This window comes from Diabrotica virgifera, chromosome 7, assembly GCF_917563875.1.
Source record: "Diabrotica virgifera virgifera chromosome 7, PGI_DIABVI_V3a".
NCBI classification, from domain to species: domain Eukaryota; kingdom Metazoa; phylum Arthropoda; class Insecta; order Coleoptera; family Chrysomelidae; genus Diabrotica; species Diabrotica virgifera.
Window position 1 is genome coordinate 77,932,185 of NC_065449.1, and position 277,088 is coordinate 78,209,272.

Consider the following 277,088-nt stretch of genomic DNA (forward strand, 5'->3'; position numbering starts at 1 on the left):
ATAGATTTGCTTGAAAATTTGACAACAAGTAGTGGATAGTCCAAGGATCAAAATCTATATGATGCCGAAAGACGCTTTTACCATGGGGTGGTTGCCACCTCATCTCGAGGGTGGAAATTTTTTATTATATTTTGACCGCAAATGCTGGTAAAAATATTAATTATAAGCAAAAAATGTTCATTATACACTTTTTTGATAAAATTAATAGTTTTCGATTTATTGGTTATCGAAGCTGTTAGTTTTATATCGAAAAAATTACCAGAGAACGGCAGTTCTCGCCAGTGGCGCAGAAATACACCCCCCTACACGCGACACTATTATATACACGAAATTTTCAATTTTCTAAATCTGACTGAATTGAAAATTGTGCCAACTCCCATCTTCAAGTTCAGAAAAAGACTCACCTATTCATATGTCAACCATCCATTTTGGTCCAAGGGTGCCGATTTTACGGCTCTTCCTATTTAGGGTCTGTTTTTCGTTCTGGTCCCCAAAACTCCCAAAAACTTTGAAAATTTAAGTCCGACCTTTGCGGCTTCTAACAGTACTGATCATTACCTTTCCAACGCATGTCTAATTTTGAACATTACCAGAGAACGGCAGTTCTCGCCAGTAGCGCACACCCACACCCCCTACACGTAACACTATATATACACGAAATGTTCGATTTTCTAAATCTGACTGAATTGAAAATTGGGCCAACTCCCATCTTAAAGTTCAGAAAAAAAAGTCACCCATTTATATGTCAACCATCGATTTTGGTCAAAGAGTGTAGATTTTACGGCCCTTCCTCTTTAGGGTCTGTTTTTCGTTCTCGTCCCCACAACTCCCAAAAACTTTAAAAATTTAAATCCAACCTTTGCGGCTTCTAATAAAACTGATCATTACCTTTCCAACGCATGTCTAATTTTGAAAATCGGTTATACCATTCAAAAGTTATAGAGCTTAGAAATGTGACTTAATTTTTATTTAAAAAAGGGAAAATGTTTGTGGATATATATTATGTATGTGTGTTTGAAAGTTAAACCGATTTGATATTTTTCCTCTGTGTTTGAAGAGGGGGTCAGGGCCGATTTAGAACCGGTGTAGTTTGTGACTTTTGACCACCCATAAGCCAGCTATAGGACTTAGTAGGTACAAAACGGCATATGTTTTGGGGGTATATATATTCGGATCAAGAAGAGCCAGGAGAACCGCAAATACATCAAATTAATAGTGTTGACTTAAGCTTTCAAATGGTGTTTAAGCCGTCAGGATCAGACATACACACGGCTCAGTATAGCTGAAAAACTGAAAAACTAAACTTTGAAAATTTTGGTTTTTCGACAATTACTCAACATTTCAACCTACGAATTGCGCCAATAACTTAGCGTTTGTAGAAGGACTCAAGACGAATTTAACGGTGTATACCTCATATCCCGGAAAATTTGAAATTTTTAGGTTATAGGCTTCATAAGTATGATAAAATCTATTTCCTGTGGGAAAAACGGTTTCTCAAGCTCAATAATTCCTCTAATAGCTTCAGTTATCATACTTGACCTTAGATCCATCAGATATTACTGGTCAATACGTTTCAAACTCATGTTTACTAATCAAAATCGGTTAAGCCGTTTAGAAGTTATTAAGCTACAAAAGTATAATCCAATTAACGATTATTCCCGAAATGGTTTATGTAGTTGTAGTGGTTACGACGCTAAATTTGATCTGGCAACGGGCAGTCCGACTTCATTTACCGGCCATCTCAATATTTTTTTTTTCAATCTATTTCGAATAAAAAAAATCTAGTGTACATTCGATGGACACTAGATCATTTGGGAGATAATGCAACAAAGGTGACCATTTATAAAGCTTGACGTGTAATAGAGGAACATTGTATTCAACTTCATACATTTAATTTATAAATAACTTTGAAAAACTCCTGATACAAGAATAAAAAACCGCTAAACGCCGTAAAAATGAGTGGCGCATAAAATATTCCAGCTACAAAAGATCTGATATGAATATTACGTGGCGCGAAAATGGATTTTCATTTGATGCAAAACAAAATTCTAGTTTTATTTTAAAAGATTTTTCCATAATATTTGCTAAATTTGAAGTAAACGCGCCACAAAAGAGTTTCAAAATTCAAACTGTATCAAAGTTACTCTTTTGTGGCGCGTTTACTTCAAATTTAGCAAATATTATGGAAAAATATTTTAAAATAAAACTAGAATTTTGTTTTGCATCAAATGAAAATCCATTTTCGCGCCACGTAATATTCATATCAGATCTTTTGTAGCTGGAATATTTTATGCGCCACTCATTTTTACGGCATTTAGCGGTTTTTTATTCTTGTATTTGATTTACAATGAGGTCAAGAATTTTTTGTAATTGGGCAACAATATCAACTTAGATCTCTGATGCAAATAATGACGTACAATGGTATTTATAATTTACGTACCATATATTGTAGTGTATGTATACTGTGTATCCTTATATGATTACATGTAGTAATAACAAGTATTCACTTAAAAAAACAAATTTTGATTATAAAACCATTAGTACCTATATCGAGAATTTCTGTTTGGTAGATTTTATAAATTCAGATTAATATTTTTTTAAGTCTAATTTACCTTAATTATTTTATAGTTACTTAAAAACACTTTATAGCTCATTAAAATTCTATTTGTTTATTTGCTCTATATTTGCATAAATTAATTACGATGGTCAAAAAGTCATTTATTTTTTATTGTACGCTTTGGAATACCTGCGCCCATATTAATTTTTATTGTTTCTTAATATAGCAGTTTCGAGGTTAATATGAGGTTTTTGGAGCTTAATTATATTTATTTAGGAAAAAATATTTATTGTAGAATAAAGAAGAATAACATTAAGAATCGTGATAATGTTTAACTGATATTCGATCTGAGAATTTAAGTTTTAACGGAGAATTTACACCTTAATTTTTATCCTTCCGATAGGCTTGCGCACCTATACATAACCTTCATACGGGCACTTTACATTCCTACCCTGGTATATGTAAATTTGAGTGGGTGTAGCTCATGCTTTTCTATTTATCTATTTTATTAATGCTAATCCGTTGTCAAATTTTGTCGCTTGAGGTCAGTATATTCAAGTAGTTAAACCCCTATCATATTTTTTATTCTTATTCAAAAGTTCTTATTCCTTCATTGTTTCAAACCAGATTTACATACTTTATTAGGTACATACGTAAGAAGGTACGAGTATATTGTAAATATAACTTGTTTTCCCACGTTTAATGTATTTAATTAAAAAATAAATTTTAAAAATAATAAACGTCTTGCATGTAAACCAAATAAATATAAAGTAACATAAAGTTTTAATTTATTTTTCTTAATAAAGTAACCAATATTTTTGTCAATTTTGCGATATTTGCGAGTCTGTTATAGAAATGTAAACATTTCATTTGTAATTATAAAAGCAATATATTTCTACTAACTTTTTATGAATTTCGTTGTTAATAAATTCCTTTCAAACTATACTCAAATTTTATTTTTAAATCTTATTTATTTTATATAATACTTTTACTACCAAATAATATTTATATTTTAATTCAATTAATTATCATGTTTGTTCCTATAGTCCTGTCGCCAGGGGGGGTACAACGGCCTCCTTAATTCAGATGGACTTACCCAAGTTTTTTTTATATATTTTGACCCGTAGAATACGAATTTTTTGGGTAACAGTTGATCAGGATGTCGATAAGATTGTTATAGACAAAGAACTTGAGGAATTACATAACAGCGATTTCTCGCAAAACAAAACATCTTTTTGTATTTTTTGGGTCATTTTAAGCAAAAAATATTTCTACAAGTTTTTTCGTAGAATGCATAGTTTTCGAGATAACCGCGGTTGAACTTTCAAAAAATCGAAAAATTGCAATTTTTGAACCCAAATAACTTTTGATTAAAAAATAAAGTAGCAATTCTGCTTACCGCATTTGAAAGTTTAAGTCAAATTATATCGGTTTTGATTATTTTCATTGCTAAAAATTAATTTTTTTATTGTTAAAATAATCTATAAACACCTAGTGTTTCCCGTGCCTAATACATGCGTTTTAACGTATGCTACGTAGAAATTGCCTCGCTTGCACTCGTAGCTACTCTACCTACTCGTTCGATTTTAAATGAGAAATCATTGAAAACATCACTCACATACTAGGTGTTTGTAGCTTTGTTTAACAATAAAATAATAAATTTCTAGCAATGAAAATAATCAAAACCGATATAATTTGACTTAAACTTTCAAATGCGGTAAGCAGAATTGCTACTTTATTTTTTAATCAAAAGTTATTCGGGTTCAAAAATTACAATTTTTCGATTTTTTGAAAGTTCAACCGCGGTTATCTCGTAAACTATGCATTCTACGAAAAAACTTGTAGGAATATTTTTTGCTTAAAATGACCCAAAAAATACAAAAAGATGTTTTGTTTTGCGAGAAATCGCTGTTATGTAATTCCTCAAGTTCTTTGTCTATAACAATCTTATCGACATCCGGATCAACTGTTACCCAAAAAATTCGTATTCTGCGGGTCAAAATATATAAAAAAAACTTGGGTAAGTCCATCTGAATTAAGGAGGCCGTTGTACCCCCCCTGGCGACAGGACTACTAACGACACAGAACCATAAGAGTCAAACTAATTATATTTTAATATAACATAATTTTGTTTACAATCTAAATAATAAATGAATAAATCAATTCCTTTATTCAAAATTAAAGGTACATATTATTATAATATAACGTACCTACCTATATAATCTGTTTAAAATATAAATAAAAAATAAATAATAAAATTATCCGGGAGTCCCAGGCTTTTATAAGATTAAATAAAAGCCTGACCGTTTATAGATTATTATTTTTCAGGAAATAGGACAATAGGGATTTTCATTCACATTCATTTGTTTCGAGCTTCTGTCATATGTAGTATAATCCGTGTATGCTAATATTATACACAGATTATACAACATATATGACAGAAGTTCGAAACAAATGACAATCGATGAAAATCCCTATAGAGCGAGAGCTTTACACAACAGCTTAAAGAACACTATCCGTAAGTGAAATACTATTTGAAATCACCTTTTCAGGCGAAAATAGTACTAATATTATGTATTAATTATGTAATAATATTAATGATGTACGTCATATTTTCTAATCAAAATCAGAATGGACAAAGACGAGGAGGAACACGGTTTGTCAAAAAATATGAATGCTGTTCTGAAGCTATTTCCTTGTGGCATTTTTATAATCAACTATTTTCAATGGGAAATAAGCCACAATTTTACCAAAAAATGATTTTATTAACGTTTCTAAGCCCAAATCGGGTTTCGTTGTCAAAATATAAAATACTACTAAAATAAACAAAAATGTTGTTGCTAAGTAAAAAAATTCTTCTAATAATTTATTTAATCTGACTCATTTATATTGGCAATTTAGACGTATACATTTTAACGTGGAAGACTTTAAAATGATATCGTCAATATTTATGAGTTGCGTTCCTGGGACGACTTTACTAAAAGATAGTTCATTCGATTACATGAAATCAATCCCAACTCAAGAATATCCGTCACAAAAAAAATCATAGCATGTGACCTGTCTTTAAACAGACAACCAAATGCAACGATGACAGTAAAATTCTCGAGTTAGAGATTCCATAGTAAATCACGAGGGAAAACCAGGAAAAAAACCTCGTGACACTATTCCGACATCGTAAGTATTTGGTCTTACATTTAATTTACTTTCAAAAAACTAATACCAAATTCTGACTTTATTATGTTTAAATTATAAATAATATTAATAATACATAGATATACAATAAGTAATACTAAAATATAAAATTTGTACTAACTCGATATGTTATTGACTTACTAATCGTGGTATTTTCTTTCTATTGACTTCCTCTTTCAGTGTGGGTAACCACATCCTACTGCATTCTACCGAGGAATTTGCGACACAATAATTGGTTTCATTCAGCATAATTAGAGCCGCTTCTTTGATTTTTCTCTTTTTGCTATCTGATTCTTTCAGGACTATACTTGAATCTCTCCATTGAACTCTAATGTTCAAATTCATATAAAGTATGAATTTTGTGTAAAAGTTAACAGTATCCACAATTCATTGATTTTGACAAACCGCGTATATGACTTAAAAATTTTAACATCTGATGATGGTATTTTAGGTTTTAGAACATAAATAAATAAAATAAAAATTGTTTCCATATGGTACCGACGTATCGGACACCCTGTATGTTTATTTATATATTTATACACGTTTATTAATTTCAGATCTAGTAAATTTAATTAACAAAAATAAAACCGTGTTAAAATATGTTAATTATCAATTATAAAACATTTCGTCGTAAAATTTTAATCTCCAAAGATTTTGTCTGTCTTGAAAACGAAATTCACAAAACAATAACATGAACATAGAAAGTTGTTTAAAAATCTGTATGACCCTCAAATTGTTACACATATACACATGAATCTGAGTTCTGGGTTTCAGTCAATGGTAGTCGTGTTGGAGGGGTTGAATCTTTCTTTGCGAAAACCAAAGAAAGTGACAGTTCTTCAGTAAGGCAGTCTATGAGCTTAATCCTTAATCACTTCTTAACGGTGTTGCATTGGTGCGCGTTACCGTTGTTTTTTGTGGTACTCATTGGTACTCTCGATTGGTACTGATTACCGTTCGTACATCTGCGGCGCGATTTTAACAGGACTAATTAACGCTTATAAAAGAAATTTAACACAGGCATGGAGATGACGAGGTTTGTTCTATTTATTATTTGTTTTTACTTTTCCTTTTATGAGGTCGGCTTTATACAAATACATTTATATTTATTTAAATTTCGAAATATTTAAATTGACAAAAATGTTAATAGGTTGCCGTTTACAATTTCAGTAATGCCCTAGTTATTTATATAGGTCTGGATCCCGCGTATGAAAAAAAAGTTGATTAATAGCAAGCTGAAAATTTGTTAATATCTTAAGGGTATCTAGTCGGATAAACTTTTAGGTCTGGATCCCGCGTATGAAAAAAAAGTTGATAAATAGCAAGCTGAAAATGTGTTAATAGCTTAAGGGTGTTTAGTGGGATAAACTTTGATACATGGGAACACTGGGACAGGGGCAGTTTTAATTGTGGAACAGGTTACAAATTTGGAACGGTGACACCACGAAAACGGCACATTTATTTTGTCCGACAGAACGGACTTAAACTCTCCGAACAGAGATTAAACTCTCATGCAAAAATCAGACTGCTATTTATCACCAAATGGGCGTTTTAATGAGTAGAATATGTAGAATAAGTCAAATGACAGGAATTATGACAGGTGATAAATAGCAGTCTGATTTTTGCATGAGAGTTTAATATCTGTTCGGAGAGTTCAAGTCTGTTCTGTCGGACAAAATAAATGTGCCGTTTTCGTGGTGTGACCGTTCCAAATGTTTAACCTGTTCCACAATTAAAACTGCACCTGTTCCAGTGTTCCCATATATCAAAGTTTATCCGACTAGACACCCTTAAGCTATTAACAAATTTTCAGCTTGCTATTAATCAACTTTTTTTTCATACGCAGGATCCAGACCTATTTGATGTATGGGAAAACTGGAACAGGGGCAGTTTTAATTGTGAAACAGCTTAAAAATTTGGAACGGTCAGACCACGAAAACGGCACATTTATTTTGTACGACAGAACAGACTTAAACTCTCTGATCAGAGATTAAACGGTCATGCAAAAATCAGACTGATATTTTTCACCTGTCATAATTCCTGTCATTTGACATATTCTACATGTTCCACTTATTAAAACGCCCATTTGGTGATAAATAGCAGTCTGATTTTTGCATGAGAGTTTAATCTCTGTTCGGAGAGTTAAGTCTGTTCTGTCGGACAAAATACATGTGCCGTTTTCGTGGTCTGACCGTTTCAAACTTTTAACCTATTCCACAATTAAAATTTCCCCTGTTCCACTGTTCCCATATATCAAAGTTTGTCCGATTAGACACCCTTAAACTATTAATAAATTGTTCAGCTTGCTATTAATCACCTTTTTTTTCATACGCGGGATCTAGACCTAATAGGTAAATCTACAAATTTTAAATATAACGTACAGTTATTTTTTCTGTTCCTATTGCTCTTTTTATTAGGTGTTTGTCTGTTATTTTTATTAATATAATAATGCAATATATAATTCGTATATCAATTACTACGTGTAGATCTAAGATCTGGTTGAGATTCGTTCATTCCTTCGTATCTTTTAGTTTTATTGTTTAATTTGTATTACTCAAAATCTTCTTCTACAGCAGATTACCATTGGTTTCTAGATATATTTTGTCCTTTTTTTTCGCCGTTTTTCGTATCCAAGCTTCCAACGATGCAACGACGTTCATCATTCCAGTCATATGCTAGACCCCTATCTTCCATTCCACCATTTAATTCTTGTTCCCACGATTATCTTGATCTTTCCTTTTTCCTGCGGTTGGTGGGGATCCACTGTAACATTCTCTTTGGCCATCTTTGATCATTCATCCTTTCGCCATGGCCATACTATTTCAGCCTTTTGCATTCTAGTTTCCAGGAAGTCAATGTATATGCCCATACATTCTATGATTTGATTTCAGTATTCTTTACTCTATCTCTTCTAGTGATTTGGCAACATCTACGTCAATAATTTGTTTCCGTTGCATCTACTTTGAATCCGTCTTTTTATTTATTACCCAAATCTCTGAACCATATTATATAGCAATACTTTCTGTGACACTTTTCTATAACCTAATTTTTGTCTTTCGAGTAAAAGTGAGAGGTTATTCCAGACTATACTATTCAGTTAACGTATTGCTGAATTAACTTTAAAAATTTTAGTGGTTATTTCTTTTGTATTTCGGTCATCGTTTTTAATACTTACATCGAAATATCTATAGCTGTAAGTATTTTGGATTTGTGCCTCTTAGTCCTAAGTGCCTTCCTTCACCTCCCACTACTTTACACTCTGTTTTTGATAAATTGATTGATAAACTCCACTTGTTATGTACACTTTATCTATTTTTCGCAACATGTAGTGGATATCATCTTGATCTTCTGCAAGTGTTACTTGGTTATCCGCTACTCTTTCTAGTTCTCTTGATTTTATTAGGAGATCTTCGTATAGTGTTTTTTATTTGGTTGTTCGATCTGTGTATTGTAGTATCTATTACGCTTTTCTCCAGCATTTTCTAGTCTTCTAGTCTAGTCTTCTAGATTTTTCTCTACCTTGTTCTTTGATTTTTTCTTTCTCTTCTAGTTCTTTCTGCTGCTCTTCTCCAAAAATTCATTTTCATTGCTCTCAGCGTTGCCAGTGTTCTTTGTTTCTTTCCACAGCAATATAGAATAATACTTTTCATTATGGTCTCATATATTCTCTTTTTATTATTTTCTTTTCTTTGCTGATAGAACGTCCCCATAAAATAATGTTGAACATTGTGATGCCTTCTCAACCTGTCGTATTTCTTCGTCTTACAGCTTTTTCTAATTTTCCATCGTGCGAAATATTGATACCTAGATATTTGTGGTCATAGCAGTGCTCTGTCGTGGTTATGTCGAATATTATATCTTTTGGTTGCGCTCCAATGCAAAAGTATTCGGTTTTCTGTTTATTGATTTCTAGACGCTATATGTCATACTCTTCAATTAATTTTCGGGCCATATAGTTAAAATCGTCAAAATCTTGAGCCGTTATTACTTGATTGTATGCAAAGTTGAGCGTGTTTTCTGTATACCATAGTGTTGGTGAGTAGTATCCCCACTGTTCTACCTTTTTGTTTCAATCTTTCTAAAGCACTTTCGAGGTATATTTTAAATAAAGAGGAGGGCAGACAACATCATTACTTGAATCGCTTTGATGTTACAAATCCTATTGTTGTTTGTGCCTACATATATGAATTTTTTGACTCCTTGTCTTTTTTTTTCTTTTATCTAGATTAAGAAGAAAATGTGGTTAGTAGTGGACCGACCCGCACGAAATCCTGTTTGTTCTGCTTCAGAATTTAAATATTCTTTTTCGATTCGATTCTTCAAGATCTTCCCATATTATTCTACTCATAGATCCGGTTACAGTTTTTCATCGGTAATTTTCACAATTATTGTTTTTATCTCCCTTTTTAATGTATAGTTCAGATGAATTATTCCATATGGATTGCGCTTTTGTTCATGGATTCTTGAAATAGTTGCTGAAGATTGTTGTTTCTATTAATTTTTTTAAAATAATGATATTTTCTTCTCCTTAATAATGCACAAAATAGATAATTATTTTTTTATGTCGGTTATTACGTGTAGATCTAAGATCTGGCTAGAGTTATTCTTTTATTTCTTCGTATTTTTTAGCTTTATTGTTTAATTTGTAATACTCAATATCTTCTTCTACAGCAGACCAATAGGGAACTTGCACATTTTTTTTATTACTTAATGTCCGACTCGTCTATTATTTGACAAATAATGACATTATTTCGAAGTCTATTAAGAGGAAACAGTAGCGATCAACAGGTAGCGAAAACGCGTTCCAAGATTGCGGCTGTAATTTTGAACATTTTTTCGAGATATTTGGCACACGTATTCATAATATAATAAAGAATGGCGGTACAGAGCCCAATTTGAAAAATATATTAATATGTGGAAATTACTCTGTAATTAAATAAAATATTAAAAAAACGAGCCTGTACCGCCATTAAGAAGAAGAAAAAAATACACTTTCTTCAAATAAACTTTTTTATCCGATGCCTAGATTTTGTGTCATTTTGGAACTACTAAAATTTTTTTATTTCATTAGTAGTTCCAAAATGACACAAAATCTAGGCATTGGATAAAAAAGTTTATTTGAAGAAAGTGTATTTTTTTGTTCTTCTTAATGGCGGTACAGGCTCGTTTTTTTTATATTTTATTTTACAGAGTAATTTCCACATATTAACATATTTTTCAAATTGGGCTCTGTACCGCCATTCCTTATTGTATTACGAATACGTGTGCCAAATATCTCGAAAAAATATTCAAAATTACAGCCGCAATCTTAAAACGCGTTTTGGCTACCTGTTGATCGCTACTGTATCACCTTAAGTACGATATAACGCCCAAGGGCATGTTATTGAAAAATAATGCCCTAGGGCCTACTAAATTTAAATAACGAGTTAAATACTGTCAAGTTGACAAATAAAACTCTAAGTAAAAACTATGGTTACCACAAATACGTTACGACTATTTCTGGTAAATGTAGTTATTTGAAAACTAATTAATTCAAAATTCATTCAAATTTTTTGCATATAAAGAATAATTTAGTCGGACATTAAACGTTGAAGGCACCACGGGTATTATAATAATAACGCTTTCGGTCAACGTATATACTTCGAGCCGAAGGCCCTCGGTCTATACAGTATTGACCTCAAGCGTTATTATCTTTATAATACCCTTGGTACCTTAATAACTATAATAATGTTCAGTTTTGTATAAAAATGAGATTTCCAAAATTTCACGCTTTAAAAATTCATAATAACTTAGAAGTACAAATTTAAAGACGTCTGTATTTTAAAATAGTTCAAACGGCCCGTGACGTCACATAGTTTAACTATATGGTTCCGTTTATGGTTATATTTAGGTATATTCTTCTTCTACTTCTTTACTTTATTGGCCTCCACCTACTTGGATATTTGGCCAGCTCGTCGTCGCGGAATAAATGAAAAATATTTTTATTCTAATGACATTTGTCGTATGTCATTGTAATAATATATACCAGTTTGTTGAGATTGGAGTTTGATATAGTTATTGAAGGAAAGAAAAGAAGGTTTACTATGGAAAATAAAACCATTTTGTAAAAGTACAAATTTTCTATGAATAGTTCAAACGATCAAAAACACTTGTAACGTCACATAACTGATTTTCTACTGACGTTTATAATGTCTAATTTAAAATTATATACAATTTTATTTACTTTGTTGGTGGAGAATGGAAACATATAACCCGATGACGTTACGGTGCGTTTTTGGCTGGCTGGTATAATTTGAATGTTTAATCGTTTAGGGGCCAAACGAAAGACAAACAAAACTTTTTTACCTTTGATACATGTTTTAAATTATGTTCTGTTGTGATTTATAACATTTTTTCGAATTTAAAATTTTTTGTAAGTTCCCTATTACTTCATTTGATTGAATTAAATTGATCGGTTAATTTAATTTTAATAAATGGATGTCAACAAGAAAGGAGGAAGATAACAAGAGATATGCAGCATTAAATCGAGATGTAAAAAGAGAAATAGTGAAAAGTAAACATGAGATGTGGGACCGAAAATGCGCAGAAGTGGATAGGTATATGGGTGGAACAAGAGTTGGGCAAGCGTGGAAGGTAATAAAGTCTCTCCAGAGGGAAGGAAAGGAAAAATCTAACATAAAGTTAATAGATCTTAAAGAGTGGAAACACCATTATGAGATTTTACTGACAGAAGATAGATGTAAATTCCAAGAGATCGAAATGGCAGAATTAGCCGAACATACACAAATAGTTGAGATAACAACTCGAGAGTTAAGAGAAGCCCTCAAACGATCTAAAAACGGTAAAGCAGCAGGACCTGGAGACATCCCAATTGAGTTGGTAAAGTACGGACCAAACATATTACATGAGATGTTGGTTCAACTATTTAATAAATGCTTAAAAGGACAAAATATCCCTGATGATTGGAATGTTGGATACATCAGCTCAGTATTCAAGAAAGGGGATAAACGCATATGCTCTAATTATAGAGGAATAACTGTTACCAGCTCAGTAGGGAGGTTGTACGGTCGAATAATAAAGAAAAGAATAGAATCAGAATACGAAGACATGGAAGAACAAAGTGGATTTCGTGCAGGAAGATCGTGCACTGATAATATATTCGTTCTGCAGCAGGTAATAGAAAAACGGAAGGCAAGGAATCTATCTACCCACCTATTGTTTGTAGATTTGGAGAAGACATACGATACGGTACCTTTGAAAAAACTGTTTCAAACATTGACGAAGGTAGGTCTTAGTAGAAAGTATGTGGATGCTATCGCAAATATATACAAAAATGCAAGAAGTGTCGTTAAAGAAGGAAACTTTATATCTGAATCATTCCCTATATCAAAGGGGCTTAAACAAGGGTGTTGTCTGTCTCCGACTTTATTTAAAATATATATTCAATCATCGCTAGAGCAGTGGAGGAAACAAGTATCCGGAATGGGAATAGACATAGGTAGTAGTAAATGTCTAACAACTTTGTTTTTTGCAGATGATCAGGTAGTCGTAGCGAATGATGAGGAAGACATGGACTACATGTTTAGAAAACTAAAGAAAGAATATGAAAAATGGGGCCTCAATATGAATATGTCAAAGACAGAGTATCTTAAAATAGGGGATGATGAAGAAGATCCAGAGTTAGAAATTAGAACCACGAAAAGATGTAATGAATATAAATATTTCGGATCTATAATATCTAAAGAAGGCACTACCAAAAGAAACATCGAAAAGAGAACGCAGCGGGGCAAAAAAGCGGTAAACATTCTAAGCTCTCTACTGTGGTCTAAAGATATAAGGCAAGAAACGAAATTGACAATCTATCGTACCTTGGTAGAGCCTATTATGACTTATGGGACAGAAGTTTGGCAGATGACAAAAAAAGATAGGAAAAGAATAGAAGTAGTAGAAATGGATTATCTAAGGAGAGCGTATGGTATATCTAAAAAAGATCACATCAGGAATGAAGATATTAGAAGGAGGACACATACTGTATATTCCAGTGTAGATAAAATTGAAACTAGACAACTAGTGTGGTATGGTCACGTGAAACGAATGAATGAAGATAGATGGCCAAAGAAAGCTTTAAATTACATACCACACCAAAGAAGAAGAAGGGGAAGACCTTCAGTTGCCTGGGAAGAAAATGTACGGCACATCATGAAAGATAGAGCCATCAAAGAAGACGAATGGATGGACAGAAAACGATGGCGGTCGAAATGCGAGAAGCGGCAGAGGCTGTAGAAACCTCGCTGATAGATAGATAGATAATTTAATTTTCTAATTTACGTCATTATTTTACACACTTTTAAGTTTTGCAAATATATTATGTTGATCATCTAATTTTGGTGCGCATACTTTCTTCGTTTGTTGCTACTCTAACCAGATATTCATATTATTTAATATGATTAAGGGCAGTTCTTCACATTTGATCTGTTATCTATTACATTGATCTACCTTGTTCTGAGTTTCAATTTAACACTACATAATCTGTATGAAGGAAGACATTCCATGTTAACATTTATTTAAAAATGTAATTAAAACTTTTCATTGAATATTTAACACTATTAAAACGTTAATTCTCTCAATTTAATGAGATCATTCAATAATATAATTAGAGTTAATTGTTTCTGATTATAATTCATAATGTCGTGGTAAATCTATTATTCACTATGAATACTATTGAATTCAACCTGAATTGCATCACTGATATGATTTACCATTCACACTTTTGACTTAATGAAACAACTAAGAGATACATTGATTACAAATTATAAACTAGACACCATATTTAAAAACAAATACAAGTAACACTTGCGAACTCAAGAAAAACTAAAAATGTTTTTCCATTTTTCCTTTCCTTTGTCCGAATTCTCTTTCGCTGGTAAACATATGCTAGTTATTCTTAACCCATTTTCACTACTGAAATATATCAACATCTGGTCGATAACACAGGTTTACAAAAAAAAAAAATTTGACTATTTGACGAAACCATATGACTAAGGAGTTTTTGGGGTCACTGATCACGAATCCGGGGCCACTGACCTCTATATTGTCAGGTAAAGGTTATTTTAAGGTCAAATCAAGAAAAATCGACAATTGCTCTAAAAAAGTATGTTAGGGGATTTTTGGGATCGCTGATCACGAATCCGGGGTCCGATGACCTCTCTCACTCAAGATCATTTCAAGGTCAAATCAAGATAAATCGACACAATCACTCTGAAAAACTAAATTAGGGGGTTTTGGGGTTGCTGATCACAAAACTGGGGTCCACAAAACGTCAGGTAAAGGTCATTTCAAGGTCAAATCAGTTTTGTAGACTTGTCCTGATTTGACCTTGAAATGACCTTTATAATATGATGTGGTAGTGCTCAACAGACCCCAGTTTTCTTTTTCAGAGCGATTGTGTCAATTTATCTTGATTTGATCTTGAAATTACCTTAAGCTAGACGTGAGAGAGGTCAGCGGACCCCGGATTCGTGATCAGCGACCAAAAACCCCCTAATATACTTTTTCACAGCGATTGTCGATTTATCTTGATTCGATCTTGAAATGACCTTTACCTGACGTGATAGAAGTCAGCGGGCCACAGATTCGTGACCAGCGACCCCAAAAACCCCTAGTCATATGGTTTCGTCAAATAGTCAAATTTTTTTGTAAACATGTGTAATTGTTCTTTCCTCATGTTTATTGCATATCCCTATCACTGTCTTGTACATATCTTTCTTCCTCCTACACTCTAGGGTTGTCTTTGCGTCCCATATTACTAATTTTATATCGTCTAGGGATATTTTCATATTCTCTATTTAATACAGTGTAATATTCTTCCCCTTTTAACAAATTTGCATGTTGCCAGGACCAAAGGTGGGTCAAAAAATTTTTAAACGTTTGTTTTTGTTTTTTTCCTAAAATTATTTTTTTTGCATGGAACAAAGTTTTTTTAGGTTTTTTGGATCATTCCAAACAGAAAAGGTCTTTAGTGACTTTTTTAGTGTCGCATACGCTTGATTAGCAATTAAAAAACCAAGGAGTTTTGAATATTGTATTGCAAAAAACTCTTCGGAATTTTTGCTCATTCAAATTTTCAGTTCTTCACATAGTTTTTGAGGGTTAAATGGCCGATTTCGCAATTTTTCAATTTTTAATCGCTTATATGTCAAAACTATCAATTTTAGAGAAATGTCACTAAAGACCTTCACACTACATTCTGTTTGGAATGATCCAGAAACCCTAAAAAAACTTTGTTCAATGCAAAAAAAATAATTTTACGAAAAAAACAAAAAAAAAACGTTTAAAAAATTTTTGACCCATTTTTGGTCCTGGCAACATGCAAATTTGTTAAAAGGGGTCTAGTTATATAGTCCTTTTTGAGTAAGATTGTGTAAAAAATCCGAATCGGAATATTTTTCCTAGTGGATGCGCAGTGGCTTTCTGGACTAATAAGTTTGAAACAAATTGTTAATAATAGTAATAACATATATGTCTAATGAGCATAAATTATATAATAATTCTTAAGATATTTCGTGTATTCAAAATTTTATAATATACAGTTTAATATATACATCTCAGTATATTCTTAATTGTATTTATTTTATAATTAATAGAGACATAATACATATGTCATATGTCACAAAAATTAATCTAGAAAAAACACGTTTTAGTTTTAGCATTATGCAATCTGCCGGTTTTAAAGTAGTATTGTGTGTACATTTTTATAACAGCAATCTTAAAAGGCTCGAGTCATTCGTGAGGAGAAATTATCAAAATTATATCATCTTAAGAAATCGTCTTTCTCTTATGTATCCGAGCATATCTTTACTAAATCCAGTTTCGGATATTGCATATTACAGTTAGTCCATTCTTTCACGGTTTTTGCTCTAAATTTTAAAGAACCGCTTGGATTGACATGAAATTTGGCACACGTATAGCTTACATGTCAAAGAAAAAAAGTGATATTGTGCCGATGTGTGCTTTTGCCCTGGGGGTGACTTTCACCCCCTCTTGGGGGGTGAAAAATTATATGTCCAAAATAAGTCAGGAAATGGGTAAACTGACTAATTTTAAATAACTTTTGTTCTATAGAGCTTTTTCGCCAAGTCAACACTTTTCGAGTTATTTGCGAGTGAATATGTTCATTTTTCAACAAAATAACCACATTTTTAGACGCTTTTTCGCAAATAACTCAAAAAGTAAGTATTTTGTCGAAAAAAACGTTCTTAGCAAAAATATAGCTTATAAAAAAGTAAAAAAAAATGGTGTACGCGTTAGGTCTCTGGATCTCGTAGAACCGGAGTTATAGCCAATGAAAAATAGATTCATATTCACCAAATTTCAAATAGAATAATTCGACGTGAAATATCCGAAAAAGTAAGCACTTTTTGGGGAAAACCCATTAAAACTTTTTTATAGTGTTTAAAAAGAGCTTTATTTTTGTTTTTACAAAAAGTTTCTAGCATTAAAGTTAAGCAAGTTACGCTCAAAATAAAGTTGGTCCCTTTTGTTTTTTCAAAAAAAAATCGGGAAGACCACCCTCTAATTAGCAACTTAAATGAAATTAATCGTTACCGCTCCACAAATTATTTTACTTATGTTGTGTTTATAATCATCTGTAAGTTTCTTCGATCCAAAGTGCTTATTTTTGAAAAAATTTGGTTTCAAAGTAAAATTTTTAAAAATTTAAGTTTTGAAAAATATGCTTTTTTCAAAATAACTTAAAAATTGTTAGAGATACCAAAAATCTCGACAAACAAAAAAAAGTCAGATTTACTTTTCTGAATATCATGTATTTTTTTGTTTTTCTGTTAGACAAAAATTGATTAAGATTTGGTGTTTCTAAATTTGCATACATTCGTGATCAGTGACTCGTTCAACCCCTTTTAACTACAGCCCTTTCAATAATAAGGACTTCGAACCAATGACACTTACAGATCATATAAACAATATATACACGAGTCAAGAAACTTGTGAAGTCGTAACGATTAAGTTCATTTAAGATACTAATTAGAGGGTGATTTTCTCGATTTTTTACCAAAACCAAAAGGGACTAACTTTATTTTGAGCGTAACTTGTTTAATTTTGATGATAGAAATTTTTTTTATAAAACAAAAATAAAGCTTCTTTTAAACACTTTAAATAAGTTGTAATGAGTTTTCTCCGAAATGTGCTTCATTTTTGGTTATTTCACGTTAAAGTATTCCATTTGGAATTTGACGAATATGAACCTATTTTTTATTAGCTATAACTCTGCCTCTACTAGGTGTAAAGACGTGGTATATACACCATTTTTTAAAAAATTATACAGGCTATATTTTTGCTAAGAATGTTTTTTCGACAAAATACTTACTATTTGAGTTATTTGCGAAAAACCGTCTAAAAGCGTGGTTATTTTGTTGAAAAAATGAACATGTTCACTGCCAAATAACTCGAAAAGTATTGACTTAGTGAAAAAAACTCTATAGAACAAAAGTTACTTAAAATTGGGTCTAGGACGTTTCATCGCCGCCAGTTCATCGCCGCCGTTTCGATGCCGCCAGTTCATCGCCGGCCGATTCATCGCCGGCCGTTTCGATGCCGCCGGTTCATCGCCAGTCAGTTAATAGCTAACTGATATATTTCCTAATTTTCGACCAATTTTCGACAGTTACATTTATTATTTATTTTTAGTATTAATTAGGAATTCTAGGAAATGCGAGATATGACCATTCTCGTTCCCATACTTAATCTTTTAATAGACTTTTAAACTTTTATAATATAAAATATAATTTAACACTACAAATTTAATACTGTTTAGTATCAAATTTAGGGAAAGTAGAAATAGAACAGTAAATGAATATAATAATATTTTTTATCTATTTATTTGTCATAAGTTTTGAACTGAATTTAACGTCGTGTCGTGTCATCTCCCATAATACAAGATCAACTGACTAACTGGCGATGAAACGGCCGGCGATGAAACGGCCGGCGATGAAATGGACTGGCGATGAACCGGCGGTATCGAAACGGCGGCGATGAACCGGCGGCGATGAAACGTCCCATTCCGCTTAAAATTAGCCAGTTTATCCATTTCCTGACTTTCTTTGGACGAATATTTTTTCACCACCAAGAGAGGGGTAAAAACCACCCCCAGGACAAAAGCACATATCGGCACAATATCACTTTTTTTCTTTGACTTGTTAGCTATGTGTATGCCAAATTTCAAGTCAATACAAGCGGTTCTTTAAAATTTAGAGATTTTGCAATATTTTACCGTTAAAGAACGGACTAAGTATTCTTCGGACTGAATATTATATTTCGTGATTTAAAAGCTAATAAAACCTAATATTATATTGGTACGAAATTACAGCGAAGCATTTATTGCCGAATTATTAAGGAAAGAAGAAATTTTTTAAGATGGCTAGACATAAAAGTTATATTTAGTAGCAGTGGTCGTAATAGTAAATACAGTGAGCACGTAAAAGTTGGAATAAATTCATTTTTTCGTAAATGGGGGATTTTGGAAAGGCATGGAAAAGCATTTTTAACTAATAAATGTACCACTGATGCCATGTTTTCTGTGCTTCATGAGGTTTACCAAGCACTAAACAATAATCTTTATACTGCCACTATTTTCTGTGACTATGCCAAAGCTTTTGATTGTGTAAATCGCGACATTTTGATTAAAAAACTAAATTTCTACGGAATTCGAGGTATTTCTTTGAATTGGTTCCAATCTTACTTGAATAATATTAAACAACTAGTTAGAGCAAATGATACTGACTCTAGTCTCAAAAACATTGTATGTGGAGTACCACAAGGTTCAGTATTGGATCCTCTACTGTTCCTTATCTTTATAAATGACATCACTAACTTAAAAATCGATAGAAAATTTTTCTTTTTGCTGATGATACCAGTATCACTTGGAGCAAATCAACTATTGCATCTCTTCATGCAACTATAACTTCTGATTTGCTTACGATAAAAACCTGGTCTGACTCTAATTTACTCTCTTTTAACGTGGATAAGACATTATCCTATAAAAGTGCTCTTCAACCCCTGCTTGTTAATAACAGCCAAATCTCTACCGTTGATTCTGTAAAATTTCTTGGTATTTTTTTAGACAGCAACCTCAAATGGTCCCTTAATATCGATTTGTTAAGTAAGAAACTCGCCTCAGCCTGCTATGCTATAAGATCTCTTTCAAAAGAACTCAATTTAGCATCTTCTAAACTAACATATTTTTCCTTGTTCGAGTCTCATCTTCGATATGGTCTTCTTTTTGGGGTTCTAGTACAGCTGCCCAATTTGATGTTATTTTTAAATTACAACAAAGAGCAATAAGGTATCTGTTTGGCCTCAGAAGAACAACACATTGCAGAAGTTACTTCAAAGATCACGGAATTTTAGCTCTTACATCTTTATATATTTTATAAACTGATTGCTTAATTCGTAAACACATGCATGTCTTTCCAGCAAAGCCTCATCATGACTACTCCACCAGAAATTCAAATTTTGATGTATATTTACCGATCCCGTCCTCTGAGTTAGTAAAGAAAACTATATTATATTCCGCAAAAAAACTATACAACCATCTTCCTTTGCAACTCAAATCTGCAACATCTTTCCCCAAGTTCCGTAAAATGACAAAAGCTCATCTATCTAAAAGACCATATTATTCAGTAGAAGAGTTTCTTAATGACTAACTAAGAAATTACAGTAATGTACAAGTACCCAAACTTATCTGTATTTGGGTGTCACATGTAGCAGATTAAACTTATTAGTTCCTATGTCTATAGTTCCCATCTATTGTCTCCGAATAGCAACAATATATATGATTGTTTAATGAAATTTATCTATGAAACTAAAATTAACCTCTAAACTTTTAATCCTGATATTTTGATATATTATGTTCATATGAAAAAAGAAGAAGATGTATAATGGAAAAATGTGGTGAGCAACTTGGACAGTCCATAGCGGCCAGCTGCGGCTTTTGAACTGAGTAGAAAGCTGTGGAAGAGTTTGCCATGGAACTCTAAGGACCTCATTGCCTTCTTTATGTATGAATAGAAAACAAAAAGTTGTGACTGGCTAATTGACACCCAAGTCTATGCCATAAAAGAAAAAAAAATGTCTATAGTTTACTTTGTTGTATGTTCACTTTTCAATTTCTATAAATTGTTGCAATATATCGATTTTGTTTTTTTTCTTTACTTTATTAACTTATATTTTGTATTTTTGTATTTTTATTTATATTGACGATTTATCAAATTTCAGAAAATTGTATTTTGTTATTGTTATTGTTAGATATTATTTATTTATTTTTTCTGACTTTATATTAAGCTTTGTCCATAAAATTTGTATAATTTTCAGTGACAATAAAGCATATTACTATTCTATTCTATTCTATTCTATCCCAAAACAGGTCGATTTTTATTTTTAAATTATGACTTTTGGCACATTTTTCATACTAGTGACGTCATCCATCTGAGCGTAATGTAATGACCTAATTGATGATTTTTTTAATTAGAATAGGGTCATGTGACAGCTCATTTGAAAGGTTATGCAATTCTCTATTCAGTAATATATACATTAACATAATTATTTATACAGGATATCCAAAAAATATTTTTTTAATTAAATTAATTTACACAAAAAGAAGAATGTATGTAATTTATTTAATTCAAAATACATTTTACTGCTATCAGAACATAGAAAAAAAATGTTTATTTAAACGAAAAATTGCTTTTCGCTTAAATTAAATGTTCAAACTACCAAGAGGCAAGTGGGTGGCAGCATTAATATTGAATTTAAGCGAAAAATAAGATTTATTTGTCAAATAAGCATTTCTTCCTGTTTTCTCACAGCAGGAAAATGCATTTTGAATTAAATAAATTACATGCATTCTTGTTTTGTCTTAATTATACAGCGTGTCTACTTGAGTTGGAAACATATGGGAAACTTTTTTATTATTAATTTTACGAAAAAAAGTTATTCTTTATAAAAAGTTCTGCATGCCGCAAAACCTAAGATTCAATCATCAGATATCAAATTTTCTGAATATTATACGAGTTATGTCAAAAAATATGAACTTCGTTCAAGAGTAAAGTACCTTTATTTCTCTCAATATCGAAAATGCTTATTCTGAAAAGTTGTTTGGAAATAAAAACTAAGCTCAATTATGCAATTACATGCTTCTAATTGGAAAAAAATATTTTCCAAATTTTTCTCAAATTTATTGATACTAACTTCGTTTTGATTCATTACACATACGATAACTCTTTTATTATTACTTTTACGAAAAAAAGGTATTCTTTATAAAAAGCTCTGTAGGTCATAAGGCCGAAGATGCAACCAACAGGTATCACATTTTATTAATTTTATACGAGTTATGTCAAAAAATATGAATTTCACTCAAGAGTAATGTACCTTTATTTTTCACAATATTGAAAACAGTTATTAAAAAAGTTGTTTAGAACTAAAAACTATGTGTCAATATGCAATTACATCCTTCTAATTGAAATACTGTGAAATATAAAGGTGCTATAATATTGAGAGAATTTCATATTTTTTGACACACCTCGTATAAAATTAATAAAAGTTGATATGTCATGGTTGTGTCTTAGATTTTAGACCATGCAAAGCTTTTTACGAAGAATAACTTTTTTTCGTAAAATGAATAATAAACGAGTTATCATATTTGTAATAATTAAAAACAATGTTGGGTATCCTTAAATTTGAGAAAAATTTTTTTTTTCAATAAGAAGCATGTAATTGCATATTTGATCTTAGTTTTTAATTCCAAACAACTTTTTATCATAAGAATTTTCGATATTGAGAGAAATAAAGGTACTTTACCCTTGACCGAAATTCATATTTTTTGACATACCTCGTATAATATTCAGAAAATTTGATATCTGATTGAATCTTAGGTTTTGGGGCATGCAGAACTTTTTATAAAGAATAACTTTTTTTCGTAAAATTAATAATAAAAAAGTTTCCCATATGTTTCCAACTCAAGTAGACACGCTGTATATATATACATTAGCACTTCGAACCAAGCAGGCTCATGGTTTGGTTTACAATCTTCCTCCATTCTTGCTTATTCTTCGCTTATTCTTCGCTTTTTCTTTCCAATTGGTTGCATTGAGATACCTCAGGTCATCATTAACTTCATGGCTCCATCTCGTCCTAGGTCTTCCTTTTCTCTTTTTACCACCTATTGTAGCGCTTAACATGATTTTAGGCATTCTAACTTGGGCCATTTTTTGGACATGTCCTAACCATCTAAGTCTTTGTGATTTTGTCTCAATTAATTTAATTAAAAAAAAATATGGACACCCTGTATAAATAAATATGTTAATGTTTATATTACTGAATAGAAAATTAAATAACCTTCCAAATGAGCTATCACACGACCCCTATTCTCATTTAAAATAATCACTAGTACACTAGTATAGTCACTAGTATAATATATTATATGCCAAAATGTCATAATTTAAAAATAAAAATCGACCTGTTTCGAGATTTCTTTCCAAAAACGTCCATTCACGAGAAACTGAATTTATTCCAACCTTTACGTGCTGACTGTATAGTAGTAGTAGTAGAGTAGCAGTAATGTTTTAATATACTAGGTTGGGATAAAGTATGAAAACTGCTAAATATCTTTGAAACAAAAATGTACAATCAGTGCCGCGCCAGCAGGTGGTAGCGCCTATGTGCAAAACATTTACTGGCGCCTAAAATACGCATTTTTTTTAAATCGTCCCGTTAAATAAAATAATGTGAATAAAAATGAACCATTATGTATTTTAACCAAACAAAAATAACTAAAAATAAATATTTGGCGTAAAAGCATAAAAATCCAAAGATACAGGTAAGCATGAAAATAAATGTCTTTTCAGAAAAATTCGCTTTTCGCGCCTTCAATTCGGAAAATCTTTTTATAACATGGTGAATATCAGCTAGTACTAACGACTCTATAGAGATGATAGATAAATTTGTCAACCGCTCTTGACTGATGGTGAAAATATATGCAGAAAATTGGAAGATTTGAGATGTGGCTATACCGTGGAATTCGTGGAAAATTCTGTGGACTGACCGGATCACAAATGAGGAGGTCCTCAGAAAAATGAAGAAGAACCGAGAGGTACTGACCAATATCAAATTTTGAAGTTAGAATACTTTGTACACATTATGCGAAATGAATCCAGATATGCTCTCCTATAAGCCATCGTACAAGGAAAGATATTTGAAAAGCGAGGTCCAGGAAGAAGAAAAATATCCTGGTTAAATAACCTCAGAACCTGGTTCAACACAACATCGGTGCGGCTTTTCCGCACTGCTGCATATAAGATAAAGATTGTCATGATGATCTCCAACATTCGTCACGGATAGGCACATCAAGAAGAAGAAAAAGTTAATTTCTTTGCAAACATCATTATTTACGTAATTCCGTTTAACAAAGGTACTGTGAGACCAAAGAAAATGAGAAAAACCATCATCCCAACGTTAGACTTAAGTCAGCTTAAAAGTGAACACCGACGACAAACAGTGCGCGAAGAAATCAACACCGACCTCAGTGTAGCAGAAAACCAAATCCGCAGAACAGACAACATAGATGAAAAACTGAAGTATATAAACACTATAATAAGAACTACGGGAAAGAAACACCTAACCAAATCTCCAAAGAAACATAAGGTGTGGATGACACCAGACATACTAGAACTAATGGATGAAAGACGAAAATTGAAGAATAATTCAAAAAAATACAGAGAGGTTGATAAGAACATAAAGCAAATAATAAAGAAGGCCAAAGAATCATGGATTAAAGAACAATGTGTAGAAATGGAAGACCATGAAAGAAAGTATGACACATTCAATATACATAAAAAAGTAAAAGAACTTACAGGAACCCAAAGAAGACATCAAATAAGTTTGGTTAAGGACAAAGACGGAAATATTATTGTAGACTTAACAGAAAAAATTAATAGATGGAGTGAATACATAAGAGAATTGTTTGAGGACAACAGAAATAACATTGACAAGGTAAATGGTGAAACGGGACCTGAAATCCTAAAATGTGAAGTAGAAATGGCACTTATAAATTCCAAAACTGGAAAGGCAAATGGACCCGATGAGGTTCCTACTGAATTACTAAAGCTCTTGAATGATGAATCAATAGGTATAATATTGCACTTATTTAACACAGTATACAATACTGGTATTATACCTCAAGAGTGGCTGCTGTCTACATTCGTTACACTGCCAAAGAAATCCAATGCAAAAGAATGTTCAGAACATCGAACAATATCTTTAATGAGTTTATATATCCACAACCGAGTTTATCAAAAGTTGGAGTCAGATATTAGTAATACACAGATGGGGTTCAGAAAAGGACTAGGTACTCGAGAAGCTCTCTTCGGTTTGAATGTTCTTACACAAAGATACCTAGACGTTAATCAAGAAGTACATGCATGTTTTATCGATTTTGAAAAAGCGTTTGACAGAGTACGCCATAGGCTAAAAGACATTCTTGAAAGAAAAGACATAGATAATAAAGATCTGCGAACAATTCTCAACTTATATTGGAATCAGAAAGCTAACATCAAAATAGAAAACGAGATATCAAAAGCAATAGAAATACGTAGAGGAGTAAGACAGGGATGCATTTTGTCACCACTGCTATTTAATGTATATAGTGAAAGCATCTGTCAGGAAGCCCTTTTGCAAGCAAATGAAGGAATCGTAATCAATGGAGAGGTTGTAAATAATATTCGATACGCAGACGACACTGTACTAGTTGCAAGAACAGTAGAAGAATTACAACGATTACTTACAAACATAAATATTGCTTGCAACAATTATGCCATAAACATTAATATCAAAAAAACCAAGTATATGGTCTTCAGTAAAATCATGACACAACCAGCACATATTAGTATAAACGGCATTCAAATTGAAAAAGTATCAAGTTATAAATACTTGGGAACTTTAATAAACGAAACTGGAGGACGAAAACAATGAAATAAAAAGACGTATCGAAATTGCCAGGGCCACCTTCATAAAGATGAGAAAATTCTTCTGCAACAGAGATATAAGCATCCCTCTACGATTAAGAATGCTAAGTGGCTACGTATTTAACACGCTATTATACGGTGTAGAGGTCTGGACTCTCAAACAGAACAACATAAAGAATATTGAAAGTTTCGAGATGTGATGCTACCGTCGAATGCTGAAGATAAGTTGGGTTGAAAGAATCACAAATCTTGAAGTAATACGAAGGATAGGAAGAGACCCAGAAATTTTATTAACGATAAAACGAAGAAAACTCGAGTATTTGGGTCACCTGATGAGAGGTCATAAATACGCATTACTTCAAAATATAATGCAAGGAAAAATAGAAGGAAAACGGAATCCAGGCCGTAGAAGAATGTCGTGGATGCGGAATTTGAGAGAGTGGTTTGGCTGCACCACTAATGAACTTTTTAGGTCAGCTGTAAACAAAGTCAGGGTTGCCTTGATGATTTCCAATCTCCGATAGGAGTGGCACAAGAAGAAGAAGAAGAAGTTTAACAAAGGCTGAAGCTGTTTAATTCATATAATTCTTCAAATAAATCGTCTCCCTCTATGTATATCTAGACTAGATGATCATTAAATCTCAATCAATCAAAATCGGTATACGTCTTTATTTTCATAATCGAACTGTCTGCTATTATTCCGACGCCTTAACTGTGTGTCTGGTTGAAAACTGGACTCCACATCCATTTTCTCAGCAGTGTCATTTGCTGCAGTAATAACATCATTAAATTTGCTATCTCTCCAAAACTTGAGCAACAATTGTTTTAACTCTTGTAAAGCATTTAAGACCAGCTGCATATTCATTGTTTTGATTGAAAAATTTTGCTAACGAAGTTAACTTTCATCAAAACTAGACTGAGCAACTTAACATATGAACGTAAATGCTGATATTTTATCTCCTACGCTTCTAGCTTGATATTTTGAATCCCGATCTTTATTCGAATATGTTTTATAGTCGATTCGCTAAACTCAGATACAACTGGCTAGTGATTTTATTAAGTAATTTTGCAAATTTGGTAAAATTGGCAAAAAATAATTACTAAATAGTTAGTAATTTAGCTAATTTTGGCAAAATTGGCTAAAAACAAAAAAAAAATACCTACTAAAATCACTAGCCAGTTGTGTCTGAGTTTAGCGAACCGACTATATATCACATAAAGCATAATACATTTCTAACAAATTTTGTAATATGGCTTTAAAGCATAAATTCTGCTGGACCAGCGTGTATTAGATAAATGGTTTAAAGCCAGACTTGCGAAATGTTGTTTTATGATGTCCTAACGTTTGGTAGAAGCTGAAAAAAAATAAGTAAGTGTTATTTTGACCCGCCTAAAATTTTTGTGAAAAATCTAGTCGCGCCCCTAAATTGCTGGCACCTGTGTGCGCCGCACACATTGCACACGTGGACCTGCCCTGTGTACAGTGGTACATAACGCATCTGACGCCATATTTTTTGTAACTACACTACACCGGAAATACTCTCTACTTATTTAATTTAAATTGAATTTGTAAAAATATAAATCGCTTTCATTGTACATTTTTGCAGGTTATAAAATGATTTCTTATTCTTCTTCCATTTCCTCTTTTTGCATAGACATGACTATGTCTGTCTTTGCAATGCGCCTCTAGTAAGTTCGTTCCATCGGATGGTCGTTCCATCGTTTTCGTTGTTATTCTGTCTATTTGTTGTCATTCAGCTTATGTGGTCATTCCATTCTACTCTTCTGTTTCTTACCCAGTTATTAATGTTCTCGACCTTGCATCTCCGTCGTATATCTGTACTTATATCTCTGTCTCATAGTGTCTTACCATCGATTTTTCGAAGGGTTTTCATCTTGATGTTTCGAGCAGTCTTTTGTCCTCACTGTATCAGGTCGTGTTTCTGCCGCGTCTGTCATTATTGATCTAATGACTGGTTTGTAAATTCTGCCTTTCATTTCTTTTCCGATATTTTTATTTCTCCATATTGTGTCATTCAGACAACTTGCAGCTCTGTTTGCTCTATTCACTTGATCTTCCACTTCTGTTTCGAGACTTCCGTAGCTAGATAGTGTGATGCCTAGATATTTAAACTTCATTATTTGTTCTATTATCTGATCGTCTAGCTCTAATTTATAAATTCTTGGATTAGCTGTTATAACCAAGTATTTTGTCTTTTTTGGGGAAATTAACATGTTCAATTTTCTGGAGATTACATTAAATTGGTGCAGCATATATTGTAAATCATCTTCACTTTGAGAGATTAGTATTGCATCGTCTGCACAGCAGATTATTTTAAGTGGTTTTTCTCCAATTTAGTATCCTTTTTTAGTTCTTATGTTTTTATTATTTCGTCCATGATAAGGTTGAACAATAAAGGACTCAGGGAATCCTCCTGTCTTAGTTCATTGCCAACTTCAATTGGGTCAGTTAATTCATCTTCTACTTTTATTGTGTTGTTCTGGTAGATGTTTTCATAAGGTCCAAAAAACATAAATATGCTGGTTTGTTATATTCTAATGATGACTTCTCTTAAACTTGCCTCATCATAAATATAGGGTCAGTGCAAGATCTTCCCGACCTAAAACTTTGTTGTTCTTCTGCTAGTGTTATAATTTCATTCAGTTTGTTTGTTATCATGCACTTTGGTTGTTAATTTTAATGTTGTGTTTAATAAGTTAATTCCTCTGTGTTTCTCCTGGTCCGATTTGTCTCCTTTTTTGAAGAGAGATATTAGGATGATTGATTTCCATTCTTCTGGTATTCTGTTTTGTTCTATTATTTTTTGTAATAGTTTTAATAGTTTTTTAGTCAGATTTTGTCGATATTCTGACCCATCCTGGTGAATTTACTTTTTTTTATTATTTTCTTCCTTTACATTTCAACGTTGATATCCCCGTTGGTCAACCAGAGATGTTGACGAGCATTAACATGCATACGATGAAAGTTTTCACCAATAGTACCTGGAAATAGACGAATAGTAGAGAGAATAATTCAATTTTAATGTTACAAATTGTACCGTTACGAATATGTATAGTTACGAACTGTCGACGTTACGAATTTTCCGTTACCATTTGTGGGGATACGAACTGCCGCGTTACGAGATGTCTTGTCACGAATTATTCCACCCCATACCATTATTGTATCCTGTGTATGTTGATTTCCCATGCATGCCCCAAATAACGTAAATTTCCCAATCGTCTACATATTCTTATTCAACTGGATAAAATACAGATCTGTATCATCTATAAATAAAACTATAGTACTGTGATATTTATCCATCTTGATATTTTCGACATCCCTCTAAACTTGTAGCATGATTAACTTTGGAGCTTGATGAGTCTTCTTAGTGGTCTTCAACTGTAAAGATTCCCTTCAGACTCGTGGAGAGTATTTCTGACAGTATCTCGATCTATAATCTACTTATTGTGCCCGCTTTAAGTCAATAACTGAATTACATGATGTAATTGTAGGTTGTCTTCTAGCGGTTTTAAGGTAAAAAGAATAGATCTTAAGCTGCAGTAACCCTTGTGACAATAGAAATTTTAATATGACTCCCCTGTATGCTGGAAAACTGGACTCCCAGTATCTCCTATGGACAATAGAAATTTTAATATGTCTCCCCCCTTATGTTGGTAAACTGGACTCCCAGTGTCTCCTATTTTGGGAGGCATAAGTGCGTAGCTAGGTTAGTTTGCCTCATATCAGCTTGAAAAAGGCGTGAAAGCCTATTCATTTCGACCACCAAAGTTAAATTAAGTGGTTCCATCGTAAAATACAGTATTTTATGTATTTTTTACTTTTAAACAAGAACTCTATAATATGAACGAAAATATAACCACCAATATGTATTAATGTATAAAAATTGTGTTTCTTCAATCTCTTATAAATAAATTTATCAAACTTTTGTTAAGAGTGCATCATTTTTTGTTAACTTATACAAAAATGTATCATATAAATCTGTTAACATTATTTATTATCTTATAGTGAAGGTTAAGAACTGTTTTTAGAGCAGAACTAAAACTATCCGGAGAACTTAAAAGTACCTACCTACTTTACGAAACAATGTTAATAACAGTCTTTGGATAAGAAGAAAAATCTACAAGAAATCTGAAGGAAACTTGCATCAACATTAAGAAACATAAAAATTATCTACTTACGCATTTTTGTTGCAAGTATGAGAAATTAATAAAAATCTGTTTATAATAGATAATACTTTTACATAATAGAATAGTAAAGGCATTAAATAATTTAGACTAGGATCTAAGTTAAAGTTTTTCACTGGATTAATATTATACAGGGTGTAACGAAAATGCAGGTCATAAATCTAATCACATATTCTGGGACTAAAAATAGTTTGATTGAACCTAACTTACCTTAGTACAAATGTGTATACAAAAAAAGTTACAACCCTTTGAAGTTACAAAATGAAAATCGTTTTTTTTTCCAATATATCGAAAACTATTGAAGATTTTTTATTGAAAATGGACATATAGCATTCTTATGATAGTAGCATCTTAAGAAAAAATTGGAGTGAAATTTGGACACCCTATAAAAATTTTATGGGGGTTTAGTTCCTTTAAACCCCCCCAAACTTTTGTGTACGTTCCAATTAAATTATTATTGTAGTACTATTACTTACACACATTATTTTTAAAACTTTTTTGGCTCTTAGTACTTTTTCGAAAAGTCACTTTTTTCAAGATATTTTGAATATTTTTCAAATCCACCACATATTTGTATATGGTTAAGTACGATTATGGAGACTTGGTAATAATATGAAAATTTATATATGATTTGCATTTTTAGGTATATGTTGAACCGTATTAAAAAAGAAGCCATATCTCGATCAAAGGTGCCTTCTCGAAAAAATATAAAGAGGCAAAAAAGTTTTAAAAACACTGTGTTTAACTAATGGTACAGCAGCAAAATCCCCATAAAAACTTTATGTAAACATATTAAAAAATAAGCCTCAACTCGATAAAAACTGTCTTATCGAAAAAATATTAAGAGGCAAAAAAGTTTTAAGAACATTAAATTTAACTAATGGTACCACAATAATAATTTAATTGAGACTTACACAAAGTTTGGGGGGGTTTAAGGGAACAAACCCCCATAAAAATTTTATGGGGTTCAAAAATTTCACTATAATTTTTCTTTAAGATACTCCTGCCATAAGAATGCCACATATACATTTTCAATAAAAGATCTCAAATAGTTTTCGATATATTCGAAAAAATCGATTTTCATTTTGTAACTTCAAAGGGCTATAACTTTTTTTATGTGCATATTTGTACTAAGGTAAGTCAGGTTAATTCGAACTATTTTTGGTCCCAAAATATGTGATTTAATTTATGACCTGTATTTTTGTTACACCCTGTATATTCTAATAATGTTACACAGTTTAGTTTATTTTACTATACTCATTTGCGCCTTATAGCATAACAAGTTTCCAAATTTTAGTTTCGGCCAGTCACTGAAGGAGTAAAAAACTAAAAACCTACCAATTTTTTGCAGTTAAAGGATCTTAATGAAACTCTTTGCATGCCATTCGTAATGGCGGTAGCAAATTTTCTGAATAAAAGTGATGATGTTTAAATGAAGATTACATTATTGAAAAATAAGGAAAATACATTTTTCGGCACTTTCCTTTTCTAGGTGTCTAGTAGCCTCCTACGAGCGAACGTGGAAAACGAATACTGCTATAATAATATTGGGACCGTGCAAGTTCGGTAAAGCGACCCCTATTTCTACGCTCTGTACTATTATTCGCACTTTTAATTATATTGGCCAATTATATTAGTGCTGGTTACTGGATAATTGTCAAGGCCATAGCCCAAAAAATAATAAGAAGAAAAAATAAGATTCAGGTTATGCTATCAAAACGTAAACAATTGTATGTAGTAAATAAAATTAGTTATTAAAATGCAGTACTGCAAGCAAAATACAATTAATTAAATTAACCTTTATATAATAATTACATATCATAATCGATATTGTAAAGCATTATATAATTTTTCTGCTACAATGACAGAAGGTATGAAATATACGTCAATTTGACAATTTCAATTGACAATATGAATTATTTAAGATAGTTGCAATATTTCTCCGCGACTCGCGCACGGTCGTTTCTCGTTTCCCTTCCAAGTACTTGCACACCGCGAATAGGGCGCTGTTGCCTGCCTGGCGTACGACATGACAGGACAGAACGCAGGACGCGATCTGTCTTACTAGACGAGGCAACGAAGCATTAAACCTAGGAATTTTGTGCAGTAAGATGAATCGTCATGCAACTTTTTGCATTCGATTCGAGAGAGTGTCAGGCAATTTTGTGAACTAAATTGGTCTCCGGCAAAAATGTTTGTGTATGATAAAAAGCATCTTTAAAGTGCATCTCAAAGAGATGGAAAATAAAAAATTTAGGACTCAGGAAATATTGACGGAAATGAGTTCAATTTTTATACTTGGGGGTTTTGGAGGTCACTGAACACGAATTTCATGACGGCGATGGTCTCCGAGGTACCTAGTGCCCAGATGGAACTCGTCGCATGGGACGACCGAATAATTCGCGGGACCATCGGATAATTCGCGAAATGAAGATTGGATCGAAAAATTGAAAAATACGTGTTCAATATTTTTTAAAAATCTATCGAATGACACTAAACACGACCACCCCACTCCATCCCTGGAGGTGGGGTGGGAGTAACTTTAAAATCTTATAGAAATCCCATTTTTTATTGCAGATTTGGATTGCTTACGTAAAAGTAAGCAACTCTTATTCGAGACATTTTTTAGAATTGTGGATAGATGGCGCTATAATCGGAAAAAACGAATTTTTCGTGATAACATAGGTAAATTATAGAAACGGTCTAATATCTCGAGAAATACACTTCCAAATAAAAAACCAAAAAATACGTCTTTTATATTTTTTAAGAACCTATCAAATAACATAAAACACGATCCAGCACTCCACCCTTGGAGGTGGGGTGGGGTGTAACTTTAAAATCTTAAATAGAGCACACATTTTTTATTACAGATTTGGATTCCTTACGTAAAAATAAGTAACTTTTATTCGAGACATTTTTTCGAATTATGGATAGATGGCGCAATAATTTGAAAAAAACTATTTATTAGCGCCATCTATTAAAAATTCTAAAAAATGTTTCGAAATAATATTACTTATTTTTTCATGAAAAATCCAAATCTGCAATAAAACATGGGGATTCCCACTTAAGATTTTAAAGTTAACCCCCACCCCACCTGCAGGGGTGGAGTGGAGAGTCGTGTTTGATGTTATTCGATAGTTTCTTGAAAAATATTAAATACGTATTTTTGATCTTTTATTTAAAAGTGTATGTCTAGAGATATTAGAACGATTCTATAATTTACCTATGGTATCACGATAAATGGTTTTTTCCGATTATAGCGCCATCTATCCACAATTCGAAAAAAATTCTCGAATAATAGTTGCTTATTTTTACGTAAGCAATCCAAATCTGTAATAAAAAATGGGCCTTTCCGTTTAAGATTTTAAAGTTGCCCTCTACCCCACCTCCAGGGAATGGAGTGGGGGTCGTCTTTAGTGTCATTCGAAAGATTTTTGAAAAATATTAAACACCAGGTACCTCGGAGACCATCGCCGTCATGAAATTTGTGTTCACTGACCTCCAAAACCCCCAAATATAAAAATTGAACTCATTTCTGTCAATATTTCCTGAGTTCTAAATTTTTCATTTTCCATCTCTTCGAGATGCACTTTGAAAATGCATTTTCTCATGCACACAATTTTTTGCCGGAGATAAATTTAGTTCCAAGTCTAGAGACGTTACAATAGTAATGGGAGATCTAAATGCAAAAATCGGTAGAGGAAGTCAAGGTGATTTTATTGGAAACTTTGGACTGGGCACCCGTAACGAGAGAGGAGAAAGATTGGCTCAATTCTGCCAAGAGACCGATTTTATTTTCACGAATACTTATTCTGATCTGCCGACCAGGAGACTCTATACATGGAAATCACCAGCAGACAACCAACATAACGTTATCAGAAACCAAATTGACTACCTTCTCATCTGCAAACGATACCAAAATTCCATAAAAATCAGTAAAATCATACCCTGGAGCTGATGTGAGATCAGATCGCAACCCAGTTGTAGGACGGTTTAGAATTAATCTAAAGAAGCCTGTGGTTAAAACTAAAGTAGAGACGATACAAGTATTTCGTTTGAGAGATCCATCAACAGAAGAGCAAGTCACACTAAAAATTAAAGAAGAGCTCACCAAAATAGAAATTATTCCTACTGAAGATGCGAACAGGGAATGGCACATGTTAAAAGATGCTCTTATCCGAAAATGTGAGACAACACTAACATCTAAACTAATTAAGAATAAGAATGAAAGGATGACCGAGGAGATTCTAGATCTCATGGAAGCAACGCGATCTTATAAAATCAAGGACAAAAACATGTATAATATTATATACACAGAAATAAGGAGAAAGATCAGAGAGGCAAAGGAAAGATGGTATAGTGAGAGATGCGCAGAGATTGAACAGTTGGTAGAGAAACATGATAACTTAAACCTTCATAAGAAAATTAGAGAAATGACAGGCACTAATATTAAGAAAAAATCAAACACACTGCTGGATAAAAACGGCAAAATAATTATAGACGTCGGTGAGAGGCTTAAAAGATGGCAGGAATATATTCAAGAGATATTAAAAGACGAACGCACTGAGATAGTACTAGAGCAGGAAAAGTTCGACAACGGCCCAGACATAACAAAAGATGAGGTATTAGAGGCGATAAAGCGAACAAAGAACAACAAGGCAACAGGTCCTGACCAAATAGCTGTAGAAATAATACGGTTAATAGAAGAACAGCAAATTGGAATGTTGGTCGACTTATTTAATACAATATACAGTACAGGAATCATTTCCAGAGATTGGCTGCTGTCAACGTTCATAACACTGCCAAAAAAACCAAATGCAAAAGAATGCCAAGACCACCGGATAATAAGTTTAATGAGTCATACACTCAAAATATTTTTAAAAATAATACACCGGAGAATATATAACAAACAGCAGGACATAAGCGACACGCAATTTGGATTTAGAAATGCAATGGGAACGAGGGAAGCCCTGTTCGCTGTAAATGTACTTGTGCAAAGGTGGCACGTGATATGTGGTATGTGATATGTGGTAAAATGTGAATTACTTGAAAAGAAAAACTTAGATATAAGGGACATCAAGATCATTAGTGCTATCTATTAAAATCAGATCGCTGTGGTAAAAGAGAACAACGCCTTTTCAAATGAAATACAGATTGAGAGGGGCGTCAGACAGGGCTGTGCCCTGTCTCCTACTTTATTCAATTTGTATTCAGATGAAATAATCCAGGAAGCACCTAACCACGGGAATAAAAGTAAATGGCCGGCCAATCAATATTATACGGTTTGCCGACGACACTATTTTATTAGCCGAATGTCTTGAGGATTTACAACAAATGGTTGACAGAGTGGTAGAAGTCAGCCAAGAAAACGGACTGTCCCTAAACACAAAAAAGACACAATTTATGGTAATCACAAAAGCTCAACAGCGCCAAGAAAGCATAACAATACATGGAGAACAAATTAAAAAGGTTGAAAAATACAAATATTTGGGTACAATAATTAATGAAACTAATGAGTACACAGAAGAGATTAAAGCAAGAATAGGACAGGCAAGAAATGCTTTCAACAAACTGAAAAAAGTACTCTGTAGCAGGGACATTACAATTTCTTTAAAGATAAGACTTCTGAGATGCTACGTGTTCTCCGTATTATTCTATGGGTTGGAGGCTTGGGCATTAAAGAAGGATGTTTCGAACATATTAGAAGCCTTCGAGTTATGGGCCTACGGAAGAATATTAAGAATACGTTGGATGAATAGAGTCACGAATATCGAGGTGTTGAGAAGAATGGGAAAAGATAAAGAGGTTTTAAATATAATTAAAGTCAGAAAACTGCAATATATGGGACATGTTATGAGGGGCGAGCGTTATAACTTGTTACAGTTAATAATACAAGGAAGAATACAGGGTAGAAGGAGTCACAGAAGAAGACGCATCTCCTGGTTAAACAATTTGAGAGCTTGGTTTAATTGCACTTCTGCTGATCTCTTTAGAGCAGCGGTATCGAAAGTGCGAATTGCCGTGATGGTTGCCAACCTTCTTAGAGGAGATGGCACATGAAGAAGAAGAAGAAATTTAGTTCACAAAATTTCCTGACACTCTCTCGAATTGAATGCAAAAAGTTGCATGACGATTCATCTTACTGCACAAAATTCCTAGGTTTTGTGCTTTTTAGTGCTTCGTTGCTTCGTTTATACGTTTAGTATGAAAGCACAGTAACGTGGCCGTCATTTAAGATGCCGGCAGTCGGTATGGGGGATACTAGAACCAAAATTACGAATCATTAGACGCAGTAGTTAAAGGGCTGCATTATTAGTATTCGAAACGAGCTCACGTGGGACCACTCTACTCTCATTCCACATTACCTTTGTAGGAGGTTCTACAAGTTCATATACGTTTAGCCCCAAGCTAGAGCTGAGCTGAGCTGCAGGAACGTGCCCTATTTGGAAACAAGCTGCAGAGAAGTAGGCTCCTCAGCGGTCACTTGTCAAACCTGCGCGGACGGCTGTTATACCTGTCTGCGTTGACTTGGTCGCACTCTCAGTTCAGGGGTCGCCGGTCGTTACTCCAGGGGGAAGGGGCAACTTCATTAAAATTCACCCATGTTGAAATGGATTTCTTGATGGGTGTGAAGTCTGAGTTTTCTTGGGTTTCCCAGGCTGCAAATGTCGCCTGCTGAGCATATATGTCTCATCAACACAGGATGTGTAAAGTCTCGTAGTGTTTAAAAGTCTGAGTTGCTCCGGGAAATGTAATCCAAGTAGAAATACTGCCTTCCTTACGGCCGTGTAAATCAACCCTGGGCACCAGGTATCACAGAGACCATCACCATTATGATATTCGTGTTCAGCGATCCCAAAAACCCCCAAGTAACGAGTTTTAAACTGATTTTATATCGAATGTCCATAAAATGCCAGGAACAAGTCCCGTTTTGGGCACTAGGTGTCTCGGATATCATCGCTGACATTAAATTCGTTTTCAGTGATCCCAAAAACCCCTGTGTAGTAATAGTGAACTAATTTCCGTTTGATATTTTCTAATTACAAATTGTTTTTATTATTTTTCATCATTTCGAAACGCATTTTGGAATAAGCATTTTTCTTGTTCAATAATGCAATTTCCATGTCGACATCTTCACTTTAGTTTACAAAATTTCCTAACGCTCTTATGTATCGAATGCATCAAGTTTCATTACCTGGCCTTGTTGTAACTATCCAGCTATTTAAGAATATTACAAATCCAGTGGCAATTTTTTTTAAACTCTAATAAATGTATAAACCAAGTGTTGACTACCAAAAAGTATTACAATATCTTCAGTAAAACTTTTACAATTTTGGGAGAAATATACTTATTAGTCCTGTCGCCAGGGGGTACAACGGGCTCCTTTATTCAGATGGAATTACCCAAGATTTTTTATGTATTTTGACCCGTTGAACACGAATTTTTTGGGTAACAGTTGATCCGGATGTCGATAAGATTGTTATAAGCAAAGAACTTGAGGAATTACATAACAGCGATTTTTCGCAAAACAAAACATTTTTTGTATTTTTTGGGTCATTCTAAGCAAAAAATGTTCCAACAAGATTTTTCGTAGGATGCATAGTTTTCGATAAAAATGTGGTTAAACTTTCAAAAAATTGAAAAATTGCAATTTTTGAACCCGAATAACTTTTGATTAAAAAAATAAAATAGCAATTACGCTTACCGCATTTGAAAGTTCTAGTCAAATTATACCGGTTTTGATTATTTGCATTGCCAAAAATTAATTTTTTTATTGTCAAACAAGGCTGTAAACAAATAGTGTTTCCCGTGCCCAATGCATGCGTTTTAATGCATGCTATTGTCCTTTTCATGAGCATTTTTCAGTGCGTAACAAATGATAGGAAAAAGGGTAAGTCCGTGATAATACACATTTATGACATTTATTCTAACATGACATTTTAGTTAAATCTGACAGTTGTCACATTTTATTTTCAATTTGGAATAAAAACAAATCAAAGGTGTTTCGTGCATTTATAAAATGGTATTTTCTTTGATTTTTATAGTCTTATAAATTATACAGATTATATTTGTAATATTATTATCTAATTAAAAAAAATTATTTTTTTATTATGACGCCATCTATCGACAACTAGAATAACTAGAATAAATGTTGTAAATGTCTGTAATCACGGACGTGCCTTTTTTCTGTCACATACAATTTAATGCGTTAGAAAGAAATCGAAAAACTGTGACGCACTGAAAAATGATCATGAAAAAAAGAATACACATCATACGTATATTTGCCTGTTTGTAGACGCGCCTACTCGTTCAATTTTAAATGAGAGATGTACTGAAAACATCACTCAAGCACTATGTGTTTATAGCTTTGTTTAACAATAAAAAAATAAATTTATAGCAATGCAAATAATCAAAACCGATAGAATTTGACTTGAACTTTCAAATACGGTAAGCAGAATTGCTATTTTATTTTTTAATCAAAAGTTATTCAGGTTTATTAAGTTCAACCGCGTTTATCTCGAAAACTATGCATCCTACGAAAAAACTTGTAGGAATATTTTTGTTTAGAATGACCCAGTAAATACAAAAAAATGTTTTGTTTTGCGAAAAATCGCTGTTATGTAATTCCTTAAGTTCTTTGATTATAACAATCCTATCGACATTCGGATCAACTCTTACCCAAAAAATTCGTCTTCTACGGGTCAAAATACATAAAAAAACTTGGGTAAGTCCATCTGAATAAAGAAGGCCGTTGTACCCCCCTGGAGACAGGACTATATGTCTAATAATGTCAGTACACACACACACACACACACACACACACACACACACACACACACACACACACACACACACACACACACACACACACACACACACACACACACACACACACACACACACACACACACACACACACACACACACACACACACACACACACACACACACACACACACACACACACACACACACACACACACACACACACACACACACACACACACACACACACACACACACACACACACACACACACACACACACACACACACACACACACACACACACACACACACACACACACACACACACACACACACACACACACACACACACACACACACACACACACACACACACACACACACACACACACACACACACACACACACACACACACACACACACACACACACACACACACACACACACACACACACACACACACACACACACACACACACACACACACACACACACACACACACACACACACACACACACACACACACACACACACACACACACACACACACACACACACACACACACACACACACACACACACACACACACACACACACACACACACACACACACACACACACACACACACACACACACACACACACACACACACACACACACACACACACACACACACACACACACACACACACACACACACACACACACACACACACACACACACACACACACACACACACACACACACACACACACACACACACACACACACACACACACACACACACACACACACACACACACACACACACACACACACACACACACACACACACACACACACACACACACACACACACACACACACACACACACACACACACACACACACACACACACACACACACACACACACACACACACACACACACACACACACACACACACACACACACACACACACACACACACACACACACACACACACACACACACACACACACACACACACACACACACACACACACACACACACACACACACACACACACACACACACGCACACTCGCACACGATTGCGAGTGTATATTTCCCCGATTGTCTCCATATTCTTATCTGATGTATATATGGATTCAAATATCGAAAACAAAATTGTATTACATGATATTTTTTGACTATTATTTAGCTTAATGCCTTGACAACTAATGGTCATTGGCATGGTACAGTTGATTTTGCAATTAGATACCTACTGTAGTGTGTGTTGAGTAAATGTCTTGTTACTTTTAAAAGTCGACTTTATTGTCTTTACAAAGAGACGTTGATTGTATCCGAACGTCTGCGGTCTCTCCGGTTGCTATCGATGGCACAAGGATATAAACTATATTTTCATTTATTAATTTTTAATAAATCAAAAATTTCCTACCCAGCTCAGATTCAAACTCACGACCCCTGAATCGAGAAAGGACTGGATATTTAAAACAAAGAAAATTAATATCAAGTGGATAGGATAAATGTTAAAGCGATATTAAGACCCATGAGAAAAAGAGCAAGGCTAAGAGCCATACCACATAATTCTTAGAAGTATAGTAGGAACGAATAAATCTGAAATATTTGCGTAGATAACATAGTAGCATGCGAAGAAGAACACTTCATTTGTAATATTATAGTGATATAAAAAGAATTTAATAGGTAAATTGGTACAATGACTATACTAAATTTACAATCAAGATGCAGCAAAAATGAACAAACCAAAACACGTCAAATGCTACTAGGAGCACTCCCGAATCATAATTTACAATGTATATACATTTTAAATCCCAAATCATGATTTCCAAAGTTTATACATTGTAAATTATGACTCGGGAGTGCTCCTAGTAGCATTTAACGTGTCATGGTTTGTTTGTTTCTACTGCATCTTGATTGTAAATTTAGTGTAGACCCAATAGTCGACGACCACTAGGAAGATTCGTAAAAAGAGTCTACATAGTTGTCATTGCAAATGCCATGTTCCCAAAAATAAACCAGCAATGGACCTAATTAATCAAAAAGAAGATCAAAAGTAATTTTTCTCAGTACGGAGAGTTTCTGGACACTCTGTTGGGACATAATTATAAAAACAAAAGAATTTGTTTTGCAATACAATATAATAAGATTTAATATTACCATTGTATCCTTCCTTAGAAGGTGATATATTTTCTTCGTGATATAGTTAAAATCATTGCCACATTATTAAATATATTAATCATTGCTAATTATTACCGCATATGCAATGTTTTCTATATTAACATCAGACATGCTAAGCTAATTTTAATACAAATATGAGATACAGCAATTATTTGGACATAAAAATTTCATCAGATTCTTAAACAAAGAGCAAATATTTCGCACTTTCATTTGCCGGTTCCCTTAAACAAAGAGCAAATATTTCGCACTTTCATTTGCCGGTTCCTAATTTTCAGTTTGTTTTCGCACAATTATTTGTAATTAAATAAATTAATATGAATGAGTTGAAAAAATTCGTACTCAATTATAAAGACTACATAAATTAACTAGCCATATTAGAATAGTATCTATATATTTTGAAAGTAAACAAGGAACCGAGTGCATATACAAATATACATATATAATATAGAGAGAATATGGAAACAATATTTTTTACAGAAAGATTATTTTTTTATTAATCAATAAAATATGCTACTTTTATTTATACATTTAAAACTATCATACCATAAACATAATCAAAGAACTCAATAGATCCAACAAAACAAGAATAAGAACCACACACGGGCTCACGGAAGAAATCAAAATCAATGTCGGCATTAGACAAGGGGACAGGTTCAGTCCATGCCTATTTAATTTAATAATGGATGAAGTTATAGCTAGTGTTAACAAAATTAATCTGAGATACAAAATGGGTAATCGAACTATGAGAATACTTTGCTACGCAGATGATGCAATCTTAATAGCCGAAAACGAAGATGACTTACAACGCCTACTACAAAAATTTAAAATAACCACCGAAAAGTATAACATGTCACTATCAACAAAGAAAACCAATCGATGGTAATATCCAAGAACCCAATTAGATGTAAATTAGTAGTGGACGACCATATAATCGAACAGGTAATGGATTGTAGATACTTGGGTCTGGAAATATCTAGCGACAGGCATCTGTCGCAGCAAAACAGCAGGCAACGAAAGCAGCGAGAATAGTTAGTTTCCTGAGGGATATAATCTGGAGGAATAAATATATGAGCACCGAAAGCAAAGTCCGCATTTATAAGACATGTGTTAGACCCGTATTGACATACGCAGCTGAGACAAGGGCCGAGAAAACAAAGACCAAACAAATAATGAGAATAACAGAGATGAAAACCCTAAGATCTATAAGAGGTATCACACTCAGAGATAGAATACGAAACGAAGATACATTGAGAGAGCTATGCATTCAAGACGTAGTGAGATAGACAAGAGCACGACGACACATGTGGAGCGACCACATAGATCGGATGGACTCTGAACGTATGGCGAAATGGGCGAAGACACAGAAGCCCAACACCAAGCGACCCATAGGAAGACCCAAAAAATAGTAGGATAGCTGGAGCTCCGGATCACAGCAGAGACTTTAACAGAAGAAACAGGACATAATCCTATTAAAAGAAGAAGAAGAAGAAGAAGAAGAAGAAGAAGAAGAAGAAGAAGAAGAAGAAGAAGAAGAAGAAGAAGAAGAAGAAGAAGAAGAAGAAGAAGAAAACTATCGTACAAGCATGCAAACTAGGCCTTAATTATCTAGCAGTTGTAACACTTTCCTGTTTGTATGATTATGGAGTTTCTTTTCGTAGCCCTTAGAAATTTTCTTCATTTCTTCTTTATATGTTACGATACGGAGTACCTGATGTAGGTCTTTGTTGTGGATATACCATGGAGCGTTGATAATGTTCCCCAATATTCGGTTTTGGACATTTTAAGGCAAGCATAGTTACTCTCACTAGTACAGATTGATTGCGTTGATTTGTTTTTTTTTTGGAAATTTCCACCACGTGTTGCCAGTGGTTTGTTCATCTGTCAAATCGTTTAGGTAGTGGTATATATTGATTACTTTTAACTGTTGGGTGAGGTTGTTTTTATACATTTTTAGCTTCCGCGTTTCTGTGTTTTTGCACTTTTCCCGGCTTTTCTTTTTCTTTGAACCAGTTTTAGAATTTCCTTAGGATAATTTTGATCCTTCCTGCACAAGAAGTTCCAGCATTTCGCGTAATAAGAAGGTTCTAACTTCGAACGCCATATTGAAGTTTTATATATGATTTATGAGTTTATTATTCTCAAATTTGTTTGCAATGCTTCACTTTTTAGTAATAGACGAAAAAACCGAAAATTTACCGTTTTTTTATCTTCATTTATTTATAACTATGTATATCATCAAAATCGGCTGCAGGAAACATATTAGTCTAGTAAAATAAAATTACACTACATGTAAATCAAAATGTAAATTCGTACAGGTTGAAACAAATTTTATATCAAAGTTTAGGCGGGTACAAAAGATATTTTCAAGAAAGTATCCAAATCATACAAGGGGATCATTTTTTAAATAATTAAAAAGGGGTCATTTTTGCAAAAAAATTACTTTTTTAACTGCTGAGGTAATTCACTTAATTAATGAAGGTCTATAGGATTACTTTCTGCAAAGCTGAAGGGTAGATCTTTCACATAAGACTTACTAAATTAAATTTGACCCCCTATTTATTTAACTAATTATACATAAAACTTTAAAAGCAAATTTGCAAAAAATTATTTTTAGCGTTTTAAATAAGCACTATAAAATATATTATTTTACAGGAGAAGTTGGGCTATATTATCAGTATTAATCAAAAAAAAATTGGTCCAAAAATATTTAATATTTTTTGAGATATTGAATTTGTTTATTAAATGTTACTCTATTTTCAATTGCAAAAACGCGGTTGTTGCCAAAGAAATATTCACCTGTGTTAAATCTTATTATTTTTATTTTTATGTACGTTTTCGATAAATGTATTGATATATTTCAAATTTCAATTAAACTTCCCCCTAAAATGGCATTTGAAAATTATTCAAATTTGTTTATATTTTGTTTTTTTAATAACGTCGCGGGGAATAAATGTTTGAAATGCCGTTTCGATAATTGGGTTCCTGGGAATTTTTCACTAATTAACAAATTTTTTTGTCTTTTTTTCCTCTTCTCTTTTTTTTCTTGGAGTTATATTACTACGGGCCTTTTTAGGGTTAAGTTTCATTAAGAATGTCGAATCTCTAAGCTGTAGATTCTAGACCTAAAAATATTAAGATTGGTCTAAAATCACTTAAATAAAATGTGGCTACTTACTGAGTTACAGGGTGTTTTAATTAAAAATTTAAAAACTATTTTTACCAAGTACTTTCAAACTATTTGACGTATCCTTATCATACTTGGCAGAAAGTGTGGGTACTATACAGTCTACTAAATTGTGATAAACAAAAGTTTCTAGCTACTACCAGAGGCGTACGACAGGGGATAGTTAATGGATGACCCTTCCCGAATTCTACGCCACTGAGGAAATTACTATTTTAGCGAAATTTTTCGATTCTCCAATACTTTCTATGTAAATAATATACTCTTTACTGGTAACGATTAAGTCATTAGTTTTCGAGAAATTGGACGTTAAAAATGGAACAGCATAGTTATTTTGATTCATTCATTCATTCATATTAAACTTCCAATATCTCTCAAACTGATGACTTTATCGAAACCAATAAAGTTATTTACATACAAAGTATTGTAGAATCGAAAAATTTCGCTAAAATAGTAATTCACTCAGTGGTGTAGAATTTGGGAAGGGTCAACCATTCACTATCCCCTGTCGTACGCCTCTGGCACTAGCTAGAAACGTTTATTAATCACAATTTAGTAGGGTGTATAATAGCCACACTTTCTGTCAAGTATGATAAGGATACGTCAAATAGTTTTAAAGTACTTGGTAACAATAATTCCTAAATTTTTAAATAAAACACCCTGTAACTTAGTAAGTAGCCACATTTTATTTAAGAGATTTTAGTTAAATCTTAATATTTTTAGGTCTAGAATCTACAACTCAGAGATTCAACATTCTTAATAAAATTTAACTCTAAAAGGGCCCGTAGTAATATAACTCCAAGAAAAAAAAAGAAGAAGAAAAAACGACAAAAAATTTTGTTAATTAGTAAAAAATTTCCAGGAACCCAATTATCAAAACGGCGTTTCAAAATACTTAATCCCTGCGACGTTATTAAAAAAAAATTATAAACAAATTTGAATAATTTTCAAATGCCATTTTAGGGGGGAGTTTAATTGAAATTTGAATTTATCAATACATTTATCGAAAATATACATAAAAATAAAAATAATGAGATTTTAAGCAGGTGAATATTTCTTTGGCAACAACCGCGTTCTTGCAATTGAAAATATAGTAACATTTAATAAACAAATTAAATATCTGAAAAAATATTAAATATTTTTCAACCAATTTTTTTTACTTAATACTGGTAGCATAGCGCAACTTAGTCTGTAAAATAAGATATTTTATAGTGCTTATTTAAAACGCTAAAAATAATTTTTTACAAATTTGTCTTTAAAGTTTTATATACAATTATTTAAATCAATAGGGGGTCAAATTTAATTTAGTAAGTCTTATGTGAAAGATTTACCCTTCAACTTTGCAGAAAAAATTCCATAGACCTTCATTAATTAAGTGAATTACCTCAGCAGTTAAAAAAGTATTTTTTTTTGCAAAAATGACCCCTTTTTAATTATTTAAACAATGATCCCCTTGTATGATTTGGATACTTTCTTGAAAATATCTTTTGTACCCACCTAAACTTTGATATAAAATTTGTTTTAACCTGTACGAATTTACATTTTGACTTTTTTTTATTTTATTAGGCTATATAGGTTATTATTATAGATGTCCATACTACTCAAAAAATTTGGTTTCGGCCTGAAGGGGGATGTGTCACGAGAAAAATCTTATTTCTCTGGACTAACGGTGGTATGGGGTTTTACAGAGAGATTTTACACGACAATTATTCTATTCTGGCAAAATCAATGCCGCTACAAGTACGTCTGTAGGTGAAGGTAGCACATAAATCATCACACTTGGCACCTTTGATAAGTCAACGGCCTGGTGAGTACAGTCCTTTACAACTCGTCTTCCTAACTTGTTGACCAACTTGACGTCCAGCTTATGTCTCCGGCATTTTCTTTCAGAAGTTGTGTAGACTGAGAGTAGAGCGGTTGTGAGGGACTTATCTCAGATATTAGAAACGTCGACCTACCTCTGACCAATCTCTCAGCCGGTTTCATTAATCAGCTTTTGTAGTTGTTCTGCCATGAGACTTGTCCTCGAGGATAACCTTATACCTACTGTTCATATAACAGTCTATTGATCTCTGACTCTCTGATGTGGGTACTTATAGTCCTACTAGTTATAATTCAAACTACATGTGTTATGAAATCGATGTATTAGAGGACCGTATTCGTGCAATAATCACCTCCAATTATTGATGAGAAGTAAATAATCTCAAATAGGTAACTCATAAAGATCTCAATAAAGCAGGGCAAGTCAACACTTTTTAAATAACCGACTTAATCCACTAAGTGTCTATAATACCAGTGTTCGTTACTTGGCACTGTTCTCTTCTAGTCCAGAAAGCCACTGCGCATCCGCTAGGAAAAATATTCTAATTCGGATTTCTTGCACAATCTTACTCAAAAAGGACCCCTTTTAACAAATTTGCATGTTGCCAGGACCAAAAGTTGGTCAAAAATTTTTTAAACGTTTTTTTTTTGTTTTTTTCCTAAAATTATTTTTTTTGCATGGATCAAATTTTTTTTAAGTTTTTTGGATCATTCTAAACAGGAAAGGTATTTAGTGACTTTTCTCTAAAGTTGATAGTTTTTGACATGCAAGCGATTAAAAATTGAAAAATTGCGAAATCGGCCATTTTTAACCCTCAAAAACAATGTGAAAAACTGAAAATTTGAATGTTTCCAAGGTAGGTAGATATTATTTAAACATCGATTGATGAAATCCCGAACAGTTTTTTGCAATAAAATATCAAAAACCCCTTTGTTTTTTAATTGCCAATCAAGCGTGCGCGACACTATTTTCCGTATTAAATTTAAATGAATAACTTCGTTATTTCGTGAACCGGTGACTTTAAGGAAAAATCCCAAAACAGGTCGGTTTTTATTTTTAAGTTATGATATTGTGGCATATATAATATACTAGTGACGTCATCCATCTCGGCGTGATGACGTAATCGATGATTTTTTTAAATGAGAATATGGGTCGTATGCTGGCTCATTTGAAAGGTTCTTCAATTCTCTATTCAGTAATAGAAACATGTATATAATTATTTATACAGGGTGTCCAAAAATGTTTTATTAAATTAAATCATTTGGCAAATTGACAAAAAAATTAATTAAGTTTACATTACTGAATAGAGAATTGAAGAACCTTTCAAATGAGGTAGCACACGACCCCTGTTCTCATTTTAAAAAATCATCGATTACGCCATCACGCCCAGATGGATGACGTCACTAGTATACCATATATGTCACAATATCATAACTTAAAAATAAAAATCGACCTGTTTCGGGATTTTCCCTTAAAGTCGCCGGTTTACGAAATAACGAATTTATTCCTTTCATTTGCACCATACTGCGTACACAATAATACACATGCAACGGTGAAAATAGTGTCGCGCACGCTTGATTAACAATTAAGAAACAAAGGAGTTTTGAATATTGTATTGCAAAAAACTCTTCGGGATTTCATCAATCGATGTTTAAAGAATATCTACCTACCTTGGTAACATTAAAATTTTCAGTTTTTCACATAGTTTTGGAGGGTTAAAAATGGCCGATTTCGCAATTTTTCAATTTTTAGTCGCTTATACGTCAAAAACTATCAACTTTAGCGAAAAGTCACTGAAGACCTTTTCTGTTTGGAATGATCCAGAAAACCTAAAAAAAAATTTATTCCATGCAAAAAAAAATAATTTTAGGAAAAAAACAAAAAAAAAACTTTTAAAAAATGTTTGACCAACTTTTGGTCCTGGCAACATGCAAATTTGTTAAAAGAGGTCCTTTTTGAGTAAGATTGTGCAAACAATCCGAATTAGAATATTTTTCCTAGCGGATGCGCAGTGGCTTTCTGGACTATTCCCACTTTTAATAAACATAGAATAAAAATAGGATCCAAACATCCATCTCACTATACATTAAATTGGCGTTTATTTAAATCAAACTAAACTGTATCGTTTAATTACTGGCACTGCAGGGTGCGTTGATGGACTTATATGGTGTTGCTGAATAAATCTTATTCATTTGGCGTAAATTAGCTGTTAAGATTAATATACTTTTACAATCGATATATTATGGTAATATAAGGTTTCATTTATCAGTAGGTGGTCTTCTATTTCATAAGCCAGAATTAAAACATGTTAGACACTAAGAAAATACGTAACGTTTATACGTATTTAAGTATATTATAATAGATTTTAGTTAAAGTAGACCATAGGCCTATTCTTGTCCGATCTTAATGCCTGGTTCACTTTATTCCAGTCCAGTAATAAACCGAGTTATCCGGTACAGCGATGGACTGAATCAAGCCGCCCCATTATTTTGCAGTCATTCAAAAGCTATAAGATCGGTAACAATGCGAATCGACCATAGTAACAATGCTTTAGTGAAATAATCAAGCACTGGATTAGCGTTCACACCATTCGTGTGGCGCTGGAATGTGTGAGCTGGAATGAAAACTAGACCATCATTCCAGTCAACTGGACTGGACTAGAATTGTATATTCCATTATTCTAGTGGCATTCCAGCGCTCGACTGAACATGAGGCTGTAGTCGTATTTATATCGTTGAGTGCTAGAGATTTCTTCATCTTTTAAAGGGTCTTCCTTGTGATCTGGTGCCTGTTAGTCTGGAAACTCTTGCTATTCGCCCTAGTCTCTCGATATCTATTCGTATTAAGTTCCGGTTTCACTCCGGTCTTCTTTGTCTTCCCAGCAGCGTTTAATATGTTGTGTTTAGATAGATCTCTCATTTGGTCTGTTTTTATTTTTTTATACATCTTTAATGAATCATGTTTTCTATGTAACTCTTCAATTCTTTAACATTTGTTTTCGAAATATGTTTCTCTTTGTAACTTTTCGACGTTTTAGTTCTTAAATTGTGCCTTTTTTTCCATTAAATTCAAAATCTCATCGTTCATCTACTGTTGCTTTTTTATCGTTCTCTTGTAACTAGCAGACTGAATAAACTAAGTAATTATTGCAATTAGAAAATGGAAAGTATATTAAATTTATGCATACATCGTGCCTTGCTGATATCATCTTAACTATTAAATAATTCTTCAATTTACATAAGAAATTTAAATTCCTCTACTTGATTTGGCAAGTGCTTTGATCGAAACCGTAAATCAAAAGGTCTATTATGTTATTTCCTAAACGAAATTATTCCTCCAGTGTTCAACGACTTACATAAACCTGTTATGTCATTAGGTCAAGCGAAAAAGTATCTTCTGCAGATACTGTTAAAAAAATGCGTGGTCATCAAATGTGAAAGTATTTCGAAATCATACGCGCTTCCGCCAATGAAGTACTATCTATGGTACTATAATATTCGATATTTATATTCACCACAAGGCACAGATGGTCAGAGAATAACAGGAAGGGAATTGTAATGAATTAAAGGTGAATCATGTGAATGTGGCTGTACACTTTAAATTTCAGTTGATTCAATAAGTATAAAAACTGTAAAATCGCAGAATTAAACGAAGATAAATATAGTTATTTTCCTAACTCGTGCGGGAAGTGATACTTTCCCGCACGCGACTACAGTTGCCCCGAACGACGCGATAGCGGAGTTCGGGCAAGCAGTCGAGGGCGGGAAAGACACTTTCCGCATGAATTAGGAACAATATTTTTTCTACGGCCGTACGTTTGGAAAAAAGCCACACAAAAATAGAATTATATGAATCTTTATTTACGAGTAAATACAACATACAACAATACGTAATACAAAAATGTATGAAAATTTAATCATTTGGAAAAACAAGAAATGTTTTTACTTATTGCTTGGTAATATTAAATGTAAACGAGCAATTCGTGGCATTTTACAAATGTATCACTGATGCAAGCTGATCATTGAATTGTTCAATACGTTTTCTGACAAGGTTGTCAAAACCAAATGTTCAATCAAATACAATTGGTTTCCATAACGACGATTCAAAACCATTTTTATTGTCTACTTATTTGACTTTTGAATATTATGTCAAAATAATTCTATTTCAACGAATTATCAGTAGTACCTAATTGCACAAGAGCTCTAAAATTATTGAAGTTTTCCCCGAATGACACTTTGACAGTTTTAATTTCACGAGCCGAAGACGAGTGAAATTATGTCAAAGTGTCACGAGGGCAAAAATTAAATATTAATTTTAGAGATTGAGTGCAATTTGTTGCGATTATTTCATGAATAAAACTGTGCAAAACCAAAATTTTATTGTAATTTATTTATGTACGTACACGTACAAATTAGTACAATTAAACACACAGTTGTTATATATATTTGACGGTTGAAAGTCATCACTTTCATAATTTTTAAAACATTAATTGTCATTAATGTCACTGAATGTATTTTTTCATAGCAACGAAGGGCATCTGACGTAATATACTTGACGACGGGAAATTATCAAAAATTATCAGTTTAATTTTTATTTCTGTACCTTTCTATTGGTCAGAATCTCCTATGAATGAAATAATCAGTAATAATTGCACAAGAGCTCTAAAATTATCGAATTTTTCAAATAATTTTCCCAATAAAACTGTTCAGAACCAAAATTTTATTGTAATTTATTTATGTAAGTACAAATTGAGGCGTTCTTTGCAAAAACCTAATTTGTCATTATTTACAACATTGAAGATATTTAAAAAAAAAGTTATTTAATTGAACCGTATTAAGTTTACAGAAATTCTCAAATTAGTGATTTATTATTTTGATGATTACACAGAGTTGACAATATAAATAACATTATTTTTTCCTTTGTTTTTTATGAATGACATTTATTCATTTGACATATGGGGTTTTTGCATGATATTTTCATTAATTTATAGGAAAAACGATATTTATAGTAATAAACCAAAATAAGAAATGGACGAAAAATGGTGTTTACTTATAAAATCACACAACACAACTATTCGAGGGAACATTAACCTGTAAAAACCTGCCAAGCGATAAAGTTTCCCGCAAAAACACCAATAGTCATTAACAACTTCGGTGGTTTTGAAGGAAATTGCGCTTGACATATGGGGTTTATGCGGAATCGCCTATATTTTTGTCGCTTATATCTTGGACTACTGTGGTTTTAATGGAATTTTCTTACGCAAGGAACGTAGGTAATTAGCCCTTCAATCCATAGATGGCGCAAGTCCATTTCCGAAAAAAACTGACATATGGGGTTTTTGCAAAGAACGCCTCAATTAATAGTACAATTAAACACACAGTTGTTATAAATATTTGACGGTTGAAAGTCATCACTTTTATAATTTTTAAAACATTAATTGTCATTAATGTCACTGAATGTATTTTTTCGTAGCAACGAAGGGCATCTGACGTAATATACTTGACGACGGGATATTATCAAAAATTATCGGGTATAATATCACAAGAGAGTGAGAATAAATTGAAAATAATGCGACAGTTTTTCGAAAATTTGTTGTCTGGCAATAGACACGAGAGCCCGCATGACTCGAGTGGCTATTGCCCAATGACAACAAATTTGAGTAAACATGAAGCATTATTTTCTTATTTATTCTTACTGTCGTGTGATATTCGTAAGATTATTTTTTAATACGTATATTATGGATATTTTCACTTCCTGAGGTTGCACTTCCTAAAGTGCAACTTTAGGAAAGGAAATGCGTGCGGGAAAGTGGCTGTTTTAGCACAGCCCTATACAAAAAAAACTTTAATGAAATATCTAATAATAAAACACTGAAGAATGTTGTTTGCAATATTTTCACAAAATTTATTATAAATTAATGTCACTACAGCTATTTCGGCAGAGTACCTTTCTCAAATGATGTGTTTGTGGTTTTACTATGCGTCTACACTTTAAAGCCTCTAACTGAATAGGTTGAAGAGTGGGGAGCTGTTTGCCTCAATTTGGTCATTCAGAATGATATCTGTATTTTTTAATTTATTAATTTCCATAGATTCTAATAAAGATAGCTTAAAGCCTTTATTCTGAATATGAAGAATTTAGTGTTGTTCGTTAAAAGAGTGATTATGATCTAGAAAGTGAAGCGCTTACGTAGAATCTGTATTTTTATTATTGAAAGCCATTTTGTGTTCTGCTATGCGTTTGTCAAAGGTTCTGCCAGTTTAAACGATGTAAGATTTTGGGCATCGTTTCGTCTCTTATCACTACTTTCTTTCATCGATCCACTGTTTGATTTTGTTTTTAAACAAATGCTTTATTTACTGATTTTAGGTTTTTCTGTTGTTTTCTAACGCGACCCGTCAAAATGGCCCAGTCAAAAGAGCCCCGTCAAAAAAGCCACGTCAAAATAGCCCGGATACAAAATAGCCTTGACAACATATCCCGTAAACAAAATAGCCCCGACAAAATAGATCGCACACAAAATAGCCCCGGCCAAGACAACCTAGGCTAAAACAGCCCCGGCGAAACCACCCCTAATAAAAAGTTTTACCTTTTAACGGAGTACCATTTATTTTATCACAACATCAAGAATTCAATATTGAATTCTTGTCCAAAACATTATTATAACAAATCCAAAAAAATAGTAAAACAAATTAGTAATAAACCTAAATAATAATTAGATAATGTTTCAATATAAAAATTAAAAGGTTCCGTTTATTAATTCGAATATGATAAAAATAGTTATAAAACAAAATAATAAAGAATTGACGTTCACATTTCCAGATTGCATGAAATCTTTCTAAGATAATCCAGAACTGCGGAATCATCGTAAGGGATTATTTCATGATGATTTCTGAAGGAAGCTTTTTTGTCTGCAGGCTATTTTGTCGGAGGTGTTTTGACGGGGCTATTTTGACGGGATACCGTTTTATAATATTGTTGTTACATTGTTTTTACCATATCTGTGCAGTTTTGTTGCCAATTTTACTTATTTTCTTCTATTGCTTTTATTTACTCTTTAATTCATTCTGATTGTTTCTTTCTATATAATTTTTCCCACTTCCTGTTTTTTCTTTTGTATTCATTTAGTTTTTCATATGTTCCGATTTGTATCTCTGTCATCCACTTTTGCCTTTGTCGTATTGTTTCCTCTGGTTCCCCACTTTGTCTTCATATTGTAAGTAAGTTTCTATATCTTCAATTTCGACAGTTTGTTTTTTTTTGCTATGTGTTTTGCGTATTTATTTTTACTTCTTCTGTTTTTAGCTTGTCAAAAATCCAGATTTTTTCCTATTTGGTTGAACTTGCGTTCTTATTATTTTTATTTTTAATATTGCTATTACTATTACTGGAGAAATTGGACAGTCTTGAAGAAACCTATGAAAAGGAAGGTGTTAGAGTCTGTGATGGATTGTCCTGGGGAGCTTATGCAGAATTAAAAAATTCTGGAAATGGAACAATTAATAAAATATACATTTGAGACACACAAAATGCTATTCTACTAGTAGAGCATGTTGTCATGCTTTGATCAAAAAGTTGTGTTTACAAATATTTAGATTTACTAAACGTGATTAAAGGATTATTAACAACTTTAAGCTGTTTTCAGTTTTAAGCTTTAAGATATTAATACTAAAACCAAAAAACATAATTTTTCGATGGAGATAACAAATCTGAAAATGTCTATCAATACTATCTAATTTAAAAGATTTACATTTTTGATTTGATCTAGATATTGGTACATTGGCATACTTTTTATAATTATTCAAGAGCATGACGACTAATATAGTCGTTGGATAACCATATATGTATTAAGAAATTTATTTTAAAATTTAATCTAGATTTTCGGGTTATTGCGCTCTACAAATTATAAGTTACCTAAATGCGCAATGAATAATATTAACTATGGATATGTACATAGTTTAAAAAAATTTAAAGCGTATTTCTATAAGAAAAATTATGTTAAGCGTGACAAAAACCACATGCTATTAAAACTGATCTTTGCTTGTGGCTGAAAGGTTGTATTCGCAATGCAGTAGACTGCAGTATTATATATTATGTATTATACATGCATATATTTATTTCTATCGAACTAATTTTAACATGATGCAGTAGTAACACTTCAACAACTTGCTACAGCTCAGGACTATATACTTTTCACATTATTTTTCTTCCTGAAAGTCCTTTGTAATATTAAATCTTTTATTCAGTACATATAGGCCCAAATTACCCACTATTGAATCGACCTGCGTTATTTCGAGGGGCTCATGAAGCTTTTTTATTAAATTTTATTAGGACATTTTTTATTATTTTTCGAGATAACATGAGGTTGTGAATATAATCATACATTCCCATTAACCTGGCTCATAGAGCACAGAATTACCTTCTATGTTGCTTCTTCTTCTTTTTGTATAGACATGACTCTGTCTGTTTTTCAATGTGCCTCAAGTAAGTTGACGTTCCATCGTTTGCGTGGTGGTATTCCCACTGATCGTCTTCCTATTGGGGAACCGTCTCTCGCCGTCTCTTTTGCTATATTTATTGCCATTCGACTTATGTGATCATTCCGTTATACTCTTCTGTTTCTTATCCAATTATTAATGTTCGCCACCTTGCATCTCCGTCGTATATCGGCACTTCTAGCTCTAGCCCTCATAGCCACTTACAGTGTTTAGAGCAATCTTTTTGTCCCCTCTGTGTCAGGTCGTGTGTGTGACGCGTATGTCATTATTCGTCTAATAGACTGTTTTGTAAATTCTGACTATCATTTCTTTTTCGATATTTCTCTTTCTCCATATTGTGTCATTCAGGCAACCTACGGCTCTGTTTGCTCTATTCACTTGATATTTCACTTCTGTTTTGATCTTTCCGTAGCTAGATAGTATGATGCCTAAATATTTTAACTCCATCACTTTTTCTATTATCTGACCCTCCAGCTGTAATTTGCGTCTTATTGGATTTGCTGTTATAACCATGCATTTTATCTTCTTTGGGGAAATTAACATGTTCAATTGCAGCAGTTATATTAAATATGTGCAGCATACGTTGTAAATCATCTTTAATTTGATTAGTATTACATACGCTGTGTGACAGATTATTTTAAATTGTTTTCCTCCCATTTGGTATCCTATTTTAGTTCTTACTTTTTGATTATTTCAATCATGATGAGGTTGAACAATAAAGGACTCAGGACTCTGTTGCTCATATGAGTAATTATTGTCTGGCTGTCCACGTCATGTTCTTCAGAAAGCCGATGCTAGTAGATCGCTAAGTTTACATATGGACGCGAACGAACAATTTTATTTGTTTATATTTTTTGACATTGTGTTTCTTAAATTTTTTACCGCTTTAATAGTTTTTAGTTATATTTTGCGAACATTTTGTTGTTGATTTTGTGTATAGGTCTGGATCCCGCGTATGAAAAAAAAGTTGATTAATAGCAAGCTGAAAATTTGTTAATAGCTTAAGGGTGTCTAGTCGGATAACCTTTGATATATGGGAACACTGTAACAGGGGCAGTTTTAATTGTGGAACAGGTTAAAAATTTGGAACGGTCAGAACACGAAAATGGCACATTTATTTTGTCCGACAGAACAGACATAAACTCTCCGAACAGAGATTAAACTCTCATGCAAAAATCAGACTGCTATTTATCACCTGTCATAATTCCTGCCATTTGACATATTCTACATGTTCCACTCATTAAAACGCCAATTTGGTGATAAATAGCAGTCTGATTTTTGCATGAGAGTTTAATCTCTGTTCGGAGAGTTTAAGTCTGTTCTGTCGGACAAAATACATGTGCCGTTTTCGTGGTCTGACCGTTCCAAATTTTTAACCTGTTCCACAGTTAAAACTTCCCCTGTTCCAGTGTTCCCATATATTAATGTTTGTCCGAATAGACACCCTTAAGCTAATAACAAATTTTCAGCTTGCTATTAATCAACTTTTTTTTCATACGCGGGATCCAGACCTAGTAGTTTTTAGTTGTAGAAGTACTTGAACGACTTTATTAGTTTTAAGCAGTGAATAAATAAAGATGAGTGAATATTTTCGAAAGTTGTTGACAGACAATACAGATGTTGCTTGTAAGTAAAGTAGTTAGTTATTTAGCATTTTTGTAGTACATTTTATAGCTTTATTATTATATTTAACCATTGTTTATGTCTCTCAGATCATAACTTATTTAGTTCAGTTGGTTTTATGATTAAAATGTAGCACTGATAGTAACCAATAAAACTGAACTTTATCAAGATTACTTCGCATTCCAAATTTCAAAACACAACAAAAATGAAGCAGATTATCGATTATTCCAGTAAAAATGTTAAAATAAATCGTTGTGCAAAACATTAGAAATAAATGCAACTAAAATGATCTAAAACAGGCAAAGTAACTTTTCAACCTAATAGAAACATTAATAATATTGAAAAATATTAAAAATATTACTAAAAAATTTTTAATTGAAAACTTATTGGTCCATTTCCCTGGTAACACCTCCATGCCTAGTAAAAAATTGCAAGCCAGATGGATGCTGAAGCGAAGAAGATAAGATAGTCCATGTGGTGAGACCGCTTCCGTCTGAAAAACATTTCTAATTCGGTTTCTCTGCGGATTCATATTCAAAAATGTCCCCTTTAAACAAATCTGAGTGGTGCCGGCCGGAATATTTGGGCAGAAATTGTTTAAACAATTTTTTTAAACAAATACATAAGATCACCTTTTATTGCTCCAAAAAATATATTTTTAGGTTTTTTGGGTCATTCTAAACAAGAAAGGTATCTTGTGATTTTTCTCAAAAATTGACAGTTTTCGAGTAATAGGTGATTTAAAATCTAAAAAAATGCGAAAATACGCATTTTCGAGGCTTAAAAACTCATATTTAAATTAGTATTCTTAAGGGTGCCAATAACTTGGATTAAAGTTTAAACATTCGTTTTCAAGATTCCGAAGAGTGATCGGGTCTAACTTCAATTTAGACCGTAGTTTTTTAATTGTTAATTATGCGTGTCCATCCGGTATTTTTGCCGGTGCGCCGCACACTATTTTCAAAAATCTCCTATTTTCCTCCGAAAAATATTTTTTCTACATTCTTTGGGACGTTCTTAATAAAATAAGTTTCTGGACATTTTTCTCAAAAGTTAATAGTTTTAAAGTTATAAGCTATTCAAAATCCGAAAAATGACAAAAAACACATTTTCGCAAAACTATAATCAACTTAGTAACTTTTGAAACAAAGAATCTAGAAAAAATATTTCTCGGAGGAAAATAGGAGATTTTTGAAAATAGTGCGCGCCGGCAAAAATACCGGATGGACACGCATAACTAACAAATAAAAAACTACGGTCTAAATTGACGTTAGACCCGATCACTCTTCGGAATCTTGAAAAGGAATGTTTAAACTTTAATCCAAGTTATTGGCACCCTTAAAAATACTAACTTAAATATGAGTTTTCAAGCCTCAAAAATGCGTATTTTCGCATTTTTTTAGATTTTAAATCGCCTATAACTCGAAAACTGTCAATTTTGAGAAAAATCACAAGATACCTTTCTTGTTTAGAATGACCCAAAAAACCTAAAAATATATTTTTTGGAGCAATAAAAGGTGATCTTATGTATTTGTTTAAAAAAATTGTTTAAACAATTTCTGCCCAAAAATTCCGTCCGGCACCCTTCAGATTTGTTTAAAGGGGACATTTTTGAATATGAATTCGCAGAGAAACCGAATTAGAAATGTTTTTCAGACGGGAGCGGTCCACCACATGGACTAAGAGCGAATTCAAAAACTTACAATTCACGACCCCGTCTGTTCAGCTGGTAAATTCCAACGGAAAATGGACCTAGTTACTCAAAGGAGTAAAGACTAATATAAAAATAAAATAAAAATTCCATTTTTATTCAGTTGCAATGCGAAGGCAAGAATAAAAATGGAATTTTTATTTTATTTTTATATTGGTCTTTACTGCTTTGAGTAACTAGGTCGATTTTCCGTTGGAATTTACCAGCTGAACAGACGGAGTCGTGAATTTTAATTTTTTGAATTCCCTCTTGTCTTCTTCGCTTCAGCATCCATCTGGCTTGCAATTTTTTAGAAGCCATTTAGGTGTTACCAGGGAAATGGACCAATAAATTTTCAATTAAAAATCTTTTAGTAATATTTTTAATATTTTTTAATATTATTAATGTTTCTATTAGGTTGAAAACTTACTTTGCCTTTCAGTTTCCAGATGACGCTAGTCACCTACTCCATACACGTCAGTTGCAATGCGGGGATAAGCTTTCGAAATTTTGTCACTTCGGGTAGAGAGCAGCAGACCTACGCCTCTCTGATGATGACTCCAAATAGAGTCGAAAATCGTCGGTTAAGAGTGCTGGTCTGCGCTCCCTGATCTAAGTGAAAAATAAGACGGGTTTGCCTTCGTATTGCAACTGAATAAAAATGGAATTTTTATTTTATTTTTGATCTAAAACACATTAAGGAGTTTGCCTCGCGCTGTGAGATTGATTTTAAAATTGACAGCATGTTGGAATGGCCTATTCATTTGATCTTGTACCGTTGATTTGTACTATGTCAGTGACTATGTCATAAGTGCTTTTGAATACGTTTATTATTTTCCTAGTGACGTCTCGTTTTTCTAGGATTTTCCATGCTCTCCTCATTGTATCAAATGCTTCTTTTAAATCTATATATGTGATGTATAGGTCTTCTTCTTTTTCGTTCAGTTTGCCTGTTAAGTTTCTAAAGAATGAATATATTATCTGTTGTCGCCCTTCCCTGTCTGAATTCAGTTTGTTCCTTGTCCAATTTTTCCGCTATTGCTGCGCGTAGTATTTTGCGATTATTCTTGTAGAGTTTAAAAGTTATAGATACAAACATAATTAAAGTTCATCTGTTTAAAATGTTATACAATTTTAAGACGAATCACCTTAATCAAATAACATCTAAACATATTCTTCAATTACGTAAGTTAGTCAACAATAACTCAAAGCATGATATTGGTTCTACCTTCTACACTAATATCAATGAGAGAAATTAATATTACCGTAGTTTATGAGGTCAAATAATGCGTTTTATATTTCACAGGAACACCTACAACCACATGTATGTTCATTACAACCACATACTATGTAAACATTTTTATGTAGACTAAACGAAGCAGTTGGACTCCTTGTTGCAACATTTATTCCATACTTGGCTACACAAAGAGTATTTACCTATTTACATGCTTGAGTAAGATCAGCGTGATTATTTTCTACCTCCTACGAGTCTCTTGAAAAAGGAGCTTTTATTTAAGTGTATGAAATATGGCAACAAATACTCATTAATATTGGTAACCAAATATGATCTGTGGGAACTTATTGTTAGAGTTTTCTATCTATTATTTAATTAGTAGTATTTATCATATACACTCACCGACACGAACAACGGGCACACCAAAAAATGGGTCATTTTTGATGTCAATTATCTCCTAAACCTGTATGATTTAAGTAATTTTTTTTATATGTTATAGCCTTATTCTTTCTCAATATCGCTGTAATAATATTATTGCTGGATAGATAAATTTTCATTGTATACCAGGTGTACCAATCAAACTGGGTTTTTCTCAATTTTCACAACACGCTGTGCAATATTTTAACCTTTATAAAATATTGAAATTAAAACCCAACTATAGCTCCAGGTTTTTTTAACATTATGTTTTTTATTTATTCGCTTATGTTGGATAATAATAAAGTTAGGGACTTTAACAACTAGCCATGTTGTTTATCAATACAGGGTGTTTCTAAATAAGTGCGACAAACTTTAAGGAGTAATTCTGCATGAAAAAATAATGACCGTTTGCTTGATAAACCTATGTCCTCAAATTCTTCGTTTGTTGATTGTTTTCTTAAAAACTAACGATTTACTTATTGCTCTAAAACCAGATGAGACATTCAAATGAAATTTGGTAGGTTTTAAGAGGTACTTATTGCGCATTTTTTGACTTACAATTGAAAACTTTATATTCAACATTGGCGTGCATGCGGGTAATATGACCGGGTAATATGACTCGTATGCACGCCAATGGTGAATATAAATTCTTAATTGTATGTCAAAAAATGCGGAATATCTACCTCTTAAAACCTACCAAATTTTATTTGCATAGCTCAACCGGTTTTATAGCAATAAGTAAATAGTCAGTTTGTAAGACAAAATTCAACATCCCGTATCTCGGAAACGAAGCATTTGCGGACATAGGTTTAACAAGCAAACGGTCAATATTTTTTATGCAGAATTACCCCTTAAAGTTTGTCGCACTTATTTAGAAACACCCTGTATTGATAAAGAACATGGCTAGTTGTTAAAGTCCCTACCTTTTTTATTATCCAACTTAAGCGAATTAATCAAAAAAACAGAATGTTAGGAAAACCTGGGGCTGTAGTTTGGGTTTAATTTCAATATTATATAAAGGCCAGAATATTCCACAGGGTGTTGTGAAAATTGAGAAAAAAGTCCAGTTCGATTGGTACACCCAGTATACAATGAAAATTTAACTCTCTAGCAACAATATTCTTACAGCGATATTTTTACAGAATAAGGCTATAACATATTAAAACAATTACTTAAATCGGACAACAGGTTTAGGAGATACGAGACATCAAAAATTACCCACTTTTTTGGTGCCCGGTTTTCGTACCGGTGAGTGTATTTAACACATTCTATCACTTCTTTTTCCAAGCTAGTTTCAATTCTTAACGTTACTGTAATGTCTAGCTCTAGAACATGAAGTGTATGTGTTTTAGGTTTTCTGCTAGATTTTTTCCTGGTAATTTAATCCTTCTTACATCACTTATATCACTTACGTTAACTACACTTTTTTTTAAATTCATTATTTGTACAATCAACACAAAACTAAAAGAATCACTACCAAGTCTAAAGTGATGAAACAAATATACTATTATTTTATCAGTTAATGAACTGTTTCTATTAGTGTAGGATCAACAAGGATGCTTTTATATGTTTCATCGATTATGAGAAAGCATTCGATAATGTAAAATACGAACTGATGAAAAATGCCAACAAGAGTTGGGATTGGGTACCAAGGACATAAGAATTTTCGAAATTATTATTTATTATTGGAATCTGACACTCCAGACAGCAACAGTACGTCTTCAAGATTTCAACGACACAGAAGATTTCTGAATTAAAAAAGGAGGAAGGTAGGGTTGTATACAGTACCGGCGCTAGGGTATAAGGCGCCCGCCTGCAAAAGAAGCATAGGCGCCCTTCGGTGTCTTTTAAATTAGTATTTTGTATAGCACAGACAGAAAAAAGGTCATTTTGGCGCCCCCCAACAAGGGGCGCCCGCCTGCAGTGCATCCCTTGCAGGCCCGTTATCGCCGGCCCTGGTTGTATACTGTCTCTATTGAACAACATTGGAGATAAGACATAATTATCAAGAAGACAAAAACACTGATTATAAGTAGAAATAATTACCCCAACGCAAAGATATATCTCTCTGGAGAGAAGAAGTCGAACAAGTCAGGAATTTAAATACTTGGGTTGTCTACTACTGAACGAGCGTTGAGACCCTGAGAATTAAATAAAGAGTAGAAGCAATAGAATAGAAATAGAGTAGAACAAGCCATAAATGCTTTTTTAAATCTTCGTAAATTTCTGACTGACCGCCAGTTGGATTTCAACCTGACGTATAAGATGCTAAAGTGTTACATTTGCCTGTGGTCTTGTACAGAATAGAACTATGGACGTTAAAGGCCAGTTTCATTAACAAACTTGAAGTGTTTGAAATGTGGTGCCTGCGTCGAATGCTTAGAATATCATGGACGGACAGAGTCAGAAATGAGGTAGTACTAAGAAGGCGGGCTTACAGGATAGAAAACTTTTTAATTATGTTTAAAGTAAGAATACTGCATACTTGGGGTACATAACGAGGAGAATGATATACTTTTCAGCAACTGATACTCAAAGGAGTATTACACCTAGATACAATCTAGGAGAAGGATACATCTCACCTGACAAAACAATGTGCCGTGGACGCCTACGCAGAAATACACGGCAGCTTAAGAAGAGGAAGGATCAACAACTCAAAAACTGATCAATAAATAAAAGATGTTTAACATTATTCACTAAAGATTTCTCTACTTTACAGTGACATTATCGTCACGTACATAGGGTGAGGCAGATAAACGGCCTATTAGAAATATCTCGAGAACTAAAGATAACAGAATCATAAACATTGAAATAAAGGGTTTTGAAGAGTGATCTATTTAATGAAAATATTTTCATCTATTTCCTACTTCCTGGTCCCGGTTATACCGGAAGTTGCTCATAACGTAATTATCTTTTAAAATACCCTATATAACATTACAAAACCTCATATTTTAAGAAAGAAGGCATCGAGGAAAATATAAAAATATTCAGGATGTCCTATTTAAAAAAAAATGAAGTTATAAGCAACTTCCTATATAACCGGAAGTAGGAAATAGATGAAAATATTTTCATTAAATAGATCACTCTTCAAAACCGCTTCATTCCAATTTTAATGATTCTGTTGCCTTTAGTTCTCGAGATATTTCTAATATAGTTTAGTTTTCTCTGTATAGTAAAATCAACAATAAGTGTAGTTTGGCAAATGGGTTCAGTTCCCGCGGTCATCACAAAGGAAGGAAAAAAAATATTATTGAATAAGTAATAATTCGCTTAATCTCGGACTACACAGTAAACTTTAACACGGAGTAAGCTATGGAAAAAGATTACGAACTGTGGAACATGCAATATACAGGGTCTCTGAAAGAAAATAAATGGAGTGGTAAGTGAAGTAGATATTTTAATTACTGATATTGCAGTTTCTTAATTCTCTAGTTGTTTTTACGTCAACGTCAACTTTTTGGCAAGTAACCATAAGCAGACGTTTGATTTTTTGGATATCTTGGATATTAAAGCACCCTGTGTAACGCACAGCCGGCACAGCTGAATGTGGCTGAATTTTTATGTGCAGTGTTGCCATGCTGTTTTCTATATATTTCTTTCATAATTTCAATCAATGTTAAATGTACCTACAAGAATAATAGAATAATAACATTTACTTCTCCGTCATTATACTAGGTATAATGACAAATGAGGTGTCAAATTAAAGCTTATAATCCAAGGATAGTACTAAAGGTGGGAAATTAAATCTAGGTTGTCTGTCCATCTGTCTGTCTGACCGCGAATATAATTCCTCCGTCACTATAACAGGTAGAATGACAAATGAGGTGTCAAATGAAAGCTTATAATACAAGGATCGTACTAAAGGTGAGAAATTTCTCACCTTTAGTACCATCTTTGGATTTTAAGCTTTCATTTGACACCTCATTTGTCATTCTACCTGTTATAGTGACGGAGGAGTTATATTCGCGGTCGGACGGACAGCAGGACAGACGGCCTATGTCAAACTTCTCACCTTTAGTACCATCCTTGGATTATAAGCTTTCATTTGACACCTCATTTGCTGTTCTACCTGGTATAGTGACGAAGGAATCATATACGCAGTCGAAAAGACAGACGAACAGACAGCCTAGCTTAAATTTCCCACCTTTAGTACCATCCTTGGATAAGCTTTCATTTGACACCTCATTTGTCATTCTACCTGGTATAATTACGGAGGAGTTGAGTTTGCAAACAGACAGACAAGACGGACGGACGGACACAAGGACGTGGACAATTCAATGTTTTCACATTTTTTCAAAATTGGTGAAAACAACAACATAATAAATTTTACTTAATTGGTGTTTCAAAACTATTTACTTTTAACGCATTACACAATATTACAAGGTTTCTAGCAAGTGAAACGTCACAATGATTTAAAATAATCAAATAAAAACTTATATATACATAACATATTAGAACATACCTAAAATACACAAAAATGATACATTTCACACACAAATATATTATCACAAAAAATTGTAACGTGATAGTATGAAAAAATAGAGGATACGGCAACGGTGTTACATGTGACGGTCGGACCGAGTCGGATCCAATGCCAATATCTACACAGACATATTAGGGTGCTTTAATAACCAAGATGTCCGATTTTTTAATAATTAAGTATATTATTCCAAAGTACCTACAATATTATATTTATTTAATTTATTCATCAAAATCAACTTAACACAAACAAAATTAGTATGATTGAATGCCTTTCAAACGAGATATCACTTGCTATAATATCCCATTTAAAATTATCGGTCAAACTCAAGATCCATAGATTAATCAAACTCCAAATCCTTTATCTATGAACTTTTGGTCAAACATAGACCTATATATTACCATAGACAGAGTATCAATCAGAGCGAAGTGACGACACCATCTTTTTTATTTGGATTAGAGCTGTTTCACTCTTACGCATAGTAAAGCTGCGACTGTTGTCCTTCACACTTAATGTCATCTTAGTTTCTCGATACAATGTGCTAGAAAGAGATACCTCAAACCAGTCCATTAGTGATGTTGAATGTTGATTATAGTTACTTTGGAGTATTCGTTACAAATCGTTACTTTTGTATAAAGTAATCATTTACAGTATTCGTTAGTTTGATTACTATGATTACTTTTGTATTTGAGTACCGGTAATCATATGGAGAAACGTATTTCTCAATAAGTAGGTATTTTGTATAGGTATTCCGATATAATAACGACCTTCACCGATCAGTTTAAGGGATAAAAATGATTTGATTACTATGATTACTTTTGTTACTTTTGTATTTGAGTACCGCTAATCATATCGAGAATCGTATTTCTCAGTAGGTAGGTATTTTGTAATCACACCTTTAAAATGCTTCATACCGATAACGATATTCGATAACACTCATGAAATGCCGGTCCCGTCCGTTACTCGCTGGGATACGATTGGTAGAAAGTAATCAAAGTTACTGGTTGTAGATACAATAGTCGTTACTCGCTGTGATACGATTGGTATGTACGAAGTAACGAAGTAATCAGAGTAATCAAGGTAGATACAAGAGTCGTTACTAGCTCTGATACGATTGGTACGAAGTAACGAAGTAATCAGAGTAATCAAAATCATCAAAGTGTCAAATATCAAACATTCATTATTCATATCCGATATTTAACAGTATAATTTTGTCACCCCGTATATGACATGAACCAATTTGTTATTGTATATTTACATGTGCGGGTCTCTAGTTTAGTTCACGAATTGTAAATTGTAAACAATAATTCGGGCAATTGCATATTTAATTTGATGATCGAATATATTTCTTTGTTCTCAATATTTTGTAAACATACTCAGCGCGTGACCTGACACCAATATTGGTGCCACCGCTGAGAAAGAATATACATTTTAGAATCATTCTCAAGAATCACTTCAATCAGGCCAGAGGTGCCTTTAACTTCACTCACTAGAATCAATATGTAGTATCAAATAGTCTTCAACTAAATCGCGTACAAGCCATACAGTACATAACGTTCTGCCGGGGTAACTACCCTAGTGTCGGTGTTATAAATAAATTCTCTAATTGCTATTGGTGTTTCCATTATCTGAAGAGCCTACTCCACTGAGCCTCGAATATTTGACACAAAGTAACGATTTGCCTCTCTGTATAGTAATCGTTACTTTCGGTATTCGTAAGTAACGAGTACTTTGTAACGAATAGATACTTTTTCAACATCACTACAGTCCATGAGATCTTGTCGTCAGGAAGCGCGGAGGGTAGGCTCACTCTATGTTAATATATACCTATATGGGGTCAAAGTGGCTCTATAACGTCATCTGTCACCATTACGTCACCTGTTATGACTGTTTGAGAAACTTACGTCCGTTTTTTTCCTCCCCCCAAATTAAACTATTATAAAAGTATAACCGTTCAAATCGTACGAGGGGGAGGAATTTTGACTAGTACTGTGTATATCTCCAGCACTATATAAAAATTTTCTGCTTATTAATCACATAATCGTCATCCATTCAATCACTTTATGCAATATATCGATTATAATCAGTAAGGTGAAGTTGTTTCTGGTAGCTTGCTAGGGTATTATTTGTAATGATAAAATTCAACGATAACTTAGCGGTCGTGACTTACGGAAATTACAAGCTATTATAATAGCTGTTTTTAAACTATTGATACTACAAATCAAACAATAATTCAATGTTTTTGATAAATACTACCACGACTGTGTAGCTTGAAGACACAATATTAGAATAAATAATAAATAACTTTATTCTGAAACTGTTTTCTTGAGGCATGTCTAATTTAAGAATTATATAATACATGGGATTAGACGGCAATAAATATTGGTGTAATGAAAATTACATTTTTAATTACTTAACTAACTGTTTGACGTTTAGATTTCCACTCCGGAAACGTTCTCAAAAAGATTTTTTTCTAAATGTGCAATAAATAAATAAACCTCAGGAAATAAAAATGATTTGGTGCCAACTTGCAATTTTACCCTGGGGGTAGATACCACCCCTTCTCGGGGGTGAAAACAGTTTTATTAAAAATAACCCCACAAATTGATAGAGGGACAAATTATAAGTAAAATTTGTTATATCAGGTTATTAAAATAAATCAATACTTTTTGAGTTATTAAAGATCAAAGATTTGCCTGTTTAAGAGCACATGCGTGAAGTTACGGATGATAAAAAGAACATATTAATTAATTGTATGTTACTAAAATAATATTTTTATATTATTTCGATATTATAAATTTAGCAAAAGTGTATTCGAATATGTCAAATGTACCCATTATTGGACACCCCCAGTTTCTGGACATATTCAGTTTATAATGAAAAAAAAATCAATTAAATATCGAAATAATAAAAAATAATATTTTACTAACATACAATTAATTAACATTTTCTTTTTATCATCAGTAACTTCATGCATATGCTCTTAAATAGACAAATCTTTGATCTTTAATAACTCAAAAAGTATTGATTTATTTTAATAACATGATATAACAAATATTACTTAAAATTTTTACTTAAAATTTAATAAAATAGTTTTCACCCGCGGGAAGGGGTGGTATTCACCACCAGGGTAAAAGTGCAAGTGGCACCAAATCAGTTTTGTTTATTGAGGTATGCTCTAACTAGTCACCAATTTTCATGCAAATCGATGAAGGTTTAACAAAATAGGAGGTGAAAACCTTTAATGACTACACTAACTTTCCCCTTTCATCCCTTATTGCTACTTCCTGTATCCACTGAGGTGTCAGCCTGAAAGGGGTCGTAATTGTCAATGTACAATGGACACATTTCACAGGAAAAACTCCATATTACTTATGACGATGATTTTTCGGCTCTAGCTCTCCGTCTATTAGAAAGGGTTAGTCAGAAATATATTAATGTTTAATTTTTTATAGCATTGTCGACTATTTCACAAATATATTTATTTTTTATTTTCAGTCTTAAGCATAAACTATATTATTAAATACGTTAAAGGCAATGTGGGCGATTGTTTATTGATGACTAATTCATTTTGTATGCAATCGGAGTGTCACTTTCTTATTCAATTTTCTTTGTTCATGTTGGGTAGTATGTTATCTATCAGGTTGTAACTGCAACTGTAGAAAAATGAAAGTAGGTTAAATATTAGTACATATTATTTACATTAATGCCATTGTTACTACAAGTCAAAAACCAGTTTTATTTAAATGTTATATGTATACATGGGTAGTAGTCTAGAAGCCAGGAGGGGGTTGAGAATGCACTTTTGTCCCCTCGGAATCTTGGCATTTTTTATGTTTTTTGGTGCCTAGATTTGATTTTTCGAGGGTACCAGGCTAAAAACCCGTCAGATAATTTGTTATTTACTATTCTAATTGGGAAATAAGCCACAATTTAACTTGAAAAATGATTTTGTTGAGTATTCGACTTCCACTTCGGAGGTCGTTATTTAAATACAGAATATTAATAAATTAAACAAATTTTATTGCTTAGTAAAATTATTAAATTAAATTATATAATTAAAAATAATTAAAAATTAAATAGCTTCAGAACAATATTAATATAATTTGTTATTAACAATTTAATTGTTTATTGTTAAAAAGTATACGAGAAATAAGTAAATACCATTGTAAAAAATGTCAAAACGAAAGTGTAATTCTCTAACATCCTCCGATAAATTAGTTATTCTTGGAATATGAAATATGATAGTGAAAATGTCGCGTGACAAACTGTGCACCGATTTTAACTTACCAAAGTTAACTCTTTATAGGCTTTGATCCCGCGTACCAAAAAAAGTTTATTAATAGCAAGCTGAAAATTTGTTAATAGCTTAACGGTGTCTATTCGGACAAACTTTGATGTACGGGAACACTGGAACAGGGGAAGTTTTAATTGTGGAACGTGATTTTAACTGTGGCACGTGTCATCCTGACAAGCTTATGATTGTGAAAACCAGCAGGTTGTTTTTAAGTTTATTCAATAGCAAACTTTATATAATATGTGAAACAGTATATTGTACAACAAGTGAGAAAAAAGACATATTTCTCGCGAGCGCAGAAGTTTGTTGCGCAAATCAAGCGAGGTAGAAATATGTCATTTTCTCATGTGTTGTACACTGTACTTTTTCTATGGATGCGGTTTTGTCAAGAGTTCAAATTTCAAAATTAAATAATTTATCTATAATAAATATACCTGTAGGTATTTAATATTCTTAAAATTTATATACGTTATTTATTTAAAATTCTAATTAACAGTTATTTTTGAACAGTTTTGAAAGGTTATTCCTGGCAAGTTTTGTTTCAACACATTATATTTGACAACATTAATTGTGTCTGTATTGTGTATGTTACCATGGAAACGACGATCATATGTATTAAAACCGGCGGAGAACCCGTGAGAAAAAATATTTCTCACTGCAATGGCCGACCTTTCTCACCGCCTAGTGAGAGAACTTGCACATTGTATAGCATCCATAGAAAAAAATGTTTGTTCGATAAATATGTTGAGCATTTTAATAAGTCCAACACATATAACATGTCAAATGACAGGAATTATGTTGGTGGTAAATAACAGTCTGATTTTTTCATGAGAGGGTAATGAAAATATAACAAATCAATTGGAAGTTCTGTCCGACAAAATACATGTTACGTTTTCGTATTCTGAAGCTCGAAACCTGTTACCTGTTCCACAATTAAAACTTCCCCTGTTCCAGGGTTCACGTACATCAAAATTTGTCCGACTAGACACCGTTAAGCTACACTGACCGGCACAAAAAACGGCCACACCACAAAATGAATAATTTTTGATGTCTCGAATTTCCTAAAACTGTTGTCCGATCTAGGTGATTTTTTAATATGTTATAGCCTTATTCTTTAACAATATAGCTGTAATAATATTGTTGCCACACAGGTAAATTATCATTGTATACCAGGTGTACCAATAAAACTGTGTTTTTTTCTCAAAGTTCGCATCACCTTGAGGAATATTCTAGCATTTATAAAATACTGAAATAAAAACCCAACTATAGCCTCAGGTTTTCTTAACATTCTGTTTTTTTATTCAGTCGCTTATGTCGGAAAATAAAAACGTTAGGTATTTTAACAACTTGCCATGTTCTTCATCAATACAGGTTGTTTTTAAATAAATGCGACAAACTGTAAGGGGCAATTCTGCATAAAAAAATATTGACCGTTTGCTTTATAAACATATGTCCGCAAATGCTTCGTTTCCGAGATACGGAATGTTGAATTTTTTCTTACAAACTGATGATTTATTTATTGTTCTAAAAGCCGGTTGAGTACTGCAAATGAAATTTGGTAGGTTTTAAGAGGTTGTTATTGCGCATTTTTTGACATACAATTAAGAATTTTGCATTCACCATTGGCGTGCATGCGGGTAATATTATCCGTCATATTACCCGTATGCGCGCCAATGGAGAATATAAAATTCTTAATTGCATGTCAAAAAATGTGCAATAACTGTCTTTTAAAACCTACCAAATTTCATTTGCGTATCTCAACCGGTTTTAGAGCAATAAATAAAACATCAGTTTGTAAGAAAAAATTCAACATCCCGTATCTCGGAAACGAAGCATTTGCGGACATATGTTTATAGAGCAGTCGGTCATTATTTTGTCATGCACAATTACCCCTTAAAATTAGTCGCACTTATTTAGAAACAACCTGTACTGATGAAGAACATGGCTAGTTATTAAAGTACCTAACATTTTTATTATCCAACATAAGCGAATAAATTAAAAAACAGAATGTTAATAAAATCTGAGGCTACAGTTGGATTTTAATTTCAGTATTTTATAAATGCTAGAATATTCCACTAGTCCTGTCGCCAGGGGGGTACAACGGCATCCTTAATTCAGATGGACTTACACAAGTTTTTTTTTATGTATTTTGACCCGTAGAACACGAATTTTTTGGGTAACAGTTGATCCGGATGTCGATAAGATTGTTATAAACAAAGAACTTGAGGAATTACATAACAGCAATTTCTCACAAAATAAAACATTTTTTTTTTGTATTTTTTAGGTGAATCTAAGTAAAAAATATTCTGACAAGTTTTTTCGTAGGATGCATAGTTTTCGAGATAAACGCGGTTGAACTTTCAAAAAATCCAAAAATTGCAATTTTTGAACCCGAATAACTTTTGATTAAAAAAGAAAATAGCAATTCTGCTTACTGCATTTGAAAGTTCAAGTCAAATTCTATCGGTTTTGGTTATTTGCATTGCTAAAAATTAAGTTTTTATTTGTTAAACAAAGCCATAAACACATAGTATTTCCCGTGCGCAATGCATGCGTTTTAATGTACGTAATCTACGTAGAAATTGTCTGTATGCGCGCCTACTCGTTCGATTTCAAATGAGAAAAGCATTAAAAACATCATTTAATCACTATGTGTTTATAGATTTGTTTAACAATAAAAAAATTAATTTTTAGCAATAAAAGTAATCAAAACCGATAGAACTTGACTTGAACTTTCAAATGCGGTAAGCAGAATTGCTATTTTATTTTTCATTCAAAAGTTATTCGGGTTCAAAAATTGCAATTTTTCGATTTTTTGAAAGTTCAACCGCGTTTATGTCGAAAACTATGCATCCTACGAAAAAGCTTGAAAATACATTTTTTTCTTAGAATGACCCAAAAAATACAAAAAATGTTTTGTTTTGCGAAAAATCGCTGTTATGTGATTCCTCGAGTTCTTCGTTTATAACAATCTTATCGACATCCGGTTCGACTGTTACCCAAAAAATTCGTGTTCTACGGGTCAAAATACATAAAAAAAACTTGGGTAAGTCCATCTGAATTAAGGAGGCCGTTGTACCCCCACTGGCGACAGGACTACACAGGGTGTGGTGAACTTTGAGAAAAAACCACAGTTTGATTAGTTCACCCGGTATACAATGATGTTATCCCTGTCTAGTAACAATATTATTACAGCGATATTGCTAAAGAATAAGGCTGTAAAATATTTAAAAAAATCACTTAAATCGGACAAGAGGTTTAGGAAATTCGAGACATCATAAATGACCCATTTTGTGGGTTGGCCGCTTTTTGTGCTGGTTAGTGTCTTAGTGTATTAACAAATTTGCAGCTTTCCTATTTATTAAACTTTTTTTTGGGTGCGGGATCTAGGCCTATTATAGAATTATTCAAAATAAGGAGAAAATACTTTCTCGGTATATTGATGGAGAAAAAAAAAACTAAAACAACTACAATCAGGAGGGTATTCTGAACTTAAAAAATATCTTTCGGCACGGATGAAACAGCCACTGAATAAAAGCATTCAATATGCAGCCCATTGATTAAGGAGAAAGCTCGAGAATTTACGAGTAAGCCGCGTATTGATAATTTTTCTGCTCAGTAATAGATAGTAGCTTGGATAGACTGGTTAACGTCTATGTACGTTTGTGCCTATAGCTAAATCAAACTACGCAAAAAAAATGTAACGACTTTAGAATAATAAGTCTCATGCCCCATATTCAGAAGCTATTTCTAAAAATTTATCCATCTAACAGAATTTACAAGAAATGCGCAGAAGATATGGGTCCGGAACAATAATTTGGCTTTCGAAACGGTATGGGAACTCGAGAAGCTTGGTTCAGTTTCATTGTTCTCATGCAAAAGTGTCGGGATCAACAAAAAGATGTCTACTTGTGCTTTATAGATTATGAAAAATCTTTTGACAAAGTCAAACACGATCAGCTAATAGAATGCTTGCAAAGAAGGAACCTGGATCCAAATGACATTAATACAATACGTGAACTCTACTGGAACCAAAACGCATGTGTCGGAACCGAAATGGGTGATACTGGAACCATAAACATCCAAAGAGGAGTTAGACAAGGTATCTAGAAGACTATCACCATTATTATTCAACTTGTACATCAAGCTTAATATTTCTACTTTCTTTAAATTGGGGACCAAAACATATTTTTCTAATAAGCATCAAAATAGGGAATTTGGAAGGAAGTAATGAAGCGAGTAATTGACTTTTTCCGGGTTCAATTTAGCATTTCGTGGACATGTTGGTAGTTTAGTAGATGAAAGTGAATCCCAAAAAGGCAATTTTTGTAGGTGGTTCGTTTACTAGCTAATATGATCATGTTTTAGCTAAATTAATCGATAAGAACAATAATTTAAAAACAAATTACTTCAGCCCCCAAATACAAAATGAAGTTATAAATTTGCTAGCTCAAGGAACTGAAAAGAGATTGATTACTTAATTAAAGTTGTTAGGAGTTAAAAAAGTTGTTTTTATTCAATAATTCTTGATAGTACTCAAGATATTTGAAAACACGATCAGCTTAGTTTTATTTTCCAGTGTGTAAAAATAACTTGCGATAACAGCGATGAAAATAATTTACCTTCCAAAGCAGAAGTTGTTGAAAGTTTTTGAGATTTATTCGCATATTAGACCAAAGTGCAGAATGAAATTCTAAAATTTATACAATCAAAGCACCTTTCCGTACACAACTGCAGAGGAAAGGGGTATGATGGGGATGGGGTAAGCTTTTGACATTGAAAAACAGCTTTCAATATGATCATTGTGCATCCCATAATCTGAACCTAGTGTTGAATGATGCCGTTGCTGGTGTATAGGAGTTGTTTTTTAGGATATAATTAAAAGATTATATATTTTAGTGCAAGTATTAAAAGATGGGACGTACTATGTACTACAGTCGAACCCGCTTATTGGAATAGCTTTCTTGCCAAGCAAAAGTATTCTTATAAAAGGGATATTCTAATAACCGATCATTGGTGGCTAGTAGAAACGTACCGGGACCGCAAATTTTTATTCCTTAAAGCGGGATATTCCTTTAACAGGTATTCTAATAAGCGGGTTCGACTGTATTATGACTTTGGATTCATCGCGTTTGCCAACACTTAAAAGGTTATGTGAAACCCTGTGCTCATCCGGACATGATGCTGTTATGGCTTTGCGTCGAGCTTTCCGACAAGTAATAAATTTTTAACGAAAATATCATTGCTATCTAAAAAACGATGAAAAATTAGAAGCTAATGCATTATTAGAGCATATGAATAATTTTGAATATTACTATTCAATCTAAGATACCTAACTTTATTAATCTAACATCAAAACTTGTACAATCTGTATTGGCAGAGTTAAACGCCCTTCAACTTTTTGGAAAAACTAGTGATAATCTTCGAGAAGTGAGAAATTCGTTTTCCGAAACTTTAGCAAAGACAGCAGGAATAGCAGAATAGTGGGGTATTATATGGAATTTAAAAATAAACGGATAAAACCAGTGGTGTCATGGCAAAATTAGCAGTGCCGGAACGCACTTTTACTAACTTTTTGATAAGTAAAATATTACTTGATGTTTTTTTTAATTCAAGTTACGTCTGCATATTTTAAAATGTATAATATGCATTTGCTTAATTCAAAAATATTTAAATTCTGGAAATGTTGCTTTTTATTTTATTGTAATTGTTGCTTTCTTCTTAACCAGTGCCGGAACGGCGTTCCGGCGCGTTCCGGCACCATGACACCACTGGATAAAACGTATAAAAAATGTTACGATGAGCTTAGCTGCGACGAAAAAATAACAAAAAAGTTTTGAAGTTAATAGGGAGATTTTGCACCTCTTATTTTGCAATTCCGTTATGGTTATCGTTATACTACGTCTGCGCAGTAGCGAATATATGATCCGTTATCGTTATTAAACATAAGGGATTCCGTAATTTACGGAGGTTTAAAGTAGTGTTTATCGTTATCGTTATAAAAATGGTTAAATTGCTTTGTTGCCAGAATGTAAAAAAATCAGTAAAATTACATTTACATAGACTCTAATTTTGATTACCTATAAATTAAAATATCAAAAACTGTTCAAGTATATGCTTAAAATTACAATAACGTTGTGAAGTGAGGTTATGTTTAAATAACGATAACGATGACACGAAAAACCTACTTGACAGGCTGCAAAAACTCTGCTTTTTAACGTTGCCGTAATCGTTATGCTTAATAAAGTTAACCATAGCGGAGCCAAAATCAGCGGTTATTTTAAGAGATGCAAAATCTCTCTATTGTTTTCAATGTAAATTTAGATATAATATTGCAACAACTTACTAATAATAGGTTTGTCGGATTAAAATACATATGTATAATAGGGTTTTATCTCTATTCCCAAAAAATCTATGAACACTAACTGATGAAGACTTATTAAAGAAATGCCAAATATTTTCATTTTTACATATTTTAGTCATTATACTGTTATTAGTTGTCGTTATGTTTATAATACGGGGCCTACAAAAATTGCTCCCCTATCTTCAGCTACGCCACTGGTACTCAGAGGAAATCTTTGCACAAGCCCTAGATGAAGCACAAGAAGAAATAAAAGTCAACGGAAAAATCGTAAACAACATAAGGTAAGCCGATGATACAGTACTGATTGCTGACAGTGAAGAAGAACTACAAATTCTGTTAACCAAAGTAGTGCGAAAAGGCGAACTATATGGTCTTAAGGTGAATGTAAAAAAAAACTAAAACAATGGTAATTTCAAAAAAGCACACACCAGTTATAAACATACTAGTCAACAACAATCCCTTTGAACAAGTGAAAAAGTTTAAGTACCTAGGATGTTGGATACATGAAACCTTAGACCAAGAACAAGAGGTTAAATGTAGAATAGAACAGGCAAGAAACACCTTAAAGATGCGACAGTTACTCAGTATCCATAATCTTGATCTGTCCCTACGATACCGCATGATAAAGTGTTATGTAAACATAGTGTACTATTCTACTATTCCATGACATGGAAGCTTGGACGTTAACAGTAAGCTCGTTACGACGTTTAGAGAGCTTTAAGATGTGCGTATTTCGTCGTATGCTGAAAATTCCATGGACCGACCGCGTTAAAAATGAAGAAGTTTTAAGACGTATGCATAAAGTTAAGAGAGCTAAGTTTAAATCTTAAAATTCGCCTGATGAGATGTTACGTGCTGTCAGTTATTTTCTATGGAATGGAAGCTTGGACACTGAAAAAGATCGATACAAGGAAAATAGAAGCATTCGAGATGTGGATGTACCGCAGGATACTGAGAATATCGTGGACAGAGAGAATGACAAACATGGAAGTGTTGCGAAGGATGCAGAAAGAAAAAGAACTTGCGCTTACTATTAAAAAGCGAAAACTGCAATACTTGGGACATATAATGAGGGGACAAAAGTACCAGCTACTACAATTAATTATTCAGGGAAAAATAATAGGTAAAAGATCCATTGGCAGAAGAAAACATTCATGGTTGAAGAATTTAAGAGATTGGTACAAGTGCAGCAGCTGCCAATTATTTAGATCTACGGTATCAAAAATACGCATAGCCTTGATGATAGCCAAACTTCGGAACGAGGACGGCACCTGAAGAAGAAGATAAAGAACGTGAACTCACAAAAATTGTCAATAAACGTAAAACATCGTATCTTGGACACATATTTAGACACGACAGGTATAACTTCCTTTAGCTTATTATAGAAGGAAAAATAGGAGGCAGACGCCGCAGTGGGGCCCCCTTTAAAAAATTACTAAATGCAACATGTGTAACAAATACCTATTATATGTGTTACAGTCCAGTAAATGAACGTAAAATATGGCGATACCGTGTAATTCTCAGTGTCACCACCGAAGTAGTCAACTCAAGAATTTTCGAGTTATTTATGAGTAAAAATGTTTATTGTTCAACAAAAAACCACGTTGTTGGGCGATTTTTCGCAAATAGTTCAAAGAGTAAGTATTTGATCGAACACAATATTGTTAGCAAAAATGTATCTAGCTTATACAAAAATGAAACAAAAATGAAGTCTATCGACCCAGTAAAAGAAAAGTTGTAGCTCATGAAAAGTTTTTCTTGTTCGTCAAATTTCAAATCGAATATTTCAACGTGAAATAACCAAAAAATGAAATACTTTTCGGGGAAACTCATTAGAACTTTTTTAAAGTGTTTAAAAGAAGCTTTATTTTTTACAAAAGTTTCTAGCATCAAAACTAAGCCAGCTACGCTTAAAATACAGTTAGTCCCATTTTTTGGTAAAAAATTGTGAAAATCTCCCCCTATTTAGCACCCCAAACCAAACTAATCATGATCGCCTTACAAATTACTTAACTTTTTTATATGACCTGTAAGTTTAACCTGTTCAAAGTGCTTATTTTTAAAGGGGTTCTAGTTGAAAGGACTTGAACGAGTCACTAATCACGAGTATATGCAAATTTTAAACAGAAATACCTTAACCAATTTTTGTCTTACAGAAAAACAAAATAAAGCCAAAATATTAATAAAAGCAAGACCTACATTTCTTTACTCTTTGAGATTTTTCGTGTCACTAATACTTACTCTTTTTAAGTTATTTTAAAAAAAAAGGCATTTTTCCAAAATAAAAAAACTTTTTTTACTATGAAACCTTTTTCAAAAATAAGAACTTCGAACTGGTCAACTTACAGATCATATAAACAATAAATAATTTAAAGTATTAAAGCAGCAAAAGTGCTTCATTGTTTGGTTATTCCAGGTTGAAATATTCGATGTGGAATTGTACGAATAATAGACTAAGAGCCGCTATAGGTGAAAATTCTTAGTCATTTTAGGCACGACGGGACCCTATAACTTAAATAGTAGAACCTAAAAGAAAACGTTTGAACACTGTGCCGTCACTTTTCAGTGGCACATGCGTCTACAGTGGCGCATCAAACTTTCCACTTATGGACGGGATACATAAATTAAAAAATACCCTCCCTAATAAACAGAATTTAATTTTTTTCATTTTTTTAAGTTTTATGTGATTAAGACATAAGATTCATCGTAATTTTAATCCACCACCCACTTCTCCCTGCCCCCACCATCAAAAACTTTATTTTTCGATTTTATTTTTTTTGGTGGGATGCAATCAATTTTAAAATTTCAAAAAATTTACACGCATAGTTAAGGGTTTTATAAAACAAGTCTATTTTTTATAGACCTGTAAGTTGAGTGTACATAACCTCAAAAAAATTTAATTTTTTTTTGAAAAAAAGTATATAACTTTTTTTTGGGGATAGCTGCAAATCTAATTTTTTCTTAGTCTTGTGTATTTTATCAAACACTATATTTCTAATGTTTTTCAGATTTTTCTGTAACGTTGGTCACCTTAAAAAATCCAAAAAACTGTTTTTTAAGGGGGTTTTGGGGGGTTTGAACGTGTTTTTCTGATTTTTAAATATTCTAAAGAACTCAGTTACTTCAAGTTACATATAACCTATAAAAACAAAATTGATTTTATATACTATGAAGTCTATAAAATAGGGAAAATCCCCCAAAACCCCCAAAAAACAGTTTTTCGGATTTTTGAAGGTGGGGAGACTTACGGAAAAATCTGAAAAAAATTTAAAATATAGTGTTTGATAAAACACACAAGATTAGGAAAAAATTAGACCGGCAGCTATTCCTCAAAAAAAGTTATACGCTTTTTTGAAAAAAAAAATTCCTTTTAATTTTTTGAGGTTATGTACACTCTACCTATGGGTCTATAAAAAATAGGCATGTTTTATAAAAGCCTCAACTATGCGTGTGAATTTTTTGAAATTTTAAAATTGATTGCATCCCACAAAAAAAAATAAGAACGAAAAATGAAGTTTTTGATGGTGGAGGCAGGCGGAAGGGCGTGGTGGGTTAAAATCACGATGAATCTTATGTGTTAATCACATAGAACTTAAAAAAAATAAAAAAAAATTAATTCTGTTAGTAAGTTCTGTTAACTTTTAATTTATTTATCCCGTCCATAAGTGGAAAGTTTGATGCGCCACTGTCGACGCATGTGCCACTGAAAAGTGACGGCACAGTGTTCAAACGTTTTCTTTTAGGTTCTACTATTTAAGTTATAGGGTCCCATCGTGCCTAAAATGATTAAGAAATTTCACCTATAGCGGCTCTTAGTCTATAAGAATAATTTTTCATGAACTTCAACTGTGCTTTTACTGTGTCGACAGTCTTCATGAATACGTACACCATTTTTTTTTTTGTATATTAACTACATTTTTGCTACAAATAGTTTTTCGATATCTAATATTTAATTCGGTAAATATTTATTTTTGAGTTATTTGCGAAAAACCCGTTTGAAAACGTTGTTTTTTTGTAAAAAAAATAAATATTTTCAATGTTTTCAAGTCAATAAACAAATGACTTGAAAACTATTAACATAGATAAAGAATCTCTACAGAACAAAAATTGCTTTACTAGTCAATTTATGCATTTCCGGACTAAACGTACCTATGTTTTTCACCCCAAGGAGGGGTGTCACCCCTACTGGGGTCCAACTTTGAAGTGGAGTGTACTAGAAGCTAAATCCAAATTGTCAAGCAAATACGTCCGTTGTGACGTGATAATTTCACTCCAAAACTGTCATTTATTGAAACTTCTTTTTCAATACGGCACTGCTTAAAAATCGTATGTATGCACATAATATAACAACACAGTTTTACATAAATTAGACGGCAAGATGGGACCCTTGACATATTGGGGCCCCCATAAGCTTAACAACCTTAGGGCGTGGGGGCCTCTGTTACGCCTCTGGATAATTGTATCGAAATACTAAACGTAGGTAAAGATTACAGAGAAAACCGATTTCTAGATTTAGAAATATTGTTCTAAAATTCGGCAAATTGCAATTCTCAAAACTTTCAATAGTCACGTACAAAACATAGTTTATTGTCGTCACCATAAAAGTTCGTGAGACCGGAAAGGAGTAAGTCTCTAGATATGCGATGATTCACTTGCCGAATACGCCTATTTAGAAATTTACGTCTTTAAATTCAAACACACAAAGTAAAATCATATACCTATAACAGATTTTTACATAATATCAGACGACAAGATGGAGCCCCTTATCGATTGGGGCCCCCCGCAAGCTTCACGCTGCGGGGGGCTCTGTTATGCCCTTGCAGACGCGGCCCAGGTAGACGACAAAAGACCTGGCTGCGCAACATCAAAAAATGGACAAGATTAGACTTTCATAGTTTAATAAGAAATGTCCGAAATAGAGAAGACTTTGCAGAAGTCATCGCCAACCATCGCTAAGAAGACGGTACCTAAAGAAGAAGAATAGATAGTTATAGAATAGATTAATTATTCATATTATTAATTAATTTATAGATAGTTAATAGATGGTTGTTAAGAGAAGGAGCGATATCGTTTTTAAACATTTTTGTGGCAATAGCAGTGCGTGGACAGCAATGAATGTAATCAGTGGACTAAAAACAGTGGCGGATCCAGAAATTTTGTTTGGGGGTCATGGGTCTTGAGGGTGATTTAATTACCTATCTCTGATGCAAGGTCACTTAGTCTTACCAACCCTTGGATACGTGGGTTTACAATTATGGGGGGTCATGACCCCCGTGACACCTCCCTGGATCCGCCAGTGACTAAAAATCTGCTAGTTTTATCAGATTATTTTTCACCTTATTTCATAATCGATACTGATAAACTGACCTATTCAAGAATGTATCAAATCAGATAAAGAAGCGTACCATTAAAATCGTCTGTGAGACTCTAAAAGTGTTTCATAATAAACGATCTTCGAAATAAAACTCACGCAGCTGAAATATTTTCCCTTCCAAACATGGAAAATCTAAATGAATACTTCGTTAATGTGAATAAAAATATAACATCAACTATTTTGCTACAACAAGATCCCATTTTCTGTCTCCCTAATTCAAGAAAGTTCTCGAATTCATTCTTTATAAAAACAGTTGATAAATCTGAACTAATCCAAACAATCAGTAGTCTCAAAATCAAATCTTCCTGTAGTACTGATGGACTATCCATAAAAATTTTCTCAAATCTCCCAGAAACTATGTTTTAAGTCCTCCTCTGTTTAATGAATGATTCCTTAGAGAAAAGTACATTCCCAGAGTGCCTAAAGACACCCATTATTATTCCTCTTCATAAGAGTGGTGAAGGTCGGTGCCGACCTTAAACCTTGTTGTTACTCTGCTAATGTTATACTTTCATTAAGTTTGTTTGTTATCACTTTGGTTGTTAATTTTAATGTTGTGTTTAATGAGTTAGTTCCTCTGTAATTCTCTGGATCCGATTTGTCTCCTTTTAAATATTAACATTTATAAAGTCTTTTTTTTTTCAAACAAACTAGAGGACCCAATTTAAAAATTTAAAGGCATAGGGAATAAGGCTTTCCCTTATACCCTATGCCTACCCCTATTCGAGTTTTCCGGCATAGGATTATCGCAGTCACATGCCACTCCCGTGAAAACTTAGACCTCTCAATACCATCTGAGAGATAGGACAATTTCCAACCATTAGTCACTTGGGAGAACAAGCAAGCTGGAGCGTTTCAGCTCCATTTTCTGTCGACTTTACACCTGCACCTACGGATAGGTCAGGTTAGCACTCTCCGTGTGCTCATTTTATGGATTGCAGCATCGAACTTTTTCTTGGAGTCTTTCGATGAAGGGATTCTTTTGGGAACATTTAAGTTTGGTGAGTTAAAAACTTTCTGTATATGGTGTTCCATATCACAGACAGTTGGTTGTATTCACTATGTTTAGTAATTATTATTTTTCAGATTTAGCTTTTATTTATCGGTTTTTAATATACATATAAGTTTAGTAAGTTCCCAACTTACATATAATCCTGCGGTATTGTACGTTGAGCTCGGCCCATCTGCCAAAAAGGTATTATTTATTGTATTATGTTGTTATTTTGGTCGATTGCATTTCATTATGTAAATTTAGGTTGTAAAATTAATTGCTTGTTTCCCAGATATTTTATTGTTCATTTGCTTATCTTAATTTATTTGGTCAATTCAAGTCGTTTGTATATTATATTTCTTCTCTTCAATTTCATTTATTAACTTTGCTTAATTCATTGTATTGTATTTTACTTATAGTCTAAGAGCTAGTGAACCCTCTGACTAACGGTCGTCCTGTAAGGCTAGAAATTTTTCTAGTGATAATTCATAGCACACCAAGGCTAAAAACATGACCTGGCAGGCCTCAGTGGTGCACGTGTATCTACCAGGTGAATCGAAAAGTGCAAATTTAGGGGGTAAAATAAACTTTCTCCTGTAAGGTTTAAATTTAAGTATGTGTTTGAGTAAGTCATTCAGAAGAAATGTGTACAATGACAGGCGATTCTGAAGAGCATAAGACCTTGCCAGGCGAGGGGAAAGATTAGGGGTTTTTCCTAAAATTACTCTTTTTGCATCGAATAAATTTTTTTTAGGTTTTCTGAATCATTCCAAACAGAAAACGTATTTAGTGATTTTTCTCTTAAGTTAATAGTTTTTGTTATATAAGCGATTGAAAATTTTGAAAATTGCGAAATCGGCCATTTTTAACCCTAAATCGGACATTTATTTAAAAATTTCAATGTTGCCAAGATACGTAGATATTCTTTAAACATTGATTGATGAAATCCCGAAGAGTTTTTTGCAATAAAATATCGGAAACCCCTTTGTTTTTTTAATTGATAACCAAGCAAGTGCGACACTGTAGTATAAGTGAGGACGTTTGAGTTTGCATAAATTCATTATCTCGAGAATGGGTAAATTTCAAGAGAAATCCTCAGACATGTCGATTTTTATTTTTAAATTAGGACTTTTTGGCTTATATATAATACTAGTGACGTCATCCATCTGAGCGTGATGACGTAATCGATGATTTTTTTAAATGAGAGTAGGGATTGTGTGATAGCTCATTTGAAATGTTATTGAATTTTCTATTCACTAATATAAACATTAACATAATTATTTATACAGGGTGTACAAAATTTTTTTTATTAAATTAACTTTGATTAAATTTGACAAATAGAAGAAAAAAATTTTTTTGTACACCCTGTATAAATCATTATGTTAATGTTTATATTACTGAATAGAGAATTAAATAACCTTTCAAATGAGCTATCATACAACCCCTACTCTTATTTAAAAAAATCATCGATTACGTCATCACGCCCAGACGGATGACGTCACTATTATTATATATATGCCAAAAAGTCCTAATTCAAAAATAAAAATCGACCTGTCTGAGGATTTCTCTTGAAATTGGCCATTCTCGAGATAATGAATTTATGCAAACTCAAACGTCCTCCCTTATACTACAGTGTCGCACACGCTTGATTAGCAATTAAAAAAACAAAGAGGTTTTCGATATTTTATTGCAAAAAACTCTTCGGGATTTCATCAATCAATGTTTAAAGAATATTTACGTACATTAGCAACATTGAAATTTTTAGATAAATGTCCGATTTAGGGTTAAAAATGGCCGATTTCTCAATTTTCAAAATTTTCAATCGCTCATATAACAAAAACTATTAACTTAAGAGAAAAATTACTAAAGACGTTTTCTGTTTGAAATGATTCAAAAAACCGAAAAAAAAATTGTTCGATGCAAAAAGAATAATTTTAGGAAAAACCCCTAATCTTTCCCCTCGCCTGGCAAGGTCTTAGGCTCTTCAGAATCGCCTGTCATTGTACACATTTCTTCTAAATGACTTACTCAAACACATACTTCAATTTAAACCTTACAGGAGAAAGTTTATTTTACCCCCTAAATTTGCACTTTTTGATTCACTTGTTAGATACACGTGCACCACTGAGGCCTGCCAGGTCATGGTTTTTAGCCTTGGTGTGCTATGAATTATTACTAGAAAAATTTTTAGCCTTACAGGACGACCGTTAGTCGGAGGGTTCACTAGCTCTTAGACTATTAGTCAGGCTTGTGCCTGCTGTTTTTTATTATTAGTCATATTTGTCGGTATTTAATTTAGTTGTACGTAGCAAGCGTACTATAACCATTTGGTACAAGTAGTCTCATGTGAGTTGTACCCTATGTGTAAGAGGTATATAGTTTTGTAATATATAACAGGACTGTTGTTATATTGTATATCCTGTTAAAGCGTTAACTTTTGTCATGTTAGAGTCACATACATTCTATTCAATTTGGTTTAACTCAGAGTTTGTCAAACATCTAGTAGTTATATCTAATAAATATTTGTTTATTTTGTATATCATTTATTCTTATTATTCCTTTATGTTCACATTTACTGATTTAATATATTTATATTTGACAGCAGCGTAAGATACCTGGGAGAGTGATCGAAGATCATTTCCTGACGTCCATGATTTGTTAGTTTTATTTAATTTTGTTCTTCTTTAGCAATTATTCTCCATTATTCATTTTCAGAACATTATTCTTATCTTATTATTTCCCTTCTCAGTTATCACTACTATCTACTTTGGGCTACCGTCTTCGACATGCATGCAAACTGGCCGTATCCATCCTTGAGTGTCAAGTTGTCGTTCACTTGCATTTCTTGCTAGCCAACTTTATTCAGTTTGCCTCTGTCTATTTATACTTCTATTATCAGTCCATCTATTTCTGTACCTTATCATTTTCCCCTCTACTAGTACTACTGCAAAAGTAGTATTTTATTACTTCGGCTTCTCAACGTAGAAGCCACCTTTATTTTTTGTTACATTAGTACAATATATTTTCTACTTCTGTTGGAGTATATCTTTCTCTTTACTTTCACTCCAACAGAAGTTTTTCTTTTTTGTTACATTGGCGAATAGGGGTATAAGGGGAAATGTATAGGGAATAAGGCTTTCAAACGATATCTCAATGGCCCCACCCCCTGCCATTAAAAAATATTGGAGTGGTTCCTCTCCTGGCTTAGGGATAGGAATAATCGAATATACCGGAAAATGTCTCCTCATTTAATTGTAGGATTATTTTAAATTGTTTTTCTTATAAATATTTTCGATCTTTTCAATTATTCCTAGAGGTTTCTCTCTTGCGTACAAGAAGTTGATAATGTCCTTTAATTGACCTTGTAAAATGTTAATGTTCATTTATATTTCTAGAACAAAAAATTAAATCTTATATGTACATTAAAAATACTATTTATGACAAAATAAAGCAAATAAAATATAAAATTATTATGAAATAATATGAATACATTAATGACTTGTAATTTTTATTGACCCTTGTGAGCTCTAGTAAATGAAGGAACATAACTACTTATTGCATAACAGCATTTTGCATTTTAATTAAGGTATTCTATCATAATAAATAATAGCAGTTATTATGTTCTCACCCATTGTAAAATTATATTGTTATGGCATATAAAACCACAGCTGGTAACTTCGTAGTGAGAAGATATTAGTCTTCCATAAGCAAGAATGAAATAAGTTATTTTTACATTTACTAACCGTCAACCTATATTTAAGAAAACATAAATATTTAATTATATATTTCATTTATAAATGTATAATTAAAATAAAAAATATTTGCTTCCATTAAGAGAAGTTTTGATATTTCAATAGCAATAAAACTAAATGAAAAATCACTAAAATTCCCTATAAATAATAGTAACTTTTGCTAACTGTGACTATTGCTAAATTCGAATTCAAAACGCACTAACAGATACAATCCATGTTAGAACGGGCCTACGACAGGGAGATGCCCTATCCTGTATTCTATTCAATATCACATTAGAGAAAATAATTAGAGAGTCAAAAGTCAACACCAGAGGAACAATAATAACAAAAAGTGTACAAATATTGGCATTTGCAGATGATGTTGATATCATAGCTAGAAGCAAAAGAGAAATGATAGAAGCATTTATTGCGATAAAAAGAGCGGCACAAAACAGTGGCCTAAATATTAATGAAATAAAACCAAATACATGAAGGTCAGCAAATCGACAAATCGACAGGCCAAAGAAACCTACAGAATCTGACAATAGGAGACTATAACATCGAAAGCGTAAAAAATTTTACATATGGATCTAGGTTCACTAGTTACCGCAGATAACAATGTCAGCGAAGAAGTTAAGAGAAGAATACATATTGATAATAAAACATTTAATGGACTAATTAAACATCTAAGGTCTAACATCACGAGAAAAACCAAATGCAAAATATACAAAACCCTGATAAAACCGGTCCTCATATATGGATCAGAGACATGGACACTGTCGAAAAGCGATGAGAACTTATTAGGTACGTTTGAACGAAAAATCCTTAGACGCATATATAGGGGGGTGAAATAAAATTACGTATGGCGCAGAAGATATAATTTTGAACTATACTCAGCATACAGCGAACCCGACGTCATAACATCCATAAAGATCTGACGTCTGCGCTGGATGGGTCATGTTGAACGGATGTTGAAGACCGAAACACCAAAACATAATATAATGAGGCAAACACCAGTAGGGAAAAGGTCAAAGGGAAAACCCAAACGTAGATACATGGAACAAGTAGAACAAGATATGAAAACACTTGAGATTACCCACTGGAAGAACAAAGCAAGGAACAGAACAGAATGGCGGAAAATCCTAGAACAAGCCAGGACCCAAAAAGGGTTGTCGAATTACTGATGATGATGAACTATTGCTGTCTGTTACTCCCGTCAGCTATATTGGCTTACTATACATATTCCATTTATTCATCATACCTATTCCAAAATTCTGGAAACCTATAACTCCTTGTACTACAAGTGTAGTGGATGGGTGTAATATATTTGTGGTCACTTGGTAGCGTCCATAAAGTAATTTCCGCCTGAAATCTAGTGCGTTGAATCAAGCAAAATATGGTTCACTCTTTCAGGTTCTCCGCCATTGAATCTGCAGCTTAAGTCTTCATGAAATATGAAACAGACTTTTTGTATGCAGGTGTCCCTTGACCAGCGCATGTCCAGTAAGAAAGCCTGTTATGATTCCCAGCTGATCTCTGCTTCCTTTCCGCAGTACTTTAGTCCTATTGGTAAATGTCCGTCAAATGCACATTTTGCTATGTGATTTGCAATTGGAAGTTGTGTGGTGCTCGGATCTATGGTTTTTTCAGTCGGGGTTTTTTGGTGCCCCGAAGGTCTTCATATATGGCATCCATACCAATGTGACACTGCTATGTTTCTATTATAGTCTATCGAGTTCTCAGCATTCTCACACAAGTCTAAAGATCTTTAGAAGGCTCCTAACTAGGTGCATAATTCTCTGCCTGGAACACTTCTGGCAGAAGAATAGAAATATTTATATTTTTTGCCACTAATGTATATTCCTACATCCGACCCTTCTGCAGTTAGATCCATTTATATACCAGGTATAATTCTGCGGCCTAAGTTGTGTGTTCTCATGCTTATGTTACGTCGTACATTTGAAGTATGTTTTTTGGTTACACTCAAATCCTGTTTCCTTCTATCTCGGGCTATACAATTAAAATTTCCCGGTATCTAAAATGGGCAGGTCAGTAGCGATATACATCCTGTTCTGGGCTATCATCCTGTCCATCATCCATACCTGACCATATTCCACAAATGAGGAGATAAGACTTCTCCCGAAAACTGACACTGTCAATTTGTCTATTTCACTTTGTCCAATGTTCTGGTACTTCTTTTGCGTCAGGAAAGTGTATTCTATAAAGTTTTTCACTCCTAGTGGAATAGAAGAGCTTCTTCATCATTCCGAATATCTTCACCTGACTCTTTTTGGAGTAAAAGTATAATCACCTAGGGTTAATTTTACAGAAATTTATAGAGCATTGACATTTCTGCAACCGCTTCTATCTCCTCTCTATGCCTTCTCCACAACTAGCAAAGCTCTTCAGTCAGAATTTCGCGATAATCGCCCCCACTCACCTGATCTTTGGGCAAAACTAAATTTTCGTCTGACCACAGTCAGCTTATATACATTAAGGGCCGGTTGTTCGGACGCTAATCAAAAATGGAATCAACTGATTATTATCAAATATTTAATTACTATCATCTTTGATTGGGTTGCTGAATTGTCAGTAATTGATTAGTTATTATTTGATTATATTATATATGATTAGTGTTTCACACATGATTAGTGATAGGCTGTCACGAATTTAGGGAGCGGAGTGTTCACAAGGCGAAACAACTGTTACCGCTCCATCGTTTCCGGAATGTTTCCAGTTTTTTTTTTATTTTGAAGTTATACTTCTTTATAAAAGCTACAGTATGAAGTACGCGTATACCGACAGTATGAAGTTAGTGGCTAAATATTTCAAGTTAGGTATGTATCAATGCAAATAAAGTGTGAAAAAATTATATTAGTGTTTTTTAGTAAATATATTTATTATCAATTTTGTGTCTTTTGATTAGTCTTCGTTGGGAATAGGATAATTAGTATTAAAATATGATCAAAAGAAAATTAAAAATTGGTGTAAAAAATCTGACGTTTTTTAGATTTTCTACGATTCGTCAAGGGAAAAGTAATATTCCGGGGAGGCTACAGCTCACAAAAAATGAGGTACTAACGTTATTTTTTTTTATTATTTTAAGTATTAAAATTAGTTTAATATTTAAATAAAATTAAAGTCCACACGTGTTGTCCTCCCTATTCGGTGTCTCAAACTTAACATCAGAAAAACATTTCTTTTCCTCCACCCGGTATTAGCAAAAATAGAAGTTTGAGTATATACCTTTGCCCAACTGTGTAAATACCAAAGAAAAATCTAAAATATTAAAAAAAATAGCGCAATCCGTTAATTTGTTCATGAAAAAATCAACTATGAAAATGAGCCTAATTATATTGTTGGTGATGCATACTTTTTGAAACTATGTATATTTATAATTTACGCTAAAAAGCTTCTACCAGGTCCTTCTCTGTAATATTCTCTCTCTTATTGCTTGCTTCGTGATCAAAATTTATTCGAGCAAATACAGACTTTCTATCTATGGTTATATGCCGGTCGACTACACCAAAGTGGTTGTAATGCCCGAGTTACATTTTACGTTAAACGCGACCTTGAGTAAATGACATTGTCGTTAGCTGTTTCGTGATCGTGTTATAAGGATATTTGCATCTTGCGACACAGTTGCACTATACGACTGTATGTACGTGTAGCAAGTTTTATTACAAGTAAAGTGGTACACTTTTTTTCCGAATATTTATAATTTTGTTTGGTAATTGCATACAGGGTCGCCGAGATGGACAAAAAATAAAGAGCAAAAAAAAGTTAGGTAAATATTTTTACTATTTATAATAGTAAAAATATTTACAATAGAGGTGTTTATCCAGCACTCACAGGCGTAACCAGGGGGTGGTGGGTTTGGAAGTTATAACCCCCCCCCCCCCATTAGGATGTACTTTGAGCTCTATGCGCTTAACACCATACCCATCGGAGACCTTCTAGTAGTTGTAACCCCCTTTAGGATTATCCTGGTTACGCCTATGTCGAGCACAAAAAAATAGTTTGTGTACTTTGTACGCACGTACAGTCCGTATAATATAGATACCGTTGCACGTCATCCGCGTCATAGCATGTGACCTCACAAGATACCAACACGAAATATTTAAGTGGTAGGTCTGTTCCTTTTTACAATCGTTTAGCCGAGTACACTGGAATTACAGCCACTAGACATGTTTTATTATATACGCGTAGAAATAATATTGGAAGATTTGTATTAACGTAAATTTAAAGAAATATACCTACCCTAAGGACACTTGTTCGGAGTACACTGCGAACTGAATTCGAACAAAGGAGACATTTTGACATAAATTGGTAACATTTATTTAACAGTTGCTAACAGTTGCGAACTGAATTCGAACAAAGGAGACATTTTGACATAAATTGGTAACATTTCAGATTTGTTTTTATTCTTTATAGACCTGGATCCCGCGTAAGAAAGAAAAGTTGATTAATAGCAAGCTGAAAATTTGTTAATAGCTTAACGGTGTCTAGTCGGACAAACTTTGATGCACGGGAACACTGGAACAGGGGAAGTTTTAACTGTGGAGCATGATAAACGTGTCGTCCTGACAAGTTTATCATTGTGAAAAATAGCAAGTTGTTTTTAAGTTTATTCGATAGCCAACGTTATTTAATATATGGGAAAATGTTTGTCCGACAAAAATGTTGGGCATTTTAACGAGTCCGACACGTAGAACATGTCACATCACAGGAATTATGTTGGTGATGAATAGCAGTCTGATTTTTGCATGAGAGTTTAATGAAAGGTTAAAAAAGCAATTGGAAGTTCTGTCCGACAAAATTAATGGGAAGTTTTCGTAGTCGGACATTCTAAACAGGTAAGATATAGACAAAAATGCTGGTGATAAATAGCTTTCCGACAAAGACGAAATTTAATTAAGTAAATTATTCCTTACCAAGAATGACTGTTGTCGGAAAAAAATAAGGGGTAGATTTTGTAGTCGGACAATTTAAAAAAATAATTTTTGAAATTTCAATAAAGGGTGATTATTCTATGTCAAAAGTACCTGCAATCAATTACAATCGATATCTTTCGATTTATGTCAACATCATTTAGATACCTCACTGTAATACATTTATAGTAGATCAGGCAAATTATATTATGGATTGAGTGGTCTAGCTGTCTTTGTCTGCCACATGCGCGGGACCGCTTGGTTAAAAGAGATAGATAGACCACCTATCGACTTTTTGCACTGTATTCCCTGTCTACCCTTATGTCTACGAATACATTTCCATTTAAGAAAAACTGTCACTTTTGACAATAATTCATAATAAATTACAATCGTAACTTCAAATTTAAACTAATCGATTTATTTTGGCAGAAAATTATTTCTTGCCATGTGACATATTAATTACATTATTATTTCATTTGTAGAAAGTTGAGAAAAATTACGTTATACAATTTTAGTAATAATTTATTTAGGTACCCTTTTTCAATCAAGCAAAGCCTTATAGCACGAAGATATAGCACGAAGAGACTTATATTCAATAGAACTTTCACAATTATCTGGCAATTGAACCTCATTGAATTGATGACCAAGTATTTTACTAACTTTGTAAAATGTTCGAAAATTACTCAAAAATGTTCCGTTGAATGGTTTCACTTTTGATTTGGCGACTTAAAATTTAAACTGTTGACACTCAAAAATAGACACAAAAACACTCCGTTTGCGTTCCAATGTAAAATTTACATTGGAACGCAAACGGCCTCTTGCAACATCAGCAGGAGATGCTGTTTACCTTAAATAACCAAAAAATCGATATATGTTTAATATCAGAGACACACTTCACTAAACAAACATATATTAAACTGAGAGGATATCAAATATATCAAGCTCTTCACCCTAGAAACACAGCTAGTGGAGGAGCAGCAATAATCGTTAAGAGTAATCTAATTCACCTCGAAAGAGAAAATATAGAGACTGAAGCCATCCAGGCAGCTAGTATAAGTGTCAAAACAAAAAAATATGAAGTAACAATAGCAGCTGCATATTTTCCACCCAAACACAATCTAAAAAAAGAAAATTATGTCCATTTGCTTAACACGCTTGGAGAAAAATTTATTATTGGTGCAGACTTTAATGCTAAAAACACTGTATGGGGTTCAAGGTTAACCAATACAAAGGGTAGAGAACTACATGCAGCAATAGAAAAGATAAACGGTAAATGGCACTCAACTGGAAAACCAACATATTGGCCCACTGATCAAAATAAAATGCCAGACTTAATTGACTTTTTCATTTCAAGAAAAGTTGCAACAAATTTTATGAAAATAGAAGAAGTTGATGGTCCCAGTTCTGATCACTCTCTAATACTACTCACAATCAGTGAGCATATAATACTAAGAGAAAATAATCCAACATTAACCAATAAGAGAACGGACTGGTCTAGCTTTAGACAGGAGTTAAGTGACAGAATTGAGCTTAATGTACCAATCAAAACTAATGAACAACTTGATGAAGAAACAGAGACACTAACCATAAATATACAACAAGCAGCTTGGAATAATACCAAACAAATTATAAGAAAAACCAAAGGACAAAATTATCCCAAAGAAATTCGAGAACTGGTGCAAAGAAAAAGAAAAGCCAGGAAGACATGGCAAAAAAGCAGAACTGCAGAAAATAAAAATATATTAAACAACCTCACCCAACAGTTAAGAAGGGAAATAGATTTAATTAAAAATGAATCAGTAAACCAATACCTAAATGATCTGACAGATGACCAAACCACTGACTACTCGTTGTGGAAATGTACAAAAAGAATAAATAGACCAACGCAACAGATTCCGCCGATTAGAAAAGAAAATGGAACATGGGCAAGAGATGGAAAACAAAAAGCAAATCTTTTCGCTTTATACTTGGAAAATGTATTCCAAAATAACGAAATGGGAAATAATCATCAAGCCGAAAACGAAGATGATCAAAGCACTGAAATTGATTTGAACAATACTGATCAAGACATAATAAAGCCTACTACTCCTAAAGAGGTTACCAACGTAATCAAAAACAATATCAATCCCAAAAAGGCTCCAGGATTTGACTTAATAACAGGAGAAATACTACAACAATTACCTAGAAAGGCCATCGTAAAAGTCACAAACCTTATAAATGCAGTATTCAGGTTGCAATATGTACCAATAACGTGGAAAACATCTGAATTAATCATGATTCCCAAACCAGGGAAACCAACCAACAAGGTAGAATCATACAGACCAATATCTCTGCTACCAATTTTATCCAAACTATTTGAGAGGATATTGCTAGCACGAATGCAACCTATACTCGACCACAGGGAAATTGTTCCTTCCCACCAATTTGGATTTCGCAATAAACATTCAACAATAGACCAAATTCATCGAATAACAGATATTATAGAGAGATCTCTGGAGGAGAATAAAATATGCTCAGCTATTTTTCTAGACATAGCAAAAGCATCTGACAAAGTGTGGCACAAAGGCTTGTTACTAAAATTAAAAAGATATCTTCCCATCCAATTTGTACATCTAATACAATCATATTTGGAAGATAGAACTTTTAGAGTTAAACAGGAAGGCGAATATTCAGAATTACGGCCAATTAAAGCAGGAATCCCACAGGGCAGTGTTCTGGGACCCATACTATATTTATTATATACTTGTGGCATACCTGTTACAGAAAATATTAAACTGGCAACATTTGCAGACGACACTGCAATACTAGCAGTCGGTGAAACATTCGAAGAAACAACTAGACACCTGCAAAATGCAGTAAACAAAATAAACACCTGGAATAATAAATGGCGCATAAAAATCAATGAAGGGAAATCTGCCCATATCGATTTCACCTACAAAAGAATAAATAGTCACCCAGTTAGAATAAACAATAAAATCGTTCCGTACAAGAAAACAGTTAAATATCTAGGGCTACATTTGGATAGCAAATTAAAGTGGCAGGAACATATCAGAAAGAAAACCGAAGAACTAAAACTGAAGTACAAGAAGTTATATTGGTTATTAGGTAGAAGCTCACAACTTACAATCAAAAACAAAGTATTAGTTTACAAACAAATGCTCCAACCAGTATGGTCCTATGGTCTACAGTTATGGGGCTGTACTAGTGAGAGTAACTATGCTTGCCTTCAAAGAGTCCAAAACCGAATACTAAGAAACATAGTCAACGCTCCATGGTATATCCGCAACAAAGACCTACATCGGGAACTTCGTATAGCAACAATCAAAGAAGAAATAAAGAAGATTGCCAAGGGTCACGAAAAACGACTCCACAACCATACAAACAGGGAAGTGTTAGAACTTTTAGATAATCAAAACCTAGTCCGCAGGCTCAAACGCACCAAACCTTTTGAACTTGTGTGATAGTGATAAATCTATAAAAATGTCAGTGTCAGTTTAAATTCGGACAGTGAACCTAGCCACAACAGTGATGTGTGCAACAATAATTATTAATTTCTAAGGTGAACCGTTGGGAATACCTAGGACAGTACAGTAGTAGATTAAGTTAAATGTAAAATGCTGGTTAGTCTTAAGATTAGGTGCATTGTTAATTTAATAAATAATAAAAAAAGAACACTCCATAGTTAATATAAATTTAAACTTCCAACACATGTGGCAAACAGAAACTCAGAGACCATGTACTTTCAAATACTACTTTGTATAGCACAAAGTGTGACACTGACAAATGCAGTCTTCTAATACATACTTCTAAGCATAATGTGTCATATTTACGTCTATTCTTATAAGCACCGATTAGACTCTTCACATTTTTCAATGTCGTTTACAGGGTTAAGATTTGAGTATGGAAATAAATGTATACAACGTTTTTTGTAGGAAATTTTCCGTACTTTCTGATGCGCCTAATTAGAAAACCCTAAGAGATTGCTTTCACATGTTCTTTGATATTTTTTATTGTCATTTTGAGAATATCTAGAACAAACTCCACCCAAAAAAATAATTGTTTTGCAATATATACATGCATTGATACTTACCTCACTGTTTTTGGAGTGTGCATGTATATATATGCACATGCAAATATGTAAATATAAATAATAATATACAACTAAAATAGCTTTATCAATATGTGACTAAGTCATTCTGAAAAAATGTTTTTTATTCATTTCCTTCGATTTGCCCAAACTTTTTGTCCGACATATAACTTTTTGCGTTACAAAATATAATTTGTACATAAACAAATCAAAATTAGCTTGCTATTTATCACCAACATTTTTGTCTATATCTTACATGTTTAGAATGTCCGACTAGGAAAATTTCCCATTCATTTTGTCCGACAGAACTTCCAATTGCTTTTTTAACCTTTCATTAAACTCTCATGCAAAAATCAGACTGCTATTCATCACCAACATAGTTCCTGTGATGTGACATGTTCTACGTGTCGGACTCGTTAAAATGCCCAACCTTTTTGTCGGACAAACATTTTTTCGTATATTATATAACGTTGGCTATTGAATAAACTTAAAAACAACTTGCTATTTTTCACCATCATAAACTTGTCAGGACGACACGTTTATCATGCTCCACCGTTAAAACTTCCCCTGTTTCAGTGTTCCCGTGCATCAATGTTTGTCCGACTAGACACCGTTAAGCTATTAACAAATTTTCAGCTTGCTATTAATCAACTTTTTTTTCTTACGCGGGATCCAGGTCTATTACTATAAGTATTTGTTTTATTATATCTATTGTTTTCATTATTTACTTTAACGTAAGATTAAACTTAATTCTTGATTTCTATTTCTACTTAATGTTTTTATTTATTTACATTGAATATTAATTTGTTTTGTTGTTTAAGTATAATCCACTTCAGCAATAATTATGTGATATATTTGATTTAAAATGAATTTAACAATTTTTTTGTAATTTGGCAACAGTGTCAACTTATATTTCTGACGTAAATTATGACTTGCAACGTTATCTATATTGTACTGACTGTAAGAAGTTATACTTCTACATATTATTATAATTTCAACGAAATAAATATATTTTAAACAGTTTAATTGTATTTTTATTTAAATATTAAACTAATTTTATTACTTAAAATAATACCAAAAATAACGTTAGTACCTTATTTTTATAAACTGTAGCCACCCCGGAATTACTTTTCCCTTGATGAATCGTAGAAAATCTAAAAATCGTCAGATTTTTTACACAAATTTTTAATTTTCTTTTCGTCATATTTGAATACTAATTATCCTATTCCCAACAAAGACTAATCAAAAGACGCAAAATTGATAATAAATATTATTAATAAAAACACTAATATATTTTTTTCACACTTTATTTGCATTGATACATCATCATCATCAACCCGTACTCGTCCACTGCTGGACATAGGTCTCCCTCTACCTACTCTTTCCATATGTCTCTGTTTTGTACGGCTTGCATACAGTTGCCGACAATACGCTTCAGATCGTCAGCCCATCTGATTGGTGGTCGTCCTCTGCTCCTTAGTGCTTCTTCTCGTGGCCTCCACTCGACAATACGTTTTGTCCATCGGTTGTCTGACAATTTGGCGACGTGTCCTACCCAATTCCACTTGAGCGACGCGATTCTTTCGACGGCGTCCGTTGTTTTTGTTCTACGACGTATTTCTTCGTTTGGTATTCGGTCTCTCAGGGAGACACCCAACATCTGGCGTTCCATGGCCCTCTGAGTTATGCGAATCTTGTCCACTACCTTTTTTGTGAGTGTTAATGTTTCCGCTCCATAAGTGAGTACAGGCAATACACACTGGTCAAAAATTTCCCTTTTCAGGCATATGGGTAAGCCCGATTTAAATACATAGCTCACTTTACCAAACGCTGCCCAGGCTAATCCTATGCGACGTGGGAGCTCGCACTTCTGGTTATCTCTTCCCAACCGAATTTCATGTCCCAAGTACTTATAAGATGCAGTCTGCTCAATATCCATTCCATCAACAACAATATTACGATTTGGCACCAGATTAGTCAGTATTTGCGTCTTGTTAATGTTAATCTTTAGTCCGACCTCTAAGGAAGCGTGATATAACTTGTTCAACATTATTATTGCATCATGCATACGATCGGTTATAAGGACGATGCCATCTGCGAATCTCAAATGACTGAGCTTCTCTCCATTTATATTGATACATTGATACATACGTAACTTGAAATATTTAGCAACTAACTTCATACTGTCGATATACGCGTACTTAATACTGTCGCTTTTATAAAAATTCACTCTCAACATTTTTCCCAATCGCGCCTAAAGAAGTATAACTTCAAAAGAATAAACTGGAAACATCGGTCGCATTCAGGAGACGAAAAATTGACGGAGCAGTTCCCGATGGAGCGGTAACAGTTCTGTTTCGTCTTGTGAACGCTCCGCTCCCTAAATTCGTGAAAGCCTATCACTTTCTGTTATATGTGAGGTTATATAATTACCTGTACACAATAAATTGTTTCTTACTTCATAATCATAGTCAAACACCATGGATTGTTTACCACAACGGCGGATCCAGCAACCTTGCAAAGTGGGGGCAATGAAATAGAAATTTTTTCGTGACTGACGTAGGCAGTTATTTTCTTATTCTCCATGTACCATGCTCTTTCAGAACTTTTCAGACTGCGTTTGCCTGCTACTTTCACTTGAATAATATTTTGTAGCAACCTATATTTGGGACCTCGCATTAAATGTTAGAAATAATCCAGCTATCTCTTCTTGATGCTTTTTATAATCGCAGTAGTCTTGCTGAGACATTCTAGTATTGTGTAGTTTCGAAACTTCTCCATCCAATAAACTCTTAAAATTCTTCTCTGGTACCACATTTCATTTCGTGAGCCTCAAGGCGATTTAGTTCGATTTTATTCACAGTCCAAGACTCGACACCATACAGTAAGACCGATAATACGTAGCAGCGAAGTAGTCGGATCCTTAATGCCAATTTTAGGTCTCTGTTACGTAATACTTTGGACATCCTTCTAAAAGCGGCTCTTATTCGGGGGGTTTTATTAAATGATCAAATTACCATAACATAGCACCAGCAATTACTATTTTGTCTGGTCTCTGGCGTTAAATTGAATAGATGGCAATTGAATAGATTTATTGTGGAACTTTTTCATTTATTATGTTCCAAAGACTTTTAATAATTTTCGATTCCAAGGAATTCTGCCATATTTATGTTTCAGTTATTCAGTTAACAGGACACAAAATTCACTATTTATGTTCAATCAGTGTCAGTAGACACTAGGCGAGGTCTCAAGGAGGGGGCAATTGACTCCATTGATCCCCCTTGGATCCGCGCCTGGTTTACCGTGTAAATAATTTAAAATTAATGAAAATCCAACAGATATGTCTTTAAAAACACAACCACATGCAATGATAATTTTATATTTAAATTTACACGTATTTATAAAACGCAACCGTCTATGTTTATTTTGTTTCACCTTATACTCGACGCCAGAGTACAAAATGACAGCGGTTTAGATGTGTAAACTGTTGGTGCAGTAGTGGAATAGGTTCATATTTTCTTCACGTGCCATCTCCGCGACGGAGGTTGGCAATCATCATGGCTATTCTGATCTTAGGTGCTGCTGCTTTGGATAGTTCGGTTGATGTGCATCCGTACTATTCCCTCAAGTTACGCAACCATGAGATTCTCCTCCTTCCTACACTTCTCTTGCCCTGGATTTTCTCCTGTATAATCAATTGAAGTATGTTGTATCTCTCATTACGCATAACATGCCCCAGGTACTGCAGCTTTCGTGTCTTGATGGTTTCCAATATTTCCAGTCTTTTGTTGACTCTTCTCATCACTTCGTTGTTTGTTATATGCTCGGTCCATGATATCTTCAGGATTCTTCTATACACCCACAGTTCAAATGCTTCCAACTTTTTAGTAGTCGACGCGTTAAGTGTCCATGCTTCTATCCCGTAAAGCAGACTTGAGAAAATATAACACCTTGCCAGCCTAACGCTCGAGTCTAATTTCAGTTCTCTTGCACAAAGTACCTTTCTCATTTTATTGAAGTTTGTTCTTGTTTTCTTTATTCGAACTTTGATTTCGTTGAAGTAATCGTTAGTGTGATTAATTATTGTGCCAAGATAGTTGTAGTTTTCAAATTGTTCTAAAGTTTTACCTTTAATTGTCAGGCTTTCATCATTATTTTGGGTTTTTGATATCCTCATAAATTTAGTTTTCTTGATGTTTATTGATAATCCATATTCTTCTCCATACTCAACTATCTTGTTCATTAGCTTTTGGAGGTCTTTAAGGTTGTCTGCTACTATAATAGTATCGTCCGCATATCTAATGTTGTTAATTGGCGTTCCATTTACCTTTATTCCTGCTGTTTCTCCCTCAAGAGCCATTTTCATAATTTCTTCAGAGTATGCATTGGATAGTAGTGGTGACAATACACACCCCTGTCGCACTCCTCTTTTAATTTCGAATTCTCCTGATGTGTGTTCATTAATGCGTATGTGTGCTTGCTGTTTATAATATAGATTTGTTATAATTCGAAGGTCATTGTATTGTAATTGTTTTTCTTTGAGGACGTCCATTAGCTGTTTGTGGCGGATTTTATCGAAAGCCTTGTTGTAATCTATGAAACAGACGTACATGACCTGGTTCACATCCAAACATCTCTGGATTAGTACGTTGAATGCAAAGAGAGCTTCACGGGTACCTACGCCTCTACGGAATCCAAATTGGGTTTCTTCAATATCCATATCAAGTGTTTGGTAAATGCGTTTATGAATGATCTTTAAAAACATTTTAAGTGTGTGAGACATCAGGCTTATGGTGCGGTGGTCGGTGCATTCTCTAGCATTTTTCTTTTTTGGAAGACAAATAAATGTTGAGGTCAACCATTCATTGGGTATGTCACCCGACTGATAAATTTCAATAAAGAGCTTTAAAAGGACATCTATGTACTCATTTTATATTATTTTAAGGATATTAATAGGCAGTTGATCTGGCCCCGGGCTTTTTCCGTTACTGGTGTTCTTTAGTGCATACAATATTTCTTCCTTTGTAATTTCTACACTTGTTTCTCTGTTTTCTAAAGATATGTCTTATAGGTTTCCTCTTTCGTCGTCGAAAAGCTCTTCCATATATTTTTTCCATCGTTTTAGCTTTTCGTCAGTCGTCCATTTATTTCGTCCATTTATAAACAGTATTTCCATTTTTGTCTAAAAGAGTTGTGTTGTGGTTTCTTTTTTGCAGCCCTGTCATTTCTTCAACCTTTTTATGCAGGTTGAATAGATCGTATTTGTTCTGAAGATCTTCTATCTCTTTACATTTTTCCTCATAGTAAGTTTGTTTTGTCTCTCTTATTTTTTTTCTCTGATTTCATTGTTAATTATTTTGTAATTGTAACTGCCTTTGTTCCTGGCTTGTCTTCGTTGGACCATCATGTTGAGTATCTCGTCGGTCATCCAGTTGTCTCTCTTTCTTATCGGTATGTTATAGCAGGTAGGTTCATATAGCATTGCTCAATGCCTTGACCAAGTCTGGGTTTAACAGTTTGCTTTAATCGTTATCGACACTCATTTCATCTTTCCCCGTTAGAGGTCGCTAAAGGCATGCGTTGGTATAATATTTCAATATATTTAGCAACCAGTCGGTGTGTTTTGATTCAATTACATCTTCTTGCGAGCCTCTTTGATAACGCTTAGACCCAAAAACACGTGTCAGATAGGGCTTCCAATCCCGCAGCCTGAGTTCAATCCGAGTATTTGCGGGACTACGAATTTTCAATCCCTCGGGATCTCGGTATTTGCGAGATCCCGCATATTGAAAATACTTCTTCAAAAAATACACAAAACAAAATTTTAAAAATCAACCAAAAAACACATTTTCCACTGAAAATTGATATAGTTTACTTATTTAGTTGCTATATTACTTAGCTATAGGGTGCTATTATTATTATTTAGCTAGAGCTTTCAAGTGAAAATGTTTGAGAAGGAAACACAACATATCCAAACTTTCGTCTGCCAAACTACTACGTATTTTGGAGGTAATATAGCCAGCTGCAGAAAATGCCCTTTCGGCTTCCACATTTGTCGGCGGTATTTCTTTTAAGGCTTTATATGTAAATGTAAGATATTTTCTCGTTGACCCCCCGGATTCATAGTCATTTATTTTTTTATAATGGGTGTATTAGCTCGAGATGGCGATTGGCAAAGTACATTAAATGCTGACGATATGGTCAACTAACTCCTGTTGCAATGTAAGATCAAGATAGGAATCCTGAAGGAACCCCTACATTGACGTTTCTTATACGTTCTCATTACGTCAGCATCTTCGTGATCATATTGGTCAGATGAATTTAAAAAGCTGAAGTTCATTCTCGTTACGAAACCGTTAATTTCTTTTCGAAGTTAACTTTTCGGTGGAAGATGAAAAGTTTCATCGATACACGATGCGTGGTAACTACGAGGATTTTGGAGATAAATCAGTAGTGCAGTCACATTTCTACGTCGCGTCGTTGTAAAATATGTCTGCGCAAAGACAAAACTAATTCTGAAGCTAACATTGAATGATTATCTTCCATTTTCTTGATCATAAATTTGTGCGGCAGCGATCGCGCTGGCGAGGGGTAGAATTTATCCTTTTTTTCAGTCCCGCAAATCCCGCGGATCCCGCGCCTATAATCCCGCATCACGCAGGATTGTAAAATGGTGCGGGATCCCGCAATACCGAGATCTCGGTATTCCGGGATTGGAAGCCCTAGTGTCAGAGGATAATAAGAGACTCAAATTGAATCCGAACGCAACCGTATATGTTTATTTTAAAAATAATAATTCCTTCATTTTTTTTTAAATAGATTTAATAGGTTCGTGTTCGTGAAGAGTTTCATAATAAACATAAAAAATTAAGAAGCAATAATTTAGGATTGAATGTGACTCATCGTAACAACTAAAAAGAATATGAAATATATTTTACAATCTTTTAGTTAAATATTTTATGGTTACAACCAATTAGCTCTTATATCTTAAGTAGCACTTAAAGTTCGTACATTCTCCATTATAATACAGTAAAAGGTAAAAATGTATAAAAATGTAATTTTATGCCTCTTCTGGGAGCCATAAAATCAAAATTGGTATGTGATATTCAACATATATGTGCAAATATCTTAACTGACCTATAAGTTAATTTCGCTAATAGTTCTACTTCTTGTTTCAGTAATGCCATACGTCTTTATGTTACCATAGAATGAATTTTCGTTTCAACATTTTTTTTTTTTTTTGTACAAAAAGCTATAAGCTTAATTCTATTTTCAGCTTAATTGTTTACTAAAACGTAACGATTATAATGTTATACTTGAGCAGAGAATAATAGTTATTTTGTATCAATGTTAAATGGAGGTTTCCCATTTTCCAATTCCTCTTAACAACAATACAAAAATCAATCATTAAAAACAAAAAAAAGAATGAAAAAAAATTTTAAAAATCCCAATATTAGTTAATAATAATATACAGGGTGTAAAAAAAATGCAGGTCATAAATTAAAACACATATTCTGGGACCAAAAATAATTCGATTAAACCTAACTTACCTTAGTCCAAATTTGCACCTAAGAAGAGTTACAGACCTTTGAATTTACAAAATGAAAATCGATTTTTTTCAATACATATATCGAAAACTATTAGAGATTTTTTATTGAAACTGGACATGTATCATTCTTATGGCAGGAGTATCTTAAAAAAAAATACAAGTGAAATTTGTACACCCCATAAAAATTTTATGGAGTTTTGTTCCCTTAAACCCCCCAAACTCTTGTGTATGTTCCAATTAAATTATTATTGTGATAAAATTAGTTAAACACAATATTTTAAAAATTTTTCCTCTTAGTATTTTTTCGATAAGTTAGTTTTTATCGAGATGCGGCTTCTTTTTTAATATGTTTACATATAAATTTTATGGGGGTTATGTTCCTTTAAACCCCCCAAATGTTTGTGTACGTTCCCATTAAACTATTATTGTGGTACCATTAGTTAAACACAGTATTTTTAAAACTTTTTTGCTTCTTAGTATTTTTTAGATAAGCGACCTTCCATCGAAATGTGGCTTCTTTTTTAAAATGTTTCAAAATATACCTATAAAAAATGTAAATTATAAAATAAACTTTCAGGTCTCCCTATAGCCCAATAAATGACCGTTTTGGAGCGTAATTTCCAGGGACAAATCCGAATTTCATGAAAATTTGGATTTAGGTTCTACTTACCCTCCACTTTAAAGTTGAATTTGTGCCGTTTGTTGCTTTTACTTGGGGGGTGACATTTACCCATTCTCGGGGGGTGAAAAACGCGTGTTTAAAATAAGGCCGGAAATGGATAAATTTACTTATTTAAAGCATCATTTGTTCTATAAAGTTTTTTACGTAAGTCAATACTTTTCGAGTTATTCGCGATTTATAATGTTGATTTTTCGACAAAAAAAAACTACGTTTTCAGACCGTTTTTCCCAAATAACTCAAAAAGTAAAAATTTAATCGAAAAACTATTTTTAGCAAAAGTGTAGCCTATAAAAAAGCGAAAAAAAAATTATACCAGTAAAGTCTACAAATTAAGTAGAAGCAAAGTTGTGGCTCATGAAAAATACGTTCTTATTCGTCTAATTCCAAATCGAATAATTCAACGCGAAATCACCGAAGAAAGAAGCGTTTTTCGCGAAAACCTTAAGAACATTTTTAAAGTATCGAAAAAAGCTTATTATTTGTTTTTTACAAAAGTTTACAGCATCAAAAATAAACGAGTTACACTGAAAAAAAAAGTTGGGCCCTTTTTTGGTAAAAAAAATCGTGAAAACCTCCCTCTATTTAGCAACCTAAATGAAATTAATCGTTTGGATTTACCATCTATTCTAACTGTATGTGTATTGTTTATATTTTATATGATCTGTAAGTTTGATTGGTTTGAAGTGCTTATTTTTGAAAACATTTGGTTTTATAGTAAAAAAAAAATTAAATTGTTGAAAAATTTTATTTTTTCAATATAAGAAAAATTTTAAGGAGTAAAAAATGTAGGTTTTGCTATTATAAATATGCTAGTTTTATTTTTTTTTTCTCCGTAAGACAAAAATTGGTTAAGATATGGCTGTTCAAAATTTGCATACACTCGTGATTAGTGACCCATTCAAGCTTTCTCAATTATAACCCTTTCAGAAATAAACACTTTAAACCGGTGAGACTGACAGATCATATAAAAAATAGATAGGTAAGTAAATTGTTTGTAAAGTGTTAGCGATTAATTTCATTTGGGGAGCTAAACACGGAGAGATTTTCATGATTTTTTACAAAAAACAAGAGGGCAACTTTATTTTGAGCGTAACTCGCTTATTTCTAATGCTAAAACTTTTGTTAACAATGAAAACAAAGCTTTTTATAAACACTTTAAAAAAGTTTAAATTGGTTTTTCCCGAAAAGTGCTTAATTTTTCGGTGATTACACCCTGAAATATTCGATTTGGAATTAGACGAATAAGAACGTATTTTTTATGAGCTACAACTTTGTTTTTATTTGACAGATAGACTTTACTGATACATCATGTTTTTGGGTTTTTTATAAGCTACACTCTTGCTAAGGATATTTTTTTGATAAAATATTTACTTTTTAAGTTATTTGCGAAAAACCGTCTGAAAACGTAGTTTTTTTGTCGAAAAATCAACATTTTCAATGGAAAATAACTCAAAAAGTATTGACTTAAGTAAAAAACTCTATGGAACAAAAGTTGCTTAAAATCAGTCAATTTATCCATTTCCGGTCTTATCTTGAACGTATGTTTTTTCACCCCCGAGAAGGGGTGACTGTCACCCCCAAATAAAAGCAACAACGGCACAATTTCAACCTTGAAGTGGAGGGTAAGTAGAACCTAAATCCAAATTTTCATGCAATTCGGAGTTGCCCCTGAAAATTACACGGTATCGCCGAATTTCCCGTTCATTTACTGGGCTAAATACTAATCGTGCTTAACCATATAAAAATATGTGGTAGATTCGACAAATATTTAGACTATATCGATAAACACTGGCTTATCGAAAAAGTACTAAGAGGCAAAATATTTTTAAAAATATTGTGTTTAACTAAATATTGTGTGTACCACAATAATAATTTAATTGGAACGTACACAAACGTTTGGGGGGTTTAGGGGAACAAAACCCCCATAAAATTTTTATGGGGTGCACAAATTTCACTATAATTCTTTTTAAACGCTTTTCTTCACGCTTTTTTAAACGCTTCAATAGTTTGCATGAAATCTTTAGACGTTAATTTGACTGACTTTTCTTCAATGCAAATGAATGAAAATTTGCAGACATATGCGTTCGCGGGAACAATACAAGAATAATAGTCAATAAATTTTTTTTTATGTTTATTAATTGTTTAAATAAAAAAACGATTTTAATGGAAAATGCTTAAATTCTGTTGTTTTTTACAATATAGAAACTTTAAACTTTTACGGATTTTAGCTAATGATATGAACTATACATAATTTCACTTTTTACGTTAATTGTTTACGTTATGCTTCATAAGTAAACAATAAAGTTTTAAATTTTGAACGCTCATATATTTGTTTATATATAAATCGGCGTTTATTCGTTTCAAATTTCAATACGATACGAAACAAAACTTCAATCAAAACTCGAAATCAAAAAATTCGTGTTTTTATCGTAGTCTTAGAAAAACCACCGGTAGAGACGTTTTGTGCTACAATTAACATTAGCATTCGTTTTGTCGCATTAATTAATTAAACGCTTTTCTTTAGTTCAATTGTTTGAGTCAAATCTTTGGACGTTACTTTGACTGCCTTTTCTTCAATGCAAATGAATAAAAATTTGCAGACATATGCATTCGCGGGAAAAATACACGAATAGTCAATAAATTTTTTTTTGTTTATTAATTGTATAAATAAAAAAACGATTTTAACGGAAAATGCTTAAATTCTCTTGTTTTTTACAATGAAGAAACTTGAAACTTTTACAGATGGTAGCTAATTATATGAACTATACATAATTTCACTTTTTACGGTAATTGTTTACGTTATGCTTCATAAATAAACAATAAAGTTTCAAATTTTTTGCCGATCCCGATTACTTTTCATGCTTGCACGTCATATTATGTCTTATACATATTTTAATAAACATGACAATATATTTTAATGTTTGAAAGGTGTAAGACTAAAAGGTAAAAAATAAAAAAAATATGAAAAAAATATTTTTAAGAAACGCTTTTCTTTAGCTACGAGTGACTAAAATTAAACATATTATAAAAAAATCAACCAAAAAGCAAAAAATTAAATGAAAAAATCTAACACATTCGTTAGAGAAAAGCGTGGTGCAAAAAACCGTTTATCCGATTGAATAAGCGCCACGCTTTTCTTTGACGAATGTGTTAGATTTTTAATTTTTTTTATTTTTTGCTTTGTGGTTGATTTTTTTATGTTTAATTTTAGTCACTCGTAACTAAAGAAAAGCGTTTCTTAAAAATATTTTTTGTTTAATTAATATGTTCCTGCCATAAGAATGCCACATGTCCATTTTCGATAAAAAATCTCTCATAGTTTTAGATATATTGAAAAAATCGATTTTTATTTTATAACTTCAAAGGGCTGTAACTTTTTTTATTTGCACATTTGTACTAAGGTAAGTTAGGTTCAATAGAACTATTTTTGGTCCTAAAATATGTGATTTAATTTATGACCTGCATTTTTGTTACACCCTGTATATTTCTAATATATTATTAATATACGTCAAACCCGCTAATTGGAATAATAGCCTTCGTATCAAGCAAATTGTGGCGCTTCATAGAGTTATTGCGCGCCACTTTTTACAGTTGCCCAGATCTGTCTTTTTTGGTATTTTTGTTATCAGTCCCTCTTTCCATTCTTTTGGCAGTTCTTCGTTGGTCCATATTTTCGCCTACAGCCAGACAAGCGTCAATTACAGCGCTGTTACAGCAGTAAAATGAAGCTCTAAAAATGGGTCCTACAGTGAGTATAGAGTATGGCCAGACAGCGCTGTAAATATCGCGGCAGCGATCCAGTAGTTTTCGCAGTTTTTCCCCTAAAATGTTCCGGGTATGCCCCTAGCGGTGGGGCAAAACCGGAATATTGAGAGTATAATTGGAACTCTTTTTTTCGGTACCATTATGTCTTATGATCTGCTTTTAGTTGTTTGAACAAATACTTTAGTTTCTATGCAATCTTTGACTTAAGTATCCGGTTTTGCCTCCCCCTCTCCCCTTCCCTAACAAATTTTTAAAATTTAAAAAAGAACGTATGGAGTAATTTTATAGTAATAAAAATACAGGTAGTTATAAGTAATCCATCAAAGAATTTATATCCGCAATGTAAACACTGTGTCATTAAAATTGTAGGCTGAACATTAACACAGTTATGGAAATCAGTAAATAATACAAAGCAGTAAATAATAGGTACAATATACAATCAGTATAATGCGTTATGCAATATTTATTTATTTTTATATAAAAAACCGTTAAGGCTATCAACTTCTTTTTTAATTAATTCTATTTTGTGATATAAATATTGCTCGTATTACGTTATCCAAGTTTAACATATCAACAATACCTGTATTAAGGGGATTGGTACATACTTTCGGCTTCAATGCTATTTAAATGGGATTCATTTTTTTCGAATCCTGAGAAAACTAATAATTGTTTTTGAAAAATTTAAACGCGGAATGAAAGATTACGTTATTACCGAGGGTTGAGGGAAGTTACAGGGGTAAAAATCTAAGAAAAAATTTAGTTTGATCTTTAATTTCTACTATCTCATTCAAAAGAAACTTTTTATTCACTCATAGGGACTTTCGGCCCTCGGTAATAATGTAGTATTTCATTCTGGTTATACATTTTTCAAAAATACTTATTAGTTTTCCCAGGATTCGAAAAAAATGATTACATTTAAAATACATTGAAAATTTTGACAGGCGTCAAAATTTCGCATTTGGCGCCTTTCCCCTTAAAATGAAAAACATCTTATGTTTTATTTCGGCTCAGAGATGATCAATAATCCCCTTACGTACGTTTCATTCTCTTCAGAGATCTTCAGAGATCTTCAGAGAGGCTATATGATCTGATATGAGCAGATCTATTAGAATATCTTTATTCATATACAAATCGATAGATCTGCTTTAGCTTTTTCTGTTGAAAAATTGCCAACATTCAAAATCAGTTATCGTGTTTCAGTTCTCGAATTCCTAAATTTTTATTTTTTAATAGTTTGTTAATATCTACAATGTTACTGTAAAAATAATATTGTATTTTAGATCCTATTTTGAATATTATTTATTTTATATGTTTATCAACGTGGAATGAAGTAAACATTTCTCTTTTATTTGATGTTGAAACTAATGAATTTATTAAAAATCTTAAAATTTATCCACATGGAGGTGGAAAATGTACAAAACTTTTTCGGTCAAACTTACCATCATCAGTGTAAACGTCCAGTGTACCAGTAGTTGAAACTAGCCACTTCACTAGGTGTAAAAACCTCTAAATTGCATTATTGTTACATTAGATATTAAAGAGCAGTCGACATTAAGTCGATGTCGTTAAGATTTTTAAGTTAGCATGTGGATGTACTTCATCCTTGCTCGAAAATTGCACAAGACAATGCTCAGGTGAGAGGTCAAGTCAAGTCAAGTCAAGTCAAATTTATTCATCACAAGCGACATTATACAAAGTTGTACATGTATGAGACAAGTCAAAGTTAGACATATAATGTACATCGTAAAAGTATATAAATTAATAAATACGACAAAGCATACTTATAAGTTATTTTTAGAATATGGCTCTAGCTCACAAATATATTGATGTACACACCTCCGAAAGTTTGGCTGATGTAAATTCATTCGTATATCTATTTTTTTTTTAAACTAAAATTTTTTAATTTTTTAATGTGTACTTAATAACTGTAAAATTATATTAAGTAGTATAACTCACGCCATTTACTTGGTGTCTGTTTCTGTTTTTGTTTTGTTTGTAGTTTTTTACTATTTTTTGTTTTTTATTGTATTTTTTATTTTGTATAAGCTTTGTCCACAAATTGTTAAAATTTTTTGACAATAAAGCATACCTTACTTACTTACTTACTTACTTACTATTGACAATTTGTTAAAGAAACTTATGGCTGCATAATGTGTGCTACCTTCCAACAAAACAGAACGATGTTGTGGAAGCGTAAAGTGATTGTCTCTGAATCTTGTTGAATAAACATGGTTAAATTGAAATTGATTGAATTCATAAATTTTGCAATGTAAATACATTATACACGAAAATATATACAGACCAGGAATTGTAAGAATATTATTTTGTCTAAAGATGCCTCTACAAGAATCTCTAAATTTCATTTTATATATTATCCTAATAGCTCTTTTCTGAAGTACGAATATCTGCTTTAATTCAGAGGTACAACCCCAGACTTCAATGCCATATTTGGCTATTGAGTAAAAATGGGCAAAGTATACTGTTTTTAATATTGATGTATTAAAGAGACGTGACAGAATTCTCAATGCATAACATACGCTACTTAATCTGGATTTCGACCCCCAGCAACTTCGTGCAGTCTGTTTTATCTATTGCTGCTTGTATAGTGGCTTGATGGTTTAATAAATTATTTGACGTGAAAATCATATACTTTGATTTCTCTTCATTCAAAACTAGTTTTTTGGATAAGAAATAACTGTTGATGGTGGATAGTATCTGTGTAGATTTATTTTGCAAATTTTAATCGGATGTTGCTGTGACTAGAATGTTGGTATCATCCGCATAACTGATGATGTTAACTCCACTCAGTGAATTAGTTATCAAAGCTACATCATTAATATATACTATAAAAAGTAGAGGACCCAATACACTACCCTGAGGGACACCATAATGGATATCCAATGTGTTTGATTCGTTTACAAGTCCATTAGATGTTATCTTTACTTTTTGTCTTCTATTTTCTAGGTAGGAAGTAAACCATTTTAGAACTACACCATGAATACCAATCCCCTCAAGTTTGATTAGCAACAAATTATGATCCAAAGTATCAAAAGCCTTGGACAAATCAAGAAATAAACCACATGCCTTCTGTCGTCTGTCCAAAGCATCCAACACTAAGCTGACGAAATTTGCAAGAGCTGTAATTGTAGACTTAGAAGATGTAAAACCATGTTGAAAATTATGCAAGACACTATGCTTTTTTAGGAATGCGTTTATTCTAGTATAAACCAGAGTTTCAATTATCTTTGAAAACACAGATAAGAGACTTATGGGATGGTAGTTGTTAAGGTCATCTTTATCACCACTTTTGAATAAAGGGATTACAATAGATAGTTTAAACATACTAGGAAATATTCCTTGTTGAAAAGAGGCATTACAAATATCCGTCAGTGGATCTGCGAAAGCGTGAATGCATTGTAGGGGAACTTAGGGGAAATCTGATCAAAACCACAACTGTGTTTGGATTTAAAACTCCCGACTACACTAGTTATTTCCTGTGGGTTAGTTGGATATAAAAACATAGAACAACTATTACGGTTTTTAGATGCTGATGTAAACCCACCTATTTTAGTAGGATCCAAAGCGGCAAGTAACTTTGGAGCCATTTCAACAAAATGGTGGTTAAATTTGTCTGCTAAATTATTATTATTATCACTAGGTACTTTTGAGTTGTTTTGTTTCCCGACTGTTAAGTTTACTAAATGCCCAATACATTTTATTTTATTTGATGATTCGTTTAACTGTCTCATGAAGTGACTACTTTTAGCTGCTTTTAATTTAATTGAATATTCTGTCTTTGCCAAATGAAGGACTGGCCTAAGATTACTATTTTGCTGACAGATCGTTTCTAAAAGTTTTAGCTGATCCTATAAATTGTACAGTTCCTGCGTAAACCAATTCGAACGTGTACATTTTTTAGGTTTACATTTAAGTAGTGGAAAATGGGACCGAAAGTAATTTTGGATAGTATTTAAAAAAGCTAATGATTTATCCTCAGCAGAAATTGTATTAAATACCTCTGACCAATTTGTTGACTCAAGGGTTTGAACAAAACGATTTATGTTCTTTTCACTATATGAACGGATGAATATATAGGCATCATTGTCTGTGTTAATGCTACATTGGAACAATTGCGCACGATGATCAGAGATAAAACCTTCCACAACCATTGTTTTTTGTTGGTGATTTATGTTTGTAGCAATATAATCAATTTAAGTTTTACTAGTTGCAGTTACTCTTGTATAATCATTCACAGTTACGGTTAAGCCATAAGAATCTAAAACATTTACCAAGTTCTGCTTACTTAGTGAATTTGATTTGAAATCTATATTAAAATCACCTGTTAATATTATAGCCTTACCTTCGGAGACTAGAGATTAACGACCTACTAATCGTTAACAACAAGTTGGTCGTTAACCTCTCACCTGAACATTCTTCTTCTTCTTTAAGTACCGTGCCCAAATTTTTAGGCGTGGGTAGCTTCCATAACAATTTGCCGATATCGTTCTCGATCTTGTGCGGCATGTAACAATTGATCTGCTGATAAGCCAGTCCATTGACGAAGGTTTCGGAGCCATGAATATTTCTTTCGACCAATTCCTCTTTTTCCGTCGATCTTTCCATTGAGTATTAACTGCAGCATCCTGTATCTGCTACCTCTCATTATATGCCCCAGATATTCAAGTTTTCTCTTTTTTATCATCTTCATTAAGTCACCTCCCACATAACAATTTCATGTTCTTAGTAGATTCATAGAACATACTTTTCAGAAAAAGTATATACTTAGAATATGCGTAATTACCATTGCGAATGTGCAGAGCATATACTGAGTATATACTACATTACAGTACTTAAACGTTCTATGTATATACTTAGAATGTACTACCGCACTTCTTTTCAGTATATACCAAGAACATACTTTTTAGAAGATTCTAAGGAGGTGCTATAAACCTTCTATTTATATACTTAGAATGTACTATCGCACATATTTTAGTATATGGGAAGAATATTCCAAGGAAGTGCTATATACCTTCTAGTTATATACTTAGAATGTACTATCGCACATATTTTTAGTATATGGGAAGAATATTCCAAGGAAGTGCTATATACCTTCTATGTATATACTTAGAATGTACTATCGCACATATTTTTAGTATATGGGAAGAATATTCCAAGGATGTGCTGTATTTCTCAGAAGTATATTTTCAACATCACCCAATCTCATCCTATAGGTTCTACCAAAGAATACTAACACACCCACAGGGTGTGTTAGTATTCTTTGGTTCTACTAATATATTATATTTACATATTCTAATTGCATATGAGAATGTAGTTATTACATTCTACAATATTACGTAAAAAGTAAGTATAAAATATATAAACTTTAGTTAGTTATATAGGTACCTATGTATAATAAATATTATATGGGTAAGTAGCCTATATATAAAATATAAGTAATATATTTAGTTATTATGTGCACATCAAAATAAAAATGCTGCTTATATAATTATATAATAGCCAAATATATTATAATATGTATGTAAATTACTAAAATTTATAGGTATCTATATACATTATACATACTTTTACTTACTAGGTATTTAGGAAATATTGAAGTACCAATATGAATTTATTATTTTCAAACTGCTTTTATGTTCTTAAAAATGTTTTAGTCCTTGTAGCTAGAAATACTTGGTCCTACCTAACAGCGTAGACATAAATGCATAACTGTACTGGAAACTATTTTCATATTTTTCTCTTTTGTTACCTACCCCCTTCCCTTGTGCAGGTATAAAATGCAATGCAAGGGTCAGAATGACAATGAATGGCCGTTTCCGGATTCCCGAAAATTATTTTACTTATGGTATAAACTCAAATCAAAATGGTATATTCATTTCAACTGAAAACGAAACGAGAATTTCTCATTTTTCTTCACAATAGAATTAAGTTTTAAACTTTTTACCATACAATTAAAACGGTTTAAAAAAAATGAATTAGATAGTTCAGTAGTACCTACTAAAATACATAAATTTTATTAATTATTCTTAACGCGAAGTTGATAATCTATAGGCTCACATTATTCTTCTTCCTATAGGTACGTACGTACATACAGTATATTATTTTTTAGATATTTTAAAAGTATATACAAGTAGGTATGTGTTAAGTATATACTTTTGCATATACTTACGCATATACTAAGAATATTCGATTAAGGTATATTCTAAGAATAAACTTTTACGAACATTCCGAGATGCTACGTACCCGAATGTGCTCAGTATATTCGGTGCAAGAATATTCTTTGAGGCACATGCAAAGAACATGAAATTTAGAATGTTTTTTATGGTACATGCTATGCTTGTACTACGCATATACTAAAAAGGATATACTTCGACGAATGTTGGTAGGATATGCTTAGAACATGATGCGAACATCATTGTTATGTGGGCTTCGCCTTGACCTACTCTGTTTAAGACTTCTCTGTTAGAAATGCGTTGAACCCAAGATATTCTGAGCATTCTACGATATGACCACATCCCAAAGGCTTGTAATTTGTTCATCATATTAACCTTCATGATCCAGGTTTCACATCCATATAGTAATACAGGATACACATAACATTTTAGGAACTTGATTCTTAGTTGTAAGTTCAGCTGAGAGTTGCTCAGAATAGATCTAAGTTTCATAAATGCTCCTATTGCAATTTCTATACGAGCTTTAATTTCTTCATCCGGATTTAGTGTCTCGTTTATCCAACATCCTAGGTATTTAAAATGGTTAACTTTTGTTATTGATTCATCACTGACAATTAGTTGCATAGGGCCGACGTCTTGTTTACTAACCACAAGTAACTTTGTCTTTGTTGCATTTATGTTAAGTCCGTTATTGGAGCATTCTCTAGTTCACCTGAACATTGCCTTGTGCAATTTTCGAGCAAGGATGAATTACATCCAGATGTTAACTTAAAAATCTTAAGACATCGACTTAATGTCGACTGCTCTTTAATATCTAATGTAACAATAATGTAATTTAAAAGTTTTTACACCTATTGAAGTGGCTAGTTTCAACTACTTGTACACTGGACATTTACACTGATGATGGTCAATTTGACCCAAAACGTTTTGTACATTTTCCACTTCCATGTGGATATATTTTAAGAATTTTAATAAAATCATATACCTATATAAAACAGAAGTGTTTATATTCATTCCATGTTGTTTTATCGAAGGTATACAGCCAACTACAGGGTTTACCCTTTTTAAAGTTTTATATGTTTATGTTTAACAGATTTATATTTATTACACCGCAAAAATTATAACACTAGGAATAACGATATCTTTAACTTACAGTAACTAATATTCCAGCTGCGTCATGAGACTTGTCTGAGCTCGAATTGAAATGAAATGAACGCTACTAACGTATACAGGCATGTTATGTTTCTTTCTATAAAGTCATATACAAAAACAGAATTTTATTTCAGTTCAAGCTACCAGAAGTCTCCCTGACGAGACGTGAAACCTCGAAACACGTGTAGGATAATGGTAAAGCTTGAATTGAATGTCTTTGTCTTTGGACCACTCTGAGTTTGGTTGCTGTAGCTTGAAGTGCTTCTTTTTTGCAATTCAACGCTTTGGTTGCGACTGGCAATTTAGATCTCATAGCTTAAGTATTTATATTACACTGATTATTTAATTCATTGAAATTCTGACCAATAGAAAGCTACAAGAATAAAAATTACAGCAAGAATTTTTTTCGATAATTGTCCTTCGTCAAGCTTACGTCAGATGCCCTTCATTGCTACGCAAAAATTAACATTCAGTAACATTAATGGCAATTAATGGTTTACAACTTGTCAAAGGGAACACCATGAACAGGTTTAGCAAATATTGAGGCGAATATATCAATAAAATATTAAATAAACAAAACGGGATAGTTCCCGAAAGTTGGCTGTATACCATCTTGTTAAGAAACTTTTAACGTAAAATAAAAACTCCCTAGTGTAGTTGGTACATATAAAATTTAATTAAGAATTGAAATTTTAAAAATCCAAAAGGATTACATTGATTGTTCAGAACGAAGGTTTTCGGACTTATCAGTCCATCATCAGTGAATCTAAACGCAAGTAATCCCACTTAATAAAATTGAAAAAAGGGTGAATAGAAAAAATAGAACGTCATGAACACGTTTAGCAAATATGTAACGGGTAGTTCTTTCAAGACGACAGACTCAGTAAAACACAAGTTAAAAATAAAGTAAATATATTAAAGATAATTATATACAGTTTAAAACAAATAAAATAAAATATAATTCCGTCTTCTGCAAAGGAAAAACAATATTAAACTTTATTACAGTTATCCGATCATAATAGCAACATTAAAATAATACGATAATCAGTATACAGGGTGTTTCATTAATAATTGTCCATATAGTAACTGGAGAAACCTTAGCACAAAATACGAAGATTTAACCAAAAACACTTAAATAAAATGTGGTTCCTTACTGAGTTACAGGGTGATTTATCTTAAAATTTAAGAAATATTTGTGCTCAGCATTTTAAAACTATTCGACGTATCCTTTTCATACTTGGCACAAAGTGCCACTACTAGACACCCTACTAAATTATAGTAAGCAAAAGCTTCTAGCTACTACCAGAGGCGTACGACAGGGGATGGTGAATGGTTGACCCATCTTAAATTCTACGCCACTGGAGGAATTGCTATTTTAGTGCAATTTTTAGATTCTCCAGTACTTTCTACGTAAATAATATACTCTTCATTGGTAACGATAAAGTCATTAGTTTTCGAGATATTTGAAGTTAAATATGAAACGGCACAGTTATTTTGATTGATTTGTGATTTGATTTATATGATTAAAATTTAAAAAATTATTTGTACCCAGTACTTTAAAACTATTTCGCGTATCCTTATCATACTTGGCACAAAGTCTAGGTACTGTATACCCTACTAAATTAAGATAAATACACGTTTCTAGCCACTACCAGAGGCGTACGACAGGGGAGAGTGACTGTTTGACCTTTCCCAAATTCTACGCCACTAACGAAATTGCTATTTTAGTGTAATTTTTTGATTTTGCAATACTTTTTATGTAAATAATATACTCTTCATTCGTAACGATAAAATGATTAGTTTTCGAGATATTTGAAATTAAAAATGAAGCGACACAATACATCAATCAAAATAACCGTGTCGTTTCATTTTTAACTTCAAAGATCTCGAAAACTAATGACTTTATCGTTACGAACGAAGAGTATATTATATTCATAGAAAATATTGGAGAATCCAAAGATTGAAGTAAAATAGCAATTTCGCCAGTGGCGTAGAATTTGGAAAGGGTCAACCATTCACTTTCCCCTGTCGTACGCCTCTGGTAATAGCCAGAAACCTTTGTTTAACATAATTTAGTAGTTTGTACAGTATCTATACTTCCTGCCAAGTATGAACGGGATACGTCGAATGGTTTTGAAATGCTGAGCAAAAATAATTTTTAAATTTTTAGATAAAACGCCCTGTAACTTAGTAAGGAAGTCAAATCTTCGTATTTTGTGCTAAGGTTTCTCCAGTTACTATATGGACAATTATTGATGAAACACCCTGTAGACAGGGTGTCCAGAAACCCCACCGACAAACGAAGACAGGAGATTCCTCAGATAATTTTAGGACAATTTAACCCAATTCACCTAGTCCGAAAATGCTTCCTAAGGAAGCTACAGCTCTTTGAAGATGGCGTCATGTAATTAGTTTTTCTTAAATACCTCCAGAACACTTCTATTTAGAAAAACGAAAATTGGTGTACACATTTACTTTCCAGAAATAAATCGATTCCATCCATTACGAATTTCAAGTACCGGTCATAGGCGTCCTTTTTGGGTAGGGCAACGGTTATTTTATCGCCTAACTTTTTTGTCTTTAATTTTTAAGCATTTTTGACATTCACAAAAAATTATTTAGAAAGATGAAAACTGGTACATTTATTTATATTCCAGAGATTAATCCATTTCATTAATGGCGAATTTCTAGTTCCGGTCATAGGCGTCCGTTTTGGGTGGGTCAACAGTCATTTTATAGCATAACTTTATTATCTTTAATTTTTAAGTATTTTTGACACTACATTATTCAATTATGAGATATTCGAGTACTAAAAGTTACTCTTGCTTTAAGTTGGTAAAAGACATCGTTTTTTTTTTAATTTTTTTCAACTTTTTTTTTCATATTCCCAAAACCAAAAACTTTCAAATCGATTTTTCTAGAAAACGGTATGTCCTACCGACTTAAAGTGAGAGTACCTTTTAGTACTAGAATACCTCACAATTTAATAATCCAGTATCAAAAATGCTTAAAAGTTAAAGACAAAAAAGTTATGCGATAAAATAACCGTTACCCCACCCAAACGGACGCCTATGACCGGTACTAGAAATTCGCAATGGATGGAATCGACTCATTTCTGGAAAGTAAATATGTATACAAATTTTCGTTTTTCTAAATAGAAGCGTTCTGGAGGTATTTAAGAAAAACTAATTACATGGCGCCATCTTCAAAGAGCTCTAGCTCCCTTAGGAAGCATTGGACTAGGTGAATTGGGTTAAATTGTCTTAAAATTATCTGAGGAATCTCCTGTCTTCGTTTGTCGGTAGAGTTTCTGGACACCCTGTATATATACAATAACAATCTTGCTACGTTAAATCAACATAGCCCTATATTGCGATCCAAAGATCATTCCTCGCTACTACCGCCTACTGCGATAACGATCATGGTAAGACCCACGTCACTACTGTGGCGTCCGTTTAGGCATAGTCCCACCTCACATACGGTGCATCTTTTGCCAAGCCAGCTAATGCTAGTTCAATACGCTAGCAGCAGCTGTTGAGCCATGGTTAGTTCAATACGCTAGCCACGACTGATTTTATCATTCTCCTGGCTCGCCTTAAATATGCTCTTGCTGCCACTACTCCTTCGATTTCCCCCAGCGGCGCTATGCGCCAACACGGATGCTCCTCCGGTCGTCTCTGGTAAAACATCTCATCGCTTGTCGTGACATCACATCGTTACAAAGATATGAGTAAAATATTAGTTAAAATGATTTTAAAAACAGTTTTATTAATGAAATTATCTTACCGAATCACACTCGAGCTCTTAATTACGGATTTGTTTTGCCCTCGTGACACTTTGACATCAATTCATTTATTTAATAGATATACTTGTACACCTTAGGGTAAACCAAGTAACTGATTATATAAATTAAAACTGTCAAAGGATAACTCGAGGTACAAATCGATAATTTTAGGGATCTCGTGTAATTACTATTGATAATTTCATTCATAGGAGATTATGATCAATAGAAAGCTACAGAAATAAAAATTAAAGTGATAATTTTTATAATATCCCGTCGTCAAGTATATTATGTCAGATGCCCTTTGTTGCTACGAAAAAATACATTCAGTGACATTAATGATAATTAATGTTTTAAAAGTTATAAAAGTGATGACTTTCAACCGTCAAATATTTATATCAACTGTGTGTTTAATTGTACTAATTTGTACTTACATAAATAAATTACAATAAAATTTTGGTTTTGAACAGTTTTATTCATGAAGTAATCGCAGCAAATTGCACTCGATCTCTAAAATTATTATCGAATTATTGCCCTCGTGCCACTTTGACATAGCTGTCAAGAGTGTCACTCGGGAAAAATTCGATAATTTTAGAGCTCTTGTGCAATTACTACTGATTATTTCATTTATAGAAGATTCTGACCAATAGAAAGCTACAGAAATAAAAATTAAACTGATTATTTTTTGAAGATTTTAACTTCCAATCATATAGTAAGATATTTGATCACGTGTTTAATTCTGTCCAGTCAGATTAAAATTATACTGAGAATTATCTACTGTAGAAAATTACCGATAGAATTTTTTTAAGTAGATTGTTTCTGTTTAATGGCAACCAGTCCTAGTTTTGACAACTGTCACATTTAAGAAAATATCCATAATATACGTATTAAAAAATAATCTTACGAATATCACACGACAGTAAGAATAAATAAGAAAATAATGCTTCATTTTTACTCAAATTTGTTGTCATTGGGCAATAGCCACTCGAGCCCTGCGGGCTCTCGTGTCTATTGCCAGACAACAAATTTTCGAAAAACTGTCGCATTATTTTCAATTTATTCTCACTCTCTTGTGTTATTATACCCGATAATTTTTGATAATTTTCCGTCGTCAAGTATATTACGTCAGATGCCCTTCGTTGCTATGAAAGAATACATTCAGTGACATTAATGTTATAAAAGTGATGACTTTCAACCGTCAAATATTTATAACAACTGTATGTTTAATTGTACTAATTTGTACTTAAATAAATAAATTACAATAAAATTTTGGTTTTGAACAGTTTTATTCATGAAATAATCGCAACAAATTGCACTCGATCTCTAAAATTAATATAGAATTTTAGAGCTCTTGTGCAATTACTACTGATAATTATCATTAAAATGAAACTGTTCAATTGTTCGTTTGAGGCTTTATACCAACTCAACACTACTATATTAGACAAAAATCTACTTAATATCATATAACACTCAAAATGACAAATAATAATAAATGTATTGCCAATAATGATATTTAGAGACTGTCAAAAAAAATGAAAAAGTAGGTACTGCTATAATTTATTGTAACCAGAGATTTATTGCATTTCATAAACTGGTAATAAAATATTGACAAATCAATACCTAAGCAATAAGAGTACTGTAGCAATCATAATATGCTAAAAAACAACCATATAAATCATTAAACAAGATCAATAAATATGTTGCTTAATTTGTTAAGTATTTGTTCAACGAGTATAATTATCGATAATTTTAAAACACCCAAATTAGCAGTTTAAAATATTTAGCATAAATTAGTCGTTAAATATTACCTAACCCAACTAACTCTAATTTGTCACAGCTTCTTAATGAGCAGCTATACAACTGGTGCAATTTTCCACAACTTCCAAGTATCCCAGATCACAATCTTTCTTAATCGTGTCAATAAAATTTCATAACCGTGTGACAAAACGCCTGACAGTTTTTACGAGAATACATTACTTGGAACACGAAATAAAATAAATGTACCAAAGGCACCCGATACATTAATCAATTCGATTCGAAGTTTTTTACAAAAAAATTAGATCGGTTATCGCTTTGAAAGCAGGACTGGTTTTAAAACGTGAACAGACATAAGTAGTTCAATTTTTTATTTGTTGTGATAGAATAGTTGTGAACTTGAACAGAAATAAGTAGTTGTGAGGCGAAGAAAAAGTCTACAATAGAGAAAAGGGTGCAAATGGATAATTGCATTTACAGTGCATAAAATTCATCCCAAAGTGCATAAATATATCAAAATCAGTATATTAAGGGCCATATTTTGTTACTCTGGATTTTTGAGGTCGCTAAACTCACCATCAGAACAGGCCTCCGAAGCACCTGGCGCCCAGTTCAGTGTCCAGAGTTTTCGGCACTAAATTGATGCAAACAGACTACTCGGGAGTTTCTGGGATTGCTGAACACGAATATATTATCAGAACGGACCCAAGGAGTACCTGATGTCCAGACTCACTGCTAAGTCACGTCATCTTATGGAATTTATGATGCAGAGTACTCGGGCATAGTAGTCACGCTCGGCACATTACGAGAATCAGTTCTGATGTCATATTAGATGTCGAATAGACACTATCCATAAGTTAACTATTCAGTTAACTAAAGAAGAAGAAGAAGAAGAAGAAGAAGAAGAAGCAAATTGTACAATGTACTAACTCCAAATTGTAAGTGAATAAGGAATTTTTCCCTTATTCCGCGACGATGAGCTGTCCAAATACCCAAGTAGGTGGAGGCCAATAAACTAAAGAAGAAAAAGAAGAAGACACTATCCCTACGTTTTCTTTCTTTACGCGGCAAATTACGTGTAGTAAAATTTTTACTGGTCTAGAAGCTACAGGAGATGTAAACATTAATTAACAATGACATTGTCATTAGCAAATATTTCGTTCAGTTTTTTGAATGTTCTTTGATAACCGTTACTTGTATAATCGCTTAAATTATTAATTAATTTAATTAATAGGATTATTGTTTCACTAACTATGTATTCAGTGATTAAAATAATAATTTATATTATACAATAAAAACCAATAATCGAGAAAAATGTTAATAATATACTGTTACTATCGGAACAAGTAGATACATTTTTATTATCTTTAACAAACTAAAATACAATTATAGTATACAGGAATCCTGCCGTTTTTTAATGACTTGAATAGTGCGGCCGATATGTGAAACAATTGCACATTTGATACAAGCATATAATTAGCACCACATATACTACACATATAAAGGTTCAAATTTAGATATGAGGCCATCTCAGATTTTGCCTTTTACAACAATGGCGGGCATTCAAAATGGCGACTATACATATGTGTTTAATATTACCATAACTCTTGAACGAAAAGTCTGATTTCAACCAAATTTGGTGTATAGATTATTTTTTTGATTTACAAGATGGATGTGGTGAACCAGAAGAATCGGTTTACCAAAAGTTGTGTTTTTACTGGTTGTTTATGTAAAAATATGTTTTTTTCTTTAATTTTTTCCCTCTGTATATATTAATTTTTCAAAAAGGTAACACCGCAATTGAAAAGAGCGTAAAAATATTTTGTAGAAAATATTTTGAACTTTTTAGTTATATTAATTACCATTTAATAAATGCATAACGTATCTTCACATGTACCTACGTGTCGCAGATTCGTGCAAATATTATAAGAATTATTGTGAATTTAATGGTAGAATCGTATAATTTGGACCACATATACTACACACATCAAGGTTCAAATTTAGATATAAGGCTATCTCAGATTTTACCTTTTACAAAAATGACGGGCATTCAAAATGGCGACTATACATATGTGACTAATAGCACGATAACTTTTGAACTAAAAGTCTGATTTCAATCAAATTTGGTATATAGGTTCTTCTTTTGATGTGTAAGACTGTTGTGTCTTGAACAGAAAGAATTGATTGACCAGAAGTTGTGTTTTTCCTAATTTTTATGTAAAAACATGTTGTTTTTTACCAATTATTTCCCCCTGTATATATTAATTTTTCAAAAAGGTAATACCGGCGTTGAGAAGAGCGTAAAAATATTTTTTAGCAAATATTTTGGACTCTTTAGTTATGTTAATTAACAATTAATAAATGCATAACATATCTTCACATGTACCTATGAACCTATGTGCGGCAGATTCGTGCAAATAATATAAGAATTATTGTGCAATTAATGCTAAAAGCATATAATTTGGACATACACTACACATACAAAGATTCAAATTTAGATATGAGGCCATCTCAGATTTTGTTTTTTACAAAAATGGCGGGCATTCAAAATGAATCTGCCGCATATAGATAGCTACATGTGAAGATACGTTATGCATTTATTAGAAGGTAATTAACATAACTAAAAAGTTCAAAATCTTTCCTAAAAAATATTTTTACACTCTTTTCAATGGCGGTATTACCTTTTTAAAAAATTTATATATACAGGGTGGAAGAATTGAAAAAAAAAACAACATATTTTTATATAAAAAACAGTAAAAACACAACTTCTGGTAAACCGATTATTCCAGTTCAAAACCTAGATCTTACTCATCAAAAAAAGAACCTAGGTGCCAAATTTGGCTGAAATCGGACTTTTCGTTCAAAAGTTATCGTGCTATTAGTCACATATCTACAGCCGCCAATTTGAATGCTCCTCATTTTTGTAAAAGGCAAAATCTGATATGACCTCATATCTAAATTTGAACTTTTATATGTGTAGTATATGTGGTCCAAATTATACGCTTCTACCATTAAATTCACAATAATTCTTATAATATTTGCACGAATCTACCACACGTAGGTACATGTGAAGATACGTTATGCATTTATTAAATGGTAATTAACATAACTAAAAAGTTAAAAATATTTCCTAAAACATATTCTTACGCTCTTTTCAATGGTGGTATTACCATTTTGAAAAATTAATATATACAGGGTGAAAAAATTGAAAATAAATTATTTACATAATATAAAATAGTTTTACATAAGAAACCAGATAAAACATAACTACTGGTAAACCGATTCTTCCAGTTCACGATATCGATATTGTAAATCACAAAAGGAACCTATGTAGCAAATTTGGTTGAGATAGGACTTTTCTTTCAAAAGATATCGTGCTGTTAGTCACATATGTATAGTCGCCTATTTTGAATTACCACCATTTTTGTAAAAAGCAAAATCTGAGATAGATTCATATCTAAATTTGTACCTTTATATGTGCAGTATATGTGGACCAAATTATATGCTTATATCATTAAATGTGCAATTCTTATAATATTTGCACGAATCTGCCGCACATACTTGGATCTTCCATAAATAATAAACAATAAATAGATTTTTATTAATTTTACGTCTTAAATCAATTACAGTCGGAAAAATGAAAGAATACCCACAAACGATCACATAAATCACTTATTTTGTCTTTGTTGTCATTTTCTATAACAAACGTTTGTTATTTATAGAAAAAGACAGCAAATACAAAATAAGTGATTTATGTGATCGTTCATGGGTATTCTTTCATTTTTCCGACTGTATTGATCAAATACACTATACATATTATTCAATAAACAACTCCAAATATTTCTTAAGCCGTGTTTAATATTTAGTATCATTGTTTATCATTACCTTGTCAACACATTCTGTTCGACAGAGCGTGTTGTACGACAAAGATAGCGAATGTTCGATTTGGAAAATATAACCACGGACATGGTGTTCATTTTTTTCGAATCCTGAAAAAACTGATAAATATTTTTGAAAAATTTAAACGCAGAATGAAAGATTACGTCATTACCGAGGACCGAAAGTCCCTTAGAATAAACAAGAGCTTTTGTTTGAATGAGATATATAAAATTAAAAATCACACTCAATGTTCTCTTCTTTTTTACCCCTCTTACTTATTATAATAAACAATGAAGTGATGTAGTAAACAACTTTTCAGGGATTTTCGGTCCCCAGTGATAATGTAGTCTTTAATTTTGCGTTTAAATTTTTCAAAAATACGTAATAGTTTCCTCAGAATATCGATCAAAATTGGGTAGTTCCAACTTCCAGTTCCCTCTTCCCCATCCCACTACAATCGGCGTCGACGCCGTTTATATATCGATTTATTGTCTTGGGATCGATAATATTAATATCAATTCGAATGGAGCAACGAAAACTAAAATGCAATGTAAATGTAATATTGTAACCTATTGGGTATTGGCAATTGATTAAAAAACCAAACACCGATTTTTGGAATAACCAGTTTTTTGACCGGTTATAACCGCCAGATCAAACCGCAAGTAAAAACCGGTAAGTATAACCGAAAACCGGATTATGTGTGTGAACAACTGTCATCCCAATTTTGATCTCGTATCCCAGATATTTGCAAGTTGTCAATATTAGCTGTTGTCTTATTATTGTCAATAGTTACATTTCCACTCATTGCGAGATTTGTTATAAAATTAATTTTCTCAAAGTTTATCTTCAGTCCTCTTTGTCATTGGTAAACCGCATAATATGATTTAGTCGTTCTCTATCTATACTGATTATACCTTACGTATGCCTATATCTCAGTGCTTCCAGTACTATTTTAAACTCTACCGAATCAAAAACTTTCTCGTAATCGATAAATTTAAGGGCAAGTGATATGCTGTCATGTATGCATTTTTCAATTAATATATTTATTGTTAGCAAATGTTCATTTGTGCCCTATCCTGTTCTGAATTTGGGCTGATATAAATAAAGTTTAGGTGTTAGTCTCTTCGTAAAGATTTTCATACTGAATTTGGTACCTTAGTGTTATGGTCACTTATTTATTTAGTAATGTCACCTTTTTATGTAATAGGACTATCATTGCATTGTTCCAGACTTGAGGCATTTAGTACAGTTGACTTGATTTGATTGATTTTAGTAGGATTCTTCTTCCTGCTTATATTGTCTCAATAACAAATCCGTTATTACGAGATGACCGATGGTTCTTCATTTTCATTAAAGCTGCTCTTACTTATGGCACTGTCGTGGGTAAAAGTACTTTAGATCTCTGCTTTATGAAAGTGCTTACTTCTGTCGGTAAATTCCCTTGGGGTCTGTAGGTCTTTATAAAACCTGGCAACCAAGTCTTTATAAAACTATCTAGTTGTGTAGAATGTTCTGTTTATCTGTTTTTTTTTCTTGTTGTTTTTATTTTCTTTCTTTGTTGACTTTCCGTCTTATTCTCTCAGTTGTTCTCGTCTACTGCTTGAGTAATTAATTACATTCGTGTTGTATATTCTTAGATCTTGTCTAATTTGTGCTGCCATTTTTTTTAGTTTTCTATGTTCTTCTTTAGTTCTCTTTTCTTTTGCTTTTGTATCTTTGTCAACATTTTTGGATTTTTAGCTATATTTTTTATGTACGTTTCTGGTTAGTTTGCCGGATTCCAAACTATGCGTTTGCAAGGGCGGATCCAGGACCGATTTTCGGGAGAAACTTTTTTTGGGGAGGAGTACCAGAAGTACGGGGGTAATTTTTAAAAATTATTGTTACAATGGTGAGTTTTAAGTCACTTTTCACACACTTTGAGAAGTGCCTTAAAACTCACCATTCCTGCCATAGTACCGATTCCTACACATTTCTTCGGATCCAAGTGCAGTTCTTTCAACAAGTTTAATCTATTTTTTCCAATGCTTCTCCTACCAGGCCTTGTTCTTTCCCTCTTTCTTAATGTTCACTAATTATTTTTAGGTTCTCATAAGCGTCAATGAATTTGACAAAGTCTTCACGAATCTTGTTATTGTGTATGTATCCCAAATTTAGAGAAAGCCGTTTCACGTGGGATACGTCAGTCGTTTCGTCAAATATTATTTGTTCAATTATTTCTTCACCACAACATGTTATTAATTGATTTTGACTGCTGCTACTAATGCATGTTTCTCAGGAAGATGCTGTGGATAGGTGTTATTTAAGAGTCTTAGCCCCATGGCCCCTTTCCTGGATCCGCCCTTGTGCGTTTGCAATTGTTTACCATATTTGCTCTTTCTTTTTGTAGGTTTATCGTTACTATAGCACTGGTCTGTGATCGCTTCCTACCGATAGTTTATTGAGAACAGGTATATCTTGAACTATTGTTTTGTGTCTGTTTTAATATATTGATATTTACTTTTAGTTCTTCCGTGTACTAACGTTGACTAACTCACGTCCATTTTCAAATGTCTTCAAAAAACCTCAACTACAGGGTGTAACGAAAATACAGGTCATAAATTTAATCACATATTCTGGGACCAAAAATAGTTTGATTGAACCTAACTTACCTTAGTAGAAATGTGCATATAAAAAAAGTTACAACCCTTTGAAGTTACAAAATGGAAATCGATTTTTTCCAATATATCGAAAACTATTAAAGATTTTTTATTGAAAATGGACATATGGCATTCTTATGACAGTAGCATCTTAAGAAAAAATTATAGTGAAATTTGGACACCCTATAAAAATTTTATGGGGGTTTAGTTCTTTTAAACCCCCCCAAGCTTTTGTGTACGTTCCAATTAAATCATTATTGTAGTACCATTACTTAAACACAATAATTTTAAAACTTTTTTGGCTCTTAGTACTTTTTCGAAAAGTCAGTTTTTATCGAGATATTTTGAATATTTGTCAAATCCATCACATGTTTGTATATGGTTAAGTACGATTATGGAGACTTGGTAATAATATGAAAATTTATGTATGATTTACATTTTTAGGTATATTTTGAACCGTATTAAAAAAGAAGCCATATCTCGATAAAAGTTCCCTTCTCGAAAAAATACAGAGGCAAAAAAGTTTTAAAAACATTTTGTTTAATTAATAGTATCGCAGTAATAGTTTAATTGGAACGTACACAAACATTTGGGGGGTTTAAAGGAACAAAACCCCCATAAAATTTTTATGTAAACATATTAAAAAAGAAGCCGCAACTCGATAAAAACTGCTTTATCGAAAAAATACTAAGAGCCAAAAAAGTTTTAAAAATATTAAATGTAACTAATGGTACCACAATAATAATTTAATTGGAACGTACAGCAAAGTTTGGGGGGTTTAAGGGAACAAAACCCCCATAAAATTTTTATGGGAGCACAAATTTCACTATAATTTTTCTTTAAGATGCTCCTGCCATAAGAATACCACATATCCATTTTCAATGAAAAATCTCTAACAGTTTTCGATATATTCGAAAAAATCGATTTTCATTTTGTAACTTTAAAGGGCTATAACTTTTTTTATGTGCATATTTGTACTAAGGTAAGTTAGGTTCATTCGAACTATTTTTGGTCCCAGAATATGTGATTTAATTTATGACCTGTATTTTTGTTACACCCTGTATAAGACGGTAACGCTCAAAATTATCTCGTCTACGAGTCTACGTCATAATCCGTTTTCCTACACGCCTTTATAAATATGTCTGAGAATTTTCACCCTGAGAAGAATATCAACCCTATGAATCCGAAGAACAGTGTGGTTTCAGGGCCGGCCGATCTACGATTGATAATATATTCTGTCTAACACAGGTTATGGAAAAAAGACTAGAACGTGGACAAGACACACATATACTTTTTGTCGACCTAACGAAAGCATATGACACAGTGCCCGTGAAAATTGTGGGAGGTTTTGGACAATACACACATACCTGCAACTGTCATCAAAGCCATACAATGCCTCTATAAAGATTCTATGTCAAGGGTAAAGAGAGGTAACCATCTGTCATCTAGCTTCCAAGTAACAAAAGGCCTTAAACAAGGGTGCTGATTATCTCCCATTCTTTTCAATATATATGCCGACGGTGCTCTCAGACTTTGGAAGCAGAAATGCAGTGGTATGTGTATACCAATCGGAGACATAACATTATACACTTTGAATTACGCAGACGACCAGGTGGTAGTTGCCCAAGATAAGGAAGACTTAGAATATATGACCAGAAAATTGATGGAAGAATACAGGAAATGGGGTTTAGAGGTAAACATAAGGAAAACACAATATCTACACATCGGTAACCAAATACAACAGGAGGACCTAGATCTTGACGGAAGTGACTACATCAGGGGTTGTACAGAGTATATATATCTAGGGATTAAATTAACAAATAGTGGAAGAACGGAACCCAGTAAAGATGATAGAGTGACGAAGGCTAGAAAGGTTACTAGAGCCCGAAACCCTGTCTTATGGCAACATAACATAAATTTAAATACAAAAATGAGGATGTACGACGCTATTCTGAAACCAATTTTAACGTATGGCTCCGAAGTGTGGCAAATGACAAAAAAATCCGAAACTAAGCTGCTTACTACTGAAATGGATTTTTTTAGAAGATCTGCCAGAATATCGAGATGGGACCATGTTCGAAATGAACAGATCAGAGAAAAAGTAGGTAAGCAAAAAACAATAGTGGACGAGGTACAACGAAACCAACTTACTTGGTATGGACACGTCCAACGAATGGGAGATGAAAGATTACCAAAAATTACAATGAGATGGATACCGCCAGAAAAACGGAAAAGAGGAAGGCCACCGACCTCCTGGAAACAAGGAATTACAAAAGCCATGTCAGAAAGAAATCTTCAAGAAAAGGACTGGCTAGATCGACAGGCTTGGCGATTGGGTACCGGAAGGCGTAGAACGCTATAGAACCGGTTATATATATATATATATATATATATATATATATATATATATATATATATATATATATATATATATATATGAAAAATAGATAATTGCATTTCAGTTAGATTCGAACCCCACCGGTGCCCCGACTAGTTTCGACTCATGTCAAGTCGTCATCAGGAGACACTAGGTAGGTGTTCGAAGCTAACTGATTTGCGGCTATTACTTCGTGAATTTATAAACTAAATCCACCAGAGTATACTTAGTACGACTTCTATATGTGAACCAATTCGTCTCTTACTGGAGAATACAGTAAACTAGCGAAGTAATAGCCGCAAATCAGTTAGCTTCGAACACCTACCTAGTGTCTCCTGATGACGACTTGACATGAGTCGAAACTAGTCGGGGCACCGGTGGGGTTCGAATCTAACTGAAATGCAATTATCTATTTTTCATTTTACTGTATTCTCCAGTAAGAGACGAATTGGTTAGCCCAAACGGTGTTTGCATGATGTATTGTCGGAAAAAGGATTCCGTTACATCGCCTTTCATAGCTTTATTGTTATAAAGCTTGATTTTGCTATTCGCCGGGCTACCAAGAGAATAATTATTTTCTCTTTTCACATATATATATATATATATATATATATATATATATATATATATATATATATATATATATTGTTGTGATCTTGATTATTGATATGAGATAATATTCTTATATGTTACTTAATTTAATCAATGTATTAATACTAATCTAATTAATTTACCAGATCACATATCAATATGTTTTCAATCTCAGGGCTTTTTGTAAAATTAATTACTTACATACGTGGCTTCTAAGTATTTCTTAATGGTTCCTAATCGGGATAGGAAAGAAAAGAGTAAAATAATAACACATATGGGTTACAATTGTAATCAAAATATTGTTTATTTTATTTAAATGGCAATCACTGCTTAATATTTGCTATATCTTATTATTCTTAAACATAACATTTACACATGGGAATCTTATTTTCTTTTGATTTCCAATTGAAAGTTTTTATTAACATTTAACTATTATGATTTATTAGCAACAATTCTATTTAAGTTTGATGAAGCTTTTCTGATATTATTGATTATGTTTCTTCAATTTTAAATGTGGTATTTACTACGAAAAACCCATACATTCATGTCCAAACAAATGAGACTGACCTTTTTCTGGTGCACTGAGAATGTCTTCACACAAGACCCGTTTCCTACTATCCTTGGCTGCAATCAAAACCTCGTCCTGGCTTCCAGTAATGTTCTCCTCTGAAACTAGCTCGTATAGCTCTCGTTTCCTGCTTCTGTCGTGATGCTGTGTTCTACCTTTTTCGAAACTGCAATCAGCTACCGGGAACTCTTGGCTCAAGGAGGTTCTTTTACTCTCAACCTGGCCTACCTCTCGTTCTACAATAGATACTCCACACTCACGGAACTACACCGGCTTTCTCACTCTCCGTACACTACCGTCTACCACTGGACTTCACTTCTCGACAGCTCAAAACATTCTGCTCTCTATTTGTCATTCATTCCCCTACTTTCTAAATATCCCTTCCAGATTCACAAATCAAAATTCCACCACCAACTCTCATTCGCAGTATTCCTCAAAACCCATTTTAAACTTTCTAAATATGCTTAATGGATTTCAAAGAAAATAGTTAATTCCCATTCTAAAATTACTTTCTACTATATACAAATTTTAATGACCTATTCTCTATTTCCACTTAGTCGTATTTAGCATCGGCTAATGACCGATCCTTCCGCGAACAAACGATAATGACCTATTAACGATTTCACTTGAGTCTTATTTAATCACTTCTTAAAATTAAATATAACAATTTGTTGTATACAGGTTGTTCTAAATTTATATGCCCGTGGTTGAGAAAATTGAAAATATTTTATATTAAATTGAATTCTGTTTATAATTATCAAATTTTAATTTTCATATCAAATAGAAATATAACAAATCCCTGCCTTGTATTCGATAAAATTTATCTGCATTTTTAAATAAATTTTCTCGAGGCAAAACCAACTCCCTGTATATTTCCTTACTTTAATCTACGTCTTATACCCCTTCTTCTTGTCTTACTCTAATTAGTCCCACCTGTAGAGTAATTGTTTCCTTATTTTCAGTGTCCTCATCCTGTGTTAGAGTGTCGGCTATTTTGTTGTCTTTCCCTTTTTCCCATATCAATCTTCTGTCTTTTTCCTCAGATTTTTCACATACTTTTACCGTGTATTCTGCATCCTCATTTTCATATGCCTCCTCTTCAAATGCCACTGTTTCGATCATATCTTTTTCGCTTTCATTTGTTAGCTTTATTTCTTCTTCTCCTGGGCTCATCTCTTCTTTTGAGGAATCCCAGTTTTCTTTTGCTTTTGATACTCTCAATTTTTCTTCTTCTGGGCTCAACTCTTCTTTTGAGGAGCCACAGGTTTCATTTTCTTTTGTCTTTTTCTGACGTTTTCTCCCTTTTCTTCTTTGTCCTTGCTTCGTTGCCAAATTCATTTCCACTGTTTGTTCTTTACCTGATTCGTCCGTATTTTGTTTCTCCTGTTCCTTGTTCTGTTCTTCTTCTTTTTCTTCTGTTAGATTCATCGTATTATTTTTAAAATCTATCACTACATGTTTTTCTGCCAATTCGTCAACTCCTACTATCATGTCATGTGACATGTTTGGCATTATTACACATTGTAGTGCATACATCTTCTTACCCAGTCGTACCATTACTCTTATGCCTTCATTTATAGTTGCCAATGTCCGTTTGTTTGCGCCCACTAAATTTACCCTAGGTATTTTGTAAATTAAATTTGTTAAGTTAACTTCTTCTATTAGTTTTCTGTTGACCAATGTTATTTCAGATCCAGTGTCTATCATAATTTTAATTGGTTTCTCGTTGATAAATCCATTCACAAATTTTAAATTAACTCCATTTTTCTTCTCGTTGTTTCTTGCCAATTTAATAAACTCCTTGGGGTTACAAAAGATTCCTGTTTGATTTTTGGTTTTTAGTGAGCGCCGTCGTGAAAAAACGCCGGTTGCTCATCGTAGTTTATATTTTCGTCATACTGTCTCTCTCCGTCATATTCATCTGTCTGGGTATTATTTACTTCTCTTCTATTTTCTCTTGGTCTGTCGGATCTGTTTCGGTTTTCTCGATATCCCTGTTCATTTTGTCTACCATTATTTCTGTTTTCTTGATTTGCGAGTGTGGTGTTTCTATTCTGGTATTCTCGATTTCTGTCCTCATTCCATTGCCTATTTCTTTGTTCATAATTTCCTCTTCCGTTGTCTCTATTTTCGTTTTCCCTTCTGGGATTAAAATCTCGTCTTGTATAGTCCCTCCTATTTTGATTTCTATCTCTGTAATCTTGTGTTTCTCGGGGCCTGTAATCTTCTCGCGACCTTCTTGATTTTCTTTCTCTTAAACGTGATTCTCTTATTTGTAGGAATTGGCATAAACTATCTATGTCTTTGTAGTTTTGCAATGTGATATGGTCTTCCAGCGTTTCTTCGAAATGTCTTGCAATCAGTTCGACTAATTGTTCCGATGAGTAATTATATTGTAGATGTTTTGCGTTATAGTAAATTTGTAATGCATATGTCCTTTCTGATATACCCATCCTATCATTGTATTTCCCATTTTGCAATTCCTTGTTAATTTCCAATTGTTGGACTTTTCCCCAGAAATAATTCAAAAATTTTTGTTCAAATTGTTGCCAACTGTCAAATTCTTCTTCTTTGCAATCGAACCATAGGCTTGCTTCATATTTTAGATGGTTTCTGATAGTTTCTTTTGCTGTTTCGAAATTTCCGATGTGCTGTATTTTCTTTTTCAGGCTATTTATGAACGGCACTGGGTGTAATCTTCTTACATCCCCGCCAAACCTTATCTTCACGTCATCTGTGCTATGTATAACCATTTCTCTTCTTTCTCCGACATTCTGTTGCGTCCTGTTTTCGGTGACTTGTTTTTCTATTTCTGTGATTCTTTTTTCCACTTCTTCTCTGTCTACTTGAATAGCATTTTCCAACTTGTTTTCCAAACTTTCCATTTCTTTTTTCTGGCAATTCGTTAACTCCTTCATTTTTATTTCTTGTTCTTGCATGTGATCTTTAATTTTCATTTCATACTTTTCTATGCGTTCCTCCATTTTCTTGTTGTTCTCTTCTATTGCTTGTTTCATTTTTTGTTGTGTTTCATCCATTTTTTGATCCAATTTTTGTTGTGTTTCATCCATTTTTTGTTCCACTTTATCCATTTTCTTTGATGTTTCATCCATTTTTTTATCCAATTTTTGTTGTGTTTCATCCATTTTTTGATCCACTTTATCCATTTTCTTTGATGTTTCTTCCTGATTTTTATCCATTGTCCTTTTTGCTTCATCCATTTTTTGTGACTGGAGTTGCATCAGTTGTAATAGTTTATCTATTCCTGATAATTCTTGCTGTTCTGATGCCATGATTGTCGTGTCTAAAATATCTTCTTGGTCTGAATGTTCTTTTTGTTTTTTGTTCTTTGCTTTGGCTTCTTGTCACAGACATTTGTTTTCAAGAAGTACTGTCCCCGCCAAATATGAAATTTTACTGGTATGTTACCAAGACGACTTTTTCTCACCCAAATATTATAAATTGTCAATAAATATATCAAATGTAAATATCGTAAAAATAAAATATTAAATCAGTCATGTAAAATTTGTACCTAAAGAGATCTAAAATTTTATGTTATCAAATGTAAGTATCTCACTTTTTACCACAGGCATATAAATTTTCAAATACCGGCTTTACTCTTTCTATCCTTCAAATTTGCCACTAGAAATACTTTCAAAATGCTTTCCACGTTGGACGACAGTTGTTGTGATCTTGATTATTGATATGAGATAATATTCTTATATGTTACTTAATTTAATCAATGTATTAATACTAATCTAATTAATTTACCAGATCACATATCAATATGTTTTCAATCTCAGGGCTTTTTGTAAAATTAATTACTTACATACGTGGCTTCTAAGTATTTCTTAATGGTTCCTAATCGGGATAGGAAAGAAAAGAGTAAAATAATAACACATATGGGTTACAATTGTAATCAAAATATTGTTTATTTTATTTAAATGGCAATCACTGCTTAATATTTGCTATATCTTATTATTCTTAAACATAACATTTACACATGGGAATCTTATTTTCTTTTGATTTCCAATTGAAAGTTTTTATTAACATTTAACTATTATGATTTATTAGCAACAATTCTATTTAAGTTTGATGAAGCTTTTCTGATATTATTGATTATGTTTCTTCAATTTTAAATGTGGTATTTACTACGAAAAACCCATACATTCATGTCCAAACAAATGAGACTGACCTTTTTCTGGTGCACTGAGAATGTCTTCACACAAGACCCGTTTCCTACTATCCTTGGCTGCAATCAAAACCTCGTCCTGGCTTCCAGTAATGTTCTCCTCTGAAACTAGCTCGTATAGCTCTCGTTTCCTGCTTCTGTCGTGATGCTGTGTTCTACCTTTTTCGAAACTGCAATCAGCTACCGGGAACTCTTGGCTCAAGGAGGTTCTTTTACTCTCAACCTGGCCTACCTCTCGTTCTACAATAGATACTCCACACTCACGGAACTACACCGGCTTTCTCACTCTCCGTACACTACCGTCTACCACTGGACTTCACTTCTCGACAGCTCAAAACATTCTGCTCTCTATTTGTCATTCATTCCCCTACTTTCTAAATATCCTTTCCAGATTCACAAATCAAAATTCCACCACCAACTCTCATTCGCAGTATTCCTCAAAACCCATTTTTAAACTTTCTAAATATGCTTAATGGATTTCAAAGAAAATAGTTAATTCCCATTCTAAAATTACTTTCTACTATATACAAATTTTAATGACCTATTCTCTATTTCCACTTAGTCGTATTTAGCATCGGCTAATGACCGATCCTTCCGCGAACAAACGATAATGACCTATTAACGATTTCACTTGAGTCTTATTTAATCACTTCTTAAAATTAAATATAACAATTTGTTGTATACAGGTTGTTCTAAATTTATATGCCCGTGGTTGAGAAAATTGAAAATATTTTATATTAAATTGAATTCTGTTTATAATTATCAAATTTTAATTTTCATATCAAATAGAAATATAACAATATATATATATATATATATATATATATATATATATATATATATATATATATATATATATATATGACGCGTAAGTGAGGACGGGCTTGGTAAGATTGATTTTACCTATAGGAAGAATCAGTTCAATTTTTTGTTGTTAGTTTCGTAAGTTGAAAACAGACATGCTGCAAAAAACAATTCGTTAATAATGTTTTACATGTGCAAAGAAGCGGGCAAACTATAGCAACTTTATTTCGTTAATAATTATAAGTTCTTTTTTGTACAAAGTTTACTACTTTTTAAACAATTAGAATAATTGAAATTAAAAATATAATAAACAATATTTTAAATCTAAGACTTTTCGCTAATAAACTGCTTTCTGGCTGCATCCTGTATCTCAGGTTTTTACAATATATAAACACAGAGACGACGAAAATAGGAGAAAGCAAATAGAGGACACTTTGGCAACGCATTTACCTTCCCTTCGTCAAGTCCAACTCTGAATCAAATTAAAACAAAACTGCCGTTATCTCTTTTTAATCTTTACTCAGAATTGAGTATTATAAACTGTCTTTCGATCCTTTTCCTTGACGAAGGGAAGGTAAATGCGTGGCCAAAGTGTCCTCTATTTGCTTTCTCCTATTTTCGTCGTCTCTGTGTTTATATATTGTAAAAACCTGAGATACAGGATGCAGCCAGAAAGCAGTTTATTAGCTAAAAGTCTTAGATTTAAAATATTGTTGATTATATTTTTGATTTCAATTATTCTAATTGTTTAAAAAGTAGTAAACTTTGTATCTGGGGCTTTTCGTTGTTTTCCTCGTATTGCGAGAGATGTCGCTAGATTGCGTCTCAAAAGGTGGAATCATCGCATCGCGATGGTTCGCCTTAAATAGGCAGGGTTGTTAATGTTTGTTTCAGAGTTGTGACTGCATAGCTCCACCGAGGACGCATGGGATGCAGAAATAGCTATCTGGAGATGGTGGTCCAACTCTGAATTAAATTAAAACAAAACTGCCATTATCTCTTCTTTTTTTGTATTTTTGTTTCAACTGTAAGCCAAGGTTGTAGAAATAATGTTTATTATAAAAAACTGAGAACTGGATATTACGAATTTAGTCGTGATGATTTTAATCTAAGATTACGGTCTTACAAATTAGATGATAACATCCCGGATAGACTTCACAAATCCGGTACTGTACTGAAATTCCAGATCGATTCAATGATAATAATTCAATACCAATTCTACAAAAGTCATGTCGAAAAGCGTTCGAGCTCACGGACTGTAATTGTTGCTAACATAAATACCAGCAGTTCCTTCCAAGGTGAGAGAAAAGCCGTGTCTAGACTATAAAAATGATTTTAGTGATAAAGTTGAATGTAACTCACTTATAATACTATTCACTCAATGAACATGAGTTATTCTCCATAATTTAGTGAAATCTATTAAACTAACTATACCGGGTGGTGAATCGTCAAACGGCTAAATTGTTGAATACCTACTTCGCTAATTATTTTACATCAAAAGTCATGAGAAACTATATGTAGAGAACTGAAATCTCTATTAAAAACAAATGTTAGATTTGTTCTACGAATTAACAACATTCCAAAATTTTTCAAAAATATAGTATATATGTTACCGGCCAAACCCGATTTCAGGTTAAACTAGTTTTGCCTAGGCCAAACTAGTTTGTCCTAAGCGCCTTAGGATAAACTAGTATGGCCTAGGCCAAACTAGTTTATCCTGATATAATTACTCACACTTCAGGCCAAACTAGTTTGGCCTAGGCCAGACTGGTTTATCCTGATATAATAAATACACACACTTCAGGATAGACTAATATGGCCTAGAGTAAACTAATTTAGCCTAGTCGAAAGTAATTTAGCGAACATGTAAGGACTTTTACATGCAGGGAATTCCCAAATCACGTCCCAACAGGAATGGCAAAAAAATTATATATCGATATATTGTATCATAACATGATACCTTAAAGATGGTTATCATAACATGATAACCATGAAAATATTGATACATGCTATAAATCAATATATTCTTGTATAATTAAATAATATAAAAAATAATAAATAAGAGGATGACGTTTCCTCCAAAAATTAAAAGAAAAGATACACTTACGAATAAAATCGAGTACGAATTAATAATGTTTTCACAAAAAATGTAAAAACGTTGAATCATCAACTTCCGTCTGTCCGTCCGTCCGTCTGTCTGTCCGTGAACTTAACTCCTCCGTCATTATACCGGGTAGAATGACAAATGAGGTGTCAAATGAAAGCTTATAATCCGAGGATGGTACTAAAGGTGAGAAATTTGATCTAGGACTTCCGGTTTTAGAAATGCGACCAGAACTACTGTTTTAAAGTCACCGGAATAGTACAAGTGATATATTATTCGACGCGACTTCGCAAGACTAGGACAAATATACACTTCCGGTTTCATGACTGTCAATTTATTTTTCCTGTTTCATTATTTTTCCAAGAACAAGGTATTTTATTCAATTTATTATTTATATTAAGCCGTTCGCTGAATTACTTTCTGCTTCTTGGCTTTTTCCCATTATGAGTTTGCTCTTTTCGTCTTCCATAGCACTCTATTCTCTTAGTCGCCATCTCTGAGGTCTCTATCTATCATAGCATTTCCTATGTAAGTTTTCTATTTCACAGCAAGTCTTCCTCTCCGTCTTCCTCCCCGCGGGTCCCTGAACAGTAATCTTTGTGGTCACCTGTGCTCCGGCATTCTTTGTACATTCCCGTACCATTTCAGGGCTCTACTTTTACTACCACAACTTTTTTGTAATTGAGAATTCTACTTCTATTCTTTTTCATATTTCCTCTGTTCTAATTCTATACTATCTTATGATTTGTAGACACCTTCTCATAAACTCCAATTCAACTGATCGTATTTTATTTCGTATTATTGCTGTCACTGGCCATTCTTCCGCTCTTGTAGGGTAATACTCAGCACTATGCCCTGAAAAATCCTTTTTTGTTTTCTTTAGTTAGAGTGTTCTTCCATATCACTCCATGGAGTGCTTTCGTGGCTTGTTTTCCCCGTACTATTTTCATTTCTATATCTTTCATACAAGTGCCATCTCGGTTTATCATTTACCCTAAATACTTAAAAGTCTTACAACTCTTAATAGTGTCTTCGAAACACGTTTAAATCAGCAACCAATTTGTAATCAATTATTTTCGACTAGATTAAATTGGTTTAGACTAGACTAAACTAATTTATCCTGATATAAAAACATACACTTCAGAATAAACAAGTTTGGCCTGAAGTGTGCGTCTTTATATTAGGATAAACTAGTTTGGCCTAGCCCAAACTAATTTGGCTTAAAGTGTATGTATTTACATTACAATAAACTAGTCTGGCCTACGCGCGATAGGATAAACTAGTTTGGCCTAGGCCATACTAGTTTATCGTAACGCGGTTAGGACAAACTAGTTTGGCCTAAGCCAAACTAGTTTGTTCTGAAATCGGGTTTGGCCGGTAACATATACATTTGCCAGAGTATTATTAGTCCAATCGTGAGAAATTTGACTTCTAAAAATCATGCTGAGTCAACAAGCTGAGTTCTACTGAGAATATCAATTTTAAGACCCCAAAAAGATACAAAAAAAGTTTGTCACTCCTACCCGTGGGCTTCCCCCTAAAACTCCCCATTATAGTCGTAAAAAAATCGCAAAAATCGCGCAATTTTCATTTATTTAACAGCTGTAAACAATCTGACCTTATTTGCGACAAAATGCAAAAATTGGATACGAAAGCTGTCCTTTTTACCTTTAAGGGAAATGTTTACATTAGTAAGGATCACTAAAAATGCGTAAATTTTTTGGACTTAGCCTAAAAAATGGAACAAAGGCTAAATTTTCATGTTTTTGAATTGCAATTGAAAAAAAAAATTATAAAATATGGAAAATTGAAAACTAGCCAGACTAAAATGCTATCAAAGTACAAAATACCTTTAGTTATTATAACATATATAAACAAATTATAAATACCATTCATTATTTTCGCATTAAATTATACAAAAATAATATAAATAATATAAATAATATAAATAATATAAATAATATAAATAATATAAATAATATTGTAAAATGGCCAAAAATTCATTGTTTGGAAAAATAAGTCCAGCGCGTTTGCGCACAATATACGATATTCTGATCATGTTCAATGTTGCCAAATGTACATTTGTGTTTTTCGGAGTAACTATTGAACTTAATTTTAATAAAAGTTATGTATTATTATGAGTTTTTTTTTTGGGATTACATAATTATTCGATAAAACTTTCATCATTAAATTGTATGTTCTGTTTTATTTATTAAAAAGAACTCATAAATAAAAAAAGTTTCTTCTCAGAATTAGATTATTAATGTTTCGGCCAATATCAGCCGCAAAACTGAACATGCTGATATTATTCTTTGAACAAAAGGTAACTAGCATCTCATTCCACATGTTAAAATAAGAAATCTCTTCAAAATACCAAATATTCTTTCAAACACAATTCTTATTCTTGAAGCAATTTGTATGTACCAATGCCCTTAAACAGTTGAGGACTGTATATCCATTATTCCCCAATAATACATTCTCCAGAAATTCCCCATTTTATATACCCATAATATGCAAAATATTTAACAATTCCTAAAATAGTACATATTTCTAATTGCACTTCCATATTTTAGGATAAGTTTTATGAGTATTCTTTAAATGCCAAAATAAAAACTTAATGTTTTACTTTTTTCAATGATCTTGTTTTCACTTTTTCTTGTATCTTATTACAAGTATCCTTTATTTTACGCTTGCAAAAAGTCTAGTACATACTGGAATTGGGAATTTCGCAATAAACAATAATTTCGAAAGATGTGGCAACATTGCTTCAAAAAAGTATGTAATACGCATACGCACGTCCTTGACAGCAATTAAAATGGACGATGCGGTTTGAAATTGATGTCAAAATATCAGTTTTTTGAATGAGAAATACAGAAAAACTATAGCTCAGCGCGAAAAAATGTATAGAATGAAAAGTGAATAAACAGTCTTTAAAAATATACTGTGCAAATTTCAGACCAATCCGAGTAGCCTTACTAATGTAGCAATTTACCACAAAATGCATTTTGATTTTTGTCGATAGGACACTTTAATCAAAAGACATTGAATTTTTACTGCCGAGTTTTACACATTTTATTTAAAAAATTGATATCGAGTGCGTAAATGACGTTCCAAATCGCCAGTACCTTCCAGCGTTGTTTCACAGAGAACCGTACTTTGTATACAAAAAGTGCTAATAATTGTTTCTGATCAAAATTATCTCAACTACATTTCTTGTTTGGAACATTTTTACGGTATGCGTATTATTGCTAAATCAATGTTTTTCGCCCCACCCCCTCCTTCGAAGGTGGTTTTAGGGGAAAGAAGCTGTGGGTAGAAGGGGCAAATTTTTTTGCATCTTTTTGGGGTCCCAAAATTAACATTCTCAGCAAAATTCAGCTTGTTCTTACAATTTTTGGAGGTCAAATATCTATCGATCGGACTAATAATACTCTGGCAAATGTATTGTATTTTTGCAAAATTCCACAATTTAGAATTGCCCATTGAGTTTCCTATTAGTCTGGGCAGATTATCGGAGAATAGGCCATTTTTGGGAAAAGTTGTTTACCAGCAATTTTATTGCTGGAATCGAATCTTATGATTGTATGTGTTACCGGCCAAACCCGATTTCAGGATAACCTAGTTTGGCCTAGGCCAAACTAGTTTGTCCTAAGCGCATTAGGATAAACTAGTATCGCCTAGGCCAAACTAGTTTGTCCTATCGCGCGTAGGCCAATCTAATTTGTCCCAGGCCAAACTAGTTTATCCTGATATAAATACACACACTTCAGGCCAAACTAGTTTATCCTGATATAAAGACGCATACCTCAGGCCAAACTAGTTTATCCTGATATAATAAAAACTCACACTTCAGGATAAACTAGTACGGTCTACTCTAAACCAACTTAGTCCAGTCGAAAGTAATTTAGCGGACATGTAAGGACTTTTACATACGGGGAATTCCCAAATCACGTCCCAATATTGATGACAAAAAAAATTATATATCAATATATTGTAACATATGATACATCGAATGAAGGTATTGATACATGGTATAAATCAATATATTTTTGTATAATTAAATAATATAAAAAATAATAAACAAAAGGATGAGGTCCTCTCCAAAAATTAAAAGAAAATATAAACTAACGAATAAAATCAAGTACGAATTAATATTGTTTTCACTAATTTTGAAAAAATATGAAAACGTTAAATTATCCACGTCCGTCTGTCTGTCCGTGAACTCTACTCCTCCGTCATTTTACCAGGTAGAATGACAAATGAGGTGTCAAATGAAAGCTTCAAATCCAAGGATGGTACTAAATGTGAGAAATTTGACCTAGGCGGTCTGTCCGTCTGTATGTCCGACCGCGAATATAACTCCTCCGTTACTATACCAGGTAGAATGACAAATGAGGGGTCAAATGAAAGCTTATAATCCAAGGATGGTACTAAAGGTGAGAGATTTGACCTAGGCTGGCTGTCCGTCCGACCGCGAATATAATTCCTCCGTCTGTATACCCGATAGAATGACAAATGAGGTGTCAAATGAAAACTTATATTCCAAGGATGATACTAAAAGTGAGAAATTTGATCTAGGACTTCCGGTTTTAGAAATGCGACCGGAAGTATTGTTTTAAAGTCACCGGAATAGTGCAAGTGATATATTATTCGACGCGACAGCGCAAGACGAGAACAAATATATACTTCCGGTTTCATGTTTGTCAAATTATTTTTCATTTTTTATTATTTTTCCAAGAACTAAGTATTTTATTCAATTTAATATTTATACTAAGTCGTACTAGTTCGCTGAATTACATTCTTCTTCTTGGCATTTTCCCATGATGAGTTTGCCGTTTTCGTCTTTCATAGCACTCTATTCTCCCAGTCGCTATCTCTGAGGTCTCGTTCTATCATAGCATTTCCTATGTAAGTTTTCCATCTCACAGCAGGTCTTCCTCTCTGTCTTCCTCCCCGCGGGTCCCATACAAGTAATCTTTTCGGCCACCTGTGCTCCGGCATTTTTGTACATGCCCGTACCATTTCAGGGCTCTACTTTTACCACCACAACTTGTTTGTAATTGTGCATTCTATTTCTATTCTGTTTCATATTTCCTCTGTTCTTATCCTATCCTACCTGGTGACTTGTAGACACCTTCTCATAAACTTCAATTCAACTGTTCGTATTTTATTTCGTATTATTGTTGTCACTGGCCATTCTTTCGCTTTTGTAGGGTAATATTCAGCACTATGCCCTGAAAAATCCTTTTTTGTTTTCTTTAGTTAAAGTGTTCTTCCCTATCACTCCATGGAGTGCTTTCGTGGCTTGTTTTCCCCGTACTATTTTCTTTTCTATATCTTTCATACAAGTGCCATCTCGGTTTATCATTTACCCTAAATAGTTAAAAGTCTTACAACTCTTAATAATGTCTTCTAAACTTACGTCATTGATTATAAATATTCCTCCTGTAGTTATTAATCAATGCTTACGTTTAAATCAACAACCAATATTTAATCAATTACTTTGGACTAGATTAAATTGGTTTAGACTAGGATAAATTAGTTTATCCTGATATAAAAACATACACTTCAGGATAAACTAGTTTGGCCTAGGCCATTGATTAATACCTACAATTACTTCACTTCACTTACTTAATCGTTACGACTTCACGTATCTTGACTTGTGTATATATTGTTTATATGATCTGTAAGTTTCATCGGTTGAAAGTCCTTATTATTGAAAGGGCTGTAGTTAAAAGGGGTTGAACGAGTCACTGATCACGAATGTATGCAAATTTAGAAACACCAAATCTTAATCAATTTTTGTCTAACAGAAAAACAAAAAAATACATGATATTCAGGAAAGCAAATCTGACTATTTTTGTTTTTCGAGATTTTTGGTATCTCTAACAATTTTTAAGTTATTTTGAAAAAAAAAGCATATTTTTCAAAATTTAAATTTTTAAAAATTTTACTTTACAGATCATATATAAACACAACATAAGTAAAATAATTTTTGGAGCGGTGACGATTAATTTCATTTAAGTTGCTAATTAGGGGGTTGTCCTCCCGATTTTTTTTTGCAAAAACACAAGGGACCAACTTTATTTTGAGCGTAACTTGCTTAAATTTAATGTTAGAAACTTTTTGTAAAAACAAAAATAAAGCTTTTTTTAAACACTTTAAAAAAGTTATAATGGGTTTTTCCCAAAAAGTGCTTAATTTTTTGGATATTTCTCATCGAAATATTCTATTTGAAATTTGGTGAATATGAATCTATTTTTCATTGGCTATAACTCTGGTTCTACGAGATCCAGAGACCTAACGCGTACAACATTTTTTTTTACTTTTTTATAGGCTATATTTTTGCTAAGAACGTTTTTTTCGACAAAATACTTATCGGTCTGGATCCCGCGTATGAAAAAAAAGTTGATTAATAGCAAGCTGAAAATTTGTTAATAGCTTAAGGGTGTCTAGTCGGACAAACTTTGATATATGGGAACACTTGAACAGGGGCAGATTTAATTGTGGAACAGCTTAAAAATTTGGAACGGTCAGACCACGAAAACGGCATATTTATTTTGTCCGACAGAACAGACTTAAACTCTCCGAACAGAGATTAAACTCTTATGCAAAAATCAGACTGCTATTTATCACCTGTCATAATTCTCTAATAGAACTAATAGAATAATAAAGCTCTATAAAACAAAAGTTACTTAAAATTAGTCAGTTTACCCATTTCCGGACTTATTTTGGACATATATTTTTTCACCCAAAAGAGGGGGTGAAAGTCACCCCCAGGGAAAAAGCACACATCGGCACAATATCACTTTTTCTCTTTGACATGTAAGCTATACGTATGCCAAATTTCATGTCAATCCAAGCGGTTCTTTAAAATTTAGACCAAAAACTGTGAAAGAATGGACTATACGTCTTTCAGGGGAAATTTAAAGAAAGATATATTATTATTTGTTCCATCGTTTCTTTCGAAACATCCCGCGTAAACACACTTACGCGTTATAGAGGCCATTTTATCTAAAATGTGAGTCCTTTTTTTTTAATTTTGCTATAACTTGTCACAACACTAGTCACAGATAATACACCTATAGGGTAAGTTCGGCCCTGACACTACTCCTACCTCCTCGTCAGAGAGGGAATGAGAAATCTCGATACGGTTTTCGAGTAGCGCCATCTAGTTGTTGATACGTCTTTCGGTTACCAAGAGGTGAGCTATCTAGAGGAATATTTATAATCAATGCCTAGGCCAAACTAGTTGGGCCTGAAGTGTGCATCTTTATATCAGGATAAACTAGTTTGGCCTAGGACAAACTAGTTTGGGCTACGCGCGATAGGACAAACTAGTTTGGCCTAAGCCAAACTAGTTTGTCCTGAAATCGGGTTTGGCCGGTAACATATGTCCGTCCGCTATAACTTTTCCCATGCGGTACGATTAATTTTCAATCAAATTAAGTCAAAACAGAAAGTGAAACGTACGCCGATGTGTGTAGTATATAGTATACAGTACAGTATACAAAATGTATATACACATCGACGTTCGTTTTAATTTATGTTTTGACTTAATTCGATTGAAAATGAATCGTACCGCATGGGAAAAGTTAAAGCAGACGGATTATATATATTAATAATATAGGTATGCAAAGTCCGCAGATTGTGTGCTACTTTTTTATAAACAAAATGGCGCCTGAAAATCGTGTTTTTTTCAATTTTTGCTCTATAACTCCAAAGATTTTAACTGTACACCAAAAACACCTAAATAAAAATTCACCGTAATTAAATTCTGCATAGAGATGTGTTTTTCCCAATTTACTTCGACGAAAATTTTCCCCGGAAAATGTGGGGTTTTCCAACAAAATCTTTAATTTTCAACTAAAATTTTCGATAAGTAATTATTTAGTAATAATTAAATAACTTGGTAATATAAAAGCTCTTTTTGTGTAGATTATAATTCCAGAAGCCGATTGAAATTGAATGAACAGTTTAGCAACAATTGAATTGTTAATTAGAAATTTACGGTCGCTATAATATCCACAATAACTATGATACATAATAATAGCTATAAATTTTGTATAAAAAGACACTGTACCTCTCTAATGTACTTCACAGAATTGAAATTGAACTATTGTTTGGCTTATAAACAAATAGGATATCTCGGGAAATATTAAACTATTGCTTTTGTTTTGTTATAATAAATTAGAGTATTTATTATAACAGCACTTTTTCATTTGTTTAAATAAAGATTGTTTAAATTATTATACAGCTTTCAAATGAGAATATTTGTGCTTTTAACGTTAAAAGGTACACTTGTAGTAAGTTTATCTAAAAAAAGTCTACAACTGGAAAAATATGTAGTTTTCTTATCTTATAAATAAATTAATCTATTATAACAAAACCAAAGCAAGTTTGACATTTAATAATGCATTAGTTAAATGGCTCTAATCGAGTTACTTGGGAACAAAAAAAGAATGAAGAAAATTGTTCTATGGGAAGCCGAGAGAATGCATTTTTTTAGCGTATACCGATTTTGAACTTTGAGATTACATTTTCTCCAACCTAATTTTTGATTGAAATTTTGCTATTTTTGGCAATTTTCACTCGTAATATCGATAGTTTTTATTATAATAATATATGTTGTATTTTAAAGATATGAAAATTGGTGTGGTGAAAGAGGATAAAAATAAAAAGGTGATGGTTCGAAAATTATGATCCTATTTGCCTACCTAATACTAATTACCATAAATGGTTTTCTTAAAAAAACAAAAACAATGATAAGAAGGTACCTACCTACTACATTGAAATTGTCAACATTGTTTTTTTTTCTAGATAAATATTATGTTGTTACGTATGTATTGTTTATATACCTATGGTAGATCTATTTATATTAAGTTTGGGTGTCAATGTCGAACAATCTAAAACGTATTGGATATCTGTCGATTAAAAACCTAACTAATAGAGATCAATTAATGAGAAATTAAATAGATCAACCATTAAAACCGGACAAATAATTGCATTTACCTTGACCTACTGAAATTTAAAAACAATTCTCAATTCATCTTAAGCAGCAACCAGCCGCTGTTACACTGGAATTGCATCAGTTTCAAGAAGGTATAACGTATGGTGCAACTTGTAACGCGCCAATACTTCTTAACTCGTTCCCATCAAATTAAAATGCTTTACTTTCTATAGGAGTAACATGTGGAACGTATTACCTACCGCATGTTCTTCATAATTACTATTATAACCTGTATGTTTTAGATATTTTTACGTTCCTGCCAATTCCGTTCCATGAATAACATAACCGTGATTTCATAGACCTTCCAATTGACTGCTATCGATAAAAGAAAATAATACAAATTCCAGATGCAGATTCACGAACGCTAATATGCGTAAAGATGTTAAGAAATGAATAATGTGAATGTAATTTTATGTATACAAGGTCACTCTAAAGAGTTCATCCTGATATGTTGCAATAGTCATTGGATTTTGTGAAAATTCTAAAACAGGTCAACCCCTCCCTTCCAGTATCGCAAATCCTTAATTGTAAACCTATACTGCAGATTTGCAGTACAGCTGTGTACAGCAGATTTGCTACAACACAGCTTTCAGCTACGTATATTAAATGTAACTACAACAATTCCATCATTTCGGTGTGTAGCATTTCTTCTTCAATAGACGAGACAACGAAGCATTAAACCTAGGAATTTTGTGCAGTAAGATTCAACCTTCATGCAACTTTTTGCATTCGATTTGTAAGAGTGTCGGGCAATTTTGTGAAATAAATTGATCTCCGGTAAAAATTTTTGTGCACGAGAAAAAGCATCTTTAAAGTGCATCTCAAAGAGATGGAAAATAAAAAATTTAGGACTCAGGAAATATTGACGGAAATGAGTTCAATTTGTGTACTTGGAGGTCTTGGAGGTCACTGAACACGAATTTGATGACGGCGATGGTCTCCGAGGTACCTGGTGTCCAGGATGGAACTCGTCGCCTGCTCCTGGGACGACCGAATAATTCGGGAGACGATCGAATAATTCGCAAAATGAAGAATGGATCGAAAAATTGAAAAATACGTTTTCAATATTTTTCAAAAATCTATCGAATGACACTAAACACGACCACCCCACTCCACCCCCTGGAGGTGGGGTGGGGGTAACTTTAAAATCTTAAATGGAAACCCCATTTGTTATTGCAGATTTGGATTGCTTATGTAAAAGTAAGTAAATCTTATTCAAGACATTTTTTAGAATCGTCGATAGATGGCGCTATAATCGGAAAAAACAATTTTTTCGTTATACCATAGGTAAATTATAGAAATGGTCTAATATCTCGAGAAATACACTTCCAAATAAAAAACCAAAAAATACGTCTTTTATATTTTTTAAGAACCTATCGAATAACATAAAACACGACCCTCCACTCTACTCCCTGGAGGTGGGGTGGGGTGTAACTTTAAAATCTTAAATAGGAGCCCCCATATTTTTTATTGCAGATTTGGATTCGTTACGTAAAAATAAGTAACCTTTATTCGAGACATTTTTTCGAATTATGGATAGATGGCGCTATAATCGGAAAAACACCATTTATTAGCGCCATCTATTAACAATTCTAAAAAATGTTTCGAATAAATATTACTTATTTTTTCATGAGGAATCCAAATCAGTAATAAAACATGGGGATTCCCATTTAAGATTTTAAATTTAACCCCCACCCCACCTCCAGGGGGTGGAGTGGAGAGTCGTGTTTGATGTTATTCGATACGTTCTTGAAAAATATTAAATATGTATTTTTTGGTCTTTTATTTGGAAGTGTATTTTTCGAGATATTAGACTGTTTCTATAATTTACCTATGGTATCACGATAAATTGTTTTTTCCGATTACAGCGCCATCTATCCACAATTCGAAAAAATTTCTCGAATAAAAGTTGCTTATTTTTACGTAAGCAATTAAATCTGTAATAACAAATGGGCGTTTCCGTTTAAGATTTTAAAGTTACCCCCACCCCACCTCCAGGGAATGGAGTGAGGGGTCGTCTTTGGTGTCATTCTATAGATTTTTGAAAAATATTAAACGCGTGTTTTTCAGTTTTTCGATCAAATCTTCATTTCGCGAATTATTCGATCGTCCCGTGGATTATTCGATCGTCCCATGCGATGAGCTCCACCCTGGGCACCAGGTACCTCGGAGACCATCGCCGTCATGAAATTTGTGTTCACTGACCTCCAAAACCACCAAATATAAAAATTGAACTCATTTCCGTCAAAATTTCCTGAGTTCTAAATCTTTCATGTTCCATCTCTTCGAGATGCACTTTGCAAATGCATTTTCTCATGCACAAAATTTTTTGCCGGAGATCAATTTAGTTCACAAAATTGCCTGACACTCTCTCGAATTGAATGCAAAAAGTTGCATGACAATGCATCTAACTGCACAAAATTCCTAGGTTTTGGGCTTTTTAGTGCTTCGTTGCTTCGTCTACAAGTGCCATCTCCGCGACGGAGTCGGCAATCATCATAGCTATCCGGACTTTTGAGACGGCTGCTCTGAAAAGTTCATTTGTTGTACATCCGTACCATTCTCTCAGGTTGCGCAGCCACGATATTCTATGTCTCCCAATGCTTATTTTTCTTTGTAACGCGCCAATACTTCTTAACTCGTTCCCATCAAATTAAAATGCTTTACTTTCTATAGGAGTATAGGAGTAACATGTGGAACGTAGGTATTAACCTACCGCATGCTGTTGATAATTACCATTATAATGTGTATGTTTTAGTTAGTTTAACGTTCCTTCCAATTTCTGTCTATGAATATCGTAACCGTGATTTCATAGACCTTCCAATTGACTATGCTATTGATAAAAGAAAATAATACAAATTCGAGATGCAGATTCTTGAACGCTAATCTACGTAAAGACGTAATATGCTAATAAATGAATAATGTAAATGTAATTTTATGTATACAAGGTCACTCTAAAGAGTCCATCCTGATATTTTGCAATAGTCATTGGATTTTGTGAAAATTCTAAACACAGGTCGATTTGTATTCCAAATGGATCATCTTTTAGCAATATGGACATCTGAAATTTGTCAACTCCTCCCTTCCGGTATCGTAAATCCTTAATTGTAACCCTATGCTGCGCAATGTAGCAGATTTGCTACAACACAGCTTTCAGCTACGTATATTAAATGTAACAACAACAATTCCATCATTTCGAGGTTTAAATGCAGTTCTATAGAATTTTTCACCACAAATCTTTCGTTTTCACGACCTGCCGTTATGCCTTTTTGCAGGTTCCTTATCGTGAAAACTAACAAACTTTTAAGTGGAAAGGAGGAAGAAATCACGATGACTGGCCTATTAACATTTCATGTTTAGGTCCCAATTATAACCCTTACGCCACCAGTAGCCCTTATGCCAAATTTTTTTAAATGGAATCAATACTGCTCTGTCATCTCGTAAAATGGCACAAGGGAGAAAATCGTAGCCGCACATGAGATTTCCTTTACAAAAGAAAATTCAATTTTCCTTGGAAACCCAACAGTTTCCCATATTTACTCTCCTTCTTTTCATCTTTCAGTACTCTTAAGGTCATCTCCGCGACGGAGGTCGGCAATCATCATAGCTATTCGAATTTTAGAGACGGCTGCTCTGAAAAGTTCATTTGATGTACATCCGTACCATTCTCTCAGGTTGCACAGCCACGATATTCTGCGTCTCCCTATGCTACTTTTTCCTTGAATCTTTCCTTGAATAATGAATTGGAGCAAGTTATATTACTCTCCATGTGTAATATCTCTGAGATATTCCAATTTTCTTGTTTTGATTGTATTCAAAATTTCCATTTCTTTATTCATCTTTCTCAGACCTCTTTGTTTGTGACGTGTTCTGTCCACGATATTTTCAGAATTCTTCTGTATACGCACAGTTCGAATGATTCTAGTTTTTTCATTTATGCAGCCTTTAAGGTCCAAGCATCCATTCCATAAAACAAAGTCGAGAAAACGTAGCACCTAGCCAACCTAACTTTTAGCTCAAACTTCAAATCTCTTGAGCAGAACGCGTTTCTCATTTTGTTAAAATTTGCTCTAGTCCTAGCCTTATTTATTCTGATTTTGATTTCCTGCAAGTAATCTCCCGTGGAGTTGATCATTGTTCCAAAGTATGCATATTGGTTAGATCGTTCGATATTGGGTCCGTTTATGAAGAGATTTTCGTTATTTCTTTGAGTTTTCGATATTCTCATAAACTTTGTCTTCTTGACGTTCATTGTTAGCCCGTATTCTTGTCCAAACTCCGGTATTCTGGTCACCGGCCTCTGAAGATCCCCAATATTTTCAGCTAACATGACAGTTTCATCTGCATATCTAATGTTGTTAATGGAAACTCCATTTACCTTTATTCTAGCTGTTTCACCCTCAAAAGCTTTCTGCAAGATCTCTTTCGAGTAGGTATTAAAAAGAATTGGCGGCAACACGCATCCCTGTCTTACTCCACGTCTGATTTCAATTTCCTCTGACAATTGATCGTTAACACGTACTTTTGCTCGTTGCTTATAGTATAAATTCGATATATTCCTGAGGTTATTGTGGTCTATCTTCTTTGATTCCAGGACATGCATTAATTGTTTATGTCGTATTTTGTCGAAGGCTTTTTTATAGTCAATAAAACAGGCATATTGATTGACGTCCAGGCACCTTTATATAAGTATGTTAAGTGAAAAAAGAGCTTCACGAGTTCCCAGGCCTTTGCGAAACCTAAATTGTGTATCATTAATGTCTATTCTACTCTTAATAAGGGAATAGGTGTAAAATGTTGCATGTCAAAATGTTCAATGTGTTTTAAATGTACCTATTCATTTTTTTTCGAATCCTGAGAAAACTAATAAATATTTTTGAAAAATTTAAACGCAGAATGAAAGATTTTGAGGGCCTAAAGTCCCTGAAAACTTCTATGTTTATTTTAATAAGTTACAGGGGTGAAAATAATAGATAAAATTTGGTGTTATTTTTAGTTGCAAATATTTCATTTAATAGAAACTTTTTATTTATTCTAAGGGACTTTTGGCCCTCGTTAATAACGTTATCTTTCATTCTGTGTTTAAATTTTTCAAAAATACTTATTAGTTTTCTCAGGATTCGAAAAAAATTAATATATTTAAAACACATTGAAAATTTTCACAGGCGACATTTTGCGCCTTTCACCTTGTAGTCCAGGAACCAAAGCTTTTCACTTCGCAATTTTTACAGAATGGATTAATTTGCTTGAAAATTTGAGAATAAGTAGTGGATAGTCCATGGATCTAAATCTATATAATGCCGACAGGCACTTTTACCATGGGGGTGGTTGCCATCCCATCTCAGGGGTGGAAATTTTTAATTAAATTTTGACGGCAAAAGTTAATAAAAACGTTCATTCTAAGCAAAAAATGTGCAATACATTTTTTTGGTAAAATTAATAGTTTTTGATTTATTGGCTATCGAAAGTGTTAGTTTTATATCTAAAAAATCAATGTTTTTCGATGGTATACTCATTTACGATTCACTCAATTTTTGCCGTAGAAGAAATTTTTCAGACCAAGTTCTTGGGAATTAAATTACCTACAATTTTATATTTAAACATTTTTTTCGTATCTCTGATGTTAATCTTTCTATTCTGAAGAAAATATCATTTTTTACCAAATTGCAAACATTCGTTATTCGACTTAAACTTCAGTTTTTTTAAAACTAATCATTCTAAGCCAGTCAAACTTCTAGAATCTATTAATAATACATAAATAAGGAATAATAGATCAGGCCAATGATTAAAAACACCGCTAACCTACATTATTATGCTTCCAATTGGATTTCTCCTTTTTTTTTCAAAAAAATATATTGATTTTTTAATCGTAACATTTTTATTTTTTATCTTAGACGTTCGTTAAAAATAATTTTGTAGGTTTTTACAAGATCTACAAGGTTATTAATACTAAATCCTTTTAAAATTCTCAGTCAAAAAAAGGGGTGGCATTGAAAGGGTTGGTAAAGTTGGTTTTTGCATGATATTACAAACTTTAATTGTCAATAGCTCACTCAATTTCTGACGTAAAAAAATTTTTGGCAAACCAAGTTCTTGGGAATTAAATAAGCTACAATTTCATATTAAAATATTTTTTCGTATCTCTGATGCTTATCTTTCTATTCTGAAGAAAATGGCATTTTTTACTAAACTACAAAAACTTGATATTCGCTTTTAACTCCATTTTTTTTAACTAATCATTCTAGGCCGATCAAACTTCTAGAACCTATTAACAATACATAAATCAAGAAAACCAACTCAGGTCAATGAAAAATTTTAATTAGGGTGGTGATTAGGGGGTTGTTTACGATCACCTTTTTGCTGAAAAAAATAGGGACTGACATTCTTTTCATTATAAGTCACTTAATTTTTTTAGCTAGAGCTTTTTTTTATTTCTGGAGATACATATTTTTAAGTACTTTAAATACTATTTAAATATTTAGCTTTTGACGAAGAAGAGCAAACATATAATAAAGTATAGCTCGATTACTATTGGTCTTAAAGAAAATAAAGAAAAACAGTTTTGTTTATTTTTTCAAAAGGTACATTTTTGTTAAGAGGAAACAGTAGCGATCAACAGGTAGCGAAAACGCGTTCCAAGATTGCGGCTGTAATTTTGAATATTTTTTCGAGATATTCGGCACACGTATCCGTAATATAATAAAGAATGGCGGTACAGAGCCCAATTTGAAAAATATATTAATATGTGGAAATTACTCTGTAATTAAATACAATATTAAAAAAACGAGCCTGTACCGCCATTAAGAAGAACAAAAAAATACACTTTCTTCAAATAAACTTTTTTATCCGATGCCTAGATTTTGTGTCATTTTGGAACTACTAAAATTTTTTATTTCATTAGTAGTTCCAAAATGACACAAAATCTAGGCATCGGATAAAAAAGTTTATTTGAAGAAAGTGTATTTTTTTGTTCTTCTTAATGGCGGTACAGACTCGTTTTTTTAAAATTGTATTTAATTACAGAGTAATTTCCACATGTTAATATATTTTTCAAATTGGGCTCTGTACCGCCATTCTTTATTATATTACGAATACGTGTGCCAAATATCTCGAAAAAATATTCAAAATTACAGCCGCAATCTTGGAACGCGTTTTGGCTACCTGTTGATCGCTACTGTATCACCTTAAGTAAAGTTGTTTTGATAAAACGAAAACTTTTTGAGTTATTGACAGAAAACTGATTAAAAACATTGATTTTTTCGAAATAAAACTAACACTTTCTAAACGTTCTAAACTAAAACGTTTTTTGCTTATAATGAATGTTTTTACTAACTCTTGCGGTCAAAATATAATAAAAATTTCCACCCATGGGATGGGGTGCCAACCACCCCCATGCTAAAAGTGCCTTTTGGCATGATATAGATTTTGATCCTTGGACTATTCACTACTTATTCTCAAATTTTCAAGCAAATCGATCCATTCTGTAAAAATTGCGAGATTTTGTCGTATTTTAAGCTTCATTACTTGGACCATTAAAGGCATAAAGGATAAAATCGTGTTTCAACTTCGTCAGAAATCCGACGGTCTAATATCTCACATGGCACACGAGTTCACATTTTGAGTTAGAATAGCGGTCACAATCAATTTAACCCATTCGCAGACATGACTGCATATGCAGACAGTAATTTCCCTTTGTAAGTGTCTGCATATACAGTCGTGTCCGTGAATGAGTTTAGGTCCTAAATCCCCCTAGAAACTTTGACCAGCTACGCTTATGTATATTTTAACGTGGTATTTATGTATTAACATTTTTTCTTTAGTTCTAAGTATTTGTATAATGCTTCACCCATAGAAATTATTAAACAATTTTTCTTATAGTTGTATATTTTTTACAGGGTGATGATGCCCTGTGTTCGGTGGCTCACGTTACTAGGTTTAATATCGTCCAATGTAGTGTTTGGAATTCAACTACAATCACTTGACGTCCCTTTCAATGGAGAAGGGGAATGTGCATTAATTTTGGATGGACCCGGAAAGAGCAGCAACTTTGATTATTCATTAAACCTGTTAAGAGGAAGTTCACTGTAAGTATAAACTACCACTGTCAGTATAAACTATTTTTAATAAATTTCACAAATTTTGAATAATTTTTGCCAAACTTCCGGTCATAACTTTAAAACCGCAAATGACATTAAAACCAAAACTAAGTATTCGAACTCTACTTTTTAATAAACGTCGATTTTTATGTATATCACATTTACTAAATTGCAACATTTTCCGTCTTTCCGTCAGAGTCTTTCCGTCTCCATTTTCCATAATTTTCTACCATAGGTTGCTGCCTCTTCTAAATTCCTTACTATCATTGCTTCATCTATATTGTGTGAGCGGCCGTGGAGTAACGGCATATTCGCTGGCCTCATACGCCAGTGCACGTGGGTTCGAACCCTGCCAAAGACAAACAATTTTCATTTCCAATAATGACACGAGCCGTCTCACCGTGCCTCGGGGAGCACGTAAAGCCGTCGGTCCTCCTGGGCTAGTGTACATCGGCACTAGTTACTTGAAACAGATGTACTTGGTTAAAGATGTAAATGGCGCCGGAACTGTCCAAAAGGATATCTCCCTGGCAAAAATGCCATACGATATTATTACCCAGATTTAGCCATACGGCTCACACTCCCTCTAAGGGGAAAATTGACTCATCCCAGATACCTACGGCATCTAAAGGATTGAGCTCTGGTGGGACTCTTTCCGTGTTATCGAGCCCTAGGTGACTTGGTGTGCAGGTGTATCTCCCAAAAATTTTCGTACACATCTGGCCGTTGCGAGTAGTACAGCTTTCTGCATGGTCTTGTAAAGATGTTCATTTAGACCCAGCCTTTTTATGCTTTCGAGGAGGTTCTTCGGAATGACTCCAGTAGTAGACATAACAATAGGTATCGTCTGGGTACTTTGCATTCTCCATTGCCTTCGTATTTGAATTTCTAGATCTCTGTACTTGGCGATCTTTTCAGTGAATTTACTACGTAGATTATTGTTGTTAGGTATCGCCACATCAATTAGTGTTGTTTGTCTTGTTAATTTATTAACTAGTACGAGATCTGGTCTGTTATGTGCCACTGTTTGGTCTGTGAGCACAGTGCGGTCCCAGTATAGCTTGTAGTTGCCATCCTCAAGAATACTCTCAGGGACGTATTGATAATACGGGAGATGGTCCGTTTGGAGAAGTCCCAGCTTGATAGCTATCTCTTGATGAAGGATTTTTCCCACTGCGTCATGTCGTTCCTTGTATTCAGTTGCAGCAAATGCCTGGCAGCCCCCTGTAAGATGTTGGATGGTTTCTTGGGCTTGACATCCATATCGGCATCTGTCGTTTTGAACCTGAGGGTCTTTGATGATATATTTCAGGTAGTTTCTGGTTGGTATAACCTGATCCTGAATGGCCAGTAATGAACCCTCCGTTTCAGGGAACATCTTTCCTGATGTCAACCAGTAGTTCGACGCTATATTGTCAACATAATCTTGGCTGACCTCATTGGGATGTCGCCCGTGCAAAGGTTTACCCATCCAGGCGCGCACTTTTTCGTCCTTAGTAAGGTGGTTTATGCGCAGTTCTGCTTCCCTCAGTTTGATCGGTGTTGTGTCATCTACTGCGCAGATAGCGCGATGTAGAGTAGATGTCTCAGCCTGCATCTGAAAATAAGTTCTTAAATTAGCAATTTGTTTATCTAATTGCTCACCTATATCCATAAGTCCTCTTCCTCCTAAATACCGGGGTAATGTCGTTCGTTCTACTGCACTTTTAGGGTGGTGTTTTTGTGCCTTTGTGAGGTGTGTTCGTACTTTTCGCTGAAGATTTTCTATATCCGTTTTTGTCCACTTAACAATACCAAATGAATAGCTAAGCGCGGAACAAGCGTAGGTGTTTAGTGCCTTAAACAAATTTTTACTGTTAAGCTGTGAACGAAGCAGCTGTTTTACCCTTCTTATAAACTCAGTAGTTATCTCAGTTTTCATTTGCTTATGGTCAATTTTCCGCGCCTGCTTTACTCCAAGATATTTGTACATATCGTTGTCGCCCATGGCCTCGATGTTCTGGCCATTTTGCATATCGAATCCACCGGGCTGTACCTTTCCTCTGACTATATTCAAAACACGGCACTTGTCTAGACCGAACTGCATACTAATATCATTAGAAAATGTTTCTACAGTTTTTAGCATCTCTTCTAGGTGTTCTCGAGTGGAAGCCATTAATTTCAAATCATCCATATACAACAGATGATTGAGATTCGCTACCACAGTATTATTGCTTTTAATGCTAAAACCTGAGTCAGTGGAGTTTAATAGCTGGGAAAGGGGATTCAAAGCTAAACAGAACCACAATGGACTCAACGAGTCTCCTTAAAATAGGCCCCGGTTGATTGCGATATTTTCGGTTTCGATATTGTTTTCACCAGGTATTTGGAGGTGAATTTTAGTCTTCCAATCTCTCATTATATGCCTTAAAAAGGTCACTATGTTATCATCTACTTTGTATATTTTCAATATATCTATTAGCCATTCATGCGGTATTGAATCAAAGGCCTTTTTATAGTCAATAAAAGCAGTAAAAAGGTTCCTTTTTTTAGTGAATGCCTGGTTAGAAATGACTGAGTCGATGATAAGCTGTTCCTTGCAACCCATGGAACCCTTAGCGCATCCTTTCTGTTGAGGCTCTATGATATTGTTTAGAGCACAGTGTTGGTAGATACGCCGGGTTACACAGGATGTGACCAATTTATACAAAGTTGGAAGACAAGTAATTGGGCGGTACTTGGATGGATCTTGGGTGTTATTTTGATCCTTGGGTATTAAATAAGTAGTTCCCTGAGTTAGAAATGATGGTAATTCCTGCGGATTAGAAATAACATGATTGATTAATGTTGATAAGCACTCATGAATACTCCAAAACTTTTTAAGCCAGAAGTTCTGAACTCCGTCTGGTCCAGGAAATTTCCAGTTATGAAGCTCTTTAATGACATTTGAGACTTCTTCAGTCGTGAATGGTTCGTAGTTAGCAGTGACATAGTGGTGACAGTTGTGCGTCGTATCTTCTATCCAGCCAGCATTGTTGTTAAAAGCAGCTGGTGTGGAAAGTTGATTTCCCCAAAACTCATGAATTTCTTCTTGGCTTGGGTAAGACTTGTCGACACTTTCTACGGTGGAATTGAGTTTTCGGTAGAACGCCTTCTCAGAGTTCTCAAAAAGTGCATTGTCACATTTTCGGTTGTTACTAACTTTATACCTTCTTAATCGTCCTGAATAGACGGAGAGTTTTTGTTTTAATGTATCCAGACACTGTTGGGCTGTGTTATTTTCTGGATCGTATCTCGAGTGTCTTGCAGTGCTCCGCATTATTTCTTCAGCTCTTTTAATGACTTTTCTACTTGTTACACCTCTTATATATTCTGTGACTTGACCAATATCCCTACGCAGTAATTCAATTTTTCCGAGAAGTCTTTTTTCCCAGGGTGCAATTCTGTTACCAGTCCTTCCGTTATTAGTACCCCGTCGTGTTCTGATCTTAACGCCCATTACATTGGCAATTGCTGTAGCTGCACAGTAGATTAGCATATGTAGATACTCCAATGTGTGGGCTTCTACGACATAGTTGGGTAGGACTTCAGTATTCACAATTTGTAACAGGGCACCTAGTTTCTTACAAGAGTTTATTCGTGGTAGCGGTGGTCTGCTAAGTGGATTTGTTCCATTAAACTCTTGTACGGCACCAGCCATTTCGTTTTCTAGACTATCGCGCAACTCGTTGTTTTCCTGCTGTGTATTGTCAGGTTGAGTTTCTGGTATGGGAATCTCAGGAATCTGCTCATCAAGGATTTCATTAGGGACTTGATCTAAAACTAGCTCTTGGTTATTAATCTCCCGTTCGACTTCGCATTTGATCGTATTGCGTCTAGTCTCTGGGATAAGGTTGTTTCTTATGATTACCCGGTATTGATCTGATACTCTTTGCTCCGATACTTGAATATCTGGGTACTCCCTGCAAAATTCGGCATACAGCTGTTGTCTGTAGCCGATCGTTTCTTGACCGAGGTTTGTCACCTTATAATAGAAGCGCAAAATGCTTTCGTTAATAGACACAGTCCATTTCATGCGCTGCCTCGGTCGTCCCGCTTGAGTGAGCGCCGGCTGATGTTCCGGCGCAGCACCTTATTATTATTATTATATTATTATTATATTATAATATATATTATATTATATTATTATATCCAGATTTAGCCATACGTCTCACACTCCCTCTAAGGGGAAAATTGACTCATCCCAGATACCTACGGTATCAAAAGGATTGAGCTCTGGTGGGACTCTTTCCGTGTTATCGAGCCCTAGGTGACTTGGTATGCAGGTGTATCTCCCAAAAATTTTCGTACACATCTGGCCGTTGCGAGTAGTACTGCTTTCTGCATGGTCTTATAAAGATGTTCATTAAGACCCAGCTTTTTTATGCTTTCGAGGAGGGTCTTCGGAATGACTCCAGTAGTAGACATAATAATCGGTATCGTCTGGGTACTTTGCATTCTCCATTGTCTCCGTATTTGAATTTCCAGATCTCTGTACTTGGCGATCTTTTCAGTAAATTTAGTACGTAGATTATTGTTGTTAGGAATCGCCACATCAATGAGGGTTGTTTGTCTCGTTAATTTCTTGACTAATACGAGATCTGGTCTATTATGCGCCACTGTTTGGTCTGTGAGCACAGTGCGGTCCCAGTATAGCTTGTGGTTGCCATCCTCAAGCATACTCTCAGGGACGTATTGATAATATGGGAGATGGTCGGTTTGGAGAAGTCCCAGCTTGATAGCTATCTCCTGATGAAGGATTTTTCCCACTGCGTCATGCCGTTCCTTGTACTCAGTTGCAGCAAATGCCTGGCAACCCCCTGTAAGATGTTGGATGGTTTCTTGGGCTTGACATCCATATCGGCATCTGTCGTTTTGAACATGAGGGTCTTTGATGATATATTTCAGGTAATTTCTGGTTGGTATAACCTGATCCTGAATGGCCAGTAATGAACCCTCCGTTTCAGGGAACATCTTTCCTGATGTCAACCAGTAGTTCGACGCTATATTGTCGACATAATCTTGGCTGACCTCATTGGGATGTCGCCCGTGCAGAGGTTTACCCATCCAGGCGCGCACTTTTTCGTCCTTAGTAAGGTGGTTTATGCGAAGTTCTGCTTCCCTCAGTTTTATCGGTGTTGTGTCATCTACTGCGCAGATAGCGCGATGTAGAGTAGATGTTTCAGCCTGCATCTGAAAATAAGATCTTAAATTAGCAATTTGTTTGTCTAATTGCTCACCTATATCCATAAGTCCTCTTCCTCCTAAATTCCGTGGTAATGTCGTTCTTTCTACTGCACTTTTTGGATGGTGTTTTTGTGCCTTTGTGAGGTGCGTTCTTACTTTTCGCTGAAGATTTTCTATGTCCGTTTTTGTCCACTTAACAATGCCAAATGAATAGCTAAGCGCGGAACATGCGTAGGTGTTTAGTGCCTTAAACAAATTTCTACTATTAAGGTGTGAGCGAAGCAGCTATTTTACCCTTCGTATAAACTCAGTAGTTATCTCTGTTTTCATTTGTTTATGGTCAATTCTCCGCGCTTGCTTTACTCCGAGATATTTATACATATCGTTTTCACCCATGGCCTCGATGTTCTGGCCATTTTGCATATCGAATCCTCCGGGCTGTACTTTTCCTCTGACTATATTTAAAATACGGCACTTGTCTAGTCCGAAATGCATGCTAATATCATTAGAAAAAGTTTCTACAGTTTTTAGCATCTCATCGAGTTGGTTTCGAGTGGAAGCCATTAATTTCAAATCATCCATATACAATAAATGATTAAGCTTCGCCACCACATTGTTGTTATTTTTGATGCTAAAACCTGCGTCTGTGGAGTTCAATAGCTGAGATAATGGGTTCATAGCTAGACAGAACCACAGTGGACTCAACGAATCTCCTTGAAACAGGCCCCGGCTGATTGCGATATTTTCAGTTTCGATGTTATTTTCACCAGGTATTTGAAGGTGAATTCTAGTCTTCCACTCCGTAATTATATGCTCTAAGAAGGTCACTATATTATCATCGACTTTATATATTCTCAATATATCTATAAGCCATTCATGCGGCACTGAATCAAAGGCCTTCTTGTAATCAATGAAGGCAGTAAAAAGATTCCTCTTTTTGGAATATGCCTGGTTAGAAATGACTGAGTCGATGATGAGTTGTTCTTTGCAACCCATGGAACCCTTAGCGCATCCTTTCTGTTGAGGCTCTATGATATTGTTCAGAGCACAGTGTTGGTAGATACGCCGGGCTACACAGGATGTGACCAATTTGTACAAAGTTGGAAGACAAGTAATTGGGCGGTATTTGGCTGGATCTTGGGTGTTATTTTGATCCTTCGGAATTAAATAAGTGGTTCCCTGAGTTAGGAATGATGGTATATCCTGCGGATTAGAAATAACATGATTAATTAGTGTTGATAAGCATTCATGAACACTCCAAAACTTCTTGAGCCAAAAGTTTTGAACTCCGTCTGGTCCAGGAGATTTCCAGTTATGAAGCTCTTTGATGGTATTTGAGAGTTCTTCAGTAGTGAAGGGTTCGTAAAGGGTGGTAATGTAGTGTTGGCAGTTTTGTGTCGTTTCTTCTATCCATCCAGCATTGTTGTTAAGAGCAGCTGGCGTGGAAAGTTGATTTCCCCAAAACTCATGAATTTCTTCTTGGCTTGGGTAAGTCTTATCGACACGTTCTACAGTGGAATTGAGTTTTCGATAGAACGCCTTTTCAGAACTTTCAAAAAGAGCATTGTCGCTTTTGCGGTTGTTACTAACTTTGTACCTCCTTAGTCGTCCTGAATAAACGGAGAGCTTTTGTTTTAATGTGTCCAGACACTGATGGGCTGTGTTGTTTTCTGGATCATATCTTGAGTGTCTTGCCGTAGTCAGCATTATATCTTCAGCTCTTATGATGACTTTTCTACTTGTTACACCTCGTATGTATTCTGTGACTATACCAATATCCTTACGTAATAATTCGATCTTTCCGAGCAGTCTTTTTTCCCAGGGTGCAATTCTGTTACCAGTTCTTTCGTTATTAGTAACCCGTCGTGTTCTGATCTTAACGCCCATTACATTAGCAATTGCTGTTGCTGCACAGTAGATTAGCATATGCAAATATTCCAACGTGTGAGCTTCTACGACATAGTTGGGTAGGACTTCAGTGTTCACAATTTGTAACAGCGCACCTAGTTTCTTACAAGAGTTTATTCGTGGTAGCGGTGGTCTGCTAAGTGGGTTTGTTCCATTAAACTCTTGTACGGCACGAGCCATTTCGTTTGCTAGACTATCGCGCAACTCGTTGTTTTCCTGCTGTGTATTATCAGGTTGAGTTTCTGGCATGGGAATCTCAGGATTCTGCTCATCGAGGATTTCATTAGGGACTTGATCTAAAACTTGTTCTTGGTTATTAATCTCCCGTTCGACTTCGCTTTTGATCGAATTGCGTCTAGTCTCTGGGATAAGGTTGTTCCTTATGATTACCCGGTATTGATCTGATACTCTTTGCTCCGATACTTGAATATCTGGGTACGTCCTGCAAAATTCGGCATACAGCTGTTGTCGGTAGCCGATTGTTTCTTGACCGAGGTTTGTCACCTTGTAATAGAAGCGCAAAATGTTTTCATTAATGGACACAGTCCATTTCATGCGCTGCCTCGGTCGTCCCGCTTGAGTGAGCGCCGGCTGATGATCCAGCGCAGCACCTTCGGCGGGTGGAGCTCTTGTTGTTGTTTGGCTCGCTTGTGGTTGTGGTTGTGGTTGGGCTGTAGCTGATTGTATGACAGGGGCCCGCCTCCTCAACACCCTGCCACCGACGTCCCGCATGCTGTCACGTCCAGCGCCGGCTCCAGACGTGCCCTGGCGATCCCCAGGCAGCGATCCTAAACATAAATTATTTATCTCCATTCTCATGGGTGTGCATTTTATACCTACTGCCAGGTGTCAGTTTTTGTTCCACGGCAAGTATCCCTGCTACTCTCTGGGTATTGGCGCTACGAATACCCAGAAAGCATCCCCCATTCGCAGGGGGCCGCGCCTGATAGAAGAACTGACAAAAAACTCCCACAGGTTATTATATTATTATTTATTATTATTATTATCGATATTGTCTAATACAGTCGAACCCACTTATTGGAATAGCCCTCGTGTCAAGCAAAATTATTCCTATAAAAGGGATATTCTAATAACCGATCATTGGTGACTGGTAGAAACGTTTCTGGACCTCAAATTTCTATTCCTTAAAACGGGATATTCCTATAACCGGTATTCTAATAAGCGGGTTCGACTGTATATTATATATATTATTATTATAGATAATCTATTTTATTATTCTTCGGAAACAACGGTTCTTTCGCATCCTCTTTACGTGTCCGAACCATGACAACTGTCTTTTCTCAATCTTCTCGCGTATATTACGATCTAGCTTCATTTAATCTCTTATCTGCTCGTTTCTGACCCTTTATAGTTTTGATTTACCACAACTTCGTCTTAAATGGTCCTTCTCTGTCGACATAAGTTTGTTTTTATTAACTTTGGTAACATCCCAATAGCCATATAGTGATACGCTTTTATAACAATACTTGTATAGATATGTTTTTTGTATCTTTTTTTTTGTGACTTTCGCCAGAGAAAAGAGATTAACACTCGTATCGTTGCTCGACTCTTTATTTATTCGCGCTCTTATTTCATATCCACCATTTCCTTTTCTATTAAAAATTATCCCCAAATAATTTCAGGTTTTTTTCTTGATTTTTTTTATTTTCTACATCTAAATCATCCTTAAGAAGATGGTTTTATACAGAATATAATAGACATTTTATAAAGACCATTAATATGCTGAGAGCAAATCATGCTCTTACTCCATCTTACATGCATAGAATCGGCTTCGCAGATACTCCCAATTGTACTTGTGGCAAAATCGGAGATCTAACACATATCATATTAAAATGTCATTTACAGATAAATAACATAAACGACTTTTATAAGGAATTAAAAAATTTAAAATGCTGTTTCCCAATAAACCTTAATACTTTAATATTTACAAATGATATGGAAATTTTTCATGGCATTTATAAACATGTTAAATTATGTAAATACAAGTTGTAAACTAGGAATAATTTGTTAATTTGGTTTGAAAAAATTAAAAAGGAAAAAAATAAGATATAAAAAAAGAATAAAATAATTATAACAAAAAAAAAATAAAAAAAAATAGAAACAAAAAAAGAAAAGAAAATAAAAAAACAAGCAAAAAAATACCAAAAAAAAAATAGAAGTAAAAAAAATGATTACCACAAATTAAAATATATACAGTATGTCCCTGTAAGTTGTATCCATATGGAAAACTTTTTTATTATTAATTTTACGATAAAAAGTTATTCTTCATAAAAAGCTCTGCATTGTCCAAAACCTAAGATTTAACCATCAAATATCAAATTTTTTGAATATTATACGAGGTATGTCAAAAAGTTTGAATTTCACTCAAGAGCAAAGTAGTTTTATTTTTAACAATATTAAAAATTGCTATTATGAAAAGTTGTTTGGAATTAAAAACTATATTCTAATATGCAATTACATCCTTCTAAGTGTAAATTTTTTTTTTTTGAAAAATTATGGATAACTTACATTATTTTCAGTTATTTCAATTCTGATAACTCTTTTATTATTAATTTTACGAAAAAAAGTGATTCTTAATAAAAAGTTCTGGATGGTCTAAAACCTAAAATACAACCATCTTATATCAAATATTATCAATTTTATACGAGGTATGTCAAAAAAGATAAATTTAGATCAAAAGTAAAGTACCTTTATAGTTCAGAATATTTCAATTAGAAGGATGTAATTACGTACTGAAACATAGTTTTTAATTCTAAATAACTTTTCATAATAGGAATTTTCGATATTGTGAAAAATAACGTATGTTACTATTGGGCGAAATTCATATTTTTTGACATACCTCGTATAAAATTGATAAAATTTGATATAAGATGGTTGTATTTTAGGTTTTAGACCATGCAAAACTTTTTATTAAGAATCACGTTTGTTTCCTAAAATTAATAATAAAAGAGTTATCTAAATTGAAATAACTGAAAATAGTGTTAGTTATCCATAATTTATCAAAATCTTTTTTTTTTCAATTAGAAGGATGTAATTGCGTATTAGAATATAGGTTTTAATTCCAAACAACTTTTCATAATAGAAATTTTTAATATTGTTAAAAATAAAGCTACTTTACTCTTGAGTGAAATTCAAACTTTTTGACACACCTCGTATAAAATTCAAAAAATTTGATATTTGATGGTTAAATCTTAGGTTTTGGACCATGCAGAGCTTTTTATGAAGAATATCTTTTTTTCGAAAAATTAGTAATAAAAAAGTTTTCCATATGGATACAACTTACAGGGACATACTGTATATATAGTTTAGCTCTCCAGGCCTAGAAGGCCCATGGCTTGGTTTACTATTCCTTTCCAATCTCTCCTATTTGCTGCTCTATTTTTCCAATTTGTGATTTTCAGTTCTTCTATTTCTTTTTCAACATTTTTCTTCCATCTGGTTTTCGGTCTACCTTTCTTCTTCTTTCCTCCTATTCCTTCCGTTAGTATTTTTTTGGGAAGTCTCGTGTTTGGCATCCTTTGGATATGTCCCAACCATCTCAGTCTTTGTGATTTTATGATCCCTACTATGTTTGGTTCACCATACATCATCTCCAATTCTACATTTGGTCTTCTTATCCACATTCCATTCCATATCTTTCCGCCAAATATTTTTCTTAGGACTTTTCTTTCCCACACTTTAAGCATGACTTGCTCGGATTTATTCATCGTCCATGTTTCACTGGCATACAAGACTATAGGTCTTATCACTGTCTTGTATATTCTTATCTTAGCCCCTCTAGATATGTTCTTATTTCTTAATAAGTTGTTTAGAGCAAAGATACAACGATTACCAGCCATAATTCTCGCTTGGATTTCTTCTTTTATATTTGGTCCCCTAGTGAATGTCGCTCCTAGATATTGGAATCTCTCTACTTCTTCGAATTTATATATTTTTGCCTCTGTATTTATTGTCATATATTGTTCTTGTGTGTATTCTCGTTCTGTCCATTCCATATATTTAGTCTTTTCTTCGTTTATGTATATCCCTTGCTTTCTTCCTATTGCCTCTGGTCTTTTTAGTATTTCTTTTAATTCTTGTTTACTTCTGGCTATCATTACTATGTCATCAGGAATGCCAAGCATTGGTGTTTTCGTTGGTATACAAGTCCTGTCCAGTTAATTTCGGCTTCTCTGATGACCATTTCAAGAAGGATACTGAACAACAGTGATGACAGTGGGTCTCCTTGTCGTACTCCTTCACCGACCCTAAACTTATCTGTTTCCTTTCCATTTATTTTGACCCTGTTCTCTGTTTCTCTGAGTGTAACTTTTACCATCTTTATTAATTTTTTACTAATTCCAATGTCACATAGTGCTTTGTATATTTCTTTCCGTTTAACTCTGTCAAAAGCTTGTTTAAAGTCAATGAATAGGGCCATTGTAGATTTCCCGTATTCGTAGCTTTCCGCTTGTATTTCACGCAGCAAGAAAATTTGATCCACCGTGCTGCGTCCTCTTCTGAATCCACATTGTTATTCTCCTATGTCATTATCTATCTTTTGTGTTATCTTGTCTTTTATATATACTGCAAGTATTTTATATGCAACGTTTAGTAGGGCTATTCCCCTGTAATTATGGCATAAACTTTTGTCGCCTTTTTTGTGAATTGGACACAGTGTGGCTTCAGTCCATTCTTTTGGTATGTGTTCTTGTTCCCAAATTTCTTTTATCAGCTTTTCCAAATGCTTAATTAGTACTGGTGCTCCATATTTAAACATTTCAGCTGTTACGTCATCCTTACCTGGGCTCTTGTTTTTCTTTAGTTTCTCTATTATTTCTTTTATTTCTTTTTCATTGGGCGGTCTTTTCTGTATTTATTCTTGATCAATATTTTCATTCGGTTCTTCTTCTTCTTCTGCATATTCTGTTGTGGGAATTTCATTTAGAAGCTCTTCGAAGTATTCTCTCCAACCTTCCAGTATTTCTTCGTCGCTTACTAAATTCCTTCCATTTTTGCTTTTACAGGTTTTCTTTGGAACCCCTTTTTCTCATTTTTTACTCTTTGATATAAGTTTCTGACTTCTCCATTTTTATAGTTTTCTTCTATGCATTTCAATTTATCTTCGCTGTACTTTCTTTTCTTTGCTCTTATGATTCTTTTAGTTCGTTTTCTTTGTTCGTTGTATTTTATCTCCATCTCTGGTGTTTTCACTTGCATAATTTGGAGCCTTAACTTATTTCTTTCATCCAGTTCTATTTTACATTCTTCATCAAACCATTCTTTGAATCCATCTTTTATATTTCTATTACTGTCTTGCGCTGCTTTGGTAAATTAGAATATATATATAATAAAAAAAAATATAATATAATAATATTTTGTATCAAAAAATTATATTGTAGTACTTACGTTATGAAATAAAAATTTATGACTATGAATCTGCAGTCAATCACAAACAAGTCTGGCTAATTGGCTCTGCCAAAGCCATTTTTCAAGCAAAAAAAAATATATCTAAATCGGGTGTTTCGTCATTGCCCACTATTAGATATTCCCATTTTGCCACATTCATTTTTGAGCCGCCCGCCTCATATTCTTCTTTTAATTTCCTTCTCTTCTCGGCATATTTCTCTATCAACGGTCTCAAAGCAAATACGATATCCGTTATCCTCCTTCCTGGTAGAGACCCAAACTTTTCTCCTGTCGATATCTCTCTCAGAAATTTTCATTGTGTGCATTATTAAATTTATCCCTCTGTAGTTCTTACAGGGATAAATTTAATGTTGCACTGAAAGAAGAAAGATAGACACCACTGAAATGTACTGTTGGAGACGAATGTTACGAATTCCCTGGATCGACCATAGGACAAATAATTCAATTTTAATAAGAGAGCTAAAAGTTAGCCAACGACTCTCCAGTAAAGTCTATTTCCAACAATTAAAATACTTTGGACATGTTATGAGAGCAAACACAGAAAACATGGAAGGAAAGACTCATAATACAAGGAAAGGTAGAAAGCCGTAGATCACGAGAAAGATCCCAAACAAGATGGATAGCTCCAGTTACAGGAATATGCAAAAGACCTATGCATGAGTTAAAAGAAGTGACCAGAGACAGAGATCTTTGGAGACGGACAATACACGACATCACGTCGACCACTCGGGGGGGTCGCTATTAAGAAGAGAGAGTTGTTACAATTCTCAATTATATATTCTAAAGATATAAAAAGCGTAAAAAGATTAAATCCAATCTTTATTTTACATAATTTCCTTGGTTTAGTAAATAATATTGGTTTATGATAACTCTTTCTCTTTCAGAAACTACGATGGACCTAATACGTGTATAACATTTGATGCGATTAACGCAGCCTATTTAGATGCACGAAAACGGATACGTAAGTATTTCAGTGATTTTTAAAAATTAAGCTTTGTACAAAAATTTTTCAAGCACTTCTTCATGCCATTTTTTATTCTTCTTATGGTACCTATTCGTTATAGGACGGGATTCGAATATAGGTCGACCTGTACCCATCTGATTTCCCTATAAACCATTTTTTTTATTAAATACATAGACAAATACGACTTGCATGGGTTGCCTATCTAAATCGTGTCATAGTTATCCTTAAGGGGAGCGTAGGGGTTGAAATCAACATTTCAAGCACATTTTTGTAAATTTTTTTTTGAAAGTATGATAGAATTATTTTATTTTTAAATTAAATAAGTATATTCAGTATAATTCAAAGAACTATGTGAAACAAAAAAAAAATCAAGAAGATTTTATTAGCTTATGAGTTTTTCGAGGTAACGCTATCAAGTTTTTTTAGTTTTAGCGATATTTGACATTTTTGCTATCACTCAGAAGTCAACACAACGAAATTTTTTTGAACAAAAAAGGTGAAAATCAACATATTTATTATTGTTAAACAAAATATAAGCATAGAACAAAAAATATCTCAACAGCGTTACCTCATGAAATATCTAAAGAAAAATGCAAAATTTCAGGTAGATCGGTGAGGTAGTATTTGAGTTACAATGTCCACTTCCTTTGAAAAAAGCAGTTTTGAGAAAAACGCGTTTAAAGTTTTGTCAATTGTTATTTTCAATTTCTTTTTTTGTCTGTCAAATCGTAAAGTGATGCACACCGGAATGTATTTTTGAATCGTGGAGTTATTTACAAAAATTGATTGGAACAGCTGTTAAACGTTTCTCACTACGCTTTCTCACTACGAAATTCTAACTCAAAAACTACTAGACCGATCCGCCTAGAATTTTGCATATATATTCATTAGACATTCGTGAGGTAACATTGTCGAGGCATTTTTGTTTTATGCTTATTTTTTATTTAACAATAACAAATATGTTGATTTTCACCCTTTTTTCAAAAAATGTCGTTGTTTCTTCTGAGTGATACCAAAAAGTCAAAAATGGTTATAACTAAAAAAATCGACAGAGTTACCTCGATAAACTCATAAGCTAATAAAATCTTTTTGATCTCTTTGTTTCAGATGATCCACTGATGAGTTCTGATGTTCACCGCAAAATCCATTTTTAGGTGTCTTTAAAAATTTGTCACCGTTGGCTTATTCGTCAATATTTTTCCTTTAATTTTTTTGAATATTCTTTGAATTATACTAAATATACTTATATAATTTAAAAATAAAATAATTCTATCATATCATACTTTCAAAAAAAAATTCACAAACATGTGCTTGAAATGTTGATTTCAACCACTACGGCCCCCCTTGAGGATAGCTATGGCACGATTTTGATAGGCAACCCATGCAAGTCGTATTTGTCTATGTATGAAATTTAATAAAAAAAATATTTCATCCGGAAAGCAGATGATTGCAGGTCGACGTACATTCGGATCTTAGACTATTAGGGATGGTTGACACTAACATGGTAATTTGACTTTGATTACTGCAACCTTAAAAAGTCAGGTAGTAGTTAAGTTATACCAACTAGGGGGCTAGAACCTTTATATGGACTGTGATAGTCGTGACGTCAAATCAATGTTGGCTACTCTGAAAAGGCTTTCAAACAAAGAAAAAATTCACACGTAGTGTTTGTTTCGTTTTAATAATTGGAATATATTGCTTGTAGGATGTTTAACCCTTAACTACAGAGATCCGGTATTTTTTACCGGTGGGTATTTCCAAAATGTTAATTTGGTAACCTCACCACTTACAAGTTCATGTGTCTCTTTAAAAACCTTGTATAATATTATTACAATCACTTTACCATTTTTCCCATATCTAGAGACTCCAGAAAAACACATAACGCATATTTTTTTTTGTTTTTTATTATTAACTTTAGATTTTGACTCAAGATTTTGATAAAAGTAGACAGGTTAAGATATAAGTGCACTAAGAAATCCAGAAATCAGAGAAAATATCAAAGAAAGAATTAACGAACGTCTAAACACCGTACAGATTGAAGGGGAATGCAATGAAGAAAATATCAACAAAAATTGGGAAAAAATAAAGGTTGACTTAATAGAACCTTCAAAAAAGTATCTACGCAAACCCAAAGAAAAGAAAAAAGATTGGATGACAGACGAAATACTAAACTTAATGAACAAAAGAAGAGTATACAGTGCTAGTCAAAAGTCCGTACCCCACTCGATATTTACCTATAATAGTGAAATTTGGAGGGAGTAAATAAACGGACGTGAGCTTCTTACCTTCTGAGCCCGCTAGACAGGCTATTTCTACCATTTCAGGCGTCATCAGTAGCTTTTGTAAGCGTGCACACCTCTGAATCGAAAAATAGCTCCACCATCATTTTAAAGGGAATCTGAAAAATAATTCAAATTTCCCATTAGACGCGATACAGCGACATCTCATAACAAATTGAAGAGTCTCAGATGCAGAATCCACCAATTTAATAAAATTAAAATGGTAAATTGTCATTTAAACCTGAGACTTTTCGCGTTGAAAGTTCTTACTGGTACATCCTTTTTCTGCGACTTTTTCAATTAATAAGACAGCAATTAATTTATTATAGAATTATATCCTTAAAATTGGAATATTCTGAAATATAAAAGTATGAAACAACTCTTGAGCGAAATTCATTGGCAAAATTGGCAAAAAAAGGAAAATCACTGGCAAAAGCTCGCAATATATGTAGGTACTTATACAGTGCTAGTCAAAAGTCCGTACCCCCCTTCGTATCTTTTGAACGATTATACCTATAATAGTGAAATTTGGAGGAAGGAAATAAACGGACGTGAGCTTCTTAACTAGTCATGACAGGTGACGTAATAATGACAGATGACGTTACAGAGCTACTGTGACCGATAATTTTAAATGGGACCCTATAGCAAGTGATACCTCGTTTGAAAGGTACCTAAACGTACCTAGAAAATACCTATTCAGTCATACAAATTTTTTTGGGTTTTAGTTGATTTTGATTTTGTTGAATAAATTAAATGAATATAATATTTTAGTTTCGCATTTAATTAATAAAAATTCAAATGTCCGTCTATGGTTTTTTTTTTTGTCAAAAAGGTTGACGTTTTTCAATTCTCTAGTAGTTTTTACGTCAACGTCAACCTTTTTGACACAAGTAATTATATGCGGAATTTTGAATTTTTATTAATTAAATGTGAAACTACAATTTTATATTTATTTCATTTATTCATCAAAATTAGCCTAAACTCAAACAAAACTAGTACGACTTAATAGGTATTTTAAATACCTTTCAAACGAGGTATCACTTGCCATAAGGTCCCATTTAAAATTATCGGTCACAGTGGCTCTGTAACGTCATCTGTCACTATTACGTCACTTGTCATGACTAGTTAAGAAGCTTACGTCCGTTTATTTCCTCCCTCCAAATTTCATTATTATAGGTATAACCGTTCAAAAGATATGAGGGACGTACGGACTTTTGGCTAGCACTGTATAAGGACAAAAATAAATCGTTATACCAGCAAACACAAAACGAAATACGGCGACAAATTCGCATAGGTAGCTAAAGAAAATTGGTTAAAAGAAAAAATGTGATGAAATAGAAACGCTACAACATAAACATGACAACTTTAATGTACATAGGAAAATAACTGAATTAACTAGAAAACCAGAATACAAACAAAATATACTAGTTGATGAAAAGGGAGATAGTAATGGATACAGAAACAAATTGATGGTATGGTCAAACTATACAGAACAGCTGTTTAACGACAACCGAGACACAATAGATAACGAATATTTCGTTAAAGAGACTGGACCAGAAATAACAGAAAGTGAAGTAAAACACACCATTAAAGAAATGAAAACTGGGAAAGCTGTAGGACCGGACGAAATACCGACAGAAATATTGCAACTGCAATATACATGTAATTGTCGAATAAGTTAATATCATATACAGAACAGGTATATTATCTAAAGAATGGCTTCTATCAACATTCGTGACTATACCGAAAAAGAGAAACGCCGGACAATGTTGCGAACACCGTACCATCAGTCTAATATGCCACATACTCAAAGTATTTTTAAAGATTATTCATCGTAGAATATACAAAAAGTTACAACAAAACATTGGACAAACTCAGTTCGGATTTAGAAATGCTCAAGGAACCAGAGAAGCATTATTTTTAGCAAATGTGCTAATACAGAGATGTTTAGATGTTAACCAGGACATCTATGTCTGCTTCCTAGATTATAACAAGGCATTCGATACGGTGAAACATAATCCGTTAATAAAACTACTGAGAACAAAGAACATCGACACACGGGATATAAGAATAATAAATAATATGTATTATGAACAAGAAGCTGTCATAAGAATAAATAATTTAAACACAAATAAAATAAAAATCAAAAGAGGCGTTAGACAGGGCTGTGTCTAGTCTCCATCACTGTTTAATGCATACTCAGAAGAAATATTCAAAAAAGTATTAGAATATGAAGTAGCAGGCATAAAAATAAATGGCCTACCCATATGTGAAATTAGATATCCGATGATACAATACTAATAGCAGAAACTATTACAGATCTACAAAGAATTTTAGAAGGTTGTTGCAACGAGTGAAGAATTTGGTCTGTCCCTAAACATAAAGAAAACAAAATTCATGGTTATATCAAAGAAAAATATTAGAAACATCAATCTACACGTAAATAATAAGACGATAGAACGAGTTCAGAATTATAATTATTTAGGGACAAACATTAGTGAAACAAACGATTATACCAAAGAAATATGAATTAGAATAGAAAAGGCTAGAAGTGCATTCACTAATATGAAACAAATATTAAGTATGTAGTAGAGACCTCAGCCTAAATCTTAGAAAGCGAGTACTAAAGTGTTATGTATTTTCTGTTCTTTTGTATGGCGTGGAGACATGGACTCTTAATAATCAATGCCTCAATAGATTGAAAGCATTTGAGATGTGGACGTATCGAAGAATGCTGATAATCTCCTGGACAGACAGAATAGCCAATGAGGAATTACTAAGCAGAATACAGAACAGCAAGGAGATACTGGATTCCATCAAAATAAGAGAACTTCAATAGTTGGGTCATATAACACGTGGTGACAGGATATGAACTCCTAAAATTAATTATGCAGGGAAAGATTGAAGGAAGGCGCAGCATAGGTAGGAGAAAAATGTCCTGGCTGAGGAATCTCAGAGAATGGTTTAGATGCAGTTCAACTGAACTCTTTCGGGCTGTAGTGTCAAAAGTGAGAATAGCAATGATGATTGTCAACCTTCGTCGCGCAGATGGCACTTAAAGAAGAAGAAGAAGAAGAAGAAATGAACCATCTTAACAGCAGTCACGGTCGACATTTGAAAGAAATTATCTTTAAGAAGTACTTAATTGTAAAGAATGGTTCTTTTGTATGATAATAAATATTTTCAAATAAAATTTATTTTGTTCATTGTTTCTTCCTTTTGAAAAAAGTACCTCTAAATGAATCACCCTATACAACAGTCAGATAATTTAAAGACTGTCTCATGGTTGTTCATTAGTGTAACAACATAACATGGAAGGTATAATGGAATAATAATCTTTATTAGAGTTACAACTAATTGAGAAATTTATGACATTATATTAATTCACAGATTAAGCAATAACCTGTACCTACGTACTGCACTGTGTATAGTTTTTCAACAACAAATTAAATCATTATAATGTTACTTCTAATCATTAAACTAATTTTTAAAAAGATCTCATTTAAAAAGAACTCATTTTAAATTTATATGATTTAATTTTGCAAGATATCCGTCAAACAACAGTTAAAGCAATTAAAAAACATTGTCATTCATTAGCTAATTGGATTTTATTCGCGTTGCGTAAGAACTGGCAGCATTCGATTAACGATGCAATAAAGATCCTCGCCGCTGTTGATGCAGTACCGCTCTAATTATCCTTTTTGATTGTAGATGTTGCTTCACCTGATGACGCTCACTTTAAGAATGAATACGTTGCTTCGGTGGGTGAACTGGTTTTTGATATATCTTTGAACTTGGCAAAGACGTAAGTAACTGATTTTTTATATCGATTTTGATTGGAATTTTAATATTGAATAATATTATTGATGAATGCAATTTGGTATTAGAAGTTACAAAACTGAATGATAGAAGTATTGCAGAATGAGAATGATAATGTCAATAAATTACAACAATAAATCATATTAATTATACAGGGTGTCCCGAAAAGATTGGTAATAAATTATACCATACATTTTGGGGACAAAAATAGTTCGATTGAACCTAACTTAGTACAAATGTGCTCATAAAAAAAGTTACAGCCCTTTGAAGTTACAAAATGAAAATCGATTTTTTTCAATATATCGAAAACTATTAGAGATTTTTTATTGAAAATGGACATGGGGCATTCTTATGGCAGGAACATCTTAAAACAAAATTATAGTGAAATTTTTCAATCCCATAAAAATTTTATGGGATGTTTAAGGGACCAAAACCCCCTCCCCCCCCCCCAAACTTTTGTGTGCATTCCAATTAATTCATTATTGTGGTACCATTAGTTAAACACAACGTTTTTAAAACTATTTTACGTCTTAGTATTTTTTAGATAAGCCAGTTTTTATCGGGATGCGGCTTCTTTTTTAATATGCTTACATAAAAATTTTATGGGGGTTTTGTTCCATTTAACCCCCCAAATGTTTGTGTACGTTCCAATTAAACTATTATTGTGGTACCATTAGGTAAACACAGTGTTTTTAAAACTTTTTGTCTCTTAGTCTTTTTTTGATAAGTCACCTTTCATCCAGATGTGGCTTCTTTCTCAAAATATACCTAATAATGTAAATTATAAATAAATTTTCAGATTATTAACAGCTCTCTATAGTCGTACTTAACCATATACAAATATATGGTGGATTCGACAAATATTCAAAATATCTCGATTAACACTGGCTTATCAAAAAAGTACTAAGAGGCAAAAAAGTTTAAAAATATTGTATTTACCTAATAGTGCAACAATAATAATTTAATTGAAATGTACACAAAAGTTTGGGGGGTTAAAGGGAACAAAACCCCCATAAAATTTTTATGGAGTGCACAAATTTCACTTTAATTCTTTTTTTAATATGTTGCTACTATATAAATGCCACATGTCCATTTTCAATAAAAAATCTGTAAGAGTTTTCGATATATGAAAAAAAAATCGATTTTCAGTTTGTAACTTCAAAGAGCTGTAACTTTTTTTGTGTGCACTATTGTATATAGGTAAGTAAGGTTCAATCAACCTATTTTTGCCCCCAGAATCTGTTATATCATTTATGACCAATCTTTTCGGGACACCCTGTATATTATAGCAACAAAATTTATAGTCCGTTGAAATGTTACATATTTTAGGGCTTAACGTGCATTTTTGAGAAGACGCGATTTTATTTTTTTTTTTTTTTTTTGATGTGTTGGGTGCGTAAGTAAAAGCTTAAGTTCAAGTTTGTGGGGTCGCCACCCTTGTCCCGCGGCCGCCATTTTGGAAAAAGGGGTGCAAGAGCTTTTCGCGCTCTATCTCATAAACTAGCAACCGTACAAATAGCTTTATCAGACATTATTTGTAGCAAATTAAATTGTCGACAAATTTATCTCAATCACTTTTTATCGTAAAATGGAAAATAAAGAAGTAATAAACAAAAATATCTAAAAATCTTAGATATTTATGCCTGGTTGCACCAACAGATCTTAAGCTCCAAGTTAGTCCAGCTCAGCTTACAGATAGGGCCGCTTTAAGACTCACTTATGTTTCACCATAATTTTTGATTCTCATCTATGCAATCTACATGGCAATCCATTATGGCAAACTGAAAATTTATCTAAAGGCGAATTTATACGTGTTAAATAGCTAAAACAAGTTATTAAATCAAGTAGCTAAAATTTAGTCCATTCGTTTAAGTAAGCGTTTACATGATAATTTGTTGTTTAGTTGTTTAGTGTTGATTTAAACATGGCCGGAAGAGGTACGCGAGCAACAGTGCGGAATTGTATTTTAAAAATATGTGCCGAATTATCCGAAATACTTGCAGAAGAAAGAAGAAATGAACAAAAGCAAAAAAGAAGCATTGCTGAGTCGAAGAGAAATATAGGGTGCTTCATCCACTTTATTAAAATAATTAGCATTTGAAGACGTACCAGAATATACAAATTGGCTGAGGATGTCTAAAAAATGTTTTGAAATATTGCTGGCTGTCCAATACCAAATATTCAGAATTAATATCCGATATTGAACAGTATATTTTTATCGGGTCTATCCCAAAATCCCGACAGCTAAAATCCCGACAGCCACAATCCCGACGGCCAAAATCCCGACATGCCAGAATCCCGACAGGCCAAAATCCCGACAGATTTGATAAGTTTCTTTTTACATTTATTTCTGGTTTTTTGTTTATGGCCATCTGTTTTTTATTTTTTGTTACCAAACAAAAGTATTTTGTATTAAAATATTAAACAAAAGTCGGAATTTTGACTTATGCGAGGATTGTTGCATGTCGGGATTTTGGCCTGTCGGGATTCTGGCGTGTCGGGATTCTGGCGTGTCGGTGTTTTGGCCGTCGGGATTTTGGCTGTCGGGATTTTGGCTGTCGGGATTTTAGGCGGCACCGATCTTTATCACCCCGTACATCACACGAACCAATTTGGTATTGTATATTTACATGTGCTGGTGTCTAATTTAGTTCACGAATTGTAAATTGTAAACAATAATTCGGGCAATTGCATATTTAATTTGAAGATTGAATATATTTCTTTGTTCTCAATATTTTGTAAACATACTCAGCGCGTGGCCTGACATCAATATTGGTGCCACCGCTGAGAAAGAATATACATTTTAGAATCATTCTCAAGAATCATTTCAACCAGGCCAGAGGTGCCTTTAACTTCATTCCTTCATTCAACATGTAGTATTATAGAGTCTTCAACTAAATCTCGTACAAGTCACAATCAGTACTCAACGTTCCCCCGTGGTAACTACCCTAGTGTCGGTGTTCTAAATAAATTCTATAATTGCTATTGGTGTTTCCATTATCTGAAGAGCCTACTCCACTGAGCCACGAGTATTTGATATGGTCCTCATCGAGCAAAAGGAAACATCGAGGTAGTAACGAGACTCGATAAACCTACGACTACAGTCCACACCAAACAAACTCAGTAGCAGATAGACGACGCTAGGCCCGGGGGAACAGAAAATACAAACAGAGAATCAGCAGAGCATCCAGAACAGAAACTGCAAACAGGGGAGCCGCAGAGCATCCAGAACAAAAACTATAAGCAGGAGAGCCGCAGAGCATCCAGAACAGAAACTGCAAACAGAGGATCAACAAAGCATCCAGAACAGAAACTACAAACAGGGGAGCCGCAAAGCATCCAGAACAGAAACTACAAACAGGGAGCCGCAAAGCATCCAGAACAAAAACTATAAGCAGGAGAAACGCAGAGTATCCGCAAACTATAAGCAGGGGAGCCGCAGAGCATCCGCAACAGAAACTACAAACAGAGGATCCGCAAAGCATCCAGAACAGAAACTATAAGCAGGGGAGCCGCAGAGCATCCGCAACAGAAACTACAAGCAGGGGATCAGCAAAGCACCCAGAGCAGAAACCACAACCAGAGGAACGACTCAACGCTCAAGAGAAAAAAGCCGTAAGTTTTTGAATAGATTACATTTTTCCAACATTGCACGCATCGTATATCATATCTAAATATAAAAGTCCACTCTTACTCCAGGCTGTGAGTGAAAAATAGGTCAATTTCAGGATATAATTCAGGAATTTTTGAAACCTATGAGGTGTTGTAAAGGACGATGCCAGGAATATAACTTCTACTAAAATGTAACCAAAAATATTGTGCGCTCTTTTTTATATTGCGATTTTCATTTGTTACATTTACAATTTTTAAAGATTTTTAATTTTGCAGCTTAGGATATTCATTTTAGAGAAAAACTTTTTAATAGAAAGTTGTAGTAAATTAAAAAAACCTACAATTTGAGCTATGGTAAGTTTAATTTCGTTTATTGGTTATTGCAAAACAGCCTGCGAAAAGTCCAAAATGGCCGTTTTTTACAATTGCATTATTTATTGTACAAATCATTTTTTTTTTATATTTTTTAAAACTTTAAAATGAAGATCTTTCAATTCCAAACATAAAAAAAAGTTGTAAAGCCAGATTAACGAATTTGTTGCTTAGATATTATAAATTGTTTATCCCAAGAGGTCAAATGTCGAAGGCTATAACTTTTAAAAAAAAATCGTAGAGTTGGTGAAACATCCAATCTCCTTCTAAAGAGTTATGTTTTCATATTCTGATGTAAATAAATGCGTAAATCATTTTTAAACCTCTAATTTTTGGGTTTGAAAATAAGGGGGCAGAGTTCGTTATAAACATTTAGAACAACATTTAGAGCTGAAGCGGCCCTGTATATCCTATGAGTTTTTAACTTACAGATTATTGTTGCTGAAGATGAAACGAAGATTTATAAAAAAATTAAAAATTTCTACGACCAACTGAAGCCGAGATAATTTTTGGATTTGAAAATAAGGGGGCAAATTTCGTTATAAACATTTAGAGCTGAAGCGGCCCTGTACATCCTATGAGTTTCTAACTTACAGATTAAAGTTGCTGAAGACGAAACGAAGATTTATAAAAAAATAAAAATGTTCTACAACCAACTGAAGCCGAGATAATTGTTTGTTTTAATAATTTATAACAATTAAGAAATTATTTTACAATCATTGACTAAAGAAAGACTTATATTATCTTAAAATAAAAATTATTATAAAATATAATTACATTTAATTATTAAAAATTATTTTTAAAATCGGTGCTTTTGCGAACGGCCGAATTTTGCAAATCGCCCGGCTCGCTTCAAATTCGCGCGCTCGGAAAATTTTTACGTAACTTGTATTAAATTTTGACAGAAAACAATTTAATAATATTACCATTATAATATACAGTCTGTTTACCACTGTATGTGTTTTTCTTAATAAACTTTTATATGTGAAATCTCATTTCTGAAGAAATAATATTACAAAAATGATACATATAATAATACAGTGATGAGCGTGCTAATAACCGGCAAAATAGCGCAAAAGATGGAAAACATATTAAATTGTGAGATGAAAAGAAATAAAACTAGTAGAGTTGTTAAATTTAGCGATAGTAACATATAAATTGACATTATATTGATTTTTTTCCCACCTTTATACGTATCAGAGGAGTATGTCAACTAAAACTGTCACTGTGACAGTGGCATTTCTCAAATTGGTCGGATATATCTAAAGGTGCGAAATTATCAATATAATGTCAATCTATAAGTTATTATCGCTAAATTTAACACCTCTACTAAGTTCATCTCTTTTTATCTCACAACTTAATATGTTTACGTATTAAATTGTGAGATAAAAGGAAATAAAACTAGTAGAGATCTTAACTTTAGCGATAGTAACATATAAACTGACATTATATTGATTGTTTCCCACCTTTAGATGAATCAGACTAGTATTTCAACTAAAACTGTCACTGTGACATTGGCATTTCTCAAACTCGTCCAATACGTCTAAAGGTGGGAAATAATCAATATAATGTTAATTTATAAGTTACTATCGCTAAATTTAACACCTCTAGTAGGTTCATCCCTTTTTATCTCACAACTTAATATGTTTTCCATCTTTTGCGTTATTTTGCCGGTTATTAGTGTGCTCATCACTGTATATAAATATTTTTAATTGTTTCATTGTTATATAAATATAATAATAATATTGTTACTTCTTATTATACAATATAAAATGTTTCTTCTTGTAGTGACTATCCGTTTTGGATGTTCGCCAACATCCAAAACGGATAGTCACTACAAGAAGAAAAAGTTGTATATTGTATAATAAGAAGTAACATTATTATTATTATATTTATATACCAATGAGAAAATTAAAAATATAGTTATATATCATGCCTTTTATATATCTAGTTTTATATATTTCAAAAGATGTAGATCTTTGAAACACACTCAGTGATCAAAAGATCCAAAGTTACTGGTTTAACGACCACACGTACGAAATCAAACAAATGAAATAGAGAATGTGGAAAAATCCCCTTACGAATAATTCATTATATATTTATAATATTTATAATATTACGTTATATATTTCATATATATGTATCATTTTTGTAATATTATTTCTTCAGAAATGAGATTTCACATATAAAAGTTTATCAAGAAAAACAAATACAGTGGTAAACAGACTGTATATTATAATGGTAATAATATTATTAAATTGTTTTCTGTCAAAATTTAATATAAGTTACGTAAAAATTTTCCAAGCGCGCGGATTTGAAGCGAGCCTGGCGATTTGCAAAATTCGGCCGCTCGCAAAAGCACCGATTTTAAAAATAGTTTTTAATAATTAAATGTAATTATATTTTATAATAACTTTTATTTTAAGATAATATAAGTCTTTCTTTAGTCAATGACTGTAAAATAATTTCTTGATTGTTAAAAATAGAGGCACTACGAAATAAGAAAAAAAAACAATTATCTCGGCTTCAGTTGGTTGTAGAAAATTTTTATTTTTTTATAAATCTTCGTTTCGTCTTCATCAACTTTAATCTGTAAGTTAGAAACTCATAGGATGTACAGGGCCGCTTCAGCTCTAAATGTTTATAACGAAATTTGCCCCCTTATTTTCAAACCCAAAAATTATCTCGGCTTCAGTTGGTCGTAGATTTTTTTATTTTCTTATAAATCTGCGTTTCGTCTTCAGCAACAATAATATGTAAGTTAAAAACTCATAGGATGTACAGGGCCGCTTCAGCTCTAAATGTTTATAACGAAATTTGCTCCCTTGTTTTCAAACCCAAAAATTAAAGGTTTAAAAATGTTTTACGCATTTATTTACATCAGAATATGAAAATATAACTGTTTAGAAGGAGATTGGGTGTTTCACCAACTCTCGACGATTTTTTTTTCCAAAAGTTATAGCCTTCGACATTTGACCTCTTGGGATAAACAATTTATAATATCTAAGCAACAAATTCGTTTATCTGGCTTTACACCTTTTTTTGTGTTTGGAATTGAAATATCTTCATTTTAAAGCTTTAAAAAATATAAAAAAATGATTTGTACAATAAATAATGCAATTGTAAAGAACGGCCATTTTGGACTTTTCGCAGGCTGTTTTGCAATAACCAATAAACGAAATTAAACTTGTCATAGCTCAAATTGTAGGTTTTTTAATTTACTACAACTTTCCATTAAAAAGTTTTTCTCTAAAATGAATACCCTAAGCTGCAAAATTAAAAATCTTTAAAAATTGCAAATTTAACAAATGAAAATCGCAACATAAAAAAAGCGCACAATATTTTTGGTTACATTTTAGTAGAAGTTATTCCTAGCATCGTCCTTTACAACACCTGATAGGTTTCAAAAATTCCTGAATTATATCACGCTTTTTCACCCACAGCCTGGGGTATCTGTACAATATTCTTCACGTAAATCTAAATTATTTACGTATACATAAATTACCAAATTGATAATAATAAAAAGTATTCCTCTCTAAAAAAGATATAATGCATTCAAAAAAACACAGACAATTAATAATTAACCTTGATTTAAAATCTTTATATCTTGTTCAGCAAAATACGATACACATAGTTCAAAACATAAAATAGTCACTTGGATTAAAATCAAAATCCTTATATAAATAAATGAAAAACAGTATTTACAAAATTATTTCAATACATTTAAAATAAGAATAGTTTCTGTTGCAATAATATTTATACGTCCTACCACAATATTACATATAATTAAATCAATGTCACAAAATTTAACACGTTTGCAGGAGTTACATTACATAACAGCAGACAATATTACAATTAGGTCAGTGTCATTGGTTGTAAATAGAAAAATTGCAGATTCGTTATCGTCGACAGTTTGTTGAATTAAATAATAAAAATATAACTAGAAATGTGCGAATTGGAACAACTTTATACACAGGAAGCATTATAAGAAAAACATTCGTTAGTACTACCAAAGAACATACAGTTACATATACGAGGAGGGTATCGACCGAGTAAGTAGCGGCCTACCCGCTCAAAACACGAAACGAGGATGGATAGTGTCAGGAGCGACATAAAGAAAGGAATCCAATACTCAACAAACAGGTCATAATACGATGACTATCGTACAATACAGTACAATTCAGCTCCTTATCAGGGGCAATTACATGGGCAAAGAGTGACAAAACACTCGTCCCAACCAAACAAAAGAATCCCGCTGATACTGAAGGACAGTAGGTATGGGGGAGCAGAAGAGGTGTACCAAACGGACACAAATACATTACAAAACAAAAGACTCCCGCTGATACCGAAGGACAGTAGGTATGGGGGAGCAGAAGAGGTGTACCAAACGGACACAAATACATTACAAAAAGCACTAGTGTGCAGAAGAGGTGTACCGTACGAAACGGGCACGAATACAATACAAAACAAAACGTCGATCGACGGAACGAAGGTAAAAATAGAATACCTGAGGAAAATTACAAAAATAACTCTAAAAGAAGAGAAACATACAGAAACAAAAACTGCAACAGTACTAACGCCAGGAAAAACGTGACACAAAGTCGTACCGTGACAAAAGGTACAGAAATATTAAAGAATACGAATCACAGGACACGAAGATGTACCGTGATAAAAGTTACAGAAACACAAAAGAAAATGGACGTCGTGATATGAGGACGTATCGAGATCAAACTTACATTGACACAAGCGAAAACAAGAAGAAAAATTACAAGAATACAAATAAATACGAAAGAGAAAATTATACGAGGAGGAATCAGTATGTAAACTATACAAATACGAATAAACATGAAACATATGAAAGAAGGACTTATCATAATAAGAATAGAAAACAAAGAAACAGAGGAGCACAGCAAGCTCAACAAGGAAGAAGAAATAAACAATGGACTCGGGTGACTTACAACCACCATTGTTAAATTAAAGTATTTGCACTGTACTTGTACATAATTGAAAAAAATTTTAAATTTTTATTTTACTTTTATCTTAATTACATTAAAATCATATTATATTTATTCACAAAATTATGGTTTCTGCCTTACTGCATACAATATTGTCATACATGTCATTTATTATTTGTAAGATTACTAATCTTAAATTAAAATATATAGTAAATTTAAAAAAATCATTGAATTCAAAGTTTTATACTTGATTTAAAAATAATTTATATTTTTTTGATTTTATAAATAACGAATAAAACATCCTGATAATAGAAGGTAAAATAAGGATGGGAGGCCGCTTTTCTGTAAAATCACCTGGCCGCTTGAAAAGTTCCAGCACGCCACTTGTTAAATGTATTTTTGGTCAGTTTTTTGGCGAGTCATTTGTATCTCATACTGTCGAGAGGATCATATTTATTTCCACCATATAAAGAAACGAAAAAACGTTAGCTAACGACAGTGAGTAAAGATGGCTCGACTTTCTTACTGAGTAATGATGCTGTTCCGCTAGCTAACTCAGAATGTTTCTGTAAAATTTTGTTGAATTCTGCCGATATTTTAAACTGCTGCAGTTGTGTAGCATCCTGAAAAGGCAAGGAAAAACAGCAAATTCTCTGCAATGACGTTGCCATAAATGTAAAACTTAAAGGACAGTATAATTGATCCGACTTACACCCTTTTGATTTTAAATACCTTACACCCTACAGATTTTTGACACCAAAAACCCACTTCTGATAGAGCAGTTTTGAGATCTGTTAAGTTTGTATTTTTCTTTTTATTACCAAAAAATTTATCGTGAGATAATGTTGGTACGGTGCTCTTATTAAACTTTATCTCTCTCTATTGGTGCTTTTTCGTGTGACGTAAGCGCACAAGGTGGGGTGTGTTTTGTACTGTGGAAAGGGTCGATACTAAATTAATAATAATATAGGAATGTTTATAAAATGATAAATTGATTTAAAACGCTATGAATAAAAATATTGGTATAGAAAATTAAGCTTTATGGTTCGTTTTTATCGTATTTTTATTCAATAATCCGGTCAAATTCGGATCATTGTAAAATCTAGATAAATAATTACCTACCTAATAATATTAAACTTTGTTGTCGAGATTATACGTTGAAAACCCCTCTATAAAAATTCTCTAATGACATTTCATTGTAAAATTACCAGAAAAAAGTTCTAACGCCCAAAGAAAAATTTGTTCAAAAATGTGTTTACTTATTTTTGTTTATGTTTATAACTTTTTTATTTTCCATTTTACGATAAAAAGTAATAGAAATAGAAATAAAGTTGTAGGCAATTTAATTTGCTACAAATAATGCCGTAAAAAGTTTTCTGTAGGGTTACTAGTTTACGAAATTCAGTGCGAAAAGCATTTGCACCCGTTTTCCAAGATGACGTCTGGGGAATAAGAGGGTAGGCACAAAATTTGCTGGCAATGCTTTTTAAATGCATTCATTTTTTTTCGAATTCTGAGAAAACTAATTAGTATTTTCGAAAATTTTAAACACAGAACAAAAGATTGCATTATTACCGAGGACCGAATGTTCCTGAAAACTGTTATTTTAATAAGTTACAGAGGTGAAAAAAAAGAGAAAATTTAATGTAATTTTTAATTTCAAATATCTCGTTCAACAGAAACTTTTTGTTTATTCTAAGGGACTTTCGACCCTCGGTAATAATGTAATCTTTCATTCTGCGTTTAAATTTTTTTAAAATATTTATTAGTTTTTCAGGATTCAAAAAAATTAATGCAATTAAAAAGCATTGCCAGCAAATTTTGCGCCGACCCCCATAAGGGTTAGCTATCATTGTACATTTTAGGATGAGGTAAGGATATATAATATATTGATTTGTTTGTACATTTTGTGTCTGTGTCCCCGTTTAGGATTTTTTTATCCTCTTCAGGGTGAGTGTTGCATGTGTTTATGCTTATGAAGACCAGAAGATGCAAAAGCAAACAGACCGAAAAGGTGCTGGGGTAAAGTTTAGAGTAGCTGGCTAAGCGTGTGGTAGTGAGCACATTTGGAGGTTGTTGAAATGCGGACGGTGTTGTTCAGAGCCATCGAAATCAGAGAAGAAAAGAAATATGAATTTGGAAAAGATGTTTTTTCCAGAGAGAGTGTGTGTGTGCGTTTTGATCTGTTGGTGACTGATACTTTGTCTCTAGTAGCCATTGCATTCGTGGAACACATATTTGTAGCATATGTGCCAAATCCTGTCGGCGTTCGAGAGGCAGTACTGCCACCTTCAGATCAGTATGAGTGTGTGTGAGAGATATGACTTGGCGACCACTATCAATTTCAGATTTTGTTTTGAAAGATGGACGCTTCCATAGTCATGAAAATGACTTGGTGGTACCTATCGATTTCAGATTATTCTATACTATGGATATTGAAAGATGGATGCTTCCATAGTCATAAAAACGACATGGTGGTACCTATCGATTTCAGTTGATAGAGGACTCTGCCATTGTCATGGGTGTGTGTGTGTGTGTGAATTGTTTAAGTGTATACTGTTTAGACTCTGCCGTCAACCGTAGTCCCTAGTAACTATTGTACTCTACACTGTCTACTATACCTGAAAAATGTATACAAGCATATATGCCAGCCCTCGTCGGAATTTAGGAGACAGTTTTCGACATTGCCTGGACAGTTTGTGTATGAGTGTGAGAGTGTGAGAAAATAGTTGCGGCTATTTTCTCGGGACGAACAGGTATAATTATGCTATGAAGTTGGAAAACCGCAAAAAACCAACTTCTCCCTGTTCGGGGTATGGAGTGTGATCAGACTTGGGGGTGCGGAACACTAACGGGGTAGCCTCCAAGGATATCTTCGTACTCTCCCGGGAGTTCGTCAATGCATGTTTGCATTAGAATGGACGGTGGATGAAGTTTTTTGTTTTAGGGCTTGCGGGAGCGCACGTGGCCGTGAGAAGAACAGGAACATTTGAGAGTTTGTTGGGTGTCTGAGAGGGGGCCGTTGATGACTTTTAGTGTGAAGTTCCTGTTCAGAGAGTTTATTCTTTCGATAATTGGGGTTATATTAGAAATGTTGTGGATTTCATTTGAGGGATATATCGAGGGAATAAGGGTGGCGACATCACAAACTTATACTAAACCCCCCACAAATCAAAAAAATAAAATTGCGTCCTTTAAAAAATTCAACCTAATACAACTTTTAATGTACTATTAAGGAGAATTTTGATTAGTTTTATAAACATATTTTAGCTGGATTAAAACATAATATAACTTTTATATTCTATAGATAATAACTGATTTTCTTAATAGTTTTCTTGAGTTTTAGGATAAAATTTAAAATTTCAAAAGACTAAGTTTTCACTCTAATGGCATATAACATATCCCACCAGAATGAAAACAATGGGAACCTTCTCTGGTTACACCTCCGAGGCTTCTACAATTTGCAAGCCATACGGATGCTGAGACTAAGGAAGATGAGGGAATTCTACAATTTACAATTCACGTCACATCTGCTCAGCGCGGTAAAGTTCCAACGAGACTGGTTCCCTTCATACTCCACACAGAGTAAATGTCATCTTCCTTAGTCTCAGCATCCGTATGGCTTGCAAATTGTAGAAGCCTCGGAGGTGTAACCAGAGAAGGTTCCCATTGTTTTCATTCTGGTGGGATATGTTATATGCCATTAGAGTGAAAACTTAGTCTTTTGCTAGCAGTTGCCGCTAGGGCATCTATGCCATTTCGTTCGTTGCAATTCGGGACTGCACGCTGGGGTATGTTTTGGTTGGATCAGGGAGAGCAGCATATGTGCCTCCTGATGAGAGACTAATAAGTTTCGAAACCGGTAGAGGTGCTTGCAGCACTCTCTGATTGGACTGGAATATGGTTCGGCTGTATTTTCGTTTTGCAACGAAATTGAAAATGGTTATTCATTTTTGATTTAAAATTTCAGTTTGTCATGGATATACATTATACATTTTTAATATTTGTTCTCGTTAGGTATGGACTTAGTTATCAAGAAATAGAAAAAGGATTACCTTTAATAGACACCAGCAAAACTTTGATACGAGACGTGTGTCCTGCGTTTTTGTCCAATGTCGAGTGTAGAGCAGGAAAGTATAGAAGATATGATGGTCTGTGTACAAACCTTGAACATCCTACATGGGGAGCAAGTCATACACCATTTACGAGGTATGTATATTTATATCAGTAAACGTAAGTCATCATCATCTCATTGTTTGATTTGCTTGTCTAGAAAAATGCTTTAGAAGAAATGCGAACAATGTGTGTCCCTGTTTAGGATTTTGTCCTCTTCAGGGTTTGTGGTGAATGTTTAGTGTTGGCAGCAAAAGCAAACAGTCCGAAAAACACACTGGGGCAAGCGCCGTGTCCTGGTGTTCTTGGATCCTTGGTTTGCCGGACGGTGGTGTCCAGAAGGCTAAGAAGACAACAGAGAAGAAAGTTTGATGGATTGTTGTTGGTTCCATAGACATTTACGTGTACTGTCCGTGCTTTGCTCTCGACCAGTCTCCCTAGAAACCATTGTACAACGACAGGCGAACCTGCGTCCCTCGTCGGCGGTCAGGAGGTGGCTTTGAGCGCAGCGTGGACAGTGAGCGTTCGAGTGGAGAAAATAGTTGCGGCTATTTTCTTGGGACGAACAGGTATAATTGTGCAATGAAGTTGGGAAACCGCAAAAAACCAACTTCTCCCTGTTCGGGGTAGGGAAGAGGAAATGTTAGAGGTGGGTACGGTAGGCTAACGGGGTAGCCTCAAGGATGTTTTCGTACTCCACCGGGAGTTCGTCAATGCATGTTTGCATTAGAGCGGACGGTACATGAATCTTTTTGCGTTTGGGCTTTCGGTGGAGTACGTGGCCGGAAGATGAACAGGAACATTTGAGAGATTCTTGTGTGTCGGAAGGGGGGCCGTTGATTACTTTGATTGTGAAGTTCCTGTTCAGAGAGTTTATTCTCTCGGTGATTTTGGGGGTGTTCGAGATGTTATGGATTTCGTTTGAGGGATATCGCCAGTGCTCATAGTTACATCTACGCAAGATTCTCCGCTCTGTCCTCAACAACCTCTCTTGTTTTTGTCTTGAGCAAAGAGAGTAGATACATGATTTGTACTCCATGACGGGTCGAATAAAGGTCCTGTAAGTGTGAATGAGAGTCTTCTTGTGTGTCTTGCCAATTTTTCCCGAGAGAGCGTTAAGAAGTCTGGCCCTGTTCCTTACCCTATCTAAAGTTGCCTTTAGATCTGCGTCCCAATTGAGAGTCCTGGTAAACAGTACTCCCAAATAGTTCACAGTCGGGCTAACATCAAGCCTTTCTCCCAACAGACTCAGAGGATGTTGGTCGTCATCATTACAAATGATTCTATTTGACACAGAAGGGGCGCGAAACACAATTGTTGTTGTTTTGTTCGCATTCAGCGTGACTCTCCACTTACAACACCATTCGCCGACGCCGTCCAACAGAGCCTGGGCTCTTCTGAAGAGGAGTCTTGGGTTGTATCGAGAGGTAGTTGAGAGCAGAGTCGTGTCGTCCGCATAGAGAAACAGCCGAGTACCTGGGATATTTTGGTTAGTGATGTCGCTGTTGTAGATAATGTACAACAGCGGCGCTAGGACTGAACCCTGGGGAACTCCAGCTTGTGGAGTGAAGGGGGTGGACTTTTGATCGCCTATTTTAACTCTGACAGTACGGTTGTGGAGGTAGGAGTGTACAATTTTGGTAAATTGCAATGGTAGCCCGATGTCCAGAAGTTTCCGAACAAGCCCGTCGTGCCAGACCTGGTCGAAAGCCTTCTGCACATCCAGAAATGTGGCTATGGCGATTGAACCATCGTTGATGGTTTGAGTAACTTTGGTAGTGAAATCTATTAATGCATGTTTAGTAGATTTACCTGACTGGAATCCATATTGAAATTTTGGTATGATATTGTGGTTTTCGAGAAAGTTATTGAGCCTTTCTTTTAGGATTAGCTCAAGAACTTTACCCAGAGTATTGATTAGTGAGATTGGTCTATAGGATTCCACGTCGGTTGGGGGTTTGCCTTTTTTCAAAAGCATGATGGTGTTGGCCACTTTCCAAGGAGTAGGAAAGTGGCTGTTTTTGAGACATGCATTGAATATTTTAGTTAGAAGAGGAATGATACTCTCTGGAAGTTTTTTGAGGCACCTTCGGTTGATGCCATCAGGTCCGGGAGCGCTGTTTTTGCCGATTTGGCAAAAGCTCTCCGTTTCCCTGTCGGTGAGGGGGTCCATGATAGGATCATAGACTGGAATGTAGTGGTTGAGAGTAACATTTACTATGTATTCTGTGTTGAATTTAAATATGCGATCAAAGTTCGGGTTATCTGGCGTTTGAAAATTGTTTTGAAGCGAATTTCTGAATGCTTCGGCTTTCCCTTCTGGGGAATTGACTATGTGATTGTTGACCAACAGATGAGATGGTTGAGATAATTTTTGTTTTGTTAGGACTTTGAATTTTTGCCAGAATTTACCTCCGTCTCTGTAGTCCAGTTTTGAGGTAGCATCTTCCCATCGGCGAGCCGTTAGGACAGATATCTCCCTCTTTATCCTGGCACAGATCCGGTTGTACTCTGTTTTGATTAGTGGGTTTCTGTTGGCCTTGTATTGACGTAGAAGACGTCGTTTTTGTTGAATTTTGGCAATGATGTATTGTGGAAGTGCCGGTGATGTATAAGTTATTTGTTTGAGTGGAATTGCGTGCGTGATCGCCTCAGTGATGAGGTTCTCGATATCGGTTGCACTTGTGTCGATACTATCGTTAGTATCGAGTTCGCCTAACATTGGGAGATTTTGTGTGATGAAGTTTTGGAATTCAGTCCAGTTAGCGTGACGATAGTCTCTTATAGATCTTGGAGGGTTTGGTTGTTTTGGAATGAGTATGTCGGTGTCGACAAGAAGAGGTAAGTGGTCTGACGTAATCGAATCGCCTATGTGGCATCTATCCCCGAACCGATCCAGAATGTTACTAGTAACTAGGATGTGGTCGACAATAGAAGCCCCATTGGCGTTCAAAAACGTGAATTCAGTGTTGGTGATTCTTGAAATAGGAAGGTCTAGTAGATAATCCGTGAGGCGGATGCCTTCTGGGTTTTGACGATGATCACCAAACTGTGTGTGTCTACAATTTAGATCGCCCATCAACACCGCCTTGCCGAGCCTCGAAAAGTACTCTAGCAAATGCCTGTTGAGTGGTTGATCCGGGTGTTTGTAGTAAGAGACTATCGTGAGGGTTTCGTTATTGGGGATGTGCACGTCAATTGCCAGGAAGTCCACATCAGGTGGACGAAAATTTTGTGGGAATGTGTGTGTGTTGTGCGGTATTCCGTGTTTCACGAGAATACCATTCCCACGTGAAACCTGACAACGGCTTCGATGGATGATCGAATATCCTGCGAAGTGTGGATCGTTTTTCGACAGAGTATCTGTGAGTGCGAGGATCTGGATGTTATGCTTCGACAGGATATTCTTGATGAGGGGTCTCTTTTTGGAGAGACCCTGACAGTTGACTGTGCCTAGGGTGAAATCCATAAAGGGAGGGTGTTTAGTGGTTGGGGCGGAATGTCACCGTGACATTGCTCCCGTACCCGTGGACCACTGTGGAGTGGTTAGTCCTGTCGCCAGGGGGGGTACAACGGCCTCGTTAATTCAGATGGATTTACTCAAGTTTTTTTTATGTATTTTGACCCGTAGAACACGAATTTTTTGGGTAACAGTTGATCCGGATGTCGATAAGATTGTTATAGACCAAGAACTTGAGGAATCAAATAACAGCGATTTTTGGCAAAACAAAACAATATTTTGTATTTTTTGGGCCATTTTAAGTAAAAAATATTTCTACAAGTTTTTTCGTAGGATGCACAGTTTTCGAGATAAACGCGGTTGAACTTTAAAAAAATCGAAAAATTGCAATTTTTGAACCCGAATAACTTTTGATTAAAAAATAAAATAGCAAGTCTGCTTACCGTATTTGAAAGTTTAAGTCAAATTATATCGGTTTTGATTATTTGCATTGGTAAAAATTTATTTTTTTATTGTTTAACAAAGCTATAAACACGTAGGGTTTCCCGTGCTTTTACATTCGTTTTAACGCATGTAACGTAGAAATAGTCTTGATTGCACTAGTACCTATTCTACCTACTCGTTCGATTTTAAATGATAAATCATAGAAACATCACTCACGCACTAGTTGTTTGTAGCTTTGTTTAACAATAACACAATAAATTTTTAGCAATGCAAATAATCAAAACCGACATAATTTGACTTGAACTTTCAAAGGCGCTAAGCAGAATTGCTATTTTATTTTTTAATCAAAAGTTATTCGGGTTTAAAAATTGCAGTTTTTCGATTTTTTGAAAGTTCAACCGCGTTTATCTCGAAAACTGTGCATCCTACTAAAAAACTTGTAGAAATATTTTTTGCTTAAAATGACCCAAAAAATACAAAATATTGTTTTGTTTTGCCAAAAATCGCTGTTATTTGATTCCTCAAGTTCTTGGTCTATAACAATCTTATCGACATCCGGATCAACTGTTACCCAAAAAATTCGTGTTCTACGGGTCAAAATACATAAAAAAAACTTGGGTAAGTCCATCTGAATTAACGAGGCCGTTGTACCCCCCCTGGCGACAGGACTAGGTCGTAGACTTGGCTAATCAGATTAGCCGTGATTGCAGCGATATGCTCGCGAAGTTCAGGCAACAAGTTGAGCAACAGAGCAGTCTGAATAGACAAGATGTTCTTTGTTTCTGTAGGGAGTTCGAAAGGGGGGAATGATCTTTCGATCGTAAGTGGCTGTATTTCGTGTTGGGCGGAGGGGATGGTGTGTCTTTGTGGACACTTGTTGGAGTATGCGGGGTGGTCACCGCCGCAATTCGGGCATTTGGGTTCCTGCTGTTTGGTGCAGGCGCTGGACTTGTGGTTACCGCCGCAGTGGGGGCAGACGAATGCTTTTTGAGGGCATTCGTCGATGGAATGTCCGTTGATGCAACATTTGCTGCAATATTTTGGAGTGGGGATTGTAGGGTCGGAGCCATGAGGAAGTTCGGCATTGTAGATTTCGCCATCTAGAGTTATGCCTCGGCTCAGTGCTGACGTAAATCTCTCCAAGGATTTGGTCACCACCTTGATCACTTTAGAGTCTTTGCCTGTTTTATAAGCTTTGACTCTCCACAGTCTTTCGACCGGGAATTGCTGTTCTGTGAGCAAGTCGGTGACCTCCTGCTCGGAGTAATCTACGTCGATTCCGGTAATGCAGAGGAGATAGGTAGGCTCTTTAGCGGAAGTGTTTGCATTTCTGCTACGGCTATGGACCGTAACCATGGTTTGGCCAGTTGCTGTGTGGATAGCTTTCTCGATATCCCCTGCATTTATAGGATTAAAAAGTCGAAGATGTGCGATTCCATGTGAGAGAACTTTGCAAGAATGAATTTTGTTGGACAAAAGAGTGGTGGCATTTATTTGCCGAAAGAAGGTACGTTTGTTACAAAGATCTTTTGGGAGATCTTTGATTAGATATTCGGACAGTGTGGGATCGTTTATGGCGTTGATGACGTTTTGATTTCTGGCTTGGGTTTTGGGGCGTGGATTGGCTGCGGCATTGGCGTAAGACATTTGTCTTATTTGTCTTCTTTGGAAGACGAAATCGTTCGGTTCAGGATTGTTTTCAGTGCTGATGGTTGCTTGTGGTTGAGAAGAGGGTTGCTGTTGAGAAGATTGTTGTTTCGGTTGTTTGGGTGCTTGCTTTGACGGTTGAGTTGGGACTTTGGGTATGGCACCGTGAATATTCCGAGCGCTCTGTCGCTGAGGACCAGCCTGTGCTGGTGTTCTTAGAGGCGGAAAATCATTAGCATATCGCTGCAGAAGGGGGTTGGAGGCGTCGTCCTGCTCGATGCGAAGGTAGGCCTCGCGATACTTGTTGCGGACGATTTCCATCTCCGCGCTAAGCGTCTCGAGGTCTAGCTCCGCCGTGAGCCGGTTGTAACCTCTGGCTGGGGGTACAGTGCCTTCCTGATGTAAGGAAGAGAACTGGTTGGCAGTAGTGGTGGCTGTAGTGGTGGTGGTGGTGGTGGCAACGCTTGTCGAGGTCGTCGTCCGAGGACGAAGCGACCGGGTGGAGCTGACTGACCTTACAGAAGAAGGCATTACAAATGGGTGAGGATGCAAGTCGAGCGATCGGAGGGCACCTCAGCCTCAAGGTGTTCTGGGGGGTAAACCCCAGGGATAAAGGTGGCTTGTCCACCCCTCCGTGCTTTTCCGGCGTAAGACTGTGACTATAATTACCTGATGGGTGCAGTTTACCCTGCTGCTGGTGGGTCCCTCGTTGAAAGCCTTTTTCGCAGTTAGTTTGGCCCCCTTACTCGCACTTGTTCTTGTAACCGTATGTGAACACTAGGTAGAGTTCGGGGCGAGCGAACTCGCTCGAGCCCAGGGCCAGAGTATTCCTCTGAAACCCAGTAATCCGTCTACCTTTTTGGTTTACACGGCCAAGCGTCGTTGGTTTTTCACGCTGGTTCCAAACTAATAGCTTAGGGCTAACCGTGCGCCGCTTCTTCAGCACTTGGTGCTCTCAGGCTTCTCGCTGTTCGTCGGTAAGAGTGGGGTGTGCTAGCAGTGACCTTACTCTTCGACGTCCGGGACGAGAATGTAAACGTAAGAGTTTTGTTTCTTATATATACCTATCGTATCGTCTGAATCATCCTCATATCTTTTTCATTTAGTATTAACACACCTTATCTACATTGTAAAAAGCCTTTTTGTAATCGGTAAAGCAAATAAAGGCATCACTCTAAATGTGTTTATCTAAGTTTAAATGTTAAATTTAGATTTGTCGATTTTAACGATATTTATTTTTATGCATATATTTAACAGGCTCCTAGGACCAGTTTATGCAGATGGTATCCAAGCACCACGTATAAGCATAACAGGAAGACCATTACCTTTAGCAAGAGTTGTATCCAGAACAATACATCCTGATGAAGGCTACCATGATCATGCAGGAACTGTTATGATAATAGCATGGGGTCAATTTATGGACCACGATTACACATTGCAAGGCACGCCATTAGGTGAGAAGGTTTTAAATATAGAAGCTATATCATTAAACTGTATTTTTTAGATAATATAACATGTATCTTGTGATTATGTGGTATCATAGGGATGTCCAAACTGCGGCCTGAAAGATGTTTTGTGTATATCATACATCCGCGTTTTAGTATTATAATTCAAAACTTTAATTCAACTTATAAAAATTATCCGTTTCAGAAATATGTTTGTTACGTTCTTCCAAGACCTGTTCCAAATATTTATTTCAGAACCATATCCAGCCTGAAACCATTTCGTCTCTCGAAGTCTGCCCTCTCATTAGCCCACCTCTGGCAAATGAAAAGTTGAGCGGGAGCGCCAGGCACCACAAAAAAAGCACAGACCGCCGAGGAATTAGCTCCTTCGTTCACCTTGCCTTCACATTGTTTTATTGAGCAGTATTCGTTTTTCCGATAGGTAGGTTGCTAACCTTGCCAATCCTTGGGACCGGCTGTGATAACCACAGAGCTACTCGTTCCACCCCGCAATTACCCCAGGCAATAAAAAAAGTAAGAACTAAAAAAGGATACCAAATGGAAGAAAAACAACTTAAAATAATCTACTATGCACACGATGCAATACTATTCTCTCAAAGTTAAGATGATTTACAACGTATGCTGCACCAATTTAACCTAACGGCCAGAAAATTTACCATGTTAATTTCCCCAAAAAAGACAAAATGCATGGTTATAACAACAAATCCAATAAGATGTAAATTGAAGCTGTAAGGTCAGATATTAGAACAAGTGAAGGAGTTTAAATATCTAGCCATTACACTATCTAGCTACAGAAGGCTCTAAACAGAAGTGGAAGATCAAGTGAATAGAGCAGACAGAGCCGCAGGTTGCCTGAATGGCACAATATGGAGAAATAAAAATATCGGAAAAGAAATAAAAGGCAGAATTTACAAAACAGTCATCAGACCAATAATGACATACGCGGCAGAAACACGACCCGACACTGAGAGGACAAAAAGATTGCTCGAAACAGCAGAGATGAAAACCCTTCTAAAAATCGATGGTAAGACTCTATGGGACAGAGCTAGAAGTACAGATATACGACGGAGATGCAAGGTGAATAACATTAATAACTAGGTAAGAAACAGAAGAATAGAATGGAATGACAACATAAGCCGAATGACAACAAATAGAGTAGTAAGGACAGCGAGACATGGTTCCCTAATAGGAAGACGATCAGTGGGAAGACCACGAAAAAGATGGAACGACAAATTACTAGAGGCACATTGAAAAAACATACAGTCATATCTATACAAAAAACAAGAAGAGTTTACCTTGCCTTTCGGTTATCACTCGCCCGTTCCCTCTGCCAGTCCTGCATCGTTCTATCCCTCTTTCTCTTTCTCTCACTCTCTCTCTCTCTCTCTCTCTCTCTCTCTCTCTCTCTTTCTCTTTCTCATCTATATTTCCATCAATCCTCCTTGCATACACCCTCGCTAGAACTTGCACAAGACAATCGGTATCACCGCCCGAAAATCATACGGCCCCTTATATGGCTGTCCTAGAGGCACTAAATACCCTGACAAGCATTCGTCTTTGCGAAGTCTCCAACATGGTGGCGCACTTCGCGGTGTTCAGCACGGTACAGTACACGGGGCAGCGTAGGTCACCACCGACTGGAAAACTGCATTTAGCACCCTTCTTTAGTGTTACCTAGGCCTCCAATATTCGGGATTAGCCGTACCAACACGCAACGCCTCCAGACTTCGGTTTGCCTTCTCCACCGTCTTTTGCACCTGTACTTCGAACCTCAGTCCTTCTGCCAGCCAGACTCTGGGATACTTAACCGATTTAGTTGTAACTTCTACCCCTTCCACAGAATTTGTTCGAGCTCCGATTGAGAACTACCACCTCAGTTGTTTGAGATTGTTTTCTCTAATTCACCTACTAATACGACGCAGGGCTTTGTTAGCCATATTAGCCATGCCCGTTTTCTGACTCGCCTTCGCAACCAACGCGAGATCATCAGCATAAGCTACAAGAGTGCATCCCCTGGACATCAGCACCCCGTCGTGCAGGACATTCGACAGGCTGAGACCTAGTACTGTCATGCGAAACCATGCGAAACACCTTGCGACAACCACATGGCATCTTTTCTTTATGGTATCCTGATTCTGGTGTCTGTTTCCCTAATGGACCTGTCAGTAAAGTATCTGTCAACCACGTTGACCAGGTACTCACTGACGCCTAATTATCTCAGGCTGGACATGATTTTTCCCATGACGTTTTCTTAACTTCTAGCAAGATGAGAGCACCTTTGTATCCTGCGTGACTAAAGAGGTGACTTCTGAGACCGCATCTATGGTGGACTTTTCTATCACAATCATACTATCTATTACATACTTTCAAAATCATATTGGCAGTCTCTCAGTGCATACTTTTTTATACTTACAGTGGAACCCCGGTAAGTCGGCCCCGATAACCCGGAAGTCCGGATAACCCGGACCGATTTTCATCAGACAAACATTTCAACAATAAAAATGTATGGAATATAATAGGTTGGTTCTAGCAAACAGTCAAACTAGTCAGAAACCGTCAGCAAACAGTTGGTCAGTGAGAGAACATAATACAGTCACCAGTGCTATCCCCTCTACTCGCGCTGGTCCGCTATTCGCTGATGGTTTCAAACCGATTGAAACTGATGCTAGAGCAAACCTAATATTTGAGAGATAATGGGTATTTGTGTAATTTGAACTATACGATATTAAAAATGACTCATGGCACACGGCGGCAGAGAGACATTCATTGTCTCGTATTATCGGAAACAACAGGCACCTGTTATTCCTTTATTTATTTCAAACTGTCTTAGCATTGTTTAAAAAAGACTAAAAGACTATTTAAAAAATTATTTTTTAAACAATGGCCTTAGTCTCCACTGTTCTTTTAAATAACATAACATCGTTCCGATTATGACCGTATTGTGTATAGTACAGTCGTATTTCAATTATAACGGAGTTTATCTGTAAGTATACCGTATTTTATTAATTTTTACCATATTCTCCGGCTAACCCGAATTTTCGATAACTCGGATCGCCCGTGGTCCCGATTAGTCCAAGTTATCGAGGTTCCACTGTATATTGAAAATTGAAAGTTGGGATCATGTAATGTTTTTTGTAATGATTCACGGTTCAATTCGGGAAAAATTTCGAGTTCGCCTATTTTACTTAAAAACAAATTTGAGCCTTTTGTTAAAGAAAAATGAGTATAGTCCTGCTAATATTTTTTGACTTTAATTTAACTTAATAGATTTTCATCCGCACGAATTGTATTAAAACGTTTCTATATACTTCACTTGTTCTCTGTCACTTGGTCCAGGAAAAATCTTGTTATCGATTTTAAACATACTTCTCGACTAGCTAGAGATCTGAAATTTTCAGAATAGCTTATAACTCGATGACAATGTCAACAGCTTTTACATGGATGCATTGAGTTTTATTATTCCAAAAAAATCGTAGTTATTTTAATATCTACTGTTGCATTAGAATTTATATGCCAAGTATTTATCTCCAACATCCAATATGGTGTAGTGGCTAGAATACCTGGCTTTCACCCAGGAGCCTCGGGTTCGATTCCTGGTATCGGAAATCCTTTTTGTTTTTAAAATTGACATTTTGATTTGAAAAATAATTGTTTTTATAATATTTTTTATATTGTGTCCTATAAATAATAAAAACGTGGTATTATAAAAAGTTCTTTTTATAAAAGTGTAATTATTTAAAGTATAGAAAAAATATTCACAATACATACTGTGTTCACATGTCGCTACTGACAATCCTGTCAGTAGTTACAATAAAAAAATAACAGCGACTAACAGCTACCGTTGAAAGTAGTATTTGATTTTAGTCTATCTTCTTCCAGATAATTTGTTATTCATTTTGTGACCTCTAGAGACGAGAAGTGAACGATAAAAATCTAGGATATGACAATTTGTGTGTTAGCTGTTTTGTTCGATTTTCTCAGGAATCCCGCACAATATTAAAATGATGTTGGTGAATTTTATACATCTGAAGAAATTAGTCCTGTCGCCAGTGGGGGTACAACGGCCTCCTTAATTCAGATAGACTTACCCAAGTTTTTATTATGTATTTTGACTCGTAGAACACGAATTTTTTGGGTAACAGTCGATCCGGATGTCGATAAGATTGTTATAAACAAATAACTTGAGGAATCACATAACAGCGATTTTTTGCAAAACAAACCATTTTTTTGTATTTTTTGGGTCATTCTAAGCAAAAAATGTTTTTACAAGTTTTTTCGTAAGATGCATAGTTTTCGACATAAACGCGGTTGAACTTTCAAAAAATCGAAAAATTGCAATTTTTGAACCCGAATAACTTTTGATTGAAAAATAAAATAGCAATTCTGCTTACCGCATTTGAAAGTTCAAGTCAAATTCTATCGCTTTTGATTACTTTCATTGCTAAAAAATAATTTTTTTATTGTTAAACAAAGCTATATACACATAGTGATTGAATGATGTTTTCAATGCATTTCTCATTTGAAATCGAACGAGTAGGCGCGCGTACATACAATTTCTACGTAGATTACGTACATTAAAACGCATGCGTTGGGCACGGGAAACACTATGTGTTTATGGCTTTGTTTAACAAATAAAAACTTAATTTTTAGCAATGCAAATAATCAAAACCGATAGAATTTGACTTGAACTTTCAAATGCAGTAAGCAGAATTGCTATTTTATTTTTTAATCAAAAGTTATTCGGGTTTAAAAATTGCACTTTTTCGATTTTTTGAAAGTTTAACCGCGTTTATCTCGAAAACTATGCATCCTACGAAAAAACTTGTAGAACCATTTTTTGCTGAGGGTCACCCAAAAAATACAAAAAAATGTTTTTTGCGAAAAATCGCTGTTATGTAATTCCTCAAGTTATTTGTTTATAACAATCTTATCGACATCCGGATCAACTCTTACCCAAAAAATCCATGTTCTACGGGTCAAAATACATAAAAAAACTTGGCTAAGTCCATCTGAATTAAGGAGGCCGTTGTACTCCCCCTGGCGACAGGACTAAATACAATTCTTTAACTTGGTCGTTGATCTTGTGACGTTATAACTGTTTTTTTTTGCGACATGGATTTAATACTTCTACGGTATATACACTAACTGACAATATTTGTGCCATTACTTATTTAGTCATTTTTGTTTTAATAGATCCACTTAACAAGAATGACCCTGAAGAATGCTGCAATCGACCCGCGCATCTTAAGCATCCATACTGTAACGAAATTTACATACCCGAAGATGACTTTTTCTACAAACTCTTCAAGGTTAATTGCATAGATTTCGTGAGGACATTCCCAGCTCCACGTCCAGGATGCAGGTTAGGTTCTAAGGTTCCCTTTAATACACTCACCGGTGTTTTAGATGGCAACACTGTATACGGTGTAACGGAATCACATGCTAAGTAAGTTTTTCGATTAAAGTTATTAATAAAGGGCGGAATATAAAATATGCAAAATGCATATACAAGGTGTCCCAGACTAATTTATCCAGGCTATATCTCTTAAACTAATAAAGGTTTTCGCTTAGAACAAAAACTGATCAATTTTATTTGTTCACTTTAATAGGCGTAGAAAACATCATCCCCTAAATATTCATCTCTTAGTTACAAACCCTAACATTAATTTTTTTAATAGCACCCTGTACATTTCTTTATAGTTTTTTAATGTGGTCTTCTATCGTCTATTTAACAGATATTTTAAAAATAAAATCGGTTGGTAAGTAATCAAGACAATATCAGTTTATTTTTGTTAATTATGTGTCCCAGACTAATTTATCCAGGCTATATTTCTTAAACGAATAGATATTTTCGAATGGAACAAAAACTGATTTATTTCATTTGTACTACACTTTAATATGGCGTAGAAAAAATCATCCCATCCCCTAAATATTTATCCCTTAGTTACAACCCCTAACTTTAATTTTTTTAATAGCACCCTGCGCATATTTTTATAGTCTTGTATGTGGTCTTCTATCGTCTATTCAACAATTTTTTTTTACATAAAATTGTTTCGTTTTACAAAAAGAAACGTACTGTATTTTTTACCCCATTTTATTATATGATATATTAAAAACTATTGCATACCAGTATGCAAATTTGGTCAAAAAGGGCATATATGTGCATGTTTTAAAGGCGAACAAGGCATATATTATATGCGCAATTTTGGCTGTATTTAAATGCATATATTCCGCCCTTTAGTTATTTAGATATCATTTAAAAAATGTTTATTTTTGTAGAAAACTAAGAATGTTTGAAGGGGGACTTTTAAGGATGCACCCAGCGTTTGAACATTTTGGTCTCAAAGACTTACTTCCCTTAAAAGTGGAAATTCCTGACGAAGGCTGTACTAGACCTAATTCTTCTATGTACTGTTTTGAAGCAGGTAATTTTATCTATTATAAATAATATGTGCTGGGATGTTCTTACTAAAAGTAGAATTGCTATTTGCTTATATATAAAACCAATAAGGATAACAATTCTTGTAGCTGGCTGTATATCATTAATCACAAAAAATTTATTGAAAATCCTTTATGAAAGGTATATAATCTAATAAAATCCCTTAAAGATCCCATCAAAAATCCCATCAAATCACAGAAGGTTTAATAAGATCATCATCAGTGTTAATACAGGTTAATCACATGCTGAGCCAAAAAATACTTGGCTATAAACCCTTTAAATGTTTTAAAAATATACCAAGTTTTTTTTTTGTAAAAGGTATATATTAAAATACCCTAAATAAGGGTCACAATACAAAACGTTTTCGGATTAAGGAATCCATCATCAGTGTTTAAAAGCCAAAATTTGCATGCCTGAGCCACCAAAATGTATAGGGTAAAAACCCTTTAAATGTAAATAATAAAGATATTTTACATATTTATATAAAATTCATCGGATGTTATAGATAAACCTGGATGTTACCCAGGGCAACACAGGACTCTCCCCACGTGGTTGGAACTTTTTTTGGAGAAAAAAAAAGTTTGTTTTTTCTCCAAAAAAAAAGTTCCAACCACGTGGGGAGAGTCCTGTGTTGCCCTGGGTAACATCCAGGTTTATCTATAACATCCGATGAATTTTATATAAATATGTAAAATAACTTTATGAATTACATTTAAAGGGTTTTTACCCTAAGCATTTTGGTGGCTCAGGCATGCAAATTTTGGCTTTTAAACACTGATGATGGATTCCTTAATCCGAAAACGTTTTGTATTGTGACCCTTATTTAGGGTATTTTAATATATACCTTTTACAAAAAACTTGGTATTTTTGTGATTTATGGTATACAGCCAGCTACAGGAAGTTTATTTTCCTCGTGGATTTTTAAAAATATGTTAAATTTACATTATTATGTATAATTCCAAGTGATGGATAAAATTGTGCTAGATATGGCCCTTAGGCATTGCACGACTCCCCACACACACGCGGGTTGCTGATCTGATGGGTATGTCCTTACATTACGGACGATGGTTAGCAACTGATCATCGTCCGTAATGTAAGGACATATCTATCAGATTAGCAACCCATGTGTCATGCCTAAGGGTCAGATATAGTACAATTTTATCCATCGTTTGGAATTATACACAATAATGTAAATTTAACATATTTTTTAAACATTTAAAGGGTTTATACTCAAGTATTTTTGGTAGCTCAGCATGTGATTTACCTCTATCAGCACTGATGATGATCTTTTTAGATCTAAAACGTTCTGTGATTTTGATGTAGCCCTTTAGGAGATTTTAATAAATAACTAATACAGAAGTAAAAACTTCAATTTTTACCTATCTTGGTATAAAAATGTTTATTAAAACTTTTTAAAATGTCGTCCAAATGGATTACAAAACGTATTCGATATGATTCAGATCATCCTCAGTGCCTAGAATGAAGTATTTCCACATTAGATTGAAAGCAAAAGGTTAAAATTGTGAATGTTAGTTAAATAAAAAAACATGTGGCAAATACTTACATTCTGCTAAGTAAATGAAACTAGCACACTATTGAAAGTGTTGACATCGAAATATATGGTTTACATAATATAATTTTATAAAGTAAGGCGACTCCAAGTCTATGTTAATGGATTTTATCCTAGTATTTAAAGAGCAACAGGGTTCCTTGTTCGATTGGAACGCGTGCTTCTTGCCAGTTCAAAAGACACAGACCAACTGAGATGTATGAAGTAAAAAATCTAGTTATCAAGAGTAATATGAGATGTCAAGGTAGTCAGTTTTTGGTTATGACCTTAAAATGAGTGTAGTTTTGAATTTAAATTTTAGTTAAACTGTAATGGTTGATATTAAATGAGTACCTTGACATGTCATGTCACTCTTGACAACTAGATTTTTGCTTCATACATCTCGGTTGGTCTGTGTCTTTTGAACTGGCAAGAACCACGCGTTCCAATCGAGCAAGGAACCCTGTTGCTCTTTAAATACTAGGATAAAATCCATTAACATAGACTTGGAGTCGCCTTACTTTATAAAATTATAATATGTAAACCATATATTTCGATGTCAACACTTTCAATAGTGTGCTAGTTTCATTTACTTAGCAGAATGTAAGTATTTGCCATATCTTTTTTTTTTCTTTAACTAAGAGTCACAATTTTAACCTTTTGCTTTCAATCTAACGTGGAAATACTTCATTCTAGTCACTGAGGATGATCTGAATTAGATTGAAAACGTTTTGCATTCCATTTGGACGACATTTTAAAAAATTTTAATAAATATTTTTATACCAAAATACAAATTGAAGTTTTTACTTCTGTATTAGTTTTTTAACTATGGTATACAGCCAGCTACTGGGATTTTCTCATTGATTTTGATTTTAATAAATATTGTATACCTACCTTTTAAAAAGGATTTTATTTATAAATTTTAGGTGAAATTAGAGTAAACGAACAACTGGTGTTGGCATGCATGCATACGCTGATGGCACGTGAACACAACAGATTAGCTAAAGGATTGGCTGAAATTAATCCTCATTGGGACGATGAAACGCTTTTCCAAGAAGCAAGGCGTATAAACATAGCTATCATTCAACATGTTACTTATAACGAATTTTTGCCTATTTTGCTTGGAAAAGATGTTATGGAAAAGTTTGGACTAACTTTACAAAAACAAGTAAGTAACCAATTTAAGAAATTTAAACAATACAAACTTTCAAAGAAGATATTCTATTTAAAAATAAGATGTGCTGCAATATATGCTTATTTTTTGAATAATCAGAAATACTGAACTAATAATTAAAAGTAAGATTTTACCTCATTTATTTTGTGGACATTTTGCTAAAGAGATGATTCTATTGTCTTGCGACTCTAATGCGGAGTAAAAGATAATATCGACGGTCCGGAAAAAGAATGACGTAACTGCAAATTTTGTCAATACCTGTTTATTGCGTAACTAACTTCTAAAATACTGTGTACAGATGATACAATAACGACAAAACTGTAACTATTTGCTGAGCCACTACAGGGTAATTGCGTTATTATTGAAATACGCGCCAGTTTAGACCTTGTTTCAAATGCATAATGGCGCAACTGTAAATAGGGTTGAAAAAGGGTGGATTAAGATAATGAAATTTGAACTAATAGGGATGAACATAAAAGCCATCGTTGTAAGAATCAACGCCATATTAAATATTTAAAAATCATTTTGTCGTACAGAAAAATTTTAAGATTAACAATGACGTAACTGTAGAGATGGTTTAAAATGGGGGGATTAAATAATTAATATTATAAAATTGAAATGAAAAGATGAAAACAGAAGCCATCATTATACGAATAAACGCAATAGTGATGCTCCTGGACGATTACTCTTTATTTAATCACTATTTTTTTAAATATTCAAAAATTTTAAGATGAACGATGATGCAACTGTAGATAAGGTTGAAAATGGGGGGATTAAATTAAGATAATGAAAGATAGGTATGAAAATGAAAGCCATAGTGTTAAGAATAAACGCCATACTGATGCTCTTGGACGATTACTCTTCATTTAACCTTTAACTACCCGCGCATCAAGTTATAACATAACTACACGCGTGGCGTACTTTATACGCCACAATAAAATACACTTAAAAACAGCGGATTTGTTTATTTTTTTTTTTTGAAAAAATACCCTTGTTTGTTATAAACCTTATTCAGCATCAGTAAATAATTGGAATTCCTTCTCAGTAAGCCAATTCGGATTTATAACTGGAATCATGGAATAACTGGATTCCATGATAAATAAAATTACTAACAAAAAATTTTTTGAAATGTGATTTTTTACAGGAGAAAAAGTATTGTTTATAAAGAAAAATATATTTTGTGCCATAGTGACTAAAAAACAATTGAAATATGTAGTTATATTACGACTTATATCCATATAATCGTGGCGTATATTGTCTACCACCGGAAAAAAAATAATAAACTGTAAATTACGATCTTCCCAGAACGCCGATTATAACGAAACTAGAACCAAATTGTAAAGCACATTCCAGTGATAGGTTCGAGAGATAAACAAGATCAAAAATTAAATTTTTAAATATATTTAGTAGAATTCTTATATATGGCGTACAAAATACGCCAGTGCGTGTAGTTAAAGGTTAATCCCTACTTTAAATATTTAAAAAGTGTTTTTTTGCTCTATTGAAAATTTTTTTTGCAGTTAGGTCATTCGTCTTCCAGACCGGCGATATCATTCATACAACATGATATAAACGTAATAAAACTCTGTGGCAAATAGATTTTATCCATTGTCAAATCTTTTCAAAAAATAAAAAATAAAAAACAGTAAAAAAATTTGTCAAAAAACAAAAACAGTAAAAAGATAACTAGTTTAACATATACTTTTCCTAAATTGTACCTTATTTCAGGGATACTGGGATGGCTATGATTCCAATGTTAATCCAGGAGTTATAGATGCCTTTGCAGCTGCAGCATTCAGATTTGGTCATTCACTATTACCAACTGCAGTAGAGAGGTGGAGTAAGGCACATAAATTTATATGTAAGTATCTTCAACTACTAGATACTACTACTAATACTTTAAATGTAACATAAAAAATTTAAAATTTATAACAATTTCCAAAAAGTCACAAATAGGCAGGTATTCACCGATATCGGTAGGTAGGTATATCAATTAATTTTCATTTTCCTTTTTCGACTAACCGTATAGCAAAAATTTGTCAGTATTCGGTTCAACGTAAAGTATATTTAGAAGATACATTATTAAACTAAAAAGACAAGAAATCAACAGGACGGTGCAATTAAAATAAAAATTTAAACATAACAGATGAATAAAATCAATAAAATAAGCTATTAGTCTGGGAAGACTATCGAAGTATAGGCCATTTTTTCGCTATTGTGCCCATTTGCAAATTAGTTCGCATTAGTTTGCTTACTAGACAGTTGGGTTTAGTTTTGGTTCAGATCACACCATAGGCCGTTCTGACGATTCAAAGAGGAAGAAACGTACGTTAACTGTTCTTCAATTTCAATATTTCACATATGTGTAGTAATTAAAAATATATTATTTTAGCTTCTAAACGTCTGTCGGACTTAATCCGTCGTCCCTACGACCTTTTCCGAGCTGGAGTATTCGATGAATACTTCATGGGTCTGATGAACCAAGTTGCCCAAGCTATGGATGATTCCATCACACAAGAAGTCACAAACCATCTGTTTAAGAAAGCTGGAGCCAAATTCGGCATGGATCTGGTTAGTTTCAACATGCAAAGGGGTAGAGAGTTCGGACTTCCTGGTTATATGGAATACAGAAAATTCTGTGGACTTCCATGGTCAGATAGGTTTGAAGATATGTTTCAGTCAATGCCTAACGAGACTATAAGAAAGTATAGTTCAATATTTGAGTAAGTAAATTCAATATTATATTATTCATCAAGACATTAATAAGCTTTTAGGAAAAAATACCATTTTTTTATATTTGTTTAATAATTTACTTTAATATTGAAAGGATAATTCCTCTGGCTATATACCATAGTTAAAAACTTACTGAAGAAGTAAAAGACTTCCTTTGAACATGGTATATAAAAGTCAAAGTTTTCATCCTAATAAAAATATTTAAAAATATTTTTAAAATACTTGATTGAAAACTTATTGGATCATTTTCTTGGTAAGACCTCCATGGCTTCTAAAAATTGCAAGCCAGATGGGTGCTCAAGCGAAGAAGACAAAAGGGAATTCTAAAATTTGCAATTCACGACCCCGTCTGTTCAGCGTGCTAAATTCCAACGGAAATTGGACCTATGTTACTCAAAGAAGTAACATAGGCAAAAAATGGAGTCTTTTAATGAAAAAACTATATAACAAATTTTTGTGGCTTATGAACAATCAAAAATATTCGTTTCTTCATAAATCTTCTTTTTGAACATTTTGAACATAGAAATAACACTACAATAGAATCGATTAGTGTTGAAAGGGGGTAAGTGTTGAAAGGGGGTAAGCGCCATTTTCTACTTTTCGAGTTACAGTAAAAAACCCTTCTCTCTTTCTTTATCCGCGTCATTTGTTGTTGAAAGGGAGCAAGCACCGATGCACTGCATGGATATAGTTTATACTGCAAAACTGCATTTAACACCAAATGATGTGTATATAGAAAAAGGTATTGTAGAAGGAAAACGATGCATTTAAATTCTGGCGGATGACGAATTGAATATATAAGCACGACCAGATTCACTTTGTATTTGAGATTTGAATGCGCACGGTTGCTGACGTTTGGTTTTTCCACATTTTCTGAATTTTATTTTGGTACCGTGCAGGTACTTTTAGTGGCGAGACGTCACCAAAAAAAATTGGAAAAACTGAACGTCAACACCAGGGCGCATTCAAATCTCAAATACAAAGTGAATTCGGTCGTGCTGTACATCTCATTTTTCCTTAAAAAACATTATTCATAAATTTTTTTGGCACCATATCTCGTAACCTCGTTTGAATGTAATCAACATTTAACAGTGCTCGTTTCAAAGGTCTTTTCAAGCTCCGCAAAAAGTATTCGTAGCATTATACCCCTAAAATCAACCATTTCTCTGTTATTTTAAGTTGAATACACCGATTTCAGCATGCACCGAAAAAATCTTTTTTCAATAAGTTTCACCGAAAAACAAAAATGTTTTATATAATTTTTTTTTCGTTAGATGCATCATTTTTAAGGTATTCGCAAAAAACCGTCCAAAAAGATGTCATTTTTCAATAACCACGAATAATTCGAAAAGTATTAAGTTTTAAAAAAAAATCGAACAATTTTTGCTTAGAATTAGGTTCTCTAGCAACTTCGGAGGTTATTTTGACCAAAAAATTTTCTACCCCCGAGAAGGAGTGGGAACCACCCCCAAGATAAAAGCGCCATAGGATATAAGGTAGACTTTGTTACTTGACCTATTCCCCACTTACAGTGAAAATATCAAGTAAATTAATGCAGTAGGATGAAATTGGGGTCCAAATACCCTCACTGACTGCACTACTACTCAGATAATAGCCATCACAATTATATAACTATTCATTATTTCTTCTGAAATTATTGTACAAATAAATAATTTTATTTATTTTTCAGACATCCAGCTGACATAGACCTTTGGTCAGGCGGAGTATCAGAAAAACCTTTACCAGGTAGTATATTGGGTCCTACCTTCGCATGTATAATCGCCACACAATTTAGTTATTCAAGAAGAGGAGACAGATTTTGGTAATTATAAAATATTTTTAAGCTAAATTATATTTGATAAACAGGACTAGAATAACTATTTTCGAGATATCTGAAGTTAAAAATGAAACGGCACAGTTGTTTTGATTAATGTATTATGCCCCTTCGTTTTAAACTTAAAATATATCTCTAAAACTAATGATTTTATCGTTACGAATGAAGAGTATATTATTTACATAGAAAGTATTGGAGAATCTAAAAATTATGCTAAAATAGCAGTTCCGTAAGTAACATAGAATTTGGGAAGGGTCAACCATTCAGTATCCCGTGTCATACGCCTCTGGTAGCAGCCAGAAACGACTATTTAACATAATTTAGTAGGGTGTAAAGTACCTACACTTTCTGCCAATTATGATAAGGATATGTGTAATATTATTAAAGTACCGGATCGGATACTAATAGTTCTTAAAGTCTTAAGAGGAAAGGAACATTTTGACGCCTGTCAAAATTTTCAATGTATTTTAAATGTAATCATTTTTTTCGAATCGTGAAAAAACTAATAGGTATTTTTGAAAAATTTAAACGCAGAATGAAAGATTACTTTATTACTGAGGGCCTAAAGTCCCTTAGAATGAATAAAAAGTTTCTTTTGAATGAGATACCTATTTGAAATTAAAAATCACACTAATTTTTTTCTTAGTTTTTCACTCCTGTAACTTATTAAAATAAACATTATAGAAGTTTTCAGGGACTTTCGATCCTCAGTAATAACGTAGTCTTTCATTCTGCTATTAAATTTTTCAAAAATACTTATTAGTTTTCTCAGGATTCGAAAAAAATGAATCCCATTTAAATAGCATTGAAGCCGAAAGTTCGTACCATCCCTTTTAAATAAAGAATAAATTATTTAAAAAATAATACTTTAAAATTATTTGACATATCCATGTCATACTTGGCAGAAAGTGAAGGTCCTGTTGTATACGCTGTGAGCTCGTACGTAGAGGGGATATTTACAAAATCGCGAGCGCCAGTAGTGACAAGTCTGTAAACGTTTACCGGAAATTTGACATAAATGTCAAAGTGATTAATTTAAAATTAAAATTAAAAACATTAATTATAAAAAATATTAGTTGGTCAAAGCTGTGGTATATATTTTTACCTTAAATATACTTACGTTTTAAATACTGAATTTAAGTTTTTTTAATGTTCCGTAATAATTGTAAATTAATCTATTAATCTTAGCGCCATCTACGCGATAATTGTGAAAGTATCCGATGTAAGAAATTCATATTTTATCAATAGAACGTCAAAATGATTAGCAAAATTTAATTACTTTTACCACCGCGAAGCTCAGAGCGTATACCCTACTAAATTATGTTAAACAATCGATTCTCGCTACTACCAGAGGCGTACTACAGGGGAAAGTGAATGGTGGACCCTTCCCAAATTCTACGCCACTGACGCAACTGCTATTTTAGCATAATTTTTGATTCTCCAATACTTTCTATATAAATAATATACTCTTCATTCGTAACGATAAAATCATTAGTTTTAGATATATTTTAAGTTAAATACGAAGGGGCATAATACATTAATCAAAACAACTGTGCCGTTTCATTTTTAACTTCAAATATCTCGTAAACTACTGACTTTATCGTTACGAATGACGAGTATTTTACATAGAAAGTATTGGAGAATTTAACAATTATGCTAAAATATCAATTCCGCCGGTGGCGCAGAATTTGGAAAGGTTCAAACATTCACTTTCCCCCGTCGTACGCCTCTGGTAGTGGCCACAAACGTGTGTTTAACATAATTTAATAGGGCGTATGTACAGTACCTACACTTGCTGTTAAGTATGACAAGGATACAAAGGATATGCACAGTTGGGCAGAGGGTTGCTCAGACTTCTTTTTTGTACTTATACCGGGTGGAAGAAAAGAAATATTTTTCTTATGTTAAGTTTGAGATACCCTGTAGGGAGGACAAGGTAAAAGTGTGAGTTATCATCGAAATCGTAATGTAGAGTTATGTTTTGTGAACATTTTGTTTTTTGAATGTCCATGATATATTTAGAAACAAAGAAAATAAATATACGGTTTTATTCTCTAACATGTGTTTTAACTGAAATAAAAGTTTGAGACACCCTGTAGGGAGGAAAAGGTACAAAGGCGGGTATATATCGTGGTTATGTTGGAGTCTCATATTTTGTGAACCTTTTATATTTTTAGTTTGTCTATCTTTAATAACAAAGAAACTAGACGGTTTTAATTTTTATTACGTGTTTTAACTGATAACCTGGGATATGTGAGGACGCCATGTCTTATACAATAAAATGAAATTATTTCCTATATATACAGCGAAAGGATTAAAGTGTTCACAGAAAGTTCTCTGTGTAATGTACCTCTCGCTCTTTAAAGAGCTTTCACGTTCACGTAGACACCAAATCCGTACTTATTCTCAAGGAAAATCCACCCCAAACATCACAAAGGCTCCATTAAACAATCTCGTCTCTCTTAAGTTGCGCTGTGCATGCCACTCATTTAATCGACAACTAAACTCTTAAGGTGTCTACCAGAATTGTTAGCGTTATGTGCCTTTCTGTTTTAAAGTTTTATCAACTGTTATTTTTTACTGGTAATTTAGTTTTGTTTCAATTAAAACACGTCATGTTAAAGAATGAAACTGTCTAATTTCTTTGTTTCTAAAGACATTAGGGACATTCACAAAACAAAATATTCATAAAACATAAGACTCTAATACGATTTCGATGTATGCCCACACTTATACCTTGTCCTCCCTACAGGGTGTCTCAAACTTAACATCAGAAACACATATCTTTTCTTCCACTCGGTATAAGTTCAAAAGAGTAAACGTTTGCCCAACTGTGTAAACACCAAAAAAAATTAAAATAATAAAGAAAAATTAGCGGAATCCGTTAATATGTTCATGACAAAATAAACTATGAAAATGAGCATAATTTTAGGTGATGCATAACTTTTGAAACTATGTGTATTTCTTCAACAATAACGCATTGATCACACAGGGTTCTTAATGTTTTGTTAAGTTATGAATATTGGGACCGTGCAAGTTCGGCAAAGCGACCTCTATTTCTACGCTCTGTACTTTTATTCGCACTTTTAATTATATTGGCCAATTATATTAGTCCTGGTTGCTGGATAATTGTCAAGACCATAGTCCAAAAAAATAATAAGAAGAAAAAATAAGATGCAGGTTATGTTTAGCAAACGTAAACAATTGTATGTAGTAAATAAAATCAGTTATTAAAATGCAGTACTGCAAGCAAAATACAATTAATTAAATTTACCTTTATATAATAATTGCATATCATATCAATATTGTGGAGCAATATATAATTTTTCTGCGTCAATGACAGAAGGTATGAAATATACGTCAATTTGACAATTTCAATTGACAATATGAATTATTTAAGATAGATGCAATATTTCTCCGCGACTCGCGCACGGTCGTTTCTCGTTTCCCTTTCCAAGTACTTGCACACCGCGAATACTGTATAGTAACAATTTTAGTAATTTTGTACACTAATATTTAATTGCAATTCATTTACATAGGTATTTCATAAAATGTATCAAATTATATATTGAAATATCATTTCATATTTTAAAATTATTTTGAAACGATAGTGGAAATCGAAACGTCAAATAATAGTTATTTATGATATAAGTGTTAAAAGTACAATTTTAAGGCACGCATGTGAAAGTTTGCAGAATGACCGAAGCGAATTCTGCAATTCACATGAGTGCCTTAAAAATGTACTTTTTAACACGTATATCATACAATATTTTTGTACAAACGTCTTATATATCAACAATTATAATTTATTCATTCTCAATTACCGGACAATATCTACAAAAACTTTTACTTGAACTTGACTGACATTCCATTTTTCTATTTTTCTTGACATCACATCAAAACTGCCTATACTGTCAATACGTAAATCATAACAACTATAGAATAACATCTTACTTTTATTGTTGTATATTCTAACAAATTTTAATAGTTTTTTTTTTCTACAAACGTGTTAAAAATGCAATAATACAGTTTATATTAAATTTTAAAAAACCTTTTAAACCACCTTTTTCAAATTACGCAAGTTGTATTATTAATATTAATGTTAATAAATGAAATTTAAATATTTTGACGTTTCACAATTTCACAATTCACTTTTAACTCCAGTGCCTTAAAATTTTTAAAGCAGTAGTGCTTTAAAGTAGCAATTTTAACACTCCTATGAAGTGCTAAAAATTGCATTTTTAACACGGTTGTAGAAAAACTTATTTTAAAGTAAAATTGTGCCTTATTCCCAATACCACTAGTAAAATGCATTAAGATGCCACACGAAAATAGCTTTAGCACAATGTCTATATTGTTCTGACTAATATTATCAAAAATACAATTTTCGTTCAATAACAATAATAATATAACAATAATATTTTATTTCAGGTATGAACTGCCCAATCAGCCTTCATCTTTTACCCCAGAGCAACTTCAGGAAATTAGAAAAGTTAGATTAGCAAGACTTATCTGTGATAACACAGATTTAATAGATACGGTTCAGCTGTATCCAATGGTACTACCAGATCACGAAATGTAAGTTTCTTGTTAATTAACTTTATTTATCTTGTTAGAAAATTGTTATCCAGTTTTAAAGTTGTAACCAAAAGTACTGTTTTAAAGTAGCTGAAATAGTACAAGCGATATATTATTCGACGCGCCTTAGCAAGACGAGAATAAATATATACTTCCGGTTTCATGCCTGTCTGTTCATCTGTCTGTCTATCCGCGAATATAACTCCTCCGTTATTAAACCAGATAGAATAACAAATGAGGTGTCGAATGCTGAGAGTTTTTAACCCAAAGATGGTATTACAGACGAGACATTTGTCCTCGAATTTTTGGTTTTAGAGTTAGAGTTGCAACTGGAAGTATTAAAGTCGCCAAAATAGTACGAGCGATTTATTATTCAACGCACCTTAGCAAGACGAAAACAAATATATATACAGTACAACCTGCCATATCCGGACCTGTCATATCCGGACCTCCCCATGTCCGGACGGTTCTGAGCCGTCCGGATCTACCGAAATCTACCGAAAAAGGCAGTCCTGCTGTTGGATAACGCACTAAAAGAGGAACTAAAAGATAGCGAAATAATGTATTATAGAATCTATAAAACGTGTCTATCGACGAAAGTTATTGACGGCGTTGATTACTGGAATGTGTGAAGGAGAAACCCTTTCAGAAACTGTAAAAGAAGTAGTGGTCTTGATATCTGGATTTTTTCATATCCGGATCGGTCTGTCGCCACATTGATCCGGATATGGCAGGTTTTACTGTACTTCCAATTTCATGCCTGTCTGTCTGTCCGTCTGTCTGTCCGTCTGTCTGTCCGAGAATACAACTCCCACGTTGTTAGAACGGATAGAATGATAAATGAGGCGTCGAGTGAGAGCTTATAACTCAAGGATGGTATTAAAGGTGAAAATTTTAACCTCGGACTTCTGGTTGCAGAGTTGCAAGTGGAAGTACTGTTTTAAAGTACAAGCGATATATTACTCGGCGCGCCCTAGCAAGACGAGAATAAATTCATCTTCCGGTTTTTGTATCACTTCTGGTAGTTCATGTGGTGAGACCGCTCCCGTCTGGAAAAATTTCTGATTCGGTTTCTTTGTGGATTCCTATTCAAAAATGTCCCCTTTAAACAAATCTGAAGGGTGCCGGGCGGAATTTTTGGGCAGAAATTGTTTAAAAAAAATTTTTAAGCAAATACAAAATATCACGTTTTTTGCTCCGGAACATACATTTTTGAGTTTTGTCGGTGATTCTGAACAAGTAAGGTATCTTGTAAATTTTCTCAAAAATTGATAGTTTTCGAGTTATAGGCGATTTAAAATCTGAAAAATGTGAAAATACGCATTTTCGAGGCTTAAAAACTCATATTTAAATTAGTATTTTTGAGGTTTTCAGATACTTAGATTGAAGACTAAACATTCAGCTTCAAGATTCTGAAGAGTGATCGCGTCTATCTTTAATTTATACCGTTGTTTTTTAATTGTTAAATATGCGTGTTTATCCGATTTTTCTGCCGGTGCGGCGCGCTACCTTTCAAAAATCTCCTATTTTTCTCCGAAAAATATTTTTTCTAGATTCTTTGGGACATTCTAAATAAAATAAGTTTCTTGACATTTTTCTCAAAAGTTAATAGTTTTAAAGTTATAAGCGATTTAAAATCCAAAAATGCGTTTTTTGTCATTTTTCGGATTTTCAATCGCTTATAACTTAAAAACTATTAACTTTTGAGAAAAATGTCAAGAAACTTATTTTATTTAGAATGTCCCAAACAATCTAGAAAAAATATTTTTCGGATGAAAATAGGAGATTTTTGAAATGGAGCGCGCCGCACCGGCAAAAAAATCGGATAAACACGCATATTTAACAATTAAAAAACAACAGTATAAATTAAAGCTAGACGCGATCACTCTTCAGAATCTTGAAGCCGAATGTTCAGTCTTCAATATAAGTATCTGGCAACCTCAAAAATACTAATTTAAATATGAGTTTTTAAGCCTCGAAAATGCGTATTTTCGCATTTTTCAGATTTTAAATCGCCTATATCTCCAAAACTATCAATTTCTGAGAAAAATTATAAGATACCTTTCTTGTTTATATTGACCCAAAAAATCTAAAAATATAGTTCCAGAGCAAAAAAACATGATATTTTTTATTTGTTTAAAAAAATTGTTTAAACAATTTCTGCCCAAAAATTCCACCCGGCACCCTTCAGATTTGTTTAAAGGGGACATTTTTGAATAGGAATCCACAAAGAAACCGAATCAGAAATTTTTTTCAGACGGGAGCGGTCTCACCACATGGACTATGGTTAGAAAGGTGTAATCGGAAGTGACACATTATATTATACAGTGCGTCCATAAAGAAACGCATAAAGTCATTATTTCGTAAACCGGCGTCATTAAGGAAAAATCCCGAAACAAGTCGATTTTTATTTTTAAATTCCGATTTTTTGGCACATATATCATACTAGTGACGTCATCCATCTGGGCATGATGACGTAATCGATGATTTTTTTAAATGACAATAGGGGTCATGTGATAGCTCATTTGAAAGGGTATTCAATTCTCTATTCACTAATATAAACATTAACATATTTATTTATACAGGGTGTTCAAAAAAACATTTTTTTAATTAAAATAATTGAGACAAAAAAAAGAATGTATGTAATTTATTTAATTCAAAATACGTTTAACTGTTGTCAGAAAACAGGAAAAACATGTTTATTTGACAAATAAATATTGTTTTTCGCTTAAATTCAATGTTAAAGCTGCCACCCACCTGTCTCTTGGCAGTTTGAACATTTCGTTTAAACGAAAATCAAATGTTTATTTGTCAGATAAAATTTTTTTCTCTTTACTGACAGTAGTAAAATGCATTTTGATTTAAAATAAATTACATATATTCTTCTTTTTGTCTCACTTATTTTAATTAAAAAAATGTTTTTTGAACACCCTGTATAAATAATTATGTTATTGTTTATATTACTGGATAGAGAATTAAATACCCTTTCAAATGAGCTATCACATGACCCCTATTCCCATTTAAAAAAATCATCGATTACGTCATCACGCCCAAATGAATGACGTCACGAGGATAATATATATGCCAAAAAATCGTAATTTAAAAATAAAAATCGACCTGTTTCGGGATTTTTCCTCAAAGTCGTCGGTTTATGAAATAACGAATTTATGCGTTACTTTATGGACGCACTGTATGTAGTCGCAGAAATAGTACATGTGATACGTCAATCATCACGTATTTAAAAGTCGAGCTAGAATATTTAGTTGCGGATTTGATGTCATTTCCGGTTAAAAAGGATTTGGACCGGAAGTTTGACAAAAATGTGTTAATATTTAATATATCGGTTTCGCCATATAGTATTATTAAGACATCCTCCCAATCTAATTACTTTCTTAACTTGATTTCTCACTTCTTTGTCCATATCTCCATAGCTGGACAGTGCAATTCCAATGTTCTATTACTTGTTACTGATGGCATCGATGGCATCCACTGATTGTTCTGATTGTTCATGATTAACTGATTGTCATCGACTGTTACTGATGGCATCGACTTCTGTTTGACAATCTGGTTGATTCTTTTTTATTACTATACTATATATTTTTTTATTTGAAAGATATTTAGTTGGTTACATATTTTATCCCACCCCTGTATACAGGGTGTCCCAGACTAATTTAGCCACGCTATATCTCTTAAACGAATAGAGATTTTCGAATGGGACAAAAAGTGGTATATTCTACTTGTAATACACTTTAATATGACGTAGAAAAAAACCATCCCCTAAATATTCATCCCTTAGTTACAACCCCTAACTTTAATTTTTAATAGCACCTGTATATTTTTTTATAGTTTTGGATGTGGTCTTCTATCGTCTATTCAACACATTTTTTGAAAATAAAATCGGTTCGTAAATAACCAAGAAAATATCAGTTTAGTTTTGTTAATTATGTGTCCCAGACTAATTTATCCAGGCTATATTTCTTAAACAAATAGAGATTTTCGAATGGGACAAAAACTGATCTATTACATTTGTAATACACTTTAATATGGCGTAGAAAAAAATTATCCCCTAAATATTCATCCCTTAGTTACAACCCCTAACTTTATTTTTTTTAAAATAGTACCCTGTAAGTTAGGGATGAATATTTAGGAAATGAACTTTTCTACGCCATATGAAAGTGTATTACAATAAATAGAATAGATCAGTTTTTGTCCCATTCGAAAATCTCTATTCGTTTAAGAAATATGGCCTGGATAAATTAGTCTGGGACACACAATTAACAAAAATAAACTGATAGTTTCTTGGTTATTTACGAACCGATTTTATTTTCAAAAAATGTGTTGAATAGACGATAAAAGACCACATCCAAAACTATAAAAAAATATACAGGGTGCTATTAAGAAAATTAAAGTTAGGGGTTGTAACTAAGGGATAAATATTTAGGGGATTATTTTTTTGTACGCCATATTAAAGTGTATTACAAGTAGAATATATCACTTTTTGTCCCATTCGAAAATTTCTATTCGTTTAAGAGATATAGCGTGGCTAAATTAGTCTGGGACACCCTGTATATCAAATAAAATTATATGCACAATTTATAATTTTCTCTTGTGGAAGGAATTCTGCATAACTTTACAATATAAAATATTAAAATAATGTCAATAATTTACATAACAAAAAAAATATATTAATCAATATTTATTTTTCAGAAATCCCCGTGTTCCTTGCAAATCTGGAATAATCCCAAGTTTGGATCTTAGCAAATGGGCACATTTTCCGCACGAACATGCATTTCAGCTAAATGATATTTTAGGAAAATAGAATTATATTAGATTTAATGTAAAAATAGTTGTACAGATGCCATTGTACTAATTTATTTATTGAGCATATCAACCGAATGTACTTACACAAAAAGGAATATTCTTTAGTATTATATATAATATAGATATTATAAAACAGTGCCAACACATATAATGTTAGTAAATATACTAATTATTTACTTAAAAGCTCATGTATAGCTAAGAATCTTGAAGTAAAAATTTAAGATTGAAACTTACTGTTAGAAGTAATTGTATATTTCTTTGTTACATTAAATAGTTAAGTTATCTGATAATTTTGTCTTACTTGCGGTCATATCTACTTTGCTTTATTTTTAACGATATTGACTAGACAAAAATATATATGTTTAAGCATAATGCCAAATGTCAAGAAGAAAAGAAATAATGCTTGTAGTAGAGCATCCGAAATAAGGTCAATCTGCACCGATATGTTTAATGAATAAAAATGATGACTCCAAGAGTTGAAACGAGGACCCTTAAAAGATCACCCGTAAATTAATTGGAGGCATTTGAAATGTAGTTCTACTACCGGGGAATCCTCAAGATTTCATGGACATCACATACCTCAAACATAAAGGGGTTGCATAGAATAGGCAAGGAACGAGAACTTTTCAACACAGAGAAAGTTAGAAAATATCATACCTTAGGCCACATACTGATAAATAATTAATAATTGGCTCAACGAAAAGTGAAAGGAAAGATAGAGGGAAAGAAATGAGTAGAAAGGAAAAGACTATCGTGGCTAAGAAACATCCGACAATGAACAGGGCCAAATTTTGAACAGCTAAAAGATTGAAGATTAATTTAGCTATCAATATATGATGTTTAAACATGATGATGAACAAAATATTCTGATAGCGATAAATATTTTATACTGTTTGTGTAGTTTAAGAGCATAGTCTGATAAGTAGAGAGCGGAATATATGCAAAGTGCATATAGATGCATATATTGCATATTTTCAGACAACAAACACAACATTGCATATTTAAGCTAAACACGATTTATTTTGCATATTTTAAAAATAAATTATATAAAAGTTTAAAATTTTCCTCTCTTAGTTGGAATTTTATAACTTCGATATGAACGAGCTCGTTATTTATCTATCTATCGCTCATTATTATCTATCTGGACTTTCTCATTACTACCTGAATTTAACAATTATGGGTGTTCCCAGAAAAATATTATTTTATTAGCGTAGCAAGTCGTAGGTACCTACCTGCTTTTAAGGGTCTAATATTTATTTTGTCAGTTTCCGGCCAACATTTGTTTAAAGTAAACGTTGTATCGTATTTAGTGTTTTTGAAGTGATTGGTATATATTAAATTTAAATATGTCTACCATTCAAAAAAGTGCTTGGATAAAGTGTTTTCCCGAGTTAAAGCTAAGTGGAGACAAAGTATTTTGCAAGGCCTGTTCCAAAATCGTAAGTTACATTCATTTTCACATTTCATTTTTTAAACGAGGAACTGACAAACAAAAGCATCATGTCTTAGATATTCAAAATGACTCGCAGTGTGTAACTGAAAGTCAAGAACTTTTAAGTAACGTACAAATTGCTAAAGAACTTATGTTCATAAAAGTTAATTTTAGTTTTTTACCAGATCTAATAAAGTTATTAGAACAAAGGAATTTACAATTAAGTGATTCGGTTAATCTTGTTAACACTTTTTCTGCTCATTGTCAAAAAATTCCCGGAAATACAGGGACTACAATTAGAAATAAATTAAAAAATGTTTTAGAAAAATATGAGGGCTTCGATTGTTTGAGGAAAGTTGTACGTATTTTTGAAGGCAACTTTTTTGAAGATCTTACGACTTGGCAAATTAGTTTACTGCCTAAATTAAAATATTGTCCTACAACATCAGTAGATGTAGAACGAACTTTTTCTGTGTCCAAACACGTTTTTAGTGATAGAAGGCAAAAGTTGCTAGTTGAAAATTTTGAAAAATATTTTATTATAAATTCATACTATAATTTAGATTCTTAATTTAATTATAATATCAGTTTTTGTGTGTCATTTCATTTGTTTTTATGTGAAAAATAAATATGTATTAAACATAAATGTAGGTTGAATTTTTTAAACATAAATGTTTATATTATTTAATATATTGTTTTACTTTGAGTATTTTTAATATGCATTTGCATATTTAGACAAATTTAGAAAAAATACCTGCATATTTGTAGTAAAAGTAATGCATATATATGCGCATATTTTGGTAATGTTGTGTTGCATATATTCCGCTCTCTACTGATAAGTGTTTTAACAACTACTATGTTTGAAAGTAAAAGCTCAGACTGAACCCGAACGCGAACCATGAATGCCCTTCTATAGCATCGAAATGTTCTACACACATCGAAATGTTTCTATCGGTCAACCGAGCCATCCAGCCGGTATCCCGAGTATTACTAAACAAAAAAAAATAAGAATTAACTAAAATCAATACAAAGAAATCAAAACTATAAGCTAAAATTTTACCCTAAATATTGAAAAACCAAAATTATAGTCACCAGCATTTCTTAAAATAATATGTTGAAGTCGTTTTTATTTAATACTTTTTTGAAGCAAAAACGTGAAGGTATAGGTACTATTTGAAAAAATAATAATATATAACATTACAATACAATGTTTTGCAGATAATCCCATTCATGTAGCCTAATTTTCGCTGATTGTGACTAGATGGTCACCATATAATATTAGGTTATAAGATCAACAACAGATTTCAAGTTATAACAAAAATGAATACCAAGAAAATATGTTTTGAGGTATATAATAGTCGAGGAAATGAAGCATTTTGGCTCGCAATTTTTTTGTCCAGCATGGATTTACTTGAAATTTTCACAGAAGGTAGGGTAGGTAGGTAGTCCAAGGATCATTTTCTATATCATGCCGCTGTACGCTAAAACCTTAAGGGTAGTTGCCATCCCATCTCGGGGGTGGGAATTTTTTATTACATTTTAACCATGTAAATCGATATAAAGAGTAATTTTAAGAAAAAATATTTTTTACATTTTCTTCGTAAAACTAATATTTTTCGAGTTGGTCGTGGTTGAAAGTAACAGTTTTTCGACGGAAAAATCGACATTTTTAGAGGGTTTTTTGAGAGTAACTCGAAAAATATGCATTTAATTAAAAAAGCTGTAGATATCAAAATTGTATCTTTTATTAACACAAACGAAACTGTTTTTCTATATTATTTTTACGACTAATACAAACCGAGATACGGCATGTTAAAGGTTAGTTTTTTTAGTCAAATGCATAATTTGAAATAATCAAAGCCAAATAAAGGGAAAACTTTGCATTTTTCCTAGAAAACTTACATGATGTTTTTTCAAGCATACAATAAGCTCTTTCAATAAAAATAATAAAAAGTTTTTAGCATAAAAATTGAGCAACTTATGATCAAAAAAAAGTCGGTACCTATTTTTCTCTATGAAAAAAAACAGTGAAAACAACCTCCTAACTACCCTTGTAACTAAAAATTGGTCTTCGCCTTTCTGTAATTCCTTTTATATTCATATTATCAATACACCCAAGAAGTTTGACCTATTTTCTTCAAAATATCTCCGAAAATACTGGAGGTACGAAAAAAAATGATAGACTACTAAATTGTAGCTATTTTAATAGCTAAAATTTCTTTATGCATAGATTTTCATTACAGTGAAAAGTTAGCGAGCCCCCTTTAAACCCACCTCAATTAAAAATTAAGAGATCTTACGGAATTTAATTTACACAGTCTTATTACTCTTCAAATATCCTACAAAACTGTTATTGAAAAAAACTTTTTATCGCCAAAAATTAAGGAGCTATGTTTATAAAACTAATTATTTTTTCCAAAAATTCGAATAGTCCCCAGCATTTTCAATGTACCTATATAATACCACAGAGCCGGTTCGTATACTGGATGACTAAAAAACTATTTGTACCTATGTGTATTTTTATATATTTGTAAATTCGTATTTTTGTGTAAATAAATGTTTTTGTAATTATTTAATTCTACTTTTTTTCTGTATAGATCTATTAAATTGTCTACTTATAAAAAGTGCAATGTTATTAAGGGTGGTTTTTAAGGGTTGAAATATTATGATATTATATCCTAAAGCATAAAACAATCATTATTTAACCAGTCAAAACCAAATTTTACCTATATTAAGGTTTACAATGTTTTTCTATAATTTTTGACAATAAGGGTAGTTTACAACCCTAAAAATAATCAACGCCCTTGAGCATGACATAGAATATGAAGTACAGGGTAAGATGATCCTAACTCCAAATTTTTATGTACATTGATGCAAGCCGAAATTATTCTTTTAGGATAAGTAAACTTTTCATATATAGCTCCAACAAGGGTGGTTTTAAGGGTTGAAATATTGTGATATTATATCTTAAAGCACAAAACAATCATTATGTAACTAATAAGAAGCAAATGTTGACAATATTAAAGTTTAAAATGTTATTTTATAATTTTTTACAATTAGGGGTGGTTTTCACCCTTAAAAAATCAACAGCGTACAACGGCTCAATATAGAAAATGAACTAGAGGGTGAAATCAGCCTAATCCCAAATTGTTGTACAAATCGATGCTGGACGAAAAAATTGCGAGGTTTTGCCATTTTCCAGCTTCATTTCCTCGACTAATATTATGGGCTCAAAGAATATCAAAATATAATAAAAAAAATAGTTATTTATGAAACAGTTCGTGAAGTATGCTTTTTGCAAACGCACGCGATGTTTAGAGCACGAGCGACAGCGGTGCGAGTGCTATACATCGCGTAAGTTCGCAAAAAGTACTTCACGCACAGTTTCATACAATATTTTATCTACGATAAACAAATAAAAAAACTGTAACTCTTCGTCACTGGAATTCAATTCTATTCTACAATTTTTAGAACTTTGACATTTAAAAATTCTAACTTCTTTCAAACTACAAAACTGTCAAAACTTTTGTCGTAATTTATTGCTGACAATGTCATCACCATGACAACGGGAAAGTTAAGGATATTTGATTATATGAAAGTGTGCCAAAAACAGTGCGAAAAAGTAAATCCCATTTAAAATACATTGTTACTTCACGCACACTTTAAATCCTTCACGCACTGCTATCTATAATGACAGTTTTCACAAACTAAAAACTTATACATAATATGAGATAGAGTAGATAAAAAAATTTGCCACATCCACATGCATAAAAGAATACACTGTAGTAGCCTATAGTAGATTTGACAATGAAAAATATAAATATAAACAAAAGATGATAATAAAACGGAGATATGCATAGTTGAAAACTTGCAAAAATTATAATTACTTAGGCGAAAAAATCCGCAACAGTAATACAGAAAAGTATTAACAACATGAATACCTATGCTACTAGAAATAAACAATCTAGAAACACTAAATTCAGTCGTTTGGCAAAACATGGAGAAATAAAAGTAAGCTTCATATTGATGATTCTCTTGTTAAAAGTGACTCAATGATGGAAGATAGTTACCCAAATTCAAATCCAAATACAAAACAAACTACGTGAAAACACTAACAGAAATAAACCTCTGAGAAGAATAGTTGTGAAAATTCAAACTAGAAAGAATTAGAAATGAAAAATTGGAAGAATATTCAGAAAGGAAAGTTAGTCTTATTTGTCATATAAACCAGAAACAACTCATATAGTACGGGCATGTAAGAGGGCATGGATATAATAAATTGTAAACCAACATGAAGAAGGTAAGGCGATACAAGAAAAAAATATTGCAACCAGGGATAGGCACGGATCCAAAGGGGGGTCAATGGGGTCAATTGCCCTCTCCTTGAGACTTCGCCTGGTGTCGCCTTTTTTTAAGAAAGAGATAATTACGATTGAAAATAAATAGTGAGTCGTGTGTCCTGTTGACAACTGAATAACGGAATGAAACATAAAACAGAATTCCTTCTCCAAAGTACGTGTTCTCGGTCTTACTGTATGGTGTCGAGTCTTGGACTGTGAATAAAATCGATATACTTACTTAAATCGCCTTGAGGCTTTCGAAATGTGGTTCTTTAGAAGAATTTTAAAAGTATCTTGGGTGAAGAAGATTCGAAACTCCACAATACTAGAACGTCTCAGCAAGACTACTGAGATTATAGAAGGCATCAAGAAGAGAAAATTGGAGTATTTTGGACATGTAATGAGAAGTTTCAAATGTAGGTTGCTACAAAATATTATGGCAGTGAAAATAGAAGGCAAACGCAGTCCAGGACGAAAAAGCACTTCGTGGTTGATTTAGGGTGGTAGTGAATAAAATTAATATAGCTATGATAGTAACCAACGTTCTGAAAGGACATGGTACATGAAGAAAAATAAATTAACAGCCCATACTGAAAAAGAATCCTGCATACGCGAGTGACGAGAAAATTTTTATTTTATTGCCCCCTCCTTGCAAGGTTGCTGGATCCGCCGTTGCAGGGATAGTTACCGCTATCAGATAAAGAGATCTGAGAGAGGGTGACTGAATAGAGACAGGTTAGATTAGGTTACTAGGAATAATAGAAAAAAATGTACGCAAGCTAAATGAAAGTAAAAAGAAGAAATTTGTCAATTTCCTGTTTCATGTAAATGTGCATATATTTGCATATATTTTAAGATTTCAAGATTTTATTATGGAACAGTAGCTTCAGAATACTTATAACTAACAACGTAATTTATGATGCAAATGATCATTTTTAAATGAACTGCTTATTAAAATACGTTTGTGCTACTGTAGTATGCTTTCTACCCCGAGGATGGGGTCTACCTGTGCATATCTATTATAGTATACAGTCTACCAATAGCAAAAAAAAATTCCTGAGTATTTTCGGAATATAATCAAATGTAAGAAAAATATAGAAAAATTATTAGTCCAAGTAATGAAGCTTAAAATAGGACAAAACCTCGCAATTTTTACAAAATGGATCGATTTGCTTGAAAATTTGAGAATAAGTAGTGGATAGTCCAAGTATCAAAATCTATATGATGTCGAAAGGCGTGTTTACCATGGGGGTGGTTGCCACCCCATCCCGGGGGTGGAAATTTTTTATTATATTTTGACCGCAAAGATTGGTAAAAACGTTCATTCTAAGGAAAACGTTCTATACATTTTTTTTTGATAAAATTAACAGTTTCGATTTATTGGATATCGAAAGTGTTAGTTTTATATCGAATGGAGAATAACTCCAAAAGTTTTCGTTTTATCAAAACAACTTTACTTAACAAAAATGTAGCTTTTAAAAAAAATTAACAAAACCGTTTGTATTAATTTTCTGTAAAACCAATAGTAATCGAGCTATACTTTATTATATATGTTAGCTCTTCTTCGTCAAATGCTAAATATTGTAGTTTTAAAGTCAAAAGACGGGGAAACTATGCATTTTTCGAGGATAACTTGTTCAAACTAATTTAAAGTATCTAAAAATATCTATCTCCAGAAATAAAAAAAGTCTCTAGCTCAAAAATTAAGTGACTTATAATGAAAAGAATGTCGGTCCCTATTTTTTTTAGCGAAAAAGGTATCGGAAGCAACCCCCTAATCACCACTCTAATTAAAATTAGTCATTGACCTTATTTGGTCTTCTTTACTTATGTATTATTAATAGGTTTTAGAAGTTTGACCGGCGTAGAAAAATTAGTTTTTAAAAAAATGGAGTTAAAAGCGAATAACGAATTTTTGTAGTTTGGAAAAAAATGGCCTTTTCTTCAGAATAGAAAGATTGGCATCAGAGATACGAAAAAACGTTTAAATGTGAAATTGTAGCTTATTTAATTTCCAAGAAATTGTTTTGCATAAATTTTTTCTACGACAAAAATTAAGTGAGCTATTGATAATTAAAACTTGTATTAACATGCAAAAACCACCTTTACCAACCTTTTCAAAGTCACTTCTTTTTGAGACTGCGGATTTTAAAAAGATTTAATATTAATAGGCTTATAGATCTTATAAAAACACACAAAATTCTTTTTCACCAAACTTTCTAAGATAAAAAATAAAAAAGTTACGGTTAACAAATCAATATATTTTTTTGAAAAAAAAAGGAGACATCCAATTGGAAGCAGAATAATGCAAGTTAGCGGTGTTTTTAGTCATTAGCCTTATTCATTCTTCTTTATTTATGTATTATTAATAGATTCTAGAAGTTTTACTGACTTAGGATGATTAGTTTGGTTATTTTAATGATGATTAATTTAACTGGAGTTAAAAGCGAATAACGAATTTTTGTAGTTTGGTAAAAAATGCCATTTTCTTCAGAATATAAAGATTAGCATCAGAGATACGAAAAAATGTTTAAATACGAAATTGTACGTTATTTAATTCCCAAAAACTTGGTTTGAAAAAAAATTTTCTACTGCAAAAATTGAGTGAATCGTAAACGAGTATATCGAAAAACATTGATTTTTTCGATATATGTAAAACTAACACTTTCGATAGCGAATAAATCGAAAACTATTAATTTTATCAAAAACATTTATAGAACATTTTTTGCTTAGAATGAATGTTTTTATCAACTTTTGTGGTCAAAATATAATAAAAAATTTCCACCACCAAGATGGAGTGGCAACCACCCCCATGGTAAAGGCGCCTTTCGGCATCATATAGATTTTGCTCCTTGGACTATCTACTACTTACTTTCAAATTTTCAAGCAAATCGATCTATTCTGTAAAAATTGCGAGGTGAAAAGCTTCGGTTCCCGGACTCTATGTATTCACAAGTAATAAGCATTTAGCCTACAAACGGTTTGCTGCCTATCATTATTGTGTGCAAATCCTTCTGAGAGAAAATTATGGTGTTGTTTAAGCCGCACAGGAACCTACATATACAGTGCCGCCAAAAAATCTTTACAAAGTGAATAAAACGCATAAATCAGAAGAATTATTATTAATTTAATTTTACAAATTAATACTTTGTCATATCAATTTACTATTTTAGTTAGGAATAAGTCATAAAATTGGCTTATTCCCACCTAAAATAGTAAATTTATATAATAAAGTATTAATTTGCAAAATTAAAATAATAATTATTCTGATTTATGCGTTTTATTCACTTTGTAAAAAAAATTTTGCCGGCACTGTAATACATATAATACCTATTCGCGGTGTGCAAGTACTTGGAAGGGAAACGAGAAACGACCGTGCGCGAGTCGCGGAGAAATATTGCAACTATCTTAAATAATTCATATTGTCAATTGAAATTGTCAAATTGACGTATACTTCATACCTTCCGTCATTGAAGCAGTAAAATTATATATTGCTCCACAATATTGATATTATATGCAATTATTATATAAAGGTAAATTTAATTAATTGTATTTTGCTTGCAGTGCTGCATTTTAATAACTAATTTTATTTACTACATACAATTGTTTACGTTTGCATAACATAACCTGCATCTTATTTTTTCTTCTTAATATTTTTTTGGACTATGGCCTTGACAGTTATCCAGCAACCAGGACTAATATAATTGGCCAATATAATTAAAAGTGCGAATAAAAGTACATAGCGTAGAAATAGAGGTCGCTTTGCCGAACTTACACGGTCCGGTTATACAGGTTGTTTCATTAATAATTGTCCATATAGTAACTGGAGAAACCTTAGCACAAAATGGGAAGATTTAACCTAAAACACTTAATTAAAATGTGGTTCCTTACTGAGTTACAGGGTGTTTTATCTAAAAATTTAAAAAGTATTTTTGCTCAGCATTTTAAAACTATTCGACGTATCCTTTTCATACTTGGCAGAAAGTGCGACTACTATATACACCCTACTAAATTATGATAAAGAAACGTTAATAGCTACTACCAGAGGCGTACGACAGGGGATAGTGAATGGTTTACCCTTCTCAAATTCTACGCCACTGTAGGAATTACTGTTTTAGTGCCATTTTTAGATTCTCCAATACTTTGTACATAAAAAATATACTCCTCATTGGTAACGATAAAGTCATTAGTTTTTGAGATATTTGAAGTTAAATATGAAACGGCACAGTTATTTTGATTAATTTATGATATGATTCATATGATTAAAATTTAAAAATTATTTGTACCCAGTACTTTAAAACTATTTGGCGTATCCTTATCATATTTGGCAGAAAGTGTAGGTACTGTACACCCTACTAAATTAAGATAAATAAACGTTTCTAACTACTACCAGAGGCGTACGACAGGGGATAGTGGCTGGTTGACCCTTCCCAAATTCTACGCCACTGACGAAATTGCTATTTTAGTGTAATTTTTTGATCTTTCAATACTTTTTATGTGAATAATATACTCTTCATTCGTAACGATAAAATTATTAGTTTTCGAGATATTTGAAATTAAAAATGAAGCGACACAATACATTAATCAAAATAACCGTGTCGTTTCATTTTTAACTTCAAAGATCTCGAAAACTAATGACTTTATCGTTACGAATGAAGAGTATATTATTTTCATAGAAAGTATTGGAGAATCCAAAAATTGAACTAAAATAGCAATTCCGCCAGTGGCGTAGAATTTGGAAAGGGTCAACCATTCATTTTCTCCCGTCGTACGCCTCTGGTCATAGACAGAAACGTTTGTTTAACATAATTTAGTAGTTTGTATAGTACCTATACTTTCTGCCAAGAATTAAAAGGGTACGTCGAATAGTTTTAAAATGCTGAGCAAAAATATTTTTTAAATTTTTAGATCAAACACACTGTAACTCACTAAGCAACCACATTTTATTTAAGTGTTTTAGGTTAAATCTTCGTATTTTGTACTAAGGTTTTTCCAGTTACTATATGGACAATTATTAATGAAACACCCTGTATACCGCATCCGTCGGTAGACCGCAAGCTATAGCAGAAACGCGCGGTAGACCGCATACTATAATGGAACCAATATGTTGTTATTTTAAAACATTTTCGTAAAACTTTTTCCTAAATAAATTTTTACTTCAAGAAAATTATTGATAGTTTATAAATAGTTAGTGTCAATCTTAGATACGCTTACCATCTTCTTGTACGCCATTTAAAAGTATTCTATAATAATGAAATTCTTGTATAAATCGATGTAAGTGGTAAAAAGTAGCTATAAACGCTATCACAAATTTTAAAAATTTTCAGTACAAATACCAGAACTAAGTTGAATTGATTTTTATTATACCTAACGTTGACAAAACGAGAGAAGAAAATTTAAACCGAAAAACAGTGTGGGCCAAATAAAACAGTCCTCCTCGATATTTTTCAGTATTTATTAGATTTTAAGGAAATGTAGAAAGAGGTCGATTTTTGATCTAAGGGGGACACATTTTTACGGTACATACATCTGTCATTTGTCAACCCCCTCCCTTCCACTTCCCCCACCCCTTATTTTTAAATAGGGAATAAGGGTCGTGTGCTAGCTCATTTGAAAGGTTATTTAATTCTCTATTCAGTAATATTAACATTGACATAATTATTTATACCAAGAAAACATACATACATACATAATCGGTTGCCTCTTTTACCATTAGGTGTCGAGGATTCCTCCTTTATATAATACTCTCTGCAAATTTACGCCACTTCTTCCTATCTGCTGCTAAAACTTTTGCTTCTTACCACGATGTTCCTCTTTTCTTGAGTATTTCGTTTACACTAGTGTTCCAGCTTTTCCTTGGTCTGCCCCTCCTGCTTTTACCCACTGCTTTGGCCTCCCATGTCATTTTCACTTGTCTCTCACCACTCATTCTTATCATGTGTCCAGCCCATTTTAACTTCTTTTCTTCAACTTTTTCGTTGAGCGATTTTACCTGTAGGTAATTAATGTCTTATATCTTCGTTTCTTCTTTTGTCTAATCTTCTTGCTCCCACCACTTTTCTTAAGTATCTCATTTCTGTAGCTTGTAATCTTTTTCTTTGTCTGTCATTAAGTACCCAGTTTTCTGCCCCATATATTGTAATTGGCATATATACAGTTTTATATACTGTCATTTTGGTTTTCCTCGATATTTCTTTTTTGTTTAGGAAATTTTTATACAGTGAATAATAAGTTCTCGTTGCCAATTTTATTCTGTTTCCAATTTCATCTTCTTGTGTACCTTTGTTGTTTAACATTATTCCCAAATACTTAAAGAGGTCTACTTGCTCGATTTTTTGCCCTTCGATTTCAATATTTACATTTGCTTCTTTGTTTGCTATTGTCATTACTTTAGTTTTCTCCATATTTATTATTAAGATGTAGTTTTTTAGTTCTTCAGCCCAGATTCTAATGTTATCTGCGAGAGCCTTTTCAGTTCTTGCAACTAATACAATGTCATCAGCAAATGCACAGGCTTCAATTTTTATTTGTTGTAAATTTCTATACCCTATAGCGCATTTTTTAGTTTTTTTCCAACACTTTTTAATAACTTCATCCATAACGGAAATAAATAACAGTGGGCTCAACACTCCACCTTATCTAACACCGTCGTTATTAGAAAATTCGCCGGAGATTGAGTTACTTGTCCTGACCTGGTTTTTTGTGTTGACATACAAACTCTTTATTACACTTACAAGTTCTTCATCTACTTCCTTGTTTATCAGGCTTTGCCATATTCCTTCTCTATTGACCATGTCAAACGCTTTTTTCATATCTAAAAACGCCAGGTACAGTGTATCGTTTTTTAACAGTGTTTTTTCAGTAATTTGAAATTATTTTCAAATTACTATATACCAAGAAATATTATATTATATACCAAGAAAAATTATTTTCAATTAAATTAGTTGGCACAAAAAAAGAATGTATGTAATTTATTTAACTCAAAATACATTCATTCTTCTGCTAACATAAAACAGAAAAAAATGTTTACTTGAAAAAGAAACATTGTTTGTTGCTTAAATTCAATAGTCGCAACCCACCAAGAGGCAGATGGGTGGCAGCTTGAACATTGAAATTAAGCGAAAAGCAATTTTATTTATCAAAAAACATTGTTTTTTGTTTTGTGACAGCAGTAGAATGTATTTTGAATTAAATAAATTACATACATTTTTCAAACTCTAACATGAAGTAAAACCACTTCTATGTAATAGGTATAATTTACTAAAATCTTAAAAAATCCCAATGGATTGAATAAAATAAGTTTATTCAGAACGTTTTCGGACCTATCAGTTCATCATCAGTGAATTCATATGTACTTGCTAACTAGCCCCAAAACCAAACAATGGTTGTAATTATAATTCAATCTACATTATTGTATTGTAAAATTGAAAAGGCTAAACGCCGATGTTAAAAGATAATCTCTGGGAACATGGTGAAACTCTAAACGAGAACCTTAACCAACCATCTGCTTGGGCCAACGAAGTCTGCCAGATTCTTCTTTTTGTGTCAATTAATTTAATTAAAATATTTTTTTCTTGAAAAAGAAAATCTTCCTCTAGAAATAATTATCTTAATGTTTATTACTGAATAGAGAATTGAAATAACCTTTCAAATGAGCTAGCACACGACTTCTATTCCCTATTTAAAAATAAGGGGTGGGGGGAGTGGAAGAGAGTGGGTTGACAAATGACAGATGTGTGTACCGTAAACATGTGTCCCCCTTAGATCAAAAATCGACCTGTTTCGTCATTTCCTTAAAATCTAATAAATACTGCCAAATATCGAGGTGGACTGTTTTCTTTGGCTCACACTGTATATGTAGATTGCATTGAGAATCTACTGTAGTTGTTCGTATGAAGTCATAGTGTTTCAAATAGTATATATGTTAGAGAACCTCAGCAAAAAAATTGAAAAGCATAATAGTGTCTTAATAAATTCTCATAATAAAATAAAAAAGTATATTGTGTGAAAGCGAACGAAATTATATCATCATCATTCTCTTCCCATATACATAAGTTTCTATCTTGGATCATATCAATAATATCAATAATTATAACCAACATGTGCTGACTAAGCGTCTCTTACCAGGTGTTCTGAAAAACTCCTCTCTCACTCCTTCCAGGAACTTGATTATTATCTCGACATTAAACATGCCCTAACCCTAACCATCTTAACCTATTCTATTTATTTTTATTTTATTCTATTTTATTCTATACTATTCTATTCTATCCTATACTATTCTATTTTATTTTATCCTATTCTATTCTATTCTATTCTATTCTATTCTATTCTATTCTATTCTATTCTATTCTATTCTATTCTATTCTATTCTATTCTATTCTATTCTATTCTATTCTATTCTACTCTGTTCTATTCTATTCTATTGTATTCTGTTCTATTCTATTCTATTCACTGGGTCATCCTAACCTCACAGGATTAGCGACCATGACTGGTAATGACTAATGAATAACGAATCTTCAGGACAAATACTTATTACTTATTACACTCTTAAAACAATAAGTAATTCTGTTTATAATTTATACATTAAGTCTTTATATTTGTTTTGTTTTAATAAAAGTGTTCTGTATTCTATTCTGTTTCTATAACATAGTATATCATATAGTATAGTATAACATTTTCCATAAGTGTTTTTAGTGCATCCTGAAGAGTGTTTCCTTTAGATCATAAAGTCATTAAAATAAATTGAAAGATTGAATATTACATTAATAAATATAGTACCAAGATAAGATGCTGTATATGTAACAATAGTATAAAATAAGAAACCATAGCTCAACCTGAAGAATGAAGAAATAAAAATAGATAAAAAAAATGGTTGTCAAAATACATTTTGTCACATTCGTGATGAAAAACAAAGTAGCTGACCTCTGGTGGAATAAATTTAAACTACTATAAGTGGTATAAACAAACCAGAAAATTGTTGATTTGAATGGAATTTGGTCACTATTAGGAAATTTTTAGTAAATTTCAGCATTATGAGTACATTAAAATATTTTAAATCAAATCGGTATTGTTCTATTCCTCAATTGAATATATACCATTTATATCGGCCATTTTCTTGCATTCGACCTGCCCTCTATATTCCGTTTCAATCGCGAATAATAACTGTATTTTATAATGACTTAAGATTTCAAAACCTAACCAAATAAAGAATGTATGTTCCTTTTTATACTTACTGAATATATGTACATATACAGAAGATAGGTACACCAGCTAAAACCGTTTCGGACAATGTTATTAAACGTAGTACCGAAGTAGTTTTATCTAGTTCCAATCCTCATTTTCGTAAATATTTTTAATATGGGTAATCAATTTTTGGTATTTTTACTGAAGATATATTTTCATTTCATCTATCATCTTTTTATTGTATATTTTTGTATAATTTATTTTTAGAGGAAACTACTAAATAATAGTTTAGATATATTATGTATTGTATATGTTTAATAAAAGTCTGTAATGAAGCATACTTTTCTATTATATTTCCCCTTATAGTCCAGAAAGCCACTGCGCATCCGCTAGGAAAACTATTCTGATTCGGATTTTTTGCACAAAAAGGACTCCTTTTAACAAATTTGCATGTTGCCAGGACCAAAAGGCGGTCAAAAATTTTTTAAACGTTTTTTTTTTGGTTTTTTCCTAAAATTATTTTTTTTGCATGGAAAAAAGCTTTTTCAGGTTTTTTGGATCATTCTAAACAGAAAAGGTATTTAGTGACTTTTCTCTAAAAATGATAGTTATTGGCATATAAGCGATTAAAAATTGAAAAATTGCGAAATCGGCCATTTTTAACCCTCAAAAACTATGTGAAAAACTAAAAATTTGAATGTTGCCAAGGTAGGTAGATATTCTTTAAACATCGATTGATGAAATTCCGAAGAGTTTTTTGCAATACACTATTCAAAACTCCTTTGTTTTTTAATTGATAATCAAGCGTGCGCGACACTATTTTCCACCGTTGCATGTGTATACAGTATGGTGCAAATGAAAGGAATAAATTCGTTTTTTCGTAAACCAGCGACTTGAAGAAAAAATCCCGAAACAGGTCGATTTTTATTTTTAAATTATGATATTGTGGCATATATGGTATACTAGTGACGTCACCCATCTGGACGTGATGACGTAATCGATGATTTTTTTTAATGAGAATAGGGGTCGTGTGCTGGCTCATTTGAAAGGTTCTTCAATTCTCTATTCAGTAATATAAACATTTACATAATTATTTATACAGGGTGTCCAAAAAAAGGTTTAATTAAATTATTTGAAAAAAAAAGAAGAATGTATGTAATTTATTTAATTCAAAATACATTTTACTGTTACCCGAAAACTAAAAAGTGTTTATTTCAGAAATAAACATTGCTTTTCGATTAAATTTAGTGTTCAAGCCAGCTCCCGCCAGCCACCTGCCTCTTGGAAGTCTGAACATTTAATTTAAGCGAAAAGCAATGTTTGTTTGTGAAATTAACTTTGTTTTCTGATTTTTGAAAGCAGTAAAATGTATTTTGAATTAAATAAATTACATACATTCTTCTTTTTTTTGTCGAATAATTTAAATTAAGAAAAAATTTTTGGACACCCTGTATAAATAATTATGTAAATGTTTATATTACTGAATAGAGAATTGAAGAACTTTTCAAATGAGCTAGCACACGAACCCTATTCTCATTTAAAAAAAATCATCGATTACGTCATCACGTCCAGATGGATGACGTCACTAGTATACCATATATGCCACAATATCATAACTTAAAAATAAAAATCGACCTGTTTCGAGATTTTTCCTTATAGTCCGGTTTACGAAAAAACGAATTTATTCCTTTCATTAATTTGCACCATACTGTATACACATGCAACGGTGGAAAATAGTGTCGCGCACGCTTGATTATCAATTAAAAGACAAAGGAGTCTTGAATATTGTATTGCAAAAAACTCTTCGGGATTTCATCAATCGATGTTTAAAGAATATCTACCTACCTTGGAAACATTCAAATTTTCAGTTCACATAGTTTTTGAGGGTTCAAAATGACCGATTTCGCAATTTTTTAATTTTTAATCGCTTATATGTCAAAAATTATCATTTTTAGAGAAAAGTCACTAAAGACCTTTTCTGTTTGGAATGATCCAGAAAACTTAAAAAAAAACTTTTTTTCATGCAAAAAAAAATAATTTTAGGAAAAAAACAAAAAAAAAAACGTTTAAAAAAATTTTGACCACCTTTTGGTCCTGGCAACATGCAAATTTGTTAAAAGGAGTTCTTTTTGAGTAAGATTGTGCAAAAAAGCCGAATCAGAATATTTTTCTTAGCGGATGCGCAGTGGCTTTCTGGACTATTATTTAACATATACAAACGAAGTTCCACTGATACACCATAAATTGGTAGTCTAAGGTTTTACCACTACATTTACCTTACAAGTGTTTTCTACCATTACATCACTGACGCCTGAAGACCATTGCCTTGGTTAATTATAAAAAAAAAGAGTGTGTACTTTGTACGCACGTAAGAAGTTACTTCTATTATATGATTTCAACAAAATAAATATATTTAAGGCAAGGTAACAACATGAGGTGTTCGCAAGCGGTCATCCATTCAAGCCATAATCGCGCTCGACACTGCTTGACTCCGGTTATCGGGCGACAAGTAAGTGTGCTATAGCCGTATCTATATAACAATAGGCCTAGAACCTAGCCCTAGGAGACGTCTTCAAAACTACAAATTGGTCAACCTATGGTATTAACGTTAATGACAACAAGCTAATAAACAACCTCAGATTCGCCGACGACATTGTGATTATAGCGAGCCCATTCGAGGAACTGCAAGTTATGATGGAAGAACTCACAGGTAGCTCCCAATACGACGACCTAATAATGAATATGAGAAAAACAAAAATAACGACAAACACAAGTTTGACACATCAAACATGAAAGCTTGATGTAAGTTTGCCATGGCAACTTTGCAAACTTGCAGCAAGTTTAAATCAAACTTGCTAGTTACAGTGTGACAAACTTGCATGAAGTTTGTTTATTCAAACTTGATACAAACTTGCTGAAGGTTTGTTTTGTATTGTTGCATGAAGTTTGTTTTTTAAAACTTGATTCAAACTTGATATAACAAACTTGCTGAAGGTTCGTTTTGCATTGTTGCATGAAGTTTGTTTTTCAAACTTGATCCAAACTTGCTTAAGGGAAAAGGCGTAAAATGTCGCCTGTCAAAATTTTCGATGTGTTTTAAATGTACAGTAGAACCCCGATTATCCGGGTGCGGATTATCCGTGCTATGATTTTCTATTACTCAAGTTGCATTTTAAGGTTTTATCAAAATAGTATCATCGTAAATCACTTTGACGGAAACTCTTTATGACGAAAGAGAGACTCATAATGAAAGATTTAATTTTTCTGTTATCTTTTTATATATAGGTCCATATGTATGTGTATACATACATATGTATTATACATAAGAAATACATGTTCGGATTATCCGTGCTTTTCAATTATCCGTGCCACCTCTGGTCCCGAGGAGCACGGATAATCGGGGTTCTACTGTATTCATTTTTTCGAATCCTGCAAAAACTAAAAGTATTTTTGAAAAATTTAAACGCAGCATGAAAGATCACATTGAGGGCCGAAAGTCCCGAAACCTTCTATAATGTTTATTTTAATAAGTTACAGGGGTGAAAATAAAAAAGGAAATTTAGTGTGATTTTTAATTACAAATATTTCATTCAAAAGAAACTTAATTTATTCTAAGGGACTTTCGGCCCTCGGTAATAACGTAATCTTTCATTCTGCGTTTAAATTTTTCAAAAATACTGTTAGTTTTTGCAGGATTCGGAAAAAGAAATACATTTAAAATACATTGAAAATTTTAACAGACGACATTTTACGCCTTTCCCCTTGTGATTTGTTTTGACATACTAGCAGGGCCGCCGAGAGGGATGACCGGGCCCCGCTAAAAAGTGAAGGGCGGGTCCCTGGCCCCTGGCAGAAGGTGAAGAGCGAAAAAAATTGTTTAATTTTTATAGAAATCAAATTATTAATAATAAATAGTAAGAAACATTTCAAATATAAATTTGATTACATTTTGATTATATTTCTTGTTTATAATAGTGATTATTTCATTCATAGGAGATTCTGACCAATAGAAAGCTACATAAATCTAAATCAAATCGATCATTTTTGATAATTCCCCGTCGTCAAGTATATTACGTCAGATGCCCTTCGTTGCTACGAAAAAATACATTCAGTGACATAAATGACAATTAATGTTTTAAAAATTATAAAAGTGATGACTTTCAACAGTGCCCCCTCCGTGGCTCAGTGGTAAGAGCGCCTGCCTTTGGATCGAAAAAATCCGAAAGGTTGTGGGTTCGAATCTCACCAGGGTCAGAGATTTTTCATTTATTATAAATTAATAAATGAATATAGTTTCTGTCCTTGTGGGATCGGTACTCACCAGAGGGACCGCAGACGTTCGGATACAATTAGCGTCTCTTTGCAAAGACAATGACGTCGACTTTGCAAAGTAACAAGACACTTACTCTACATACACACTACACATTACTTCCCTGACTTAGTGATAAGGTATACAATTACGTGGCTAAAGGTTCTAGTTCTAAACCAAGGCCAAAATCAGAAGAAAAAAAACTTTTAACAGTGAAATATTTATAACAACTGTGTGTTTAATTGTAATAATTTTGTACGGACATAAATAAATTACAATAAAATTTTGGTTTTGAACAATTTAATTCATGAAATAATCGCAACAAATTGCACTCGATCTCTAAAATTAATATATAATTTTTGCCCTCGTGACACGTTGACATAATTTCACTCACCTTCAGCTCGTGAAATTAAAACCATTGTTTATATAGGGGGAAATTAAACCATTGTTTATACAGGGTGTCCCGAAAAGATTGGTCATAAATTATACCACACATTCTAGGGTCAAAAATAGTTCGATTGAACCTAACTTACCTTAGTACAAATATGCTTATAAAAAAAGTTACAGCCCTTTAAAGTTACAAAATAATAATCGATTTTTTCAATATATCGAAAACTATTAGAGATTTTTTATTGAAAATGGACATGTATTATTCTTGTGGCAGGAACATCTTAAAACAAAATAGTGAAGTTTGTCCACCCCATAAAAATTTTATGGGGGTTTTGTTCCATTAAACCCCCCCAAACTTTTGTGTACGTTCCAATTAATTCATTATTGTGATACCATTAGTTAAACACAACGTTTTTAAAACTTATTTGCCTCTTAGTATCCTAATCCAGTTTTTATCGAGATGAGGCTTCTTTTTTAATATATTTACATAATTTTATGGGGGTTTTGTTCCTTTAAAGCCCCCAAACGTTTGTGTACGTTCCAATTAAACTATTATTGTGCTACCATTAGTTAAACACAGTATTTTTAAAACTTTTTTGTCTCTTAGTCTTTTTTTGACAAGTCACCTTTTATCGAGATGTGGCTTCTTTTTCAAAATATACCTAAAAATCCAAATTATAAATAAATTTTAACAGGTCTCTATAATCGTACTTAACCATATTAGGTCTGGATCCCGCGTATGAAAAAAAGTTGATTAATAGCAAGCTGAAAATTTGTTAATAGCTTAAGGGTGTCTAGTTGGATAAACTTTGATATATGGGACCACTGGAACAGGGGTAGTTTTAATTGTGGAACAGGTTAAAAATTTGGAACGGTCAGACCACGAAAATGGTACATTTATTTTTTCCGACAGAATAGACTTAAACTCTCCGAACAGAGATTAAACTCTCATGCAAAAATCAGACTGCTATTTATCACCTGTCATAATTCCTGTCATTTGACATATTCTACATGTTCCACTCATTAAAACGCCCATTTGGTGATAAATAGCAGTCTGATTTTTGCATGAGAGTTTAATCTCTGTTCGGAGAGTTTAAGTCTGTTCTGTCGGACAAAATACATGTGCCGTTTTCGTGGTCTGACCGTTCCAAATTTTTAACCTGTTCCACAAGTAAAACTTCCCCTGTTCCAGTGTTCCCATATATCAAAGTTTGTCCGACTAGACACCCTTAAGCTATTAACAAATTTTCAGCTTGCTATTAATCAACTTTTTTTTCATACGCGGGATCCAGACCTATATACAAATATGTGGTGGATTCGACAATTATTCAAAATATGTCGATAAACACTGGCTTATCGAAAAAGTACTAAGAGACAAAAAAGTTTTAAAAACATTTTGTTTCACTAATGGTGCCACAATAATAATTTAATTGGAACGTACACAAAAGTTTGGGGGGTTTAAAGGAACAAAACCTCCATAAAATTTTTATGGGGTACACAAATTTCACTTTAATTTTTTTATAAGATGTTGCTGCCATAAGAATGCCACATGTTCATTTTCAATAAAAAATCTCTAAGAGTTTTCGATATATGAAAAAAAAATCGATTTTCATTTTGTAACTTCAAAGGGCTGTAACTTTTTTTGTGTGCACTATTCTATACAGTGAGCACGTAAAGGTTGGAATAAATTCATTTTCTCAAGAACGGACGATTTTGGAAAAAAATCTCGAAACAGGTCAATTTTTGTTTTTAAATTACGACTTTTTGGCATATATATCATACTAGTGACGTCACCCATCTGGGCGTGATGACGTCTTCGATGATTTTTTTAAATAGGAATAGGGGTCGTGTGATAGCTCATTTGAAAGGTAATTCAATTCTCTATTCAGTAATATAACCATCAACATACAAAATTTTTGAATTAAATTTACCTACTGACATAAAAAGAAGAATGAAAGTAATTTATTTAATTCAAAATACATTTTACTGCTCTCAGAAAACAGAAAAAAATATTTATTTGAAAAATAAGCATTGCTTTTCGCTTAATTTAAATGTTCAAACTGTCAAGAGGAAGGTGGGTGGCTGCTTTAATACTGAATTTAAGCAAAAAACAATATTTATTTGTCAAATAAACATTATTTTCTGTTTTCTGATAGGGGTAAAATGTATTTTGAGTTAAATAAATTACACACATTCTTCTTTTTATGTCAATAAATTTAATTAAAAAAAATTTTTTTTGGACACCCTGTATAAATAATTATGTGAATGTTTATATTACTGAATAGAGAATTGACTTACCTTTCAAATGAGCTATCACACGACCCCTATTCTCATTTAAAAAAATCGTAGGTGTCGTCATCACGCCCAGATGGGTGACGTCACTAGTATGATATATATGCCAAAAAGCCGCAATTTAAAAATAAAAATTGACATGTTTCGGGATTTTTTTCCAAAATCGTCCAATCTCGAGAAAATGAATTTATTCCAACCTTTACATACTCACTGTATAGATAAGTGAGGTTCAATCAAATTATTTTTGACCCCAGAATCTGTGGTATAATTTATGACCAATCTTTTCGGGACACCCTGTATATAAACAATGTTAAAACTGTCAAAGTGACACTCGGGAAAAATTCAATAATTTTAGAGCTCTTGTGCAATTACTACTGAAAATATTTATATTAAAGGTGCTTTTCGAGTTTTCTGATTGGCAAAAATAAAATGTCTCTAATTTTTAAAAAATTGCAGGTTTTTGCCAAATCATTCTCAATTCACAAAGTTGATAGGCAGCTAACCGATCCTGTTTCATTGTAGCTATCATTACCTCATATAATTTTTTATGCGAAAAAGAAAACTAAAGGATCTTTCTGCTTCTCTGTGACTGTCACCGGTGATGTGCAAAATATTCTTAACGCAATAACGATTCAAAGAGATATTTAATTTTATTATGCAAATATATTGGAGAAAGTTGAGATTCACCAATATTACTTATCATTATGTATATATCGCTCTCAAATGAAAAATTTCGTCTATCAATTCTTCACTGATGTGTTCTTTATAAAACTTGCGCAATACATACCTATATCAATTTTTTTTAATATTGTCGTCATCTTCATCTCGGAATATCCATAAAATGTTAAATAGCGAATGAATTTTATTTTCCGCATTAAATCTTCTGGTTAAATTGCTTATTATATGACAATATTAAATATTTCCCAGCGAAATATTGCGCCGGGCTCAAAATTATAAGTCGCATCACTACTAGGCCCAGGCAAATCATCAAAAAATCTCACAAGCTTTCGACCCGTTTTTCTTTATTTGATGTAGAATAGAATAGAATAGAAATATGCTTTATTGTCACTGAAAATTATACAATTTTATGGACAAAGTTTAACATAGAGTCAGAGTCATGTAAATTCTGGATTTATTCCATAATTGCTGGTAACTAATTTAGATTCTTCAACATAGATTCTTCTGATTTTTTTTAAATCTTCTAGAAGTCCTGATATATTTTAAATCTCCATATCCATACCATAAATTTATCTGACTGCATTTTAGTATTAAATTTTGACTCATGTGATTTATTGCTGTGAAAATTTTAAACAAAATCGATTTAAGGAATATTAAATATAGCCGAGTATTAATTAAACGCATTATGGGCAGAAAGTGAAGAGCAAAAAAAACCGGAAAAAATTACGTCTTTGGTCTGGTCGACGCCGGACCCCTTACATTGCCGGGCCCCGGTAAAATGTACAGGCTGTACCGCCCTCTCGGCGGCCCTGCATACTAGCCATAATTTGAATAAAGCAAGGTGAATAAAAAATACAATACCATTTTATACAGTGATAAGCGCGCTAATAATAACCAGAAAAATAGCGCAGAAGATGGAATACATATTAAATTGTGAGATAAAAAGAAATAAAACTAGTAGAGTTGTAAATTTTAGCGATAGTAACATATAGATTGGCATTATATTGATTGTTTCCCACCTTTAGACGTATCGGATGAGTATGTCAACTAAAACTGTCACTGTGACAGTGGCATTTCTCAAACTGGTACTATACGTCTAAAGGTGGGAAACAATCAATATAATGTGAAACTATAAGTTACTATCGCTAAATTTAACACCTCCACTAGGTTCATCCCTTTTTATCTCACAACTTAATATATTTTCCATCTTTTGTGTTATTTTGCCGGTTATTAGTGCGCTCATCACTGTATAACTATTTATTAATCACTTCTAAAATATAAAAATACAATATATTGTCTAAAATTACAATATTACTACATTACACCCACTAACGTCAGATTCCGATGCTTGGTTATTTTGTTTATCAGCTCTGAAACAAATAAAAGAAATTGTTATAAACTATTGCTATGTGAACGGAATTAATCTACATATTATGCTATTAAAGCAGGTAAATAGATGTTAAAGTCACAATTTTACAATAAAACCTAAAACTATGTAGTCATGTACACATGGTGCATGGACATGGAAAGTCAGAAGAAGCAATTTATGTGATTCAAATTCAAAAATCAATACCTATCTAGGCTAATAGAAAATAATATGTCTACTATATTTTAGAATCTTATTAAGTACCTCCTTCTTAGTCTAACTTTTGATTGATTCAACCAGTCACTAGTAACTTCCTTCAGTTGGTCGTCTGTTGCATCATCAAAGATTTGTTTGCAGATTTCTGAAAAAAGAAAAAAAATAATTAGAGAATAATCAAAACAGTTCAGTTAATAGATAAGTAGATAATCCAAAGAAAATGGGTCAGACGTTTATTTTCATTATGACGTTGTTAGACACTGGTCTAATATGGGAGTAGACAATGCTTTACATGCTTATTACCCCACAATATAGTTTGTGATATGTGATACAATAATGATGTTTGAATTTATAAGTGATAAATACTTACGAAAGATTATTTTACATGTTTCTGTTGTCAGAAATGATTTCTTGCTTGAGTTTTTCATTTGCTTCCCTGTTAATGAATACAATTCCGCTACTTCATCAAGCAATACTCTCCTAAGGATGTTCGTAGTAAGGCTACGAGGATTTCTGCCACCAATCCCAGCCAAGAATTTCATCTAAAAATGTGATAAATTCGTAACATTATTGGGAAACAATTATAATAAGATGATATAATATATGTAATATATATTATAATATATAAAAGGTATATATTTGCTGAACAGTTAGGAAACAAGGTTGAAATATTGGGGTAGCAGCAATAGTAGGAAATAGCAAAGAAATAGTTCTAAGCTTTCGAAAATGTTTATTTTCATCATCAGGGAAACTACAAGCATAAATAGACAGTATTTAACAAATAGGCTAACTAAAATCAATAATAATTGCTATTTTTGTGTTACCAAAAATCCAGAACACCACAGTTTTCTCTCACTAAACTAGGTGTCGAGGATCCCAAAAACACAAAAACAACAAAATATTGTTCTGAGAAATTCAGAGTCAATACTCTCACTAAAAACACTGCATATCACAAAAAAATCTTACTAAAGAGTTATTTATATATTATAGGTATATACTTACATTATTTGAGGATAATAAACACTGACATAAAAAGAAATTTTGTCCTGGTACAAATCGTAAATATAAATTAAAATTAAAAACTATATAAAAATTGTTATAAAAATAGAGTATAAATTGATAAAAGGTAAAATATTTTAAAAAATTGTGTATGTCAAATGGCATTTTACAAAATGTCTAACAAAATGTTATCGATTTTTATTCAATTTTCTTTGAATTCATACGGAAACGTCATTTAAAAAATTTAAAAACGTCATCATAGACTACATAATAATAAAAAGACATCTACTATTGGAAACTTTGCATTGATTAAAACTGTTTTATTCTCATTTCGGATTTTTCTTATTTCAAAATGTATAAAACATTTATTAAAAATTGTAATTGGTTCAGTGGTGGTGACGTTTCCGTATGAATTCAAAGAAAATTGAATAAAAATCAACAACATTTCTTCCTCTTCTTTAGTTTATTGGCCTCCACCTACTTGGGTATTTGGCCAGCTCACCGTCGCGGAATAAGGGAAAAATCCTTTATTCACTTACAATTTGGAGTTAGTACATTGTACAATTTTCTTCTTCTTCTTCTTCTTCTTCTTCTTCTTTAGTTAAATGGCAATTTTGGTTGGTGTGGGACAAACATGACAAGGTAAAAAAAATTACGCTAGGGGCAACTGTCTATCAGTATAAAATATTCTTTTTCTTCTTTGATTTAGTAGAAATTTTGAGTTCGCATGGGACAAATATAACAACTAAACTTTTTTTTTTTCAACGACATTAAACTTTTTTTTCTCAGGGGCAACTGCCGACTACTACCCAATCTTATTCTTCTACTTCTTTTTTAGTTTACTGGAAATTTTGAGTTGGCATGGGACAAATACAACAAAGACACAAACTTTTTGCTTTTAGGGGCAACTGCCGACCATTACACAATCTTATTCTTCTACTTCTTTTTGAGTTTACTGGAAATTTTGAGTTGGCATGGGACAAATACAACAAAGACACAAACTTTTTTCTCTCAGGTGCAACTGCCGACCATTACACAATCTTATTGTTAACGCACATGATGGATTTATTTTGTGGACTGTAATTTAGGTCTGCTATTGGTACTTCCATGCACTAACATCCAAATTTGATATCGATAGATAAAAAGATAAAATGATGTTCCGCCAAACACACAACTGATATAAAAAATTGGGTACTAACCTTTAGTGTCGTGGTTTTCTTCTAATGTGGGGCCCCAGCGTTGCGCACTTAAATGCACCAAACCAGCAACTTTAGATTCGTGTATCACGCCGATGATTGATTTTAGACGAGAATTTTTGTTACACGCGGACGGTGCTTAGATGTTAATTCTTCGCCGGTTTTAGAATGTCTCTCTACTCGTAGTACTTCTAGCGCCTATGCGCAGCAATGGTACCCTGCGTAGAACCAGCTGTGTGTTTTTTGAAGCTTTAAATTTAAATATTTAGCGGCAAAGTGTTGCGCTAACATTACCGGCCTCCAAAACACACAAAATTGATGTAGATTTGATAAGATTTCATATTGAATAAAGTTAGATACTGAAGAAATAAAGATTGAATTGATGAGATTTGATATTGAATTGATCGGATTGAATTTAGAACATGTAACTTAAAATAATAAATATTAAACTCAGTTTTAAAAAACCCAAAAAAAAATAATAAAAAATTCTAAAGTATAATCTATTGATTTGTTTAGCTGAAAATCAATAGAGAAGAAGAAAATAATAAAAATTAATTTTCTATAGGTAAGGGACACAGTTTAACTACCGGTCTCTTGTATGTACTTGTAGCTGTTTTTACAGTAGCAACTCGAACGCAGCCATCTTCACCCGGATGCAATTGTAAAACACGACCTAACGGCCATTTAAGTGAATTTTTGAGATTGTCACTCGAAATAACTACTAAGTCGTTAACTTTTACTTCTGGACATGAATCATACCATTTATATCTCTGTTGAAGAGTATGTAAATATGCACGCGAATATCTCTTCCAAAAGTCGTTATGAAGTTGTTGTATAAGTTGCCATCTCGAGAGCCGATTAATTGGAACTTCGGATAAGTCAGATTCTGGTATGACTGAATTTAAAGGTTCGAGGGTTAGAAAATGTGCGGGGGTGAGAGGCTGAAGATCATTAGGATCGGAAGATGCCGCTGAAAGGGGTCGTGAGTTAAGGACAGCCTCGATACGACACATAAGAGTTGACATCTCCATAATGGTTAGTTTTTGCTCTCCTACAACTCTTATGAAATGGTTTTTAAAACTCTTCACGCCGGCTTCCGCTAAACCATTAAAGTGAGGGCTAAGTGGAGGTCCCAGATGCCAACGGATAGATAGTTGGTCTGATGCTTCCTTGGCATATTCCAGTAATTGATTATGAAACCCTAAGAAATTGCTACCTCGATCGCTCCAACAGTCGCTCACTCTACCACGACGAGATACAAAACGGTGAAACGCAGCCACGAAACCTTCGGTGGACAACTCCATGGTAAGTTCGAGGTGTATACAGTGTGTTGTCGTGCAAACAAACACACAGACATAAGACTGAAAAGATTTAGAACCCCTATAACGATGCGGGAGAACATCAAAAGGTCCACAAAAATCTATAGCCACATTTGAAAAAGGTTTAATAGTTTATTGATGCGATGAAATGGCAGAGAGCTCATTATTGGAGGGTTGTAAGGTTTAGGGTTGATTCTAAAACAACGCAAACATCTCGATAATGCTCGATTAATTGCATTTCTAGCAGATAAGACCCAGAATTGCTGTAACAATAAATAGTGCATTGTTTTAAAACCTGGATGTAAGTTTTCTTTATGCGTGAATTCTATGATAAGGGTAGTGATACGATTTTTATTTGGAATTAGTAAGGGATGTTTTGCAGTGAAGGATATAAGATCTGATTTTTGTAATCTACCCCCTACCCTAATGAGGCCATCGTTATCTAAAAAAGGGGAAAGCTTGCGATAGATTTTCGGTATTGGTTTGCTGTTAGATAAAGAGGAATATAGATCTGACAATGAAACAAATTGTACTCGTTTGATTAATAGATGAAGGGCGCTTTGCATTTCATCAGGGGTAGGGTTTTCGATAGACTCCAAGGATGTGTTATTTGAAAAATTAGATTTTTGATGAGAATGATTTTTTGTTTTATAAATAAATCTAACTACATAACAAACGATGCGTTGTATTTTTAATAGAGAAGAATATTTCTCCAATAGACAATCCAAGAAATTAGACTCTGTAAGGGTAGTTAGAGACAATTTAGGTTTTTCTTCAAGATCGAAGTCCTCAAATTGCTCCTTTTGTTTCGCTTTATTAAAATCGGGCCATTCATTTTGAGATAACCATAAGAAAGAAGGCGCATTCCACCACATTTCGTGTGAAAGCAATTGCGAAGGAGTTGCACCCCTAGATGCAATGTCTGCTGCATTCAATGCCAATGGAATGTACCGCCAAGAAGTTGAAGGTAGGATTTCTTGGATGTGGTTTACTCGATTGGCCACAAACGTTTTCCAACGACTAGGTGGGGATGATAACCAATTTAAAACCACTTGAGAGTCACAGAACGTAATTATCTCGGTGACTGTTAATTGATTTGAATACGTAGATAAGATAAAATCGATAAGATCACTTAAAAGATAAGCGCCGAGGAGCTCTAATCTCGCTAAGGTTTGTGTTTTGATAGGTGCAACTCTCGATTTTGCACAAGTGAGAGAGATAGATATGTGGTTTTCTTCTTCCACTCGAAAATACACAACGCATGCATATCCTCGGTTGGAAGCGTCAGAAAAACCGATTAATTGACAAGATTGATTTTTTGATAATTTGATTTGTCTAGGTAGAGTGATATTAGATAATAATGGAAACTCTGAATGAAGATTATTCCAACAATCGATAATAGCTTGGTCTGGAGTGTCATCCCAGCCAATGTTTAAAATCCAAAGCTGTTGGAGAAGAAATTTAGCTAACAAAAGTATTGGACATAAAAAACCCAAAGGATCGAAAATAGTTCCAATGATAGATAAGATAGAGCGTTTTGTAGGAGGCTTGTTTTTCATTTGACAATTATAAGAAAAAATGTCATTTTTGGGTTGCCATTGCAGCCCTAGGACCTTGATAAAATGTGGTTCTTCTTTATCAAAGGAAAGAGGCATTTGCCGATCAGATTCTGGCAGGGTAGATAATAATTCTGGGCAGTTACTAGCCCACTTTTTAAGTTCAAACCCCCCAGATTTTAATAAGCCAATAAGTTCCTTTTGAACCGTTAACGCATGCGCAATAGAAGGACTGGTTCCTAATATGTCATCACAATAAACTGATGATTTTAAGACCTCACATGCCAAAGGAAAGCTTTCTTGTTCTTGACAAGCCAGTTCATTCAATGTGCGCATGGCCAGATAAGGTGAACATGTCATGCCAAAAGTGACAGTATTGAGCTCATATTCCGAAATAGGATCGTTGGGCGAAAAGCGCCATAATATCCTTTGAAAAGGACGATGTACAGGATTAACTAAAACTTGCCTGAACATTGCTTTGATGTCTGTAATATAAGCTATTGGATTTAATCGAAAAGTAAGCAATAAAGAACCGATGTCCTTTTGGAGTTTAGGGCCTGATAATAAGGTGTCATTGAGAGAAATGTTTTTGGGGCCTTTCGCTGAACAGTCCCAAACAACACGCAATTTTGTGGATACGCTCTCTGGTTTTAAGACACAATGATGCGGCAAGTAACATGATAAGATAGGTTTTTCCGAATTAGGTAAAACCAAAGACATATGATTTGTGTCTAGATACTCTTTCATGAATTCTGAATATGATGAGTAAAGATCAGGATGTTTGATAAGACGATTTTCGAGAAGAAAAAACCTGCGAAGTGACTGAGAATAGGTATTTCCTAGATCAGGGATAATTTCATTTTTGAAAGGTAAGTCTACCATAAACCGACCTGTCGAAAGACGCTGCACAGTCGATTTAAAAACAGATTCTGCTTGTTGATCCTCAGGTGATAATATTTGTAAAGAAGGGATTTTTTCCACCTCCCAGAATTTGGCAATGATATTTTCTATGGACGGTGAGGAGTTAGTGAGATAACAGTTTGTTTGTGATAAACTACCAAGATTTTCGTCAATTTTACCCATGATTACCCAGCCGAAAATTGTCTCAAGGGCAGAAGGTTGGCCTTCTGGACCTTCCACTTTACCTCCTGTAAGAAAGTTTACAAAATATTCACAGCCAAGGAGGACATCTATAGGTTTAGATTCAAAATAATTAGGATCAGCTAACTTTAAATTTTTTAAATGTTCCCACGGACCGCAAGTATAAGTAAATGAAGGCGCCCTTGCCGAAATGGTATCTACAACAACGGCCTGAAAATTAAATAAGGGTTTGATTTGATTTTGAGGCTTAATCTGACACTGAACGAGTCCCTTTGATGTAGATGATGGCATTTGATTTATGCCGCCAATTTCAGTGGAATAGTTATATCTAGGTAAATTTAGACGATTCAAACATTTCTCAGTGATATAACTTACTTCAGAACAACAGTCCAATAATGCCCTTATTGGTTGAAAATTACCATACTTATCTCTGATATCTATGACAGCTGAACCAAGCAAGAATTTTCCAGTTAAGGTAGAAAAAGTGTGATAAGTAGTAGATGTGTGTGGTTGATTATTTTGCACCACATTTTCTGTGCTTGACATCTGAATGGATGGATTAGTTTCTGAGATATGTAAAAGTGAGTTATGCCATTTTGACGAACAAGTTTTACAAGAATATTTTGATGAACAGGAATCCACTGTATGAGAATGATGAAGACACGCTAAACAAAGCTTTTTTTGTTTAACGAATGATAAGCGATTAGTTGGGGATAAATCTAGGAATTTTTTGCATTTTGACAGCACGTGACCCGATTCGCCGCACTGGAAACAGCTGATAGTGTGATTTTTGGTATTTTCAGTGTTAGTCAACGCAGAAAAAGTTTGATTTAATTTGAAAGGTTGTTTTTGAGATTTCTGATAATTGTTTTGATTATTTTGAGAAGAATTTTGATTTGTTGATTTAGATGGTTTGTTAGAATGTAAATGTTGGACTGATTCTAAGGCCTTACATTTATTTTCTAGAAATTTATAGAGTGACTCATAGGTATGAAAGGAAACTGAGGTATGTGCCATTTCAAAATCAGTGCGTGTGTTGACATCCAATTTTTCGGCCAAGATAAAATATTTTATATAATCGTAATAGTCAGGGAGCTGAAGGGAATTTAAGATTTCGATAGATTCTGAATATTTATCTAGCAATGATCGTAATTCTTTGGGCGAATCATTTTTTAAACTACTTTTTAGCATAGTACCAATATAATTATCAGCAATAAGCCTTTTGTTCTGATATCTGTTTACTAATTTATCATAACAAATTTGATAATTATCTGATGTGATTTGAATACCCGAAAGCAATTTTAAGGGCTCCCCTTCAAGGTAAGATAGTAAATATTGCAATTTTCTGACGTTAGATGTAATGTTTTGATTATTGTGAACAAGATTATTAAAGAGCTCAAAAAATGTAGGCCACAGATTTCTGTCCCCTCTGAAAGTAGGTATTCCCAATTCTGTCAAATGAGGGGCTGATTCAGCACGCACATAATCTGCCTTACTTGAAGAACTGGTATCTGGAAACAGCTTGGAGAACGCAATTTTGCAGGAATAATAGTACTTTTGGACTTCCGACCTTATTTTATCCTGGGCTTTAAATTCGTCCTCCTCCTTTTCGTCTATTTCCATGATGACCTCGTTGTGAGCCTCCCCAAAGCTTTCGTAAATGTTTTCCAAGTCAAGAAATCTTACATGAAACTGTTCCTTTGCTTGTGCATCGGTGGTGGCTTGTTGAGAAAAAACATAACACTCTGTAATCGTGTTTGTGTAATTATCCCGTTTTCTTACAGCTTTTTTAAGAGACATTCTGATACGATTTGATTTTAATAGATTTCAAAGATAATAAAGATAATGATTTTAAAGATAAAGATAATTTTAAAGCTAAAATAACGATAAATATTACACTAGATATGAATGATGGGATAGATAATTGATAATTGTATAATATTTAATCACTATGATCGAAAATTGACTTATTTTATAATTTTAATTAGTTAAATATTACACTAGATGCGATCGATAATTGATATTATAATATTTAACCACTATGATTGAAAATTAATTGATTTTATGTGATTTTAATGGATATTCGATATAAATGGTCTAATTTACAAAAACTTAAAAACATTTAATGATAGGCAGATACGATAGATTATTTTTAGAATATAAACAAATAGGTACCAGTGCGATGCTCGATTTGAGTAGTTTGGGCACCTATGATTTTTACTGACCGGCGTATACTAAATATATCGATCGCTAGCGATGAATGGGAAAATGGCTGATACGAGTTACTTCTGACTGTATAAACACGTTTGAATTTAAAAATTATTTAATTAAAGTAGAGGGTTGAAAATATACGGTTAGAAGGGCCATAAATGTTAACGCACATGATGGATTTATTTTGTGGACTGTAATTTAGGTCTGCTATTGGTACTTCCATGCACTAACATCCAAATTTGATATCGATAGATAAAAAGATAAAATGATGTTCCGCCAAACACACAACTGATATAAAAAATTGGGTACTAACCTTTAGTGTCGTGGTTTTCTTCTAATGTGGGGCCCCAGCGTTGCGCACTTAAATGCACCAAACCAGCAACTTTAGATTCGTGTATCACGCCGATGATTGATTTTAGACGAGAATTTTTGTTACACGCGGACGGTGCTTAGATGTTAATTCTTCGCCGGTTTTAGAATGTCTCTCTACTCGTAGTACTTCTAGCGCCTATGCGCAGCAATGGTACCCTGCGTAGAACCAGCTGTGTGTTTTTTGAAGCTTTAAATTTAAATATTTAGCGGCAAAGTGTTGCGCTAACACTTATTCTTCTACTTTTTTGAGTTTACTGGCAATTTTGAGTTGGCATGGGATAAATACAACAAAGACACAAACTTTTTTCTATCACGGGTAACTGCCGACCATTACAAAATCTTATTCTTCCATGTCTTTTTAGTTTACAGGCAATTTTGAGTTGGCATGGGATAAATACAACAAAGGAACAAACTTCTCTTATACAGGGGCAACACCTGACCATTACACAATCCCATGTTGTTGCCACATATAGGTATAGTGACCCAGGTGATTACAGAATGTTTATAAAGAAACAAAATATTATATTATTAGTTTACTTAAATATGAATTATATTTTCGCGTGTACTTTTGACATATTTTTCAAATTTTTGATTATATATATTCATTTATTTTATCTATTTATTTCCAATATTTTACTTTCTTCATAACTTAATTTTGTGTATATTCAAAAAATTTATTAAAAGTTTAATAAGAACCAACTGCGGTTTATAAAGAAGGGTTGTAAGAGATATGGGTGTTGGGCACCCATTTTTAGCTAGTTCACTATATAAATCAAAATTTTGCACAGTGTTAATAGGGCATTCAAGAATCACATGTTGTAAATCTGCTAATTGACCACATTCACAATAAGGATGTTCTACTATCCCCATTTTGAATAGGTGATTTGGAACTAAACAGTGACCTGTACGCATTCTGATAATAGTTGTTATATGTCTTCTATCTATGTAAGGAACATTGAGATACCAAGGACTATTTTTGAAAACTGGTTGTAGCTTTTGATACCAAATACCTTTATATTTAAAAGATTCCTTACACTCTTTTTTAAATTTATCCCAATACATTTTTTTTTAAAGGAAAATAGTCATCTTTCTCCACCTTTATGTTTACTGGACAACTGAGACAACGACCTACATAAGCAAGTGAATCAGCTTTCATATTCCTTAATACCCCGGAATGCCCTGGGATCCATGCAATGATAATATCTAAATTAATATTTTTTGCTTCTAATATAAGTCTTTTTGTCATTCCTGAACAACCATTTACTACCTTTAAAGTTTTATTATTAATTTTCTGGATAGCACTTTGAGAGTCTGTAAATATGATAGCTTTGTTAATATTTTTTTCTATGCAAATTGATTCTCCTTTATTTATTGCGATTATTTCAGCATTGCAAATTTGAATATGGCTGAATAACTTGGCGGAAAAATTATACTCTAAAGATGGGATATGTACACCCATACCTGAAGTATTTAATATGGGATCCACTGAACCATCAGTGTAAATCCATGTATATGTATGATATTTTTCACAAAATTCATTATAAAACTTCTGTTGACTATAAATCTCTGTTTTGGTAACTTTAGATGATATAATATTGACTGGTTTTACAAGATATTTTAATTCTATTTCATAAATAGGATTTATTTCTGATTGTTTAATATTTATAATTTCATTTTGGGAATTAATGTTAGCTTCTTTTAAATATGGATATTGTCTATATTTCCAATAGCCAATATTTGATTTGCAATAATTTGTAATATTATTAATTATTTCCTCTAATGGATTACCCTTTAAATCTTTAATTTTAAGAAACATTTTCATAGAAAGAATTTTTCTTCTATATTCTAAAGACATTTCACCACATTCAGATAATAATTCATTTGTAGGAGTTGAACGCATACAACCAGTAACAATTCTTAAAGCTTGAAATTGTATGGAATCCAATTTTTTTAAACCGTTTTGTTTCCAGGTGTTAAGATACTACCAGGATAGTCTAGATGTGATCTGACTAAACCTTTATAAATATGGCTATTAGGGTCTTAGGATCCGATCCCCACCAGGTTCCACATAATGCTCTCATTATATTAAGCCCCTTCCCCGATTTATTGCAAGTATTCTGAATGAACTCTGACCAGTTTAAAGACCCAGTTAAATTAGCCCCTAAGTATTTAACTGATTCCGACCAGTGAATTATATTATTATTATACATAATATAAGAAATATATTTGTAACTTTTCCTTTTTCTGAACAATACAGCTGATGATTTGTTAATAGAAATTTGTAAATTATGCTCAGTTACCCAAGCATAAATATTTTTTAAATTATCATTTATCTGTTATTAGTTTAATTGGATCTTCACCTACTATTGTCATAACTATATCATCTGCATATTGAATTGATTGAGCCCTACCTAATGGAATTTGGTGAATATTTTTGGTATAGATTTTAAATAATATAGGACTTAGTGGAGATCCCTGCGCTAAACCTAAATTGGATACCTTTGGGCCAATTATATTATTCTTACAATCTTTAATAAAAATTTCCCTATTATTTAAAAATGCAAGAATAAGATTTACTAAATCGATCGGAATATTCATCTCTATTAGTTTTTCATACATCAAATATATATTAACATTATCATAAGCTGCCTTGATATCCAAAAATACTGCAATTAAATTTTTATTGTCACTAAAGGCTTCCAGTACTTTATGTGTAAGATATTTACTGCCTCCATACTTCCTTTTTCTCTTCTAAAACCTATCTGTAATTTAGGCAGTAATCTATTGCCCTCTATAAACCACTCTAACCTATTTTTTATAAGATTTTCTATTATTTTTCCCACACATGATGACAATGCAGTACGTCTATAATTCTCCCACATTCCTATATTTTTCAGTGGTTTTAATATAGGTGTTATTAATATTTGTTTCCACTGATGTGGAATAGTCGCTGTTAATAAAAGTTTATTATAACATTTTAAAAGTAATGACAAAGCAATATTAGGAAGATTTTTAATCATTGAGTAGGAAATTTTATCTAAACCAGAGGCTTTATACTTTTTTATGTTTAAAATGTTTTGTATCTCTGCCATAGAGAATGGTTCAGTAATTACTGTTGAAGGGAGAATATTAAAGCTGGGATCTATATTAGTGATTAACATATTATCTAATATTTGTAATGCTACAGTTGGATTTGGTAATTTATTTGTATTACTCGAATTTTGATTATTTTTAAATTTTTTAACGGTTTTCCAAACTTTACTAGTAGGAGTATCCCTGTTAATAGAAGAGCAGAATTCTCTAAAACTATCCTTTTTCTTGCGTTTTAAATTCCTTTTGACATATGCTTTTATTTTTTTATACTCTATATAATTTTCTATGGTTGAATTACTTTGATAATTCTTGATAGCATTCCTTCTTAAGCATATTAATTCATCACACTCTGCATCCCACCAGGGATTACTTTTTGTAGTGGATGTTCTAGTTTTATAAAAAGGAATGGTTTTAGAAGCCGCATCATTAATAATATTAATTAAATCTTTATAATCTACCTCATCCCTACAATTACTTACTAATGAGTTTTCTATATACTGATAGTATTGACCCCAGTTAGCCCTTTTATAATTTCTTTCATTAGAGATTTTTAGTTGGCTAAAATTATTTAAATTTTGTTGATTTATATTAATTTTGCAAATCGTTGGAAAATGATCGCTACCTCCAGTATACTCATATACTTCTACTATTCATAGCCAATACAGCAGACGAAATGGTCAGATCCACTGCGGATGGATTTTGACCTGGTTTGCCCAATCTTGTAGGTGTACCATCATTAAGCACTACTAAATTTTCCTCTTCAATAATTTTCATTAAAATTTTACCATTTATATCAGAATGATTACCTCCCCACAGTGGATGATGACCATTCAGATCTCCCACTATTATGAATGGATGGTGAAGATAATGTAGTATATCTATAAAACCATTTTCCTGTATCTTAATGCCAGATGGGTTATATACATTTAGAATTTGTGTATCATATTCTTCTAAGAGAATACCTATGGCTTGAAAATTTTTATGGGATCTTGAATTATCTATGTTAATTTTGCTATGTATAATTTTTGATTTTATTAAAGTTGCAATTCCCCCATAAATATCATTACGATCATCTCTATGTATTATGTAGTTACTAATGGTAAAATAAAAATCTGGTTTGAGCCAAGTTTCATTTAATATAATTCTGTCCGGGTCAATTTCTTTGATAAAAATTAACAAGCTATCTCTATTACTATTAACACTGTGCAAATTCCATTGTAAAATTGATAATTTACAGTTACTAATATTCTGAGTCATCGTCATCATTTATTTTATTTGAGGTATTTAAATTTGTGACATTATTTAGCCGGGTTATAAAATTTAAAACATGAGATCTATCAGAATCTTCTAGCTTTCTTGCTAGATTTATTATATCGTCTAACATATTAGAGTGGTCCCTATCAATCCGATATGAATCCAGTCGCTGAGAAGTCATTCCCCTACTAGACCCTTCTATAGAATCAAAAACGTGATATGTATTATTTGTACTTGTTCCTATTATTGGAGATGTATTATATAATCTGCCATTTGGACTTATTAAACATTCTTGATAGGATTTTTGAAGTTATACTTCTTTAAGCGCGATTGAGAGTAAAATTTTTCATAAATCTGCGCGCATGCGCACACAGACAGTATGACGTTTAGTTGCTAATCTTTCAAATTATGTATCAACGCAAATAAGCCATTAAAATAATATATTAGTGTTTTTTAGTAAATGTATTATTTATTATAATTTTGTGTCTTTGGATTTGTCTTCCTTGGGCGTAAAATAATAAAACATCTATTTTTATATTTCACTTGTCACCGTGATGTGTAATTATGTATATCTGAAACGTCAGTAACATGCGCCTTGATGGCCTGGTTGGTAGAGCATTGGACAAGAGATCGAGAAATCGCGAGATTGCGGGTTCAAATCCCGGACGATTCATACTTTTTTCTTTTTTTTAATATTTGGCATTGTTAAGTTTTGGTTTATTTTTGGTAATTATTGTTAATTTTTTGTATTGTAACTGTTAAGTATATTTATTTCGTTGAAATTATATAATAGAAGTATAACTTCTTACGTGCGTGCAAAGTACACACACATTCTTTTTTTATCATATGTTTGTTTTATATCTGTATTTTTTCTTTTTTTGTTAATACTTACTGCCTCTCTGTATGTACTTTTCTTACGGCTCTCGTCAATGTTATGTATGTTCCTTCTCTGATTAATAGCTACCTCATTATCTTCAGATCTAATATTTTTTAATGCAGGAAAATCCTGTTTGTATTTTACAAACTCTTGGTTTTTATTTATTTTTGGAAAGAATTCTGATGCTTCATAGAATGATAAATTATCTAGTGACATGTATTCCCTAATATGTTTTTGTCTTTTATACTCTGGACAGCTCCTGTTTGTGCTATTATGCTCATTACTATCACAATGTATACATTTAGTGAAACAAATTATGGACCCCCTCTCATGTTCTGAAGAACCGCAATTTAAGCATGTACTTTTGTTACTTTTACATATTTTTGAAGTTATACTTCTTTACCGGCGATAGAGGGTGATTTTTTTATATGTTAAAACCTATCAGCCCGGCGCATGCGCATTATAACTTTGTTCTGATTGGATGTTCAAATGACATGTCAAAAATTATCCGATATGGCAGCTGTGGTTTGGAGGTAAAGGTAAAGGTAAACAAATGTATAATATATTAGTTTTATTGTTGTGAGGACAGAAACAAAAAAGTTTATATTATTGTAGTGACTTTTAAATAGTTTTTAAAAGCAACAGGTACGTAATAATTGTTAATGTATCATGGGTATAAACCTACCTATTTGATCTGCCAAAATACATAGTATGTAATACTTTTATTTATATAATTTGATTACCATCAAAATTTCTATCAATATTCACCTAATATATTGTTTTTTTACTCTATGTTTTGTTGTATTTTTTCAATTCTAAATCATTTCAATTCAAAATTAAAATAATTTGATCAATTTTCAAAATATCAAAATATCACAAGTTTAATCCGTTTAGTTAGTCGATCTTCGTACATAATGACACATAGTGTCCGTGGCTAAGCGGAGAAGGAGAATGAATTCCAATACCAACCGCTCTTATCAGCGCTGGTTCGAGTCCCAATTGAGACTTTCTTTTTTGTTTTTTTTTTAATACATTTTATGACTGTAAGTATATTTATTATATAATTGTATTTTCAGAAAATACGTATTTAGTTAAAAAAATTTTCGACAATTAATGTTCAGACATCATTTGTGGCTTGTTTAATGTGTTTGTGTGTGTTTTATTCTTTTATTATTTTAATTTTTGGCACTGTTCTAATAAAAATGTTTGAGAAGTAGTAAGTATAAATTAGTTTAATATTTTAACAAAATATAAATAAAAAGTATATTAATTTCGTTTAAATCATATAATAGAAGTATAACTTCTTACGTGCGTACAAAGTACACACACATTCTTTTTAACATGACCATAATTTAAACAATTATAACATTGAACTACCGGTAATATATAAGGAAGAACCCTATGTTCTATGCCACAAATATATACATTTTTCGGTAATGTAGTTCCCGAGAAAGTGATACTTATGGTACCTGTAGGTATATATTCAGCCTCTATATTTTTATTAGTGATCGCATTATTTTCTAATGAACTTTCCTGATTAGTTGTAGTAATTCTAATAGGATTCTTTTTTTTTTGTACTTAATCTCCTAGCTTCAATAATTTTACAATTATCAATTTTAGTCTCACAATATTTGACAATCATTTCATCTGTAAAACTCTTATCAATAAATGTTACTACTCCTTACAGGTAACATTTTTATATGGAATAAACAAGTCAAAACCCTTATTTATAACCGCTTCATTCTTTAAAAATTTATTGGCTTCTGAACTACTTATAAATTCAACACTAATTCGATTCTTACCTTTTTTGTTAATTTTTTTAATAAAATTTAATTGAAGATCAAAAATTTCGCGTGCAATAGCCAAGTAATTATAATTTCCTATATTTTTATTAGTATTGCTCGAAATGTACACTTCATACGGACCTTTATCTTTAGAATTATATTGAGAAACCTTTTGTAAAGGTTTTTTCAATGATTTTTCGGTATTTATATCACAACTGGAGGATAAATTCTCAGATTCCATCTTTTCATCTTGATTATTAGATATTTTTTTAATCTGATGTTCAAGTTTGTCTAACGGGGAAGGTCCCCCGCTAGTTTCTGCCATATAATGTAAACCCCCTTAAACCCCATTTTTAGTAGAAACTTTTACTTTTACGTAATCGAAATCCAATTGAATAATCTATAATTTATTAAAAAGAAAGAATAAGGTAAATTTAGGATGTATTACTACTTAATTTACCGTTTACACACTCTGTAATCATTTCTCTACTAGATGGACGTTGCACAACTCCAAAACTGACCTCCAAATAACTTCAAATAACTTCAGAAGTGTAATATTACTTAAAAAGTATAATAACTTTCTTCCGATAACGAAAACTTTGCAGTTCAATTTGAATTTTTTAATCAATAACATTTTGTTAGACATTTTGTAAAATGCCATTTGACATACACATTTTTTTAAAATATTTTACCTTTTATCAATTTATACTCGATTTTTATAACAATTTTTATATAGTTTTTAATTTTAATTTATATTTAAGATTTGTACCAGGACAAAATTTCTTTTTATATGTCAGTGTTTAACAACTAGGCTCTACATCCTCAAATATTGTAAGTATGTATATATAATATATAAATAACTCTTTAGTAAGATTGTTCTGTGAAATGCAGTGTTTTTAGTGAGAGTATTGACTCTGAATTTCTCAGAACAATATTTTGTTGTTTTTGTGTTTTTGGGATCCTCGACACCTAGTTTAGTGAGAGAAAATTGTGGTGTTCTGGATTTTTGGTAACACAAAAATAGCAATTATTATTGATTTTAGTTAGCCTATTTGTTAAATACTGTCTATTTATGCTTGTAGTTTCCCTGATGATGAAAATAAACATTTTCGATAATTTAAATTTAAATGTTCTGGGTTATCGGTCTGGGATTATTTAATAAATTAATAGATCCCAGGAAATTAAATTTAAATTGTTAAAAAAGATCAAGGCAGGTTTTGTTTATATTTGATTCAGAGTTGGACCACCATCTCCATATAGCTATTTAAGCTTTCCAACAATTCTGCCAATTTAAGGCAAACCATCGCAATGAAATGAACCCACCTCTTAGACGCAATTTAGCGACATCTCTCGTATTACGAGGAAAACAACGAAAAGCCCCAGATACAAAGTCTACTACCTTTTAAACAATTAGAATAATTGAAATAAAAATATAATAAACAATATTTTAAATCTAAGACTTTTCGTTAATAAACTGCTTTCTGGCTGCATCCCGTATCTCCGGATTTTACAATATATAATCACAAGAGACGACGAAAGTAGGAGAAAGCAAATAGAGGACGCTTAGGCCACGCATTTACCTTCCCTCCGTCAAGGAAAAGGACCGAAAGACAGTTTCTAAATACTCAAACTGAGTAAAAATGAAAAAGATAAAAAAGATCAAGGCCGGTTTTCTGTATATTTGATTCAGAGTTGGACCACCATCTCCATATAGCTATTTCAGCATCCTTATGCCTCATCAGTGAAGCTCAGAAGTCTCAACTCTGAAGGAAATACAAACAATTCTGCCAATTTAAGGCAAACCATCGCAATGCAATGAACCCACCTCTGGGACGCAATTTAGCGACATCTCTCGTATTACGAGGAAAACAACGAAAAGCCCCAGATACAAAGTCTACTACCTTTTAAACAATTAGAATAATTGAAATAAAAATATAATAAACAATATTTTAAATCTAAGACTTTTCGTTAATAAACTGCTTTCTGGCTGCATCCCGTATCTCCGGATTTTACAATATATAATCACAAGAGACGACGAAAGTAGGAGAAAGCAAATAGAGGACGCTTAGGTCACGCATTTACCTTCCCTTCGTCAAGGAAAAGGACCGAAAGACAGTTTCTAAATACTCAAACTGAGTAAAAATGAAAAAGATAAAAAAGATCAAGGCAGGTTTTGTTTATATTTGATTCAGAGTCATAAATTTAAATTATTTAATATCCATTGCCAACAAATAACTAAATAAATATTAAGTTCTGTGTTCTTACTAGCATGTTTGTGTAAGCCCAAAGAAAATAATAAAATTGTGTTTAACTTTTTTTTAACTTTAAATAAAGTGTGTTATACCTACCATACATTGTTTGTTGTGGCCAATCTTCAACTGGTTATTTAAATTACAAAAGCTTATGTCATCCTTCACAGGAAGATTTGTAAGGAAGTCAGGAATTGTAAAACGATCCTCTTGCTGGTTTGTGGGGTGTAAGGATGGCCATGCTAAGAGTAAGTCTAGTTTCCTATTGACTTCGTTCATCTGTACAGATAAATCTGTGACCACCTGGATGAGATGACTTTGTTGAATTGCCAAGTGCTTGCCCTGAATACAACCTGCAATAAAAAGCAAGTTACATTTGAATGGCCCATGTAAAACAAAATTTAAAAAAAGAATGTGTGTGTACTTTGTACGCACGTAAGAAGTTATACTTCTATTATAATATACCTAATCTAACTTCATATTATTATGATTTCAACGAAATCAATATACCTATCTACTTTAAACAGTTTTTTGTATTGTATTTAAACATTAAACTAATTTTCGAAAGAACAAAAAGAATACCAAATATTAAAAAAAAAAAAGGATATGACTTTATCCGGATTTGAACAGGCGACCTCTCGATCCCTAGGCGAATGCTCTACCGATCAGCTATCACCGTTTTGTATTCAGTCGATCATTTCTCGGACATAATTACAATCACGGTGACAGATACAATAATTGAAAATAAACATTTTCAATAATACTTATTAGGAGGAAGACAAATCCACAGACATGAAGATTATGATAAATATATTTACTAAAAACACTAATAATATTATATTCTTTTCACGCACACCTTACTTGCGCTACATAACTTAAAAGATGTAGCGACTAATACCATACTGCCGGTGTGCGCATGCGCCAGGGAATGTAAAAATTCACCCTCGTGCCTAAAGAAGTATAACTTAAAAAAAAAACTTGTTAAAATCTTTACCAGATGGACAACTACAATTATTTGAATCATTACTTCCGCTGTTTGTTACATCAGAAAAATCAGGGACATCTGTAACTTCTCCAGTAAATATGGTGTTTCTTATGACAGTATAATCAGGAGGAACTGCACTTGTTAAATCTGGTTGAGATTTGCTCTGACTACAACCTGTAATAAAAAAAACTAAAAATAAAATAAAAATTTTATTTTTAATTCAGTTGCAATGCGAAGGCAAAACAATCTTACTTTTCAATTAGAATACGGAGCGCAGTCCAGTCCCTTGAATTGCATTTTCGGCTCTTATTGGAGCTCAATCGGAAAGAACGTAGGCTTGTTCTCCATGGACCACTAAGTTTTCGATTTAAAAACCTTTTAGTAATATTTTAATATTTTCTAAATATTATTAATAATGCTATTAGGTTCGAAAACTTCATCTTTTAAAAAAAAAACTAAGTCTCTATAGCTCATATTAGGTGTTATCATAAAAATAAGTTAAGTACTTTACCAGGTGTAAGATTTTCCTCATTGTTGTACACCATCTCTACTCTGTTTCCTGTTGCTGTTAACAGACGTTTATATATTAGGAGTATAGTGGGGTACGTAACGCTTGAATGAGTTTTTTTCATTTTTGCAATGGCACAGCATTGGGATCTCCAATCCTCCCCAGAATCTGAATCTTCAGGTGAATATACTCTTTTCATTTTTCTTTTTCGTTTGATGACTTCATCATCTGAGTCTAAATTTGAAGTTGCTTCTGCTTTTTTTAAGTGGAGACGTGCCTCATTATAAGTTTCTGAAATTAGGTTAATGCATGTAACTGATTTAAAAGATTAAATTAAATTTGAAAGAACTAGTAGAACCAAAAAGTTTAGTATAATTCTTAAATAACTTATGTAGAGAAGTAAAGGACATACCATATATCTTTTAACCCCTTCGTGCCGGACCGTCATTCGGTAAGTCGGCTCCTATATACGGATTCGAGCGCTTACCGAGCGGCTTCGCGCGGTCGGTTAAAACACAGTATCACACTACAACTAATTAAAGTTAATGTAATAATAACACTAATTTTAGAAATAAAACTATTTTTATTAAATTTATTATTCTACAGAGTATGTGAGTTAAATTCTATCCATAAAATACCATTTTAAACAAAAATTATTAAAAAAGATAAACAAGATAATTCGGATGGAATTCCCCAGATTATGTTGTGCTTGATATCGTCCCAGTCTCCTAATCTGGGAAATTCCATCCGAATTATCTTGCAAGGGATAGTAAGGTAAGTTGTAAACAGCAGCACAGTAGTTGTAAACATCAGCACCTCCCACACAATCCCATCAGTCAAATATCCAAACAACCTTATCACCAATCAAATTAACTAAATCTAATCTCCTTCTGGACATCACCCACATTTGGGCGTGGTTTCCCCACTTTTAGAGTTGAATAAGATAATTCGGACGGAACAAAAATACCTGAAATATGATGCAGATGGTGGCACCGCCGTATATGGCAAACGAAAACTCATGATGCACCCGTGTGCATCACCGTACTGAGCGGACAGTCAAGCATGATGCACACGAGTGCATCACCGTACCGAAGGGGTTAAGGACTTTTATTTGATATTGCGGCCATGATTTGTCGGGGTCGGCCATTTTCCTTAAAAGTTTGTCTTTCATTTCCTCTGTCCGTACATTTGGATAGTAGCAAGTGTTGCCATATGAGTTTATCCAAGTTGACACTACTATTCCGGGAGCATCATCTTCATCCACAAATGTCACAATGACAAAGCTTGGAATGTCCATTATGTTGAATCTCTAAAAAGACATTCAATATATTAAAATTGAATTGTAGTGTGAATTGAATTGTATAGTGAAGCTAATGTGTATCTTTCTATTCTCATACTATATTATAATATCAATTATGATGTCACTACCTGTATCATAATGAACTTCATTATGATACAGATTTTTAACCAACAGAATCGCTATATGGCATTCGCGATAAAGGTGCAATGACCAAAGGCGAGTCAAATACATACACTTTGACAGTTCTCAATATGTAAACAAACTGACAAACTACTTAATTAGTTTGAGTTACAAAAGTAATAAAGAATATATCTTTTGTTGTGAATGATCATTGAAAAAATCGTGTATACAACTTGCATTTAATTATTATTATGAAGCTCGTACTCTATACTCACCACTAGGTGGCTCGTTTCGTATCACTCATACGTGCTTCATAATGACCATCATTAAATGCTTGTTGCATAATACACTATTATTATATAAAAAAATCTATCCTAGTAAATGTACACTACAAAAACTTACCGAAAATGGACAATATACAGAATTAAATGCTAAAGGATAAAAGAAACTATGAATGTAACATTCTTATAGCAACATGATTATTTTGGAAAGGAAGGAGTATAACTTTTCCCACAATGTCGCTAACTTCTTTTTCACATAGGTACAATTTATCTTTTACAACATGTAACTCTCTATTAAGGGTGCATCAAAGAAATTTTCTTTTGATGAAAACTATTCACATAGTATATCCATTTTCTGTATATTTGTGAAAAATACTATGTTGTGTACTGTCACAATCTACCATCTTTTAAAATACAGTGGGAATTTGGATGTTTAATGGTCATTTCAAAAGAAGGAAATTTAACAGGTCCGAATTGTTGTAATTTATCACAACCTAGTAAAAGTAAGCCTGAAGAATGAGGTTTGGAGAAATATGATAAAGAAGAAACACAAGGTGAAATATTTTTGATCCAAACATCAGTATTAGATAGTTCCCCAAACCTTGTATGTTCCCTTGATAGTTCCCCAAACTGTAAGACTGATAAAATTGTTGTAATATGCTAAATAGTCAGACTTTATTTTAAACAGTACCACTGGCCCTAAGTATAGCAGAAATTGACCAAATTCAGTTGCTTTCCATCTTCTCACATCATCCAAAGAACCGACCGTTGGCAAGAAGATTGGGAGAAGAATGCTCCACCTGACATCCGAAATATGCCATGTATTACAAGCAAACCAGAGGGCTTCAATCAACCAAGACGGATCTGGACTACACTAAATAGAATTAGAACCAACTGTGGTAGGTGCTTTGAGTCACTTTTTAGATGGGGAAAAATACCTTCTCCAAATTGCGATTGCGGTGCTGAAAGACAAACGGTTAAGCATTTGGTGGAGGAATGCCCCATCAAATCGTACAGTGGCAATTGGTCCGATTTTTTAATGGCGACTAATGAATCGATTCAGTATATTTATCAACTAAATTTTCGTTTATAAAAATTAATTATTATTATTTTTTAATGTATTGTGATCTTTATTTTTATACAAAAACTGTGATAGAGCCATACGCTAAATACATAAATCCAAAGAACGTGGTTTCCTATTAAATTCTGATGGCATATGTTCAGCAAGAGCAACTAGGTCAATACTAATAGAGTTTATAATTTTATGGGGAAGTTTCAATGGTACTGGCCCAAACATCCATAAATAATGAAGACTGCGTACAACTCCAAGGCAAACAAGGTGCATGTAATCTAATGGAAAACTTTTAATAAAATTTATCCCAGGAATTTCAGTTAAAAGTGTGCTTGAGTTGTGAAAATCTTCATCATGCATCTGAAGAAATTCTTCATGGGTTCTGAGAGGTTCATGACATTCATAGCGGTTTTACAAATATACGCCATTTTGTACACGAATAATAGCCAGTATGCCCCTTGACTCCTAATAAAAAGGACTTCGCTGGAGCATCACAGACAAAACCTTTTATACAAACTTTAATGTTTTTTTCTCCATAATCCAAACCAGACTTGATTAAAGTTACTGCCTCAGTTACAAATTCCTGCATAAAAGATATACAGCTCTGAGGCTTCTTAGAGCCACAATAAACAGCAATAGGGAAAACTACAGATTTTACTGTGGGGATATTATAAATCGATCTTAAAATTGGCCAGAACTCAGTTGAACTACTTTTGAATAAAGGTACACCGTCAATGTTAATTAGAAGAAAAATTCAGTTATAGGTTCAGTAACATAGTCCAATATTTTTCTTAAATTTGACTCTAAACCTATATGCGAATATAGTCCTGGTTCAACGACTCGAGTAATAACATTTACTGGGGTCTTGAGTAAAGTTCTAGCATCTGCTGGCAAGTCAAAACACTTGTGACTGCGTAAAATACCCAGCAATGATGTAATGGCAATGTGTGGTACTTGATGTTTAAGAGCCCAATGTCTTAAATTGCTAATAAGTGTATCATTTGCATCAGCAGGAGTTTTGCCAGTTTCATATTCAATGTCTGATAGGGGGCTTACATCAATAACATTTTGATATACAGAAACATTTTCATTAGATGAACAAGGTTGTTGGATGGGAGGGGAATTGGAATGATGGGAACAAGAAGCTGGGTTATTATTTTCAAATCCATTCTCATTATTAGCCTCTACAGTTTCTTCATGACAAAATGAAATTTGTTGTTTAGAATGATTGCCATTGATATTCGCATGAGTGTGTGCCATTTCTCTCTTAATTCTTTTTGACTATCCTTGTTTGTACATTAGTAAAAAAAGGTGTCCGTTATATGTTAACTCCTTCCTAAAGAAAATATTAAAAACAATTAAATATTATTGAAAATTTAAGCCACGGAGTTAGAAAATCATTAATTTTTAGTAATAATACGAATTATAATAACATCATTCTTTGCTTTGGCTTATTTAGCGTTATATAGCGTATATCGTGTTAATTAAATATGAAGAACTATTAAGGTACTAGTACACTTTAGAAGACCAAAAATAATAATTTTTTTCAAGAATTTTTTTCTCAGAACCTTTATTAAAAATGAACATAAAACTTTTTACATAATAATAACTAACTCTTAGAGAGTACAAAAAAGTATATCTTTTTTCATTTATGCATGTACACTAATATTGTAGAGGGCGCAAAAGTCGAGGCTTCGAAAAATGATGGCGGACAGTTAATCTCAGGATTGGGATATCTTAAACAAAAAAAAACGTACCTAGTGCATTTGAAAAACGAAGGCTTCTTACGTGACAATTTATCACAATTTGACCAAAAAATAAAAAATAAATATTTTTTAACCATGAAGAACTGAATAAAAACGGGTGATTTTTTCATAAAAGTTTTCCACATTTACGTAAAATCTTTTTTTTTGTGGAATTTTTCACTAACGGTGGTAAATTGTCACGTAAGAAACCTTCCTTTTTCAAATGCCGTACGACTTTTTTGTTTCAGAGATCCCAATCCTGAGATTAACTGTCCGCAATCGGAACTAATTTTTTTGTGGCCTCCACTTTGGCACCCTCTTCCATATTAGCGTTGACTGATAAATATACTGGAAGATACGAAACTAAATGAGCGTTTATGTACGACACCAGTGGTTTTAGAAATAGATGGCGTTAGCAGCTTTCTAGGTGCGAGATTGAATTTACCTGAGACAACGATGAGACGTATTCAGGTAGCTTTGGTTATCGGAATTTGGGGTCGGTCGGGTCGATCGGATTAAAATAAAAATTATTTAATTCTTTTGATGAATTTAAATTTGAGTTCTCATTCAACGATAACAATGGCAATCTTTAAAATAATTATTGGAGTGTACCTATGTATTACTTTCTAAACTCGTTTTTAAATTAGCAAGAATAATTTTCTAGTTGTAATTTGTCTTCTAATTTGAATTCTTGAAACAAATCATTAAATATTCTAAAGTTTATTTAATAATTTTATATAATATATATGTATAATAATATAATTTATTTAATAAAAAATTTATTTAACGAGAAAAATACTCACTTGGTGATTTTAGATATTGTACATTTCTTATTTGCCTCATAATCTCGATAAAAAAATAGGTAGTTATTTTCGTTAATTACAGTCTCTTCTGATAATTGTATATTTTGTTTGGAGATATTGCAAACGTATTTACTTAAATGAAATTGACTTAGTAACCCGCTCGGCCACTTTAAACTCTTTGAGAGAAAAATGGTAAGGACTCATGAATGGTTGCAATCGCGATTTCCAACAATTTCTTAAGTTTTTTCGTGCCGTTGATATTTTCCGAGTTAGGGGGAAAATAGTGACTAAGTATAATTATTGAATTATTTATTATTAACTTTACTTCTTAAAGGTGCCGTGTATTTCTGCGTAGACGTCCACCGTGCATTGTATTGTCAGGTGAGATATTAGATAGTCACGATTACATTATTCTATTAAGAGTAATTTCATTAATATCATTTGGCGAATATTAACCAGCCATGACATCTTTTTCTAGACCTCTCTTACCCTCTATATTTCCTTCGAGTTCCAGTTGCCGACAAGTATATCATTCTCCTCGCAATATGTCCCTAAATATGTCCATGATATTTTAAGCATTCGGTGCAGGCACCTCATTTCAAAGACTTCAAGTTTGTTAGTGGAGCTGGCCTTTATTATCCATGCTTTCATTACATACAAGAGAACAAGCCAAACGTAACACTTTAGCGTATTGTACAGTAGAAAAAATGAAAGAATACCCATGAACGAACATAAAAAACACGCTGTATTTTCCTGTCACCGTGTCACACAAAAAATTGGCCAGCACAGGTACATGTAATAATTATTATTACATGTACTTGCGCTGGGCAATTTTCTTTGCGACATGATGACAGGAAAATACAGCGTGTTTTATATGTTCGTTCATGGGTATTCTTTCATTTTTCCGACTGTATCTCAGGTTGAAACCCAAATTCCAGTGAACAGTCATAAGAGTTTGGACGTCGACATCCCATTGTTTATGAGAGATATTTTTCATTAAGTTGAGCGGAGTGAGTGTATATTGTCTTACCAAGATAGACGATTATCCAGTTTTATTCCCAAGAAGTTAATCAATTATGAATAATTTATTGTAACCTCTTTAGGAACTACGTATTAACTTTTGCTCTCAGAACGAATTTCGAATAAACAATACGTTCTTCAGACACAAAGATCAAGAAAAATATACATTCAAAAATACAAGAGCACACAGATCCGATATTGATTATATATTGACAAACAGAAACATCCATCATTCTCAAGTACTAGACATAAGATGTTTAAGTGCAGCTAATATCGGAAGTGATCACAACCTAGTACTTGGAAAAATCAGAATACATCTACAAAAAAACAGGAAAAAAGACCCTATTGAATGTGAGACAAGAATAAAGGTAAAACAGCTACAAGACTTGTCAACACGAGATTTATACCAGAGAAGACTGCAAAAAGTACTGAACGAAAACTACATAACACCAGATGAAGACATAGAAGAAATTTGGAGGAAGATTAGAGATAATATCAAAATGGCAGCAACGCATTTGGAGATCGTAAGATAAGTAAACATATACGAAAGAAAAGGAGAACACCCCATGGATCTGTGAAGAAATAAAAAAAAAGGCCAAAAAAAAAGAAAATCTAGCTAGAATACAAATTCAAAAGAACGAGACAAACATATGTGAAGAATATAAAAGAGTTTGAAATGAGTTAAACTCAATAGTAAGAAGGAAGAAAACAGAACATTGGTAAGCATTTTCAAAAGAGATGGAGCACGACTTATACGGGATGCAAAAGGAAATGTGGAAAATGATAAGAGGTCAAACAGCAGAGATGAAGGAACTGATAGTAGAAGTAAAACATATTGATACAAATACATGGACAACTTACCTAGAAAACCTGTATTAAACAGCTAATCATGAAGAACTGGAAAACCAGGATTAGAATCGGATGAGCAAACAGAAATTAAAGAGGAAGATAACGAACGCCTTAAAACAGATGAAAAATCGAAAAGCACCAGGGAAAGATGGAATAGCTAATGAACTTTTAAAATACGGAGAAGAGAGACTTCACAAAGAACTGAATATCCTGATGAGTAAAATAATAAATACAGGAAGAATTCCAGAAGAATGGAGTACCACTTAGATGATAGCGTTATTTAAGTAAAGTGATAGGGCAGACCCCAGTAATTATAGAGGGATTAATTTACGGAGCACTATACTGAAACTCCCAACAAAAATACTGATGAAGAAAATAATGGCGTGCATAAATATATCGGTTGAACAACAAGGATTTAGAAGGGGAAGATCATAACGATGCAGTTTTTGTGATAAAACAAATAGCGGAGAAATCATTAGAGTATAACAAGCGAGGGTTTTTCTGTTTTATATACCTAGAGAAAGCGTTTGATAGAATACAATTAAAAGACGTGATACACCTACTATATGACAAAAATTTACCACTGGATATTATAAAACTGATAGAAAACCTTTATGTACGAAATAAAATAGAAATGAAATCAATGGAATAATAACAGAATCCATATAGAAGCAAACACAGGAATCAAGCAAGGAGATTCACTAAGCCCTCTACTGTTAAACATAACGCTGGATGCAATGATAAAACAAGTGAAGAAAAAAGAGGGTAAAAAATGGGCGATAAAGAGATAAAAATACTCTGTTACGCTGATGACACCGTGTTAGTAGCAGAGTGCGAAGACGACCTACAAAGATTACTGCACGAATTCAACATTAGCGCAAAAGAAATGAATATGAAAATATTAGCCCAAAAACAAAAAGCTTAGTAATATCCAAAGAACCAATAAGATGCCAATTGGACTTAGACAATAAAAGTAAATAACTGGGAATTAATCTATCAGCCGACAATATTATCGAAGAAGAGGTTAAAGACTAATAATTAAAGCCAGTAGAACGGCCGGATGCCTAAACGACACAATTTGGAAAAACAAATACCTTAGAGTGGAATCAAAGGACCGAATATATAAGTCATTTGACTGAAGTTATTAGACCAGTTATGATTTACACTGCCGAAACAAGACCAGATGCAAGCAAAATTCAAAGATGTCTGGATACCAACAAAATTAAGATTTTAAGAAGGATTGCTGGAAAAGGACTACGGGACAGGGTAAGAAGTGAGGAAATCAGATGAATATGTGGGGTAGACAATATAAATACCTGGGTAAAGAATAGAAAAGAAGAGTGGAATCAACACATAAGCAGGATGTCTGAATCAAGGATAATAAGAATAGCCAGGGACAAGTCACCGTTAGGCCGAAGAAGTATAGGATGCCCAAGGAAAAGATGGAATGACAATTTAGGGACAGAATGAAAGGCACCGTTGAAGAAAAACAGGCAGTACTGCCTATATAAAAAAAAAAGTAGAAGAAGAAATTCTTTAGGTAGATTTTTGGTAGTATAATGTGCTTCTTTGGAGTTTTACTGAAGATTATTGTTTTCGTTTTAGTGGGAGAAAATTCTAGGCCAGTAGTGTTTGACCAATTCTCTAATTTCTAAATGACTAGTGGGTTAAGTGATTTAGCGATGTCATTGATTGCAATAAGGAAAAGTGCAACGAGTAGACCATTGAGGAATGTCTTTTAATTGGATTTTTGAGTCTAAAAGGACGTTATCTATTCGAATAAGTTTCGTCTATATAGGAAATTACTAATAAATTTTATGTTTCCTGGAATTGACCAACTTAATAGAATTCTTATATCTAATCCCCAAATGGCACGCGTTATACAATATAATAAAAGATAGCCATAAGCCAAACATACTTTATCACATCCAAATTACCCATGAATTACAGATTCAATATCCACTAGGTTGTCTAATGTAGATGTGGACTTTCTAAATCCACTTTGTATAAGGCTAGGTAGCTATAATATCAATAAGTCTAATACTATCTGGTATCTATCAAGTGGATAAACTGATTAATTGTAGCAAGTTTTATTCCATTCAGTTTTTTGATTAAGCTAATACTTTTCGAGTTATTTGAGAGTGAATATGTTCGTTTTTTAACAAAAAAATACACGTTTTTAGACGGTTTTACGCAAATAACACAAAAAGTAAGTATTTTATCGAAAAAGGTATTCAATAAAAATATACTTTATAAAAAATTAAAAAAAAAATGTCTGTATAAAATCTTTATACTCAGTAGAAGCAGAGTTGTAGCTAAAAAAGTAAGTTCTTATTCGTCAAATTCCAAATCGAATATTTCAACGTGAAATAACCAAAAAATAAAGCACATTTCTTTAAAAAAGCTTTGTTTTTGTTTTTAAAAAAGTTTCTAGCATTAAAGTAAGCACGTTACCCTGAAAATAAAGTTGGTCCTTTTTTGTAAAAGATCGTTTTAAAAAAGCGTGAAAATCACCCTCTAAAAGGGAACTTGCATAACATTTTTATTTCGAAAGAGATGCTATAAATTTGCTAACTCATCGCAACTTTTTTAAAGTTTTAAAAAGCTTTGTTTTTGTTTTTAAAAATGTTTTTAGCATAAAGTAAGCACGTTACGCTGAAAATAAAGTTGGTCCTTTTTTGTAAAAATAGTTTTAAAAAAGCGTGAAAATCACCCTCTAAAAGGGAACTTGCATAAAATTTTTATTTCGAAAGAGATGCTATAAATTTGCTATAAATCACAACAGCACACGATTTAAAAAGAAAAAAAGTAGTTTGTGTTTTTCGTTTGGCCCCTCAAGACGAATAAAATCAAATTATTGTTACCGCTTCACAAGTGACTTTACTTATGTATTGTTTATAATACACATGATCTGTAAATTTCATCATAAATTTAGTTTTACAGTATTTTTTTTATTTTGAAAAAAATGCCTTTTTTTTAAATAACTTGTGATACGAAATATCCCAAAGTTTAAAGGTTTTGGTTTTCTGAATATTTTGTTTTTCTGTAATACAAAAATTGGTTAAGATAGGGCTGTTCCGAATTTGCATATACTCGTGATTAGTGACTCATTGAAGCCCTTTTAACTACAGCCTTTCAAAAATAAGCACTATGAACCGATGAAACTTACAGATCCTCTATAATAAGCATACATACGTAAAGTAACTTATGAAGCGCTACTGATTAATTTCATTTGAGATGCTAATTAGGAGGTGATTTTTAGATATTTTTTACAAAAAAAAAGGATCAACTTTATTTTGTGCGCAACTTGTTTACTTCTGATACTAGAAACTCAAAAAAATAAAGCTTATTTTAAACTTTTTAAAAAAGTTATGATGAGTTTTCCCCGAAAAGTTCTTAATTTTTTGGTTATTTCATGTAGAAATATTCAATTTTGAATTTGACAAATAATAAGAACCTACTTTTCATTAGCTATAACTCTGCTTTTACTGGGTCTACGACTTCATAATATGTCATATTTATATAAAACATTTTTTTCACTTTTTGATAAGCTGTATTTTTGCTATGAATGTTTTTTTTGGTGAAATACTTCCTTTTTTAGTTATTTGCGAAAATCCGTCTAAAAACGTACTATTTTTTGAGAAATGAATATATTCACTCGCAAATAACTCGAAAAGTATTTACTTGTGAGGTCAAGAGTAGTGAAAAAAACTCTATAGTCAATTTATATTTTCAACATTTTTGCAGAAACAAAAACAAAAAAAAAATAATACAGATTAATATGATAGTGACTGCTGCGTTAAAATTTTGAATACGGGCCACGTGAAATAACCGCGTGTTCTTGGCTAGTTCCTTGAGTAGGGAGAATTTTACACTTCCCTCTAAGGCTAGTTCCAACAAATTTAAGCTAGGCGCGCCACTATACGGGCAGGTTTTAAAGACAACAAAATAATGCATAGGGTTTCGTATCTTTCCGTATTTATCAATCAACGATATTAGTGTACGTACATAAATAAAAAAAAAGATATATTTTTTGTATTCTCTAACAGCCTTATTAATAAAAATTGCTTAGTCCAACGTTAGTCTCGGACTACTTAGTCCGAGATTAAGCGAGTACTAACTTCATTTTAAGATTGTTATTAATAAACACGGACTAAGCTCGGACTAACTAAACCTTCCTTAGTCCTAGTTACAACAAATTTATGTTGGCAACCCTTGCGAAAAAGAAGAGAAATTGAGAGAATTTTGCGAAAAAGAAGGAAATGAGTATTTAACCTCTCTTTCCTCTAAACCGAACAGCTGTTCGGTCGGTGCCATTTCTGCATAAATTTTAATTAATTTTTGTTGGACTTAGTTCTGAGAAGGTGCTATATACCTGGTGTTTTATATTTTATATTATTGTATTATTGTTTTGTATTTCATATTCATATTAACTGCTGTACCATTTGAAAATCGGTATTTGACTTTAAATTTACCTTCTAATTCCTCTAAACTAAAGATTTTTTTTATAATTTTGTATATTTCGATGTGACTCACAATAGGAATATCGTTCCGCTGATTTCTATCCTCATTTAATTCGTCTATTAATTATCTTAAATCATTAATAAAATAATATCTCGCCATTATCAATAATAACATAATAATGTTATTATATATTTATTATACAAGCAAGCAAAAGCAAATAATGCATTTAGCAAGTTTGTAAGGTTATGAATACAAAATGTCAAGTTAGTCTCGGTTTAAACCTACTATTACCTCGGATTAAATTTTAGTCCGAGACTAGAGAGGGTTTAGCTTAGTCCATCGTTAGTCGCTGTTTATTAATAGGGAAAATGAATGGTATTGACTTAGTCCTCGGACTAAAGTTAGTCAGGCGTTAGTCCGTGTTTATTAATAACGCTGTAAGAGTTATGTATTAATATGTAAAAAGTTTGATGTTCATTTTTAATAAAGGTTCTGAGAAAAAAAAATCTTAAAAAAAAAGAATGTGTGTGTACTTTGTACGCACGTAAGAAGTTATACTTCTATTATATGATTTCTTAAAAATAAATATACTTTAAACAGTTTGTTTTAATTTTTTTAAACACCAAACTAATTTTGTGCTTACCGCTTTCAAAAAAATTAAAAAAAAAGTATAGGATTGCTCCGGACTCGAACTCAAGACCTCTCGATCTCTGGACGAATGCTATAGCAAATACGCTACGAGGACTGTGTCTGTATCGGTTCGGACGTACCTAATGACAATTCACTGTTCAGTGAAGTATAATAAATATACAATAAAATGTTTTAATAATACTCATCTTACTCCTGAGGAAGACAAATCCAAAGACACAAAAATTATAATAAATATATTTACTAAAAACACTAATATATTCTTTTCACACCTTTTCTTGCACTGATATATTTATACATAACTTAAAAGATTCAGCAACTAAACGCCATACTGTCTGTGTGCGCATGCGCGCAGTATTATGAAATTTTACTCTCAATCGCGCCTAAAGAAGTATAACTTCAAAAATGCTTATTTTTGGTTTTCTAAAGTGTACTAGTACCTTAATTAATAATAATAATAATAATAATTTATTCAACAATAATAGGTACAATCTTCTTAGATATTTACAGCTAAAGTGAATAAATTAACTCGAAGGTCTCCGAGAGGTGTGGATACACCTGTTTCGGTAAATATGATATAAAATAATAAATAATAACATATTAACGTAAATAACATAAATAGCAACATAATACAATATAATATAATACAATAAATAGATAGGTACGTTTTTTTAAATTGTAAATACACAGTTATGTTTTAGTAAATATGATACATAGAATAAATAATATAATAAAAACAATAAAATAAATTTTTTTTAACAATTATGTATGGCTCAATTAGTTAGTAATATTTTTGAAGAATGGTGTATATAGATGTTTTATTAAATATGATAAAAATAATAAGCAAAATAAATCAGTTTAAAACAATATAAAATTTGAAATATAGGTATAAAAATTGGTAGTGACTCTAGAGTTTCATTTATTTTTTTTTTGTTTTTTAATGTATGTAAATTTAAGCTACTATAATGATGTCACAAAAATTTCTTGTTTGTTCAGGGAGATTCAAAATTAAGGTATGAAGACAGAGAGTAGCAGTAATTGAATTAAATTTTTGACTAACCCACGTGTGTAATATCACTGTTACACACAGTCAATTTTTGAGCTTATGCAACTAGATACAATATCTAAAACCCTGTGAATAATATGAAACATGAACTTTTTATTTTAGATAGTATGTGGATACAGTTAGAAACTACAAAAAACATCAAATGTTACACGTAATCACGATCACGAGCAGGTTGGTCTATAGTCTATGGAAAACTAAAGAAAATAAGCTTCAGCTTAGTATTAATAATTAAAGTACTTAATATGTAGTCTCGGAGAATTAAAAACTCGAAGAAAAACTTTGATTTTGATATAATAACTGTGAATATAACATACAACATAACCACAAATGCACAAATTATCACCGCGTCTCAACAACCGCGTGGCGGGTTATTTTTCCTGTGTTGCCAGTCGTCAAGTAAGTTTTTCCCCTCAATTTACCTTAAAAATTCTCACTTTTATGAAAAAATTTCCTTCTATTTACAAAATCTGAGAGAATATGTCGAATTAATTTCAAATATTTCAATTTTTGAAGTTATACTTCTTTAGGCACGAAGGTGAATTCTTACATTCCCTGGCGCATGCGCACACCGACAGTATGGTATTAGTCGTTCAAACGTTATACGGGATCCGATTGGGTGTTAAAATCATCTGTCGATAATTTATGTTGTGTATTTTAGTTTTTATTGTTGTGATGGCAGAGAAAAAAGCAAGTTTATAATTATTGTAGTGACTTTTTAAATAGTTTTTAAAAGCGACAGGCGACAGGTACGTAATAATTGTAAATGTTTCAGTATCCTAATAAAAAATTTCATAGATATGTACCTAAATATTTGGAAAATTTAAAATGAACCTAAATACATTGATTTACATAATTTGATTACCATCAAAATTTCCACCAATATTCACCTAATATATTGTTATTCCACAAAATTTTCCTTTAATTCCACAAAAATCAAACTAATTTGATTAAATTCATATAAATAATAAACAACAACTGTCAAAAGTTTATGGTGTAAACGGTCAGTTGGTGTATATTCCCACATGACAGATACGCGATGCTGGTTCAATGGGAAAGCACTTTGATTTTCGATCGGCGGGATCGACGGGTAGCGGGTTCGAATCCCATTGCGTTATTATTTTTTTATACATTTTATGATTGTAAGTATATTATTATATAATTTTTTTCAGAAAATACGTATTTAGTTAAAATTTTTGGAAAACATAATTATTGTTCATAAATCATTCCTTTGTGGCATTTTTCAATGTGTTTGTGTGCGTTTTATTCTTTTATTTTTTTTTTCCTTTTTGGTATTGTTTTAATAAAGATTTTTGGAAAGTAGTAAGTATTAAAATTAGTTAAATATTTGAATTAAATATAAATAAACTGTTTAAAGTATATTGATTTAGTTGAAATCATATAATAGAAGTATAACTTCTTACATGCGTACAAAGTACACACATTCTTTTTTTTATATTTCACAATTTTGACTAGAGCAAAAATTCCCTTTTGAGTTAACTTTTTCCCTTTTATGTTGAAAATTTCGCAAAGAGGGAAATTTCCCTCCGGGCGGCAACATTTTCGTTAGCGAGGGCGTGACATCAGTCAGTGTACCGAACGAAACCGAACCTAACCGAACGTCAACCAAATAGATGACAAAAAAACTATATAAAATATTTCTGTATGCTATAAAAAAACAACGAGATTCGTTCCTTCATATATCTTCTAGTTAAAATACAAAGAGGGATATGGTAGGTAAGAAGAGTTTGTATTTTTGCTGCATGCTCAAATCGGTGTTATGTATTCAACTTGAAATAACAGAGAAACTGTCGATTTTAGGTGTATAATGATACTAATAACTTTTGTAGTGCTTGAAAAGACCTTTAAAATGAGCAATACTAAATGTCGATTACATTTAAACTAAGCGAGATATTCTGCAAAAAAGTTGATGACTAATGTATTTTAAGAAGAAATGGGAAGTATATTTAACCACTCATCAATCAGAATTTAAATACATCGTTTTCCTTCTGCAATACTTTTTATTATAATGTTATTTCTATGTTCAAAAAGTTGGACTGGAATAAAATGAATGGTTTTTGAAAAAAAAATAAGATCAAATTAGAGAGCGCATTTTTAAATTTTCTTAAAAATCTTCGTTTTCCTCTATGTAACTCGAAAAGGATAAGTGATACGAAAAAAAGATACTACACAAAAATGTAGGGCTTTTTCAGATAAAAATTTCTTTTATATTTTTCATTACTGTATCTCTTATCATTTTCAAGTTACATGGAGAAAAAGGAAGATTTTTAAGAAAATTTAAAAATGCTCTCTATAATTTGATCTTTTTTTTTTCAAAAACCATTCATTTTAAACCCGTCCAACTTTTTAAACAAAGAAATAACACTATAATAAAAGGTATTGTGGAAGGAAAACGATGCAATTACATTTTGGTGGATGTGGGTTAAAATTACTTCTCATTTTTTCTTAAAAAACATTAGTTATCAATTTTGTTTGCAGCATATCTAGCTGAGTTTTAATGTAATGGACCTTTAATATAATTTCTTTTAAAGGTCTTTTCAAGCACTACAAAAGGTATTAGTAGCATTATACACCTAAAATCGACCGTTTCTCTGTTATTTTAAGTTAAATACACCAATTTGAGAATGTACCAAAAACAAATACCTATTTTCACCTACCATATCTCTTTTTGTATTATGACTAGAAGATTTATGAAGGCAAGTTTCTCTTTGTTTTTTTATAGCCTACAAAAATGTTTAATATAGTTTTCTTAGTTAGATGCATGATTTTTAAGGTATTCGCAAAAAACCGTTCGAAAAGGTATTATGTTTCAATGAAAATGGCCAATTCTCAACAACGAATATCTCAAAAAGTAACGAGTTTTCTAAAAAAAATATGGAACAGTTTTTGCTTAGAATTAGGTTCTCTATCGAATTCCGTGGTAATTTTAACCAAAACATTTTCCACCCCTAAGAAGGGGTGGGAACCACCCCCCAAGATAAAAGCACACATCGACATAGGGTAGACTTTTAATTAGGAGATAAGTAGAAACTAGTCCCAAAATTTCGTTAAAATCCATGCAGTAGGATAGAATTCGGAGGTAATATCCTATTCTTGTTCCCATTGACTGGCGTATAAGTATTTTTGAAAAATTTAAACGCAGAATAAAAGATTACATTATTACCGAGGGCTGAAAGTCCCTTAGAATAAACAAAAATTTATTTTGAATGATATATTTTAAATTAAAAATCCGACTAAATTTTCTTTTTTTTTTTTTCACCCCTGTGACTTATTAAAATAATCATTATAGAAGTTTTCAGGGACGCATTCATTTTTTTTCTAATCCTGAGAAAACTAATAAGTATTTTTGAAAAATTTAAACGCAGAATAAAAGATTACATTATTACCGAGGGCTGAAAGTCCCTTAGAATAAACAAAAATTTCTTTTGAATGATATATTTGAAATTAAAAATCCGACTAAATTTTCTTTTTTTTTTTCACCCCTGTGACTTATTAAAATAATCATTATAGAAGTTTTCAGGGACTTTTGACCCTTGATAATACTGTAATATTTCAGTCTGCGTTTAAATTTTTCAAAAATACTTTATAGTTTTCTCAGGATTCGAAAAAAATTCATTCATTTCAAAATAATTCGACCAAATTTTGCGCCTACGGTCTCAAAAAGGATTAAAGTATTATACATTTTTGTAATCAGTATTTCAAAAGCTTTTAAATGAGGTGTCACATGATGTACTTTCCTATTTAAAAAAATCAAAGTTATCACTGTCACCTGAAGAGGGACCGCGTAAAGTTCGAAACATTGATATGATTATTTTAAAAATCGACCTGTCCGAGCGTTTTGCTTATGTGCTATAAATAAATAAGTTAGTAAGGGGGTTATTAGTATTAGTTACTTATTCCAGCGCACTGTATATTCCGTACTATTGCAATAAAATATTAAAACTTATAAACGAAAACTTGTCGAGTAGTGCTGATTGACACAACAGACCAGTAAAATGTTATTCATAAAGATAATGTAAAATTATATCGCTGCTTATCTGGTCCGCTAGTACTTCTCTAGGACTCATATAATACTCTAGTACTTTGTTCTGCTTAACAAAGTTACTTACTTATCCTCTTCTTTTCCATTGAAACACAGGGCATCTACTGTCACTCTCCATTTTTGCCGATCTTGTGATTTTTCCCCGACTTCTTTCCAGGTTAGGCCGACGTTTTCTGCTTCTATAATAATTGTTTTCTTCCATGTATTTATCGGCCTCCCCTGTTTCCATTTTCCTGGAGGTTGGAATTCCAATGCTTGTTTTCTTATGAAGAGTATGGCCCAACCATTTCCATCTTCTCCTTCTTATTTATTTATGCCTGACTCTTTCCACTGATTTCAACACTTGGTTTTC

The 277,088-nt window shown here is 33.0% G+C and overlaps 1 protein-coding gene across 1 annotated transcript; it reads left to right on the forward strand.

Annotated features, from left to right (window-relative positions):
• Positions 1–6,513: 6,513 nt before the first annotated feature.
• Positions 6,514–215,888, forward strand: LOC114346471 (peroxidase). The gene is made up of 14 exons (XM_028297210.2): positions 6,514–6,785; positions 152,596–152,784; positions 166,224–166,300; positions 172,294–172,387; positions 185,358–185,549; positions 192,262–192,458; positions 197,664–197,916; positions 198,750–198,895; positions 201,385–201,626; positions 203,361–203,493; positions 204,025–204,355; positions 206,056–206,187; positions 210,631–210,777; positions 215,485–215,888. The coding sequence occupies exons 1-14, from the start codon at positions 6,772–6,774 to the stop codon at positions 215,594–215,596; spliced, it is 2,259 nt and encodes a 752-aa protein (XP_028153011.1). The 5' UTR covers positions 6,514–6,771; the 3' UTR covers positions 215,597–215,888.
• The last annotated feature ends 61,200 nt before the right edge of the window (positions 215,889–277,088 follow it).

What these genes read in the sequence shown, in the direction of transcription:
- LOC114346471 (XM_028297210.2), top strand. An exon ending in CTGTTAAGAGGAAGTTCACT is followed by an intron (nt 152,785 to 166,223) that starts GTAAGTATAAAC and finishes TTTCTCTTTCAG; the next exon opens with AAACTACGATGGACCTAATA. An exon ending in GACTAACTTTACAAAAACAA is followed by an intron (nt 201,627 to 203,360) that starts GTAAGTAACCAA and finishes ACCTTATTTCAG; the next exon opens with GGATACTGGGATGGCTATGA.